Source organism: Ursus americanus, chromosome 12, assembly GCF_024610735.1.
Source record: "Ursus americanus isolate L20-20 chromosome 12, mUrsAme1.1.p, whole genome shotgun sequence".
Classification (NCBI taxonomy): Eukaryota; Metazoa; Chordata; class Mammalia; order Carnivora; family Ursidae; genus Ursus; species Ursus americanus.
This window is the reverse complement of record NC_142138.1, coordinates 10,127,120-10,372,624: the sequence shown is the minus strand read 5'-3', so window position 1 is coordinate 10,372,624 and position 245,505 is coordinate 10,127,120. Positions and strand designations below refer to the sequence as shown.

Below are 245,505 nucleotides of genomic sequence, written 5' to 3'. Positions count from 1 at the left end.
CCTGGTTACCTCTCTGGTTTAAACCATGAGTACTCTCATTATAATCTTTCCTTTGGCCATTGTGTACTGAAATTTTTTCACTTCCAGAAATGTGCTTTTGCACACGCGTTGTTGTCCGCTCTACCTCCCCTACTAATTCCTATTGATCCTTTAGGTCTCACTTAGATGTCACTTCCTCTAGAAAGTCTTCACGGACACACCCCACCCTCTTCCTACCAACTCTGAAGGAAAGGTAGGGAAAGGATAGTGAAGATGCAGACAAACTGAGCAGTTTAAAGAAATTAAACTTCTGAAATGAAATTAGAAAATCCTAGTCAAGATCTCTTTAAATTATGGTCGAATTTCTTTAAGAACTTTATAAAATCTCTTGCTTTGTTGCCCTGAAGCATAGGGAAAAGATCACGAGCTTTGATGTCAAAAAAGCCTGAATTCAAATTCCACTTCACTTCTCCTTTGGGCAGTTACTTAACTTATGAACTCCGGTTTCCTTTTCTGGAAAATGAGATTAATAATAATACCAAACTTGCAGAATTTAAAAAACTGATAGAACATCTACCCTATGCGTTATTTTTGGCTTCTCAAATAGAAAGGATGCTTTCTAAGGGCAAGGGTCATGCGATGCTCTGTAACTTTGAGCAAGTCTTTGTGTCTTTCTGGGCATCAAAGAAACACACAAAAATGAGCTTTGGTTTATTTCTCCCATTGTAGTAATCAGCAATAAAACCTTTATTATGGAAAAAGCATGCCTAGGAAATAAAGGAACGGGAACCACAGAGGAGTACAAAGTGTCAGCAGCCCTGAACAGGAAAGGTTTAAATTGGATTTGAGATTGGCCTTAAGGGTTAAATTAGATTTTCCCTCTTCATAGCACAGTGATTAAGAGCATAGATTTCAGAGCCTGACAGACCTGAGTCTTACCTGTGACTCTGACACCTAATAGCTTGTGACTTCAGCAAAATTATTTAATACCTCACAACTTCTGTATCTATAAAAGGGAAATAATTATCATCTTTACAAGGTTGTCCCAAGGCTTAGCTGAGAAAATAGACATTAAAAGCTTAGCATAATATTTACCTTGATATACTTTCTGGTCATATTGGAATTCCAGGTTAACCATTGGAATCTATCAAATAACTAATAGTATTTGAAATTATAGACCCCCTACAATAGTACTTGCCACATAGTGCTAATTGATTGACCCCCAAATCCTAAACTATGGTTGATTTATTCCCACAGATCTTTAAAGGGGAAAAGTCTTTAAATCCATTGCTAATATCCACAAACAATGTGATTTATTTCATGAACTGTTTCAGAGGGCTTTTGATTATAATTATACCTTTGCCTTCACATTGAAAGACATCAGTACTAATATTTTACAAAGTAGCCAAGGTTCTACCAATAATGGGGACACTAGTGTCAAAATGGTGTCTAGGTTTAATCTACAAGTTCCTCTACGGACTGTCTTATGATTTGAGGCAAGTCATCTGACCTCTTTAGGCTTCCCTTCATCTGTAAGATAGAGGATAATTATCTTCTCTTACATGATGTTTGAGGGTTAAACATAGTACTTGGCTCATTATTCATAATATCTGCAGTTTTGAAGTGTTTTGTTTAAGGCTGAATTGATGAGAGGGAGAATTCGGTAGAAAATGTGTTTGGTAACTCCTTAATTTCCATATTCAAATGTGACAATCACAATTTGTATGTAATTGAAAATGGTTCCTTTTATAATGTGTATTAATGGGAAGTGACAGGAGATCTAAGGTTTTTTTGTTTTAAATGATTTCTATGCCCAATGTAGGGCTCAAACTCTTTTATTATTTTTTTTAAAGATTTTTTTGTTTGTTTGTTTATTTGACAGAGAGAGATAGCCAGCGAGAGAGGGAACACAAGCAGGAGGAGTGGGAGAGGGAGAAGCAGTCTCCTAGCGGAGAAGCCTGATGTGGGGCTCGATCCCAGAATGCTGGAATCACGCCCTGAGCCCAAGGCAGACGCTTAACGACTGCGCCACCCAGGAGCCCCAAGTAGGGCTCAAACTCTTTTTTTTTTTTTTAAGATTTTATTTATTTATTTGACAGAGAGACAGCCAGCGAGAGAGGGAACACAAGCAGGGGGAGTGGGAGAGGAAGAAGCAGGCTCCCAGCGGAGGAGCCTGATGTGGGACTCGATCCCGGAACACCGGGATCACGCCCTGAGCCCAAGGCAGACACTTAACGACTGCGCTACCCAGGCGCCCCAGGGCTCAAACTCTTGATCAAGAGTCGCTTGCTCCGCTGTCTGAGCCAGCCAGGTGCCTGAGCAAAGGTTTTTTTCATTTTTGGCTCTTAGATTCACATCCCTGTCTAGGAGGGATATTCACTAGAGATGGTCTTTGAGTCAATACAAGATGATTTTAAACAGCTGTCCTACTGAATGCATGGGAATAAGCCATTCATTTGCAGCATCTGGCTACTACTGCCATTCCCCCAAACCCGTTCCAAAGGCTTACTTCTGAAAGCTAAGAGCTCACTGTGGGTACTCCTACCCTAGGATTTGCTCTTTCATAGGCTGGAGCCTGTGTAACGGCTGAATTTTGAGACTGCATTAGAATCTAAAGTTATGAGACAAAAATGATTAATGTAAATGCTCACAGTTTCTACCATTCACCCCCTCCTCTCAATTTGAGGAGTTAGGCAGTTAGATCAGTTCACTAGACTCCTAAAATACAGATTAAGAATGGAGAATGGGAGATGGAAGGGTAATGGGGAGGAAAGGAAGAATTTAGTCAAGAAAGATTGGGTCTATCTACATAATAAAAACTGTGACAAAGGGTGAGGGAGGAGGAAGAGTGGAGGACTTTTAAATTTTTCCTTTTTGGAGTGTTGGCTATACATCACAGCTCATCCACTTATTTGGTTAAATATTAGCCAAAAGTATTTCTTTTCCTCAATATGTATGGCCCATAGTGATACCATCTACTAATGAGTGAATTACTGGACAGATAACAAGTTGAAACTAGTAATTATTATAAAAATTATAGTAACACTTAAAAACAAACAAACCCTGTCACCCTGACACAGCTAACCTCATGTTTGTGTATTAGTGAAGCAATACTGTTTGTAGTGACCATTCATTAACAATTCTATAGCATTTAAACACTAATACTGCCTTAGAACACCTCAGGGGCAATCTCCACTTCTCTGACCATTTGGTGCACATTGTTTTCTGTACCATTCCTTTGATGCTTAATCACATAATGCCTAAGATCTAAGAAATCTCATGCTATTATGTAACAATACGGTAGGGAAGAGAGGCCCACAAGATTGGAAGTTGGAAATAAAAACTATAGGGCAGAGTCTGTCACTGACCTCCTGTGCGACAGACAAGATCATTTTATCTAAGACTACATTTCTTCAACTACAAAATGAGTTTCTGAAACTAAAATAACTAAGGATTCTTCCTGGCTATGTGGTTCTTATACTTTGTTGTTTGGTAAACTCCCTCATTAAATGTACTTAATATACATAATATCAGTTAATTATCTCAATAGTTGTGTGAATGGATGTCAACCCAGATATTATGCTCTCTAGGAAGCTCTCTAGGAAGGTTGTGTAATGGGTGCCCACTCTGGATTAAGTGTGATCTCCCTGCCTCTATAACAAGCACTTTGGACTGGTCTGTGATAAAATGTTAAATAATATTTATATGCTTAATATTTCTTCTCCAAAAAAACTATAAGTTCCCTGAGGGACTTATAAATTACATAAGTTCCAACACTTTAACAGTACCCACAATAGGTATTCAATAAAATGAATGAATGGAGTTCCAATCCTAGAAACTCCTGCAGTAAAACCACTGGTAAGCAATTGTTACAAGTGAATAACCAAGGAATCTAAATCTTGCATTAAATTTAAGGCAAATGACTAGAAATAAAGTAGACAAGGCACACTTTACATAAAATTTATAACATTTATTTAGGCAAAAAAAAAAAAATCCCAAAACAAAACTCTGTACACACACAACATTAATACCTAAGTGATGTCCTGATTTAAAATATAGCATGATTCATGTACAGAACACTCCCATTCATCTGGCCACAGTGAGAACAGTGCCTTCATTCCAGATAACTGAGAGCCTTTGAAATGAACACATTACACTTCCCAATGAATTTTTCATATCCTTTGAAAGGAGCTAAACTCTTCCAACAGAATTCAAGCAAAAGATAGCTTTTCTCTTACAAGTCCCCGGGAATCTGACAGTGGGAATTCTACAAAAGTCAAGGATTTAAAAATTTTATTCTTGCAGATTATCTGAGTATAAATCTTGACATTAACATCATCCCATTTTTAAAGAAAAAAATGCTCTCAAGAATTTCTTGCTTTTATGAAAGTGTATCTCAGCTTTCATTAGCTAAGTAGCTTGCTTCTAAACTAATTAAAATAATCTTAAAAGAACCCATCTGAACAGTTTTTCCAAAAGTAAGTTCAAAATTAAGCATATACTATTAATGAACTAGATTTATGATTTCCCAGAATAATTTTGATCAATGTGGATTTTCTAAATATTCTTAATAGCCATTCTATCTGGCTCTAAAGGTTGGTTGTGCCGTCCAAACAAACTTTGCTTCATCCAGAGAAATGAGAAACAGCATTGATTTTCCCATAATTTCCCCCAAAAAATTGGGTGATGGGAGAAACAGGCAGAGAAAGCTCTTTCTCAGACTACCAATCAGTTAACATAGAATGTCTTAGGTTAAGATTTGGAAACTAAAGAATGCGTAATGAGGACTGTACCGTATCATGCAAAGTCTGTGAGATACTAAAAAAGATGAAGCAATTACTCATTTAAAGCACATTCAGCAAATTCCTATCCTACTGCTATTCTCATCACTGGATGAAGGCCGGATTTGCATTATTACTCAAATAGTGCATGAGTTAACACCAAAAATGAAAAACGTGTCAATACAAAGCAAATGGTAAAGATTAAACACACGACATCCACACAATCATTTGAAACTGCTACAATGGATTTGAGAGGGAAGCCAACTGCTCTGTAAACTGTCTTGGTACACTACTCTGAAGCCCTGTCCATATCAAGTTCCCAAACGAGTAACATACGGATAAAACTGCCCACACCAGCTGATATTATGATACTGCCTTTAACGTAGACTTTCAGTTTAATAATACTGTTTACTCCATAATAAAAGTTGCACAATGACCAAATAGTGTAAACATACCAGTAGAGGGCAGGAGAGGGGTGGGTTTCAACATAAACAAAACTAAGTTTGTTCCCCCCCCACCCCGACCTCTTTTCAACCTTGGGTAATGCTGCCGCACGTTGTTCTATGGGTGGTCATGCATTTTAAAACACTAAGCCAAAATCATCATTCATTAATCTAATCTATCATAACTTAGCACATGAAATATGTTTTCATAAAGATGTGCTCCAAAGGGCTAGAAGATGGCCCAATGCTCTCTTGACACATAGCATAATTAAAACATACAGCTAAATAAAAGTGATGAGGGAGAAAAAGGGCCAACTCAAAAGGTCTCAATAGTAAGAACAACTTTCTAGGCTGGATAGACTGATGTTTTTAAACATGAATCTTTGATTCTTTGGAAGTTTGCAAACAAAAGCGATCATGAAATTAAAGCCCCGTAGCACCCTTCCATGGTGACTCACCTCCACTTTGGGTAATTAAGTTGACTATTGCTACCAAATGGCATTTCCGTCCAGGGCTAAAGAGCAGCAATATTTAAGGTCAATACCTGGAACTGTGGGTCTGATAATTTTAAAAAGCCTCAACTAAGATCAGTAGCCACTGAGTCCTTGGCCAGAGGGTAAATTAACCCCTTATTATTACTTGATTTATGTTTCTTTTCAACTGCCAACGGGAAAATGATTTTTTAGAATATAGAGACCACAAGCAAAACTTACTTGATGAAAAGAATGAGATATCTTATTTTTGCTTTAATTTCAGACCATTCTTGTTTTACTCAATGATACCAACATGCATCATTATACTCTAAAAAAGTCTAATTCCATTTCCTTTGGTAGACCTAAACCTTGCTGCTGCTTGTGGACTGTTGGGAGTGACATTTTGCAATATCTGAGTGCACCAATGATTTAAGCAATGAGTGGTTCAACCCTAGTCTAAATTGTGCTTGAAACAGCACCTCTAAGCCACTGAAGAGGTAACCCTTGAAGGCACCAAGTACTGTTACATTCCAGTATACACGTGTAAAAGGGAAGCCTACCAGATTCTAACTGTAGACACAGGCCAGTTATGCCTCATAATTTCAATATATACATCTACTATATTTTAGCCAGATTCAAGACCTTACAGACACTTCTGTGCCTTAGATACACAATTTTAAGAACCATCCCAACCACAAAGGCACTACAATTTTTATATATGGGATGTGATCAATTATTTTGCTTTTAAGACTCAGAAATATCCCACCATTACCAATGCTCAAAGTAGTGAGTTTAGAATTAATTTTAAATATTTTTGAGTCTTCATCTATCAAGTTATTCTGAATAATGAAGGGAGTTATTGTTTTCTGTACATTTTTAGCTATTTCTGAAAACAATTTATAAAGATAAAAACCTAAGATTAGTCTATAAGGAACATGCACTTTTGTCTTGAACAAGACATAAGAGAAACTTGAAGCCAAACTTCTCAAACAGGCTTTCCCTTAACTATGCAAGTTAAGAGACCTGGAGATAGTCAACATAGATAGCAACTTTCAAGCCAGTGTAGGCCATCCTATTTTCTACATTTTGCCTTAGACATTAAAATCTGGGAAAAAGGGGGAAAGTTAAAAGAATTTTCCACTTCCTCTGAAATAGACAATCTGTGAAAATTTTTCTTGAGCCTATAAAAATTCCTTAAACCAATTAAGTCAGAAGTAACCCAGAATATAATATGGTTCTTAATAGTTCTAAATACCTATTTTCTTTTATTTTAAGTTTTCATCCCTGCGAAGGAGTCACAAAATAATTCAAGTATGATTTTTGTGATAGTGGTTTGAAATACATATGTCAAAAATGTTATCAGCATACTAATAAGCCAGCTCCTTTCTAAATAAAAATGCTTCTAAATAAATCACCATAATTTAAACATACCATTTAAATCTCTACTGAAAACATTTTGGCCATCTACAAAAACACAGTGACCTGAAATTGTCATTAACCTTATTCACAAACTAAAATTTAAAATGGAAATTAAGTTTCTTGGTGACTTGCTGCCTCCCAACTTTCATTACTGACATAATGATAACTGATTCTTTACTATGCTGTAACAGTATCATAACGGAAAGGTAATTGTCTACAAAATAAACCATCAAAAATATTTCCTTTTATGCACCACAACTAGAATCACTACATTTAATAATAGCCTAGTGCTTCTCATTCATTTTTGGCAGTGAGATGTGGACATCTTTCTCCAACATGAAAACATTAAGATACATGTATTTTGAAACAAAAGAAAATTTAACTTATTGTGACAAAATTTACTGTTGCTAACTGTATTTTAACTGAGCAGGTAATACCATGTGTAGTCTCTATTTCACTGAACAAGATGACTTTGAAATAGAGGGAAAAGAATGGTCAGTTTTAACAAGAGACAATTTTATAAAAATTCACATTTTCACAACAGTATGACATATAGAGATTCAGAGAGTTAATGTTTAACACAGAATGCTGTAATGTATTTCAATGTGATGCCTGGGGAAATATTTCTAGAGAGTAACCAGCAGTCTGCGTAGGGAGCAGCAGCCCATGCTCCCAGGAATAAATATGAACAACAAGCTACTGCTCACTGCCTCAGGAGAGGTGGGTTCCAGAAGGATAGCTTGTTCCAGTTTAAAAACCATACTATAAGAGTAGACCTTTCTCCAGTTCCTAATCTCTTTTCTCCTTTACTAGTTTGCTAATATGTTTTTTCTGCCAACCACCCAGGTTCCAGTCAGTGAGTAGCTTTCCAAGAGGACTCGGATTTCCGTTCTTTCACACTAAGAAGGACATCTTATAAAAGGTACACAGACAGAGAATAAAGGCATTTTATACAGAAGCAGTATAAAACTTACAACTGAAGCAGTGCCAGAAATCAGGTTAACAGCTTATCTGAAGCTGCAAATTGATTGGGAGGGACTTTAAGATCAGAAAAGTCTGGCCTAAGGGTTCGTGCAAACTTTTCATAAAACTGTAGAATTTCAAGCACAGGTAAGTTCAAACACAGAAATATGTGGAAAATTTCCTAAAAGGCAATGATGAAGGAAGAGACCCTTCTTGCCTCAGAAGTTAAAAATCACAAGACAAATTAGAGACTGTTCACATGGGCAGTACTGTACACCATCAATCCGAAACTGATCTTATGACTCTCATCATAGAAACCCCTAAAACATCACAGAGGATAAGATATTCCAAATGAACCTATCACAAAAAGGATTCCTGTGATTCAATTATCCAATTACCTATGGCTATCAATTCAGTCTAGCCTGCGGCTGCTTTTTACAGGGCGGTGGTCTGCCATGGCGCACAATGTGTTTTTCTAAGCTGTCCAAAATGGCCACCGCGATCTGTTGGACGTGGGGATCAGTCTGTTCATGTTCTTTGATGTTGTATAAATGCTGCAGTCCTCCTTCCTCAATCAGCATGCTGCAATACCTTGAGGCTGAAAAAGAAGAGAGAGAGCTTTTCTTACAACACTGAAAAATTATCCCACACACAAAAAAATTCTTTTTTCACTTAAATCTTAGCTATTTTGTTATTGACCACTAACATATGCTACACCTTGATAAATACCACCTTAATGATGTTATGTTTACACTGCAAGGCCCCACAAATAATAATGATTCTCTCATTCTCATATATATATATATACATATATATATATTCATATATATATGGTTCCCTTATATATGGTGTGTGTGTGTATATATATATATATATATATATGGTTCCCTTATCAAGGCTTCCATAGCTGTGGGGGGGGGGGGGCGTCAGTGTTGGTCCCTCATATCCACCCTCTATTTGGAAAGAAGGGACAGGAGAAAACTGCTTAGAGGGATGTTTTAACCAATCCTCTTCCTCCCTGTCCTCGTACAATAACTGGGATGGAAGAACAATGGAGGTATGTAGAAATTTTAAAAGTTATATGGAAAAGCATAGACAATTACTTTAGACATGGTAAAAGAAACATCTGTATGTTCTTAAACTCAAGGTTTGATAAAAGTACCCTTCCATGGGGCAGGTTGTATGCGCTTTATCAGACATGTGATTTGCAAATATTTTGATCCAGTATGTGTATTGGCTTTTTATTCTCTTTAACAGTGCCTTTCAAAGAACAGAAGTCCTTAAGTTTGATCAAGTGCAATTTAGCATTTTTTTCTTTTGTAGGTCATGCTTTTGTGCATATTTAAGAAATTTGTGGGGCACCTGGCTGGTTCAGTTGGTAGAGCATGCAACTCTTGAAATCAGGGTTGTAATTTGAGCCCCACGTTGGATGTAAAGATTACTTAAAAAATAAAATTTTAGGGAAACCTGGGTGGCTCAGTCGGTTAATTGTCCGCCTTCAGCTCAGGTCATGGTCCTGGGATCGAGTCCCACGTTGGGCTCCCTGCTCAGTGGGGAGCGTGCTTCTCCCTCTCCCTCTGCCCCACCCAGCCATCCCCCTGCTCATGCTCTCTCTCTCAAAACAATAAAATCTTTAAAAAGATTTAAAATTTAAAATCTTTAAAAAGAAATAAACATCTTTAAAAAATTTTGCCTAACGCAAGGTCTCAAAGATTTTCTCCTGTTTTCTTCTAGAATTTCTATTTATTTATTTATTTATTTATTTATTTATTTATTTATTTATATTAGACAGAGACAGACACAGCGAGAGAGGGAACACAAGCAGGGGGAGTGGGAGAGGGAGAAGCAGGCTTCCCGCTGAGCAGGGAGCCCCATGCGGGCTCGATCCCAGAACCCTGGGATCATGACCTAAGCCAAAGCCAGACACTTAACGACTGAGCCACCCAGGCGCCCCATCTTCTAGAATTTTTAAATCGTTTTTTGTTTTATATGTATGACCAATTAAGAGTTAATTTTTGGGGGTGCTTGGCTGGCTCCATTGGAAGAACATGCAACTCTTGATCTCAGAGTCATGAGTTCAAGTCCCATGTTGGATGTAGAGATCACAATCAGCCAATCAATCAATAAGTAAATAAGAGTTAATTTTTGTATGTTGTCCAAGGTCTGAAAAAGGTCACTTTTTTAAAGTAGGTTTTTCTTTTAATTTTTTTAGTAAGCTCTATACTCAATGTGGGACTTGGACTCATGACTCCAAGAACAAGAGTTGGTCTTCCGACTGAGCCAGCCAGGCACCCTGCGCTTTTTAGCATACAGAGATCCAGTTGCTGTGGCACCATTTGTTGAAAAGATTATCATTTCTTTATTGCATTTGCTTTGAACTTATGTCAAAAATTAATCAGCCACATATGTATAGGTCTATTTTTGTATTTTCTACCCTGGTCCATTGAACCATCTTTGTCTATTTCTATGCCTGGACTTGCAATTGATGTCTAAAGTGATGGCAGTCACTTTTTAAGGGACTGGCCCTTAACCTACGGGATCTGACACTCTCCAGGTAAATAATGTCAGAATTGAATTCAATTTGTAGAACACCCAGTCAGCGTCTGCCAAGAACTGGGGTGTGGAAAAAACACACATTAGAACCAGTGTCAGAAGTGGAATTTGTTATAATGGCCCTGGCTCATAAAAACATGTAGTTTGGGAAGAGAAAAGATGAAAGATGGGATGAAAAACCTCTGATTCCTGGGTGGCCAGGTATTCACCACGGTATAGAATAACAGCTGTGTGTTGCAATCAGTTACTAAAGGTGTAAGTTGCCAAGAGAATTTAGAAACGGATCTAAACCTGACCAGCAAGCAACTGCTTGTGGCAGTGGTTAGGCCAAATAATCAAGATAAAGATTCACAAAAGGGCCAGGGTTCTTTGGCATGATTCCTCACTGGGGACTCAAGTCTTGCAGGTAAGGCTGGGTAAATTGGCCAGGGAATGCAGAAGTTACCAAAACCAACTGTCGAAGCCCCGATACGGGCTATAATTAGACTGAGAGAAAATAAAAATGTAAGGGTTGATGGAATTATGAAAGTTGGAATGTTTAAACAGGCTTTACATTAAAAAAGTTGTGTTTCCTTTACCTGAATGTTTTATGGGAATGAGTCTGGCTAGGGAACAATTCACCTACCTAGTAATATAAAATCAAAATATGTGGATGAAGTCCTAATGGAGGCCACAGTTAAGAACAAAAGCATTAAAAAAGGGGGGACGGTTAAGCATTGATGGAATTAAACTACAAGTTTGTAGGAGAACTGGTATGGTTAAACAGGCTTTATGTAAAGTGGTTGCATTTCTTTTACCTGACTGTATTATAAGGCCGGACAGTTTATTTGAACAGGGAATGTTTCTCCTACCTAACACTGTAAAACAGAAAGCATGCAAATCCACCATTTAAGCAATGTTAATCAGACATGCTTAATAGGTACCAGAAGATTGAGAAAAGCCTGTACAGTGTAGAATATAGGCTAAAGTGCTGGGAGGGACAATTTCTCTATGACCTACATGAAGGACAGACTGGGACTTCTGGCAAAATCCTGTAAGTGCCTCCCAGAGATGACTACTGGGACTTTGGACTATAGAACTTCCATCTAAGGGGCATTTACTACCTTGCTATTATTAATTGAAACTACCCTTATGACTGAAGAACAAAAAATGATCTTAAAACCTGAAATATGCCTGGTGTTCTGGGTGATGTCAGAGAAACACTCTAATGGGGACGGCAGTGCTAGGAGAGTGCTATAGTGAAATGGAAATGTTTACATAGGATCATGCTACCTGGGGAATGTAAGGAGGATATTATCACGAGCCAGGAGCCTCTTTCTCCCTAGGACCAACTTTGAAACCGCACAAGGAGCTTCTGGATTCTATCATCATTTGGATAGTGCCCTATAGACATTTTCCACTAGCCAACAAAGAGCTGCTCAGTTTGTGGACAGTAGTTCCAAGGTGAACAGATAACATCTTGCTTGAAAGGCCAGCACTCTGACTGAAAAAGGGAAAAAACAAATCAGCGCTGTGGGCTGAATTGCATGCCGTTTCCCCAGCAGTGATTAAAAAATTGGAAAAGTGATAAAAAGGCTGTCTGGGTTTTTACTGACTCAAGGTCAGTGGCCAGGGGCCTGGACATACAGTTGGACACAAGGGCAACAGAAACGGGACTATTAAAGGGACGCTCATATGGGACATGGCCCTATGAGAATCACTGTGGGAATCTGAGAAGTATATTAAAATAGGACATTTCTATCCCCATCAGAAGAACTCCCTTCCAGGTTCAGAAGACAGTTGGAATAGACAAGCAGATATCCCTGCGAACTTGCTCGGGGTAGCCATGTGGGTCCATGAAATAAATGGATATGGAGATACGACAACAATGCAGATATGGGCTGAATTTAGAAATACTCCCCTTGCAATCTCTGAGGCACACATTGCCAGTAAGAACTATTCTATCTGCCAGCAAAAGAGACAGAGACTGCAGTTGGCTATGTGGTAAATTCCCGGCGGTGGAGTGACAGCCGGGGGGGGGGGGGGGCTGATCATAGCTGGCAAGTCAGACCAATGCTGGTAGCCCTGGGGGGGGGGGGCAGGGAGCTATAAATGGGTCTTGACAGAAATAAATGTTGACTCTGGACTGGGCTTCGCTCAGCCAGTGATAGATGTTAACACTCAGAATGCTATAAAGGAACCAAAACATAAGATACTGCACCAATTTGGACAGCCAACTGTCATCTCTTCAGATCAAGGAACATGCTTTACAGTGTTTACTATTGATGACATTCAGGACACACTGCTCCAAAATATGGGCCCTTGGCATATTGACTATCTTAAGCTAAAACAGTTTGAGAAAACAGCAGAAGCAGGAGGGTCACTCTGACTTCCCTCCATCACCCTTCTTCCCTGAAACAGGTCATAAAACTACCACGTGCCTCCCTGGTGCCTGGGTGGTGTACTCGGCTGAGCGTCTAACTCTTCGTTTCAGCTCACGTTGTGATCTCAGGGTCGTGGGATCGAGCCCTGAGTCGGACTCTGAGCTCAGCGTGGAGTTTGCTTGAGATTCTCTCTCCCTCTCCCTCTGCCCCCCCGCTTGTGCTCTCCCTAAAATAAATAAATAAATCTTAAAAAAAAAAAAAGAAAGAAAGAAAAGAAAAAGAAAAAGTACGCTTCCTGTACTAGAAAGAAGGAAGATATTCTTACCACCAGAGACCTTGAATTCAGGGGCTGAGGAATCTGTACAAACAAACCTTGTTTAACTAACCCTTCTTTAAGTCACTCTTCACCATTCACTACTCCTAGCCCAAACATCTGTCTTGTCATTTTTTCACAAATTCGTCTCTTTATCTAAAGGGTAAAAATCTTCCTGTTCTAGTCACTTCAGGGCTTCATTCTTTTTTGAAGATTCCCACATACATTTAAAGTTTTAATAAAATTGGGGCACCTGGGTGGCTCAGTCGGTTAAGCATCTCCCTTTGGCTGAGGTTGTGATCCCAGGGTCCTGAGATCGAGCCCTGAGTGGGACTCCCTGCTCAGCAGGGAGTCTGCTTCTCCCTCTGCCCTTCCCCCTACTTGTGCTCTCTTTCTCTCTCTCAAATAAATAAATAAAATCCTAAAAAAATAATAAAGTTTTAATAAAATGTGTATGCTAGGGGTGCCTGGGTGGCTCAGTCGGTTGAGCGTCCAACCCTTGATTTCAACTCAGGTCATGCTCTCAGGATCCTGGGATCCAGCCCCACCTGGGCTCCATGCTCAGTGGGGAGTCTGCTTGAGATTCTCTCTCCCTCTGCCCCTCCTCCTGCTCACATACTCTCTAAAATAAATAATCTTAAAAAATTTTTTTTTAATGTGTATGCTTTTCTTTGTAAATTTGTCTTTGTCAGTTTAATTTTCTTTCTTTCTTTTTTTTAAGTGGGCCTTTATTTATTTATTTATTTATTTATTTATTTATTTATTTATTTATTTGACAGAGTGAGAGAGACAGTGAGAGAGGGAACACAAGCAGGGGGAGCTGGAGAGGGAGAAGCAGGCTCCCCATGAGGGGCTCAATCCCAGGATCCTGGGATCATGACCTGAGCCGAAGGCAGATGCTTAATGATTGAGCCACCCAGGTGTTCCTGTCAGTTTAATTTTCAGACCCATGTGCTTCCTTGAGGTAGACACCTGGGTCCATGAAATGAGTGGATCTGGGGTACTGCAGCAATGCAGAGATAGGCTGAATCTAGACATATTCTTCTTGTAACCTCTGAGCCACAAATTGCCAGAGAGTTGAATAAAACTTTTCCCACCTTCCAATGTCCAACAATGGGCAGAGAGAGATCTTCCTCAGGGTAACAGTTTCAAAGGACTGGAATGGGCAATTCATTATTGGTTGTTTTAAAAAGCAAGTGGGGGTAGAGGTGGGATATAGGCCTGAAGAGCTGGATTTCATGCCTTTGTGAGAGTATGCTCATGCTCAGTATGAGTAGGGCTAAAGGAGTGTCCCCACTAGATATTAGATATTTTTCTGTTTTTCTCAGAGATCTAGAGAAGAGGCAGTGGAAAGGATGCCGTAATGACTATGTAATTCTTGTTAAGGGAGGATACTGGTAAAATGACTATATAAAATAAATAAACAAACAAACAAACAAACAAACAAATAAATAAATATTTATATATATTCCCCTTCTTCTTCTTCTTCTTCCCATACCACTTAAACTTTTAAAAAATTCCCAACCTGATGCAGTGGTCATAGGACCAGGGCTGCAACTACAAATGGTGGAAGCAGGAATGATTTCTAAGCAAGAAACTGTAACTATGTTTTAAAATATTTTTGTCAGAATTCCCCAGGGTGTAATGGGGATGGATGAGTTGTGCCTTCACTCCATCTGACAGAACTGGGATTAACAGTGAACGCAATTATACTGTCTGGAGGTAAAACCACCCACGAGTTCTGTACTTACATAACCTTACCTTCTCTGAATGAGAGCTGACTCAGTGGGAGACACGTGCTAGACTAGTATTACTGCCTGCAATCTAGCACAGTAGCCAAAACTTATGTCCCTTCCAAAGGTGGAAAAGTTTGGGTATAAATGAAGAGAAAGAGAAATAGTAGCTAAGGGCTGAAATGAACAAATGGGTCATGTCATGAGAAAAATCCAATATAACACTAACACTTTGAAAGAAGCTCAGAGCCAAGAGATATCTTAGCTCAATTTTAGCAGCTGCCTGATAACAATATATGGCTTCACCTTAAGACCGCTTCTGCCTTTGGAAACTAAAAGATCCAATGGAAGCCTGCAAACCTGACTGGCCTTGCCCTGGCAAAAATTTTCATATGATTTGAGTATTAATGACTGAATGGGACTCTCATAATGTACTAGTATCTGTTAACTGTTATGATCCTTTTGTTATAAAGGATCTGTGGTCAAAGATTGGGGTGGCCTGTGGTAGAATAAGAAATGTATTTGGTCTTTGTCTCAGGTTCGTGGCAGACCCCTCAAACCCTTGGAATTTCCCAATAGGAATATCTTGTCATTACCAGGAGTCCCTTTTGAGTACCTGCTAATAAGTGACAGAGTAGAGTCCCTAGACAGCCTCAGAACAGAACTGGTCACCAGAAAGACCAAATGATTAGAGGGTTGGACCTTTCAGCCCCACCCTTGGACCCTAGTAAGGGTAAGTGGGAAGGGCACAGGTTAAGCTCTATAAAAACTCTTGAACAAGAAGATATGATGAACTCTCATGTTGGTGAATACATCCACATGCCTGGAGGATGGTGCACCCCAGTTCTGCAGAGACAGAAGGTCCTGTGCTCAGGACACTCCTGGACCCCGCCCTATGTACTTTTTTTTTTTTTTAAAGATTTTATTTATGTGACAGAGAGACAGCCAGCGAGAGAGGGAACACAGCAGGGGAGTGGGAGAGGAAGAAGCGGGCTCCCAGCGGAGCAGCCCGATGTGGGACTCCATCCCGGAACGCCAGGATCATGCCCTGAGCCAAAGGCAGACGCTTAATGACTGCGCTACCCAGGCGCCCCTGCCCTATGTACTTCTTAACCTGGCTGTTCATCTATATTCTTTATAATATCCTTTATAATAAACTGGTAAGTATAAGTATAAACTGGTAAGTATAAGTAAATGCTTCTCTGAGTTGTGAAATGTTCTAGCAAATTAATAAAACAGAAGAGGGGGTTGTGGGAACCTCCAATTTTTATAACCAGTCAGTCAGAAGCACAGATAAAAACCTACACTTGGTCTTGGCATCTTAAGTGGGGACAGCAGCCTTGTGGGACTGTGAGATCTGATGCCATCTCCAGGTAAATATTGTCCGAAATAAATTAAATTTGTAAGTCACCTAGTCAGTATTGCTGAGAATTGGAGAACTGCTTGGTAAGGTGCCATCCTGGGGCCATAAAACACTGTCTTGATTACTGTAGATTACAGTATGCCTTGAAGTCAGGCAGTCTGAGTCCTCTAATTTTGTTCATTTTTCTAAGTTTGTTTATTTATTTATTTATTTATTTTTTTGAGAGAGCAAGCAAGTGAGTAGGGGAGGGGCAGAGGGAGAGGGAGAGAAAAAGAGAGAATCCTTTTTTTTTTTTTTTTTTACAGATAAAGGAGGCTAAATTTCATTTCCAGTTTGCATGAAAGAGAAGTTGCATACATAAGTTGCAGTACAAAGGATTTGGTTTCAATTTAATGAAGGTCAGTTTCTTTTTTTTGACATATAGGAATAATACTGGTTTAATGAAGATGAGAAAACACCTCGTTTTCATGAGAGAGACAGAATCTTAAGCAGGCTCCATGCTCACCACAGCACCCGACATGTGGCTCGATCTCACAACACTGAGATCATGACCTGAGCTGAAATCAAGAGTTTGGTGGGGTGCCTGGGTGGCTCAGTCGTTAAGCATCCACCTTCGGCTCAGGTCATGATCCCAGGGTTCTGGGATCGAGCCCCATGTTGGACTCCCTGCTCAGCGGGAAGCCTGCTTCTCCCTCTCCCACTCCCCCTGCTTGTGTTCCCTCTCTCGCTGTGTCTCTCTCTGTCAAATAAATAAAATCTTAAAAAAAAAAGAAAAGAAAAAAGAAAAGAAATCAAGAGTTGGATGCTTAACAAACTGAGCCGCCCAGGCACCCCTAAGTTGTTTCAATAGTCTTTGCACTTCTGTATGAATTTTAGAATCAGTCTGTCAATTTCTCTTCAAAAACCTGCTGAGATTTTGACTTGGGCTGTATAAATCTATAATAAATTCAGGGAGAATTGACATTTTAACAATATTAACTCTTCCAATTCATGAATATGGTAGATCTCTCCTTTAGGTAGGCCTTTTTCAATGTCTCTCAGCAGTGCTTTGTTTTTCTGTGTACAGGTCTACACATTTTTGTCAGATATATTCCTAAATATTTCATAGTTTTTGATATAAATGTCATTTTTCCATTTTTTAAACAAATTTTATTTATTTTAAGTAATCTCTCCATGCAACATTGGGCTCAAATTCACAACCCCAAGATCGAGAACTGCATGTTTCTCAACTGAGCCAGCCAGGCACCCCACATTTTTGCATTTATTTTGGTGGTTGTTGTTGGTAAAAGAAATGCAAATGATTTGTATATATTGTGTATCCTAGAACCTTACTAAACTCAATTAGACCTAGTTGCCCTTTTGAAGATTTTATGGGATTTTTCCAATCTGGATGTCTTTTTGTTTCTTTCCTGATCACACTGGACAGAACCTCCATTACAGTATTCAATACGGTGATACTGGACACTCTTGCTTTGTTCCTGATCTTGGCAGGGAAACATTCACATTTAATACCTCACTATTTTTTTTTTTTAGATTTACCTATTTATCTGAGAGAGAGAGGGAGAAAAAGAGAAAGAGAGAAGTGGGGAGCGGCAGAGAGAAACCTTAGCAGACTCCATGCTGAGTGCAGAGCCTGATGCAGGGCTAGATACCACGACCTTGAGATCACGACCTGAGCTGAAACTAAGAGTTGATGCTTAACTGACTGTGCCACCCAGGCGCCCCAATATTTCACTATTAATCTTGATGTTAGCTATAAGATTTCTTTAGATGTTCTTTATCGGGACTGTGTGTTGGATTTTGTCAAATGCTTTTCCTACATCTATGGAAATGATCAGATTGCTTTTCTTTCCTCTTCTGATAATAGGATGGAACATACTGATTTTCAAATGTTAACCCAACCCTTGCATTCCTGGAATAACCTCCCTGGTCCTTTTAATACACTGTTAGGTTCCATTTGTTAGAAAATTGTTAAGAATTTCCTCATCTCTGTTCATGAGAGATATTCAGTAATTTTCTTTTCTTATAATGTCTTTGCCTGGTATTGATATCAGGGTAATTATGACATTCTTTTCCCCCTAACTTTATTTCTCTCTAAGCTTCAGTTTGGATAGTCTCTATTGTTATGTACTCAATTTCATTGACCTTTTCTTCCATTATCTACTGTTAAGCTCATCCAGACATTTTTCATGTCAAATATTAGAGTTTTAGCTCTAGTATCTCTATTTTATTTTTGTTTCATTTTTTCTTCTGTTATTAACAGAAGAATATATTCATGTTTTCTTTAAAATCTTCTTTTTTTAAAAGATTTTATTTATTTATTTGACACAGAGAGATAGCGAGAGAGGGACCACAAGTACAGGGGAGCTAGAGAGGGAGAAGAAGACTTCCCGCTGAGCCGAGAGCCTGATGCGGGGCTCAATCCCAGGACACCTGGATCATGACCTGAGCCAAAGGCAGATGCCTAATGACTGAGCCACACAGGTGCCCCTAAAAACTAGGATTGTATCTATAAAAAAAAATTTTGAGGTTACTTTTCTTTCTTCCTCCCTCTCTTTCTTCCTTTCTTTCTTTTCTTTTTTTCTTTTCTTTTCTTTTCTTTTCCTTTCTTTTCTTTTCTTTCTTTCTTTCTTTCTTTTCTTTTCTTTTCTTTTCTTTTTTCTTTCTTTCTTTCTTTCTTTCTTTCTTTCTTTCTTTCTTTCTTTCTTTCTTTCTTTCCATACCACTTTATTCCAACCTGAGCACCTCAATACAAAACTAAACGGTAAACTGTTTTCCTTATTAATTCTGAAATACTGTAAATGTGCAAGTTCTACTAGCAGTTCAACACTCAAATAGATTAAATCATCTCTGACACATGACAGATTTCATATAATGAAAATACCTAAAGCAATTAGTGCAATATACTGAAATGATCAAAATAAACTGAACTTTGGAAAACAAGGGTGCAAGATTGTTATTTATACATTGTTTATTCTGGTTGTAGCCATGAAAAATATGGAACACTTCACAAATTTATGTGTCATCCTTGTGCATGGGCCATGCTTATCTCTTTATCTTCCCAATTTTAGTATATGTGCTGCCAAAGTGAGCCCTTCAGTTTCTTTCTAGTAATTCCATTATCACCATCACTTATGGGTCTGATTTTTCTCCTCGTTATGGGTCATATTTTCCTACTTCTTCCCTCATCTAGCAATTTTTTAAAAAAGGTTTTCTTCATTTAGCTGAGAGAGCGAGCATGTGCACATGAGCAGGGGGAAGGGCAGAGGGAGAGGGAGACAGAATCCAAGCAGACTCCCCACTGAGCGTGGAGCCCAATGTGGGACTTGATCTCATGACCTTGAGATCATGACCTGAGCTGAAATCAAGAACCAGACACTCAACCGACTGAGCCACCCAGGTGCCCCCTCATCTAGCAGTTTTTATCAAATACCAAACATGTTGTTGAGTGTCTAAATTTTGTTGTCTTTTTTAAAGAGTGCTTAGTTTTCCTCTGGCAGAAAGTTAGTTCCCCACAACTATATGATCAATTAATCTTTGACAAAGCAGGAAGAATAGCCAATGGGAAAAAGTCTCTTCAACAAATGGTGTTGGGAAAACTGGACTCCTTTTTTACACCATACACAAAAATAAATTCAAAATGGATGAAAGACCTAAATGTGAGACAGGACACTATCAGAATCTTGGAGGGAACCCAGGCAGCAACCCAGGCTGTAGCAACTTCTCATTAGACGTGTCACTGGAGGCAAGGGAAACAAAAGCAAAAATGAACTACATCAAGATAAAAGCTTCCACACAACAAAGGAAACAGTCGACAAAACTAAAAGGCAGCCTACGGAATGGGAGAAGATATTTGCAAATGGTTATATCTGATAAAGGGTTAGTATACAAAATCTGTAAAGAACTTATCAAACTCAACACCCCAAAACCAAATAATCCAGTTAAGCAATGGACAGAAGACATGACTAGAAATCAGGGAAATACAAATCAAACCATGATGAGATAATACCTCACATCTGTCAGAATGGCTAAAATTAACAACACAGGAAGTAAGAGATGTTGGCGAGAATGAAGAGAAAGAGAAGCCCTCTTACGCTATTGGTGAGAATGTAAACTGGTGCAGCCACTCTAGAAAACAGTATCGAGGTTCCTCAAAAGGTTAAAAATAGAACTACCCTACTATGGAGCAATTGCACTGCTAGATATGTACCTGAGGGATACAAAAATACATTTTAAAGGGGTACATACACCCCAATGTTTACAGCAGCATTATTAACAATAGCCGAACTATGAAAAGAGCCCAAGCGTCCATCAACTCATGAATGGATAAAGAAGATGCGATATATACGTACAATGGAATATTACTCAGCCATCGACAGAATGAAATCTTGCCACTTGCAACGACGTGGATGGAGCTACAGTGTATTATACTAGGCAAACTAAGTAAGTCAGAGAAAGACAAATACTATAGGATTTCACTCATATGTGGAATTTAGAAAACAAAACAGATGAATGTATGGGAAGGGAAAAAAAAGAGAGGGAAGCAAACCATAAGAGACTCTTAATGATAGAGAACATATTGAGAGTTGATGGAAGGAGGTAGGTGGGGGTTGGGTTATACGGGTAATGGGTATTAAGGAGCGCACTTGTGATGAGCACGGGGTGTTATATGTAAGTGATGAATCACTAAATTCTACTCCTGAAACCAATAATACACTATATGTTAACTAATTAGAATTTAAATAAAAATTTGGGGAAAAATATGTTAATTTATTTTCAGAGCAACTTAACTATTTCAAGACTTGTTTTTAAGCTTTTTTAAAGATTGCCCCAGAGAAGTTTTTATTTCAAGGTTCATTTAATCTTTTCTAGCACCTGTATTGAATGCCCTGGGTATTAAGTTCTTTCTGCTCTTTAGAACTCTAGTTCCTGCGTGAGATCCAAGTGTTATTGGGTTAGCAGCAACTTGGTATTTGTTCTATCTCAGGCCCCAAGGAGTCCCTAGGCATTTACCACTTACTAATCAGCCAAAGGAATCCTTAGGAAGATTTCTGGAGTACTTTCTAGATGTAGCTGTCATCTCTGCATTACTCTGCCTCATAAATTCCATAAATTTTGTCCCATACCTCAATCTCTCTTTTTTTTAAAGATTTTATTTATTTATTTGACACAGAAAGAGAGAGAGCACAAGCAGGGGGAGCGGCAGGCAGAGGGATAGGGAGAAGCAGGCTCCCCACTGAGCAGCGAGCCTGGCGTGGGGTTCAATCCCAGGACCCTAGGATCATGACCTGAGCAGCCGCTTAACCAACTTAGCCACCCAGGTGCCCCTCCCATACCTCAATCTTACCAAAGTCTTGATTTCTGTCTCCTCGGTTCAATAAAATTGCTGTGCTGTACTTGGTTCTCTTTCAGGTATGGGAATCTTTGCTGCCTTCTGCTTAATGTCTAGAAAGACTTGTTTCAAATCTTCCCCACTCCACATTTTCTGTTATTAACAGCTAGAGGGCTAGTCTTTTATAAGTTATTATGTCATGGCCCCAGATTATAAGTTTCTACTTATATATATATAATTTTCTATCATGTCTTCACTTATAATAACATGCAAATATACCATCAGGGTATTTCAACATTTAACATTTGTTTATTGCTGGACCTCTAGGTTAGAGTTATTTGCTATTTTAAATAACGGTGTGATGAATATCTCTCACTTAAATAAGTGTTTGGATGTAATTTTAAAATTAAAACTTCTTAAATGTTCATCAATAGGGAAGTGGCTATATAAATTACTGCTAAGTTCATTTATTATTAAGTATAGAGGCATATGTTAAGGGTTGAACTATGTCCCCCAAAAAGACAGGTTAAAGCCCTAATCTCCAGTACTTCAGGATGTGACCCTTGCTCCTAATGTAGTTAAGACGAAGTTATTAGGGTGGACCTTCATCCAATATTACTGGTGTTCTTTGATGAAAAGTGGAGATTTAGACATAGAAATAGATACACACAGAAAACAATATGAAAACACCCAAGGAGAAGATGGTCATCTGACAGGAGTGATGCAACTACAAGCCAAGGAATGTCAAGGACTGGCAGCACATACCAGAAACTAGAAGCAAGGAAAAATTCTCCCCTAGAGCTGTCAGAGAAAAGATGGCCCTAATGACACCTTGATTTTAGATTTCTAGCCTCCAGAACTGAGAGACAAACATTCCTATTTTTTTTTACGATTTTATTTATTTTATTTGAGAGAGAGAGAGAGCATGCACAAGCAGGGAGAGTGGGAGAGGGAGAAGCAGACTTCCTGTTGAGCAGGAAGCCCAATGTGGGGCTCAATCCCAAGACCCTGGGGTCATGACCTTACCCAAAGGCAGATGCTTAACCGACTGAGTCACCCAGGCACTCCAAACATTCCTGTTGTTTTAAGTCACCCACACGTGGAACTTTGTTATGAGTACTAGGAAACTAATATGCCATACAATAAAGATTATGTGATGATTAAAAATCATGTTGTTAAACTTTCTAAAATATGGGGAAATGCTCATTATAATGTGTGAAATATTATTCCCATTTAACAAATGTGGAAATTAAGATCCCAGGCTTAATAATTTGCTCAAGCTGGCATACACAGTAACTGTGGAACATGATTTGAATCCAGGTAGATTCCTGTGTGCCCTTAATTACTACACCATACTATCTCTTAATTATTAAAAGCTGTAAGCAACATTAGAACTTTTATTGCAAACTGTGAAGTTAACTCCATTTAAACATAAACAAAATGAGCCTGGGAAGTAAGAATGCAGAAACCTGAACTACTGGAGTTGGAGATAAAATACCTAACATTCCCCAATTACAGTGCATTTTATTTATTGTCTTTTTTTTTTTTTTTTTGAAGTAATCCGTATACCCATTGGGGGGCTCAAACTCACAATCCCCAGATCAAGAGTCTCATGCTTTACTGACTGAGCCAGCTAGGTGCCCCTATAGTGCATTTTATTTTTCATTTCATTTCAGATTTTATTTTTAAGTAATCTCCATACCCATTGTGGGGCTTGAACTTCAAACCCCAAGATCAAAAGTTGCATCCTCTACCAACTAAGACAGCAAGGCACCCTGCCCCCCCACCTACAGTGCATTTTCGAATAAATTTTTCAGGGTGGTCACTCCACAGAGTAAACTTAAAAGAACACCTACACCTAAAAGTAGTCATTAAAAAAAAAACACACTTACATGAAAATACACTATTCTTTGTTACGCTTTCTCTTATAAAACCATGAAAAGCCCATTCCTTGAGTAATGAGGAAAGAAGCCTAGAGATTAGAGGTTGGGTATAACATAGGATAGGCTGTTAAGAAACTATTATTGTAGGGGCGCCTGGGTGGCACAGTGGTTAAGCGTCTGCCTTCGGCTCAGGGCATGATCCTGGCCTTATGGGATCGAGCCCCACATCAGGCTTCTCCGCTAGGAGCCTGCTTCTTCCTCTCCCACTCCCCCTGCTGTGTTCCCTCTCTCGCTGGCTGTCTCTCTCTGTTAAATAAATAAATAAAATCTTTAAAAAAAAAAAAAAGAAACTATTATTGTAGGGACAATAAAAAGAGGAAATTTTTGGATCGGAGGCAGCTTATGGTTATGAATAAACTGGGAATTTAGTAGGAAGGGTCTGAAAAGTTTCCAGGTAGAAATTTAGTTGGGTACAAGTTTTGTCTGTCACATCCCATTCCTTAAACCCTCCTCCCCTGTCTATCTGACATAAAAGAGTTTTTGCCTTTTTGCAGTATGCACTGAGTTTTCATCAAAGAATAAGAAAGTACCTAATAAAATGTTACTGCTATCTCCTATAAGACTATTGTTAAAAACAACACTCACGTTCCCTATATGAGGCCAATTATAATATCACCCCTATCGAGGTCCTATAAAAGAAATTTAATTTGTAGTTAATTGCTCAGAAAAGCTTTCCCAATGAGGATATGGAACAGTTTTTCCTCCTTATACAGAAAAAGAATCATGTAGCTGATTATTTGCAGCCCAGTCACAAAAAGAACATGAATCACCATGTATAGTCTTTTATTTTCCCTATAGTCTTTAATTTCTTTTCAAATCATTTTTCCTTGATCCTGATTTCTAATTTCAAATATTCTCATTTATACTTAAAGTGTTTCTACTATTAAAGTGTTTCTTGTGTAATTTTTCAAATCATTTACAAAATGAGTTTTTATTAATAAATGAACAACAAAGAGTTATATCACAACCCTCAAAAAAGAGTAATACAGAATCTGATCTAAAGTCTTTGCTTCTCCTCCGGGGCGCCTGGGTGGCTCAGTCGTTAGGCGTCTGCCTTCGGCTCAGGGCGTGATCCCGGAGTCCTGGGATCGAGCCCCACATCAGGCTCTCTGCTGGGAGCCTGTTTCTTCCTCTCCCACTCCCCCTGCTGTGTTCCCTCTCTCGCTGGCTGTCTCTCTCTCCATCAAATAAATAAATAAATAAATAAATAAATAAATAAAAATAAAAAAATAAAGTCTTGCTTCTCCAGAGACATGGGTGCTGAGAGCAACTTCTTATTAAACAATGGAATTTTGCGTGGATGAGGATTGGGCACTGGAATGAACCATAAACACTGGATTGCCTTAAAACTTTTGCTTTTTGCATATGGACTCACTGTAGGCTCCTAATCTTCATATTCCATGAGGTCAGAACTGTGCCTCCTTCACCACTATCATTCAGTATCTAGTATTAATATCATTAATACTAGTATTAATGTCATTAATATTTAGTATTACTAAGCTAATTCTGAAAGAATAAATTTGGTTTATAACCTAAGATTCTCTGTCACTCTCTCTCTCTTTTTTTTAACGATTTTATTTATTTGATAGAGATTGGGAGGGGCAGAGGGAGAGGGAGAAGCAGACTCCCCGCTAAGCGGGGAGCCTGATGCGGGCCTCAATCCCAGGACCCTGGGATCATAACCTGAGAGAAAGGCAGATGCTTAATGTACTGAGCCACCCAGGAGTCCCTCTCTCTCTCTTTTTTTAAGTAATCTCTCTGTCCAGCGTGGGGCTTGAACTCATGATCCCGAGATCAAGAGTCATATGCTTTACCAACTGAGCCAGCCAGGCACGCCTAAAGATTCTCTTATACTGTATCTTTTAAAATCTGTGTCCTTAAAAAAATCACTTCAATGTACCATGTAGAAATGGGTTTCCTATCTAAGGAGAATTTCACTGAAAAAAGAAAAACACAGTTCTTTTTGGTACGTACGATTCTTGCTGCAGACATGTTGCATGGCCCAAACTGCCCAGAGCTGGACTCCTGGTGTTGTAAAACAGCCAAGTAATGGGAAAAATGGATTAAAGGACCTAAAATTTCAAAAGAAAAGAGTAAAAGTTATATCCTATACTCAGTGTCACTTTCTAAAGCAATAGTTACTGAGCTTTTCATTCTAGAAATTTCATCTACTATTTTCAAACTAATGTAAGTGAACTATAGAACATCTTTTCTTTGTCTTAGCCATTTGAGAAAGGATTGTATTCAGATAAAAGTTTTGGTACAAAAGATAGAAGGTGACCAGAATAAGGTACTAACAGAGAGAAATATTTTTTTCAAAAGTACTCTTCTGGTGTTGAAGATAAACATTTGAAGAATAGCAGATTTTGGTTTGGAAACCTAGAAAAGGGGGAGTCAGTTGATAACTAACTGGTAGAACACCATGAAGGTCTAAAATTAGCCTTTCTATTTCTATTGGTCTTCTGCCCCAAAATAGGTAGAACATAAATTGGAGGAAATCAAAAATGTTGGCAGTATCAGCATTTATGAAGTAGAGAACAAAAGATGCGATAATATTATTTATGCAGCAATATGGAGTACTTCAGGTAATTAGTAAATTAGCTATCAAGTCACCTAATTGTCATAAACAGTTAGGCATCCAACATGCATTTAAGAAATTATTACAAACTGTTTCCCCGAACTAACCTGGTGCTACTTCTAGTTCTCCCAACGTGTCATCTTGTCTTGGATCTCTTTGCGTTAATACATTACTTCTTCTTCCTAAAATCTTCTGCCCCTACTTAGTTATCTCTCAAAATTCAGCTCATAATCTACTTCCTCTGGAAGCTTTTTACCACTTTCTAGTGCATTTAAGTACTGTCATCTTTAATTTCATAGTGCTCTATTCATATAACTAGCTAAACAGTGAATTATATCTGATTCACATTTTGTTGTCCCTCACTAGGTTGGTTGTAAGGTTTCTTTTTTTTTCTTCTTTTTTTTAAGGATTTATTTATTTTAGAGACAGAGAGAGAGCATGAATGGGAGGGGCAGAGGTAGAGTGAGGGAGAACCTCAAGCAGACTCCATGCTGGCTCCACATGGCTCAGACTCACAATCCCGAGATCACAACCTGAGCCAAAACCAAGAGTTGGACACCCAACTGACTGTGCCCTCCAGGAACCCCAGCTTTAAGGTTCTTGTGTGTAGGCAACATGTCTTACTCATCTTTGAATTTCAAGAGCACAGAACAAGTCCTTGGCATGTGTCTTCAATAAATGTGGAACGAAGGAAGAATTGATAAATGACAGGTAGCAGAAAAAAGTAAAAATAGTTTGATCCTTTTAAAAGCCAGTGAAAAGACAGATGCCTGAGGGAAAATACATTATACATCTAGTAGGAATGATCTCTAAGCAAGCAAAATGACTAGGTTACTAGCTTAATATTAATTATCTTGCTAATTACCTGTATGCTACCATCTCACACTCTGGAGTTGGCCATTTCAAAATAGCTGAATGCTGCAAGACACAAGACACACAAGAAAGAACACAGTATTTATTTAGCACTGCATTATTGTATTACAAGACTCTGATAGTTTAACTACTATAAATGTTGTTTGTATGCTTCTAGAAAATACCAAATGACCCTACCAGATCATCCAGAAGAGAATTCCTCTGGCTACGGCTCAATGTCCAAGCTTGTTCACCTCTAGATATTAAATGGGCAATAATTCCAGCTGCGAAGTAACTGACTTCCACTTCAACACTATGTAGGAGGCTACTGATGTGGTCTATAAAATCCTTCCACATTAATTCAGAATGCAGTTCTTGTACTTCAGCTATATTATTCTGGAAAAAAAAAGATATAAAAATTAAAGTCTTATGAATAGTAAATGGCTAAATGACCCTTTGCATTCTAAGAAGTAACCTACTGTGCATAATAACAACAGGCTTCACCTTTTGTGCATATGCTAATACATGTTTAAATCATTGCAATCTCTGTTCCTTCTTAGAATGGCTTCCCTAGGCAGTACAAAAGAAGACCTCTGTTCACATGGGAAACGACTGAGGGGTTTCCAATTTAGACTGTGGTTGATCTTCCAAAGGATCTAAGATCCAACTTACTACTCCAAAGATTAATCCTCATTCTTAAAACTTCATTTGATCTATTACATAATAGTAATTCTCCCTAACATGTTGATTCAATTTCTTAGGAACCAAGACCCTGAACTTTTGATTGTTAAGAGACTATTCACTCCCTAACTTAAGTCATTCTATAATAAATGAAAGTGAAAGGCATCATGTCTAAACGTATACTTTGTAAGGACTAACAAGTTTTCTTCTTCAATATGAAAAAGAGTGAGGGTAGAAGAGACAAGTTTAACTCTACACTTTAGAATGTGCATAATCTATTTTCCACCGGCATCAATGATTAATCATCACCCCTCTCTAATCTCACACATTTAAATAAGAAAAGGGATTTCAGGGGCACCCGGGTGGCTCAGTCAGTTAAGTGTCTGCCTTCAGGTCAGGTTATGATCCTGGGGTCCTGAGATCAGGCCCTTCATTGGGCTCCCTGCTCGGCAGGGAGTCGGTTTTTCCCTCTCCCGCTGCCCCTCGCCACTGCTCATGCTTTCTCTGTCTCAAATGAATAAATAAAATCTTTAAAAAAGAAAAGAAAAGGCATTTCACATTCATTTTTCATATTCTTCCCTATTTATATTTTTTACATAGCATTTTTATAGTGACAAAAACAAGAAAAGAAAAGAAAGTAAAGAAACAATGACCCTCTGAGAAGGACAGACAGTATGCCAAAACAAAGTCCAAGACTCTTTAAAGAAAAACAATAAGATCCAGCAAAAATCAATATGAATTCCACAATTACCGGTAGCCAGCCAAAAATGATCAGGCATACAAAGAGTCAGGAAAATATGATGCAAAACGAAGAGAAAAATCAATCACTAAAGATGGGCTCAGAAATGACAGGGATAATAGAATTAGCATACAAAGACTTAAAACAGTTACTATAAATGTTAAAAATATGACTCAGGATGAAAGGAAAACATAAACCTGAGGAGAGAAAATGAAGCTATAAAAAGATTTAAACATAACTTCTAGAAATAAAAAGTGTGTCTGTGTGTGTATGTGTGTATCTGAAATGAAAAATACACCAGATGAAATTAGCAGCAGGTGAGATGTTGCAGGAAAAAACCCCTAGCGAACTAAAAAAACACAGCAATAGGAAACATTCAAGTGAAAGCACAGAAAGAAAGAAAAAAACAAAAACAAAAACAACAAACCTTGGGAGAAAAGCCAATAGATTACTCTGTGACCTATAAGATAATAGTAAGCAATCTCACATACTTATAGCTGGAGTCCCAGAAAGAGAGATGAGAGAGGGTACCAAAATATATAATAATAATAATAATAATAATAATAATAATAATAATAATAATAATAATAATACATATATATATTTGAAGATATAATGGCCAAAATTTTTCCAAATTTGATGAAAATTATAAACCCAAAATCCAACAGAAAAAACTATCCATTTAAACTCAACACCCAGCAGAAATGTATCCTTTTTTTTTTTTTTTTTTAGAAATGTATCTTTTGAAAGTAAAAGCAAGATTCTTTTTCATACAAACAAAACCTGAGTGAAAATTCATTGCCAGGATATCTACACTAAAAGATATGTAAAAAGTAGTATGAGAAATACGTGGGTAAATATAAAAGACACATTTCTCATTTTTAATTCTATTTGATGGAAGATTGATGAGGACACCTACTTCTGGCCAAGATGAAGCAAAAAGGGGCCAGAGTTACTCTCCTATCTGAAACAAATGAAACCATCTGAGGGTGGGAAATGATAAAAAATGATTAGAGAAAAGTTCCATAGCATTCACACAGGACCAGGAATAGTGCTTGTTTTCATCACCCAGTCTGGAAAAACTTCATTTTCAAGGCACTGGATAGAGTACTCAGGATGGTCTTCTCTCAGTAGTACAGAATAATTAGCCCTAACCCTAGCATTGCTCTGGACCTTCCTAATAAATCATAAAAGAAAGACCCAAAATAGTCAAATTGTTTAAAAGTAAGTTTATATCCCAGAACACAGCTCAAGAATATTTTATAGGAAAACAAAAAATATCCAGCACACAAGGTAAAAATCATAACGCCTGGCATTCAATCAAAAACTACCAGGCAGGCAAAGTAGCAGGGAAACACAACTCAAAATGAGGAGAATAATCAATCATTTGAAATTGACCCAGAAGTGACACATGTTATAATTAGCAGAGAAGGATAGTAAAAGAGTTATTACAAATATGTTTCATATGTTCAAAAGCTAAGTAGAAACATGGAAGATATAATAAAGACCAAAACTTCTAGAGAAGAAAATGATGATGTCTAAGATAAAAAATGCACTGGATGGGATTAACAGCAGATTAGACACTGCAGAAGAAATGATTACTGAATTCAAAGGCATAGCAATGGAAACTATCCAAATTGGAACATACATAGAAAAATGAACAAAGAAAATTAAAAGAGCACCAATGAGCTGTGGGACAATTTCAGGCAGTTTAATATATGAGAAACTGTAGTCTCCAAAGTCTCCAGTGGGTTGGGGGCAAGAAGAGCAGTACAAAAAAATTTTTTTTGAAGAAATAATGGCCAAAACTTTTTTAAACTTGATGAAAACTTTAAGCCTATAGATCAAGAAGCTCAATGAGTCCCAAATACAGGAACTACGATGTAAATTACATCAAGATACATCATCATCATACCACTCAAAATCATTGCTAATCTCTTAAAAGTAGCCAGAGGAAAAATCATGTACATAGAGAAGAATAAAGATAATGATGACATAACATTTTTCATTGGAAAATGCAAGGAAGAAAAAAGTTAGTCAACATCTTTAAAGTACTGTTAACCTAGAATCCTATATCTGGCAAAAACATCTTTCAAAAACAAAGGTTAAGTAAAGATATTTGCAAACATATAAAAGCTGGAGAATTAATCAACAGTAGATGTGCACTACAAGAAATGTTAAAGGATGTCTCTCAGGCAGAAGGAAAATGATACCAGATAGAAATCTGGACCTACACAAAGGAAAGAAGAGTATCAGAAATAGTAACTATTTGGGTAAACACATAAGTTTAATTATTTAAATATCCTTAAAAGATTGGGGCGCCTGGGTAGCGCAGCGGTTAAGCGTCTGCCTTCGGCTCAGGGCGTGATCCCGGCGTTATGGGATCGAGCCCCACATCAGGCTCCTCTGCTATGAGCCTGCTTCTTCCTCTCCCACTCCCCCTGCTTGTGTTCCCTCTCTCGCTGGCTGTCTCTCTCTGTCAAATAAATCAATAAATTCTTAAAAAAAAATATATATATATATATATATATCCTTAAAAGATAACTGACATTTTAAACAAAAATAACGTGTGTGGTTTATAACATATGTAAAAGTAAAATGCATGATAACAGCATCAAAGAAAGAAGAGTAAAAATGGAAGCCTACTATTATAAGATTCTTATAATATACATGAAATTGTATAAAATCACTTAAAGGAAGACTGTGATTAAGGATGTATACTACAAACCCAATGCAATCATTAAAGTAACAAAGAGTAATCACTAATAAATCAAGAGAAGAGATCAAATGGAATCATAAAAAAATACTTAAACCAAAAGAAGGCAGAAAAAGAAGGGAAAAAAAAGAACGGATGGGACAAACAGAAAACAAATACCAAATTAATGAACTCAAATCTAACCATGTTAATAATCACATTAAATGTAAATGATCCAAATAGCTCAAATAAAAAGCAGATTTTCAGACTGGATAAAAAAGCAAGATGCAAAGTACATAGCTGTCTACAAGAAACACACCTCATTTCTTTTTTTGAGAGAGAAAGAGAGTGTGTGCACAGGTGCATGCCAAGTGGGGGATGAGATGTGGGAAGGGGCAGAGGGAGAGAGAGAAGAGAGAATCTGAAGTAGGGTCCAAGCCCAGCACAGAACCCAACAATATGGGACTCAATCTCACAACCCTGAGATCATGACCTGAGCTGAAATCAAAAGTTGGACGCTTAACTCTGAGCTACCCAGGTGCCCCAAGAAATACACTTTAAAGACATATACATGTTAACAGTAAAAGGATGGAAAAAGATAAACCACGTTAATATTAGTCAAAAGAAAGCTGGGATGACTATATTAAATGAGACAAAGGAGATTTCATAAATGAGACAAAGGAGATTTCAAAGTAAAGAATATTGCAGAGATACAGAAGGTCATTTTATAATGGTAAGGGGTCACTTAATCAGGAGGGCATAACAATTTTAATAGCTTATGAACCTAATAACAGAGCTTCAAAATACATGAAGCAAAAACTGATATAACTGTAAGAAGAAATAGATAAATCAACAATTATAGTTGAAGATTTCAAAACTCCTATCAATAATTGCTAGTACTAGTAGGCAGAAAATCAGTAAGGATACTTGAACAATAACAACCAATTAGACTGACTGACATTTATAGGACATTATACCAAGGACAGCAAAATACACATTCTTCTCAAATGCACATGGAACATTTACCAAGATAGATCATACACAGGTCTCAATAAATTCCAAGAACTCAAATCAAAGTATGTTCTCTGCCCACAAAACAACTGTTAGAATCAATATTTCAAAATAAATTACTGAAAAAAATTCAATCACAAAGTAATGGAGAAAGATATGGAAGTGTTGTATTAATATTAATATTGTGTTGTATTAATATTAATTACTTCATGGAAATCAAAATGATTGAAGGCTGGGGACAAAGTCTTAAGCTTTTTAAATACACTTTTGTATTGTTTGGTTAGTTATAATAAACGTGTTCTTTTTGAAATTAAAAAAAAAGCATTTTTAAAGCTCTACAAAAGCTCTCTAAATATGTAAAATAAATTCCACTTTTCCTCTTATGGTGATGTGAACCAACTTCTATAGATAATAATCCTATGAACCCTGAATAAAACAATCAAATACTATGATCTGTTTAATACTTCCCTATTTCTGGGCATTTGGTCTTAACCAACTGAGCCACCCAGGTGCCCCTGCATTCAGGTCTTTTTACATTTTCCACTTTATATATAACTAAAGCTATAGTGAATAGATAGGTCTTTAAATGCTAGCCTTTAGCCTTCCCCAAAATCCATCTCTCATTGTTTAGTATCTCATACTCTTGCATCTGTAAAACAAACACTAATCTATATCTTTTTTTACTCACTCATCTATGTCTCCTATTACCTAACTTCTCAAGAGCAGAGGTCTGCTCTAAAATAGCTTTCACCACATAGGCACTTTTCCTGTTGTAGTGATTAAACATAATAAATATCTGCTCCTGGGGCGCCTGGGTGGCTCAGTCTTTAAGCATCTGCCTTCGGCTCAGAGCGTGATCCTGGAGTTCTGGGATCGAGCCCCACGTCGGGCTCTTCCGCTGGGAGCCTGCTTCTTCCTCTCCCACTCCCCCTGCTTGTGTTCCCTCTCTCGCTGGCTGTCTCTCTCTCTGTCAAATGAATAAATAAAATCTTTAAAGTAAATAAATAAATAAATAGATAAATATCTGCTCCCTTACAAGCTTTGCTTCAAAATCCTAGAATGCTCACTTTAATCTATATCCAATATATTTATGGAATGTCTAATTTGTTAAGCAGTCTTTTAAGTACTGATTATTAATTACCAAACATAGCATGTAAGAACACTTACAGGCTAGTGACATTTTTTTGAAGATTTATTTACTTAACTTATTTATTTATTTATTTATTTAGAGAACAGGGTAAGGGCCAGAGGGAGAGGGAGAGAGAGAATCCTAAGCAGACTCCTTGCCAACTGTGGAGCCAGACACAGGACTCAATCCCAAGACCCTGAAATCATGACCTGAACCAAAATCAAGAGTCCAATGCCTAACGAACTGAGCCACTCAGGTGCCCCAGTTAGTGCAATTTTTTCATGAGATTTTTTTTCTGATTATAAAAGTAAACTTACAGTAAAGCTTTGTACTATACCAAACAATATATAATAAAGTATGTAATTTATGTTTTTCCTTTTAATGTAGTGAAAATCTTAATACGTATACATTGTTTATAGCCGGCTTTTCTCACTTATTATACTGCATATAAATTTTCTAATGTCACCGGTGTTTACAAATAGAGAAGCAACTTTTTTCCTTTTTTTTTTTTTTTTTTAAGATTTATTTATTTGAGAGAGAGGAAGAGTATGCTTAGGGGGGGGCCCATGAGGGGCAAAGGAAGAGGGAGAGAGAAATCCAAGCAGACTCTGTGCTGAGCATGGAGCCCCAGGTGAGGTTCAATCTCACAACCCTGAAATCACAATCTGAGCTGAAACCATGAAACTAAGAGTCAGTCACTAACCAACTGCGTCACCCAGGCACCCTGAGAAGCAACTTTCAACATATTACCTCAGAAGGAAAATAATTAATTACAGCTTGGAATTTAGCAGGAAATGTTCATATCTTACCAAAAGTCCTAGGACTTTCTGTTGAATGGATGACTCAGTTGGGAAAGACTGTAAAAAGAAACAGAAACCTATAACTACCCGAAGAACCAAATATAATAAATGAATACATAAAAATCAATCAATGTCAAAACTATAGGCTAAATTCCCATTCTAACCTCTAGAACCCGCATGAAGAGTTCTAACCCTTGGTTTTCAATAAAATGTCTGCAAGTGGTTGGAGATTCATCTGTGAGGTTCCAAAGTGCACTCAGAGTAAACTTCAAAGTAGTGTCCACTGAATTTTGATTGGTTTTTTGCTTCACTATTTGAAGAAGTTGCTGAAAGAAGAAAAACAGAATGAATTTCTCATCACAAAATTGTTATAATTAGTGATGATAATCACAAGTCATAAAGATTGGTCTCATGGCTTAAAACATTTCTTGTGAAGGTTTTTATAAGTACAACAAATATCTTCTTGGATCAGATTTTTCCTTCAACAAGAAAAAAAGTATAGGATCTTCAGAAATACTTTATTATTCTGAGGATACTAATACCCTGTAAATAAAATAAAAAGCAAAATGATTAAAGCTTAGGAAAACTACCGTGCCCAATCAGTCACAACATACATTCATTTCAGATCCTGGGTTTAAAAAAGTGGAGGGGGTAGGGGCGCCTGGGTGGCACAGCGGTTAAGCGCCTGCCTTCGGCTCAGGGCGTGATCCCGGCGTTATGGGATCGAGCCCCACATCAGGCTCCTCTGCTGGGAGCCTGCTCTTCCTCTCCCACTCGCCCTGCTTGTGTTCCCTCTCTCGCTGGCTGTCTCTATCTCTGTCAAATAAATAAATAAAATCTTAAAAAAAAAAAAAAAGTGGAGGGGGAAAGGGGACAGGAAGCTAACATTTATTAAGTATCAACAAATTATATCCTATATTATAGTATTGTTATGTCCATTTTTCAGGAGAGGAAATTGAATCTGAGAAATATTAAGTAATTTGATCATAGTCAACTTAGTAAGAGAAAATAAGAATTGGAAGACCTAATTTCAAGTTTTCCTTAAGAAAAAAAAGAATAAATTACATTCAATAGTAAAAGACTTAGAGTCTATATTGGATTTGAATAAGATAATGGCTTTGAAATTCCATTTGTAAATTATTTCTATCATAGCCTTAACCTAAGAAATTTAAGTCTGAAAGATAAATGTTTTGAGACCTAGATAAGGCACCCATAATTCCAGTTTTAGATTATAATTATGGGGGAAATAGGCAGCTCTGCTCAAACAGATACAAGAAAACATTAATGAACGCTATTACGTAAAGTTACACACAATTCAGGAAAAAAAAATTTTAGGAATAAAAACATCTCAGTGCAATTATGTAACTTAATAGCATAGTGGCTAAGAGTGTGGCATTAGAATCTGGATCTGTGTAACCTTGTTTGCCGATTTAATCCTTTGTTTCCTCATCTGTAAATTGTGGGTGATAATCAAGAGATTAAAAAAAAGCTAGTAATCATCATCACTACTACTACTACTACTACTACTGCTACTAATTCCTGCTTAAACTAAGCTTAATTTCCCCCCAAAGCATATAAGTAGATTACTTCCTTAAAATCTTTGAATATATTTCCAACCAAAACTACTGGAACACATATATAACAATGAAAAGTCGTATTTAAAACTAAAATGTCATCCCTGAAAATAGTAAATCAGCATCCTTTTCTACTTATCTAACATATATTGTTTTGTGCTAAGCACTTAGCATATATTACTTCAAATAATTTTTTTTAAGTAAGCTCTATGCCTAATGTGGGGCTTGAACTCACGACCCAGAGATCAAGAGTCGCATGCTCTACCAACTGAGCCAGCCACGTGCCTCCCCTTCAATTAATCTTATTTTCCTTTTCATTTAGTCTTCATAATAACTGTACAAAGTAGTTTATCACCCCTAAGTAAATCTATGTGCCTGCCCAAGCTAGTAACTCATAGAATTGGGAATAAACCCAGATAGGTCAACTCCAGAATTCCTACTCTTTGCATTATACCACCACAGCTTTCTCCTCTCTTTACATTACTCTTTTCATTCATATTGCTATTATTATACGTACTAGACTGTATTACAACCATGTCTACATAGCTATCTTCTCTAGTACTTTTTATGGACAGAAATTATAGACATAATTCAATGTGAATCCCTAACATCAGGTAAGGTGCTAGGTACCTGATAAATACTCTACAGATATTTATCAAAGGAATGACTTTCTCATTACATACATAATATGTAAATCATGGAAAAAGAGAGTCTTTTGGGGTACCTGTCTGGCTCAATCGGTGGAGTGTGCAACTTTCGATCTCGGGGTTGTGGGTTCAAGCCCCGTGTTGGGTGTAGAGATTACTTAAAAATAAAATCTTAAAAAGAAAAAAAGAGGGAGAGTCTTTCATTTGACTTTTCCATCTATCGTTATTGTTTAAACACCACATGTCAGGATTATAACAAGGAACTCCGAAGTGGACTTTTTCCTTTAGTCCTCCCTAGGACATTGTTTGTATTTATAAAAGCTCTTTAAAGCTTTTTAACTTTTCACTGTTCATTGTATCACCTCCTTAACTGAGTGTAAGCAAGCAAAATCATCTGTCAGTTATTTAAATTATCTTTTTCTCCAAAGCATCTAGCACAATTTTATGCCTACAATAGTCTCTACATTTTCTTCACAAATAACAAAATAACAGAATTTTAGGTCTAGATGGGATCTTAAGGCTTATTTAGGCTCCAATCATTCACATAATTTGCCTAAATTCACAAACTGAGTTTACAGTTAGATCCTAGGTCATCTGACTCCATCTGTTAAGGAATAAAGCTGCCTCTATGAAAATTAATGAATACATCCAAGTTAGAAGTAATGAAAATTACATTTTGAAATATAAAATGTCAGAAGATACACAACACTGCCTGAAAACGATGAAAATGAAAACTGTCTAGTGGTCTGCACAGAGGAGATAACAGACTTACCCTGACAATGAAGAGCTCAGCACCAAGCTGCGCAGTTTGCTCTGTAGAAAGCTGCAAGCAAGCAGAAGACAAAGTAAACGTCCAAGAACTCACTAGTGTGAGTTTAATATCATTCACTGCCAACAGACTCCAAACGTCAGACTAAAATCTCTCATCAACATGGAATTCTGCAATATTGAATGTAGCTTGAATAAACAGGCTGGCAAAGAGACTTACTAACTTTTCTGGCACAAAGATTTTGGGGAAAACAGTAACTGTAATGGGAAACAGCCAACTACAGAAAATTGTTCAATAATAGGAGTTCAGATACCTTGGCAGCCAGGATGGAAATGATAGCAACTGCCATCCTTTGCATGTTTTGATCCTCATGGTTGCAGAGCCACTGCATGACAAGCTTGGCTGCTTCAAACCTGAAAACACACAAAGGGTTTCCATGAATGAATCCTGGAGTCAGCAGGCAGTTTCAGAGCTCTAGCTGGGAACTGATGCTACAGTTTAGGTAGGTGAGAAAGAACAGGAAAATTCCTCTTAACTGATAACAGAATAACAATTACACTTGAGTGTTTTGGAGATAGTGTCTTGTTAATTCTGACAACACTTTGTAAAGAAACAAGAGTTTAGGAAATATGATCAAAACTATCTGGCATTTATCTTCTAGAATTATAACATATTTCTATCCTGTAGTAATTTCTATATTGTATTAGAGTATTTTCTGGGTCCTTATAGTACCTAGCACAACAGAAATATTCATTTATTCATTCACAAACATTTATTGAGCCCCTGATTTGTGCCAGATACTGTTCCTGGTGTTGGAGACAGAGTAGTGAACAAAATAGAAAAATCTCTCTACTCTCACAGAGCTTACACTGTAGTGTGGAAGACAGATAACAAATCAAAGAAGTAAGTAAAATATGTGGTATGTGCTATAGAGAAAAAAATTGAGCAGGTAAAGAGAGGATATGAAATGTTGAATTTTAGGTAAGGTTACTAGGAAAGGCCTCACAGAAACTTTTGAGGAAAAAAGAGAGCTTGCTGTGTGGATATCTAGGGGAAAAGCATTCTAGGCAGAGGGTGGGAGACAGAACAACCCTGAATTGGGAGTATGCCAGGAGGTTTTGAGAAATAACATGGAAGCCAGTGAGACCCAGAGCAGAGAGAACAAGAGTAGCACTAAGAAATGAGGTCAGAGGAAACAGGGGAGCCAGATCCTAGGGTCTTTGTTAAAAATTAGCTTTTACTCGGAGATGTAAAGTCATAGAAAAATTCTGAGCAGAGATATAACATGAACTGACTTATATTTTTAATAGGATTATTCTGTTAGCTGTGTTTAAAATAAACTTCAAGAAGGCAAAGAAAGAAACAAAGAGAGCAGTTCGAGGCTGCCATAATAATTCAGGAGAGAAATCACTTTTAGTCTAGTGCAAGTGGTAGAAATGGAAGTGAAGAGAAATGGTTGAATTCATGGTATATTTGGAAGATAGCTGGATTTGTCAAAGGACTGAATGTGGGGTGTGAGAAAAGAAGAGAAATCAGGACGACACCAAGGAATATATCCATAATTTCATCTTTTCAAGACTTGGCTCAAATATCACTTCCTCTGAGCTTTCCTTGACAAGTTCATCACTGCTTTCCCACTGCTCCTTAGCATTTGTTTGTAACTCTGTCAGAGTGATTATCTGTAGCCACACCATTGGCCCTTGAGTTCTTGAGGTAAAGGACCGTATCCTATTCAGCCCTTTATACCAAGAACCCAATACAGAGCTTTACACATGGATAGTGTTTAATACATGTTGGCTGAACTACAGAGATATAAATTACTCTTCTGCAAATTCCCTCAAATTTACTGTTACCTCTATTCCCAAGGCCATCTCAGATTCTTTTACAGTAGATTTCTAATGAGCCATTGTGCCTCCATTGTTTTTCCTTCAATTTGTGTCTACACATTGGTAATACATAAATCTGTCGGAGAATTTAGGTATGATGTCATTCCTGTACTCACAGTATTTTCAGACTCTAACAATGGGCCCGTACTTTCAAATCTTTTTTCCTGCCTACCCTATGCTTACTGCAAAGTGGACTGCTCATTAGTCCCCAAGCATGCCCACAATTATGATTAAGATAGCCTTATAGTTAACAGCACAGATTCTGAAGCTCCTTGTATTTTGGGGTTTAAATTCTAGTTCTACCTAATGCTGCTGATAATAATCATAAAATACATTATTTTATCACATGAAGCAATGCAGGAAAGTCATTAAGAACATCACACATTCTGGAGTCAGCCCGGTTTCAAGTATCACTTCTACCACTTACTAACTTTGGGAACCTGGGGCAATTTCCTTAATCTCTCTGAACTTCAATTTTCTCATCTGTAAAATAATAAGATCTATTCAATAGGATTGTTGTGAGGATTAAATAATATTACACATAAAACTTAAGACTTAGTACAGAACTTAGCACATACCCAGCTTTTAATAAAGGTTATTTTTTTCTAGTATTATTATTAACTTCCTCTGTACCTGTATTTGTGCAGTTCCCACAACATAAAACAATCAATTCAACCAGCTCTCATCTTCAATGGAATACAGCATGGATGTAAAAAGAAGAGGTTCTGGAGTCATTCTGGATTTAAATCTAAATTCTGCTACTTGCTATCTTATCACCTTGAGAAAGTTACTAAACCTTTCTGTGCCTTTGTTTCGAACATCTACAAAATGAAAATTATAAGAATAACAATTCCACAGGACTCTTGTATGGACTGAATAAGCATATGTAAAACACTTAGCACAGTGCTTGGCGATAGGAAGTGCTTTATACAGGTTAGTTGTTATCTTTATTATCTCAAATGCCATCACTAACATGAAATCTTTAATGATCACCAATCAGATGAAATCTTTCCCTCCTCGTTTGGGGGCCCAATGCATTCTGTCATCCTCTTCTATGAAAAATTCTGTCTTCTGTCATACTCATTTTTCATTCATTCATCCATCAAACATCCACTTAAGCACTAGAGACAAAGAGATTAACCAATAACAGTCTCTGACCACAAAGAAGCTCAAATCTAGCAGAGTGTACTGGCTAGATCAGAGGTAAGTAAACTATAGCCTACATACAGTGATTTTATAGCTGTGGGTCCAGCTGCCTGTTTCCTAAAGTTTTACTGGAACGTAGTAAAACCATTTGTTTATATACCATCTTCAACTGCTTTGGAGGTACAATGGCAGAGTTAAGTAGTTGCAACAGAGACCCTGTGGCTAGTAAGCCCCAAATATTATTAGCTAGCCCTTTAAAAGAAGTTTGTCAACCCCTGGGTGTTGACAATTTTCTTTAGGAAAGTGACTATGTCTTTCCTACATATGACTTCATGTAATCAGTACAGATGCTCAGTATTTACAAAATAAAATGAGTAATCTACATGAGATATATGTACTTATATTTTTATCCAAACTGTTTATTTGAAATAGTAAATGGAACATCTCATTCCTCAGCTATGCCAGATAACAGTGTACTGTTACCCAAATAAATCACAGTAAAACTGCTGCTTAAGAAATATACTTTTCATTAAATCGTAAGTATATTTTCTTTTTCAATACCATCATTAAAAAATATATTTAAAATAGTAAGATGACAAAAAATCCTTTTTAGCTCTCAAATCACATCTTAGAAAACAAGGGAAGAACACTTTATAGTTACTTGAATCCAGCTACATAACCTCCCTTAACCTCTATTTAAAAAGTTTCTTCCATAATTCAGTATTAAATAACAATAATAAGAGGTATGATACAGAGAAAAGAACACTGGACCTAGAACTAGAAGACTTGAGACTTTCTAATTTTGCAGTTACTAGACACAAAACCATGAGCAAGACACTGAATCTATATGCCTCAGTTTCTTCGGCCTACAATATCGTATGGATATTCTAAAAACCATAATATAAATTTTTAAAAAGATTTTATTTATTTATTTGACACAGAGAGAGTACAAGCAGGGGGAGCTGCAGAGAGAGGGAGAAGCAGGCTCCCACCAAGCAGACAGCTCGACGTGAGGCTCGATCCCAGAACCCTGGAATCATGACCTGAGCCAAACGCTCAACCCACTGAGCCACCCAGGCATCCCCATAATATAAATTTTTAAGCAAAGGGCTATGAAAACAGGGGCCAATCTGTTAACACGAATGTCAAAGCACTAAATTAAAGAAAGTAGAGTTAGCATTCTATAAGGTAGTGCAGAATCCCATCCGCTAGATTAACTATACTCCAAGGATATGCCAACCGGTAAGAAATGGCCCAAGACAGAATTCTAAAATTCCATTTTGGCCCATTTTAAGTTCTAGGACTAACACTTGCCTGTTGAATGGAACATCTTGAAGTATCCGGTCACTGCAAAGTGAAAGGAGGCAATTCTTCTGTAACTAAAGAACCAAAGGGAGAAAAAAATTCCTGAATAAAATATTGCTTTGTTAAACTAGGTGTAGCCTCTATAAAAAAAGGAAGATCTCTGATGAAACACCAATGATTTCTTACAACTTTTGTTCTACCTCCCTATTGTTGAAAGACTGACTTCCACTGGACCCATGTGAGTTTACTTGTGCATATTCTTTGTCTTTTCTGTTAGATAAGATAGGATAATAAATACAATTAATATCAGCTAATCACCCTCCCTTCTGGGTGGGTTCGGCTTTGTTCTCTATCCACCTGGCTTCCAGAGGCCATAAAAACCAAAGCCTAGGGGCCCGTAGGTGGCTCAGCAGGTTAAGTGGCCAGCTCTTGATTTCAGCTCAGGTCAAGATCTCAGGGTCCTGGGATTGAGCCCCGCAACAGGCTCTACTCTCGGCGGTTGTCTGCTTGAGGATTCTCTCCCTCTCCCCACACTTGTATGCACACATGCTTGCTCTCTCTTTCTAAAACAAATAAATCTTAAAAAAAAAAAAAACACAAAAAAACAAAGGTCAAAGCTCATCCAATTTGGCAGCTACCCTTAATGAGGGAAGCTTGCTTTAATGTTCCAATCACCAATCTGGATTGCCATTTTTTTAAAAGATTTTATTTATTTGAGAGAGAGAGAGAGAGAGAGACAGCAAGCACCAACAGGGGGAGGGGTAGAGGGAGAGTGAGAAGTAGACTCCCCGCCAAGCAGAGAGCCCGACGTGGGGCTCCATCCCTGGACTCCGGGATCATGACCTGAGCCAAAGGCAGATTCTTAACCGACTGAGCCATCCAGGCACCCCTGTATTGCCATTTTTACTTGGTTTTTGGCTTTTGAGTATTTTTTATTAGCTTGCCAACTGGCTGCTAAGTTTTAAGAATTAAAAATATAATTTTTATATTTTCAGTTTTCATCCTGAGGATAGGACAGGTTATGTAGCCTACCATATGGCTAGAAGTAGAAAACCCACGTCTTATTCATTTCTGTACGCCAGTACTTGATAGTGCCTGGCCCAGAACAGATGTGCTATGGCTATTTGCTGAAATCATCACAAAGTCAAGACTGAGGTGGAAAATGAGTTTTTTATGGTTTGCACGATTTCCCTCAACATTTGGATTTAAATACTTTTATGCAGGGAATGTACTCTTTAGTTTTCTACTTCTCTGTTTTCCTACACTCAATCATACCATAAATTTATTACTTTACAGCCTGCAAAGGCATTTGAATTTCCAGCCTTGGTCTACTAAACTGAACTCTATGGAGGTAAGAGATGGATAGGGGACACTAAAAGGGCTATTTGAATAGGAATTCCCGCATGCTTACCTGCTGGTGATTAGGAAAATGTTCCATGGCTTTGAGCAGCAAATGGGTCACATCGGCCAGGAGTCGGACAGGCATTCCTGCAGCAAGATCCTGTTTAGTTAAGTTAAACACACAGGCGCTTGCAGCAAGTTGTACTGGCAAATTCATAGGGTGGTTTCTCATCCCAGTAACCACAAGCTGGAAAAAAATTAATTCTCTTTACTCACATTATTAATACAAGTCCTCTTAACATAGCAACATTACTTTGTTGATCTATAACAACTTCCAAGATGTCTTAGGTTTCTTTTTTATCCTCATGTGCAAAGAGCTTAGGGCATAGCAGTCACTTATCAACACGTAGTTCCTGCCCACCTGGCCCAAGAAGGTATCAAGTTGTTCATGTCCAGGGATTTTTCTATAGGGCTAATGAATCTTTTCTATTCAGATAACTCATCTTTGTATTTCCCAGACCTAGTACAGTGCCTGTTACATGCTAAGCACTAAATAAATTCTTACTGACTTTAGAGTAAACCAGTGGCAAACTTTTCACTTTCAAATACCAACATTCAGTTTCTTGAGAACACTACTAAGGTTATAGTACAATGAAATCCATTTGCTTCCCTCTGGCCTAGATAACTATTTCTCATTTTTTCCTCTCACCTCAAATCCCAACAAATCCTCCCAATCCTCACTATCAGCTAAAGAACCTTGCTTCTAATTACATGAGAAAATTGAAACATTCAGAAAAGAACTTAAGATTCTCACTACCACATGTATCCCCCTTACCAGTACATAAACATGCATATGCTGCTTTCCTATTACCATAAATGATCTTTTTGGGTTCCTCTCGGAAGGTAATCCCTCCACTTACATGCTACATCTTTTGCTTCTTGTCTACTCAAGGACATTGCTTCAGCTGTTCTTCTATATCAACTTTTTATTCTACACTGGATCATTCATATCAGCATACAAAAAAGCTATTTTTTCCTCTCATCTTAAAAAAGAAAAAAAAAACAAAACACCCAGTTCCTCAGCCAACTACCATCTTTTTCCTTTGTTCTCCTTTGCAACTAAATCCCCCAAAAGAATTTTCTATATACTTTCATGTTTCTCTGTACCATTCTCTGAATGAATAAATGAGTAAATATTTCAGATCAGGACTAGAGGTCCTTTGTTGCTCAGGTTCATAGTAACCAAACCCAAAACAAGATAATTCATATACCAAGTGCCAATATCCTCTGGTAAATATGGAGGGGTGACTGGTATTGGGGATAACATCAGAGTGATTGAAATGTTATTGGTTCCTATCAAAGCACCGCATCCTCAAAATTTAAGATAACAGGGTGGTTAAGTCATTTCTGGCTCTGCCACTAACTTATTGCTACTTAACCTCACAGACCTTGAGTTACACAATCTGTAAAATAAAAGATAAAACTTATTTATTGGGATTGCTGTGCCCACTAAATGAGGCATCAAATATAATATAGTCCTACACTCATTGGTTTCAAATGTGTATTAGGATTATCTTGGGGGATTATTAAAATGCAGATTCTTGTACCTCATCCAGCCCTACTGAATCTAAATTTCCTAGAGCGGGGTTCACAAATGTGCTTTAAAAATAAATAATATTCCAGACTTCTGGTGGACAAAGGACCACAATCTGATAAATACGGCCCTAAGCAATCAACAAAAATTAAGAATCTTCCTTTCTTGCCCTTCAAAAGCTGTCTTGGTTAAAAGATTTTAATTGGGAAATACCATAAATTAATTATGAAAGCATAGATGGTTTAAAAGTGGCACAGGAAGGTGCCTTATGGAATTCCAATATTATATTTCTTTAAAAAGTGTATATGGAAGCAATACAATGCAGCGTTGTGACTCCAGTCACATACTTTCATTTTCTACTGTAGATGGTGAAAAAAATATCACTCTGGTCACTGGTTTTAGGTAGTTAAATATGAAGTGGGAGGCATTTATACTGCTTACTGAGACCACTAGAAAACTTCAATAACACTATGCAACTATCTTCTCTCTTTTTCATTTATGGCTAACAACTGAAATCGTACATCATCAATCCCATTACCACCGGCACCAACAACAAAAATCAAAGACTAAATGCAAATTTTTACCAATTTTCTTCACAAAGCCATCATCTGTATCCAGGGAGATAATTTGAAAATTTTCATATCCAGTGTCTTATTCTTACCTTTAAAATTTCTGGCTTTGTTTTTTCCATCACATGAGTCAGGCTAAAAAGGTGAAATAGAGCTTCCCGGACAAAGAATGCCCGTTCACTGTACCGCTTCAATGCTTCTGCAATCTGAGTTTCATTGGCTTCTCCGGACACCTTTGAACATAGCCATAAGATTAGCTTTTAGGATTTCTTCAACCCTCTAGCTTTCTCTAGCCAAAGATCACTTGTAGAGATGGCATCTAGGATATCCATGTCAGTTTTGAAACAAATGCGAATGATTGCTTTCCAACCCCCCCAGAATAGTCATCCTATGAAGGTGTATATATGCTGAAGAGATGTATGTGGGATAGGCTTACCCTACTATAAGCCTATGGGTAACATTTTCTATACTGCACCTAAAGTAAATCTCAAGATATTTAACACTATTTATAAAGTCTTACCACGTGATTAGTCTCTTATCCGTCTTTTAAGGTAACTCCAAATTCCCTTTAATTCATGTTAAAGCTACTTTTTTCCCTGATCTTTCAATAAGCCAAGCTCTTTCCCAGCAAAAGGCCATTATATATAATATCCTCTCTGACTGAAATCTTGCTCTCTTTGACTAATTTTTACTCATCCTTCCCAATTCAAGTTAAATGACACTTCTTTGGAGAGGCCTTCCCTGACCCACTAATCTAAAACAGGTCCCTCTGAAACATCCCCTTCATAACCATTATCATAATCCTCCCACTCAACTGACCCATTCATCACTGTACCCCAATAATTAGCATTATGTGTGGCTCAGAATAAGTGCTCAATATGGGGCGCCGGGGTGGCACAGCGGTTAAGCGTCTGCCTTCAGCTCAGGGCGTGATCCCAGCGTTCTGGGATCAAGTCCCACATCAGGCTCCTCCGTTATGAGCCTGCTTCTTCCTCTCCCACTCCCCCTGCTTGTGTTCCCTCTCTCGCTGGCTGTCTCTCTCTCTGTCAAATAAATAAATAAAATCTTAAAAAAAAAAAAAAAAGAATAAGTGCTCAATAAGTATTCATCAAATAACTGTGTTAATTAATTCTCCCAGATTTATCTAGCTCCCATTCAGCATCAAGAAATTCTGTTCAGGGGCGCCTGGCTGGCTCAGTTGGTTATGAGTTTAAGCCCCACATTGGGTGTAGTGTTTACTTTTTTTTTTTTAATTTTATTTATTTATTTGAGAGAGAGAGCATGCACATGAGGGGGGTGGAGAGGTAGAGGGTGAGGGAGAAGCAGACTCCCTGTTGAGCCCGAAGCCCCATGCGAGGCTTAATCCCAGGACTCTGGGACAAGGCAGACGCTTAACAATTGATCCACTCAGGCGCCCCTGGGTGTAGTATTTACTTAAAAACTAACTAACTAACTAACTAACTAACTAAATAAATAAATAAATAAATAGATTCTACTCAAAATTAGGTCTAAGGAATGTCCCATTTATATAGATTCACACATTTATCTTTAACTGTGGTTCACACAGTATTGAGTAACCAAATGTTTATAATGGGAAGTGACTTTTTATAAAAGTAATCCAACTAAAAAAGTGAAAAATAAATTATTAGAATATTACTACTGATCCCCAGTGAATTAATGAAACTAGTGTCAACAACCACTAACGTCACAGAAAAAAACAACCATATATTATGCACTTCCTTAGTGAAAGAGCACAATACCCAAGAGTCCTGCCAAAGGGATCAAACATGAGTCTGATTAATCCTCCACATCTAGCTACTAATTTGCAGAGAATACAGACACAGAAATATGCACAATGAAATACAATCAGGAATATCCAGGGGCCCCTGGCTGGCTCAGTTGGTAGAGCATGTGACTCTTGATCTTGGGGTTGTAAGTTCAAGCTCCACAATGGGTGTAGAGATTTCTTAAAAAAATAAAGAAGAATAATAAAAAAGAATATCCAGACTGAGACAAAGTCTACAAGTCAAAGAGGCTGGATCCTTTACTGGACAAATTTTAAGGAAAAGAAAGGAACGAAGAGGGAATCTGTAAAAAGACATATAATTTTTTTTTTGTTTTTTAAATTTTTTTTTTTAAGATTTTATTTGTCAGGGTGGGAGAGAGAGAGGGAGGAAGGGAGAGAGAGAGAAAGAGCGAGCACAAGCAGGGGGAGTGGCAGGCAGAGGGAGAAGCAGGCTCCCTGCTGAGCAAGGAGCCTAATGTGGGACTTGATCCCAGGACCCTGGGATCACGACCTGAGCTGAAGGCAGACGCTTAACCGACTAAGCCACCCAGGCATTCCTCAAAAGACATACAATTTTGAAAAATGAGCAAGATTAACTAAATGCCTAGAGATAAAGAGATGGGTCATAAAACTATTTAAAAAATAAGGACATGATTATTATTATTAAAGACAGAACAGAGGTTACTTTTGTGGAGAAGGAGAGAGCAGTGATCTAGATGGGGCACATGGAAGAATTTCGGGGTAGCTGAAAGTTCCGTCTACTAACCTGAGCAATGGCCTCAAGTGTGTTTGCTTTATTTGCATTTCTTTTTTCAAGGGGGGGGGGAACAGAGGGAGAGGAAGAGACAGTCTTAAGCAGGCTCCACACCCGCACAGAGCGTGACAAGGGACTCATCTCACAACCCTGAGATCATAACCTGAGCAGAAATCAAGTCAGGTATTTAACCAACTAGGCCATCCAGGCACTCCCTTATCTCCCTATTTGCACTTCTTCCTTTCTTTCTTTCTTTCTCTTTCTATCTATCTATCTATCTATCTATCATCTATCTATCTATCTATCTATCTATCTACAGGGGAGAGAGAGAGAATGCATGAGCCCAAGCAGGGGCAGCAGCAGAGAGAGAGGGAGAAGCAGGCTCCTTGCTGAGCAGGGAGACTGATGCAGGGCTCGATCCTAGGACCCTGGGACCACGACCCGAGCGAAAGGAAGAAGCCCAACTGACTGAGCCACCCAGGTACCCCTGAATTTCTTAAGCTACACATTTGTTGTTTATGATCTTGGCATCTATCTTATTTATAAGAAGGTTAAAAAAAAAAAAAAGCCAAAAAAAAACCCCAACCTGACATTCAGAGAGATATAGTCTCTTTAAATAGCCTCTTTAAATCGGAAGACTCAGACTCAGTACAGATGTGTGCCAACAGACACAAGAGCACGTATTAAGTAAGCATTTGTAAGACTGTAGAAATAACAATGGAAGTTTCTTTTTTAAAAATAAATATGTATTTTTAAACAACCTGTGACCATTCTTGTGTTTCTCCTCACTCAAACAGCAAACACACGCCACACTTGTAACAGCTCCAGGAGCTGAGTGGGGCAAAGGTAGTGCTGGCTGTACGGCTGTCCAAGGACCAGGTCTGTCCATCTACTATGAAGACAACTCTGTGCTCAGGGAAGCCAACCCTGAAATGCTGTGCCCTCAGGCAGACACCCCACAACCGAGACTAGATGACAGTTACTCTTATGTTCACACATCACATTAAGTGGGTGCTGCCTGTTGTGAGAAAAACAATAGCTGTCACTTGGACTGCAAAGCACCTTTTCTCCCTGAGGGCAGAACAATGGAAGTTTATTTACAAATGCTTTTTAAACTATGTGAAGTAGGGGTGCCTGGGTGGCTCAGTCAGTCAAGCATCTGACTCTTGGTTTCAGCTCAGGTCATGATCTCAGGGTTGTGAGACTGAGTCCCATGGGGGGCTCCTTGCTCAGCAGAGAGTCTTGAGAGTCTTTCCCCTTCCCTCCCCCTCTGCTCCTCCACCTGCTCTCACTCTAATACAAATAAATAAAATCTTTAAAAAAAAACTACATGAAATATACATACATACATATTGGTCTTGATTATGTATTCACATATATAAGTGGTTATTGAATAATAAAAATTTTCCAAGTGTTCAGTTCTTTTTTAATTATCCTGAACTTTTTCTTAGATTTTCTTACATTTGTAAAGACATTGAAATACTATGTGAAGTAAGAAAGATTGTAAGAGGGAAAATGTTTAACAATGATCTGAGTTAAGGGGCGCCTGGGTGGCTCAGTCGTTAAGCATCTGCCTTCGGCTCAGGGCGTGATCCCGGTGCTATGGGATCGAGCCCCACATCAGGCTCCTCCGGTAGGAGCCTGCTTCTTCCTCTCCCACTCCCCCTGCTTGTGTTCCCTCTCTCGCTGGCTGTCTCTATCTCTGTCAAATAAATAAATAAAATCTTAAAAACAAAACAAAACAAAACCCAATGATCTCAGTTAAGACTTCATTTACCCATATTTGGTTGATTCAACTGTTTTATAATATCTATATGAAATATAGCCTCATGTTATCTTTGAATGTAAAATTAAAGAACTTTTGTTACTAGAATGTTAAATATTCTAAACGAATTTCATTGCATGTATGTTTTATTCAGTGATCAATAGCCAGTGATAAATCCTCGAGTCAAGTAGTCTGACTCCTCAAGCTACTGGCATCTTCAATTCAACCAATTTCATACGCTAGATGATAAAGAAAACAAGTACCTGTATGTACCAGTTTCTGCAAACAATTTAAAACAGAGATGGGGCGCCTGGGTGGCCCAGTCAGTTAAGAGTCCAACTCATGGTTTCTGTTTACGTCATGATCTCAGGGTCATGAGATCAAGCCCTGTGTCAGGCTTCATGTTGAGTGCGGAGTCTGCTTAAGACTCTCTCTCCCTCTCCTTCTGTCCCTTCCCCCTATTCTTTCTCTCTTTCTCTCAAATAAATAAAATCTTTAAAAAATTAAAAAAATAAAACAGAGGGGCACCTGGGTAGCTCAGTCAGTTAAGTGTCTACCTTCAGCTCAGGTCATGATCCCAGGGTCCTGGGATGCAGCCCTGCATCGGGCTCCCTGCTTAGTGGGGAGCCTGCTTCTCCCTCTTCCTCTGCCTGCTGCTCTGCCTGCTCGTGCCTGCGCTCTCTCTCTGTCAAATAAATAAATAAAATCTTCTAAAAAATAAATAAAACAGAAAATGTCCATAACCACTAAATTAAGCCTTGTTAATATTTAATACACTGAATAAAACTAAAATTTATATTCTAAGGAAAAATTTTCTTATAGCATTCTGTATATAACTCTATTAAAGCACCTCTCACACTACATTAAATCAATTTTTATTTTTTTATTTTTTTTTTAAGATTTTATTTATTTATTTGACAGAGATAGAGACAGCCAGCGAGAGAGGGAACACAAGCAGGGGGAGTGGGAGAGGAAGAAGCAGGCTCATAGCGGAGGAGCCTGATGTGGGACTCGATCCCGTGATGTCGGGAACACACCCTGAGCCGAAGGCAGACGCTTAACCGCTGTGCCACCCAGGCGCCCCTAAATCGATTTTTAAATTTATCTGTCTCCTCTCTACTAGACCAGAATTCCTTGAGAGCAGGGGCACTAACTCAGATGTCTTTAAAAAGTTCTTAGTAAATGTTTTTTGAAATGGATCAACTCTTCTGCCTAAAATCTTACATGGATCTTCACTGGGTATTGATTACTGCAGTTCAGTATAGGAGTCTTAGTTCAAGGGAGAAGTCTAGCATATAGATCTAAGGACCAAGAAATGGAAACCTCCAATATTTAGAGACCTGGGAAATGAGGAAGAACCAATAAAGGAAATTAAGCATGGCAGTCAGAAAAGTTTGAAAAAAAGACAAGGGTGATAGCTAGGAAGCTAAGTAAAAATGAGAACTAATATTTCTAGCACATTTCTAGTGATTCTAGGAACTGGGAACCACAGCTTAGTAGATAACCCCCCAGTCTGGGAATGAGATAGCCAACGAACCCTAGTTGTGGGAAAATGGAAGGTTCAGAAAATTGATGGATGGGGAAACAATGACAGAAATTCTATGGTAAGAAAACCTTCTGAAATTAAGGGGAAAGTAAAGAACTAAGTAAAGAACTAAGATTCTCAAACAAAGACAATGAGATGTAGTGGAAAGGACACATGCTTTGGAATCAAATAGTCCACGATACAAAGGCAGACTCCAATATCGGCTGGTTGTCACCCTTAAAGTCATTCCCTCTCACTGAGGACAATAATACCTCTCTCATAGAGTCAAGAGATTGAACTAAGTAATACACATGAAAGTGCAAAAAACAAACCGCTTGTCCTTATAACCACCCATTCAGAGTATCATATTATGCCTTATAAGGAATACTGAGTGGGTAGTCACAGTGTCTCTACTTCTTGCATTCCTTTGTGTGGCTTAAAAAAACCAAGGCATGTAAAGCCAAAAAGTCAACCTCAACTAATTTATTGTTTTTAAAGAGTTATTTATTTATTTATTTGGATTTTGGGGTGGGGTGCACAGAGGGAGAGGGAAAGAGAAACCTAAGCAGCCTCTGTACTGACCGCAGAACCCGACATGGAGGTTGGGGGCGGGGGTGATCTCACAACCCTGAGATCACGACCTGAGCCAAAACCAAGAGTCAGATGCTTAACTGTGCCACCCATGTGCCCCCTCAACTAACTCAAAGCATCACAATACGAAGACAATCATTTCAGACAAGTTTTTCAACAACTGTGCTAAACTGGACAATTTTTAAAAAGGAGATGTGGCAATCTCAGCTCTCCTCCCTTAACATGACTTATTATTTTTCAGTTCTCAAATCAGTGGTTAAATAATTTAAAAGGAACATCAATTTTTGTATATAGTTGAACAAAGGGGAAAGTTCCAATGATCTCTTTTTAAGTTTGTGTTTTGAGTAATCTCTATACCTTACATGGGGCTTGACCTCACACCCCAAGATCAAGAGTAGCATGGTCTTCCAACTGAGCCAGTAAGGTACCCCACAATGATCTCTTTTTTTAAAAAAAAATTACTTTAAAACAATGATTCTCAACTTTGGCTGAATATTGCAATCAGTGCTAAGGAGCTTTATAAAATACTTATGTCTGCCTGAGTCCTACCTCCCTGTGGTTCTGATTTAATTGTTCAAGCTCCACAAGTGGTTTCTTTTAATTAAAAAAAATTTTTATGGGGGTGTGTGGCTGGCTCAGTTGGTAGAGCATGTGACTCTTTTTTGGGGGGGAGGGACAGAAGGGGGGAGGGGTAGAGAGAGAATCCCAAGCAGGCTTCATGCCCAGTGGAGAGCCCCACGTAAGGCTCGATCCCACAATCCAGAGATCATGACCTGAGCTGAAATCAAGAGTCGGAGGCTTAACCTACTAAGCCACCCAGGTGCCCCTAGAGCATGTGACTCTTGATCTTGGGGTCATGAGTTTGAGCCCCACGTTGAATATATAGATTACCTAAAAATAAAATATTTTAAAAATAAATAAATAGTTCCCCCAGCTTTATCAAGATATAATTGACATATGTCATTGTGTAAGTTAAAGGTGTACACATGATGATCTGAAACATGTATATATTGGGAAAAGATTACCATGATAAGGTTGGTTAACATATCCATCATTTCACATAACTACACTCCAGGTGATTTTAATTGAAGTTCAGGTTGAGAATCACTACTTTAATGTTTACAGAGGAGGAAACTAGAAAATGATACCAAGTAAAGTAGGTGTTTCATATGGTCAAGATTTCAAAGTAATAACGGCTCCATTTGTGAAATCAAACTTATTTCACAGAGGTACTGTGGAATACAGATGTCCTACTAGCCTCAATTTTATAACTTAGGCTAATTCACTGGAGGGTCTGTTGGTTATAAGAAGAAATCAGCAAAAACTGTACTGCTCTGGGATCATACCTATTATAGTATCTTTGCCTTGAGAATATTATTTGGCTTAATACACCAGGGACACATTCCTTTCATCCTTTGGGATGAAGGTCTAGCTCACCTCTTCTGGGAAATTCTCCCTCAACTCCCAGCACCCAGGGATTTCTTCCCCTTTTAATTTTTAGAACTCTTTACTATCAGACCAATTTGTTAGGCAGTTAAGTAACATTACAATAGTAATTTACATTTTTATATTTCCTTCATCAACAAGCCCTGTGCTAAAAATCTGTCTTGTTCCATAACAAGTTGTTAAGTAAGATCCTCACATTTCTTGTTGCTCTGCACATGGCTTATGTGACCTTTCCAAGTCTGGCCCTGGTGCCTACTTTTCCAGCCTCATCTCATTGCTCTGTGACTTTCTACTGTTGAGCTCTAGCCACAGTGGCCTTTCTTTCAGTTCCTTGGATGTACCACACTCCTTCTTACCACACATATTTTGCATATATTTTTCTCTCTGCCTGCAATGTTCTCTACCAAGCTACTCACCCTTAAGATCTCCACTCATTCATTAATTCTTTAGAGAAGATTTAAATTAAGTCAAGTCTCTCTGTGAGGGGTGCCTGGGTGGCTCAGTCTGCCTTCGGGTCAGGTCATGATGCCAGGGTCCTGGGATCAAGCCCCACACTGGACTCCCTGCTCAGCGGGAAGCCTGCTTCTCCCTCTCCCACTCCCCTTGCTTGTGTTCCCTCTCTTACTGTCTCTGTCAAATAAATAAAATCTTAAAAAAAAAAAAAAGTCTCTCTGTTAAACATTCTCATATATAATATTGCATATCTTCTAGATTTTAGCACAATATAGTTTAAAACATGTATACCAGTATGTCTATATAATATACATAAATATATATGTGATATATATATTTAAATGTATGTGTGTGTGTATATTTAAAGTACACACACACTATTGACATACAGTATTTGATTGCTTGACTCCCTCACTAAATTACAAGCTCCATGAGGGCACAATCATGCCTGTTTGGCCTCACCATCAAATCCCCATGCCCAGCATAGTGCCCAGTGCATACATGCACTTGATAAAATACTGAATGAATAAAAAAGAGTAACTGAAAATCACTTTCTACATTCTATTTTTTAAGGTCTAAATTTACAAATAACCTAAGAATTGAGATGTTTTTAAGATACTTACAACTAACCTTTTCTTCTCCTTTTTCAAGTCTGTCATGATTACTCAAAAAAGATACCTTGCCTTTTGGGTAACAATATCCACTTCCAAGCCATCCCTGACTCTGCTCCAGGTAGGATCAAAGGGTGCTTCTGCTTAAGTAGTGTAGGTAGTAGGGGGAAAAAATGGGGCTCTGGAATTAGATGTAAATCCAAATGCTGGTTCTAACTAACTGTAAATCATATAATTTCTGAGTCTATGTTTCTCATCTTTAAAATGGGGTTAATACTTATCAATATAAGGCATCTAGAGGATACAGTGTATATTAGGAAAATATTGGTTTTCCTTAAACTTGTCACAATTCTATTCTTCAAGGTCTGACTCAGAGACCATCTTTTCTACCAAGCCCCAAATTCTCCAGCTGGGAGAAATTTCTTCTACTCTCCTATAGTGATGACACTGATCTTTGGCTTTATCGTTATTTATGATTGTATCATCACCAAGACTAAGCTCCTTGGAGACAGATCCGATATCTTTTTCATCTTTGAATCCCAAGTACCAAGCAGATTAATTTAAACCATTAGGCATGAAAAACCTTAAGAAAAGCAAAATTACACCATTTCTACAGTAAACATCTCCTTGGAGAACTTGACTTCCCAATGGATATCAATTCAGTTTTTTAAAATGACCAATTAGAAATGGTATGTTACAGTGGTTCAAAATATCTAAATATTACCATCATGAGAACTATCATTTATCCAAGGCCTACTATGTGACTTGCACTTTACATATACAATTATTAACTTTAGAAGAATTCTGTTAGAGAGAATATCTGTTTTATAAATAAAGAAGTGGAAACCCAAAGAGTTACATCATATCTTGGGTCTGAAGCATGCAAGCTAGGATTTTAATTGGGACTCTGACTCTAAAGCAAGGCCTTTCCGTTATACAATGCCGTCTTTCACAGACATGTTCCATATATTGTTAGACATTCATCTTAATGGAGCCTTACACGGCTAAGACAAAATAATACATGATAATTGTCAGCCTGACAAAATAATACATTTTTAAAGTCTAACCTTCAAATGTCCTTCACCGGTGAGGAATTCAGAGTAACCTGCATCAGTGGCCAGCAAACCTACAAACTGCATGCTGGGCCGTTGCTGTATAAAGGCTTCAACAGCTTTATCTGTCACATGCTTTCTCCCAGAAACATCTAGGGAGACAAGGTTGGGTAGAATGTCCTTTTGTTCTAGTAAGCGAAGAGCTATGTCTGATGTAAACTGTTTATCATCTGAAATATCAAGATGATTCAGATATTTTAGTTCCCGAACAACATCCAGTATCTGCGTAGTTGTCATTTTTAAACATTTTAAGTGGTGCATGGTTAGAGACTTGAGTCGGTCTTTGCAGGCCAGCAAAGCTGTGATGTCTGTGATTGAGGTGTTAGAAATATCCAGGCTCTCTAATCTTGGCAATGAAGCAACTTCAGCCAGGTCTTCATTGTAAAAGAGAACATTGGTGATGCTTAATGCTCGAAGGCCGGAAAGCCGGCTGAAGCACCGCTCATAAGGATCTTCAAGGGAGAGAGTTAATGAGTTCAGCACTAAGCACTGGAGATTCTGCTGGATCCATTTGTTACTGCCAAGCCCACTGATGATGTCTGTAATCGTGATGTCTGCATTCACACCTGTAGCATCAAGTTCCACTAACTTGTGATGGCAGAAGGCTTTCCGGAAAGCAACAGCAGAGATCTTGGCTTTGCGAATGCAAGCACGCTTTAAGCGCATCTGGTTGCCCCTGAAGATACCTACAGTTCCATCATTCAGTAGACCTGGAAAAAAACAAGCAGCACTTTAATTTCAAAAAATAATTAAAGAATAGCTAAAATTTCCAGCATACTTTACATTTCCAAAGCACACCCATGTAACAATATTTCATTTAATATACGTAACAATTCCATGAGGTAAGAATATTATTATTACAACTTATAGATGAGTAAACTAGGGCTGAGAAAAGTCGCTTTCCAAGATCACAGAGCTAGCAAGTGACTGTGGTAGATATTACAGATATTCACTAACATCTGGTTCTACTTGCCTTCCTGGACATACAGACAGCTGCATTTCCCAACCCATCCTTGGAGTTAGATGGGGCCATGTGCTTAGTTCTAACCAATGGCCTGTAGACTGAAGCACCTGAGAGCCAGTGTATGATTTCCTATGCTATCTTTTCCTGTTATGACAAATGAGGAGTCTTCCAAGTTCCAGACAGTATGGATTTCCGAGAGTGGAGCCTCTATCAGCTTGGATCCAAGAGTGACCATGGAACAGAAACCTCCATGGACTTGCAGCATTTATGTAGCATGAGTGAGGTATAAACAAACTTTATGTTAAGCTATTGAATCTGGGGAATTAATTTGTTTCCAATACATTACTAGTCTATCCTTTAATTTCACTATATACGTTATTATACACACAAACACATATATACACACATATATTTAGCACATGCTTATCTACAATTCATTAAACCACTGGCTAGATCTGAAATCTTATTAAAAGGATCTAAAGGTTATAGTCCCTTTCTGTCAGATAAATCCAAATAAAGTAGATACAGTAACCTCTTAAAGTCCCTTAGAGATCTACCTGACTAGCAATTAATAGTGCCAGAAGTATATGATGCTTTGGAACCACATCAATCTCAACCATATCACCTATCAATTAAACATTTCCTGTGAAAGTAACAGCCATGCCAATAAAAGATAGCCTAAGAACAGTCTAGGGTGAGTCGACAGTTGGGACCAGGTAAATAAATAACCTGGAGTCAAGGGGAGAACTCTAAGTGGCACTCAGTAGACTCATACTAAAGATACAGCCTGGGCTGCCAGCCGGTCACCCTAATATTACAACTAAAGTTTTTTGTTTGTTTGTTTTTTTAAGGGAACACCGCTTTCTAGTGGATTTTGCAGACTTACTCATGGGTAAAGAGTCAAAATCAAGAAAAACTGTCACAGTGGACAAAAATGACTATATATTAAGAGCTCCATTATTCTGGAGCTATACTGTCCAAGCCAGTAGCCACTAGCCCACACAGCTATTGAACACTCGAAATGCAGATAGTCCAAACTGAGGTATGCTGTAAGTATAAAATATACATCAGATTTTGAAGATTTAGTACAAAAAAAATGTAAAATATCTCATTAATAACTTTCATATTGACTACACGTTAAAATGGTATTTTGGATATATTGGGTTGAATAAAATTATGAATTAGTTTCACCTGTTTCTACTTTTATTTATTTTTAATTTTTTTATTTTTTTTAAAGATTTTACTTATTTATTTGACAGACAGAGAGATAGCCAACGAGAGAGGGAACACAAGCAGGGGGAGTGGGAGAGGAAGAAGCAGGCTCCTAGAGGAGGAGCCCTACTTGGGGCTCGATCCCAGAACGCTGGGATCACGCCCTGAGCTGAAGGCAGACGCTTAACGACTGAGCCACCCAGGCGCCCCTCACCTGTTCCTACTTTTAAACTGTGGCCACTAGTAAGTTAAAAATTATATATGTGGGGGTGCCTGGGTGGCTCAGTCAGTTAAGCATCTGCCTTCAGCTCAGGTCATGATCCCAGGGTTCTGGGATCGAGCCCTACACCCAGCTCCCTGCTCAGTGTGGGGCCTGCTTCTCCCTCTCCTGCTCCCCCTGCTTGTGCTGTCTCTCTCCCTCTGTCAAATAAATAAATAAAATCTTTAAAAAATATAAAATAAAATTACATATGTGCCTCACATTTGTGGCTTATGTTATATTTCTATTGGGCAGTGCGGTTCTAGAGATAGTCCTTTAAACTACCTGAATTCTATTTCAGGGGAGTAAGTTTTGTGGTATGTTTCCAGCCACTGAACAGTTACTAAACAATTACTATATGTCAAACACTACCAAATGTGTATACAAAGAAAATTAAGATATGCTCCCATACTCAAAGAATTCAAACTTCCATGGAGTAAAAGTCTCAACAATGTACCAAAATGAGAACTATGGTATAGCAGAGTTAAGTACAAAGTACCATGGAAACAAAGAAAAAGAAGCAACCCATCATTCCTGAAGGTCTAGAAAGACTCAACAAAAGAGGTGATCTTTAAGTAAGTCCTTCAAAGATGAAGGAAAAATTCAAGGATGGAGAAAGGTGAGGGGTATTAAAGCAAGAATAAATAGCATAAACAAAGCCTTAGCATACATACATCAAATCATGTACACCCTGAAACTAATATGTTATATGTCAATTTTATCTCAATTTAAAAATATCCCCCCTCCAAAAGGCCTCAGAGATATAAAAGCACAACACACGGTTAGAAAATGGCAAGTAGTTCTACATTGCTTGAACATAAGAACTCGTAGAGCTATAAGATGTTTCCCTGATAAAGAGGGGAAGAACATTATTAGTAAAGACCCAGATATGACTGAGAACATGGTGCTATCCCAGAGATTTAAGCATGCAAGTGGGGAGAGGCAAGAAATGAGGCGGGAAGTTAAGTTGGGGTTAGATAAAGCTGAAAGATAAAGAGAAGAAAAGCAGATCAGGTAGGGACCCAAAAAATGATGTGATGAGGTTCCTGAGTTTTTTTTCTTGCTCCATATATCCCAGACTTAAAGTTAGAGAAGTTGGTAACCCAGAAATGCTGACAAGCAGAGACTAAAAAAAAAAAAGAAAAAAAAAGCTCCCCCAAAATATGCTCATTCTAGCTAAAGAACCAGGAAGAAAGCAGTTTAGCAAGACAGAAAACTTTGAGACAAGAACTACTTCACTTCAGCCGAACACCACAGAAAAGACTGTGGTCCCACCCTCCCCCGCACCAGTAAATCCCAAGAAGGGAGCCTGGACTTTTACCCCTGCTAGCAAAGTAGTTGCTCCAATCTCCCACAGGGAGGTATTAGAGAAGGCTGAGTAGGGAGTCAGGACTTTCATCCCCATTGGGTGGTAAGAACCACTGTTTCCCCTGTGATGGCAATGGATACCATGTGGGGAGCCTGGACTTCACATTCATCTGGCAGTAATGAGGTGCTCCTCCTCCTCACTATGGTGGTCTCGAACAAAGCCCGATGAAGAGTCAAGACTTTCACTACTGCCCAAGAGTAATGAGGCCACCTCACCCCAACATGATGTCAGTAGAGACCAACTGGGGAAAAAAATGAGATACTCACACCCTTCTCAGCTAGGGAAATATCAGTAGAATCCTAGTGGGGAACCAGAATGCCATCCCCTGCATAACAGTAATGAGAAACCCCATGTCTTGGGTGTCATCAAAAGTCAAGTGGAAACCAGAACATTTACCCCAATCTGGCAATAACAAGGCAGTGCCTCTACCTTCCCCCTGCTGGAGTGGTGTCAGAGACACAAACTAAAACAGGAAAGTTTCGTAATACCCTAAATGTCCAGATTTCAATCAAAAATTATTTGTCGTGGGGCGCCTGGGTAGCGCAGTCGTTAGGCGGTTGCCTTCGGCTCAGGGCGTGATCCTGGCGTTCCCAGATCGAGTCCCACATCGGGCTCCTCCGCTGGGAGCCTGCTTCTTCCTCTCCCACTCCCCCTGCTTGTGTTCCCTCTCTCACTGGCTGACTCTCTCTGTCAAAATAAATAAATAAAATCTTTAAAAAAAAAAAATTATTTGTCGTACCAAGGACCAGTAAGATCTCAAAATGAAAAAAAGACAATCTATAGATGTCAACACTGAGATAACAGAAATGTTAAAATGATCTGACAGATTTTAAAGAAGCCATCATAAAAAATGCATGTGAGCAATTACAAACATGCTCAAAAGAAATGAAAAATAGAAAGCCTCGGCAAAGAAATAGAAAATATAAAGAACCGAATGGGGCTTCTGGGTGGCTCAGTCGGTTAAGTGTATGCTTTCAGCTCAGGTCATGGTCTTGGGGTCCTGGGATTGAGCCCTGCATCGGGCTCCCTGCTCAGCAGTAAGTCTGCCTGTCCCCTTCCCTCTGCCCCTTCCCCACCCCCACTCATGCTCTCTCTCTCTCTCAAGTAAATAAATAAAATTAAAAAAAAAAAAAAAAAAAGAACCAAATGGAAATCTTAGAACTGAAAAACAAAATAATGGTTGGGCTCAACAACAGAATGGAAGGAACAACAGAATCAGTGAACTAAAAGATAAAACAAAAGAAATTACCCAAATCTACATAACAGGAAAGAAAAATAGACCCAAAAAACCCAAAAAACAAAACAAAACCCCCCCCCACAAAACCTGAACAGAGCTATTTGTGTCACTGAAGTCCCAGAAGAAGAGAAAGAGGGCAAGACTGAAAAAATACTTGAAGAAATAATAGCTACCTATCAGAATGACTCAAAAAACAGTAATAACAGCAAATGCTGGCAAGTTTGTGGAGAAACTGGATCAGTCATATACTGCTGATAGAGATATAAAATGGGACTGTGACTGTGGAAAACAGTTTGGCAATTTCTTAAAACCTAAACATGCAACTACCATACAACCCTGCAATAGCATTCCTGGGAATTTATCCCAGAGAAACGAAGACATATGTTCACACAAAACCTGCAAATGTGTGATTACAGCAGTATAATATTCATAATATATTACATTCATAATAGCTAAAAACTGGAAATGCAGATGTCCTTCAGTGGATGAATGTTTATATAAACTGATGTACTCTGAAACATGGACTACGCAGCAATAAAAAAGACTGGACTGATAAACACAACAATCTGGATGAATCTCCTCAGAATTATATGGAGTCAAAAAGGCCAATCCCAAAAGGTTACATACTGAATGATTCCATTTATGTAATATTCTTCAAATGGCAAAATTACAAAAATATTTACCAGGGATTATGGAGGGGGAAGGGGCAGGAGAGAAGTGAATGTGGCTATAAAAAGACAACACAAAGGATCTTTGTGGAGATGGAAATCTTGACCATATCAATGTCAACATCCTGGCTGTACTGTGGTTTTTGTTTTTTTTTTAAGATTTTATTTATTTATTTGACGGAGAGAGAGACAGCCAGTGAGATAGGGAACACAAGCAGGGGGAGTGGGAGAGGAAGAAGCAGGCCTCCCAGAGGAGCCAGGAGCCTGATGCGGGGCTCGATCCCATAACGCCGGGCATGCCCTGAGCCAAAGGCAGACACTTAACAACTGAGCCACCCAGGCGCCCCTGTACTGTGGTTTTATAAGACACTATCACTGGAGAAAGAGGACCTCACCTAAATTATTTATTACAACTCCATGTGAATCAACAATTATCTAAAAATACAAAGTTTAGTAGGACACCTGCCTGACTCAGTTGGTAGGCATGTGACTTCTGATCATGAGGTCATGAGTTTGAGCCCCATGTTGGGCACAGAGATTACTTGAAACAAACAAAAAACCTTTGGAGGCACCTGGCGACTCTTCATCTCGGGGTTTTAAGTTCCAGTCCCACGCTGGGTATGGAGATTACTTAAAATTAAAATCTTGGGGTGCATGGCTGGTTCAGAGAGTGGAGCATGCAGCTCTTGATCTCTGGTTCATGAGTTCAGGCCCCAGGTTGGGTTTGGAGATTGCTTAAAAAAAAGATCTTGGGGCGCCTGGGTGGCTCAGTTGGTTAAGGGTCTGCCTTCAGCTCAGGTCATGATCCCAGGGTCCTGGGATGCAGCCCTGTGTCAGGCTCCCTGCTCATTGGGAAGCCTGCTTCTCCCTCTTCTCCCCACTCTTGCTCTCTCTATCTCTCTCTCTCTCTCTCACACATGGATGGATAAAATCTTAACCAGTGGCTCACTGGTTAAGAGTCCAACTCTGATCTCAGCTCGGGTCTTGATCTCAGGGTCGTGAGTTCAAGCCCCGCACGGGGCTTCATGCTGGGCATGGAGCCTACTTTAAAAAAAAAAAAAAAAAACCTTTAAAAACAAACGAACAGATACATAAAACCAAGTTTAATTTAAAAAAAAAAAAAGATCACTCTGAGGAAAACTGAAGGCGTGCTGACATGGAGTTAAGGGAATTCCATCTGATGACTTCAATTTTCTTGCTTAGAGTAAATGGTAGAAAGTATGAGAAGAGCAAAGAACATCTGAAACAATTGTTGAGCACTGAGTAGCTGATCAGGAAAATACCCAACTTCTGGGCAGTGCTGAGAGGCCCCATTTTTCATACTGACTTGCCTCTTCACAATGCAGATCTCAGCCTAGTTACTGCCTCCCCAGAGAAGCTGTCTCTGACCATGCGATCTAAACTAGATGCCTTCTCTTTCTATTCTCCATGAGAGAACTGTGTTCTTTTTCCCTCAGAGAACTGATCACGTTATAATTCCATATATGTTTGTTTGCTCCTTAACTACAATTAAGAAAGTCCCACTGAATTATATGATCCATGAGAGCAAGATTTCTGTGTTCAATATTGTACACTCAGTACCTAACATAGTGCCTGACACACAACAGGTGTTTAATAATTTTCTTCTCTGGATCTTCCTTCCCACACATTTTACTTCTATTGAGCCTCTTCTGAACCCAGTAGTAACGCCTTTCACACATACATTAAGGATCTTCTGCTAAGGACCCTTATACAAACCAAAAATGGAAACAGATCCTGAGTTAGGATCAATGTTTTCCTGTTTACACCACAAAATATATTTACGAATTTTTTAAAAAGATTTTATTTATTTATTTGACAAAGAGAGAGAGAGAGAGCGCACAAGCAGGGGGAGCAGCAGGGAGAGGGAGAAGCAGACTCACTGCTGAACAGGGAGCCTGACGTGGGACTGGATCCCAGGACCCTGGGATCATGACCTGAGCCAAAGGCAGACACCCCGGCACCCTTATTTACACATATTTTTTAATGTTAGTTTTGTCTTTTACAGATGAAACTTCAGACTCTTCAGTTAATTAAGACTGATTTTAACCTTATAGTGACTATCATAGTGCATTACAAAATTTGCTTTCAAATTTTGATATCATACAAATACATGTAGTAAAATAGGTCACTCCTGGCCTCTCTGGGTCAATCTACATTAAGTAAAATTTTCTAGTAACTAAGTTTAAGTTTCTACATTTAAGAGTAATAGAATTAAAAGGGCAAAGAATTTTAAAAGGAGCATGAGATCTAGAAATCAGTCCTATGTTTAAATCCTGGTTCCAACATTTTTTTGCTATTTGACACTATACAAATTATTACACAAGTCTAAGATTCCTTATCTGTAAAAGGAAGGCTCCTTATCTGTAAAAGATAAGATTCTTTATCTGTTGTGTGACAGGCACTATGTTAGGTAGTGAATAATTACATTTCCCTCACAGGGACTTCTGTAAAGATTAAATAAGGCAATATATATAAAAATCATTTTGCAAACTAAAAGCACTACACAAATGTCATTACTATATCTGAAGGAAATCTTTCTAGATTATCTTCCCCTTCTTTCAAAAATAAACATACTGAGGAATCACCTATCTTTTTTCCATGACCAGTAATTGTCCTTGCTACAATGTATTTAAGCTAAATCTTCCTTTACTGTCATACTATCCACTTGGGTTGTTAGTCAGCAGCCTGTCCCCTTCAGATTATTAATTCTTAATTTGTTATGGTTAAAGAACCAAGGTAATTAGAAGCATGTACATTTAAGAATATGCTGTAGGTTATCTACACTGATGTGGGTGTTATCTAGATGTATCTGTGGCACAAGGTGAGCTTAGGATCCTCCTACCCTGTCTCAGTACTCCCATTTAAGAATATGCTCTAAATGAGGGTTCCTCAAGGGCTGCTGCAGCTTCTTTTTTTTAATTAACTTGAGAGAGAGAGAGCAAGACAGAGATAAAGCATGAGCAGGGAGCATAGGGAGAGGGAGAAGCAGACTCCCTGCTGAGCAGGGAGCCAGATGTGGGGATTGATCCCAGGACCCCGAGATCATGACCTGAGCCGAAGGCAGACCCTTAACCGACTGAGTCACCCCGGCACCCCAAAGGGCTTCTTTCAAGGACTGAAGTATAGAAGTCTAAATGCAAGGATTTTGTCCCAAAGCATTTTTTGTTTCTTTCTGGTTTAGGCTACAGACAGCTGAGATTACCAGCAATGTGACCTCCAGAGAAGCGGGGTACTACTCAGAGAATATAAGCTCTCAGTCACCTAGAAAGTCTAGCTGACTGTTCAAGGATGCAATCCACAATGTTTCAAAAGGTATTACTTTTTTTTTTCCCCAAAAGGCATTACTCTTTTCAATTTAATCCCAAAACAGAAGGCTGAACATGTCAAGGTATATCAATTTAGATGAGGTACACAATATAACACAGAGGCATTATCATTAGATGGCAAAAATCTTATTCTGATTCCTAGCTCTTTTTTTTTTCTTTTTAAGATTTTATTTATTTATTTGACAGAAAGACAGCCAGCGAGAGAGGGAACACAAGCAGGAGGAGTGGGAGAGGAAGAAGCAGGCTCCAAGCAGAGGAGCCTGATGTGGGGCTCGATCCCACAACACCGGGATCATGCCCGCCAAAGGCAGACGCCTAATGACTGAGCCACCCAGGCACCCCCACAGATTGCTTTTTTAATTTTCATTTTTACTACTGAAGTATAGCTGACATACAATGTTATATTAGTTTCAGGTAAGTACTATCTATTCTTGTCTCTTTTGCAAAGAGATTAATTCAGAACACTTTTTGGTGAATGAGGCAGGAAGAGTGGGGTAATACAAATGGGGACAGCAAGTTACTTCTCTGACTCTCAGTTTCTTCATCTGAAGGCAGCTTGAAAAGAAGAGGTAGAAAACACATTCTGATGACACTACTCTGGAGGATAATTATTTAGTTACACTTACTTAAAAACTACTTCCATTATTTTACCCATATAAACCATTTGCCACAATGCTTGTATATAATAACAAGTATTCAATAAATGTCAGCTGCTGTTATTAGCTATCAGTAGTTACATTTCAAAAAGAATCTGGCAAAGTTAAGACTTTAGTTAACATTTATTCTTTTGGTTTACAAGATTAGTTATAGGTATATATATTTAAATTGAATATGTTAAGCATAATCATTAGATTGAGACCAGAAAGAAATGAAAGCACTAGCATAATCTCTTAAATTGTTGTGCAGCTTTGGAAGGGACCTTTAACTTTATCATATATAGTACCTATTGATATAACCCAGTTCTTTTGGCAGGCTGAATTCAAAGAGGCTACAGACTTGAGCAACTTAGTGAAAACCAAGGTGTACGAATGTCTTCTTTCCAAAATTATTCTAAAATCCCTCAATTATATCCTTATATCTTCCACCCTTCCTTGGAATGCATTATCTGGATTCATACTTTATATATATATATGTATAAAGGCACAGCAAAAGTGTACAGCATGATCCGGCATCTAGGAACAGGGATATCTCTAATGTGGATGCGGGAAGATTGTGTGGCAGTGAAAACAGCACAGATTTGAAATCAGACATTCATTTGAATTAGGAGTCTACCATTTACTAGCATTATGACCTTGTGACAAGTTACTTCTCTGAATCAGTTTCCTTATCTGTATATATACAGATGGGATAATAATGGTTATTTTATAGGGTTTTTGAGAAAATTCAAGGAAAACATAAAATGCCTGGCACATAACAGACAATCAGTAAATGACAGTTACTATTATTGCCACATTTTCATTCTATTTTATAGTTGTGGACAAATTATATTTCCTACTTCAAAGAGTTTATAAACCAGAAATAAAAAAGGCATTATCTATTTCAACTTAAAACTTAAGCAGAAAAATCAAAAATCCTCTACATAAACAGAATTTGTTTTTGAAAACAGAAGTACTAAATTAGCTATGCTTTCCCAATTCAAAGGTCAAAAACAAAAACTTGCTTTTCCATAATAGTATTTATTTATTTTTCCCACTGCCAAATGACGATGTAAGGTATATTATTCCAGCAAACTTCTAAATGGGTATTTTGAAAGATAAGTTATTTTTGCCATGAGAAAAGAAAAAAAAAAAGAAGAAGAAGAAGAAAAAGAAAGAAAAAAAGCAATTTTCCTAAATTAGAAAAGAAAAATGCTTATTCCAAATTACATAGTAAGTAGCAGGATAGGCAAAAATTAATGAATTCCTTTTCCTGGAATCAGACTCATCTGGCCTTTTCTAAGAAAATAATTAAATGGCCACAGCAGCATTTCAAAATCCAATGCCAATTAACAGCACATAATTCTTATTTCCTCTGCTTATTTTTTTTTACCATGAAAAGCCATGGTCTGAAGCAGTCGATCAGCCACCTCCTGTGGGAATACTCCAGGTTCCTGCAGACACAATGTTCCATCTTGTCTTGCTGAACAGAACTTCTCAAGGTGAGTAGTCAGGAAATTCAAGCAGATATCAAGTAAGGAATAGGGAGATGCTTCCTCCTTGGAGCCCAGGAAAAAACATAAAAGGAACACAAAAGCCAACAAGTTAGTTTCCAGAAAAGCAGAAAACAAAGTATTCAACAAGTATTTTTACTCAGTGTCTACCATATGTTAGATACTGTGTTAGGCAATGGGAATACAATAGGTGACCCATGTTCTCAAGAAGAGAAATGTTCAAACAAGTATTTACATAAAGTACATTACATACTATATTAGAGGACATACTGGGTAGTACGTAAGTATAACAGGGTGCCCTAATCAGTCAGGGAAGACCTCAGAGGTATAGCAGATTAATTTTCCTAAATTACTACCCATGACCCTCCCCTGCTCAAACCTTCCATGGACTTTCATGGACCTGAAGACAAAAAATAAAATTCTTAGATTGTTAGACTGATCCCTGACTCCTCCCAAAATCTAAACCAAATTTACTCTCAAATTTGATCTTCCACAAAATCCCCATCCCAATCTGATAATTTCAATATGATGAATTTATCTGGGTAAAAGATTTTGCTATAAGCATTAACATCCTCAAAATAGAAAAAGGTTAACCCAGTTATTCCAGTCTGAGGAATAAAGAACTAATCAAATAAGCACAAAGATTTAAGTGTAAGGGTTTTAACTATAGAAATTAACACTGTAGGGGCGCCTGGGTGGCACAGCGGTTAAGCATCTGCCTTCGGCTCAGGGCGTGATCCCGGCGTTCTGGGATCGAGCCCCACATCAGGCTCCTCTGCTGTGAGCCTGCTTCTTCCTCTCCCACTCCCCCTGCTTGTGTTTCCTCTCTCGCTAGCTGTCTCTCTCTGTCAAATAAATAAATAAAATCTTTAAAAAAAAAAAAAAAAAAGAAATTAACACTGTAAATGTCCCCAGTAATAATAATATAATTAAAATATAATTATAGTAGCTATCAACCATTAGGTGCTTTCTTTATGACTGTGCTGAGTATCTTACATGAATTATCCATTATTTTATTTATTCCTTCGCCCCTATTTTTAAAAAGTGGTCAAGCATTATCTTCATGTTTAAATGTTTGTGTTTTTTTTTTTTAAGATTTTACTTATTTATTTGACAGAGAAAGAGCACAAGCAGGGGAACTGGGAGAGGGAGAAGCAGGCTTGCCACCAAGAAGGGAGCCCAATGCGGGGCTTGATCCCAGGACTCTGGGACCATGACCTGAGCTGAAGGCAGACAGCCAACCAATTGTGCCACCCAGGCACTCTCATTTTTAAAGTTTTAATTGAAAACTGGCTCAGAAAAGTAACATCTTTCTCAACATTCTGCACATAGTCAGTGATAAAGTGCAGCTTCAAATTAAAAACTGACTCAGGAGCACAACTCTTAACCACATTATATTATACATGTGACATTTTTAATGGCAGCCATTAAAAATTATATTTCAAAGATATAGGAGTGCCTGGGTGGCTCAGTCGGTTTAGCATGTGACTTCAGCTCAGGTCCTGCGATGGAGCCCCAGATCGCATTCCCTGCTCAGTGGGGAGCCTGCTTCTCCCTCTCCCTCTGCCCCACCACTCCTGCAATCTCTCTCACTCACACTCCTTCACTCTCTCTCAAAAAAAATCTTAAAAAAAAAAAAGAAAGAAAGAAAATGCCAAGGAATTGACAAAAAAAACCCTATCAGAACTAAAAAAAAAAAAAAAAGTTCAGCAAGGTTGTAGGATATAAGATCTACTTTATTTACAATATACAATATCAATTATATCTATACACTTATACTGAACAATCTGAAAGTGAAATTAAGAAAACAATTCCATTTACAATAGCATCAAAGAGAATAAAAAATTTAGAAATAAATTTAACAAAAGAAGAGTAAAATTAAAAAATTAAAGAAAACTTTTATAGAAAGACATCCATTTTCATAGATCAGAAGACTTAATATTGTTAATTGATCTACAGTTTCTTTCTTTTTTTTTTTTAAAGATTTTATTTATTTATTTGACAGAGATAGAGACAGCCAGCGAGAGAGGGAACACAAGCAGGGGGAGTGGGAGAGGAAGAAGCAGGCTCATAGCGCAAGAGCCTGATGTGGGGCTCGATCCCACAACGCCGGGATCACGCCCTGAGCCGAAGGCAGACGCTTAACCGCTGTGCCACCCAGGCGCCCCCTGTGCCACCCAGGCGCCCCTGATCTACAGTTTCAATACAGGGAGTCGGCTTCTCCCTCTGCCCCTCCCCCAGCTGAAGCGTTGCAGGCGCGCTCTCTCTCTCTAATAAAATCTTTAAAAAAGGGAAACTTTTGTACTTCAAAGATCATCATCAAGACAATGAAAAGAAAGTCCACAGAATGGGAGAAACTATTTGCAAATCATGTATCTACTAAGAGATTTGAATCTAGAATATATAAATAACTCTGGGTGGGGAATGGGCTAATTGGGTGATGTGAAGAGCACTGGATGTTATACGCAACTGATAATTTATTGAACATTACAACTGAAACTAACAATGTACTATATGTTGGCTAATTGAATTTAAATTAAAAAAGAAAACTTGTATTTAAAAAAAACAAAAAATAGAATATATAAATAACTCTTATGACTCAATAAAAAGCCAACTGAATTAAAAACAGGCAAAGGTCTGAACGGACATTTCTCCAAAGAAGTATAAATGACCAATAATCAAATGAAAAAGAAAAAAAAAAGGAAAAAAATCAAATAAAAAATGCTCAAAATCATTAATGATCAGGGAAATGCAAATCAAAATCACAACAAAATAACACCTCATACCCATTAGGGTGGTTAAAATCAGGGAGTCAGATAATAAGTGTTGGTAAAGATGTAGAGAAACTGGAACTCTCATACATTGCTGGTAGGAATATAAAATGATGCAGACACTTCGGAAAACAGTCTACCAATTACCATATGACCTAGTAATTCTACCCCTGGGTATCTACCTAAGAGAAATGAAAAACTTGTACATGAATGTTTATAGAAGCATTATTCATAATAGCTAAAAAGTAGAAACACCACAAATATCCATCAACTGATGAATGGATAAACAAAATATAGCTTATCTACAAAATGGAATACTAGTTAGCAAAAAAAGGAATCCTGATATACCACACAACATGGATGGACCTTGAAAATAGTATGCTAAGTGGGGCACCTGGCTGGCTCAGTTGGAGGAGCATGCTACTCTTAATCAAGGGTCGTGAGTTCAAGCCCCATGTTGGGTACAGAGATTACTTAAAATAAATAAATAAATAACTTTTAATAAAAAGATTTTATTTATTTATTTTGAGAGAGAGAGAGAAAGCGAGAGCAAGTGAGCAGGAGCGAGGGGGAGGAGCAGAGGCAGAAGGAGAAGCAGGCGGGAGGCCGATAAGGAGCTCCATCCCAGGACCCTGGGATTATGACCCCAGCCAAAGGCTCAACCAACTGAGCCACTCAGGTACCCCAATAAATAAATAACTTAAAAAAAATAGTATGCTAAGTGAAAAAAGCCAGTCACAAAAGATCACATATCGTATGATTCTATTTATATAAAATGTCCAAAATAGGCAAATCTATAGAGACAGAAAGTAGATTACTGGATGCTAGGACTGGGTGGAGGAGGAGTTGAAAGAAAATGGGAATAGAATGCTAATGGCTACAGGGCTTCTTCTTGGGATGATGAAAATGTTCTAAAATTCATTGTGGTTATAGCTGTACAACTCTATGAACATATTAAAACCCACTAAATTGGGATACACTTTAAATGGGTGAACTGCATGGTATGTGAATTACATCTCAAAAAAGTTACCGAAAAAAATATTTATAGGGGCGCCTGACCAGCTCAGTCAGTAGAGCATGTAACTCTTGATCTCAGGGTTGTGAGTCCAAGTCACATGTTGGGCATGGAGCTTACTTTTAAAAAAAGCAATTTATAAAACTGTAAGTAAATATAAGACTAGAAATAAATACATCAAAATGTTAACCAGCAGTTAACCAGTAGTTAACTTTTGGTGATATGCTATCAGTTCCTTCTCCGAAAAAAAAAAAAATCAAACTTTCTATATAGAATAGATTTCTATAATCAAAAAACATTAAAATATTTATATACTATTTTACAGTTTACAGAGTGCTTTCACATTCACACATTTGATACTGTAATAACTGAGTAAAGTGGGTAACAAAGACATTATTTTACAAATGAAGAAACAGACTTCATAAAAGCTAAATGGTTGGCCCAGTGTGATATAGACTATGGCTGCCCAACCCTATTATCTGTTCTCTTTTTCTCTTTTTTTTTAAGATTTTATTTATTTATTTAACAGAGAGAGAGACAGCCAGCGAGAGAGGGAACACAAGCAGGGGGAGTGGGAGAGGAAGAAGCAGGCTCCCAGCGGAGGAGCCTGATGTGGGGCTCAATCCCAGAACACTGGGATCACGCCCTGAGCCGAACGCAGATGCTTAAGGACTGAGCTACCCAGGCGCCCCTGTTCTTTTTCTACATTAATAAAATATTTTATTTTTATCTGAACACACAACCATCTGTAATAAAGACTACATATCTCAGGTTCCTCTGCAGCTACATGTGTAAGGAGACATTAGAAAAATTTCAAAGGAAATAATTAATCAAATTCAACTTCTGCCACACATAACTTCGCTTATTCTATCTTATTTCCCGAGTTGTAACAATGAATTCTTCCTGCTTTTTCTATTCTTTATTGTACCATCTTCCTAAATGCTTAAAATTCATCAGCCAGATGAAACAAGCTACACTTTCACCTCATTTGGTAAATTTCAACATAATCTATTTATTTTGCAGAAGAGAAAAGAAATGAAAGTTGTGTAATTGTCAGAGGGAAGATATAGAAACCTTTTGAGAATATACTTTTTGCAAGACACTTAGCAGAACAAACCCAGGAAGAATATATGAACACTTAAGATACTTAAGTACTCATTCTTTTTTTTTAGATTTTTATTTATTTATTTCACACACACACACACACACACACACACACACACACACACAGAGCACACAAACAGGGGGAGCAGCAGACAGAGGGAGAGAGAGAAGCTCTGCAGGGAGCCCGATGTGGGACTCGATCCCAGGACCCTGGGATCATGACCTGAGCCAAAGGCAGATGCTCAACCAACTGAGCCACCCAGGGGTCCCTAAGTAATCATTCTTTACCAATTAGTAAAATATGTTCAACAAGGAGGTTTTGGACCCCACACATTTTCCGTTTTCAAGGAAACTCCATTTTATCTTAATTCCTATTGATAAGTCAAAGAATTTTCTATCTGCTCTTCTGTTGGGAAGTGCATCTGCCTAACAGTAAACAGTTAATAAGCCGGGCTTTGGAGCTAGAGTGCACATTCCAACTTTTCACTTGCTAACTGTGGCATTATACACAATACCTAACCTTTTGTTCCTCAAATTTCTTTTTTTTTTTTTTAAGATTTTATTTATTTATTTGACAGAGATAGAGACAGCCAGCGAGAGAGGGAACACAAGCAGGGGGAGTGGGAGAGGAAGAAGCAGGCTCCCAGCAGAGGAGCCTGATGTGGGGCTCGATCCCATAACGCCGGGATCACGCCCTGAGCCGAAGGCAGAAGCTTAACGACTGAGCCACCCAGGCGCCCATTCCTCAAATTTCTCACTTATAACAGGGATAAGCATAATATCTATATCGCATGAAGTTGTTGTGAGGATCAGATGAGATAAAGCAGGAACCAGAGAACTTAGAATAATGGCAGTGTGTCTGGAAACACACAGCGTGTAAGGAGCAGAGCCAGAATTGAAACCCAGGAAATGTGGCTCCAGAGACTTTGCCCTTATCTACCACAATATTCTACCTTTTCAACTTTACATACCAGTTTTGAATATAGTATCTCACCTGATACTCAAAGCAGGCCTGTGATGTGAACAAGGATAATCACCCCCATTTAAAAAGGAAGAACAGAAAGGTTATGTATCAAGCCAGTGACATAATTAGAACTGTAGTTAGGTTATCTAAGATCTACTCCAAAACCTAAACTGCCATGATTCCCCAAATCCTAGTAATTTAAGCTAACACAAAAGTATTGAGAGATCAGTGCTCCTACTTTATTTTTAAACAAATAGCAGCAGCACAGGAAGACTAAAAAAAGAAACGATTAAGCAGAAGCTGGAACTCAGTGTCTAAACAATTCATCTCTTGGAAATTCCTGCTCAGAGAGATTTTCCCCTTTACCAATTAGGCACACTGTAGTCAGAGTATGAACACAGCTCCCACTAAAATAGCAGGAGAGAGAGGAAGGAGGTCAAGTCTGACTTCATTTGGATCATAAAGTAATCTACACAGTTCAAAGATTAAACAATTTCTAGGAAGAACAAACAGGGAAGTTCTTTTTAATTAACTGAAATGGATTCTACTCAATCTGGCCTAACCAAGGTCTTCAATACACAGCTCTTACTGGTACACTAAACTGTGTTACTTAATGCAACCTACTACTTAACACGGTTCCTTAAACAATGTAACAGGCACTTTGACACCTCTGAGCCTTTTTTTAGATTAGTACTTCTATGTGGCAAAATCTCACACGTCCTTCAAAATTCAGTCAAACATCACTAGTTCTGTGATGCCTTTGTTAATTTCCAAGGCAGAATTTTACTCTTAGCGCCTGACAAATTAAATTGCACATAACAACAGCTATTAGGTATTGAATGACAGCTATGTGGTACTAGGCACTAATCTAGCTTCTTTATATATGCTTGCAATCTTCAAAAGTTTGTTTGAACAAGGGCGCCTGGGTGGCTCAGTCAGTTAAGCGACTGCCTTCAGCTCGGGTCATCATCCCAGGGTCCTGGGATGGAGCCCCACATTGGGATTCCTGCTCATCGGGGAGCCTGCTTCTGCTTCTCCCTCTCCCTCCGCCACTCACACTGCTTGTGCTCGTTCGCTCTGTCAAATAAATAAATAAAATCTGGTGTACCTGGGTGGCTCAGTTGGTTGAGCATCTGCTTTCGGCTCAGGTCATGATCTGGGGTCCTGGGATCAAGCCCCACATGGGGCTCCCTGCTTGGGGGGGGGGGGTGCATCTCCCTCTCCCTCTGCCAGCTGTGCTCTCTCCCTCTCCCAGCTGTGCTCTCTCTTTCTTTCAAATAAATAAATAAAATCTTTTAAAAAATAAATAAACAAAATCTTAAAAACAAAACAAAACTGAGGCTCAGAAAAATTAATTTACATGTCAAAGATAAAACAGCCAGCAGATGGCAGAGCAAGAATAAAAATTAAAACAGCTACTTTTCATGAAACTAATCCTCAGGTCCTGGTTCAGAGTTCTTTAGATATAGGAGTTCTTTCCATTTCTACCTCTTATGAATCAAGCACCATTACAATACGCATTTTTAAAATGAGGAAACTGAGGTTAACGTTAAATATCTTCCTTATATTTACATGGCCAACATGTTGCTAAACTGGGACTCCCAAAACAAGAATGAGGCCACAGCCTGTATTTTTAAGCTTTAAACCACTACGCTATCATAATATTATAACCATAATTGATGAGCTCATACTACTTGTTAATATATGCTATATGCTATAAACTATGTTAAACACTTTACATACATAATTTCATTTACTTCTCATAAAAATTCTATAAATTAAACTCTTTCAGTATCCCCATTCTACAAAGATGAGGATACTGAGGTTTTGGGGGGTTAAGTAATTTACCTATGATGATACAGCTAAGAAGTGGCAGAGCCAAAATTAGACCCCAGGCAATCTGACTGTAGAGTTCAGTTTGTGCTTTAATAAATCACTACTACATAAGCTGCCACTGATATCTGCCTCCAAATCTATGTTTCTTTTACAATCCCATGTTAACCACAGTTTACGACTGTATGTCTCCCCAACTAGACCATGATGTTCTTCAAGTTCAAGGAACCAATTAACATTTCCTTTATATCCTAGTACCCAGCACAGTCCCTGACATTTGCCAGTTAAAAAAAAAAAAAGGAGTTCAAATTAGAAGACAGTAGGACTTGCCCTATGTGTCACAATATTTCTAAGAAGTGGGGCCAAGGGGCGCCTGGGTGGCTCAGTCAGTTAAGCGTCTGCCTTCAGCTCATGGCGTGATCTTGAGGTACTAGGATCGAGCCACGCGTCAGGCTTCCTGCTCACCAGGGAGTCTGCTTCTCCCTCCCCCCCATCCCTGCTCGTGTTCTCTCTCTAATAAATAAAATCTTTAAAATTTTTTTTTAGGATTTTACTTATTTATTTGACAGAGAGAGAGCACAAGCAGGGGGAGCAGCATGCAGAGGGAGAAGCAGGCTCCCCACTGAACAGGGACCCTGATGTAGGACTCCATCCCAGGGCCCTAAGATCATGACCTGAGCCAAAGGCAGATGCTTAACCGACTGAACAACCCAGGTGTTCCAATAAATAAAATCTTAAAAGAAAAAAAAAAAGTGGGGCCGAGACACAACCCAGATCTGTTGATAATGAAGTCCATACCTTTTCCACTATACCATACCATCTCTCACAACAATTATCAGTTAGATACTGATATAAATTCCAAAAAACAATTTGGGGACCAGTTGGTTGTTACAATGGCTCAGACATGAGGTGATGATGCTATGGATTAGAGTAGAGGCAAGGAAAATGGAAAAAAAAAATCAAAAGTAAAAAATAATTTGAGGGAAGAATTAACAACATGAAGTAAGCATTTCTGAATCCCCAGTACCTAGCACAATGCCTGGCACTCTACTAAACAGGCAAATGTTATTTGAAGGGTTAACCAACATTCATACAGCATGCTTTTGACATATATTATCTCACTTAGCCCTCACAACAGTCTTGTGGAGCTGGTACGGTAGACACCATTTTGTATAGGAGAATACCGGAGCTCAGAAAGAATAACAGACCCAAATTCATCCAGTTAGAATGCGGCAGAATTGAGCCAAGGTATCAAGGTACTTAATTCCAAACATCACACCCTTTTCCTCATTCCATATAGTACCCTCTGGTGAGAGAGAAAGGGAGATGGAGGAAGGCAAGCTGAGATTAAAAAATAAATAAATAAATAACTTCAAGATTTAAAGTAGGAGTTAACCAGGGTAACCAGGGAGGAAAAAAAAAGTGTGTGTGTGTAGCAAGAGAGGAGCATGATAAAGCACATGGGATAAAATGCTAAACGTTTAGGCAATTTTGGTGACCGCTATGTGAGAATTCTTTGTACTATTTTTGCAACTTTTTATAAGTCTGAAATTGTCAAAATAAAAAGTTAGAAAATAAAAATAAAAAACAAAATAGTGGATATGGAATACTTCCATAATCTCACTGACAAAACTGATAAGAAAACTAGGCAGGGCACCTGGGTGGCTCAGTCAGTTAAGCGTCTGCCTTTGGCTCAGGTCATGATTTTGGTGTCCTAGGATTGAGCCCCACATCCTGCTCCCTGCTCAGTGGGGAGTCTGCTCCTCCCTCTCCCTCTGCTGCTTGTGCTTTCTCACTCTCTCTCTGTCAAATAAATGCATTTAAAAAAAGAAGAAGACTAGGCAAAGGATTATTTCTTCAGAGAAATTCGTTGTAGTCATGGACTCGGTCTGCTCAGGCAAGGACAGAAAAGGAACTAAGGCTCTGGTAAAGAACTGAGCTGAATATGCAGATTTAAATAGCATCCCCTAGTGGTGAGAGCTGAATGGTAAGAATAGATAAATTCTCAGAGGAAGTAATCAGGAGAGATAACTAAGCCCTGTAATTAACTATCACGAGTACAGCGGGTAGAATGACGTGGTCCCTGAACAATGGCTGAAAAAAATACCCTGCGGCAAATAGGAAAAACAACAACTCCAGTAGAAAGAACAGTGCAGCTCTTTTTAAACTGTTTTTAGTTAATGTGGTATTTTCTGGAACAGGATATAATCCTGACATAGTGAATTATTCAAATAAAGTTTGCCCAGATTGGTCCTCTCAAAATACTAATGGTCAGAGTGTAAAGTGGCACAATTTTTCTGGATATGAAAGATTTAATAATAATAAAAACACCCACACTCTTGACCCAGTACCTCTTCATTTGGTAGAATTTACCTAAAAAATGGTAAATAATCAGAGATACTAACGAAGGTATTAACATAAAGGGACTGATCACAGTTTTTCTGACAAAAAAACATCCACACATACAAATGTCTAAAATAGGAGGGAATGGTAAGCAAATCACGGTATATCAATTCTATATAATATTACACAACAATATTCATGTTTCTGAATAACTTTTAATGGCAAAATGCTAAGTAAAAGATTATTAAGCTAAATAAAAACTGTATGTACCAGGATTTCAATTGAACATCCATACAGCCATAGGAAATTATTTCAGAAGATTAGAAAGCTACCTCTAAACTAAATATGTTGTGGTGTATCTATAGAGAAGAACAAGGGAAAGAGATGAAATAAAAAAGGATAGAGGGTGATATATACTATCAAGGGTAGGGGGATGTGCCATAGAGGAACACACAGGGGAAAAAAATGGCAGTGGTCATGTTCTATTTCTTAAGTTGGGATGTCAGGTTTTCAGGTATTTGTTTATTGTTTCATGACTTACATAAATGTTTCATATGGCTTTCTGAATATATCAAATTATTAAAAATGGAAAAAAGACAAAAATGCAAATTAGTGGAAATGAAAAAAAGCTGTTTCTGCCTTTTTTTTTTAAAGATTTTATTTATGTATTTATTTGATATGAGGGGGAGGAGCAAGCACAAGCAGAGGGAGCAGCAGGCAGAGGGAGAAGCAGGCCACCCGCTGAGCAAGGAGTCTGATGTGGGGCTTGATCTCAGGACCCTGGGATCATGACCAGAGCCAAAGGCAGCCAGCCGCTTAACCGACTGAGCCACCCATGTGCCCATTTCTGCTTTTCAAATATTATAAGATAACCAAGAAACTGTCATTTTATCAAAGATGATATTTTTCAATATGTATATTCAAACTAAAATAGACATTTTTATTAGACTGAGTAACATTTTAATTTTGAATGAAAACATTTACATATATACACACACATACATATGCACACTTATTATTCCTAAATTGGCCATAATGTAACTTTTCACCACTGCTCTCACCCTTCCCCTACATAGTCTTACATTCCCCAGAGGTTTTAGCATCTGATAATGATGGACTGGGTTGCAAAGGAGTCTTGGGAGGATTTTCAGAGGAAAGGCAGAGGAGCAGCTATGATGTATAAGGGAAGCAGACAAGAAATAAAAAGATACTTTTGAGAAGCATATCTGTGAACTCTGTTCTACTTTACAATGTTCCAAAATTTGCAAATAGAGACTTAAAAGAGTTATTTCGAAATGACTTTTTGGCTGCGGAGGATTATGTTCCATGGATTATGACACTGCTGAGACTAGATATATAGGTCACAACTTAAACAGTTATATATATATATAAGCAATTAAAGAATTTCTCCTACTAGTAAAGGTAGGTGTATACACATCTCTTCTCTTCTGCTCCTGCCTTTAGATATCACAGAGCAAGGCCTTGAAGGAACAAAACAGAGGAAAAGGATGACTAAAATGAAAGGAGGTCAGAAGAGGTCTTGATATGACATTACCTAGGGGAGACACAGAAGGCTCCCAGATGTTGAAAAAAAGAAAGAGAGAGAGAAAATAGTAGGAATTTTCATCAATATACATCTGTCTGGCACTTCAGTTTATAAAGCCTTTTCAAAACAATCATGACGACTCTGTGAGTTATGGAGAATAGAAATTATTTCTGTTAGGAACCTGAGGTTTAGAGAAATGTTTACCAGTGGTACCCATGCTCCCTTTCTTTATATATGCCGTTCCCTCTTCCTAGGATGCCCTTCTGCATTTGTCCATGTATCAAATTCCTATTCATACTACAAGAGCCAGTATCTATGTCCACTCCTCTATGATGTCCCTCATATACCAAAACACAGGCAGATATAATCACACTACACTTTGTATAGAGTTCTATTACAGTTAATCTACTTTTGCTTACATGGCTGACTCCCCCTCTAGACTATGAGTCAAGAAAAGTAGTTCTCAAAATTTTTTTTTTCCTGTGGCCCACTTAGGTGAGGCAAAAAACTTCATAGCCTACCCATCCCTCTGGTTCCCAAGTTCCAGCTGGAAAGAGTGTTAACAATGAAGTATCATTACAAAGAAATTTTATAAATATCTGGTTTAACAACAAGAAAATGAATATTTCCTATTTCATTAACAACACTGTCAAAGTCTATATTTGGAAAGATTTTTGTCAAAAATATTACTAATGCAAATATACATCATCACCATACACTAGATTAACAAAATAAAACAAATGATATCAATAATAAAGCTAAATTAATGACAATTCATAATTAAGATACAAAACTAGCAACCATAAAAAAAAACTACCAACTCAAGACAACACTGCTGATGCACTGATTACAAAGCTCTCTTCCAAGAAATTACAGGAATTCCAAAAAGCTACATTTGTACACATGTAGTAGGAGCTTTGTAATACTTTCAAATGTCAGACTTCTTCATAAAAGACTAGAGCCTTCAATAAACTCGTAATCTGCTAACTTTAGCTTTCTGATTACTAAATTGTAGTAATTCTTAGTAACTAAGTAGTTCTCTAGTATGGAGCCTTTAGTTTACAAAAATTAACGCCTGGGGAACTACATCATTTACCAGCCCCTAGGAGTTAGGAAAGGAGTTTTAGAACAGTTCATCATCTATCAGAAGGAATTCAATGTCTCAAATACTGAAAATGACTGGGGTTGAGACCCACGCCCTATCCATTTTTGTGTCCCCTACTCTGGTACAGAGCAAATGAGTGGTGTCTACTGAGTATGTGACTAAATGAACTACCTATAAGCAGATTCCCTGCTTTTACACTCGGAACTGAAGCCCCATAAAATGTACCCAATAAATTATTTCTTGAATGAGTTAGTAAATTACTAGATTGTAACTTGTCTCAAAATTCATTTTATTTCTCCTATTGACACTACTTCAGGAAATAGCTGATATAAAAAGTATTAAAATTGCTTTAATTCCTCAAGATAGACCTTGTGGGTTTCAGGATCACTGAATATTGAGGTCTCTCTTTTGGTTAATTATAAGGAAAAATATACTTCATGGATGATGCTGGTAACAATGTCTTACAGTAAACAAAGCAAGCTCATATCCTTTATTTCATTTGATACAATAATCTTATGAAATGAAAGGAGAAATATTACAAATTTCATTTTACAGATAAGGAAGCTGAGCCACAAAAATAAAGTGCTTTTCCCAGAGGCACTGTGGTTAATAGGAAGAATACTGGACCTAGATTTGAATTCTAGGTGTTACTACACTACAAAGTATCTAGCTTTTCTGACCTTTAGTTCTGTCCTCAGTAGAATAGGGATAATACTGCTACTTACTTCATGATGCTATTGTCAGGATGAAGTGAGAAAGTATGTTTAAAACCTGATCAGCACAATGCCTGATAGGGTAATTACTCAGTAAATATTCCCTTCCTACTAGCAATGACCTCACACAAGTAATATAAACTTAAGTTTCAGACACATAAGACAGCAGGTTCATGGTTGTAAATTCTCAAGGGAGACTATTCCCATCCAGAGTCCATATCAGGACAATTAAGCTTGTCTCCCTACACCTCCAGGGTGTAGGCATTTTAGGATCCTGGCTTTTTGTAATTGGCTCAGTTCTAACTCATGTGAATCAGGCTCAAAATCTCATTTCCTACCTGAAATATTCCTAAACCTGACAAACCCTCCCAAAGAAGACAAATGGCTCTGATAGTGCCCCCCCCCCTTTTTTTGGTATACCCGGATGATTTTTTTTCTTAAGACTGGGCCAGAAACCAGTGACTACAAAGATTACAAACTTGATAATTTTATGATTAAAAATAGTTTATTGACATCTCTCTGGAGGATTGTGTAATACTGTTCTGAAAAGTGGTGGTTTGGGAGGCACCTGGGTGGCTCAGTCGTTAAGCGTCTGCCTTCAGCTCAGGTCATGATCCCAGCGTCCTGGGATCAAGCCTGTGGGGAAACTGCTTCTCCCTCTCACACTCCCCCTGCTTGTGTTCCCTCTCTTGCTGTCTCTCTCTGTCCAATAAATAAATAAAATGTTAAAAAAAAAAAAGAAGAAGAAGAAAAGTGGTGGTTTGGGAGTCAGCCTGCCTAAAGTGCCAGCTCTACGACTTACAAAATGATATAATCTTAGGCAGAGTACCTAATCTCCCTGCACCTCAGTTTTATGATCTATAAAATGCAGACAATAACAGTATTTACATCATAAGATTATTGTCAGAATTAAATAAATTCTAAGTGTAAACCACTTAGAACAGTGACTGATGTAACAGCCCAGTAGATACTACCTCTTATTATAGAATATAAACTCTACAGAACAAAACTGTGTTTTGTTCACTGATATATTCCCAGAGCCTAAAATAATACGTACTACATAGTGGGCACTAAATGTTTATTGAACGAACAGAAGAACATTCAAGCACAAATTTATTGTTAGGTGTATTTAAAATACTTTTGCGCCTAGATAAAAAGACTATCTATCCATAAAGAAATATCAAGTCCTAAGGCTAGCCCTGAAATTAAAGCGTGGAAATGAAAGGCAGACAAGTATCATGAGTTCATGAGTATAAGAAACTTCAGATATTGGACAATCTTTGACTCCTCATTTTAGTAGTACTCCATGGGAAACCTCTTCTAAGTTCATTAGTTTTGGGTTTTTTGGTTTTTGTATTTTCTACTACTGATTCAACCAAGTCAGATTTCTAGCAATAAACATCTAAGATAACCTTAGATATGATCTAAACCCTTTATCTTCTCCTTCCCCAAACATTATCATTTTACAAATGAAGAAGAAGGTCAAGAAGGTAATACCAAGGGCACAGATATATTGTGTTCGAGGGTACAGATATATCAAACTATTTGGAATGGACTAGGGGGACTTACTTTTCTTTTTTAAAAACCATCAACTACTCCTTAAAGATCCCTAGATGCCAGATAAAAACGCAGATAAGGCAAGCTTCTTGCATGTATCACTGCAAGGCCTGGCCAGTGTGGCAAACAGCTATACGCTAAAGGGCAAGGAGCCAGAGTTCTATCTAAAAAAGATCAAGGTAAATAAATCCCCTTCTTTCCACCTTAACTCATGTAATAAAACAACCTAAGAAACAAAACAAAAACTCAGGTCAGTAATCACTGTACATATGATCATAGGAATCGTGAACTCAAAGAGATACTTCAGCATTATTTTTCTCTTAACTGCTAGCATGAGTTTTGAAATATAATATGGTAAACAGAGAAGCCAGGTTAATAATGGAAAGAACACTGGGCTTGCAGTCAGTGCTGGCTCTACTACTTACTAGCTGTGTGATCTTAGGAAAATAAATTAACTTCTCAGTTTTCTTATCTGTAAAATTGTTGCTAAACTTCTATGTTGACTACTTTACAAAATGGTGATGAAGAATAAATGAGATGTGTATATGAAAATGCCTTTAAAATACTAAAGTACTATGCAAGTATTACCATAACCAAAATTTTTTGGTGTGAAAAGCTGGGTAATATATTCACGGACGTAAGAGTTCATGTGCCCTGATCCCACAGTACCATAGCTAATAGAATATATCTACTATAATAATTTACCTTTAACTTCCTAGAATCTTAAGAGGTGGAAGGGATCACAGAGAAGATTCAATACAACATTTTCATTTTAGGGATTTTTAAACGGAGGCATAGAGAGGTAAAACGATTTGCCAAAGGTTACAAGTTCTACAAAAAGAAAAAAACTGATATTATATAACCAAGAACATTCAAACTTTAAAAATGTCCTTAGAAAAGGAGAATATGACATTGCACAGGCATTAAGATGCTGGAGAGCTAAGAAAAATGTTTGTACAAGGGAGAACTAGAGATAGGAAAAAAGAAAAAACAGAAGATCTTTATACAGAGCTAACAAAATGTTTAAATAATTAACCACTCCTCTAGATTTACAAGTAACTCATTCTTTACTATCTGTGTTTAAATATTCTATTCTCTGGAAGGACATCTCCACAAATTATAGACAAATAATTTGAAAGTGTTTATACAAAAAGACATTGCTTAGCAATCCATCGTGAAATCATTTGGCTTCCTCCCCAATTCTTCCTGCTGAAATGTTCTAGACAAAAACATACATATATTCCAGGTCAAAAGTATCACTTGGGCTAGTAAGAGAAAAACTATCTGATCCAACACTTCTTGCCCACCAAACCTCTTTTTCCCCTCAGGGCACCTACACAGAGTATTCATCTTTTTTCCCATCTTTCATAACTCACATCTCAGTTAACACTACCTTATCATGTTCTCCACAAAGTGCACAGACTCTTTTACTGAACAAATATTTATCTACTTACTATGTCTCACGCATTATGCTAAGTGCTCAAAACATGAAGTTGAAAAAACACAGTACTGTCCTTGTCCTCAGAGAGCTCGCAATATGGAGAGACAGCCACCTTCCTTAACCAACAATGTCAAGTACAGGAGAGAGAGAAAAGAGTAAGTAAGCCAAGGCTGCCTGGAGGTAAGTGAAGGCTTCACAAAGGAAATAGGCCTTAAGGGGATGCTGAAGGCTTAAAAGTCAAGAAGGGAGACAGCATTCTAGACAAAAGGATCAGTGTAAGCAAAACTTAGAGCCACAAAAAACTCATAATGTGTGCTCAGTATTACTGAGCATAAAATGCAAAGACTTTTCTCATAAAATAATCAGATCATTGGATTAAAAAGGTCCTAGTATACTATGCAAAACACATTCATTTAGCAACTATTTGCTGAGCCCCTACTATGTGCTAGACACTGCCAACTACATACGATATAGATCTTTGTAGACCCATTGTTGTCCACATATATGGTTACCACCTCAGTTGTGCAGTACAACCTGTGTGGCCCTAGCAACCCTATAAGACCGCTATAAACTAGTGGGACCCTAACTGCAGATTCCTTAAGTACGGTAGAGTCCACAAATTCACACAAGTATGCTCTGTATACAATAAAATTTTGAAATAGACACTATTTTCAATGCTGTTAAAATTAAAAGTGCAGTATCATTTTAAAAGTTAAAAATAGAACTACCCTGTGATCCGGCTATCACACTACTGAGTATTTACCCAAAGAACACAAAAACACTAATTCAAAGGGATACATGCACCCCACACTTATAGCAGCATTATTTACAATAGCCAAGACAGGGAAGCAGCCCAAGTGTCCATCAATTGATGAATGGATAAGGTAAGATGTGATATGTATACATGCACGCATGCGTGCGCACACACACGCGCATACACACACCAGAATACTACTCATCCATAAAAAAGGAACAAAATCTCACCATTTACAACGACATGGAGAGAGCTAGAGAGTATAATGCTAAGTGAAATAAGTGAGACAGAGAAAGATGAGTATCAAATGATTTCACTCATGTGAAATTTAAGAAGCAAAACAAAAAAGCAAAGGAAAAAAACAAGAGAAAGAGAGAGTCAAAGCAAGAAACAGACTTTTAATTACAGAGAACAATCTGATGATTACCAGAGGGGAGGGGATGGGGGTATGGGTTAAATAGGTGATGGAAATTAAGGAGTGTACTTGGTGTGATGAGCATCAGGTGATACACGGGAATTGTTGAATTACTATATTGTACACCTAAAATTAACCTAACACTGTCTATTAACTAACTGGAATTAAAATGAAAACCTAAAAACAAAACAAAAAAACTACAAAGAAATGCAGTGATAGTTATATCCAATTTGACTTTTCATTTATTGGAAATGAACTATTTATACTTCCAGTATTTTATTTGTGGAGACAGGCTTACAAGTAGCAGCATGCAACCATTCCTTTTGTCATTTAAAAATAAAACAGAACAATTAAAAAACTTTTTGATTTTTCAGGTACAAAAATGCAAGAGTTCCAAATTTAAGGTTAAAAAGTCAGTTCTTACCTATTTTGATGCCGTAAACATGATTTCGATCTACGCTGTAATATATACTCATTTGAAAATATGACAAATAATGCTTTATCTTATGTTAATGTGTCATTTGTTAAACAGGAAAAGGCTGAAATTTGTTTTAATATATTTTGTTCAATATATTATTAAGTAATCTAAAAATAAAGTACATTTTACTTAAAATTATTCCCTAGGGGCGCCTGGGTGGCACAGCGGTTAAGTGTCTGCCTTCGGCTCAGGGCGTGATCCCAGTGTTCTGGGATCGAGCCCCACATCAGGCTCCTCCGCTATGAGCCTGCTTCTTCCTCTCCCACTCCCCCTGCTTGTGTTCCCTCTCTCGCTGGCTGTCTCTATCTCTGTCAAATAAATAAATAAAATCTTAAAAAAAATAATAATAATAAAATAAAATAAAATTATTCCCTATACCACACAAAATTATTTTAAAAAAATGAGATTGGGAAGTGCTGATTCTTTTTACGTGACCTAATATATGGCCTTTGGGAGACCTACTATTTGTAAATAAAGGACTTTGGTACGTAAATTTACTTTCATATTCTCATAAATCCCTAACAGCAACATATATGAAAACTGAGTCCCAGTGAGCAAAATTGCAAAGCTATTAGTGATTCTGTGCTTCTTTTACAACTCCATAGTAATGCCTCTATAGAAAATTCACTTAGCCAAAAAGTGGTGTACTCTGGCACCACTCTAACTTCGTATTTTATTTCCTTATATTCTCCTTCCTCCAGTTTAAATCACCACCACCATAACAAGCTTAGGGTGAAAATTCACACACTTATTTTCACCTAGACTAGTGCAATAGCTCTTTCCACACCAAAACATGTTTCATACTGATTTAGAGTGATAATCTTCAAAATCTCTTAATTATGATATTCCTTCACACAAGAAAACCTTTCAAGGTACTCTGGGTCTTTACAGTGAGGCCAAAACTCCTAAGTGTATAACTCAAGGTCCTCCACAATCTAACCCTAGGCTCACCTAGTCTCATCCTCTCCTGCATCCTCAATACTAGAGCCACCCATTTCCCAGAATACATCATGCCTGCTTAGGTCCCAGTTTTTATGCTCAAGCTGGTCCCTTTGCCAAGAATGGCCTTCCTTCCCAAACTCTTATCCAATAAAACCCCACTTGTTAAAACCCCCAATTCAAATGTCCCTTTTTCAACAATGCCTCCCTGAATTTCTGAGCATCCCCAAAGTCATTTATTCATTTAACAAATATTTATTGAGCACTTACAATGCACCAGGAGGCTGTATGTAGTGTTAAAGATACAACGGTGAGCCAAACAAACGTGGTTTCTACCTTCACAGAGCTAGTATATTTCTCATTGCGTTGCTATGAAGATTAAATGAGATAAAATATATAAAGCACTTAAAACGGCACTTAAAATTCACAGTCATGTTCAATAAATATTAGCCTAACATACTATTTAAAATAGTTGCCACACAGTCATATACCTTTGACTCTTAAACAACACAGGTCTGAATTGTGTGGGTCTAATTATACACAGATTTTTACAGTATGGTACTGTAAATGTATTTTCTCTTCCTTATGATTTTCTTAGCAACATTTCTTCTCTATCTTATTATATGAATACAGTTCATAACGCATACAACATACAAAGTATGCATTAATTATTTATGTTTTTGGTAAGGCTTCAGGTCAACCGTAGGCTATTAGTAGTTAAGTTTTTGGGGAGATAAGTTATACTGGGATTTTTTTTTTTTTTTTTAGATTTTTTTTTATTTATTTGACGGAGAGAGAGACAGGCAGCGAGAGAGGGAACACAGGCAGGGGGAGCGGGAGAGGAAGAAGCAGGCTCCCAGCGGAGAAGCGCGATGTGGGGCTCGATCCTAGGACTCCGCGATCACACCCCGAGACGAAGGCAGACGCTCAACGACTGAGCCACCCTGGCGCCCCTATACTGGGATTTTTGACTGCACAGAGGTTGATGCCCTTAACCCTGGCAATGTTCAAGGGTTAATTATACAATGTCACTTTATACTTTACTTGATTTCTTTCTTTTTAGCATTTATAACTGCTTCTCATTATAATTACAATTGATATGTATTCTATGAAAGAGGGTTACATAATAGAGGGGGTGTGACTTAGGGGTTTTTTTAAGGTGTAAGCAAGGCAGATGAGGTTTCCCTGAGTTCCTTTAGCTGAGACCTTCAGGATATGCAGTGTTAAGCAGGCAAGAGAGAAGTACCACCATGGGTCATTCACTGTGCCAGTCTTCCTATCTGGTTTTCCACAATACAATTCCTATAATTTAATCTTTCAGTTTCCTTCCTAAAAGTAAAATTCTGAGAAGCCAGCCCTGACTATCCCATACCATGATCCCACAACTTTTCCTTTCTTAGCACGCTTTGCATTTAAAATTACTCTTTTTGCTGGATGTCTAGACTGTCCACACACACAATATACAAAAAGTCAGGGACCATTATCTGTATTATTTGTAATATCCCCAGTGCCAACACAGTCAGTGGCACTCAAAAAAAATTAAGAATAAAAAGTAAGAACTAGGGGCGCCTGGGTGGCTCAGTCGGTTGAGCATCAGACTCGCTTTAGGCTCAGGTCATGATGTCGTGGTCGTGGGATTGAGCTCCGCGTAGGGCTCTGAGCTCAGCGTGGAGCCTGCTACAGTTTCTCCCTCTCTCTCTCTCCTTCCCGTTCACTCTCTCTCTCTCTCAAATAAATAAATAAAATTTTTAAAAAAGTAAAAATTACATCTTAAACCTGTGGTTCTCAAAGTACTGGTCATAGAACAGGAAGATCAGAATGACATGAGTACTTGTTAGAAATGCAAACTATGAGGCCCTACTCCAACGTAATAAACTCAGGAAGTGGTGGCACAAATCCTCCGGCTGATTCTGATTTATGGTAAAGTCTGAGAACCCTTGTTTTAGACATCTTAACTATTCACAACACAACAATGAAAATTTTGAAAAATATAAAATACAAAGCTTTATAATAATGTTTAACTCTATTTGCTGAGTGCCTACTACATATGTTGTACGAGGAAACAGACTAGCCTCTACCGGTTAATTCTTAGCTCATAATAAGTAATATATTGCATTCTCTTCACTTCTCGCAGACATACACTCTTACTCTGCATGTATGTGTTTTACCAAGTAAAGAAAATCAAGTTAGCTGCAGACAAAGTCAAAATTATACTCATGCCTAATATATCTTTCTAGTCACATTTCTTACTATACATTCTCATTTCCTCATCTCTCCATGCTAAATAAAGGTAATCTACCTACAATACATCCTAATTACTTTCTACTCACATTCACAACAAAGCATTCTTTGCCTTCCCAAAATGATCTATATAAATCATATTCATCTTTCAGTACCAGCTCAAATGACACCTTTAGGTCCTAAATACTCAGAAAGAGCTTAAATCTTCTCCCTTTGTACTCATAATTTCATTCTCAGTGAGAGGGCCAATGCTTCCAAAAACCTAGAAATCTTGTGTCTTAGGCAGGACAGCTTACTTTATTCTAAAGAGATCATTGCATCTTACTAAATTTATTTTTTGCACCAAAAAAAAAAAATTCTCCTGAACTCACTCTTTCTATGTAGTCCTCTAGTTGTCTCAAATCTCAGTTTAAGATCATACTTGTCTGATAGGAAAATGAGACCAAAAGTGAATCATTCAAGCACACATATGGCCTGGGCACTGGGAATAATAGGAATAAGTAGGCACAGCTTCTGCTGCCTAGAACACATTTCAGGGGGAGAAACAGGTTACCACACAAAGGTGGTGTGATGGTTTGGGTATGTGAAGAGTTGTTGTCGAGGTAGACACAGAAGAACCACCGAAAGATGCAGTGAGTTAGGGAAAGTTCACAAATTAAATGATTTTATAATAAGCCACTTTCCTAAAAAATGAATGGGGTAAAAACAAAAACTGACTAACCTCCTAGAGCATGATTACCAGGACTTAGTATTGACTAGAGTATCTTATTCCCCCCAGAGACCAAAATTTAGATTGCTGATATGATCAGCAATGTGTTTATTAAATGTACTGCAAACCATGTGTAACCCAACTCAATGAAAAACCAACTGAAGCCTCAACTTATTTTGAAACAGGAAGGAGAAAATTTGCAAATATTAAGGGTCTCTCAACTAAAGGCAGAGAGGACAAAACAAACGATGGTATTAGAAGGTACTAAAGAGACTGGCATAATCTGATGGCCAACCCTATTTTCAGTCTTCAGATGCCCTGGTCTCTGCCTCCAAACAAAAACAAATCGTTTGTTCTGAGTAATAGTTAAGCCTGCAAACAAATATTTTTAAATTTCCCAAGCTATATGTACCTCCACATTAAAAGACACTCAAAATAAAAATACGTTTCAAAACATGTGTAATTATTTGTAAAAGGCTAGGTATCTCAAAAGGTCATAGGACGGATGCGGGCTGTTACCCCATGCTTCACTCCAAAACACACTATCACCCAGGTTTTGCAATAACACTAGGCAATAAGGCGTCCAGGCTCTCGCCAATACTCCCCATCTCCCCCTTCCCCTCTACAAAATAGAAAAAGAAGAAAGCCTACAAATCCCTATCTGCCCGCCCCACTGTTCCTGGGAAGCAATCGCCCTCAAATTGTTCCTGCATAGACCCCTGAAGCCTTAGAAGGAAATGGGGACAGCTGTGAGAGCGGGGGAGAAAGGACATCCGATTAAGGGGGAGAGGAAATGTGACTGGTAGAGGACGAAGGGGAGAAAGGATACGGAGAGGAAGGGGCAGTGGAGATAAAATGATGAAAGGGTGTAAGAAGCGAGAGCAAAGAGCAGGAGCGAAAAATAGGGAGGAAGAAGCGAGGAACAAAAATCCCCAAAGAGAAAAAAGCAAAATGGTAGAAGAGAAAAGGAAGGTCGGGTTAAAGGACGAGGAGGGGGCGGCAAAGGGGAACGCGAAAGAAGCTGTCACTGGGGGTGATAAAAAAGGGTGTCACCGGGAAGGAGAGCTGGGGGGGAGGGATGTCACACCAGCAGGTGGACGGGGAACGGGGAAAAGGAGAAGCCAGGCGTCGAGAGGGAGTAACAAGGGGGTGAGATAAAGGCAGGGGGCAGAGGGGGCACCGAGCTAGGGAGGGGCAGGCCGCGGGGGCTAGGGTGGCGTGTGGCTGCGGCTGAGGCAGGCCTCGTTCCCTCACCATGGCTGCGCCGGCCTGGTCCTCGGGCATGCAGCCTCTGTCCTGGGTTCGGCGGCGGGCCGGGCCTGAGCCCGCCCCCAGGCTGAGCCGGCGCGGGGGCTCCAGGAGGCTCCGGGAAGCGGCGGCTCCGGGCTTGGCCCAGGCCTCGGCCTCCTTCCCTCAGAAGCTGGAAGTGCAGCAGCCGCAGCCGCAGCCGCAGCCCGATCCGGAGCGCAGACTCCGCCCCCGCGAGGCCCCGCCCCTCACTGGCGAGCGGCGTTTGGACCCGCCTCCGCCCTCACTGCGCAGACTCAGTCGAGGTGTTGCGACCGCGCGCTTGACCTCTGGGTTCTGCCCCTTGCCAGGCCCTTAAAGGAGCCACACCCCCTCAAATCCTAGTTTCCCTCTAAAAATAAAAGCTTTAGATATTACATCATAACAAGAGATTGGAGCACTCACTCCTTTCAGTAATTTATAGGCCCTTGCGTTTCCGGTTCATTGTCATTCCGTTACCATTGTCATAATTCTTGGTGATTTCCATTCTCTTAATTTCTTTCAATGCCCTCAAATCTCAGGTTCCTCTCCACTAGGGATCACCCTTGCCTCAGCCTCTCATTTCCATGCTCTTATCTTAGATCTCATTACCAGTAATTGTAACCCCTGTATAATCTCAATTTTAATCATCCAACTCTCCCATCACAACCCCTTTCATTTCTAGCTGTCTTTCTCTAATACCCTAATTCAAAACTTCTTCAACTCCTCCAAGACTCAAAATCCACTGATCCTACTAACTTTTCACTGTTTCTTACATGGCCTTTATATCCTCACCTCCGAACGTGACTGTCCTTGAGTTTAGATTCTGTTGTCCATCATGAAAACCATTCCTAGGTATTAGCTTTCATTTCTCCAATCCTGCTCTCCTTTCCTTGTGCTCACTTGATGAAACTAATCCTAAACCTGCAGCAAAACCGAGGAGAGTGGAGAAAAATCCAGAATCATACTGATGGGCTCTCTTTAAATCTGATAATCTATTATCCTCAAATAGGCCCCTAATGCTTACCTACATTCCTCCAGTTCCACACCACTGTACCACCGTACTAAATGACTATTTCATATTTTTCCTTTTTTTTATATATCTTTTCAAACTTTCCTCCCTTGTCCTCACTTTACTGATGATTTTGCCACTAATGCACTGAGAAAATGAAGCCAAAAAAAAAAAAAAGAGAGAGAGAGAGAAAGAGAGAACATTCACAAGTTCCTCACCAGCCACGATGACTTCCAGCCTGCCTCTAACTGCTCTGCCTGTAATTCTGCTCCTATACTCTGCCTTCCTTTTCTTAGTAGACATGAACCATTTGGTTTTTTTCTTTTTTTAAGGATTTTATTTATTTGAGAGAGAGAGACAGGGAGAGGGAGGGGGGGAAGCAGGCTCCTCGCTTAGCAGCAAGCCCGATGTGGGGCTTGATCCCAGGACCCTGGGATCGTGACCTGAGCTGAAGGCAGATGCTTGACCAACTGAGCCATCCAGGCGCCCTGAACCATTTGACTTTTAACTGAGGTCAAACTCTCCTTAGTTCTTCTCAAACTACCTGTGCTAAAAGACTTCTTTTTTTCTCTGATCTCAAACCTAATTTTTGTAAAATGCAATAAAAATTAATTACTAAAACAAATTAAATTTTAAAACAAACAAACTAAATGCAAGCCCAGGTCATTTTTTACCATCTTCACCATTTTTAAGTATGCAGTTCAATTACATTAAGTACGTTCACATTGTTGTGCTACCACCAACCACCATTCAGCTCCTGAACTATTTCCTCGCAAAACTGGAACTCTGTACCCATTAAACAATCACCCCTTATTCTCTCCTCCTCCAGCCCCTCACACCACCATTCTACTTTCTGTATCTATGAATTTGACAACTCTAGGTCAGACTTTTTGTTATTAAATTTCACAGACAAAATTTTTCTGTTAAATTGCTATAAAAACTTCTAGGGGGGCACCTGGGTGGCACAGTGGTTAAGCGTCTGCCTTCGGCTCAGGGCGTGATCCCAGCGTTCTGGGATCAAGCCCCACATCAGGCTCCTCTGCTATGAGCCTGCTTCTTCCTCTCCCACTCCCCCTGCTTGTGTTCCTTCTCTCGCTGGCTGTCTCTATCTCTGTCAAATAAATAAATAAAATCTTTAAAAAAAAAAAGAAAGAATGGAGCCATAGTTGATCTGTAATCATTGACACAGAATAGAAAGTCTGAAAATATATCCAAATATTCATGGGAATTTAGTGTGATAAAGGTAAAATTTTAGGCCAGTAAAAAATAAATAAAAAATTTAGGCCAGTAAAAAATAAATAAATAAATTATATATATATATATATATATATATATATATATATATATATATATATATATATATATATATTAGTATTTTTCGTGTTAGAATAACTGCATAGCCATCTAGGAAAAATTGACTTGGATCTACACCTCACACTACTTACCAAGATAAATTTCAAATACATCAAAGATTTAAATGTAAAAAAATGAAACTAAAAAATACTTGATGGGGCACCTGGGTGGCTCAGTCAGTTAAGCGTCTGCCTTAGCTCAGGTGATGATCCCAAGGTCCTGGGATCAAGTGCCACATCAGGCTCCCTACTCAGGGGAGAGTCTGCTTCTCCCTCTCCTTCTGCCTCTGCCTTCCCCTCCCCCCCCCACCACCCGTGTTCTTTCTCTCTCTCTCTCAAAATAAATAAATAAAATATTTTTAAAAAAATACATGCTGGAACCATTGGAAAAATTTTTATAATCTTGAAATAAGGAAGGTCTTTTAAAATAAAATACAAATTAGGGGCGCCTGGGTAGCGCAGCGGTTAAGCGTCTGCCTTCGGCTCAGGGTGTGATCCCAGCGTTCTGGGTTCGAGCCCCACATCAGGCTTCTCCACTGGGGGCCTGCTTCTTCCTCTCCCACTCCCCCTGCTTGTGTTCCCTCTTTCGCTGGCTGTCTCTCTCTGTCAAATAAATAAATAAAATCTTTAAAAAATAAATAAATAAAATAAAAAAATAAAATAAAATACAAATTAAGGGATGCCTGGGTGGCTCAGCTTGTTAAGTGGCTGCCTTGGGTTCCCGTCATGATCCCAGTGTTGTGGGATCAAGTCCCACCTTGGGCTCCTGGCTTATTGGGGAGTCTGCTTTTCCCTCTGTCTGCAGCTCCCCCTGCTTGTGCTCTCTCTCTCTGACAAATAAATAAATAAATAAAATATTTTCAAAATATATAAAAATTAAATAGAGGGGCACCTGGGTAGCGCAGTGGTTAAGCATCGGCCTTCGGCTCAGGGCGTGATCCCAACGTTCTGGGTTCGAGCCCCACGTCAGGCTCCTCCGCTAAGCGCCTGCTTCTTCCTCTCCCACTCCCCCTCCTTGTGTTCCCCCTCTCTCGCTGGCTGTCTCTCTCTGTCAAATAAATAAATAAAATCTTTAAAAAAAAAAATTAAATAGAATATTTTTTAAAAATGTGGTTGTTATAAAAGATCAACAAATTTAACTATGCAGAAATAAAAAAATGTTTGTAGGGCAAAAGCCACCTTAAGAAGAGTAAGATGACAAATGACTATAAGCATGTTTGCATTTCATATCATAGGAAATCAATAATTTTCATATTTATATACAGAGTGGAAATCATGAGGTGGAAATCAGAGTAAAAATACAAGGGAAGGCAGGTGGAGGATGGGCCAAATGGGTGATAGGTATCACTTGTTGTGATGAGCACTGGGTGTTGTATGTAAGTGATGAACCACTGAATTCTACTCCAGAAACCAATATTGCACTAAATGTTAACTAACAAAATAAAAAAAAAAAAAAATCCAAGGGGAAAAATATGCAAAAGACATAAACTGATAGTTCATAGAAAAAGAAATAGAAATGGCTCTTAGATGCTTACGTTATTTGTAATAAGAGAAATGTAAATTAGAATTTGTTTGAAATGCTAGTTTTCATCTATCAGATTGACCAATATCTACAAGACTGACAAGATGCAGGGGTGGCGGGGGCAGTTTGACATGTACTCTTCTCTTTTGTTTGTGGGAGTTTAAATTGGAATGACTATGGAAGACACTTTGAGGGTGGTATTTATCAAATTTTTATTTTATTTTTTTAAGATTTATTTGAGAGAGAAAGAGCAAGAGAGTGTGTGCTGGAGTGGGGGGAGGGGCAGAGAGAAACTTCAAGCTGATTCCCTACTGAGCCCTACAAAAGGCTCCAACCCAAGACCCTGAGATAGTGATCCCAGCTGAAACCAAGAGTCAGGTGCTCAACCAACTGAGCCACCTAGGCGCCCCTGTCAAATTTTTATTTTATTTTATTATTATTTTTAAAGATTTTTTAAATTTATTTGTCAGAGAGAGAGAGAAAGAGAGAGCACAAGCAGGGGGAGCAACTGGCAGAGCAGCAGAAAAAGAAGCAGGTTCCCCGCTGAGCATGGGGGGGATGGGACTTGTTTCCAGGATCCTAGGATCCTGACCTGAGCTGAAGGCAGATGCTTAACTGACTGAGCCACCCAGGCGTCCTCCCATCAAATTTGACTCAGAAATTCCACTTCTAACAAGTTTTGTTTATATTAACAAAAAATTGGGAAAAACCTTAATTGTTTATTAATAAACTGGTTAAATAACAGTGTATTCCTACAATACATACTCTGCCATCACAAAGCAAGCTCTTTATGTAGTGATATAGAGCGATTTTCAAGATCTATTAAGTGAAAAAGTAAGGTCTTAATGTATATTGCACACTGTCATTCCTGTAAGAAGTGATAGTAGTAATATTTTTACATCATTGCTTATACATGCAGAAAATATCCTTGGAAGAATTTAAAAGAAACTGATAGTATCAACTGTCCTATAGCGGCTGGAAAGGACAACTGGATGGCAGGAGACAGGTAGGAAGGAGACTTTTCATAATATAACCTATTGTATGTTTTGATTTTTTTTTAGGCTTTTTTTTTGAAGATTTTATTTATTTATTTGACAGAGAGAGACAGCCAGCGAGAGAGGGAACACAAGCAGGGGGAGTGGGAGAGGAAGAAGCAGGCTACCAGCAGAGCAGGGAGCCTGATGCGGGCGATCCCAGGATGCTGGGATCATGCCTTGAGCTGAAGGCAGACACTTAATGACTGAACCACCCAGGTGCCCCTCAGCTTTTTTTTTTTTTAAGTTTATTTATTTGTTTGTTTGTTTGTTTGTTTATTTATGTAGTCTGTACACCCAACATGGGACTCGAACTCACAACCCTGAGACCAAGAGTAGCACACTCTGCCAACTGAGCCAGCCAGGTACCCCCTGTATCTTTTGATGTTTTTAATCATGAGGCTGTATTATTTATTCTAAAAGTAAATAAGATTTGAAAGATAATCATTTGGAGACACTTATTTATTTTGTAAGTAAAAATAATTTTTTTACAGTAAGGAATGACTTTATTGATGTTCCCAATTTTAAGAGCCCGACTGTCTTTTATTCTTGTTAAGTTAATGAGAACTAGATCAGTAGTTACTCATCATAAGTTTGGTGAATATCATAAGTTTGGTGAATCAACCTCCTTTGGCAAACAGCGTATAACTTTAAATGAACAAATACCATTTTCTACAACAAACATTCTAACAAACGTAGTTTCCTATAGCAATTCATAATCTCAAGGTCACAAATTGAGATTCTTTGAAACTATTAAAGTAAACCTTTTGATATTATTGGGAAGCTCTGTTCCTTTTGATAAACAAGGAAACTCAACTTTATGAGGAAAGATTAAATATAGCTTTAACTTAAATTCAAAGACAAATGGTACATAATTGTACACTATTCTTTCGTCTTATCTGTGTAAACAGAAATTAATGGTTAATTCACTGTTTTACCCCTCAAAAACACTTGTACCCTTTCAAAATTCCTGCTTTGAGCTCGTGGCCTTTGGTCTTAATCTAAGTATAATCAAGGCCTTGTGGTTATTTCTTTATCCAGAAAGTAATTGTTTACAGAATAGGGACGATTCCTTCATATTCTTGAATGATAGCTACTCTTATTGTTACAAAGAGAATATCAATTTGTTCCATTTTGCTTTAGAAGGTAGAGCTAGAGGCAAAGGGGATGGGAAGCTATAGGAAGGTAGATTTCAGTTCAACAATGGGAAGAACATTCTAAGATCGAGAACTGTCCCTCATGGAATGGGCTACTTGTGAGGTAATAAACTCCTAGTCACCAGAGATGTGAAAAAGAGGGCCGACTGACAGAATGTTAGGGATGGATAGACAGGAGTTCCATGGTTAGTTTAAAAATGAACTTGATGATTGTTCAGATTCCTTCTAATTCTAAAAGTGATTCAAAAAGTTAAATGGGAAAAGGCAAAAGCAAAGGATTCGTAATTTCAATACAACTCACTGATTTCAGAGGCAAGATTTCTTGTCACTTTTAATAGTCAGTGCCCTCAATCTTTAAGGGAGGGGACCATTCTAAAGGTCTTCTGTCTTTTGTGTTACCCTGTTGGATAATGAAAAAGACTCCCTGTTAAAAATAAACAAGTTTCTCCTTAATAAGGGAGAAAATAAACACTGAATATGATGAAATTTCAATGGGCTACTTCTGAGTATGAGGTGCTGAACTGCATTCCAACCACTCAGAACCCAAGTTTCAGGGCAGAAGTTCCCAATAAGCATCATCTGTTAGGAAAAGTCCACCCTGGTTGGTGGATGGCTACTCTCTGTGTAGAATTAGGCAGTATCAAAGAGATGTTTTCAGGGCTGAATGTCGCAATCCAGATACTGATTCTAGCAATCCCTCACAAAGTCATAGCGGACAGTTTTTAGAAAGCAGTTTATCAGCCAGCCTCACATTTAATCCTCATAACAATCCCCTGCAGCTGATAGAAAAGGTTCATAACCTCATTTAATAGATGGGAAAACACAGGCTCAGAGATAGGAAACCCCACGAGTCAGCCATGAAAGAGCTAAATCTGAGCCCAGAACTCATTCCACCACCTCACAGCCCTTGGAGAGGATTGGAATTTCACTCTAGGATAGAAAGGACCATGGGAACAAGAGGTCTTTCTAGTGAGGAATTAATTTGTTGCTATAAGGTTTCTTAAACTTTAGTGTCTATTATAATCATCTACAGCACTTGTTAAAGCAGTTTGCTAGGTCCCTCCCCCAGAGTTTTTGATCCATAATGTCTGGGTTGGGGCTCAAGATTTTGCATTACTAGCACATTCCCAGGGGATGCCGATGACGCTGGTCCAGGGAGACACTGAGAGAACCACTCTTACTCTATCCTTCCTTTCTACTGTCTTCTGTCAAATGCCAGAAGGCAAATGAGGAAGATTTGAGCAGAAAAACAGAAGGGTTTTATACCTCTCCTGGCTGCCGCTAAGAGACAAGTGTGCTATCTCAGGATGAGACTGAGGAGCTGCCAGGAGTCAGAAGAGTTGAATGCTAGGCCCTGGCTAGGCCCTGACATTGGGGAGGTGGGATTTAATACCTTTAAGACCACTTGGATGGGGCACCTTGGTGGCTCAGTTGGTTAAGTGTCCGACTCTTGGTTTAGGCTTAGGTCTTGTTCTCACGGTTGTGGGATCAGGCCCTGCATTGGGCCCTGTACTCAGTGTGGAGTCTGCTTCAGATTCTCTCTCCCTCTCCCTCACTCTCTCCCTCTCTCACAAATATATAAGTAAAATTTTAAAAAATTTAAACAAAGACCGCTTGGAACCCTGGGATGCTGAGGCCTTGGGCAAATCTTTCTTCTCTCTTGGGAGTCAGTTGATCTTCTGTAATATGCCCTATGGGGATGAGTGGTCAGGAGGGGTAACCTCCAAGGTCTCTGCCAGTTCGAAAATTCTGGTCTAGCTAGAATCTTGATTTCTCTAGGTGCCTATGCCTCCAGGGTGGACAGAGAGTAGCTAATATTTAACATAGGCCACAGGAACTCTGAGAAATCCGAGTGTGCATGGGAAATCCTCTTCATATGATGGCTCTGAGACCTCACGGGGGAGCTGGTGAGAACTCTGGACTACGAAATCAGAAATTCTGTCTCCAGAGAAGAGGACTGTGGGTTAAAAATCAATTAATTAAATATCTTCTTGTCCTGTCTTAATTAAAAAGGAACAATGAACAGAGGGTTTTGTACAGAAAGGAAACAAACTCCTCAGACCTATAAGTATAGTGATGTAAAACGAGCCTTCCCATATAACTAATCAGGCTAAGGCAGAGGTCTCCAGTAAGATTACATTTTACCATGCTCTCACTTTTAATGTAAGTTACAAGTCTTTCCTGTATTTTCCTGACCTTTTTTTTTTTCTAAAGATTTATTTATTTATTTGAGATAGAGAGCGGGGGGGGGGGGGGGGTGGCGGGCAGAAGGCGAGGGAGAGAAATTCTTAAGCAGATTCCACACCGAGCACAGAGCCCCATCTGGGGCACAATGTCAGGACCCTGAGAGCAGGACCTGAGCAGAAGCCAAGAGTCTGACACTTAACCAACTGCACCGCCCAGGCGCCCCTGTATTTTCCTGACTTTTAATGTAAATAGGTAAGGTTAACTCCTAAAGCTTGTAAAATATAAAGGCATCAAACATGTTTATTGTGAGAAAGAGCATTAGTTTGAGAAATATGCTTACTATTCACTTAATCTATAAATGACCTCTCTAGTGGTTTCTTTTTCCTTTCCTTTTGTTCATTCCCCAACACATAGTGAAACCTCTAGGAACAGAAAGCAGTTTGGCAGTTCAGTCTTCTTTTCCCCCCACCAAAGTTGCTGGTTTTAGAATAAAGATTATCTTTAGCTATTTCTAATTCAAACATCAGGGTGAATTGTATTCCATAGAACAAGCAATCAAAGCCCTAGAATGCAGAGCTTAAGGAGGGGAGATGAAAGCTGCAAAAATTTCTGCTACAGAGGGTAGGGAGAAGTATGTGCCCAAGGTAGACAAAGAAGTGACCATCAGATGAAGTGTCCAAGTGCCAGGGCCACACTCCAAATCAACTGTTCAGAGTTGGTATCTCTCCTCCATTGTTCTCATCAGCTAAACACATTCACAGAAGAGCTTCGCATCTGATGCAGTCTTCACGCTATTGTAGTAATCGTCAAAGTGTAGTCACCAAACCACTAGTATCAGCATCACCCGGGGAACTTGATAGAAATGCAAATTCTCAGGCCACCAAGACCAACAAAATCAGAAACTCTGGGTGTGGGGCCCAGAAATATGAATTTTAACAATGGATTCTGATCCACATTAAAGTTTGAGAGCCCTGAGGCTATGCCAATCCTATAATAACGTGGGTGACTTCGATATTCAGCTCAATGACCATCCAGCTATCTGGCCTCTTGCTCCTTGACGTCCTCAATTCTAATGACTCTCCCTTCCACTTCAGCCACCCACTCCCATGGCTGCAACCTGGACCCTGTCAGACTCAAAATTCCTTCATGTCTGAAGTCTGAAAACATCCTACACACACATCACAATCCCTTTATCTTTGTACATTTCCTTGAATGGTAAAAAATTCCCTGATGGCTTCATGTAGACAGGAAGAGATCAGCCCTATATTCTTCTTCTCCTGGATCTTTCTCCCAAGCTTCAGACCTCCACACCCAATGCCCAATGCAGACTTCACCTGGATGTCCCACTGGTGTCTCATAGCAACAGGTCCAAAAATTAACTCTTCTCTCCCCTAAACTTGTCCCCCCTCTTATGCTCCCTATCTCAGGAGCAGATGCCCACAGATGAGTTTTGAAGGGTGACCCAGGAGTCATCCTTGACATCTTCCTCTCCTTCACCCCTTACAGCCAAAAAGTCACCCAAATCCCACCAATTTTACCTCTTGGGGGTCACAAGTTATTCATCTGTTCTTCAACAAATACTGAGGCTTGCAAAGCCCTTTCCAGACCAGAAATCCTATGGGTGATTTCCTCAAATCTGTTCTTCCCTTCTCCTCCATATCCCTAGCACTAGTGCCTATGCTTTAGCCACAATATTCCTTCTCTGGCCAGTGGTTCTCAATCCTGACTTCACATTAGAATAACCTGATAAGCTTTCAAAACTATAAGGCCTTGGCCCAGTATCCAAATAATCTAATTTAATGGGACTGGGCTGGGCTCCAGAAACAGAATTTGTTTGTTTGTTTGCTTGCTTGCCTTAAGGGAAGTTTTAGATTTATAGCAAAATTGAGTGGGAAGTACAGAGATTTCTAGAATACTCCTTACCTCCACACATGCACAGCTTCCCCCGTTATCAAAATTGCACACCAGATGTACCAGAGTGGTACATCTGTCACAGCTGATGAACCTACATTGACACATTATAATCACCTAAAGTCCATAGTTTATGTTAGAGTTCTCTCTTGGTGTTATTCATTGTATGGGTTTGGACAAATTTATAATGACATGTATGCACCATTATATTATCATACAGAGTAGTTTCACTGCCCTAAAAATCCTCTGTGCTTCATCTATTCATCACTCCCTCCCCTGAAGCCCCTGACAAACACTGATCTTTTTACTGTCCCCATAGTTTTGCCTTTTCCAGAATGTTGTACAGTTGGAATTCTATAGTATGTAGCATTTTCAGGTTGGCTTCTTTCACTTGGTAGAAGTTTATATGCATTTAAGATTTCTCCATGTCTGGGGCACCTGGGTGGCTCGGTCGTTAAGCGTCTGCCTTCGGCTCGGGTCATGATTCCAGGGTCCTGGGATCGAGCCCCATGTTGGGCTTCCTGCTCAGTGGGGAGTCTGCTTCTCCCACTCCATCTGCCCCTGCTGTGTTCCCTCTCTCGCTGTGTCTCTCTCTGTCAAATAAATTAAATCTTAAAAAAAAAAAAGATTTCTCCATGTCTTTTCATGGTTTGACAGATCATTTCTTTTTAGTGCTGAATAATATTCCATTGTCTGGATTTATCACAAAACCTGGAGGGTTTTTTTTTTTTAAGATTTTATTTATTTATTTTAGACAGAGAGACAGAGAGAAAGTATGGGAAGGAGGGGCAGAGGGAGAAGAAAATCTCAAGTAGACTCCGCGCTGAGCACAGAGCCCAATGCAGGGCTTAATCCCAGGACCCTGAGATTACGACCTGAGCCAAAACCGAGAGTCCTACGCTTGACTGACTGAGGCACCGAGGCGCCCCCTTCTAGAAGATCTTTGAGAAACTATGGTTCTCTTTACACATTTTAAATTTGACATCTATATTTTTATTATCAGTTTAACAATTCCCTGCTGAACACTCTCGATTTGCTCTCCTGGGACTCTCCCTCAGAAGCCCTGAATATTCAAATCAATGAGTTTTTAAGGGTGACCTAGGAGTCATCCTTGACACCTTCCTCTTCTTCACCCCTTACAGCCAAGAAATCATCCAAATCACACCAATTTTACCTCTTAGGGGATCATAAGTTAGCCCTCTAGACATTTTTATCCCCAGGGCAATACTCTTATAGTAATATTCAGGATAGGTGAGAGGTGTATCTTCCCTTTAAAGTGAGAGAAACATTGTGAAAGAGAAGAAATAAAAGGCACATTATCAGGCAGATTAATTTTAGGGAAGAGTGCACACATAAAAGTTGGGGGATGTAGAAATTGCTCATGCTTTGTATCCCCTTGGAAAGTCTTCAAGACAGGAGTGTGGGTTCCCCCATTTGAAGGTTGCTGCTTAAAACATTTCAGTAGCCTTGGTGGTCACTCTTTCACCTGTCTTTTCTCTTTTCTTTTTTTTTTTCTTTCTATTTTTGAATATATAATTCGCACACCACAAAACTCACCCTTTAACATGTACAATTCAGGGGCACCTGGCTGGCTTAGTCAGAAAAGCATGCAACTCTTGATCTCGGGGTCATGGCTTTGAGCCCTGTGTTGGGTGTAGAGATCACTAAAAACAATAAATAAATTTAAATAAATCAACAAAGTGTACAATTCAGTGGTTTTTTAATAAATTCACAAAATTGTGCAACCATCACCACTAATTCCAGAGACCTGTACTCATGGCAGTCATTCCCCATATCTTCTTTCCCCCAGGCCTCCAAAACCACTCATCTCTGTTCTATCTCTATGGATTTGGCTGTTCTGGGCATTTCATATAAATGGTGTCATACTATATGGCCTTCTGTATCTGGCTTCTTCCACTTAACATTATATCTCAAGGCTCATGTATGTTGTAGCATGTATCAAGAGCTCATTCCTTTTCATGGCTGAATAATATTCCATGCTATGGATGAAGCATAATTTGCTTTTCCATTCATGAGCTGATGGAAGCTTGAGTTATTTTCATTTTTTTTTTTTTTGGCTATAATGACTAATGATGCTATGAACATGCATGTAAATGATTTTATGTGAATGCATGTCCTCGTTTCCCTTGGGTATATACCTAGGAGTAGAGTTGCTGGCTCATATGGTACCTCTATGTATAACTTTGATGAACGGCCAAATTGTTTTCCAAAGCAGCTGCACCATTTTACATGCCCACCAGGAACATTTGAGAGTTCCAATTTCTCCACATTCTCACCAACACTTGTTAGTGTTCAGCTTTTTTATTATAGGCACCCTCGTAGGGGTGAAATAATATCTCATTGTGATATGAATTTGCATTTCCCTAATGATTAATGAGGTTGAACATCTTTTCATCCGCTTAAGGGCTGTCTTCAGTCTTAAATCTCTAATTCGACCCCCTTTTGCTACCAAATTATTTCTAAACCATATTGCTCCTGTTTGGAGCTTTTTAATGGGTCTGCATCTCCTACAGGGTGAGAGCGAAACCTCTTAACTTGACAACTGAGGCACTTTCCTACCTGGCCTCTGTCCATGCCTTAGGCAACAACACTTCCATTCTGCATCTCCTAGCTCTGTTCTAGTCATATTGAACTGCTCATGATTCTTGGAATATATATAGTGCTATTTTTTCAAGCCCCTGTGCATTTACTCATAGCATTTGCTCTGCCAAGAAACCCTTCCCTGGGGCACCTGGGTGGCGCAGTCGTTAAGCGTCTGCCTTCGGCTCAGGGCATGATCCCGGCGTTCTGGGTTCGAGCCCCACATCAGGCTCCTCCGGTAGGAGCCTGCTTCTTCCTCTCCCACTCCCCCTGCTTGTGTTCCCTCTCTCGCTGGCTGTCTCTCTATGTCGAATTAATAAATTTTAAAAAATCTTTAAAAAAAAAAAAGAAACCCTTCCCTGGTTTCTTCAAATATGTCTCCCACTTGTTCTTTGATACTAGACTTACGTGTCTCTTCCTTTGGAAGGCCTTTCCTGATCAATCCCTCCATAATTAAGTTAGCTGTTCCTTATGGGTTTCCCTCTATAGCAGTACTATATCAGAGTTGTCTCCTTTGCTTGTATGCTCCACTGGGCTGTGAGCTCCTTGGGAGTGTTGACTGGATTCAATTTACCTCTGTTTTCAGGACCCAGAACATGGCATGATTGGAGGAATTAATCTCATGGGCTCCGCATGTCCCTCAAATGCCCTCTGGCTGGAGTGCTAAGAACTTGTTCCAGCTCCTCAGGGGAAGGCGAAGCCAGCTTACCTTTAGGGCAACTTAAAATAGCCCTGACGACTCAGACACAAAACCTTCTTCCAGTTGCAGGAGTATGTACTAGTTGAAAGATGAATAATATTTTTTTAAAGATTTTATTTATTTATTTGACAGAGAAAGAGAGAAGAGCAGGCAGAGTGGCAGGCAGAGGGAGAGGGAGAAGCAGACTCCATGCTGAACAAGGAGGCAAACGTGGGGCTTGATCACAGGACCCTGGGATCATCACCTGAGGTGAAGGCAGACGCTTAACTGACTGAGCCACCCATGTACCACTAAAATGAGTAATATTAATAATGGATTAATATTCATCTATTTGGGGCCATCTCATCAACTACAGATATTAGATTCTTTTTTGTATTGTCCATATTTGTCATACACTGCTAGGAGCCAGACACCTTCACGCTCACACAATTATCTTATTAAAGAGACAACATAGAACATAGAACTTGTTAAGAGCAGAGACTCTGGAGCAAGCCAGTCTGCCTGGGTTTCACTCTTAGCTCCATAATTGCTAGCTGTATGATCCTGGAAAAGTTGTGTGACATTTCTGTGTCTTTGTTTCTTTAACTATAAATTTGTACTTACCCGATAGAATTCTAGTGAGGATTAATTGAGTTACTCTCTCTCTCTAGTCCTGTCTTAGAACAGGATTTGGCAGGATATAAGTGTCATGTATGTAGTAACTATTGTTATAAAATCCTCCTGACAATCCTAAGAGCTAGATATTATTATCCCTATTTTACAGATGAGGAAATTGAAGTTTAGAGAGAGGTTATAGAATTAACTTGATTCCCAGGCCTGGTAACTGACCAAGATCTCATATTCTGTGTGCACATTTTCTTGTCTTTAACCCTTCTGCCACTCTCTCTCAGGGTGGTGGAGAAAGGAAGAAGTGGCAGCTAGTTTGGAACAATCACCCCAATCAGACTATTGGGGCCTTGTCTCCAGGGTACCTTTCTGTAAAGGGTCATTTGCCTATTTCCTCCAAATCATGCATACGCCATGGACTGGGCAGGGGGTGGTGTGTGTGTGTGTGTGTGTGTGTGTGTGTGTGTGAAATTCCACTTCCCTAGGCGTCCTTGCTTGTCATCTACTATTCAGTGCCCTAGCTCTTTTCTAGGAGGTCATATGCATGTAAATAATTTATTCTTCAATAAATATTAAATGAAGCTTTGCAAAGCCCTTCTTAAACCTGGAATTCTATGGATGGCAAATTCCCTGACTAATGATAATTCTTTTACTATACATTCTTTCCACTGGCTCATGTGCCCAATAAATAACCCCTCCTTTGTGTCATACCCTATGCTGGACACTGAGGACACAAAAATGAATAAGACTCAGTCCCTGCCGTCAAGGTGCTCAAGTCTTGTGGGGGAAAAGATAGACAACAGCAAAATATGATCAGCATTCAGAAAAGCAGGGTGCCTCCCAGAGCATAGAGGAGGCATCCAGCCCAGTTGACCTGGGCTTTGAAAGGCAAATATGAATTACCTAAATTAAGAGGGGAAGAAAGGGAACCACGTGTGTGAAGGCGCTGGAGGATGAAACCACAATGACGTGTTTAGGCTCTACAAATAGTTTTGGATGAGGCACAAAGAGTGTATATATGGCAAGGGAAGAGACAAAGCTGGAGAGGCAGGCTGGGGCAGATTAGTGCAGGACTTGTATGCAAAGGTAAGGAGCTTGTAATTCAACTTGAACGTTATGTGACATTTAGTTACGGCCCTCTTCCTGCACAACTGCTTTTTTTTCTGGCGGTCAGCATTCAGTTAATTTAGAAGCCCAGATTAATTTACCCATTTATTCATTTATTTGATCATCAACATGTACTGAGGGCCTGTCAATTTTTATATAGGGACAGAAAGCCTCAGGAATAGACTTTTGGGATCACAGCTTGAAATCTTGTGAGCTTTTATAGAAGACACTAAATCTCAGCTCAGGCTTGAGATGATTTACCCTGAAACCCTATCCCTTCCCTGCTCTTGGTGTTGGGTCGTTTGGACTTTTCTGAGCATGCTGCGGTGAACCAGGTCCGGGACACATTATGGGAACGGCTACAGTCACAACAGCTGAACCAGTCAGTCTGGGGGGTGAATCGGTGCCTGCTGTACTCAGGCATAGGGCACCTCATAAGTGAGACGGAGAAAGAAGAGAATATCAAGTCCTTGCTCTCTGGGAATTCATAGTATCAATATGAAAAAAGTTAGACCCAGAAGACACATTACAAATCATTAGTCACAGGGGATAAACAGGCTCTTACAAAGTGCCTGACGCTGTGTGGGGACCCGAGACCCAGTTCCTATCCTTAAGGACCTCACAGTCTGGTAAAACAGGTAATGTAAAAACAGGTTATGACCATAGTGCTTCAGGAGGTGGAGGAGATAACTGGCTAACCACAGCCCGTTGTCAACCAGTAAAGCTTAGGAAGGTGTCCTAAACAAAGATGGGGGTGGGTATATTTAGTCTGAGCTGTGGCTGGAAAGAAGTGGGAAGAGCGGCCCACAGAGAGAAAACAGCCTGAGGACAGAGAAGAGTAGTAGGTGAGAGTGATTGGCTTGTCTAGAATAGGTGGGGAAGTATCAAGTAGAGGGTGAGAAGGGGCCAGATGACAGGGCCTTGAATGCTGAGCTAGGCACATGGTGAGTCATTGGTTTCCAACATGGAGGTGACATGGTTAGATCTGCCTTTTAGAAAGACAAGTCCCTTTCATTGCTGGGCTCCAGGGTACTCATCTGTAAAATGAGGGAGTCAAAGAGATCTTCAAAATCTTTTCAGGGTATGTGCCTATGAGGCTGATTTAAAGCAGTGCTTCTCAAATTTTATTGTGTATACAAATGACCCAGGGATCTTGTTAAAATGCAGATTCTGGTTTAGCAGATCTAAGTGGGGTCCTGGACCCCAAGAGTCTGCATTTCTACCAAGATCTCAAATGCTGCCAATGCTTCAAATTACACATTCAGTAGGAAGGATTTGGAATCCAACCTATAAATTCTGTAAATTGTAAATTATATGATTAGACATCGTATCTTATTTAAATTTTACATTGTTTTAAGGTTTGCAAAGAGATGCACTTACATTATCTCCTTTTACTGCTTTCGGCAATTCTTCCTGAAAGGTAAGAGGATAAGGAGACAACACATTTGTGGTTGAAACTTCAGTAGTGCACCATCAAAAAAAAGAAAAAGAAAGAAAGAAATCTTGCCATTTGCAACTATGTGGATGGAACTAGAGGGTATTATGCTAAGTGAAATAAGTCAGAGAAAGACAATTATATGATATCACTCATATGTGGAATTTAAGAAACAAAACAGAGGATCTTAGGGAAAGGGAGGGAAAGATGAAACAAGATGAAATCAGAGAGGGAGACAAACTATAAGAGACTCTTAATCATAGGAAACAAACTGAGGGCTGCTGGAGGGGAGGGGGCTAAGGGGATGGGGTAACTGGGTGATGGGCATTAAGGAGGGCACTTGATATAATGAGCATTGGGTGTTATATACAACTGATGAATCACTGAACTAAAACTAATATACTATATGTTAGTTAATTAAATTTAAATTTAAAAAACCAGTGAGGTTTGGGGAAAAAAAACAACTTCAGAATTACAGTTGGTCTGTCTCCTCCCAGTGTCACGCTGGAGTCAGGATTGTGAGTCTCATTTTACGGATGAGGAGATGGAGGATCTGAAAAGAAAGCGGACTGAACCAAGGCCCAATGCTGTAGAAGTGGTAGTACAGGAATTAGAATGGAAGCCTCTAGATCCCTATTTCAGTGCATCCATTCCTTCACTCAGCACAAATTTATTACACACCGACTATATTTCAGACCCATCACAACATGTGAATGTGACTAGAAAGAGTGAAATATATAAATCTAGGGGGAGAAGGCTTAGTGGAGTGTGTGGCTTGTTGCTGAGCTGTCAGCTCTAAAGGTGGATTACATAGGAAAGCCATTCATTCAGGGAAGAGAGATATCAACATTACTCTCTGACTTTTGTATGTACATTCATCACATATTGACTAAGCCCTAATCTGCACCAGGCCTTACGTTCGATTCTGATGACAGAGACATGACTCAGACAAGTTTCAGAGAACTCACAGCCTCATCTAATATTGCATTTCACTGTTTACAAGCCCTTTCCCCATCATTACTAATAGTTGCCATTTGCTGAGTGCTTAATGTGTGCAGTGTTGTATGAAGCTTTAAACGCTGTTAGCATAGATAGCTTAATCCTCAAAAGTCTTGTTAGAATGTATACCCCATGAGGGCAGGGACTTTTGTCTATTTTGTCTCCTGATGTATCCTAGAACCTAGAAGAGTCATTGTCACATAATGCCACTCAAAAAAAATTGTGTTAAGTAAATGAATAAACAATCCTGTTATGTAAATATAACTATTAGTCCCACTTCACAGATGAGTAAACTAAGGAGCAGGTGGGGAAAATGCTTTGCTTAAGGCCTCCCAAATACTAAAAGGCAGAACTAAGACACTTTTAGAAGAACTCAGAATTGTCTGACCCAAAGTGGTTTTACCCACTGAATGAATACCAGTAGTTGTCAAACCGTGGCATGCATCAGATCACCTGTAGACTTTGTTAAAACACAGATCACCGGGCCTCCAAGTTTCTCACTCAGGAGATCTGGGGCGAGGTCAGAGAATATTCATTTCTCTTTTTTTTCTTTTAAGATTTTATTTATTTATTTGAAGGAGGGATAGTGAGAGAGAAGAGCATAAGCAGGGGGAGAGGGAGAAGCAGGCTCCCAGCTAAGCAGGGAGCTCGACGTGAGGCTTGATCACAGGACCCTGGGATCACTTGAGCTGAAGGCAGATGGTCTACTGACTGAGCCACCCAGGCCACCCCAGAGAGTATTCATTTTTAACAAATTCTCAGGTGATGCTGATGCTGCTGGTCCAGGGACCATATCTGGAAAACCACTGCTCTGTACTAAACCGCCTACCAATTCCTTATTTATTCTTATCAGTTAAATAGAGTAGAGGTTCATATCCAACAACAGATGAGGAAAACAAGGCCAGAAAAGTAACACAACTTGTCCAAGTTCCCACAGCAAGTGTGGGATTCCAAGGTAGTGTGATTCCAAAGTCCTTACCATTCTTGATAAACCTTGCTACCCAGATGATGAAACATAAGCAAGAAACAGAGAGGAACCCTGAGGCAGGGAGGAGAGAGGGTATTTCGTCAGGAGGAGAAGATAAAGTTGGAAAGGTTACCATCCAATTTGCTTCCCTGAAGAAAGAGTCCATGGCTCTGTTATTAACTTGCTCTGTGCCCCGGGCCAAGCCCCTTCCACTCTCTGGTCCCCAGTCCTCTTCTGTATAAAGCAGGAGCCTTTCCAGTTTGAGCCCCAGCTACTGCGCTTTAAAGACAAATGGGCGCCTGGGTGGCTCCGTCGTTAAGTATCTGCCTTCCCGCTCAGAGTGTGATCCCAGGGTCCTGGGATTGAGCCCCTCATCAGGCTCCCTGCTCTGCTGGGAGCCTGCTTCTCCCTCTCCCACTCCCCCTGCCTGTGTTCCCTCTCTCACTGGCCGTCTCTCTCTCCCTGTCAAATAAATAAATAAAATCTTAAAAAAAAAAAAAAAAGACAGGCAGGGAAGTAGAGGTTGCATTGAATCCTATTTCTTTTCTTTTCTCTTCTTTTTAAAGATTTATTTATTTGAGAGAGACAGAGTGTGTGTGTTTGTGCACAAGGAGAGGGAGCAGCAGGCAGAGGGAGAGGGAGAAGCAGGCTCCCCGCTCAGCAGGGAGTCCGATGCAGGGCTCCTAGACCCCTGGGATCATGACCTGAGCTGAAGGCAGACACTTAACTGACTGAGCCACCCAGGTGCCCCTTGAATTCTATTTCTGATTGCATTGTGCTGGCTCGAGGCCATGCAGGTCAGGCGAGGACTAGGTGATATGCAATCACCACTGCTGAAACGGGAGTCTGAGCAGGGCTGGCACCTCTCACGGCTTCTTCCTGATTTTGGTGGGAGGGATGCAGGGAGGGAGTGCTGTGGGCTATGCGGGGCCAATCTTGGGGGATTGACTGGCCACAGCAGGAAGGGCAAGACCCCTGCACAGCTAACCCATCCAATGCTAAGGGTCCTCAGGGAACCTGTAGAGGACAGAGAACTGCGCCCCAGAGTAACCCGGGGAAAGCCTAATCGTCCCTAGTCCCTAGCCTCCTGCCACCCGCAGCCGCACCTGCCCATGAAGAACAACTGGCTCAGCATGAACTAATGAGGACCTATCCCAGGCCTTGAAAGTGACCTCACAGCAAATGTGATTGGCCCGGTCTTTCTGCCCTGGGGGGATCCTGCCAGCTCACAGATGCCTCATCTTTGGGGAAGTCTTGATGGGTTGTGTGACCTTGAAGAAATTGCTCTACTTCTCTGAACCTCGTTTATAACATGGATATATAGTACTTATCCCGAAATGACCCATAAGACTGTGAACATGTCTAGGGAACACATCAAGTCTTTCAAAAATGTTTTTATTATTTTGTTTGCTTGCAAAAGTAATATATCATTATTATAAAAATAAAGATGGGTTACAAACACTGGAAGTTCCCTGTAGGCTATTTCCTTCGTCCTTTCCAGCTCATAGTTAACTATTAAAGTTCAGGGTATTTTCCCTCAGGGTTTTTTTCCCCTATGGACGTACAAAAGGTTATTTTTTAAACAAATTGTTATACTATAGAATTTTTTGTTTTTTGCTTAACAATGCATTTGAACATCTTTCAATGTTCAAATGAATGAATAGACCTATTCATTCTTTTTAATGTCTACATTGAATTCAAATCCCCTATTCTTGGATATTTGTTATTTCCATTGTAACAACAGCAACAGCAACAATAAAATCTGCAGCAAATATTTATCTGTTTGTGTAAGAATTTCTGTAGGATACAACCTTGGAAGTTGAATTTCTAGGTCAAAAATGTAAGCACAGGCAACAAAAACAAAAATAAGCGTCGGATTATATCAAACTAAAAATTGTCTGCATTGGGGTGCTTGGCTGGCTCTGTCCATAGAGCATGTGATTCTTGATCTCAGAGTTGTGAGTTCAAGCCCCACACTGGTCATAGAAATTACTTAAAATAAATCTAAAAAATAAAAAGTATCTGCACTGCAAAGAAAACAATCAACAGAATGAAAAAGTAACCTATGGAATGGGAGGGAATGTTTGCAAACCAGATATTTGATAAGAGATTAATCACTGGGATATATGGGAAACTCCTACAACTCAATAGCAAGAAACTAATAGCCCTGTTAAAAACTGAGCTAGGGATTCAAGTGGACATTTCTCCAAAGATGTACAAATGGCTGACAGGTATACGAAAAGATGCTCAAAGTACTAAACATCAGGAAAATGCAAATCAGAACCACAATGTGGTATTGCCTTGCACCTGTCAGGATGACTGTTATCAAAAACGCAAGACAAGAAGTGTTGTTGAGGATATGGAGAAATTGGGACTCATAAAAAATGAGAGAGAGAGAGGCAAACCAAGGAACAGACTCTTAGCTATAGAGAACAATGGTTCTAGGTGGTTGCTAGGGGGGAGGTGGGAGAGGAGATGGGTTAAATAGGGGATGGAGATTAAGGAGTTCACTTGTGATGAGCACCCTTCTGTAAGGGTGATGTAAGGAAGTGCTGAATCACTAAATTGTATACCTGAAACTAATATTATGATGTGTGTTAACAAACTGGGATTTATTTATTTATTTATTTATTTATTTTTTTTTTAAAGATTTTATTTATTTATGTGCCAGAGAGACAGCCAGCGAGAGAGGGAACACAGCAGGGGGAGTGGGAGAGGAAGAAGCAGGCTCATAGCGGAAGAGCCTGATGTGGGACTCGATCCCAGATCGCCAGGATCACGCCCTGAGCGGAAGGCAGACGCTTTAACGACTGCGCTACCCAGGTGCCCCACAAACTGGGATTTAAATAAAAACTTAAAAAAAAAGAAATTGGAACCCTTGTACCCTGTTGATAGGAATGCAAAATGGTGCAGCCACTATGGAAAACAGTTTGGAGGTTCCTCAAAAAATTAAAAATAGAATTGCCATATGATCCAGCAATCCCACTTCTTGCTATTTATCCGAAAGAATTGAAATCAGCATCTTGAAGAGATATTAGCATCCTCATGCTCATTGCAGCACTATTCACAGAAACCAAGATGTGGAAACAACCTAAATGTCTTTGACAGGTGAACAGATAAACAAAATGTAGAAGATATGCGCACTGGGATACTATCCAGACTTTAACAAGAAGGAAATTCTGCAAAATGCTATAACATGGATAAAACTTGAGGACAGGGGCTCCTGGGTAGCTCAGTTGGTTAAGCGTCCCTCTTGATCTCAGCTCAGGTCTTGATCTCAGGGTCGTGAATTCAAGCCCCGTGTTCGGCTCCATGCTGGGCGTGGAGCCTACTTAAAAAAAAACAAACAACTTGAGGACATTATCCTAAGTGAAATGAGACAGTCACAGAAAGACAAGTACTGCATAATAAACAAGTACGTCTATGAGTTATCTAAAACAGTCAAATTCTTAGACTCAAATTGTGGAATGATGGTTGCCAGGGCTAGGGAGAAGGGGAAATGGGGAATCACTAATCAGGGACATACAGTTTCAGTTGTATTACTATACATTGTACCTACAGTTGACAGTAATATATTGTACACTTAAAAATTTGTTAAGAGGGTAATCTCATGTTAAGTGTGCTTACAACAATAAAATAAAATGCAAGCAAGCAAACAAATAAAAATATGAAGTGGCTACAGCGTTTTGCATTCCAACCAGATATGTATAGAAGGGTTCCAGTTTTTTATTATTCTCATCAACACATGGTATTGTGTGTCTTGTTGATTATAGCCATTCTAGTAGTTGTGTAGTGATATCACAGTGTGGATTTTTATTTGCATTTCCGCATGCTGGGTGTCTTTTTGTGTGCTTGTCGCCCATCCATATGTCTTTGGTGAAACACCTACTCAAATATTTTGCCCATTTTTTAAAACATTGTCTTCTTATTGCTGAGTTGTAGGAATTCTCTATATGTTCAGGATACAAGTCCATTGTGGGATAGTTTTGCAAATTTTTCTCCCACCCCCCAAAATACATCAAAACACATTTAAACGTTAATAAATATTACCAAATTGGTCTCCAAAGAGGAGGCATCAATTTACCTTCCCACCATTAATATATTGGAAAGCCAATTTCTCAGCATTCTTTTTTTTTTTTAAAGATTTTATTTATTTATTTATTTGACAGAGATAGAGACAGCTAGTGAGAGAGGGAACACAAGCAGGGGGAGTGGGAGAGGAAGAAGCAGGCTCATAGCAGAGGAGCCTGATGTGGGGCTCGATCCCATAACGCCGGGATCACGCCCTGAGCCGAAGGCAGATGCTTAACCGCTGTGCCACCCAGGCGCCCCTCTCAGCATTCTTTCAAACACGGGATGCCAATCTTTGTTGATCTAAGAGATGAAAAATTATATTATACTGGTTCTAGTTTGCCTTCCTTTGATCATTAGGAGGAGCACCTCATCATATGTTTACTGACCAGTGCTTTTCCTCTTCCAAGAGTTGCATGTTCTTATTGAAATCTTGCATTTTTCAGTTTGGCATCCCTTAAGCTCTAGCCATTTTTAAGCATCCAGGGTATGTTTGTGGAATGAATGAAGAATAAATGAGATAATGAACCTAAAGTACTAAACTCATAATTAGTGATCAGTTAGTAATAGTTGAATCTAAGTCCGGAGCCAGGAGTTGAGTGCCACAATGCTCTTCAATTCTTCCCTCCAGGACCCAGTATGGTTATTGTGAACTCTAGGATTCCAAGAGGGCTGGTTTCTCCTCCTAGTCCTCTAACTATGTGTTTTAGAGTAAATCATTTAACTTCTCTGACCTTTGATTTCTCTGCAACAGTCTAAACAGTGTCTACAAGCCATATCATGCTTAACGAAAAGGAATATTAGGTGAAAAACATGAGATTAATTCACAATAAGCATGTATTCATGTATTACTTGAATAATTAAATAAGTTTAAAAAGTAAATGTGAAAATTTATAAGAATAAGGTGGAATAAATCTACAGAGATAAGGACAGGACTAAAAAAAGAAGCTGGCTGCCTTTTTGATGACATTAAATTTCCTTCTAAGTGTGTGACTTCATACTTGGCCCAGCCTGTCTTCCATCTTTTCCTTAACTCTCTATCACCCCCTACTGCTCAGGTGGGCTCATTTTAGTGTAGTTCAACTCAGTAAATATGATTATGGGGAAAGTATCATTCGCGGCCTGTCCCTGACCTTAGCTGTGTACATCACCCTCACCAAGCTTTGCTCTATTCGTGACCCTGTGACTGGCAAAAGGGACATAGAGTTCACAGTATCACGGAGGACACAGACTTTCATGCCATTATGGGCATGACAATAAACATTTCTGGAATAGGAATGATTCTGAGCCAGACTCTGCTAAGCACACTGCATACACAAACTTTTAGGCCTACCGACAGCCACAACGGATTTTCATTTACAGAAGAGGTATCAAGCTCATAAATGTAATTGGTTCAAGGTCACAATTTAGTAAACATGGGACATGGATTCTGATTAAGATCTGTCTGTCCACCAAAGCCAGTCCTTTCCTACTATATTATACTAGAATAAACCAAGTAGCGTGGAACACTGAAATGGAAGTGTTTAAAGATTTATCTATTTGAGAGAGGGAGGGGGAGGGGCAGAGGAAGAGAGAGAATCTCAAGCACACTCCCCGCTGAGTGTGGAACACGACTCCCTGCTGCTCGATCTCACCACCCTGAGATCATGACCCGAGCCAAAATCAAGAGTCGGATGCTTAACTGACTGAGCCACCCAGGGAACCCTGAAGTGGGAACATTTAAATCCACTTTGGAGGGGTGTGGTTATTGCACCTGGGAAGACTCTACAGAGGAGAGAATCTCTGATTTGGTCAGAGAAGGGGGGTTCAGGCTTTAAGAGCAGCAGTAAATAGGGACATAAACCTGCGACCTATTCGGAGATCAGAAGATTGAGAGGGGTATGGGGGAAGAGAAGCATGATATGAGGCTAGAATCAGATTATACAGGGCCTTGAAGGCCAGGCTAAGGCAGGTGGGCTCAAAATCAAAAGTCAGGGCTTCCCTTCCAGGGGTATGTGCCCTGAGGGGTCTCCCAAATGATCAGGGGTATGAGAAACCACATGAAAATGTGGCATATCACTTGAAATGTCATTTTACCAAAAGGCTTGGGGAGAAGGCAATCTTGTGTTTTCCTATGAAAGATATATTACTAGGGAATTGAATATGAAATCACATGAATTTTAAAAATAAAATTGGGACTTCAAAGACATTTTCCAGTTGCAGTACACTGCTCCCCAATAGGGAAGGTTTGGAAGTGGTGCACTCTCTGATGCCTTTAGTGGAGTCATTGGGGAAGCATTGCTGTAGGTGATGGAAAACCATGGACTGAATACCACTGAGGACTCTAGAATAGGGCTGGCTAGGACTCATCTTTGAGATGAGACAGGATCTGACTATCTTTGGAGAGCTTTCAGTCTAGGCTTTATGGAACTGATGATTCTGTGCAAGAGAACAAAGCAAAAACCGGGCAAACCTTCTCTCTTCCATCTCCTTCACGTGTTCCTCTTGTACTACATGCATTCTTTTATTAAAAAAAAAATACTTATTGCATAACTACTCTCTCACTTCCTGTGTGACCTTGGACAAGTTACTTAACTTCTCTGTAGCCCAGTTTCCTCATCTGAAGAATGGGGATAATAAGAATGCCTATCCTAGGGGCGCCTGGGTGGCACAGCGGTTAAGCGTCTGCCTTCGGCTCAGGGCGTGATCCCGACGTTATGGGATCGAGCCCCACATCAGGCTACTCTGCTGGGAGCCTGCCTCTTCCTCTCCCACTCCCCCTACTTGTGTTCCCTCTCTCGCTGGCTGTCTCTATCTGTCAAAAAAAAAAAAAAAAAAAAAAAAAGAATGCCTATCCTATAGTGTCACAATGAGGGTCATAGAATTAAATGAGACTTTGTATAAATCTCTTAGAATAGAATCTGGAACAAAGTTCAAACCTGTTTGAGCATTCGCTATTATAACAGAATTATTACTACAACTTCTGTAGCTCCTGTGTTCCAGTCATCATCTCCCACAGCCATTCATTTCTTAGGTCATTCAGGTTGGGGGCAGGGGGATGGGGGAATAAGTCCGGGAGGAACGTACAGATGAACTAGACTTCTCATCGCACTAGGACAGACTTATAAATATTGGTTTGTGCAGCTATACCTGACACATAGTAGATGCTCAGAATGCTTGCTGAATGAATAAACGAATGTCTTCCTACTAAACCGCAAGCTCTTTAAAGGCAGGTACCATATTTCCTGTTGTATTACTGGAACCAAGCACTTGGTGAGGCACGCTGTAGGCACTTCGAGATCACCGAACAAACGAATGAATGAAGAAATAAATAACTGCAGGCAGAAAATGATGAAGGGCACAAAGCTGGCACAGAAAAGTGCTGCAGAAAAACTGTCACCGGTTTAGGAAAGGAGTGAGCAAAGCAAAAGATGTGGCGGCCAAGGTTTTTCACAGCTTGAAGCTTCGACACCCCGACTATTTAGGTTCTCGGCGCTCCCCCTTCTAGAACACCGGGTGAGCGCGCAGCCCTCGGCAGCACGCCCCTCCCAGGCCCCGCCCCTCCTGTGACTCACGTGACCGCCGGGCGGGTGTCCTGAGCGGCGGGCTAACCTCGGCTGGGCGAGCAGGAGCCATGGCGGGCGTGGTGGATTTCCAGGACGAGGAGCAGGTGAAGTCCTTTCTGGAGAACATGGAGGTGGAGTGCAACTACCAGTGCTACCGCGAGAAGAACCCGGACGGTGAGCGCCGGCAGCGCAGCCAGGGGACACGTGGAGACGCATGGGGGAGGGGAAGGGGCCGCACGGGTCACGAGCGGCCGCTGAAGGGAGGTCTGGAAGGGGTCTCTGGCCGGGGACTCGTGGGGACGCGGTAGGACACTGACGACCTTGTGTGTGTTGGGGAGGGACGGGTTGGGTTCCCCGAGGACTTGCGGGCGTCGCAGCCGGGGTATCCTCGGCGGGACCGAGCCTGGAGGCCGGGGCAGGTACGAAGAGATGCGCTTGGGTGTTGGGGTAGAGGGGTGGGGATACGTCAGTGAACAGATAAAATTCCCTGTTCTGGAGTTTACATTCTAGTGGGGGGAGTTGGACAATAAACGTAAGGAAATAAATGACATCGTGTGTTAGAAAGTCAGTGCAATGGGAAAAAGGACTGACAGGTGTGGGGAGCTGAGGAGGGCAGTTTTAAATCAAGTGGTCAGAGGGAGTCATTGAGAAAGTGGCATTTGAGCAAAGCCTTGAAGAAGGTCAGGGAGATCTATGCTAGGCAGAGGTAAAAGCTAATGAAAAGGCCCTGAGGCATGAATGTGCCCCTTGTGTTCTGGGAACGTTGAGTTGACTTGAGTGTGTCAGTGGATAGTGGTGTTCAAAAGAGGCCATCCAGAGCAGCCAGTACCTTTGGGTGGTTTTCTTCTTCCTGCTTTGCTTTATTTGTATAAAAGAAAAAAAAAAAAAAAGACACTCGCCCAGCCTTCTAATAGCTTGCAGTCTGGTTTCCAGAACATGATATAGCTATTTCTTGAAGCTAACCAAGTAACCAGAGTTGCTCTGCTGTATAATGGCTTAACAAGAACCCAGGATCGTTCTTTGAGGGCTCGCCCATGTCCTAAGAAGAGTTGGAGTCACTGAGGAGCAGGATAGTTGGGGAAGACTTCTGGGGGAGGTCAGGAGGAGCGGGCAAGTGTTGATTAAATGGAGGACAGTGTGGGAGAAGAGAATGCTGTCTTTTGGGAGATTGAGGCTGTAGTTAGAAATAAGATTGAAGAGGGTAGTCTGGGCCACAGTGTGTAAGGCCTTGAATGCCAGGGTAGGGCATTTAGACTTTATTCTGTAGGCAGTGGAGAGCCATACATGTTTTGGAGGAGAGAGTTAATGGTAATGTACGCTGGAGAGTATACCAGCAGTGGAGTGGGGGAGGGTGGGCGTAAAAGGATTGGCTGCAGCACTTCAGAAGGAGAGCCTGAGAGGAGGCTATGGTTACTATAGCTACTGTCCTTTGAAATCATCATGATCTCTCACCAGGATTACTGAAAAAGCCGCCTAACCTGACTCTGTTTGCATGCTCACTCCCTTAAACTGATAATTAAATTTTCATTTTGTTCTATTAAATGCTATCTTATTAGATTTTTAAATAACAAAACAACACGTTTGTTGTTATCAGTGCTGGAGTGTACCCCCTCATGCATTTTGATCTTCCATATTCATCCGGGCATATACAAACATATACACTGAAGAAACCTTTTAAAAATGCAAATTGGGGGCGCCAGGGTGGCTCAGTTGGTTAAGTGTCTGTCTTCCCCTGAGATCATGATCCCAGGGTCCCCGTATTGAGCCCTGCATCCACTTCCCTGCTCAGCAGGGAGCCTGCTTCTCCCTCTCCCTCTCCCTCTGCCACTCCCCCGTGCTTGTGCTCTCTTGCTCTGTCAAATAAATAAATAAGATCTTAAAAATAAATAAATAAATAAATAAATAAATGCAAATTGAGTCATCTCACCGCCCTTCTTAAAACCCTCCAGTGGTTTGCCGTTGACCTGGAATAAAATCCTAAATCCTTCCTGTGTTCCACAGTACCCTGCGATCTGGTCACTGCCTTTCTCTCCTCATTTCCTACCCCTTTCCTCCTCGATCCAGCTACATTATACCTTATTTGTTTCAAGCTTATTCCTTCTTTTGGGTGTTTTAATCTATTGTTTCTTGTACCTGGGACTTTCTGCCCCCTTCCATTTCACTGTCTTTAAATAGCTAGTTCATTCTTGTTATTCACATTTCAGCTTAGACCTCACAGTCCTTACTAGGCCCTCCCTGATTGCCCAGTTCATGATAACTAGTCCCCCAGCATGCAGAACAAAGTATCCTATCCTGTTTTATTTCAATCATATAACATTTATTATTGTTTAAATGCATCTTAAAAAAATAAGTACATCTTGCTCACCTATTTGCTTATTTTTTTTTCCCCTCCTCCAGAACATAATTTTTAGGAGGGCAAGTGATTGTATTCCCAGCATCTAGAACAGTGTTTGGTACATGGTTGCACATAGATGCTCAAATATTTGTTGAATGAAGATGAATGAGATGAGTGTCATTTGGGATGGAGAAGAAGGGACAGAGACAGAGGGGAGAGATGTTAAGAAGAGGCTCACTGGGACCAGAGAGTGCCAAAGAGAGAGTCTATTTCCAACGCCTTTAGTAGCTACTATTTCTACTCTGTCTTTGGGCTTCTCATTCCCAGCCTGGCTGAGGTGTACAGTCATGGAAGCACCCCTTTCTTGCTACTACAAAGACTAGCCCATGGACCCTTTTGGTTTCCAGTGTTTTATTGCTAAACTTCCTGGGAAGTTCCAAAGGTAGCAAAGTTTCAATCATGGAAGTCAGTAAGTCTTTGGCCCTGGGTGACAGGGAGCAGAAAGGCTCCATCAAAATGGCTGGGGAGTGGTGGAGCCAGTACAGCCGCCGTGGTCTCTCCAGCCTGTATATTGCTCAGTCCCTGGCTGTGGGCACCCGATGCCATTTGTAGGAATGGCTGAACACCACCTGTATTCTTTGTGGTGAGGTCACCTTGCCACACCTCAGGAGGACAGAAGCTGGTCCTAAATAAAAGACACGTTGTGGCCTGCCACACCTCAGCCCTCCCCACTGCTGTGCAGCAGCCCCAAACATGAACAGCTCTTGCCTTTTCCTCACAGGGTGCTATCGGCTGGTGGACTATTTGGAAGGGATCCAGAAGAATTTTGAGGAGGCCGCGAAGGTGTTGAAGTTCAACTGTGAAGAGAACAAACACAGCGATAGCTGCTATAAACTGGGGGCTTATTATGTGACTGGGAAAGGTAAGGAGATGCCTGCTGTCTTTGGTCATTGTTATTGATAGTAATGCTGGCCTCACATCCTGAGCCTCATGCTGTGCCCTCTTCCCAGAAGGGGCCTCACAGGCCTTGGGGAAAGCACATTGTAGGAAGATTCAGAGGGATGGGGGAAGAACACAGCCTTTCAAGCTAGGCAGACCTTGGGGAATGCTATTGGCAAGTAGTGGGACCTTGAGCCAGTCACTTTAACTCTGCCTCAGTTATATCACCTGTAAAATGGAGAAAAATAGTACTTGCTTCATAGGGTTGGTGTGAGGATTAAATATGATAATGCAGGTAAAGGCATCAGCATGTGCCTGGCACAGAGCAAGGGACCAATAATTAGTTCTCTACCATCTTACCTTTTCGCCTCATGCCCTAATTGCAGTTTTCACTGGAGTAGTGAGTAGTGTTTATCTGTCGCTAAGTAAGAAATTATTCTAACAAACTTATCATATCACATAGTTGCTATAGGTCAGGAATTTGGGATTGGCTTAGCTGTATGCCTCAGGGTCTCTAATGAGGTTGCAGTTAAGACATTAACCAGGGAGCTAGGGTTATGGTCATTTGAAGGCTTGACTGGTGCTGGAGTTTTCCAATTCTAAGATTGTTGGCTTGTTGGGAAAGGCCTCCAGCCATTATCAGGAGACCTCAGTTCCTTGTGACAGGGATCTCTCCATGGGCTGCTTGTATGTCCTTATGGCATGGCATCTGGTTTCCTCCATAATGAGTTATCCAAAAAAGAGAGCATGAGGGAATCCACAGTGTCCTTTATGACCTACCCTTGGAAGTCACCTGTTTTTCATTTCCATCATATTCTGTTCATTAGAAGTGAGTCAGTAAGTCCAGCCCACACTAATAGAGAACTAACATCCTACTTCTTGAAGGAAGGAATATCAAAGAATTTTTGGGCATATTTTATTTTATTTTATTTTATTTTATTTTATTTTATTTTATTTTATTATTATTTTTTTAATGGGCATATTTTAAAAACACCACAAAGGGGCGTCTGGGTTGCTCAGTCAGTTAAGCCTCTGCCTTCAGCTCAAGTCACGATCCTAGGGTCCTGGCATCGCCCTCTGTTGGGCTCCCTGCTCAGCAGGGAGTCTGCTCCTCCTCTGCCTCTGCCCCCCACCCTCATGCACGCTCTCTCTCTCTCAAATAAATAAATAAAATCTTTAAAAAAAAAACAACCTTAATGTGAAAAGATACCCGGGTATTATTTATCTAGCAAAATTTTATTTTCATTAACTTACAATTTACAAGTAATACATAACTGCATTATATTAATGATTAAAAAAACCCCAAAACCTGTGCACCAACAGTAGCAGCTTAGTTAAATAATGTTACCTCCATTGTATGGAATGTTATTTAGCCCATGGAAAAATAATGTTTCTAGAGAATTTTGTTGATGTGGTGAAAAGCTTATGAAATATGATATATATATTTCTTCAGTGAAGAAAGCCAAATACAAATTTGTATATGGTGTGAACTCACCTATATGATACAGCATGCAAAACCAAAAATGTTCCTAGCTATTTAGTCTCTGGATTTGTGTCTTGGTAAAGTTTTAGGTTCTTTTTGTTTTTATACCTTTTTTAAAGTAATCTTCACATCCAGTTTGGGGCTCAAACTCACGACCCTGAGATTAAGTCGCATGCTCTACTAACTGAGCCAGCCAGGCCCCCCCCCCCTTTTAAAGTAATGTTTATATCATATTTTACTATAGTTTTCACAAGAACTTTGAGTTCCTTATTGAAGTAGGGAAAACAAAAGTGGCTCTGAAATTATTTTCTCTTATTAGATAAATCTATGTGATTAATGATTGTACATTGAGACTTTTTTTTCCCTCTTAAATGTTCCTTTATTGAGCACACTTTTACAGTCTTCAGTGAAACAATGAATTAGATATGGACCAGTAGGGGGAAAGAAGGACACTAATACCTGTTACACCTGAGAGAGCTTGGTAAGCATCTTCAGAGAGACATATAAAATACTGTGGGGGTTCAGTGCTGGGAGTGTGTGTTCAATGCTGATGCAGAGGGTGCTGTCACAGAGGAGGCAGCATTGAAACTGGGACTTGAAGGACAGAGTGGAGTTTGTTTGGTAAAGGTGGAATAGAGTTGTCTCAGGCAGAGAGAAGGTACATGAGGGTGAAAGAACACAGAGTGTTTAGAGATCAATACTTAATCCTGTTAAACTGACATTCTTAAATAAATTTCTCTGGGTGTTCAAACCAAAGTAGTTAGAGAAGATTCTGTTAGCTGATCATTGCTTCTTAAGCCCTTTTGGATTCCTGTTTAGCAGACCTTGGGCCCTGCCATGTCTAAAAGCCAAAATTGGGGCACCTGGGTGGCTTAGTCGTTAAGCGTCTGCCTTCGGCCCAGGGCGTGATCCCAGGGTCCTGGGATCGAGCCCCGCATCGGGCTCCCTGCTCCACTGGGAAGCCTGCTTCTTCCTCTCCCACTCCCCCTGCTTGTGTTCCCTCTCTCACTGGCTGTCTCTCTCTGTCAAATAAATAAATAAAATCTTTAAAAATAAAATAAAATAAAAGCCAAAATTGTGGGGGCACCTGGCTGGCTCAGTTGGTTAAGCCTCTGACTCCTGATTTTGGCTCAGGTCATGAGATAGAGCCCCATATCAGGCACCATGCTCAGTGGGGAGTCTGCTTGAGATTCTCTGTCCTTGTCCCTCTGCCCCTGGCCCCCACTCGCCTGTGTGTTTCTCTCAAATAAATAAAAACATCTTTAAAAAAATAAGGGGCACCTAGGTGGTATAGCTGGTTAAGCTCTTAGTTTCCTCTTGGGTCGTGATCTCCTGGGTCATAGGATCAAGCCCCATGTCGGGCTCCATGCTCAGCGTGGAGTCTGCTTAGGTTTCTCTTTCCCACCTGGTGGCTCAGTCGGTTAGGTGTCCAACTCTTGGTTTTGGCTTAGATCATGATCTCAGGGTTTTAGGATTTATAAATCTTTTATAAATAAGTAAGTAAATAAATAAATGCCAAAACTATTGACTTCCCTTGTCTAGTTCTAAGCCAAAGAATTTTCCAGTCTTTTGCTTTTGCCCTCTTTTCCTAAAAAAAACCACCCAGTGTCCTTTAACTCTCCTTTTACCAAGGATCGCTTGGGGCAGGGGAAAGGGCAGGAGGCCAAAGAACCCACTTTTAGACAGTGCAGCATCAAGCAAGACATTTTACTTCCCTGAGCCACAAATTCTTTGTTGACAAAATTAGAGTAATAATATGGTCCGCTCATACTTTCTTCATACGATTTTTCTGAACATCAAATGAGAACAGATATGACTGCTTTCTTAAATTGTAAAACGTTCTGGGGCACCTGGGTGACTCAGCTGGTTAAACATCTCGGAGTTGGGCTCTGTGCTCAAAAAAGTGTTTGCTTCTTCCTCTCCCTCCTCCTCTGCTCCTCCATGCTTGTGTTCTCTCCCTCCCTCTCTCTCAAAAAAATAAATAAATAAAATCTTTTAAAAAATTGTAAAACATTCTATCAGTATGAACAGGTTTGACTGTATTGGTTGCTGCAGAACCTACATTGAATTATATACTTAGAGTGTGCAAACCCAAGGAATGCTTTGGCCAAATGTTTTCATATATGAATTCAGCTTTGAACTATTTTTGTGAAGCAATCTAAATGTCCTATGAAAAGAAGTAGAAGTTAACTCTGACACCCATCTCTTGGAGGAAATATTATGTAGCCAGTAAAACAGATATTAAGCAGGGTTTCTGATGGGGGAGTGAAGAAGGCTCATGACTACAACATGTGAAAACAAGACCAAATTGGGGTGCCTGGCTGGCTCAGTCAGTAGAACATGGGATGCTTGATCTTGGGGTCGTGAGTTTGAGCCCCCTGTTGGGTGTAGAGATTACTTGAAATGAAAAAGAAAGACCAAACTACATAGTGCAAAGAGGAAATACACCAAAAATGAAGTAGTGATGGTCTCTAGGTGGTGGTAACAATGGATGATTTTTGTTTCCCTTCTGTTTAAGAGTCCTCAATTTGGGGGCATCTGGTGGCTCAGTTGGTTGGGTATCTGAATTTTGGTTTCAGCTCAGGTCATGATCTTGGGGTTGTGGGATCAAGCCCCATGTCAGGCTCCATGCTGGGCAGGGAGCCTGCTTGGGATTCTCTCTCTCTCCCTCTGCGCACATGCTCTTTCTTGCTCTCAAAGGAGAAAAAAAAAGGAGTCCTCAATTTGCTCTTCTAAAAAGTGGAATTACTTTAGAGGAAGAGTTGAAGGCTCAGATAAGTTGATGATAATGCAAACAAATCTTTAATCTAGACCATTCTTGTATGCTTCAGACCACATGTAGCTCATGGTTTATTAGACATTCCTACTTGGAGTTCTCATAGGCATCTCAAACTTAACAAATCAGATATGGAATTCTTAATTGTTTTCTTCTCCCCCCCAATTTATTATGCCTCTGTTATCTTCCAAGGTATACCCTTAGCAAGTGTTATCCCTCTCTACCTAGTAGCTCATGGCCAGTTTATTTCCAAAATATGTCTCAAATCTGTCCTGTCTCTCTCCCTCTCCTCCTACCATTCTTTTCCAAGCCACCCTCCTCTCCTGCTTGGATTACAGTTTGGAGATTAATGCAAGTCCCTAAACCTCTTTCCATAAGGCAACTAAAATGAACTTTTAAGAATGTAAACCATGGACACTGTCTTGGGGCTGAGCTGTGGTGGATGTATTTGAGGGCAGCTGACACACGGCCCATACTTTCTGTGGAAGCCTGAGTTGGCCTTTCTCTCTTTGTGTCATAAGCAAGTCTGCCAACAGCAGTGCAGTTCCCCCACTGCCAACCTTAACAGATTCAAGAACAAGGGAAAGACAGTATAAAAATGAGGTGGTGCCGAGTTGAAGTTAATGTGGACCTGAGGAAAGCTAAGAAGGAAGACTAGATGCTGAAAAGGAGAAATGTAAGCTCATTTCTTGATAATGCTACTTCTCCCCTGCGGGAAAACCACAACAACCAGGGGAGTGTACGTTGGTCTGTTGATAACATTGTCAAAGGCATAAGTAGCAATAATTTGGGAAGCCAGCTCCAGGCTACTCAAGCTGCTAAGAAACTGCTTTCTGTGGAAAAGCAGCCTATGTAGACAACATAATCTGGGCTGGTTTGATTCCAGCATTTGTGTCCTTTTTGGACAGAAATGTTTGTAGTCCCATTCAATTGAATCTGTTTGAGCACTCACTAACATTGCTTCCAGGATATCAGAACAGACCGAGGCTGTGGTAGATAGAGATGCTATCCCAGCATTCATTTCTCCATTGACATCTTCCCATGCTCACATCAGTGAACAAGTTGTATGAGCTCTAGGAAACATTACACAAAATAGTTCAGTATTCTGAGACTTGGTTATCAAATATAGTGCATTTGACCCACTGTTGGTCCTTCTTGCAGTTCCTGATATGTCATCTTTAGCATGTGGTTACTTAGATAATCTTACCTGGACACTTTCAAATTTTTGTTCCAACAAGGATCATACACTTACGTAGGTGCTATTGAGCAAATTCTTCCCACTTTAGTTCATCTGCATTGCAGTGATCCAGAAGTATTAGGAGATACCTGCTGGATCATTTCTTACCATACTGTTGCTCCAAATGAACAGATTGAAATGCTTGTGAAAAGAGGAGTTGTGCCCCAATTTGTGAAGCTTTGGAGAGCTCCTGAATTGCTAATTGTGACTTCTGTGCTAAGAGCCATAGGAAGTATTGTCACTGGGACAGACAAACAGACTCAAGTTGTAATAGATGTGGGAGCACTTGCCATCTTTCCCAGCCTGTAATGACCCCCAAAACTAATACTCAGAAGGAAGCAACGTGGAAATGTAAAACATGACATCTGCCTGCCAGGACCAGACAGTAAGTCGTGAATCAAGAATTAGTCCCATTTCTCATTGGCATTCTAAGGAAGACTTTAAGACACAAAAGGAAGGGGCACCCAGGTGGCTCAGTCAGTTGAGCATCTGACTCTTGGTTTCAGCTCAGGTCATGAGATCAGGGTCATGAGACCAAGCCCCGTGTGGGGCTCCACGCTAAGGCTGGAGTCTGCTTGGGATTCTCTCCCTCTCCCCACCCCCACTCACTGGCGTGCGCTCTCTCTCTCTCTCTCTCTCTAAAATAAAATAAATAAATAAAATCTTAAAAAAAAAAATGACACAAAAGGAAGCTGTATGGGCTATGACCAACTATACAACTGGTGGACCAGTTGAATAGATTGTAAACCTTGTTCACTGTGGCATAATATAACCATTGATAAACCTCTTAACTGTGGAAGATACTGTGGTTATTCTGAACACCATTTCAGATATCTTTCAGGCTTCTAAGAAACTAGGTGAAACTGAGAAACTTAGGGGGGCCTGGGTGGCTCAGTCGGTTAAGCGTCTGCCTTCAGCTCAGGTCATGATTCCAGGGTCCTGGGATTGAGCCCCTGAGCAGGGAGCCTATTTCTCCCTCTCCATCTGCCTTACCCCCACCCAGCTTATGCTCACTCCCTGTCTCTCTCTCTCTCTCAAATAAATAAAATCTTAAGAAAGGAAGGAAGGAAGGAAGGAAGGAAGGAAGGAAGGAAGGAAGGAAGGAAGAAAGAAAGAAAGAAAGAAAGAAAGAAAGAAAGAAAGAAAGAAAGAAGGAAAGAAAAAAGCTACACAGAGAAGGTGCTCTAGAAATCCATATATATAGGGGTGCTCTTAGGTTTTTGGCCTAATCTTAAGCTGCACATGCATAGAGGGAGACTGAGAGACCTTGTAGTGGAAAGCTACTGGGGAGCTGTGAACTGAGAAGAGATTCCATATGTTTCACAGTGATGGGAGTGGTTTGAATTCGAACCAGCCAGAGTGGAGAGACATCGAACATCACAGACATTCAACTAAGACTCCAAAAAGGCCCATGCCTTAGTAGTAAGATTATTCTAGATCTGCTCTAACAAAACTTAAAAACAAGTCTCAAAGACATTTTGGCTTGGTTCACCAGTAAGTTAGCTACCTACCAGAACAAAACTCAACAATCTTCAAAGGAAAACAACAAAATCCAGACTGAACAAAGTATCATCTACAGTGTTTTACATAAAATAAGAAATTGCTAAACAGAAAAAAAAAGCAGTCCATAGACCTAGATATGACAGAGATGTTGGGATTAACAGTTCAGTATTTTAAAACGGGTATAATAAAGGGCACCTGGGTGGCTCAGTCGGTTGAGCCAACTCTTGGTTTTGGCTCAGGTCGTGATCTTGGGGTCATGGGATTGAGCCCTGAGTCGGGCTCCACACTCAGTGTGGAGTCTGTTTGTCTCTCTCTTTCTGCTCCTCACCCTGTGTGCATGTACACACATGCACCTGCTCTCCCTCTCTCTCTCTCAAATAAATAAATCTAAAAAAAAACCTGTTAAAACAGGTATAATAAATATTTTTCAGGGTTTAAATAAAAGATGGGCATAATAAGTGAACAGATGAGAAATCACATTAGAGAAATTGATGCTTAAAAAGAACCAGATGAAATCCTGTAATTGAGGGGCACCCGGGTGGCTCAGTCAGTTAAGCCTCTGCCTTTGGCTCAGGTCATGATCCCAGGGTGCTGGGATCGAGCCCCATGTCAGGCTTCCAGCTCCGTGGGGAGTCTGCTGCTTCTCCCTCTGCCACTCCCCCTGCTTGTGCGTGCACGCACATGCTCTCTCTCTCTCTCTCTCTGGCAAATAAATCTTTTTTAAAAAATCCTGTAATTGAAAAACATAATATTTGAAATTGAAAATTACTGGGCAGGCTTAACAGCAAAATAGACACTTCAGAAAGTAAATTTGGGGGCACCTGGGTGGCTCAGTCCTTGAGTGTCTGCCTTCGGCCCAGGGCGTGATCCCAGAGTCCTGGGATCGAGTCCCACATCAGGCTCCTTCGCTGGGAGCCTGCTTCTTCCTCTCCCACTCCCCCTGCTTGTATTCCTTCTCTCGCTGGCTGCCTCTCTCTCTGTCAAATAAATAAATAAAATCTTTAAAAAAAAAAAAAGTAAATTTGAAAGATTGGTGAACTTGGAGATAGGATTATAGATATTCTCTAAAATAAAGTGCTGAGGAAAAAAAGAACAGAGCCTCAACCTGTGGGGTTCATTATTCATCATTCTAACATATGTGTATTGGAGAGATTGGGGGAAAGAGAAGAGATTGGGGGAAAATATTTGAAGAAATAACAGCAGAAAAATTTCTAAATTTGATGAAGGAAGGGAAAAATGAAGGGGGGGGGAACGGAAGGGGGGAGGAACCATGAGAGACTATGGACTCTGGGAAACAGTTGACTGAGGGTTTTAGAGGGGAGAGGATGGGGGGATGGGTTAGCCTGGTGAAGGGTATTAAGGAGGGCACCTATTGCATGGAGCGCTGGGTGTTAATATGCAAACAAGGAATCATGGAACACTACATCAAAAGATAATTATGTACTGTATGGTGACTAGTATGTCATAATAAAAAAATAAATTTTTTTTAAAATTTTTTTTTTAATGATTTTTTATTATGTTAGTCACCATACAGTATATCCCCGGTTTCCGATGTAAGGCTCAATGATTCATAAGTTGTGTATAACACCCAGTACACCATGCAATACGTGCCCTCCTTACTACCCATCACCAGCCTATCCCATTCCCCCACCCCCCTCCCCTCTGAAGCCCTCAGTTTGTTTCTCATAGTCCATAGTCTCTCATGTTTCATTCCCCCTTCTGATTACCCCCCCTTTCTTTATCCCTTTCTTCCCCTACCGATCATCCTAGTTCTTATGTTCCATAGATGAGAGAAATCATATGATAGTTGTCTTTCTCTGCTTGACTTATTTCACTTAGCATTATCTCCTCCAGTGCCGTCCATGTTGTAGCAAATGTTGAGAACTCGTTCTTTCTGATAGCTGAGTAATATTCCATTGTATATATGGACCACAACTTCTTAATCCAGTCATCTGTTGAAGGGCATCTCGGCTCCTTCCACAATTTAGCTATTGTGGACATTGCTGCTATGAACATTGGGGTGCATATGGCCCTTCTCTTCACTACGTCTGTATCTTTGGGGTAAACACCCAGTAGTGCAATGGCTGAATCATAGGGTAGCTCAATTTTTAACTTTTTAAGGGACCTCCACACTGTTTTCCAGAGTGGCTGTACCAACTTGCATTCCCACCAACGATGTAGGAGGGATCCCCTTTCTCCACATCCTCTCCAACAATTGTTGTCTCTTGCTTTGTCTATTTTTGCCATTCTAACTGGCGTAAGGTGGTATCTCAGTGTGGTTTTGATTTGAATTTCCTTGATGGCTAATGATTTTGAACATTTTTTCATGTGTCTGTTAGCCATTTGTATACCTTCATTGGAAAAGTGTCTGTTCATATCTTCTGCGCATTTTTTGATTTGTTTATTTGTTTCTCGTGTATTGAGTTTGAGAAGTTCTTTGTAGATCTTGGATACCAGTCCTTTATCTGTAGTGTCATTTGCAAATATATTCTCCCATTCCGTGGGCTGCCTCTTAGTTTTTCTGACTGTTTCCTTGGCTGTGCAGAAACTTTTAATCTTGATGAAGTCCCATAAATTCATTTTATCTTTTGTTTCTCTTGCCTTTGGGGATGTGTCATGAAAAAGGTTGCTTTGGCTGATGTCGTAGAGGTTGCTGCCTATGTTCTCCTCTAGAATTTTGATGGATTCCTGTCTCACATCGAGGTCTTTCATCCATTTGGAGTTTATTTTTGTGTATGGTGTGAGATAGTGGTCAAGTTTCGTTCTTTTGCATGTAGCTGTCCAATTTTCCCAGCACCATTTATTGAAGAGATTGTCTTTTCCCCACCGGATGTTTTTTCCTGCTTTGTCAAATATTAGTTGCCCAAAGAGCTGAGGGTCCATTTCTGGGCTCTCTATTCTGTTCCATTGGTCTATGTGTCTGTTTTTGTGCCAGTACCATGCTGTCTTTGTGATCACAGCTTTGTAGTACAGCTCGAAATCCGGCATTGTGATGCCCCCAGCTTTGTTTTTCCTTTTCAACAGTTCCTTGGAGATTCGGGGCCTTTTCTGTTTCCATACAAATTTAAGGACTATTTGTTCCAGTTCTTTGAAAAATGTCCTCGGTATTTTGATCGGGATAGCATTGAAAGTGTAGATTGCTCTGGGTAGCATGGACATTTTAACTATGTTAATTCTTCCGATCCATGAGCATGGAATATCTTTCCATCTTTTTATGTCTTCCTCAATGTCTTTCAAGAGTGATTTATAGTTTCTTGAATATAGGTCCTTTACGTCTCTGGTTAAGTTAATTCCAAGGTAACGTATGGTTTTTGGTGCTATTATAAATGGGATGGATTCCCTAATTTCTCTTTCTTCGGTCTCGTTATTCGTGTATAGAAATGCAACTGATTTCTGAGCATTGATTTTGTATCCCGCCACATTACTGAATTGCTCTATAACTTCTAATAGTTTGGGAGTGGCTTCTTTTGGGTTTTCCATATAGAGTATCATGTCATCTGCAAAGAGAGACATTTTGACTTCTTCTTTGTCGATTTGAATACCTTTGATCCCTTTTTGTCGTCTGATTGCTGTTGCAAGGACTTCTAGTACTATGTTGAATAATAGTGGCGAGAGTGGGCATCCTTGTCAAGTTCCTGATCTTAAGGGAAAGGCTTCCAGCTTTTCCCCATTGAGAATAATATTTGCAGTGGGCTTTTCATAGATGGCTTTTATGAGATTGAGAAATGTACCTTCTATTCCTACACTCTGAAGGGTTTTAATCAGGAAAGGATGCTGTATTTTGTCAAATGCTTTTTCGGCATCGATTGAGAGGATCATATGGTTCCTGAGTCTTTTCTTGTTGATATGATGTATCACGCTGATTGATTTGCGAATATTGAACCGCGCTTGCATCCCAGGTATGAATCCCACTTGATCGTGATGGATAATCCTTTTAATGTACTGTTGGATTCTATTAGCAAGTATCTTGTTGAGGATTTTGGCGTCCTTATTCATTAGGGAGATCGGTCTATAATTCTCCTTTTTGAGGGGGTCTTTGCCTGGTTTGGGGATCAAGGTAATATTGGCCTCATAGAATGAGTTTGGTAGCTTTCCTTCTGTTTCTATTTTTTGAAATAGCTTTAGGAGAATAGGTATTATTTCTTCTTTGAATGTTTGGTAGAATTCCCCAGGAAAACCGTCCGGGCCTGGAGTTTTGTTATTTGGAAGGTTGTTTATCACTGACTTAATTTCTTCATAATTAATTGGCCTGTTTAAGAAATCAATTTCTTCCTGTTTCAATCTTGGTAGTTTATAGGTCTCCAGGAAGGATTCCATCTCTTCCAGATTGCTTAGTTTATTGGCATATAGCTGTTGATAAAAATTTCTAATAATCCTTCCAATTTCAATGGTGTTCGTCGTGACCTCTCCTTTTTCATTCATAATTTTAATAATCTGGGTCCTTTCTCTTTTCTTTCGGATAAGTGTTGCCAGTGGTCTGTCAATTTTATTGATTCTCTTAAAGAACCAGCTTCTAGTCCTGTTGATCTGCCCTACTGTACTTCTGGTTTCTGCTTGATTGATTTCAGCTCTAATTTTGGTCAACTGCTTCCTCGTGCGTGGATGAGGCCTGTCCCTCTGTTGCTGTTCCAGCTTCTTGAGGTGAGAATATAAAAACTGCATTTTAGATTTTTCTGTTCTTTTGAGTGAGGCTTGGATGGCTATGTATTTCCCCCTTAGGACTGCCTTTGCAGTATCCCATAGGTTTTGGACTGTTGTATTTTCATTCTCATTGGTCTCCATAAATTGTTTAATTTGATTTTTGATTTCCTGGTTTATCGAGTCATTCCTGAGCAGGATGGTTCTTAGTCTCCAAGTGTTTGAGTTTCTTCCAAATTTTTCCTTGTGGTTGAGTTCCAATTTCAGAGCGTTGTGGTCTGAGAATATGCAGGGGATAATTTCAATCTTTTGGTATCGGTTGAGACCTGTTTTGTGTCCCAGAACATGGTCTATTCTTGAGAATGTTCCATGGGCATTAGAATAGAATGAGTATTCTTTGGTTCTGGGGTGTAGTGTTCTATATATATCTATGAGGTCCAACTCGTCGAGTATGGCATTCAAAGCCTTTGATTCTTTGCTTAGTTTTTGCCAGGGTGTTCTGTCTATTTCTGATAGTGGAGTGTTGAGGTCCCCTACTATTAACGTATTTTTATTTATATGTCTCTTTATTCTGGTTAAGAGTTGGCTTGTGTATCTTGCTGCTCCCCTGTTAGGGGCATATATATTTATAATTGTCATATCCACTTGTTGAATACTTCCTTTAAGAATAATATAGTGCCCTTCTGCATCTCTAACTATAGTCTGTAGTTTAAAATCCAATTTATCTGATATGAGAATTGCTACCCCAGCTTTCTTTTGAGGTCCATTTGCGTGAAAGATGGTACTCCATCCCCTTACTCTCAGTCTGAATGCATCTTTGGGTTCGAAATGAGTCTCTTGTAGACAGCAAATGGATGGGTCATTTCTTTTTATCCAATCTGCAACCCTGTGGCGTTTTATGGGAGCATTTAAGCCATTAACATTAAGACTGAGTACTGAGAGATACGATTTTAATGATGCCATGTTGCCAGTAAAGTCTTTGTTTGTATTGGCTGTGACTTTCTGTTCTGTATCACTCTTGGGGCCTTTTTACTTTTATAGAACCCCCGTAATATCTCCTGTAGGGCTGGTTTCGTGGTTACGAAATTGGTTAGTGACTGGCGATTCTGAAATGTCTTTATTTCTCCATCAATTCTGAATGACAGCCTTGCTAGATAAAGGATCCTTGGCTGCATGTTTTTCTCTGAAAGAGCTTTAAATATGCTCCCCCAACCCTTTCTCTCATTCCAGGTCTGTGTAGACAGGTCTGACGTAATTCTGATGCCTTTGCCTTGGTACGTGAGAAATATCTTTGCCCTGGCCGCTTTCAATACTGTATCCTTGGATCTAATATTTGCGAATTGCACTATGACGTGACGTGGCGTAGGTTTGTCGTGGTTGAGCTTGGGAGGGGTCCTCTCTGCCTCTTGGACACGAATGTTTGTTTCCCTCGCTAGATTAGGGAAGTTTTCAGCTACAATTTGTTCAAATATCTCTTCTAGACCTCTGTTTTTCTCCACCCCCTCGGGGATGCCGATGATTCTAACATTGGATCGTTTCATTGAGTCAGTAACCTCCCGTAACCTACATTCGTGGGTGTGGATTTTTTTAAGAGCAGCTTCTATTTTGGTTTTTTCCTCTATTAACCCATCCTCCAATTCACTAACCCTTTCCTCTGCTTCGGTGACCCTGGCCGTCAGAGCCTCTAGTTTTGCCTGCATTTGGCTCATAGAATTTTTAATTTCTGTCAGATTCGCTCTCATTTCTGTCCTTAGGGATTCTATATTCTCAGTAACCTTTTCGTTAATAGTTTTTTCAATTCTACTCATCATTTTGACCATCGTTACTCTGAATTCCATTTCTGATACTTTGGTTACATCCATATCCATTATTTCTGTGGCAGAGGCCACAGACTCACTGTCTTTTCTTTGCTGGGTGGGGGGGGCTTCTCCTTCTTGTCATTCTGATGAGGAGAGGTTGCGGGGTTGTCCAGAGCCCAAATTATTGACTGGGTCCCAGGCTGTGCCCCTTGTTTTATAGGGATCTTAGGGATGTGGGCTTCTTCTTTAAAGATTTTATTTATTTATTTATTTATGTGGCAGCCAACCAGCGAGAGAGGGAACAGAAGCAGGGGAGTGGGAGAGGAAGAAGCAGGCTCCCAGCGGAGGAGCCCAATGAGGGACTCCTTTCCCGAATGCCGGGATCACGCCCTAAGCCGAAGACAGGCGCTCAATGACTGCGCCACCCAGGCGCCTGGGTTGTGGGCTTCTTGATTTTTCAGCCTGCCTTCTGTGTTCTGGGGGGAGGGGCCTGCTGCACCGATACTCAGGCAACCCTGTTTGGGTAGAGTCTCCGTGTCCCCTGCGAGGGGGGATGGGGATGGGCACTCTCTGAGCCGGTATTTCCAGGCTTTTGTTCTCTGGCAGCTTTCCCTGGTGGTTTGCTGAGGGTCAGAGCAGCAGCGGCCGAATTTCAGCCTCTGTCACAGAACAGAGGGATTGCGGCCCGTTCTCTACTAATGTTCTGGCCACTTTAACTCTGTTACTGTTGGTGCTGCTCAACCCTGCAGCGTCCCGGGATGTGCGCCCCACACCCGGAGTCCCAGCCCTCACTTCCAGGACCGGCGTGTCTCTGTCCTTTGTGTTTCTAACGCCGCCAGCCGCCAGCCGCCCCGCGCGAGCTCCCGGATCTCCCGGTCTCAGTCTGGATCCAGTGAGCGCACCGGGATTCCGGTGTTCCGCGAGATGCCTGGTGGCGCGCGCACCCGGCTCACGGTCTCAGTCTGCTGTTTTGCGGGTGCCGTCCTCGAGCCCCGCCCGCTCTCCCATGCAAGTGGCTACCGCTTCCCGGCGCCCGAACGCGGCGGCTCCCTCCCCCTTCCGTTTATCTTCCGATATCTGTGCGCGGTTTCCCGGCTCCCCGCTTCGTACCTCAATACTCAGCGCTGGAGATGTTCATTTGTAGAGATCCAGATGCATCTTCCTGCGTCTCAGGCTGGTTCCGTGGTTGTTTAGGCTGGTCTGGTACCTATCCAGCTCGACTCGGAGGACCGGCTGAAAAAGGTGTCTCCTACTCCTCCGCCATCTTAACTCCTCCAAGCATAAAAAAATAAATCTAAAAAAAAAACTATCAGTCTACAGATCCATGAAGCTTAGTGAATTCAAGCAGGATAATCCATGAAAATTACACCTAGTCACATCATTACCAATTTGGTGAAAACCAAACATAAAGAGAAAATCATAAAAGCAATCTGAGAAAGACACTGAAGGGAACAGTTGTGAGAACAACCCATGACTTCTCATCAGAAGCAACATAAGCCAGGGGCGCCTGGGTGGCTCAGTCATTAAGTGTCTGCCTTTGGCCCAGGGCGTGATCCCGGTGCTCTGGGATCGAGCCCCACATCAGGCTCCTCCGTTGGGAGCCTGCTTCTTCCTCTCCCACTCCCCCTGCTTGTGTTCCCTCTTTCGCTGGCTGCCTCTCTCTCTGTCAAATGAATAAATAAAATCTTTAAAAAAAAAAGGAAGCAACATAAGCAGAAGACAAAAGAACAACATCTTTTAAGGGCTGAAAGAAAAAACTGTCAAGCTTGAATTCTATTTTAGCAAAAATATCTTTAAAAGTGAAGATGAAATAAATTCATTTTCAGGTAGACAAAAGCTTTGGGAGTGAGTCATTAGCAGAGCTACACTACAAGAAATGTTAAAGTTGTTTGGGTCCAAGGAAAATGGTAACAGATGGAAACTGGGATCCATACAAAAGAATAAAGCACACTAGAATGTGTGTGTAACTTTAAGACTTTTTCCTCATTTCTTATTGTCTCTAAAAGACTGTCAAAAGCAAAAATAATAGCAGTGTTCGTGAGACTTATATATAGAAGTAAAATTAAGAAGTAGTATATGTGGGGGGCGCCTGGGTGGCACAGCGGTTGGGCGTCTGCCTTCGGCTCAGGGCGTGATCCCGGCGTTATGGGATCGAGCCCCACATCAGGCTCCTCCGCTGGGAGCCTGCTTCTTCCTCTTCCACTCCCCCTGTTTGTGTTCCCTCTCTCGCTGGCTGTCTCTATCCTGTCGAATAAATAAATAAAATCTTAAAAAAAAAAAAAGAAGTAGTATATGTGGTAATAAAACATGACGGCAATTAATACGAAGCATGGAAACGTGGTAAGTGAATGAAAGTATATTGTAAGGTACTTACATTATATGTGAAGTGGTATAATATTAATTCATGGTAGATTGTGGTAAGTTAACTTTATATATTCACTAGATAAGTCACTGAAAAAGGAAGTATAACTAAAACGCCAATGATGAGAATGACATGGACTATTAGAAATACACAGTTCGGGGTGCCTGACTGGCTCAGTTGGTGGAGTGTGCAACTCTTGATCTCAGGATTGTGGGTTTGAGCCCCACATTAGGTGTAGAGATTACTTAAATAAAGTAAGATCTTTAAAAAAAAATACACAATTCCAAAGAATGCAAGAAAGGAGAAAAAGCAAAAAGCATTTGGGACAAATGGGAAAGAAATAAGACTGTAGACTTAAATCCAGCTATATCAATAATTGCATTAAATGTAAGTGAACACTCCAGTAAAAGGCATAGATTGTCAGGCTGGTTATAAAAGCAAGACCTAAGTATATCCTATTTAAATATAAAGGTGGCACGAATATACTCTCAAAACTCGAAGAACTCGGGATATAGAATCTCTGAGCTTTCCTGGAGAAATCTTTTTGATAACCAGTAAAGAGGTTAATCAAAGGAGGTAATTTGGGGGGCGCCTGGTGGCTCAGCCGGTTAAGCGTCTGCCTTTGGCTCAGGGCGTGATCCCGGAGTGCTGGGACCCAGCCCTGCCTTGGGCTCCCTGTTCAGCAGGGAGCCTGCTTCTCCCTCCTGCTCCCCCTGCTCCCCCTGCTTTTGGGCGCGCGCATGCTCTCTCTCTCTGTCAAATAAATAAATAAAATCTTAAATTAAAAAAAACAACAACAACTCAGGAACAAGAAGTTCTAATGAAAAGACTCGTGATGACCAGAATCCACTTAGAATGACTGTTGGGCTAATTAATTAGGGTTACTGAATAGAATGTAAATAACGTAAACTTTTAGGGCATAAAAACACCATAATGTTCCTGAGCACTTATTATGTGTCGGATTCTTTGTAAAAACACATTTAAGCTTCTAACATATGAAATGTAGATACTTTTATCCTTATTTTACAGATGAGGAAAACAGGCTCGTAGAAGTTAAGTAACTGGCCTAAGGTCACAAAGCCAACACACAGAGTGGAGCCAGGGCTGGAGCCCAGGTGTTCTGGCTACAGGGCCCAGGCTTCTGTTAATGACTGTGCTGTCTTTCTAGTTGTAGTAATAGAAATGACAAAAAGTAGAAGGTGGGGGAGGAAAGATGGGAGGAAGTATGAGACACCGGTATCCTCACCTTTTATAGTTGTGAGTTAGTACTTCTAAAATTTAGTTCAAAAACAAAAACAATGACTGTAACCTTTATAGTATTTTTTAAAAATCCCTTTGTAACTCCAGGGGCCCGTTAGGAAATTTCTCTGGTGAAAAACATTCATTTGAAGCCAAGTAGTTTCTTCAGTGCCACTCAGTTTGGTTTTCTTCTGATAAATTCAAGTAAAACCAAAGTTAAATTTTTTATTTATAAATTACATATGCAGTCCAGTTTTGCAAAGTACTTCTATCAGCTGTCCATTCAGCCAGCAGCATGTAATCCGAACACATACTACAAAAATAACTGGAATGGTGTTCTCTTAATGATAATGATAGTTATTTCTAGGTGGTGGATTTGGAGTGATATCTTTTAAAAAATGTTAAAAGATAGGATGTTTGTATTTTTTTGAGAATGGGTGATAGTGATATGGAAAACAAAGGAAAAGGAAAAAAATGAAACTTCATGATAACTTACAGCCTATTCACAAGTACTTGAGACAGGCAGAGAGACCTTCCTCCAGGAACTCAACTGCCTCAATGTTAATACTTTGCTAAGGGCAAAAGGCAGCCTTAGCTTAGACATTAGCCCGACCTCCAGGATTCTGTAAAAATCCCTTTGGAAACTTCCTTTATCTCTACCCCACCCACCAAAATATATGTTAGCAGTCATCCTCCAAGCATATGGCCCACTGATACACATCTGAAGGGTCTCATGACTAAGGTTTTACTAGACAGTAAGTGACTTTTTATTAACAGCTGGCCCCTCAAGTTCTTGGAGACCTTGCTTCCAAATTCCTTAGAAACTTAATGCTATCCTTAACCTCTTCCCAACTTGAAAGTGTATAATCAGTCACTCCTCACAACCCCAGTGCAGCTCTTTCTGCCCACCAATCCTGTCCCATGCTTTAATAAAACCACCCTTTTTGCTCTGAAGATGCTTCAAGAATTCTTTCTTTTTTTTTTTAATGTTTTTTTATTATATTATGTTAGTCACCATACAGTACATCCCTGGGTTTTTATGTAAAGTTCAATGACTCATTAGTTGCGTATAACACCCAGTGCACCATGCAATACGTGCCCTCCTTACTACCCATCATCAGCCTATCCCATACCCCCACCCCCCTCCCCTAAGAATTCTTTCTTGACCATTTGCTCCTGAGCCCCAACATTTCACATCAGTAGTACATGGGGATTTGAAATTTTCCATGAAAAAACTATAAAGAGAAAATTAAGCCCTGTCACCACCTGTGTTTAAAATCACCTGTTAGCCGCTTCCCATTGCTCCTAGGATTAGTACAGAATCCTGCATGATCTGACCCCTGCCTGTCTCTACAGCCTGTTTTCCCTAGTGATTTCTGGATTCTAGCCATATGAGCTCCTTTTCTCTTTGTATCCTATTCCTGCTGCCTGGAACAACCCTCACCATGTATTTTTTTCCTTCTTTTTTTCCATTATATTACAGCTCAAATGTTAACTTCTCTGGGGAGGCTTTTCTTGGCCTTACCCCCAGGTCTAGGTCAGAGTCCTGATACATTCTCATAACATCCTGTACTTTTCTTCCATATGGTTGTCACACTTAAAATCATACATTAGGTTGCATGGTTGTTAAATATCTGCTTCATTAGACTGTAAGATCCACAAGGCTAGGGATAGTGTCTGTTTATTGTCCAGAACCTAGCACAGTAGTTGGCAAATAATATGTATTCATTATACATTTAAGTTAATGAACATTGAACAAGGAGCTTACAAGAGCACATGTTCTTGCTGTAACCGCATGAGGTATCTATTATTATAATCCCCACTTCTCAGCTCCTTTAGGGGTGGCCTGTCTCATAAGATATCATTTGAACAAAAGATTCCAAGGCTAAAAAAGCTGGAAGGTTTGTGCATCATACCAGGCCACCTTCCTTTCATGCTGCCTTAGCTCAAAATATATGAACTTTATTCAGGAATTATTCTCTAACTTTGGCCTGAGACATTCAGGTTCTGCCCTGGCTTTGGTTTATTTTTTTCTTCCCTTTCCCTCCTCCCAGGTGGACTGACCCAGGACCTAAAAGCTGCCTCCAGCTGCTTTCTGATGGCATGTGAGAGGCCCGGAAAGAAGTCTGTGGAGGCATGTCACAACGTTGGTCTCCTGGCACATGATGGACAGGTCAATGAGGACGGCCAGCCTGACCTGGAGAAGGCTAGAGACTACTACACAAGGGCCTGCGAAGGCAGCTATGCCTCCAGCTGCTTCAATCTCAGTGCCATGTTCCTGCAGGGTGCCCCTGGTTTTCCCAAGGACATGGGCCTGGCATGTAAATATTCAATGAAAGCCTGTGACTTGGGCCACATCTGGGCCTGTGCCAATGCCAGCCGCATGTACAGGCTGGGAGATGGTGTAGATAAAGATGAGGAGAAAGCTGAGGTACTAAAAAATCGGGCCCGGCAGCTGCACAAAGAACAGCAGAAAAATGTCCAGCCTTTGACATTTGGGTAGTGTGGTCCATATTCCTAAGCAACAAACAGCTTGAGGCTGGCACCTCCTATGTCTTACATAGCCCTTGAAGGTCAACCTGCTGGAGCAGGAAGACTTGGGACTTGATGTCAGTAGCTGTGGTTACATAGACCCATTTCCCCAGAGTGTCACCTGCTGGGTTGTAGCCTAAAATGTTTATTTCAGTGTTCTTTTTATCTGTTGTGTTCTATGAAGGCACGCGCATATGGGATTTTGTTCTAAGTCTTCTAGCTCAGTGAAAAACAGCAAACCAGAGAGCCATAGAGATTGTGGGGGTTGCGGAGGGGAGACAGCAGGAAGTTGGAAAAATCAGCAGCCATAGTGCCTGAAGGAATCAGATGTTATTATTATCATTATTATTATTTTAGTTGGGAAGGCTTGAAAATCAGAAAGTATCTTGATTTACATAATAGAGGGCTTAAGGAGCTAAGAACAAGTCAAATAGTCATGACTGCCACCCTCTGACTTATGTAATCATTGGTGTGTGTTTCCATTTTGCCTTTAGAGTCAAATCATCAGTAAATTCATAGAGATTGGGAGGGACGTGCAACAAAATTAAAGGTCGTTATGTGTCAGGGTTGCCAAAGATGATGAAATATAAGCCCTCCTTTAGTGGAGGCATTCACAGATGACAGCTAGCATCCCAAGTCCGTTCCGCTGGCACTGCTGTCCTTGCTTAAGGAGCAGATTACTCCCAAGGCAACTTCAGCTAGGGGTTCATAAGCAATGATTTTGTGACACATTTTGTCCCTTGGAACTGAACCTTTTTAACTGTCCCTGTGAATAAACTATTTTGATCGATTCATAGTTTGTGTTATTAGTTTCCCTCCAGATTCTGGGTAGGGTAGAGATTATGTTCTGCATGGTGGTTGTGCTTTTTAAAGTAAACATTTGCTTTTTTTATTATCTTCCTAACTTGTCACTAGGGGGCGAGCTTGTCGTTTTCCTGCAGTAACAGGTCTGATCTGTCACCACCTAACTGTTCCTGAACTTCCAGTTTTGCAGCTGTCCCAGAAGGAAGGCTTGCGGTGTGGATGAAGGTTTGTAAGCACAGCCTACCAGCTTCTCAAGTTGATAGAGGAGAGGGGCTTTCCCAGGAGCAGACAAGAAGTTTTAAAAAGTGAGTTTATTTTGTTTGAAGTAGCTTTTGTTTTGTTTAAAAATAAACGCTGTAGGCCAACAAGCGTATGAAAAGATGCTTAGCATCACAAATAATTAGGGAAGTGCAGATCAAAAGCGTGAGATAATTACCCCACACCTGTCAGGCTGGCTGTTATATGTGTATATATATGTATAGACATCTAGCATTGGCAAGGATGTGGAGAAATTAGAACCTTCATACATTGTTGGTGGGAATGTAAAATGGTGTAGACACTATGGAAAACAATACAACAGTCCCTCAAAAAATTAAACCTAGAATGACCGTAGGATCCAGCAGTTCCATCTCTGGGTATACCTATGTTCATAGCAGCATTCCCAATTGCCAAAAGGCAGAAGCAACCCAATGTCTATCAGTGGGTGAATGGATAAACAAAATGTGTACACATACAATGGAATATCACTCAGCCTTAAAAGGAGGGAAAACCTGACACATGCTGTGACATGGATGAACCTAAAAGACATGCTCAGTGAAGTAGACATCACAAAAAGACATACTGTGTGATTTCAGTTACGTGAGGTGTCTAAACACAGAGCAGAATGGTGGTTGCCACAGGCTAGGGGAAGGGAAAAATGGAGAGTTGTTTAATGGGTATAGAGTTTGAATATTGCAAGATGAAAAAGTTCTGGAAATTACTTGAACAAAAATGTGAAAGTTCTTACACTACTATACATTTAAAAATGATTAAGATGGGGGGCGCTTGGGTGGCTCAATTGGTTAAGCGTCTGCCTTCGGCTCGGGTCATGACCTTGGGGTCCTGGGATCAAGCCCTGCATCAGGCTCTCTGCAGGGAGTCTGCTTCTCCCTCTTCCTCTCAAATAAATAAATAAAATCTTTAAAAAAACAGTTAAGATGGTAAATTTTATATGTGTTTTACTACGGTTTTTAAAAAATATAAACAGTGAATTTTTTTTTTAATGCAAGGTTTGAAGCTTTTGTTTATAAAAGCAGCGTGCACATGAAATGCAGTTTGGAACATGGCAGAAGAAACAATTACCCCTCACTGTCCTTTACAACCTACTAGCATTCTTTGGCTCAGTAGTGTTTTTGCTTAATTACTTTTTAAAGAATCACATCTTTCCAATTAAATCATTGGTTTTGTAATTTTGAGGAGTTTATTTGATTTTTGGTGGCAAATGTGCTGGGTTATTTTTTTATGGACCAGTTCCTGCCTGGGACCCAAGGCGCCGCCTTCTTTGGATCATATATTGAGATGAGGCTGGGAACAATGGAGTAAGCATTAACAGTTTCAAAATGTAACATTTCACAAAAGTTATTAAAATGTCAAGAGTAATAATTTACTGTCTGGAAAGGTCCAAGGCCGTTTCATACCCAGGTTGCTCTGGGAAGGAATGGGTTGATGAGAGCCAGCATGCTTGAGTTTCTCACTTTTGTGCAACCTTTGAGGCAAGGCTTAAAAGCAGGTTTTCAGATTCTGGTCACAGCAAGCTGCTCATTAGCAACTATTTCTGATGTTTTTCCTCTGTGCCAGGCTTGGGCTGGATAGTCTAATGAAGAAGTTTCATAATTGACTAGTGGTTTGTGTTCTCAGTGTTCTCACTAAAATTTCACAGTGCAGTGCTCAGTGTTGTGAGAAAGGGAAGCAAGAGTCTCAGAGAGGGAGGGGAAGGCCGCAGGGCCTAGTGATTGGGATTTTATCTTGTGGGTCATGCAGAGTCACTGAAGGGTTTGGAGCAGGAAATTAGATCACCCTTGTGTAGAAAATGGTTGGGAGAGCAATGTGGGGGTGGGAGGATGGTGGAGTCAGCTTGGGGTTAAAAAAGAACCCAAATTTCCAGCCTGGGCACTTGGGTGGACAGGGGGTGACATTCATATTCATTTGGAGCCTGTGAATGGGGTTGGGGACAAAAAACTTTTTTGAACTGTTTGGTAAATTTTTTTAAAATTTAGAAATAAATTGCATTTTAATTTGTTGAAGTTTTATGAAATTGCTTGAAAACATTTTGAGAGATAGGAGCGCCTGGGTAGCTCAGTTGGTTAAGTGTCGGACTCGATTTCGGCTTAGGTCATGATCTCAGGGTCATGAGATAAAGCCCTGCTTTGGGCTCTGTGCGCAGTGGGGAGTGTTCCTGAGATTCTCTCTCTCCCTCTGCCTCTCCCTGTGCTCACTCTCTTTCTAAAATAAATCTTTAAAAAAATTTTTTTAAAGATTTTATGTATTTATTTGAAAGAGAGCACGGGAGCATAAGGTGCGGGGAGCAGAGGGAGAGCGAGAAGCAGACTCCCTGCTGAGCAGGGAGCCCAAGGAGGACATGGAGCTCAATCCCAGGACTCCAGAATCATGACCTGAGCCAAAGACAGATGCTTAACTGACTGAGCCACCCAGGCACCCCTAAAATAAATAAATAAATCTTAAAAAAAAAATTCTCTCTCTCCCTCTGTGCTTCCCCACCTTTCTCTCTTCCTCTCTTAAAAAAAAAAAAAATAATAATAATAATAATAATAATTGAGAGGCAACATGGCAGAGGGAAAATGCCTAGATTTCAGATCCTACAGATGTGGGCAACTCTAGATTAGTCAAAGGCATACTAAGCATGAGTGATTAGGGCACCTAACAAAGAATGAGAAAATATAAAATAATAAAATTATTTTGTATTTTTAAAAAGCATCAAGTAATCACTTTGAGAGGAAAAGTGAAAACATTTTTGCCTTCCTGACATGGATTTTACAGTTTAGATTTCTCGCTTTAAATTCTATATTAGGGTTGGTGGGATGGGGGGTACGAGGCTTTTTCTAGTTCTTAGGTCTAAAGGTCTTAATCTGAATTCTCACCTGGGTTTTGGCTTTTATTGGCTGTGTGACCTTGCACTTTTTATCTGACCTCTGGGTCTTGGTTTTGTCACCTATCACAGGGGATAACAATGTCTTCTAGGGTTGTTAGGAGAATTAAATAGGAGCTCTTATCAGAGAATGATTAATGTTTCTTTTAAAAGATTTTTATGGGACCATATTTTATAATTAGATAATTGTTTTCTTTCCACGTGTCGGTGTTAACTTGTGAGGGAGTCTAGCTTTTAAGACAGTCTGCCTTTGTCGCCATTCTTTTACTATCCAGGGAGCTGATGGTGAAGCTCTCTGGAGGTATTCAGGGCATAAAACAGCTGCTGGAAACAGGCCTAGAGAAGGGGTGGGGGTGGGGCCCGCCTCCTGCCTCCTCGTCTGCTGCCCCAGTGGAGAGAGAGTCACTGAGAAGACTTGCACCTGCTTGGGCCTGGAGTGGAAACTATTCCCAGCTGGTGCCCCTCCCCAGGCTTAAGGAATGGTGATTGTATTACAGTGTATAAATCAGGCCTCCCCACTGTCTAAAGGGGAAAGGCCAAAATTCTTTGCCTAACATATAAGTCTCTCCACCCCCCATGATACGTTCCCAGCCTCCATATTTAGCTCCTTCTTCCTAACTTGGGAGCTGCATGTAGTCTCTGCACCACTGCCAAAAAAGAAAAAAAAAAAAAAAAGAAAAAGAGAAAAGAAAGAAAAAAGGAAAATGACAACAAAACACCCAGGCTGTTTCTTAACTGCCGTGTATTTATGATGCTGGTTGCTCTCTCTGGAACGCCCTTTTACCTTTTATTTATTTATTTTTTATTTGTTTTATCACCCCCTTCCAAGTTCCAATCCCCACCCCTGACTGTCTCCTCTGACTGGGGCCAGAGAGCGAGGGCCCCTGCCCCTTCTACCTTTTAAGTAGAATACTCTTCATCTTTTAACACTCTGGAAGCATTCCCTTCATCACCTAGGCTGGTTAGAGACTTTCTCTGCCCTGAGTTTTATCCATTGCAGCACTGATCACACTGTCATCATCTGTGTGTTGATGGCCTCCACTCTCCACAAGACTGTGAGTTCCTAGAGAATAGGGACTTGTTGGCCTCATCTCTATCCACGGTGCCCAGAATGAGGCTGGCTGTTTGCTGAGACGAACAGCGCCTTGTGGCACCTCAGCAGCCTCCAACCACCCCAAGACAAATCAGGCTCAGGCTCATCTTCAGATCTAGGAACCAGTGTAAGCCACAGGGGTGTACTGTTTTTGAAGCTGCTCATCGAGAAAAGTTCCTGTCTAAGCTGGAGCTGACCCATGATGGGTCAGTATTTTTTCAGGCTGTGTTCAGGACAGTCTTTTTTTTAATTTAGTTTTATTTTATTTTATTATTTTTTTAAGGATTTAGTTATTAACTTATTAGAGAGCAAGCACACGGAGGGAAAGGGAGAAAGGGAGAAGCCGACTCCCCACTGAGCAGGGAACCTGATGCAGGGCTTGATCCCAGGACCCCAGGATCATGACCTGAGCCGAAGGCAGATGCTTAACCGACTGAACCACCCAGGCACCCCTTTATTTTATTTTTTTAAGATTTATTTATTTACTTTAGAGAGAGCACCAGCGGGAGAGGCAGAGGGAGGGAGACAGACTCCCAAGCAGCCGCCTGCTGAGTGTGGAGCCCAAAACGGCTCCATCCCACGACCCCGAGATCACGACCTGAGCCAAAATCAAGAGGCAGGTGCCTAACCGCATGAGCGACCCAGGCATCCCAAAAATCTGGATTTTAAATAAGCTAACCCCGGGAGATTTTTACACATACTAAAGCAGATGATCCACTCACGTGGTTCGTAATTGTAGCTCCGTTTGGCACCACGACCCTCTGCAGTCTGGGCTCCACAGCTTCAGCTTTTTATACAGCAGTTCCACCAAAACATCTGCTTTCTTGCCCTCCTGGACGCAAGCGAGCCAATTCCTAATAGTCCTTCAACGCTCAGCCCAAAGGTCACTTTCTCCAGGAAACCCTCCTTGATCCCCAGGGTCTGTGGTGCTCTGACAATGCTTGTACTTCTTGGTTTTTTTCAGTGGGTTTGGGACAGGCTGTAAGTGCCTCAAGGGTACGGGTTATGTCTGATCTCTGTTCCCAGTGCCTAGTCAAGATCTGGTACTGATAAGGTGCGTCAAAAATCTTTACTAAAGGAAAGGGAAGGGATTCTGGGATACAAATTCTATCTTCCAGGGGATCCATTGAACACTGAAAAGGAAACATTTTGGAGAAGGATCTGGGTTTAAATCATTTCTCTGCCACGAACAAATGTGTTATGCTACCTCTCTGAGCCTCATTTTCCTAATCACCGAATTAGAGATAATGTTTACTTTTCAGGACTAATGTGAAGGTTGAAGGATTAAGTGAGATAAAGTAAGAGAGATGCCTAGTTTAATGCCTGGCACATTGTAATTGTGTAATAAATCACTGGAGGACTATCTTCTGGAAGCAGAGCCAGGCTTGTTCTGTACAGCTCCAGAGAGCAAAGCTAGACCCGATGGATGGAAGCTGCAAGGAGACAGACCTCAGAACTAGACCCGATGGATGGAAGGAAGCCTTAGGAAGAGGTGAGCTTCCTATCACAAGGATATGCAAGCCAATAGGAGATGCCCACCTGTCAGGGCTGATGCAGAGGAAACTGATTCTACATGAGGATTGGGGTCAGGGGTGAGTGTGGTGAAAGATGGGAGCCCAATAAGGCACTTCCACTCAGTGTCCTCCATAATTTGTGACCCATTCAACCAACACTGAGGAGGAGTTGAATGTGACAGGTTCTCTGTCACTTAGGAGCTCACGTCTACTATGTGCCAGATGCTGTAATCCTCTCAGCACCACTCTGAGGAGCCGTCAGGCAAAGAAACTGAGACGCAGATAGACAAAGTAACATGTAAAAAGACAGACCTAGAGAGGAGTGCAGCTCGGATTAAACTGGAGTCCTGCTTGTCTCCTGACCCCTTTTGCCACTTCCCAAGGCTGCCTGTCATCCAGAGGTTGAAAACTCTCTGCGATCTCTGGGAGATCCCGAAACAGCATCCAGGGCTCTTCTGGGTGCCAAATAGATGCTGATGAACAAGAGTTAGAAGGCTGAGGTCAGCTTCAGGAGGACATGGTCTCCGTGCAGCATGCTCTGTGCCCCAAGGTTCTCTCCAGTCTGGGCCATGTAGAGAGCCCAGGAGAACATGCTGAGGTCAGATCTCACTGCTCACATAACCAGCCGAGCTGCCTGGGCCAGGGCTTTCTGAGGGAACTTGAAACCGGCTGAATTCCATCAGCTCCAAGAATAGCAGCTGACCCTACTTTCCCTGAACCAGTGGCCTCCAATCAGGTTCTAGGAGGCCCCAGCAGACGGCGGTTATCAGTGGCTGCAAGTTTGACTGTGGAGCTGCTCTGGGCTGGAGTAATTACAGCGACATTCATTAAGGGCCCGCTGTGTGCAGGGCACCTCCTGGAGGAGGGGACGTCTAGGGATGTCTAGGAAGTATGGAACCCATTTTACAGATGAGGAAATTGGGGGCTCAGAGATACTGAGAAATTGCCCGACATCACAACAGTATGTAGCAGAGCAGGATTTGGACCTGAGCTGCCTATGCCAGCGACCCTGCTTTTGTGAAGAGAGAATATTCTTAGGCCTGAGAAGAATCTTGGGCAGAGGTGACAAATTGCATTAGCTTTCAAAGTGATATTACTGCAGCGGGGGGGGGGGGGGGTGCCCAGGCGCTTAGAACCACAAGATCAGAGAGGCAGTAGAGATGATGGAGAGGAGCTCCATTTGTGTGAGCCTCTTTCCTCATGTATAAAACGAGACTCACCCATATGGCAGGTGGAAAAGCATAAGCATAGACTTTGGAGCCAGGCAGATGTGGATTAGAATCCTGACTGTGGTATTTTCTAACTATGAGACCCTGGACAAATCACATCACTGCCTCTCTGGACTGTTGCCTCATTCATTTGTTCCACAAATGGCTTTTGAACGCCTGCTATGTGCCAGGCATCATTCTAGCAGTTGGGGATACATCATGAGGGGAAAGAAGAAAAAAAAAAAAAAAATCACTACCCCTGTCAAGTTTAAATTCTAGAGTTCTGAAAAATATCTCTTTAGATTGTCATGAGGATCAAACCAAGGAATGTACTATGGTATGATGGTGTCTTGAGAATAATAAGTGCTCAGTTTAATGATAGGATCATCACGATGTGAACATGCCCGGTCAGTGCTCAGTGAAAGAATAATTTGATACTGAATTCAACCATTTCGCTTTAATAGACAGGAAAACTGAGACCGGAGAGGACGTGAAATTCCTCCAGTTGCACAGCAACACAATGATAGGTCCCCAGATCCTAATCTGGTATTTGTACTCCATCCACTAAACCCATAGGGCTGCCTCCAACAAAGGGAGCCGGGGGGGGGGGCAGACTGACTCTTATAGCCAGGGAGCTTCGAGGTAGACTTAGAGCTAATTGATGGACTCCAGAGTCCAAGTGGACTTTAACTCTTCTGGAGCCAAATGCTTCCTCTGTTTCTCAGGTATGCCCGGAGCTTTCCAGGCTCAGCCTCTCAGATCTTCTGAGGGGCTGGAGGGACTGAAGGTGGTGTGGGTGGTGAAGAGCCAGAGAGGGTGCTGCTCAGGCTGGCTTCCTGCATGCGTCACCTGCACATTTTCATAGAGCCCCACGCCTGGTTTAATGCTCCGCTGTTACAGCCTTAAAATTCTTAATAGTTTCTTAACAAGGAACCTGCATTTTCATTTTCATTTCACTGGGCCCTACCGGTTATGTGGTTCCTTGATGTAGGTTCTGTGCTCTGAGGTGGGAGGCAGCATCCCCTGACCTACAGTGGTCCTGGGACTTGTCAGAGGCTTGTCGATTCCTGTGGACCAATGGCTGAGTCACCAACAGGAAAAAGGCCAGATCAAGCCTCTGTAGGTCTGGCCTGTGGCTGAAAATCTCTAAAAGACTGGAATGGGGCAAGGGAGAACACAGGCTTTCAGGAGATTCTGGGGATAAACTGGAACCCACAGAAGAGGGGGATGATCTGGTGCGGATTTCAGCTCAGTGTGAGAAAGTGTTTCCTTATAGTCAAAACATAATCATAATGTGTAAAATATACCTCAATAAAGCTGTTAAAAATATACTCATAATAATTGTAGTTAACATCACCTGGGTGCTTACTGTGTGCAAGGAGTTATGCTAAGCATGTCATTGAAAATATGAAGGATAGGGGCCCTTGGCTGCCTCAGTCAGTAGAGCATGTGACTCTTGATCTTGGAGTTATGAGTTCAAGCCCCACACTGGGCATAGAGCTTATTTAAAAAAAAGAAACGAAGGCTAGTAGAGTGGTCAGGAAGCATACTGCTTGGGTTCAGTCCTGGCTCCACCACTGATTAGCTGTATGATCTGGGGCAAATTACTTGACCTCTCTGTGCTTCCTTTTCATCAACTGGAAAACAGGGATAAGAATGGTACCTACCTCCTGGGGTTATTTTTATTAAACAAGTTTACATATGAAAAACACTAAAACAGTGTCAGACATATGCTAAGCACCGTTATGTGTTTGTTACTGTTTTATTTCATCATCAGGACAATCCTACGGTGTAGGTATTATTTAGCATTATTTTCATTTAACAGGTAACATAAACTGAGGCTTAGAAGAGGTAAGTGACTTGCTCATCTCAGAGTCAGTAAGTGGTGGAGCTGGGATGTGGCTAACAGTCAAGGAAGTTTCAAGGAGATCCCACCTTAGGAATTAGGTCAGACATCATGACCATTATGCCCAATACATAGACCAGAGTAGGCATCTGATGAGTATTTGGTAAACTAATCAAGTAATTCTTATTACTTTCCTTTCTGAGATTCTCAGGGAAATGTGCGCTTTGCCTGGAGAAGGATTCAGGAACCCAGCTGCTTGGGATTTCTTACCGATTGCTGGCCTTGGCATAATTAAGTATCAGGTGTGTCTCACTCCAGGCCTTCTGAAATAATTGCCTGTTTGCTCTCTCCTTTCATCCTGTGGTCACTGCCCAAACTCCAGTCTCAGCATCTCTCTGGACTCTGAACTCAGCACCACCGTATACTAATCCTGGTCTCTCACACCTGCACAGCACTTCACAGTGTAGTGTTTTCACGTTTGGTGGTTCATGGGTCTGTGTGGCAGACAGCTCAGTACTCATGCCAGGCCTCTGAACAGACCCCCAGCTAGCCTGGGCTACCCGCCAAGAGCAGCACAGACTGCATGGGAGGGGTGTGTAGTCTGGACACCGAGGGAGCTTGGTGAGCTATTATTCTCTAGCTGGTGTTTGGGGATCTTCCAAGTCAAGGAGTGGACTAAGAGGGGCAAAACCCTCACCAGGGTGTCTTCACAGCCACTCACACCTAAGGCCTCGGACTCAGATCCAGCTTGGGGAGAACTGTCTAAAGGCAGGCAGTCCCTCAGCAACTCTAGAAGTTTAGGAAGTATCCCTTCATGAAGTTGGAACTGCAGAGGGCTGGGGTCCTAAACCTCATCCCTGCCACAGAATATCTTTCCCAGATTGCCATCAACTTATACCCAGGATTGCTGTAGGACAGGCAGTGGAGTGCTAGCATATCCATATTTAACAACAATGAGAGCAAATACTCTGTACCAGGTGTTCTTTCAAGCGCTTTATAAATATTAACTCTTAATTCTCACAACAACCCTATGAGATAGGTACTATATATTTTTTTAACAGAAATTCAATTTTACTTGCTGTGAATAAAAAGAGACAGATGGGAAGAGAAAGATCAATAATATATTAAATATTATTTCACTCACTCAGCATATTCCCCAGAATATGTGTGTTATGGGAGAAGTAAATCTGCTGTTCCTTCCATTGGTATCAGTTCCTACTTGCCTCATAAAACCCTCAGTGTGTGCGCATTTTGCCACACTGAGTATGATTCTAGGGTTTAAGGCAAGCCACTCTCTTCAGATATACCACCAAAGAAACAGCAGTCTGTTCTATTACTAGAGGAAAAATTGGCTGTGCTATTGAGAGATGGTTCTGTACTTTACTTGTTGAATGATTGAAAGGATTTCCAAGGATATTTTCATTATACATGATACCTTAGAATCTTACCCGAGGTAAGATTTGACTGAACTATAACTCACAAACAGGGTGGTCAACCATCTCAATTTGGGACCAAAGGGACTCATGGGACACAAGTATTAAAACTGAGAAAGTGTTGGGGAGCCTGGGTGGCTCAGTTGGTTGAACATCCGACTTTTGATTTTGGCTCAGGTCATGATCACAGGGTTCTGGGATCAAGCCGCATTTCGGGCTCTGCGTTCAGCAGGGAGTCTGCTTGAGATTCTCTCTCCCTCTCCCCCCGCCCCCCCGTCTCTGTCTCACTTTCTAAAGTAAATAAATCTTGAGGCACCTGGGTGGCTCAGTTGGTTAAACATCTGCCTTCGGCTCAGGTCATGATCCCAGGGTCCTGGGATCGAGCCCCACATCGGGCTCACTGCTCAGTGAGGAGCCTGCTTCTCCCTCTCCCTCTGCCTGCCCCCCACGTCAAATAAAGAAATAAAATATTTTTTAAAATAAAATAAATCAGTTTTGAGTTTTAAAAAATTTTTTATAAGATTTATTTATTTGAGAGAGAGAGTACAAGAGAGCACAAGCAGGGAGAGGGACAGAGGGAGAGGGAGAAGCAGACTCCCCACTGATCAGGGAACACGACTGTGGGGCTGAGCCATCCAGGTGCCCTAAAATAAAAAAAACCTTAAAAAAAATGAGAAAATTGTCAGGCCAACTGACACAAATTGGTCATTATACTACAGAACACATCTCTGGGTCTATTGTGAGGGAGCCCTGTTGAGGCCATGGTCCATTGCATCATTCTTTATGAGGATCTCAGGAGAAATTCTTGTCTGGTCTTCATACCAAGAATAGTTGTATGTCCCCTAAAGAGTTAGTGGTTTGTTTTTATCTCATGAACACTGTGAACTGTGTGAGTGAACAGGTTTCTCTTCTTGCCTTGGCTGCTGGAAGTCTTGGAGCTAAATATGTGGGATACAAATTTAGCTGTGTAGGTCACTATGTTCTGCACTTTTTGCATCATTCCAGGCTTCACTTTGTCCCTACCATGTTTTTTTTTTCAATCTTATCCCATCTTAAACTTAGATCTTGTTTTATTTTAAATGTCTTTCTGGATTAAGGCAGGGTAAAATTAAAGTTCTTACCTTAGAGTTCATGGACCCTGCTGAGGGTCACTGAAAATCTGAAATGACATGCAAAATTTATGTATATATATATATATATTTTTTTTTTTTCCTGGGCAAGAAGGAGCCAGGGATTTTAATAATTTCTTAAAAGAGTTTGTGTTCTCCCAAATATTAAGAGTCATTGGTATAAGTGAACCAAGAAACAAATAAATGCTTTTAGTAGAAGAAAGTTGGAAGGTTGGAAGTTCCCATTGTAGTGCTGGTATTTGAGAATGTTGGAGTGGTGGTAAGGAGGACTGTTGGTGGGGCAGAACACTGGAATGGCAGAGAGGGGAATGTTGCAGGGGTGGAACGTCACCCATAATGAAATGGCAAGGTGACAGAATGTGGTGTGCTGGAAAATGAGTGTGTTAGAATATTAGTATGTTCTGGAATGTTGATGGAACCGGTCCCTAAAACACCTCCTTCTACATGTCCTGGCATCCTCCTTGCTTAGTTTTACCTCAGTGTTGGGCCTCTGATTCAGACTCTGACTCCCATATCCCCTAGTTTAGTGCCCTGTAAAGGCCCAGTAAAGACCCAGATGGCTGCTAGAGCTTCTCATTTATGGACACCTGGCTGGCTCATGGGTTTCTGTCACCTTCACACTGTGATGCCTTTTCCTTTCTGCATTTGTCCACTTTCTTTTGAGATATGTCTCAAATACCTTGCACATTCAAGACCCCAGTAGACTACCTTGTTCACTTCTATACCCTCAGTGCCCGTGTCTGGGCCTTCTCAGAGGGCACGCCAGCCTGTGGCTCCCGTATGTCCTTTCTTCGGTCCTGTCTTCTTAGGTAGCCTGGCTAAGCTGCTGGCCAGAAAGCTACCTGCAGGTGGGGCTCTCAGGACTGGATATCACTTCCTGAGGCCATTAGACTGAAGGCAACTCAGGATCCTTGTCATTGCTCAGGAGCAGGGGAAGCCAGGTCAGAGTTAGTTGGGAGAGAGTTGAGGCTTCATTATCAAAGAAACTGGATCCGGAGGCTAAATCCAGGAATTAGGATGGGACAGAGACTGATGTCCCTCAGCCTGGAGTTTACAGTGGGAATAGAGGAGGAAATGGGGTAAGGACTGAGTTCCTGGGTGTTCTCTCCTCCTCTTTTTCATCCCCTCACTCAGTGAGCTAACCTTTGCTGAGGCCTCTCTGCAGCAGACTTTTCCATACGCTGGAGTTAACAGTCTATAATGGAGGAGACAGGTGCATAGGCAATGACAACCCAGTGTGGTCACTGATATGACATACATAGGAAAGGTGTAGGGGCTATGGGAGACTAGGGTAGGTCCCAACCCAGCATAAAAATCAAAAAATTATCCTAGAGGAATGCTATCTGAGCTGACTTTGGAAGGAGTCAGGAGGGTAGAAGGGGGTATCTGTGTGGTAGGAAGGCTGCCTCAAGGGCCAAAGCACATGGAAATTCCCCAGTGTCTGGGTGTGGGCCTCAGGTGAAGGTACTAAGGATCACAGACTGTCCAGTTCTTTGGGCCACACGAGTTTGATCTGTCCGGGTCTAATCTAATTGCCTACAGATCCCTCCTCCCAACCATTCTAATAACCCACAAATTTAAGTCTGTATCAATCCGTTCCAACCAGGATGAGATAATTGGCTCTTAACGTTTGGAGACATTTCCCGATTATGAGAGAACAGGATTTTCTGGAGGTTCAAAGCCTCCTACTTCTCAGCCATCCTGCTACTGTGTCCTTCCTTCTGGGCCCACACCTAAGCCAGGCCCTCATCCCAACAGCTAAGTGGGCCATTTACATCCCTCTGTCCATCTTAGTTACATCAAGTTTAAAACGAGCTCCATAGCCATGTGGGCAATTCTCACTAAACTGGGAGGCAAGAGAGCTGTATTCAAAACCTGGCTCTTGTACAGAGGCTTCATAGACAGTGCTGTGTGAAGGTGGGCAGGGCACCCCCTCTCTCTAGGCCTCAGCTTTCCCTTCTGTAAAAGGGAGAAAGAATGCAAAAACTCGGAGGCCTCTTCCAGCCATGGCATTCTGTGCCTATGTTGAATCCTGAATGTCCTGCTTTCAGTCTGCTCCTTTGAGATAGAGGCCATGTGAAGACCAGACCCTGGAAACAGGAGACCTGGATATAATTTGGGCTCTGACTTGCTTTGTGAGCTTGAAACAGTCACTTACCCTCTCTGAGGCCCTGTGTTCTCATTTGGTAAACTGTAGTAATATCTAACTCACAGGTTTTGCGAGACTCCAATGAACCAAAGGCAATGTGATGATGATGGTGACAATGATCTGTCTGCATAGGAGTCAGTCCCTCGGTATAAACTACAGTTGTGGGTATTGCCAGGAAGTTAGGGGCCAGCTCCAGAGTCACAGAGAATGTGAACAAGTCTTTGAAAGCCTTCCCCATGGCTGAGCAAACATTCCCAGCAAGAGCTATTACTCAGGGGGCGAAGGGAATTAATATTTACTGACTACCTACATCCATTTGTTCCTTCCATTCCTGTGAGGTCAATGTTAGTGTACCCACTTACCCACCGGCTGACCAGTAAGTAAACCCTTCAGAGACACAGTCTCTCCATCTGTAAAAGGTAACATTCCCTGACTCAAGATTGCTGAAGGCTTTGGTGGACATTGACCATGGATGGCTGCCTAGCATCCAGACACTTTGCCTATTTGGAGGAATTCCAGGCTATGTGGAAGCTGAGGGGGCAGCAACTCTTCCCCTGACCCATGTGGGGCTGGGCTGGGCTGGGTCCATGCCCCCACCTGGGCCTTGAGTCCAGTGGGAGTTAGGCAGAGAGGTGAGGACAGAGATTACTTCAGGAGGCTGCAGTGGGGACAAGAGCCCAGCAGGGCAGTGGTGAGCAGCACGTGGCCGTGTAGCATGAAGTGGAGTCTGTCCTAAGCAGACAGTTCCTGCGGAGGACTTTGGCTATGCCCAGCTACCCCTGATTTCTGTCTGGCACTCTAGTCTCTTCATCATTTCAGTGAGCCATCCAGCAGCCTTCCAGTAAAGCTCCTTTTTGCTTAGTTTTGCCAGAGATGGTTTCAATTGTTTGCAACTGAGAATCCTGACTGGTATAGAGTAAACCATGTAGCATGCCAGAGACAGTGCCCAGCATAAACTAAGCACTCAAAAAACCACACACACACGCGTGCACACACGCAGAAACAGTTTCAGAAAAGTAAAATGACCAGGGCCTGAGGTCGCACAGCTAGGCGGTGGTGCTGGTATGGGGCTGACCATGAGTGTCCTACGGTATATTGTATTCAGATATCACCTTACATCACAACACGTCGGTTCCGAACAATTTACTGTTGATACATTGGTTCAGAAGCTTCAGAACACCCTGTGAGGCCCACAGGGCCAGAATACAGAGAGGAAGGTGTTAGCTCAATGTAACTCTATTAACTGTAGGGGCCCGGGAGCCAGGTCTCAAGCCTGCCCCCCAGGGCTGGTGTCCTGGTGGTGTCCACACATACAAGCTTACATGTGCCCATGCTGCTGCAGCTAATGAAGCAGCGCCATCTGAATACATGGATACCTGCTGCATTTGTGACCTGGGGTGAGTCAGCAGCTGCCTGTGAGGCCATCGGGGAGGAACACCATGTACCAGAACCTGCAGAAAGGAATGCTCCTGTAAACTACTATGCTAATGGGTGTGGGGGAATAGGAGGATGGTGCTTGGAGTATGGGGTAAGAGGGGGTGACAGGTGGAGTCATCCTAAATGGGGGCCTCCTCTGTTGGGCCTAATAATTGAGGGAGGTTTTGATTCCTGCAGTGTTGGCAAAGTGATTTAATTGGACCTAATGGGAGACTATGTGTGATGAATATGGATAATACAGGTGATGAGGCCCTAAGGAAAGCTGGTTGGAGGAAGGGTAGGAGCTGAAGACAGGTCTGATGGGAATTCGGCTATGGTTCCATGGGTGAGCCCAGACAGATAGCAGGGACAGCTGCTCCTCCCTGGGGGCCTAGAATGCTGACCTGGGTCTTCACCCTGTCTGGCCTTCAGACCTTGCCTTCACACTTGCATGGAATCAGAGAATGTCAGACTCACAGGGTTCTGGGATTAGAATCAGGTTTAGGATTCTAGAATCTGGACCTTTAGCATTAAACGTTAATCATAGAAAACTTCAGAATCTAACAATCTGACAATGGAAGGCCCTTGGGGAAAAAATTAGGAGATCCTTCTCCAGCCTTCATTTAATAACAATAAATAACATCTGTTGAGCTTATAACTTCCAAAGTACTTTCACATCTGCACAGCCATCACACAGAAGGGGTTGGTATTCCACTTTCAGGTTGCGTAATGTGCGGAAGAGCCAAAGGAGCAGGTTGGGACTGGAATCCAGCTTTGCAGGATAAATTCTATTTTCCATACCCTTGTCTTTTATAGATATAGGAACACTTCTAACTACTTGGCATACATAATGTATCCAAATTCTCAGAGATTTGTTGTGTAAATTCTGCATGGCCCTATACTGTTTTTCTTAATGCATTCTGGAAAATTGCAATGCTTTAAGATGTGATTATCTTTGTTGCATCAGCATAATCAGGGCGGGTACGTTCTGCAATAGGTTTTTGGCAGGTTTTATCATGCAGCACTATTTCAGTTCACAAAGGGCTTAAACAACTTAATCCAAGAATCGATTTGAAGTCACTAATGTAAAGACAGAACTTCAAGTCCCTCCGGGTTTAGTCAGAACCTGTTCTGAATTTCTTAGAACAAAAGTTAAACTACCAAAAATGCGGAAAGAAGAAAAAAAGGAACAATAAGCTTCCCGGGGAGCAGCGCGCCGCCACACAAGGGTGGTTGTGGTGAGGGCGAGGGGCGCCTCGCGCAGGAAATCTGCGTTTGGGATTCTGCCACTAACCGGCTGCGGGCAGCCGGGGCAGGTCCCTCCCCTTCTCTGGGTCTCCGTTTTCCCCGATTTCAAACGGGGATAATAATTCCCGTCCTGGGGAAGTTCGGGAGCTTATCGGCCCTGGGGGAGATCTGCAGCCGCGGGAGAAAGAGCTGGCAGAGAAGGAAGAGGGGGAGGGGTTCCGAACAGCAGGGAGCTGCGAGGGGCTTACGGTCTCCATGGTAACACACGGCAGCCGGGAGAGAAGGCGGGGTTTGGGGACCCTGGGCTGGAGGTTTTGAAAATGAAGGTTTCACAAAGGAAGCTCCCTCCTCGCAGGAGAAAGGCCTCGTCCGAGATCCCTCTCTCCGCACTAGAACTGCCCTCCCGCGGGCCGTGCGGTGACTCCCGCTCCCTGTTGCAGGATTCCTGCCCCCTGTTGCAGACGGGGAGGACACGGCCCAGCCAGACGGCAGCAAGTCACGGGCAGGGCCAGCGTCTGAGCCCCGAGGCCCTCACTCCTAATCACTGCCCTTCTCTGTACCAGAATGTGGTTTCTCTGCACCTTGGTTTCCCCAGTTGTAGAATGAGACAGTTGAAAGGAATAGGTCTCTGAGAGCCCTTTGAGTTCTGACAGTATTCAATGAAACTATTAGCAAACACACTGGAGATGGCGAATGCTAAGATGAGGATCATGTGAGGGGTGGGCATTGTCTGATTTGTCTCTGGATCCCCCACCCCAACAAACGGGGAGGCACAGGGTGGCCATTGGTGTTTGTGGAACGACTATTTATGCGGACGGACACATTCATTCTTTGGTTCCAAAAGGTTTAAAGAGCACCTACTATGTGGCAGACATTGAGTTAGCTCAGAGAAGGGCTTAGTCACTGAGGACTGGAGTGTTCTGGAAGCTTTGTTGGAGAAGGAAGCCTGGGGCAAGGGAAAGGGGTGCTCAACAGGGCATAGATGAGAGAGAAGACTCCAGTGCCTTGAGCTGCCCAACTAAATGTACTGCTTGCATGTGCTGGGGCTTCCCAGACAAATATGACTTTTCCTCATCCTGTCTCCAGGAGGATGATTTCATTCTCAAGTTTCCTGCAGGGCAATGAGGTAGGCAGCCAGGCTAAGACCTTTTCTTGGGAAAATTCAAAAAGTTCTGTTGAAGGAGAGGGTGGGGCAGGTGGCCCCTGCTGGCTTCTCCTAGGAGGTGACACTTTATTTTTCTTTCCCCATTGGTTTATTGGAGAGGCGTGTCGAGGCCATGCCTCTTCCTCACCCCTCACCTGGTGTGGCAAAAAAGAATGCTGAACCAAGAGTCAGAAACCTGCATTCAAATTCTGACTACTTCCAGCTCAGTGTGTGGCCTTCCACAGGTTGTTTTCCTTTCCTGGTCCTAGTTTGCTAAAATAGATAGATAGATGGATAGATAGATAGATAGATAGATGGATACGGATCTTCATAATGATGTAACGAGAATGAAACGAGAAAATGGCTGTGAAATCCTTCCTACCTTCTCACCAAAGTCATATTTATCATTTACTGTGAACCAAACATTTTACAAACATTATCTATAATCTGAGCAACAGTCCTGTAGTGTTGGTATTTGTTATCCAACTTTAACACATAGGGAAACCGAAACTCTTCTGGAGAAGTGAAGAAATTTGCCTAAGGCCATATAGCTAGAAAACTACAGGGTCAGGATCCAGACCCCAGTCTTTCTGATCAAAGTGTAACTTTAACAGCAAATTTCTTGGAATCTTTATTCCTCTACCAAATGGCTTTTATTGAGCATATACTGTGAGCTAGGTGGCAGCTGAGGATAGAATAAGGAATAAGAAGCTATCATTCAGGATGTCAGAAGGAAATAGGTGGCATTCTCAAACTGGGTAATTTGAGAAGAGTTTAATAAAGGGACTATTTAATATAGGGACAAGGAATAGGGAAATACTCTAGGGCAAGTCATGTTAGAGCACTGGTTACTACCCTTAGGCCTAAAGGAGCAGGGGAGGGAGCAATTACTAGAATCTGGACAAAGAGAGCTGTTGTGAGGGCTATCTGACAGGAATCCTATCCCATGGTCCAGAGATGCACCCCGTGGTGAGCCTTCAGGAGGGAAGCTAGGAGAATATGTACTCTCCTGGGACTCCAGTTGGCCAGACCCTAGCGGATTCCAGAGCGCAAGGTAGCCTCTTTGTGTAACCCTCTCAAGGTACAGAGCAAGGTGGAGAAGGGCAGAAAGTGGATCTGGGGTGGCAAACAGAAGATATTTAGCACAGTTTCTTTCCTCTATAGAGGAGTTCTCAGGCAAATGGAGAAGACATGTACACACGGTCACAACTGTAACAAAATACGCGAAAAGAACTGCATCAGTAATCTCTTGCTATGTAACAAACTACCCCAAACATATGGCTTAAGACAATAGCCATTTATTTGCTCATGATTCTGTGGAGTGGCACTTTGGGCTTAGCTGGTGGTTCTTCTGTGATCTCACTTGGGGTCACTCATGTAGTTTCACTCAACTGGGAGCTGTTTGGTCTCGAGGGCCTCAGTGGAGAGTTCATGTAGCTTCTGCACGGTCTCATCTTCCAGTGGGCTCGCCCAGGCTCCTTGCATAGTGACACTGCATTCCAAGAAGTTGAGAGAGGAAGCTGCAAAGTCTCTTAAAGCCTAGACTCAAAAGTGGCACAGTGTCACTTCTGCCACTTGCTGTTTTTCAAAGCAAATCACAAAGTTAGCATAGAAACAAAGGATGGGAAAATACATTCCATCCCTTGACTGAGGGGTGGCAAAGTTACACTGCACTATTGCAACACCGTATATAAGGTTGGCATAACCATCTTTCAATCTGTGAATGAACAAAGCACTTTCGGCACTATATTGAAACTGTCTCTTTAAGTTATCAGTCTTCCGCAACAGCCTGAGAGCTCCCCAAGGACAGGAACTTTGACTGACTCATTACTTTGTTCCTCGTGCTCAGAGCAAGGTCTGGCACACTAAAGATATTAAGTGTATGTTTGTGGAATGACTATGGCTGGGTAGGGCTGGTGAAATGAATGATCTACTTGTCCAAAGCCCTTGGAGCCGCAAGTAGTATTGTCTTTAAATATAAGTTGCCATTATGGAACACTTTCTCTACCTCATTGAGACCCTTCAAATATTGCCATGATCCATCAAGGTCAAATTCAACCCCCATTTCCTCCATAAAGGCTTCCAAGGCTATTTCTTTTTTATAAGCTCTCTGCAACTCTAATGGCTCTTAACCCACAGCTTGGCATTTGCTTTTGAATTCTCTGACTGCTCCCTAGGGGTTTTGTGGGTCAAACCTACTTTTCATCCCTCGTGGTGAGTCCCCAAGACGGACAGAGCTGCATCTTCTCTCCTAAAGGGCTTGTCACAGTACTGGGCCCACAGAATGTCCTCAGTCAACACTCCCTGAGTAGACCATCCACTCCGGGTGGTCTTGATCCTGTGAGGTATGGAGAAGGTATGCAAGGAGCAATTCATACCCTTGTCAGTGCTGTACACATGAGAGCCTCCTGGGTCTCTGGGACAGAGTGAAGGACAGCACTCTTCTGGGCTCTGGTCTATGGCCTGGGCCTTTGTTGTACCAGGCTCTGGCCCCTGAGCTAACAGGGCATAGACCAGTCATTAATGACAATGGAATGGCCTCCTCCCCTTAATAAGAGTCCAGGGCCTGAGCCATTTCTTGTGGACATGTGAGCCATCACCGCCCTTCAGACTTCTGAGGTTTTAAGAACCAAAGGAGCAGGTGTTCTGTAGGCCCCCAAAGCAGAGCTCCTGGGGAACACATTTTATTTCAGTGTCATGAAGAACATGAAAGCAAGCTATCACATAAGGTTCTGAGTTCCTTCCCATTCTAAACCCTTTCTAGTCACTTCCGTTGCCCTCAGGATAAAGCCTGAGACCCTCAATATGACAAAGGCTTCCACATACCCCTCCAGCTTTCTCTCTCACCATCCCACCTTGACTCCAGTGTCCACCCAAACTGAACTACTTGTTGTCCGTTGAATCACCATCTGCTCTCTGCTAGCTTGGCCCTTTGTGTATGCTATTCCCCGTGCCTTAAATGCTGTTCCCCATCTTGCATCACAAACCGCTTTTCACCTGTCAGTGGGTTCTTCAAGACTTAATTCAGACATCACTTCCTCCAAGAAGCTTCCCTAAAGCCCTTAGCTGTATTAGGGATCTCCTGTAGATGCCATAGCCATTAGCTCCTTCAGGACAGGGACTAGGACTTCATTTAGCCCAGATCCTGGCAAAGAATCATTGGCAGTCAATGTTGAAGGAATAAACAAATAAGAATGTTTGAGAGAACTGGCAGGAGTGTTATAAGGGCGAGTGCAGGGTTCTAATATTTCTGAGGTCTAAGATTCAACAGTTCCCTAATTCTTGGCTGAAGATTCAGACTTGGGCTTCCCTCCATCTGGGGCCCACTCCCCAGCTAGCCACCTCCACCCTGTGCCTTCTGAGTCGTTTGTTCTCAGGCAGGCAGGCACACACACATGTTCTGAACATAACCGGGAAAGCAATTTACAAGAGATAATTGCCGGTCGATGTGTGCTTGGGAGCAGCGGTGAGCGCAGACTATTTCTGTCTTTGTGTCAGCCCACCCAGCTTCCTTCCTGCTCTACTGGCGAATGGGGCTCCCACTTCACAGGGTGGGCAGTTGGCTTCTGACCCCAGACTCAGACAAGCCAACCCCAATGAGAGCCAGCTCTGAGGATTGATTGAATTCAAATGGGAGAACCTGAAACATGGGGGATGGGAAGAGCTTTCTGGGGCCTGGGATGTATAGGTCAGCAAAGGCAACACACAGTCTGTTTTCCACCTATTCCCACCCCATCTACCAGGCTCCTGCTGGGAAGTTCTACTAGACTTTCAGGGAACCTGCTCAGTGTGAGGTTTCCTCTTAATCTCTCCAGCTGAGTCCTCTTTGTTCTTCCTGCCCAGTCATGCTCAAAAAGCTGGCCCTGACCAGCAGCGTCAGCATCACCTGGAACTAGTTAAAATTGTGGGGACTTACTCCAGACCTACAGATGCAGACACTCCAAGGTGGGAAAGAGGTGGGCCCAGCAATCCGTGTTTTAACAAGTCCTCCATCTGATTCTGATGCAGTCTGACGCTTGAGAACCACTGCTTTAGGCCACTGATGACCAACTGAGTTTTTAGAATTTACAGATTATGTCTCCCCATGAGACCATGAGCAGCCTAAAGGCACGGGCAGTATTGGCTTCTTCCTTGAAACCTCCTGGAAGGCTCAGCACAGGAAGTTCAGAGAAAAATTGAAATTTACTGATGGGAATACTAAGAAGAGAGACAGGATCTGTCCCGTGAAAGGTCATGCAGAACATCAGTGACTAAACCTCCCGTCCGCCACCCACTTGTGCCACACACACACACACACACACACACACACACACACACACACACAGAAGTACTCTAAGCTCTCTCTCCAACAGAAACAGATAACTTGCAGTTCCTGAGCTGTGCTAGGCTCTGTTTTGGAACAGGTTGTACTCTGAACATAATGTCTTCTGACATTCTCACCTGGGAACTTTGACTCATCTTTGATGATTCAGCTCAGACATCACTTATTCCTCGCTCAGACTACATGAGGGGCCACCACTGGGCCCACTTCCCTTTCGTGTGCTCTCCTTGCCCTCCATGGGATCCCCTTGAGGGCAGCAGCTCTGGCTGATTCCCTGTTGTTTCTGGTAACCCATGCGAGTCCTGGCACAGAATAGACACTGCTGGATGTACGACAAGTGGACAAAGGTGCTGGGTTCAGAGCGCTGAAAATAAAACACACATATATGCACACATGCAAATATGCGTGTGCATACACGTGTGCATGCGTACACACACACACACGCACACACTTATACACACACACAGAAGACAACAAATGAAGACCAGAACCAAAAGCTCTCGACTCCCAGCTCAGGCCACTTCTGCAGGTGACTCACCCTGCCTCGCCAGCCCACCATGTGCCCTTGGCTGGCTCAGGCCCCATGCACAAATATCTAAGAGTGGCCATTTCACTGTTGCCAAATCCAGCAGTAGGTCAGATCGCTGTCAGAAATGTTGAGAGCTGCTTTTAGTGGCCACTGAGTCTCCTCAGTCCTTGCCTTGCACTTCCAAGGCAAAGCCTAAAGCAACTGCCAAAGTTAAGATGAAGAGAACAGCCAGGAGAGGGGTGGCAGTCAGCCATCCTGCCCTAAGATTCCTTAACAATAAAATAATAATGATGATGATGGTGGTGATGATAGCTGACACAGAGTGCTTTCCATGTGCCAACACTGTTCTAAGTACTTTGCATGGACTAAGTAATTTAACCCCCCTCCCCAAACTCTACACTCCTCATTCTGTTCCTTATGGCAGAGCTACAGGAGAAGTAGGAGTCAACTGTAGGCCAGGCAGACCAGTATAACTGGGTCCAAAGCAGAGCCTGGGTGGGTTTGCTGGGGAAAGCCCTCATTTATCCACCAAAGTCCCTTTGATCATCCCCACCCCCACCTTTCATGGGAAAGAGGCTCCAGAAAAGGATGGTGCAGAGACATTTATTGGATGTTTATGGGGCTGGTCCACATGGGTCTAGATTTGGGACAGGGACCTCCTGAGGGCTGCCTGGGATGTCACTGGCAGTCACTGTGGCCATGAAGCAATGCTGGAGCAGGCGTTTGGGGTCCACAGACTGCTCCTCGTTGCAGTCTAGCGGTGGGTTCAGGAAGGGGTGATTCTGCCCGAGAATGCTCACTCCTGGCACCTCCATCGAATTGCCTGCATTTCCACCTTGGCAGTCAGGGGGCGCCTGCTCCTTCAGGTCTGGAAAACAGCAAGCGGAAGGCATTCCTCTTACAAACCTTCCTCCCCAACAGTCTCACACAGGCCCTGGCTAACTTTCCTGACGCTTACCTTGGGCAGGACTGAGCTCAGCCTTAAATGCATCATCTGCTTAATAAATATTTACTAACAACATACTACATCATTCACTAGGAGCTAATGAACTTAGAGTCTAGTGGGGGAGACAGACAATAACCAATTGTTAGGAAAAAATGACGACTTGACCTTGACCATAAACCCATGAGGTAGGTACTATAAAAACTCATTTTATAGGTGAGGGTACAGGCTGATTACACAGCTAGCATGCAGAGAAGTGCTGGAAAAATTTAAAACATACATTATTCTCTTCTTTAAGAATAGATTCCACTCTTCACCTACTGATTTATCCCCTCCTCCTCTTGTATATGAGCTTGAAAGGAGGCTAACTTGGCCTTAGTGTTCCCTACTTCCTGTTCAGGACTTATTCTGCCGAAATTTACTTGGTTTCTGCTCCCAGCATACCTCAAAATGTTTTGTCACTAAATCCCACAGTCACTTACAAATCCTTATGTACCTTGATTTATCAGGAGCATTTGATAAAATTGAACATTCCTGCCTTTTTGGATAAAATGTGTATCAAGCGTTCAGGGCTACCTGGCTGGCTCAGTTGGTGGAGTGTGCGACTCTTCCTCTCAGAGTTGTGGGTTCAAGCCCCATGTTAGATGTAGAGATTACTTTAAAATAAAATCTTTAAAAAACAAAAAAAAAGCACATCAAGTGTTCAAGCCGGAAATGTGAGTCACCAAGTCCTGCTCATTCCACCAATTACCATCTTCCATATTCACCCATTTCTCTACATCTTCAAGGTCACCACCCTCGGTCAGGCTTTCATCTTCTTCCTCCCAGACCACTGGAACAGCCTCTAGTTGGGGCTCCTTCAGTCTACCCTCCAGCTGTAGCCAGAGAGAGCTTTCTAAAGTCAAGTGAGTCCATGTACTGTTCTTTCTCAAAAGCCTTCAGTGTCTTCCATTACCTGTCACCCTTGGGGTGGTATTCAAGGCTCTTCACATACTGGCCCTATTCCTTCTCTTTGGCTTCATTCTATCACTCTTCCCTTAAGAACTCTATGTTTGTGACACCAAGGTTTTCATTGTGCCATAAATAGCTCCATTCCTTTTCATCTCTGATTTTTTGCTTGTGCTGTTTCTTCTGACTGGAATGACATATTATACCTTCTCTGTCTAGAAAACTCCTTTGCTTTAAGACCCATTGATGGGGGATACCCAGGAAGAATGATGCCTCTGAAACCAGGGGAAGAGTGAATTTTAAGAAGGAAGTTATATTGGACATTGGAGTTGGCTACCTAACATTCATTCCACCTCTTCCCATCTGGTAATAGCAATTATATTTGGGTGGTATTGGCCCATCCCAGCTCTAGGAGTGGGGCCTGGCTAATCTCAGCCAATCAGATAATCCCGTTCCATGCCCAGGGACTGCTGGTAGCCAACTTTCTACCATAAGAAAAGTCAGCCTGAGGAGTAAGCCAACTCAAAATAGAGGGTAGAGTTGAAAGAATCTTAAAGAATGGAGCCACAAGCCTGACCACATAGTGAACTTCTATTCAAACCATGCAGAAAGCCCACCTTACTTTTAGACTTCTCACCTACAAAGCCAATAAATTTCCTTTTTTCTTGTTTGTTTTGTTTTGAACTTTCTATTTTTAAATAATTGAAGACTCATAAGAAGTTACAAAAATAGTACTTACCCTTCACCTAGCTTTCCCCAATGATAACATCTTAAATAACCATAGAATAACTTCAAAACTAGGAGAGTGACAGATTAACTAAACTACAAATCCTATTCAATTTCTACCAGTTTTTATATGTACTCTTTTTTTGGTGTATGGTACTATCAAAGTTTATCACATATACAGATTTACATAATCACTGCCACAGTCAGGATAAAGAGCTCTTCCATCACCACAAAGAAACTTCCTTATACTTCCTCTTTATACTCGGACCTTCATCCTAAACCTAACTCCTGGTAACCACTAACCCGTTCTCCATTACTATCATTTTGTCATACCAGAAGTGTGATATAAATGGAACTATATAGTATGCAACCTTTTTTTCTTTTTAAGATTTTATTTATTTATTCGACAGAGATAGAGACAGCCAGCGAGAAAGGGAACACAAGCAGGGGGAGTGGGAGAGGAAGAAGCAGGCTCATAGTGGAAGAGCCTGATGTGGGGCTCGATCCCATAACGCCGGGATCACGCCCTGAGCCAAAGGCAGACGCTTAACCGCTGTGCCACCCAGGCGCCCCATAGTATGCAACCTTTTAAGATTGGCTTTTTTTCACTCTATATAACACGCCTGAAATCCATTTAAGTTGTGTGTATCAATAGTGCGTTCCTTTTTATGGCTGCATATATTCCATTGAACACAATCTGTTCATTGAAGGACTTTTGGGTTGTTTCCAGTTTTTGTCGATTACAAATAAAGCTGCTATGAACATTCATGTATAGGTTTTGTGCAGACATACATTTTCATTTCTCTAGGATAAATACGTAGGAGTGTAATTGCTGATTTGTATGGTATAGTGGGCCGAATGGTAGCCCCCAGATATTAGGTCCTAATCTCTGGAACCTGTGAATGTTACCCTATATGGTAAAATTTTGCAGATGTGATTAAATTAAGGGTTTTTTTTTTTCCCTAAAGATTTTATTTACCTATCTGACAGAGGGTGGGGGGAGAGCTGAAGCAGGGGAAGCTGCAGAGAGGGGGGAGGAGAAGCAGGCTCCCCACTGAGCAGGGAGCCTGATGTGGGGCTCAATCCCAGGATCCTGGGATCATGACCTGAGCCAAAGGCAGATGCTTAACCGCAAGAGCCACCCAGGTGCCCCAAATTAAGGATTTTGAGATAAGGAGCTTATCCTGAATTATCTGGGTGGGTCCTAAATGCCATCACAACTGCCTTTACAAGAGAAAGGCAGAGGGAGATGGACACACACAGAGTGATGTAAAGACACATATAGAGATTGCTAGGAGCAAAGGGACGCTGGCAGTCACCAGAAACTGGACAAGGCAAGGAAGAGATTCTCCCCTGGAGCCTTTGATTTCAACCCAGTGAGAATGATTTTGGATTTGTGGCCCCTGGAAATGTGAGATAATGCATTTCTGTTATGTTAAGCCACCAAGTTTGTGGAAATTTGTTACAGCAGCCGTAGGGAGCTAATACATATAGTAAGTGTGTGTTTAACTTCATGAAACGCCAAGCTGATGGATGGTGAGAATGGGTGATTAGGGATCTCCCACCAACACCTTTTAGAGGGAGAACTGAACTCTTGTTTATCATTTTCCCCCTGTTTTTTTGTCTCTTATTAAATGTGTCTAGGTTGTAATATCACCTCTACCCTTACTTCATTCACCTCATCTGCAAAATAGTGTTGATAATAGCCACCTGGCAGAGTTGTGGAGCAGGTTAAATGGCATAAGGTGTTTAAAGCACAATGGTAGGAACTCAGTCACCCTTCTGATCAAGCTAGTTCCTCACAAAGTACCAGAGTACCAGAGTAAGAAAGTTATGGTCTTTTTTGCATCCTGAGTGTGGGGGATGGGGTTGGGGTGGGAGTGGTGGGATAGTACAGAATGCCTGGGCAGCAGGAGGCACCTATTTTCAGAAATTCTGGTCCACTTCCACTCTGCTCTTAATAAGTACTCCTCACACTGCCCTTGTCCCCATAGTCAGATATCATGGCCCCAAGATACAGCGCAATGATTGTAGGGTTTAGAATCTGGGAGATCGGGGTTAATTCCTCAGCAACACAAGTTCACTAGCTGTGGGGACTTGGCTAATTCACTTCCCTTGGCTAACCCTTGGTTTCCTCTGCCGTACAATGGGGCTAATGATCTCTGCACGTGTTCTACTCAAGGGGGACAGAAATGAAACATTTTTGTGAAGGTAAAGCTCTGATGAATGTAAGATAGTGGGCCTGTAAACTGTCTCAGATGCAGGAGGGACAGGAGGCTCCTGGTAGAAGCTGTGAGTTCGGAGGAAGGAGAGCACAGCACTTAATGAAGGGCAGGAACTAAGAGCTGAGTTTGGGCAAAAGGCAGAGAGAGCTGAAAGCTATCACTTAGTAAAAGATCAGGAAATGCATTTTCCATCTTAAAAATAAGAAGCAAAAAGCAAGAACACAAGCTGTCTTAAACCCTAGAGACCGAATAATCCAGCTGGTGGATGAGCAGTGAAAGTGGAGGGTGGCTTTCATTCACAAGGCCAAGGCATGAACTTTATTCCTTTGAGTCAGAAAGGCTAAGGGGGATAACATGGGGACAGGGGAAGGGAGCAGGACACAAGAGGAGCACCCCACAGACCTGGCCTGGTGACACAGAAAGAATAGGACTTTGGAGACATAAAAAGACAAATGTATTTGAATTCTAGTTCCATGATTTACAAGCTGTAAACCCTTGGGCAAGTCATCTAACCTCCCTGACACCTGGATTTTACATCTGTAAAATGGGGGGCGATAATATCTACCGCACCGGGAGAGTTGGGAGAATGAGATGAGATATTGCGTGTAAAGTTTCAGTGTCTGGCCCACGGTGAGGATTTCCCTTTCACAGCACAGGGATACGGAAACGAAGGAGGGGGAAGGCTGACTTGGCTCTGTCACTCCCTCACTAGGTGACTTCGGGTCCCTGTCTGTAAAGTCCTCACCTGTAAAATGCACAGTAATAAGATCTATACTCTGCCCAGTTATTGTGAAGAGCAAATGAGATGGTCTATTTAAAATTAGTTCATTCTTTTTAACTGTGATATCGTATTTCATAAATCCTCTACTGGTGGACATTGAGTTTGTTTCGACTATGACAAGCTATCATGGATCGTTCTTTACAAGTTCTCCCCTAGTGCAACTCTTTCCCTAAGGCAGATAATTAGAAGTGGAATTATGGAGTACAGGGTATAGATATTTTTAGTTTAAATAGATATTGCCAAATTGGTCCACAAGTAGTTGTACCAATTTATACTCTTACTGGTAGCATATGACAGTATCGATTCCTCACACCCAAATTTCTCACTATTAATATGATCCATTTTTGGACTTTTGCCAATGTAATTGATTTTTTTTTTAAGTTTAATAATTTTTTTTAGTAATCTCTACCCCCAATGTGGGGCTTGAACTCAGGACCCCAAGATCAAGAGTTGCATGCTCCTCTGACTGAGCCAGCCAGGCACCCCATCAATGTGATTGTTTAAAAAAAGTTGTTTAAAAAAAATGTTTAGGGGCGCCTGGGTGGCTCAGTCGGTAAGCGTCTGCCTTCGGCTCAGGGCGTGATCCCGGCATTCCGGGATCGAGCCCCACATCAGGCTCCTCCGCTGGGAGCCTGCTTCTTCCTCTCCCACTCCCCCTGCTTGTGTTCCTTCTCTCGCTGGCTGTCTCTGTCAAATAAATAAACAAAATCTTTAAAAAAACAATTGTTTAAAAAGTTATATAATTTGGGCGCCGGGGTGGCTCAGTCAGTTAAGCATCCAACTCTTTCTGCTCAGGTCATGGTCTCAGGGTTGTGAGATGGAGCCCACTGAGTGATCCTCAGCTCTCGGCAGGGAGTCTGCTAGAGGATTCTCTCCCTCTCCCACTGTCCCTCCCTACTTGTGCACATTTTCTCTCTCTCAATCTCTCCCAAATAAATAAATAAATCATCCTCTCTCTCTCAAATAAATCTTTAAAAATTAAAAAGTCACATCATTCTTTTTTTTTTTTAAGACTTTATTTATCTGACAGAGAGAGACAACCAGCGAGAGAGGGAACACAAGCAGGGGGAGTGGGAGAGGAAGAAGCAGGCTCCAGTGGAGCGGGGAGCCTGATGCGGGGCTCGATCCCAGGACTCTGCGATCACACCCTGAGCCAAAGGCAGACGCTTAACGACTGAGCCACCCAGGCACCCCAAAAAGTTACATCATTCTTAAATTGCATTCTTTCTTTATTGGGGGGGGGGCAGAGGGAGAAGGAGAGAGAGAATCTTAAGCAGGCTCCACACCTGGTGCAGAGCCCAACACAGGGCTCAATCTCACAACGCTGAGATCATGACCAGAGCAGAAGTCAAGAGGCACCCAGGTGCCTCACGTTCTTCTCATTATTAGTAGGGCCGAGCAGCTTCTTCTCATGTGTACTGAGCATCTGTATTTCTTTTTTTTGTAAATGACGTTTTCCTCATTTGTTTAAAGATGTGCCTATATATTCTGGATATCAGCCTCATCTCTATTTTATATATAGTTGATTCTTATTATTCACAGTAATTATATTCTATAAAGTCACCCCAAACATTGAATTAACGAATGCTGAATCATTGCCCCTAGGGAAAATACAAAATTAGGTTCCTGTGATCCTCTGGTCACAACGAAACTCTGTTTCATCAACTGACCAATACATAAATTTATTTTTTGTGTGTTTCGTTTGAAGACACATTATTTAATATATATTATTGACTCATTAACATTGAACTCGTGACCAACAGCACTATAACTCATACCTGAACAAAGTTTATCTAACACATGTATTCTCTCCACAGGGCACATCACAGCGTTCTTATGCTTAGGGACAGTAAAGAATACTTCAGCACTACATTTGGGGGCCACTTTAGACAGTGAAGTTCACAAGAATCACAAAAATGCAAAAAACATGGCACTAAATAGACTCTTGTTTACAGTATGAGAGTTGAAAACAAGAAGGCAGAGTGTAGACTTGTTTAACCTCAGCTGGGAATGTGTGTGATAGGGTAACTCGAATTTTTTGCTGCTCTGCACATGTCCACATCCACAAATGACCTCAAAAGCACTGCAAGTATTGATTTTGAGGTTACAGATAAATTTCAGCAAGTAGACAAATCTGCAAATATCAGCTCTGTGAATAATGAGCGTTGTCTGTATGTGCATTTAACTTTATGTTTATAATATCTTTGCAGTCCACCACTTGTTTTGTAACGTTAGGTATGATGTCTTTTGTCTTCTTCTTCTTTTTTTTTTTTTTTTGAGAGAGAGAGAGCAGGAGAGAGAGGGAGTGGGGCAGGGAGGGGCAGAGGGAGAGAGAATCTTAATCTCAGGCTCCCCTCTGAGTGCTGAGGCCCACTCAGGCTCATCCCATGACCCTGAGATCATGAACTGAGCTGAAATCAAGAGTTGGACGCTTAAATGACTGAGCTACCCAGGCGCCCCTGTCTTATTTTTATTTCATGACTATTTGGATTTGATGAAGGCAAATTTGCCAATTTTTCCCCTTATTTAAAAAAAATTGAATATTTTATTCAAATTCCTATATTTTAATTAATCTGTTTCTAGACTCTCTTTTTATTCTAGGGTTTTTCAACATTAGGACTATTTACATTTTGGTTTGGATAATTCTTTGTTGTGAAGCGTTGTCCTCTGTATTATAAGATGTTTAACAGCATCCCTGGCCTCTACCAAGAGATACCTTCCCCAGCTTTGACAACCAAAAGTGTCTCCAGATATTGCCAAATGTCCCTGGGGCAGAGGGACAAATGTGCACCCCGTTGAGGACCACTGCATTGCCCAATTCTGTCAATTGCTGTACCAATATCAAGCGGATAACTCTTTTTTTTTTTTTTTGGAGGATAATTCTTAAATCTTTTTAAAATGTCTGTTATCTGATAGGGCAAGTCCCTCCTCTTCTTTCTTTTCCAAAATTGTTTTGCACTTTTACTCTTCTAGATTAATTTTAGAACTAATTTGACAAATTCCATGAAATGTTTTCTTGGGAATTTTATTTACAGATTAATTTGGGAAGAACTGATATGTCTATGATATCGAGCCTTCCATCTACATAGATGCCGTTATCTCATGAGATAGGTTCTTTTATGCCTTTCATTAACATCTGTGATTTTTCTCTATAAAAGTTGAAGCCTGGGCTGTCTGCATCTATGCTCAGGCTTTCTTCCCATTCCCCTGCCAGGTTCCTGACTGTAAGGGGAGCCAGAAGAATCCTTTGATCCTCCAAAGCCATCCCTCCTCCTTTTCAACGTTCAGCAGCCCAGCGTTATTTATTGTCACCAGGATCTGAGAAGGGTTCTTTGTGCTGTTGTTTGTTGCACGAGTTGATTTCAAGTTGGAAAATGAATCTTTTACAACTAAAAAAGCTCTCTCTGTCATTCTCTGAAATTTAGCTACTACCCACATTTCTACTGCCCTGATAATTGCCATCCCTGCTTCTTCTGCTTAGCTTAAATTCCTGCCTGGCCTTATTTCCTATGATGCCCCAGGGTGAATGACCCAGTCACTGCATAGGTCTTACTCAGAACTGCCTGCATACTTTTACCCATTATTTACCCTATCCTGGGATGCCTTTTCTCCTTTTACCCAACCCACTCCTTTGCTAACTCAGCACTAATTCAAATCTACTCTCCTTTTTGGAATTATCTTTACATTTGTTATTAGACAATTCTGTACTTAATTATAGATCTGCACAGACCCAGGGTGGTAGGCAGAAGAAAGAGCAGGATTCAAGGTAGAAAAACATGGGCTGAATTTTAGCCTTACCATTTATTAGCTGTACTGTTTTGAGTAAGTCATCTAATCTGTCTTAGCCTTGATTTTCTCATCTGTAAAATGGAGATAATAATACTCATTTTGAGTGTGGTCTACCAAACTACACAGAAAGATCACTTGCCAGTAGGCGCTTGTGTCTTTCACAGTACCTTGGAGAGGTTGTGAAACTGTGTGCAATAAAGACTTATGAAAAAGCAACATTTTTGGCAGGGGTCCCTTTGAGGCTCTAGAGGGCCTATGTTAATAATGAGGGAAGGCGTAGTCCAGCAATTCGTATTATCGAAAAATAATTGTATTTAATTTCTGAACAAACTGAGTTTGGAGAGCAGCAAATTTTGCTTATTAATTGTAATTTGTTTGGGATAATATTAAAATCAGTTTTCATTCCCTAAGACTAGAATTTTAAAATGTTGTCTGAGAAAATCCACAAGATGGATCAGTCTTTGTGTGACAAATAGAATGCTGACTAAATCAAGTTATTTTGATAAACACTGAGCACATGAAGAGTTTGGGATGAAAATGTTCAGACCGTGAACCTCCTAAAAAAATGTGCTGCTGCTTCAGAATATTCTAGAAACTCTCATGAGTTTCCAACATTCCAAACATCATCTAAATATCTCCCCTCTGTAAAGGTGCTAGCCTGTTTAATACAAGGAAATCATGAGGTCTGTTTCTTACCTGGAGGCTGGAGGCTTAAGCCCGGGTCCAACTTCGTGTGGGGCTTCGAGCTAATGAACAGGTAACAAAGTACGCAGGCAGTGACGATGAAGGCCAGGAGAACCACTGCTGCTATGGACAGGCCCACAAGGGCTCCAATGCTGGGGAGAGAAGACCAGAGGGAGCTGAGGTCGGCAGGGGACATAGGAGGCAACCCGTTAGATGGGAAGTGTTGTCGGTGTCATAGCATCAGCTGGCTTCAACTTTCGTTCTGTCTCTACTTGTCTTAGGCTGTTTGTGCCTAAGCATGAGACAGAGCATCAGTTATATGCCAAGGACCCACCACATGTATAACATGACTTGCGTCAGTGCCGCCACGTAGTTGGGGCTCGGTATGTGTTCCTTTTCTGCTCTTCTCCTTCCCTCCCTACTTTCTTCAGCCTGCTTCCCTCCCTTCCCCCAGGGAGCTGGAGATGGTCTCAGAGAGCCCTCCCCACGATGCTGTTTCTTAAAAATCATGACACATAGTAGGCCTTAGCTAAAAACTAGCTGTCCTTCCAGCCTCAAGGTAGTTTCTGACTCACCCTCCAGTGGTCATCACGCCAGTGTGGACTCCGTGTTTAGAAGACCTCCTCACTGCTGTCCCCTCACCCTCCAATCTTGCCACCTGTGCCCCAAGTCAGGCCCTGGTCACCTGGTCTCCGGACGACTACCTCCTGGCTCATTTGGGAGTCACAGTCTTTCCTGCTTCACATGATTGCTCCCCATCATCTCCCCACACTAGAGATTTACCTGTCCTTGAAGGCCCATCTCAAACGTCTCCTCCTCAATAATGCTTTCCTTGGCCATCTTTCTCTTTCCTTTTCCCCCTATGCCAGGCTAATAAACCCAGGACTCTTCACTCAGGGCCTTTAGCTCTTCCCACTGGGTTAGGCAGCCCAATTTTTGGTAGGAAAGAGCAAAGGGCTTTGGAACCAAACCTACCTGGGTTAGAACCCAGGTGTGTAACGACTCACTCTGAGATCTTGATGAAGTTATTATAACTTTTGAGCCTCAGCTTCTTTGTCTAAAAAGTGAAAATGATCAAAACACAGCATTTCACAGAGGCACCTGGGTGGTTCAGTTGGTTAAGCATCTGCCTTCGGCTCAGGTCATGATCCCACAATCCTGGGACCGAGTCCCGCATCAGGCTCCTTGCTCAGCGGGAAGCCTTCTTCTCCCTCTCCCTCTGCCTGCTACTCCCCTGCTTGTGCTCTCTTTCTCTCTGTCAAAAAAATAAATAAAATCTTAAAAAAAAAAACACAGTACTTCACAGGTGGTAGTGAGGATGACTAATATGTAATATTCTTGGCACATAGTAGGTGTTCAGTACACTCCTCATGTGTTCCTTGAAGGCAGACTCAGACCATATATAATCAGCTTCGTCCTCCCCTTGCAGAAGCCCTGGCACATAGCAAGCATTTAGTAAGTATTACTGAGTACCTACTATGTGTCAGGCACTATGAGATGTTCTCCCAACAGTAGTGGATAGGTAGGCAGCAGGCTTTGTTTGTGTGCCCTTCCTGTCTATGACTTCTTCACCAGCTTTTCTGCCCACCCCTCTCCCTGACCCCAGCCCCAGACTCCTGCCCTTGCCACTTCTGCCAGATTTTGCTCCCCGCTAGCTGGTGACTTATTTCCCAGCTAGCTGATGGCTAAGTTCCACTAAACAGAACCACCTTAGAGCTTTGGAGAATCTATCTTCCCATGGCTAAATAAATTATTGAACACCCTTGCAATGGAATAATATAGAGCCATTAAAAACATATTTTCAAATAATTTTTAAGATCAAGGATAAGTTCAGGGGCGCCTGGGTGGCGCAGTCATTAAGCGTCTGCCTTCGGCTCAGGGCGTGATCCCAGCGTTCTGGGATCGAGCCCCACATCAGGCTCCTCCGCTGGGAGCCTGCTTCTTCCTCTCCCACTTCCCCTGCTTGTGTTCCCTCTCTCGCTGGCTGTCTCTCTGTGTCAAATTAATAAATAAAATCTTTAAAAAAAAAAAAAAAGATCAAGGATAAGTTCTGATGAGATAATGTTAAGTGAAAAGAGTAGGACATAGTACTAAATATATAGCATAATCCCAACTTAAATAAATGTAAACATATACATAATATACGTATGTAAGGTTGGATAGAAATACACCAAAATGCTAACAGGCCATCTCTGGTTGTAGTGCAGGCTGTGGATGTCCTGTCCATGTCCCATTGGGTCTTGTAATTGTAGAATACTCTGGCCAGAGTTTCAAATGCCAGCATCTGTATCCCTTGGCCTGAGGGCTTTCTTGGGCCCAGAACAGTCTCCGTCTGTACACTGAGCAGGTCAGAAAGTGCAGGAAAATTAATGCCTCCCTTCTCCCATCGAGATACAACCAATGATTGACACAAATTGCATGTGAATACCCAGTCTCCTGGCCCTCAGGTGGGATTACTCTGAGGTGTAATTTCTACACTGGCTGGCAGAGTTCAGCCAGCTTAAGCTCCAGTGACCCTCAGTGGGGACACACTGTTGTTTGCTCTTACCCTTCCCTGCCTCACTTTGCTACCCTCTACCAATATTTTCTAGGATGGCTTTCCATAAAATATATTTGCCCTCAAATCCTTGTTTCTAAGTCTTTTGGGGAATCCAAGCTAAGACACTAGATCTCCTATGATTCCCCTGTCCTTTCCACATTTTCCATATTGAGCATGCAGTACCTTTTAGTTCTTATAAGTACTTTAATCAAACATTATTTCCCCTTTCAAGATATGCTCACTATTTTCAAGGCTATTATCTGGAAGACTTGTGCTCCGGTTGGGACTCCACACTTTACATGGGACATCTGTGGCCAGCGGGATGGAAAGGGCCCTCTCTAAAAGCAAGGTCCTTTGAGGAATGGGTGAGAGAGCTGGCAGGAGATGTCCCCGATTAGCAGTCAGTCAGGGAGTGGGCTCTGTCTAGGATGGTCTGTCTGGGGACAGAGGAACCAGGCCCCAACGACAGAGCTGGAACAACAGAGGAGGCTCTAAGGGGAAACATCTGTGCTTGGCAGAAGTGAACTTAAACAATTAGAGTTGTCCCCAGGTGAATGGACTGCCTGGAGAGGTGGTAAGTTCTCTGTTACCGCACGGGTTTGTAAAGAACACCTGGACAGTACACTTCTCTCTGAAGTTAGAGCTTCCTGCCCTGGGTGGGAAACTGAAGAGCTGCTAGCCTTCTAGGAGTTCACAGATCCATAACTCTCAGAGACAGATAACACACTGTGACCCCTAGGAGAGAACAGGAGAGGCGGCCTAACATTTCTCTGTTAGGGCTTTTGAGTCAGGCAGTTCTAAGTTCAAATCTGGGTTCTGTCCTATATAAACTGAAAAATCCTTCATCTCTTGATCTTCATTTTCTTCATTTGTAAAGGTTCCTATCCCACCAGGTGTCCCTAAAGATTAAACGAAGTGCTGTAGATACAGCATCTGACAACCGCTTCTGCCCTGCAGCAAGGCTGCTGCCTTTTGGCTCACACCCTGGTAAAAACGGAGCTACTAATAGAGGGTGTTTGGAAAGTGGACCAGACATGTGATAGCACCAGCTGCTTCTCCACAGGGAGTCTTCACTTCCTGAGACACACTTTGAAAGACACCAACTCTCCTTGAGCACCATCCAAGGAAACGGTCATTTACCTGGAGATTTGTATGTTTTTAAGGACCAACTTTCATGAAAAAGGCCAAATGGAGTTGAGAGCAAAACAAGGTCTCCACCCTGAAATGGTGGCGCTCTGAGGAGCACTCCAGAAGCGTTGTTTTAGGGTTTAGAGTACACCGATTACCTAGATGTCCTGGGGACCCTCCGTTCCTCTCCTCCACTTGGCAGCTGTGATGTTTATGAACCAAGCCTGGGAAGAGTCAGCCCTGAAGGCTAAACCTTTCAACTGCCCTTGAGGTCACAGAACGGGAGCACACTGACATGTAATGTGACCTCAGAGGCCACCCCATCCAACCCTCCACCTCATTGTCTGAGCCACTAAAGCATTCTACATATCACGAGGGTGCAAGGCAACAGGAGGGACCACAGGAGAGTTAGAGGGAAGGAGGTGTTAGAAGAGGAGGGGATCTTGGCTAGGTGCTGAGGGGGTGCGTGTCTCCAAGGGCCAGCACAGTGCCCAGGAGACAGAAGAAGGCCAATGAGTGTCTTTTCAAATGATCTGAGTAGAGAGGGTTATGAGAGAGCCAGGCCAGATTTAAACAGTTGTGCCACAGGACAAGCCCACACTTGGGCCAGAGAGGCCTGAGTTTTCATCCCAGCTCTGCCACTTGCTCTCAGCAGGGCCTTAGCAGAGAGTAACTTAACTTCAGGTCTTCTCATCTGTAATATGGACAGAAGACATGTCAGTGTTGTGAATGTGTGAATACATCTAACTCTTGGTTTCTCCTAGGTGATACTCTTTAAATCTGTCTACCAAGACACTGCTAGAAGATCTTGGACAAGTCGCTTTCACACTCCCAGCTTCACTTTCCCACCTGTGAAAGAGGGAAAAATTCCCTTCTACTGAGCACCTACAGTGTGCACTAGTCACTTTCACATGCATTATTTCACTTAATCCTCACAACAATTCCACGAGACAGGTAGTACGATTGCCATTTTGAAGGTGAACAAAGATCCTTGGAGATAATTTGGCTGAATTCACATAGCTATTAAGTGACAGAGCCATGGTTTGGACTGACTGGGTTCTAATCAGCCCCAAAGTTCTACACTCTCTCTCTCTCTCTTTTTTTTTTTTTTAAGATTTTATTTATTTATTTGACAGAGAGACAGCCAGCGAGAGAGGCAACACAAGCAGGGGGAGTGGGAGAGGAAGAAGCAGGCTCCAGCGGAGCAAGGAGCCCAATGTGGGGCTCAGTCCCAGCACCCTGTGATCATGCCCTGAGCCGAAGGCAGCCGCTTAACGACTGAACCACCCAGGCGTCCCTCTATGCTGTCTCTATACCTCAAAGGGAGGTCAGTGCTACCACATTTCACACCCAGCTCAGTGCTAAGTACACAGTGGGTCTTCAGGAAATACTCCATTATTATACTCTAGGTGCATGTCATAGCTCTCTGAATGGATGATGAGCTCCTCAGGGACAGGGAATAATTACTTTTCGTGTCCCTATTGCCTTGCATAGCACCAGGCACAAAGCAAAGGCTATAAGGACTGAATGAATATATGGCTGAATAGAGAATAAACTAATATAATTCCTCAGATTACAGATAGCAGCCGAACGTGCTAGATTGGGAAACCTGGCCATCTGAAAATAGTTTTAGAATTACAGGTGGAGCAGCTTAGAAAAAGTGATTATCTGTAGTTGTCAGTGGCATATGTCAAGATGATTTCACCTCTTTATCTCTTTGGTCCTAGTCAGAAATCAGGTCAATCATTTATCATACTCTTCATTTGATAGTTGTCAAGACAGAGGCTCAGAGAGGTTTCTGTGGCAGACTGTCCTTCCCCACCCAGAAGGTATGCAGCCTCTGGTCACATACCTCCAGAAACAGGAAAATCACTGTCTACTGAGATGGCCCACTCCATTTTTGCTGATACCTACTTCCCAGAGCAGGCTCAGGCTCGGGTCTTTTTTCCTGGATGAGGCCTTTGGAGACGGATAGAGACTGAGAACCACTGCCCTCTCAGCACCATACTTAGGTTCCAGGAATGTCAGCAATGGCCTGTCCACCCCCTGCCCTGAACAGGTAGGGAAACTGAGGTTCTAACCCAAATTACACTTCTATTTATCTATAGTGAGCTGGCTTCTGCTGTGGCATTATGACGTTGCATGCAGCTCTGATCCCTTGGGACTCTGCTTTAGCTCGGGAGTAGAGTACATCCCCAGTACCCACCCCCGGCCTGGCGCAGCTAAGTGCTCAGTTGGGGTAGCTAAAGAATGACTAAATATGAGGGGGGAGAAAGGGCTGAGCCTCAGCTAGGCCGGGATTGACTTGGGGTGTAGCATGAGGTGAGGAGTAAGACTTGGGGCTGAGGTCTGGGTGTAAGGCTAGACCATGTTTGGAGTCAGGGTGGGGAGGACAGCTGAGGTAGGTTGCCTGGAGGACTCAGGGGGAGGTTGGGGCTGGTGATCAGTATTGACTGGGGAATGAGTAAAGTCAGGGATGAGGTCAGGCTAATATTAGGATGGGGACCCTGGTGAGCTCTTGGATTAGGGTAGAGTTTGGGTTTCCTGTGAATGTGGGAGATGGGAGTGTTGTGTCAGGGAGAGGGTTGGTGTGTAATCTGGGACTGGGTTCCAGGTGGCAGAGGATGACACTGGGAGTCGGGATGGACTGAAGTTTCTCCAGGGTGGAGTTGGGGGTGAGGTTCAAGTTTGGATCTGAATAACGGTTCGGCTCAGGATGGGGGAAGGAGGGAGCTGGCTCGGTGACACGGTGAGAGCAAAGGTCAGCGTTGGGCCTGAAGGGCTAAAGGGCGGGTGCGGTCGATGCTGATGTTGGGGTGGGCACGTGGGTGAGGGCTGAGGGTTTAGCACGCTCTGGACTGAGGGTGCGGCGAGGGGCTCAGGCTGGAGTGGGGTTCTAGCTGGGGTTAGGGCCGAGGCCGGTACCTGAGCCACCACATGTAGCTGTGCTCGTAGGGGAAGAAGCTGTGCGGGTCGTCGCAGCAGTACTTGTGGTCGCGGAAGCCGCAGCAGAAGACGGCGGCCGCCTCGCCCCCCGGCCGCGGGCAGCTGAAGCCGCGCACCACCTCCTGCTCTGCGCTCACGTAGCTGGTGCAAGCGCCGCTCATCGCGCCCCGCGCCGGGCCCGCCGCCACCGCGGGCCACCAGACGGCCGGGCGAGCGAGGAACGGACGGAGACAGAGCCGGAGAAAGAGACTGAGGGAGAGAGAAGCAGAGAGAAGCCTCGGGACAGAGAGAAACGCGGAGACGCCGCGGTTAGAGACCTGGAATCCCTGAGGACCGAGAGAGGCAACCAGGTACGCGGACCGGGCGCGGCGGGAGGGGATGTGCGGGAGGAAGAGGAGAGAGGAGGGCGGAGGGCGGAGGAGCGGTGGGAGAGGAGAGCGGCGGGAAGGCGGCGGAGAGCTGGCGCCTGAGCGCGAGCGCGGGGCGGGGGGACCGGATGCGAGGGCGACCCGCGGAGCCGAGAAGAGGGAGCGGTCGGGGGGAGCCTCCTGGGCGCGGGTCTGTGCCTGCACTTCCCCCACCCGCCCCACCGCGTTCCCAGTTTATGCCGAGGGTGCTGGGTGCTCAGAGAGCCTACACGACAAGTCCAAGGTGGCAGGACGGGAATCCAGGCCACCGCCGCGGATTCCACAGCTGCACTTGAGCACCCTCCTGGTGCTGGGCGCTGTGCTCGACCTCAGGGCAGGTCCGGGCTAGTGCGCGACACAGTAGGGTCAGTATGGGATGATTGGTACACTACTTCACTTAACCCCACACCAACCCAGAGGACCAGGGATTTTCAAACCCATTTTATAAATGAGAGCTAAGCGCCAGAGAGGTCATTTCCCCCAGTCCTCAAGTCCGTGGAATTTTAACCTGGGTCTGTCTAGTCCCCAGGCTCTTGTTCTTTCTGGGGTTCTCACTGTGCCTCTTTCTCAGTGGACTTCTTTTTTTTTTTTTAAGACTTTATTATTTTTTTTTTAAGATTTTATTTGAGAGAGAATGAAAGAGCGCGCGGGCGCACGAGCCGGGGGTGGGGGGGGGAGAGAAGGGGAGGGGCAGAGGGAAAGGAGACTCTCAGCTGGGGCGTGGGGGAGGGAGAGGGGCCGGCGGGAGGAGGGGCTGGACCCCAGGACACGGGGATCGTGACCTAAGAGGAAGGCAGACGCTTAACCGACTGAGCCACCCAGGCGTCCCAAGATTTTATTTTTAAGTAATCTCCAATCCACAACCCCTGAGATTAAGAGTCGTTCCCTCTACCGAGCCAGCCAAGCATCCCTCCAGTGGAGTTTTAAATGTCTTCATCCCCTGGCTTCCTTGCCTGTCTCTTCCTTCCCTGAGCAGCTAACTCATGTACTGACATATTCACACTCCTCTGTTCAGACTCTCTGCAACGCTGGCCTAGGACAAGGGCGCTACATGATGTCCCAAATGGAACCCCACCCCCCAGGAAGCAAAGCCTGCACACCTCTCCACTCTCAGAAATTATTTCCAGATCACAGGAGCAGTGTTCTCACTAGGATCAAGGGATCACAGTCTGAAGGGGCCATATGTGGTCCTTAGAAATTGCCTGTCTGTCCTCTCGGAGTACACTGGGAAAACTGAGGCTTTGAGAGGTACACAGCTTGCCCCAATTGCATTGATCTAGGACTAGAGACTCCTGAGCTTTAGTTATTCCATTTTTAAAAATTTTTAAAAAGATTTTATTGATTCATTTGAGAGAGAGAGAGAGAGTGAGCAGGGGGGAGAGGCAAAGGGAGAAGCAGACTCCCCGCTAATCCAGGAGCCCAAGGTGGGGCTCCATCCCAGGAGATCACGACCTGAGCTGAAGGCAGATGCTTAACCATCTGAGCCACCCAGGTGCCCCTAGTTGTCCCATTTTACATCCCATTCAGCTAGTCATAGGCTATTGGGACTGAAAAAGACCTGTGGGACATGTAATCAGTTAATGAGTCACAGCTAGCTTTAATAAATAATAATTAGGAACGCCAGGGTGTCTCAGTCCATTAAGTTTTGGACTCTTGATCTCAGCTCAGGTCTTGATTTCAGAGTCTTGAGTTCAAGCCCTGGGTTGGGCTCCATGATGGGTGTGGAGCCCACTTAAAAAATAAATAAAATAAAAATAAAAAATAATAATTAAGTGGAATGGAAAAAGTGCACTGTGGATAGTAAAGCTAAGTATTCTTTCATAAAATGCTTATTTCAGTTACATATGTATGTATGAATTATGGACCAGATCAGAATGTAAAATGCATTTCTTACTTTGAGTCAGGTCAAAAAGGTTTGAAAGCCACTGAATCTCTCATTGGACAGTTGGGTAGGGGCTAGCTCAAGATGATAAGATCTTTAGCTCTTCTAATTTTTCACAGGAGTAGGTAGAGTAGGAAATAGTTATTGTGATGACTTGGGACTCCCAGGTTTCTCCATCCTGTGCTTTGGGTGTGGTGGGATAAACATGGGCATCAGGCAATCTGGGCTCAAGCCCTAGCTCTCCCCCTTTTCCAGTTTTTCTTTCTGTGTTTCAGGTTACCTTTCTTCATTTAGCCAGCTTCTAAGATACTAATGTGTGCCATGCTTTTGAGCAGAGCACTGGAGCCCCTGAGAGGACTCAGATCCGGGTCTGCCCTTGAGAAACACACAGTATGGTGGGGGAGTCACACAGATGATCATAGGACGGGACAGAAAGGGGAAGTGTAGGGACCATGGCTGCAAAACAGTCACTGTCTGAAGGAGAGAGGAAGAATTTCAAGGGGGTAGTGTCCTTGAGGGTCACAATAAGGTCAAATATGAAAATTGGAGGGAATTGTTATTGTCCCCCAGAAAACCTTTCTACCGAGCTGTGCCTCTCTGCAAACTGGAGGCTGGATGGCATACCCTAATGGAGGTGCACTTTGGCCTCTTTATTTATCAGATGCAGAGTAAAGGGCAGAGTGGAAATCCTGTGGAAAGGAGAGAGGTCTCCTGGAGACAGGGTTTAGCTGGGAGGTAGAAAGCACTCTGCTCTGACTTTTGGGAAAATTGTGAAGCTGCCAACAGTTTCCAGAGACTTTTCCCAGCCAAGAATTAATTTATTCTCCCAACAACCCTGTGGGGTGAGCCAGACAGGGGTGATTATGCCCCTGAGAAATAACAAACCCAATGTCACATAGCAGTCGATGGCCCAGGCAGGACTGGCATCCAGGTTTGTTTGGCCAAGGGTTCCTTTGGTGTTTTGACGAAGACTTACAGACCCTTATTCAGAAGAGTACTTTTAACCACAAAAAGTAAATTACTTAAGATAATAAGAATACCAGTTATATAGAATCATTATCAAAATATTTTTTAAAGATTTTATTTATTTATTTGGGAGAGAGAGCACAAGCAGGGGGAGGGGCAGAGGGAGAGGGAGAGCCACAAGCAGACTCCTCACTGAGCATGCAGACTGACGTGGTGCTTGATCCCAGGACCCCAAGATCATGACCTGAGCTGAAGTCAGACATTTAACCGACTGATCCACCCAGGCACCCCATAAAATAAATATTTTTTAAAAAATATTTTGAGGGGTGCCTGGGTGGGTCAGTCGGTTAAATGTCTGACTTCAGCTCAGGTCATGATCCCGGGGTCCTCGGATCGAGCCCCACATCGGACTCCCTGCTCAGCGGAGAGCCTGCTTCTCCCCCTCCCTCTGCTGCTCCCCCTGCTTGTGTGCTCTCGCTGTCTCTCTCTTTCTCTCTCAGTCTATCAAATAAATAAAATCTTTAAAAAAATGTATTTATTTTATGAATGTCTTTCTTAAACATTTAATAACAAGATCTAGAGATTGGTCTATTAGGTATTGTAATTTTGAGGTGGTGAATAAACAGCATTTTTAAGATATTGTTATTGTAATGTAATACGAAACTATGATTTCTATTGGTGACAGAGTCACAGGTCCTGCTAAATAGTACTGTGATTTGTTGCTTACCTGCATGACAAAAAGAAATGCTAAATTCCAATTAGAGGTTAGTGAAAACAGGATGTAATTTTTTCCCATTATAAGTTTATGCACCACCCCCCTGAACTCTAACCTTGGAGTCCTTGAGCTCTGTGGAGCCTATGCTAAAATCCTGTAGCTCTTTGGGCCTAAATGCTATCCTAATGCTTGTTCTTCCTGCAGGCACTTATTGTAGACCTACTAAATACCTGGAAGTTCCCCATCTTGTATGCCATATAGTCCTTGAAAACTTCCTTTGAGATAGGTGTTATTCTTCCCATCTTGCAAAGTAACTGAGACTCAGGGAGATTAAGTGATTTACCCAAAGCTACACAGCCAGTAACTGATCAGAGTCCTGTTCCACCAACTCCCTCCCCAACTGAAGTCGGAGGACCAGAGTCTCTAATACCACAAGGGAAAGAAAGTATAGGAAGGAGGGGTGAGCAGGGAGAACTCACATTTATGGAGAACACACTGTAATCTCAAGATTGTGTTCTGTGATTTTCATCCACTCTTTTAAAACCTGCAACAATTCTGTGCAGTATTACTCTCCCTGTTTTTATTATTTTTTTCAGATCTATTTATTTATGTGAAAGAGAGAGAGAGAGAGGGCACAAGCAGGGGGGAGGGGCAGAGGGAGAGGGAGAGGGAGAGGGAGAGAATCCTCAAGCAGACCCCTGGCTGAGAGCAGAGCCTGAGGAAGGCTGAACCCAGGACCCTGAGATCATGACCTGAGCCAAAACCAAGTCTGAAGCTCAACCAACTGAGCCACCCAAGTGTCCCTACATGTGATAAAACTTTAAATAGAAATCATTATACGGCATGTATTCTTCTGGAACCTTTTTTTTTTTTTTCACACAATCTTATGTTTGTGAGCTTTGTCTGTACTGATGTATATGGTTCATCCATTTTTGCTGCTATGTAGCTTTCCATTTAGTGAATATATGATGATTTATCCATTTTCTTCAACGTTTAGTTTCCTTTCAATTTCTTTTATTGCTATATAGTGATGCTTCTCTTGAGGTTTTTTCCTTCTTTTAAAATCAATTTTATTGAGGTATATTTTACAAACAATAAAACATGCCCATTTTAATTGTATAGCTTAGTGAGTTTGACAAATGTATGCATTCATGTAACCACCACCACAGTCAACATACAACACATTTCCACCCCCAGCTTTGCCTTAAACACCACTGCTCTACTCTCTGTCCCTACAGATAAGTTCTGCCTGTTCTTGAACTTTGTTAATGGAATTGGATGGTAAGTCTTTTGTGTCTGACTTCTTTTCCTCACCACAGTGCCTTTGAGATACTCAGAGATTGTTGCATGTACAGATAGTTCTTCCTTTTTATTGCCGAATACATGGATATATACTCATTATATGGAAATACTACAATTTGTGTATCCACTCAACCATTAATAGGCATTTGGATTGTTGCCAGTTTGGGACTATTATGAATAAAGTTGCTATGCACATTTTTACATGTATGCTTTTGTGTGTGTGTGCGCACCCATGTGCACACATATATTTTCATTTCTCTTTGGTAAATACTTAGGAGTAGAATTTCTGGGTAATAGGGTAGATGTATGTTTAACTTTATAGAAGTTACGAAACTGCTTTTTAGAGTGGCTGTACCATTTTGCACCCCACCAACAATGTATAAGAGGCAAGGCTCCAGGGGAACCTGGGTGGCTATGTTGATTAAGCATCCAGCTCTTGGTTTCAGCTCAGGTCATGATCCTGGGATTGAGCCCCACATTGGGCTCCATGCTCAGCGTAGAGTCTGCTCATCTCTCTCCCTCCCACTCTGTTCCTGCCCCCACTCCCCCAGGCTCTCATTTTCTCTCTCAAGTAAATAAATAAAATCTTAAAAAAAAAAAAAAAAAAAAGAGGCAGTGCTCTACATCCACCCCAGCACTTGGTTTTATCAGTATTTTTTTATTTTGACCATTCTTCTTTTTTTTTTTTTTAGGTTTTATTTATTCATTTGACAGAGAAAGAGAGAGAGAGAGAGCAAGCATGACCAGGGGAGCAGCAGGCAGAGGGAGAACCAGACTCCCTGCTGAGCAGGGAGCCCAATCGATCCCAGGACCCTGGGATCATGACCTGGGCCGAAGGCCGACGCTTAACGACTGAGCCTATTATGCCTATTTTTAAATTGCATTGAATTATAACAGCTCTTATATATTCTACACACAAAACCTTTTATCAAATATATTACTATGTATTTTTTCCCAGTCTGTGATTTGCCTTCTCATTTTATTTTACTTAATATTTAAAGACTTTACTTATTTATTTTTTAAGTAATCTCTACACTCCGTGTGGGGCTCAAACTCACAACCTGGAAACCAAGAGTCATATGCTGTATGGCACCAGCCAGGTGCCCCTGCCTTCTCATTTTCTTAAAGGTGATTTCCAAAAAGCCGAAATTAGGGGTGCCTGGGTGGCGCGGCCGGTTAAGCTTCCATCTCTTGTTTTGAGCTTCGGTCTGATCTCAGGGTGAGGTTGAGCCCCGTAGGACTCCACGCTCAGCAGAGAGTCTGCTTCAGATACTCTCTCTCCCTCTGCTCCTCCTGCTCATGCACTCTCGCTCTCAAATAAATAAATAAATAAATAAATATATTTTTTTAAAAAGCAGAAATTAAAAATTTTGATACTCCAATTTATCACTTTTTTCTGTTAAGATTGTGCTGCTGGGAGGCGCCTGGGTGGCGTCTGCCTTCAGCTCAGGTCATGATCCTGGGGTCCTGGGACCAAGCCCCACATTGGGCTCCCTTTTGGTGGGGAGTCTGCTTCTCCCTCTCCCTCTCCCTCTGTGTGCGTACATGTGCTCTTTCTCTCTCTCTCCTTCTCTCTCTTCCTCTCTCTCAAATAAATAAATAAATCTTGAGGAAAAAAAGATTGTGCTTGCGAGGTTCTATCTAAAAAAGTCTTTATCTACCTCAAGATGGCAAAGATTTTCTCCTATGTTTTCTTTTGGGGGGGGGCGTTCCTTTTTTTTTTAACTTAAATTCAATTAATTAACATATAGTGTATTACTAGTTTCAGAGGTAGAGTTCAGTGATTTATCAGTTGTATATAACACCCAGTGCTCATTCCATCATGTGCCCTCCTTAATGCCCATCACCCAGTTACACTGTCCTCCCACCCCCTCCCCTTCAGCAACCCTCAGTTTGTTTCCTGCGATTAAGAGTCTCTTATGGTTTGTCTTCCTCTCTGATTTCATCTTGTTTTATTTTTCCCGAGTTTGCTTCTTTTACTAACCAGAATCATGCTGTATATATTGTTCTTTGATGTGCTTGTTGGAGATGTTCTCAGCCTAGCACACTCTTTTTATCTATTATATAGTCCACAGAATTAGAGTCATTATTTGGGTTGCTTCCCTCTGCTGTTATAATTATGCTCACTTTTGTCCACAAACTTGAGCACAGGGGCTGGAATTTGAGGGGAAGAGTGTCAGTTTGAGTCCTTGTCAAGCTGAGGTGAAGGGGTGTTGACTGGCATTGAGCAGGTGGCAAGACATGCATGCTGACTCAGGCAGGAGGGTGGCTGGACTGTGAATTTGGGACCCACAGGCTGAGGGCATCGTGTGTAATGGGGACATGGCTGGTTTTGCTTTTTTTTTTTTTTTTAAAGATTTTATTTATTTATGTGACAGACAGCCAGAGAGAGAGGGAATACAGCAGGGGAATGGGAGAGGAAGAAGCAGGCTCCCAGTGGAGGAGCCCGATGTGGGACTCGATCCCAGAACGCCAGGATCACGTCCTGAGCCAAAGGCAGACGCCTAACGACTGCGCTACCCAGGCGCCCCCTGGTTTTGCTTTTTAACTTTTGTTTTTCTGGGAGACTCTACCTCTCCTTCTATTCTGAATGAAAACCTTGCTGGATAGAGTATTCTTGGCTGTAGATTTTCTGTTTTAGCACTTAGAATATATCATGCTGCTTTCTCAGAGTAACTTCAGAGAAACTCTCAGAGTTTCTGCTGAAAAACCCACTGATAGCCTTATGGGGTTTCCCTTGTATGTAACTGCTTTCCTTTCTCTTGCTGCTTTTATAATTCTCTCTTTATCACTACTTTTGCCCATCTTATTTATTTTGTGTCTTGGTGCAGACCTCTTTGGGTTGGTTTTGTTGGGGGCCCTCTGGGCCTCCTGGATCTGGATTTCTCTTTCCTTCCCCAGATTCAGGAAGTTTTCAGCTATTATTTCTTCAGACAAATCTTCTGCCCCCTTTTCTTGTTCTTCTCCTTTTGCGATCCCTAACATGCGACTGGTATGCTTGATAGTGTCACTGAGTTCCCTGGGTCTATTCTCATTTTGGATATTTTTCCACCTCTCATCTGCTCAGCTTGATTACTTTCCATTACTCAGTCCTCCAGGTTGTTGATCCGTTCTTCTACTTCCTCTTGTTTGCTATTTATTCCAGGTGGTCTATTTTTATTTCCATTTAGTGAGTCCAATAGCTCTAAGTGGTTCTTTTTTTTTTTTTTTAAGATTTTATTTATTTATTCGACAGAGACAGAGACAGCGACAGCCAGCGAGAGAGGGAACACAAGCAGGGGGAGTGGGAGAGGAAGAAGCAGGCTCATAGCAGAGGAGCCTGATGTGGGGCTCGATCCCAGAAGGCCGGGATCACGCCCTGAGCCGAAGGTAGACGCTTAACCGCTGTGCCACCCAGGCGCCCTTCTAAGTGGTTCTTTTTCACATCTCCTATCTCTTGGTGGGGGTCTCATGGAGGTCCTGCACTCCTTTCTCAATTCTAGTGAGTATCTTTATGAGCATTACTTTAAATTCACAATCAGACATATTACTAATCTCCATTTTGTTTAGGTCTCTTGCTCTGATTTTGCTCTTTCATTTGGGACATATTCCTCTGTCTCCTCATTTTGTCTATTGTTGTGTCTGTTTCTATGTGTTAGGAAAGTCAGCTATGTCTCTCACACTTGAAAGTAGTGGTTTTCTGAAGAAGAGGTCCTGCAGTGCAATGTCTCCTTTTCACCAGAAAATGGTGCTTTGGGGGTATCTCCTGTGTCCGTTGCTACAAGGGTGTCCTTCCATTGTGGTAGAGCTGTGTTTGCCTTCAGTCCAGTCTGTAATGGCTCTCTGCCTGTTGTGGGCAGAGTCTGATGCCTGTGGTGTTAGTGGGCTGGTCCAGGGCTGCCTTGGGCTTGAGTTGAGTAAGACCAGGTGTTTGCCAGAGATGAAGTAGCACCAACCTGCAGGCACTTCCCTGTGTTGTCTCCTGAGAAGCTTTTGTTGGTGTGTGGCGCCTGCAGTCAGACCAGCTGCCTGTCCCCAGCCCACTGCTAGGGTCACAGTCAGACCAGTGTGTGGTTATCTTCCCCTCTCCCTGGAGCAGGACTCACATTGGAGTGGTGTTGGCCCTTGTCTGGGCTGCTTGCACACTGCCAGGCTTGTGGTGCTGCTTTGATGGGATCTTGCCAAGAGCAATCAGAGGGGGTGGATCTGCTTTGCTGTAGCCTCTTTTCTACGTTGGGCTTTGGAGAGTCTGTTCTGCCAGTCTTTGGTGGCTTTCTGGGTTATTTATGCCAATGTGGGTTTTCTCTAGGTGCCCATGTGGCAAGAGGTGAGCCCAGAATCCTCCTACTCCATCTTCCCAGCAGCCTTCCTGTGTTTTTTTTCTAGAAGTTTTTTTTTTTTTTAAGATTTTATTTATTTATTCGACAGAGATAGAGACAGCCAGCGAGAGAGGGAACACAAGCAGGGGGAGTGGGAGAGGAAGAAGCAGGCTCATAGCAGAGGAGCCTGATGTGGGGCTCGATCCCATAACGCCGGGATCACGCCCTGAGCCAAAGGCAGACGCTTTAACCGCTGTGCCACCCAGGCGCCCCTTTTTTCTAGAAGTTTTATGTTTATCTTTCTGAGTTAGTTTTTGTGTCTATTGTGACGCAGTGGTTGAAGTGCACTTTTACATATGGATCTTCAAGGGCACCTGGCTGGCTCAGTCAAAAGAGTTAGTGACTCTTGATCTCAGGGTTGTGAGTTCAAGCCCCATGTTGGGTATAGAGGTTACTTGAATAAATAAAACTTACCAAAAAAATACATATGGATATCCAATTGTTCCAAAATCATCCTTTGAAAGGAATTGTCCTTTCTCCCATTGAATTAACTTGACACCTTTGTCAAAACTCAATTATAAATGTGTGGATTTATTTCCAGATTCTCTATTGTATTTCATTGATCTGAATCTATCCTTAATCCAGTACCATTCTGTGGCTTTATAAATAAGTCTTGAAATCAGGTAGTGTAAAAATCCTCTTTGTCCTTATTTTTCAAAATTGTTTTAGTAATTCTAGGTCCTTGCATTTCCATGTAAGTTTTTTTTAAATTTTATTTATTTAAGCAATCTACACCCAACATGGGGTTCAAACTCACAACCCGAAGATCAAGAGCTGAATACTCTTCCAACTGAGACAGCCAGGCGTCCCCATATAAGTTTTAGAATCAGTTTGTCAATTTCCGCCCCCCAAAACCCTGCTGGGATTTTGCTCAGGATTGCATTTAATTAATAGATCAACTTGGAGAGAATTAACATCTTAATATTTAGTTTCCCAATCCATAAACATGGTATATCTTTTCATTTATTTAGTTCTTCTGTAGTTTCTCTCAGGAGTGCTTTGTACTCTTATGTATAGGTCTTGTACATATTTTGTAAAATTTATCCCTTTTCTATTTTTGATGCTATTGTAAATGACATTTTTAATGTGATTGTACAATTGTTTGTTGCTAGTATGTAGAAATACAATTTATTTTTGTGTATTCACCTTGTATTCTGAGAGCTTGCTAAATTCACTTATTAGTTCTAGTAGCTTTTTTTGTAGACCACTTTAAGATTTTTTATGTTAACATAAAAATGTAATTTATTCACAGGCAACATAATAATAATGTTTTACTTTTTCTTTCCAGCTTATGCCTTTCAGTTTTTTCCCTTGTTTTGTTACATTGTCTAGGATCTCTAGTATAATGTCAAAAAAAATTCTTTTGAGTTTTGAGGCAGATTATGCAATTCTTTCTTTTTCCCCCCCGTGTACTTGATTATTTTCCACCACATATTCATAAACAGAGATTTTGTAAAGATGTGTCCTGAGCTGTTGGAATAGCCCCAGTGATTCCAGTTTTACCTCTAAAATCTGAACTCTCGGGACACGTGGATGGCTCAGTCAGTTAAGCATCTGCCTTCGGCTCAGGTCATGATCCCAGGGTCCTGGAATCAAGTCCTGCATTGGCCTCTTGCTCAGTGGGGAGCCTTCTTGTCCCTCTGCCTGCTGCTCCCCCTGCTTGTGCTCTCTCTTTCTGACAAATAAATGAATAAAATCTTTAAAAAAAATAAAATAAAGGGGTGACTGGGTGGCTCAGTCGTTAAGCATCTGCCTTCAGCTCAGGTCATGATCCCAGGGTCCTAGGATCAAGCCCCATATTGGGCTCCCTGCTCAGCAGGAAGCCTGCTTCTTCCTCTCCCACTCCCCCTGCTTGTGTTCCCTCTCTCACGGTGTCTCTCTCTGTCAAATAAATAAAATCTTTAAAAAATAAAATAAAATAAAAAATAAAAAATAAAATCTGAACTCTCGCTATCTCTCCAGCTATACCTGCCTTTTCTTTCCTAAAGGAAGCTTCCGATTTAACCAGTCTGACCTGAGAAAAGACCCTTCTCTCCCGAGTTTTTGCTCATATAGTCCCCCTTGTGCTTATCTAAATCCTCTCCACCCTTCAAGGTCCAGCTCGAAGAAACCCCTTCTGCAGGAAGCCTTTCTTTGAGCAGCTCTCCGGGTATCATTCTTTTTTGCAGTATGTGTTCTCCTGACTGTATGTACCATTCATTGAGCACCTTCTATGTGCTATCATCTCTTTTAGCAATCACAGCTTCAGACTACTCTTCAGGCTCCTCTTTGATGGAAGTTGTACCTGCCTCAGCCCCAGTTCCACTGCATTCAGCTTAGGGTCTTCTTCTTGAAGGCAGGGCTGCTGCTTTGTACTGCCTTTGTTCCTTTGTGCATATCAGAAAAAAAAGTGACCCTTCCTGTGGCCTGATGTAGCTCTATGCCAAAGGTAAGGATGGGTAATTAGAGTTCAGGCCAGATTTCAATTTCCACTTGTCTCTTCTGCTGCACATCTTCAAAACCTGCATGGCCGTAAAGGTCAATTATGTCTCAGGGAGCAATTAATAACTGAACAAATCATTCTGAAATATGAGTATTTTATATATAAATATGTAGGTATTATATATATCGAGCCTTAGAGAGGTTAAACTACTCATCTGGGGACCCAGTCGGTTTTGTCCTGGTTCCGTCAGTCCCCAAAGCTCAAGGAAACACTCCTTTGACTACCTCCTTCTCTGGTCTCAACATGAATCCAGCACTTTACATGTTAGTAAGCATTTTTCACATTCACAGTTCTTTTCAGCCCACAATCCGCCACTTCTGAATTTACTCCAAGATTTCTGCAGTCTGGAGTGAATGTCTTGGCGTCTTCCCGGATTATGTCTCTAACCTTAACCCCCCTGTCCTAGCTGGAGTGTTACCAGAGTCCAGGAAGCAGAGAATAGGGAAAGGCAAGGACTTTGGTACCAGATCAGCCTGTCTCTGTTTGGCAGTTGACTTCCTGGGAGAATTTGGACTCCTTACTTAGCCTCATCTGTAAAATGGAAATCAAAATACCTACTTTATAGAAATGAGATAGAGGTATGTGAGCACTCGGGAAAGGTTAGTCCTCCTCTTCCTTCCACTTTGCTGAGAGCAAGGATTATGTCTCACATTAGGTCCACACACAAGAAAACTACAGCATTTGTCTACAGAAGATTCTTAGTGACATTTGTCAATCCTAGGGCTGGAACTGTCTTTTCTCTTGATCTTGGACAAGTCTGTTCCCCTCTCTGAGCCTCAATTTCCTGTCTTTTAAATGGAGACAGTAATCCCTAAATAACCAAAAGAAGAACTATCATTTACTGGATATTTACTATGTGTCAGACATGGCAGTGGTTTGTGGGTGTATTAGCATTTAATCAACTCAATAGGCTTATGAATTAAGTGCTATTAATATCCCCCACATCCCAGAGGAAGACACTGAGGCCCAGAGAGGTAAAGTAGTTTGCTTATGAGTCACCCAGCTGCTAAGCAGCAGAGCTGGGATGTGATCCTGCTTTGCAATACTGTAGGCTTAGGATTTCTCAACGTAGTGACATTTTGAGATAATTCTTTGTTGTGGTGGACAGTCCTGTGCATTATGGAATGTTTAGCAGCTTCTGTGGCTTTTACCCACTAGATGCCAGTAGTACCCATCCCCCAGTTGTGACAACAAAAAATGTCCCCAGATATTGCCAAATGTTCCCTGGTGAGCAAAATCACCCTTAATTAAAAACCACTTGTCTTTATTTTACGTCCTAGGCAGTGTCTTTCCTCTGCAATGTGACCAAGATAGGGAAGCTTCTTTCCCCACAAGAGTCAGTAAAGGAAATCAACTGCAGACAAGTACTACACTGATGATAATACTGTTTCATATTTGTTACAGCCCATTTCCACTTACAGAGTGCCTTTTCATACATTAGTTTTTCTGAATATTCCAGGTGAGAGAACACATAGAAGTGTCTAGCACAGTGCCCAGTGTTTATTAGGTAACATTTTGATTTTCTTTTATTGGCTAGACGGAGTGATGGTGGTTTCATGAGGTTCAGTGACAGTTCCAGGGTTACACAGCTTCTAAGTGGGTATTGTCATTGGTCATGTCAATTAACCTGTTAACTATTGTTCTCCGATCTTCTACTTTTTTTTTAAGATTTTATTTACTTATTTGACTGAGAGCGAGAGAGGGAACACAAGCAAGGGGAGTAGGAGAGGGAGAAGCAGGCTTCCCGCCAAGCAGGGAGCCTGATGTGGGGCTTGATCCCAGGACCCTGGGATCATGACCTGAGCCGAAGGCAGACGTTTAACGGCTGAGCCACCCAGGTGCCTCTCAGCTCTTCTACTTTAATTCTGAAAAGAGTTTTTGCTTTCATTGGGAGGAACAAGGTAAATCAGAAGAGTTAGGATCTTTGTTTCCTAGAGTTGAACGCCCTGGAATCCTAGAGGCTATTAGCTCAACTCCCTACTACATGGTGTTCAATCCAGGGAAGGATTGCCAGATAAAATATAGAGTGGCTAGTTAAAATTGAATTTCAGGTAAACAGCAAATAATTTTTTAAAGATTTAATTTATTTATTTGAGAGAGAGTGCAAAAGTGGGAGGGAGGGGCAGAGGGAGAGGGAGAAGAGGCTCCCCACTGAGCAGGGAGTCTGACTCAGGGTTCCATCCCAGGACCCCAGGATCGTGACCTGAGCCCAAGGGAGATGCTTTACCGACTGAGCCACCCAGGCGCCCCAACAACAAATAATTTTTTAGTGCCCCATATAATCATCACTAGTACCAAAGACGATGGTGGCCCTGGCACTCCCGCTGGAGAACAATGAGCAGGGCTCAATTAGCCATGCGATCAGAGTGGAGCACTTATATTCTAAGGGATTAGAGGAAGGGGTCTTCTGACTGGGCTTTCCCATCTCACTGAGATGGGTCACGCCTTCTGTGGGAGGAGTCTACCCGATGCAGGGGTCAGACAGTCCTTGGGACATTCAGAAACACAGATGATGACAATGAGGTCAGTCCGTTGACAAATGCCTTTAAACACCTACTCTGAGCCAAGCATTTCTTATACTCAAAGAATACAAGAGGGATAAGGCAATATCAATATAGCAAATTAAGGAAAGTGAGACAATTTTTTACCTGTGCAATGGGAGCAAGGAGTAAGGAGAATATGGCAAGAAATAGAGGAAGATGAAGCACAAGGACTTTGAATGGCAGATTAAGGAACTGAGCCTTTACTCCAAGAACAGGAATGGAGGACTCAGTGAAGCAGTGAGATGATAGGCTCAGATGTGCTTTCTGGAGCATCATTTAGCTTGTGATGTGAAGGACGGATTGGAGGAGGGAGCTGGAACCAAGCTGATGAGCTAGAAGGATGGGAAGTCTTGAGTTAGGATAATGGTAGCAAGAAGGAGAGGGGAGAGAATTGAAAGATGTTAAGACGTGGGGCTTTTTGTTCCTGCCCCCTAACTGTTGGGGCTATTTGTTCTCCCCTTCTTCTATGTTAATGAAACTCCCAATTTTCATCTGGGCACATGGCCATACAAATAAAAACTTTATTTCTCAGTGATCCTTGTCTGAGGGGCTATTTGGTTAAGTTCTTCTGACCTGTAGGATATACTGTTGTGCCCTCACTTAAAAGTATAGGGTTGAGGGGCGCCTGGGTGGCTCAGTCAGTTGAGCATCTGACTCTTGGTTTCAGCTCAGGTCACGATCTCAGGGTGGTGGGATTGAGCCCCGTGTCGGGCTCTGTGCTCAGCACAGAGTCCGCTTGGGATTCTCTCTCTCCCTCTCTCTCTGCCCCATCCCTGGTCACACACTCTCAATAAATAAAATAAAATATAAATAAATAAAGTCTTTAAAAAAAAAAAAGGTATAGATAGTGTTGAGGTGGCCAGCTGTCTTGGATCGTGCAAATGATGGCAATATCCTAAGGCTGGCAGAGCCATTAACCTGGCTAAAGGTCCAGCTTTTACATAGGATAGAAATAAACTTTTATTTTATTTGAGGATGTGTTTACTTTGGGTTCCTGTCATAGTTGCCAAATCTCCATCCTAACACAAAGTGGTAAAAGCCACAGGTGAGAGCTAAGATGTAGGGACTAAAGGAGATGTGGGGAAGAGGGGGAGCTGCACAGGTTTTTATTATACCCAAGCCAGTGTTCTGTTTTTTGGTTTTTTTTTTTTGAAATGTACCCCTTTGACCACCTGCCGTGCAGTCTCTCAGGGTGGAGTCCACTTGGTGATTTGTAGGTACCCAGGCCTTGGCAGTCCCCTCCCTCAACTGCCAGGCTGGCCCTGCTGGAACTGGGATCTGCCAGTTCTGCCTGCCTACCCCAGGTGTCTCCATAGTGATCTGTCTTCCAGGCAGCCAGCAGAGCAGCCTCTTCTCCTATCAGTAGTTCAGAGTCTGCCTCTGCCCCAGAGTTTATTTCTGGCCTTCAGATTTAGGACTGAAGACAGGCTCTGTTACGCTAAGTCAGGTCACTATCATTTTTCACCTGGATTCCACAAGGCCCTGACTGATCTGGCCCCTGACTACCTCTCTCGCCCTTCCCCTTATCACATGGCTCCAGGCAGCACTGTCACCATCCTATTGAGTATCTTCCTTCTTTAGGGCCTCTATCTACTTAGGAACTTCCCACTTCTTTCCCCTAACTTTTTTTTTTTTAAGATTTTATTTATTTATTTGTCAGAGAGAGAGAGAACACAGCAGGGGGAGCAGCAGGCAGAGGGAGAAGCAGACTCCCCGCTGAGCAAGGAGCCCAGTGCGGGGCTCGATCCCAGGACCCTGGGATCATGACCTGAGCCAAAGGCAGACGCTTAACCAACTGAGCCACCCAGGTGCCCCTCTTTCCCCTAACTCTTATTAAAATGTCAGCTCTTGGGTGCCTGGGTGGCTAGTAGGTTAAGCATCTGCTTTTGGCTCAGCAGAGAGCCTGCTTCTCCCACTCCCTCTGCCCCTCCCTACCTTGTGCACCCTCTCTCTCAAATAAATAAATAAATAAATAAAATCTTAAAAATAATTAAATAAATAAAATAAAATTTCAGCTCTTGGCTTAAATGCCATTCCTCAGGGAGACCTCTGAACTCCAGAGTAGCTCCAATGCCAGCCTCCCTGTACTTCTTCCTGGTGCTTATCATAATTACATAATAATTGGTATAATTATTTGTTTAATGCTTGTCTTTCCCACTATTCTCTAAGTGCCACGGCAGCTGAGAACATGCCTGTTTTGTTCACTGATGTATCCCTAGAACCTAGTGCAGAACTTGACACATAAACAGTGCTCAAGAAATATTTGTTGAATGAATGTCCCTTCCAAGCATAACTTTCCAGGAAGCACCCTCATAGTCATACTCTCCTCTCACCACACTCTAGCCCAGCTCAGAGAGGTAAAAAAGTAATGAGGATGGACCTCCCTTTCTTGAAGGACCTGGGACCAGTTGATGAAGGAGCGGTCAGCCAAACACAAAGGACTTTGTCATATCCACAGCCAGAAATGACCCCTCTCTAAATTCCTAACTGGTGGTCTCTGGTTTGCTAATTTACTCTAAACTAATAGCAGATAGCTAAGCAATCAGTATAAGATTTAAGCAGATAACTAAAATATTGATTAATAATTAAGGCTTGGCAATAGCTGAACTACTAAGAGCTAAGATAAAACCCAGTAAATAAAGTGTATTGCTTATAAATAAAGTGTTAGAAGATAACTAAAGTGCCAGTAGAAAATAAAATATTAACTACTCAAGTGTTAGCTGATTACCAAGGGATTAATTTAAAACTGAGTTGTTAGCAGATACCTGTTAGCCAATGACTACCTTAACAGTTGATAAGGATTTAAAGTGAGCTTTTTTTTCCGTAGGGAGCTCTTGCACATTAGAGGGGACATGGGAGCAGCAGAACACTGACAAAGCATAGGAATAAAGGCCGACTTGTGACTGCAAAATCCTCAGCTGGACTCTAAATTTCTGGGGGAAACTGCTTATCTTTGGTTTCTAGATCGGTTCTGGTCAGGGACAGCATGGAGCTGGTGCTCAAAATGCTTACTTTATAATTAAATTATATATGCTAAAGGCCAGGTGCTGTGCTAAGGAAAGAAAGGAGAACAGTCACTTAAATAATAGTAGTGTAGAGAGTGAGTGGTGTGTGAAAGGAAAGGCTTTGGGGTTCTGCGAAGGCTGAGTGGAAGGGAGAGAGGTGTGTCAGGGAGAGATGATGAGTTTAGCTCTGGGCATGTTGAACTGAAATGTCTGTAGACATGCCCACTAGGCAAATGAGTATGAGTCCAGGGTAGATACAAGGTAGAGGTTTGGGTGTCAGTAGGGTGTAGATGGTGGGGTGCCTGGGTGGCTCAGTTGGTTAAGCGCCTGACTCCTGATTTTGGCTTAGGTCATGACCTCAGGGTTAAGGGATCCGGCCCCATGACAGGCTCCACGCTCAGCTTGGAGTCTGCTTGAGATTCTCTCTCCATCTTCCTTTGCCCCTCCCCCAGCTAGCTATAAGTAAGTAAATAAGTAAATAAATAAAATCTTTTAAAAAAAATAGGGCATTGATGGTGGTCAAAACTATGAGAAAAAAATGAGATGGCTGCAAAAGAGCACATGGAGTGATAAGAAGGACCAGCCTGTCACCCGAAGGAAGACCAACAAGGTAGGAGTGGGCAGGAGGAAGAGACATCAACAGATACTGAGAAGGAAGGAGCACTCAAAGAGAAAGGAGAAAGGGGTAAAACCTAGAAAGAGGGGCATGGAGAATGTAGTTCTGAGGTGTCCATCACGAACATTTCTGTGATTGCTGCATTTCATTGTGTGTGTGTGTGTGTGCACAGCATATGCAGAGCTGGAACTTGGAGCAGAGTGTGTAAGGGCAGGCTGGAGGCCACCATAGTGGGGCTTGTGGTCTGCTCACAGAGAGCCTTCATTTACTCTGGGTAGCTTTTGAGAGGTACCATTAAGGGACACTGGAAGAACTATAAGCACAGTTCAACCCTTTCATTGTCCATGCCTCCAAAGAGGCAACAGTTTGCTCAGTCTGTGAGTCAGGGGCAGGACTTAAATCTGAGTCTGTCTTCTAGAAGAGTGACCTTGGGAGGAGTGGACATGAAATTCTTACTGGCTAATAAATTATTGATCAGTGACTTTGCCCATCATCTCAGTTTTTAGCTGCCTCTTTTTATATTTCTATAAAAGTGAAATACATATTTTACATACAAAATTCAAACATTACAGAAATACATAACAAAGACAGGGAAGGTCTCCTGTTATCCCCTCTTTCCCCTGACTCCCTCATTGACAACCACCATTAATAGTTTGGTCTAGGGGCACCTGGGTGGCTCAATTGGTTAAGCATCTAACTTTGGCTCAGGTCATGATCCCAGGGTCCTGAGATTGAGCCCCGCATCAGCCTGGAGTCGGGCTCGGCACTCAGGGGGTGGGAGTCTGCCTGTCCCTCTGCTCCTCCTCCCATGCTCCCTCTCTCTCAAATAAATAAATAAAAATCTTAAAAAAAAAATAGTTTGGTCTATATTCCTCTCTCTTCCTCTCACTTAATCTCAAAAAATTTTGATAAAAATATTATACTTCTTTATACTGGATTTTTTTAAAAAAGATTTTATTTTTAAGTAATTTCTATACCCAACATGGGGTTTGGACTTACAACCCCAAGATCAAGAGTCCATGCTCTACAGACTGAGCAGCCAGGTACCCCTATACTAGATTTGTGTGGTGCGTATGTATTCATTCTGTTTTACAAGCTGCCCTTTCTTCACTTTTGGACAACTTTTTCTATGGTAGCATATAGAAATCTAGTTCAGGGGCACCTGGGTGGCACAGCAGTTAAGCGTCTGCCTTCGGCTCAGGGCATGATCCCGGCATTATGGGATCGAGCCCCACATCAGGCTCCTCCGCTATGAGCCTGCTTCTTCCTCTCCCACTCCCCCTGCTTGTGTTCCCTCTCTCACTGGCTGTCTGTATCTCTGTCAAATAAATAAATAAAATCTTAAAAAAAAAAAAAAGAAATCTAGTTCATTCATTTTGGGACACCTGGCTGGCACAGTCAGTAGAGCGTGTGACTCCTGGTCTCAAGGTTGTGAGTTCAAGCCCCATGTTGGGTGTAGAGATTACTTAACTTTTTTTTTTTTTTTAATCTAAAAAAAAATTAAAATAAAATGAATGAATTAGATTTTTAAAAATATTATATTTTTAAGTAATCTCTACACCCAATGTGGGGCTTGAACTCAATCCTGAGACCAAGAGTCACATGGTCTACTGACTAAGCCAGTCAGGTGCCCCTAATTCATTCATTTTAATAACTGTATTAGTGTACCATTTGGATTTGTACCATAATTCATTATCAGACCATATTGATGGATACAGGGTTGCATCCAATTTTCACTATTATGAATGACGTACATACATATTTGCACAGTTTGGGAGACTTCTAGGACGAGAAATGATGGATCAAAGGACATGAACATTTAGTTTTAAAAGATACTGCCAAATCACCCCCTAAAAACTTGTGCCAGTTCATTGTCCCACCAACAGTTACTATGAATGCCCATTTCCCCACATCCTTACCAACTATGGGTCTTATCATTTAAAAAAATCTTACCAACTTTAATGAAGCTAAAAATCTTCTCATATCCTTATTATCCATCTACATTATTCTGTGAATTATCTATTCATATCCTTTGCCTATTTGTTATTATAGTATACTTTTGGTCAGTGAATTCTTATTGGGCAATAATTATTGGCTTGATAAAAAAAATTAGGAAGTCTTTGTACCAAATTGCTAACAGTATTTATTTACCTCCAGGGAGTGAGATATAGAAAACAAGGGGGATATCTTCATTTTTATTTTATATCATCCTGTATTATTTTACAATCTATTTCTATTACTTTTGTAATTTAAAAAAAATGATACAGAGGAAAACAATTGTAACAACAAATAAATCTTTGGCTTGGATTCTCAATGGCTGGAAATTCATGTTGGGCACAACTTTTTATTGATTACAAGTTATTTTTTGGTTTATAAGCCAAAAAACCCATTTATTGAATGCCTCCCAGTGAGCTGGCACTGCCCTAGGCACTTTCATAGATCTTTCATCCTCATCCTCACGACAGCCCTGTGAGGTAGGAATTGGTCCCATTTTACAGAGTTTTTAATAGGCAGGAGATTATTGCTTGATATACTTCTATTTGCCACATGTTTTCATGGGCTAGAGGTTCTTATTGGCTGGTGATTCATTGGCCAAGAGCTCTCATTGGCCAAGAGTTCCTATAGGTTGTTCTAAGACTCAAATAATCCAAATACTAGAATTTCCCACATAGGAGTGATGGGGTAGATGGGATAAAAATGGAGGAAGGAGAGTCCATAGGTCCTCCCTCTAAGCACCATTGAGCACCACTGAGTTTGCTTTGGTCTCCCATTCAAGGTGGAGGATGGGGGGGGATGGGAAAGTAGGAGAGGAGAGAAAGTGGTTATAAGTCTTCTCGCTTCTTCAGGATGAGCTTCCTCACGAGTGCTGTGATCTGGGGCTTGATCTCCTCCACAGACACAGTTGGGTCCCAAGCCCCTACTACCTTTCCATCTGGGGCCACTAGGTACTTCCAAAAGTTCCAGGTGGGCTCCTTCCCAGAAGTCTCTAGAGAAAAAGGAAGAAGGAGAGCAAAGTGTGCTTCCCTATATCCCCTCTCCTGGAATTCCACTACCAGTGTCCATCCTTCCCTTGAAGCAGTGGTTCTGTTAGTTAGAATTAACTAAAGAACTTTTAAAAGTCCTGATGCTCACAGGGCACCTGGGTGGCTCAGTCAGTTAAGCATCTGCCTTCGGCTCAGGTCATGATCTTGGGGTCCTGGGATCAAGCCCTACATTGGGCTCCCTGCTCAGCAGGGAGTCTGCTTCTCTCTCTCTCTCTCTCTCTGCCCCCTCCCCCTGCTTGTGCATGTGCTCGCTCTCTCTCTCTCTTTCAAAAAAATAAAATAAAATAAAATAAAATAAAGTAAAATAAAATAAAATAAAACAAAATGCTGATGCCCAGTCCACACCAGATTACTTAAATCGGAATCTCTGGTGTTAAGATTCAGGCATCAGTATTATTTAAAAGCTCTTCAGGAAATACCAATATGGCCCCAAGGTTGAGAACTACTGCTTTAGGATTCTGTGAAATGCTTGATAAAGCAGTATCAGATCCTCCTTTCTTAATGATCTCAAACTACTGAATTGAATAGTCTACACCCTATTCTCAAATGAAATCTTAACGGTTTCCAAATGTTAGTCTGTGGACTGGTTGCATATGAATCATGGTGGTGGTGGTGGTGGTATGATGGGGGTGGTTAAAATAAACAGATTCTTGGGTCCTGATTCAGTAAGTCTAGTCTAAACCACTTTTAAGAGCTCCCCGGTTGCTTCTAAAGCAGTGTGAGGTTTGATCTATAACTATGGGAACTGGAAAGGTACTAATAAAAACACACAGGGGGAAAAAAAGCAAATATTAGGATTGACCCATAGAGCAAAATTCAAATCTGCCTCAGTAAGGGATCTTTTGTTTGCTGCACTGTTGTTTTTCATTTACTCCTCCAGGCGAATGGGGGGTGGTAGTGAGGGATATGAAGGCAGTCAGCAGCATGGACTAGAAGGCAGAAATGGAGCCCCCAAAGGAAGAGAATGGCCCAAGGGAGGAAACAGGGCCATAATGACAAGCTTGGCCCATGACCCCATCTTGTGGTTCTGAGGCTCCTGGGGATGCAGAAGGGATCTATTTCTGAAATATTAAGATCTGGTATTTTTGGTTCCAAAGGTTTGCCTCCCATGGGCTACAAACTTTGCTCCTAACTCAGGACAGGAGATACCTGTCAGTGGTCTTGGTCAGCCTTCTCCAGGCATGTGGCATCCCCTGTCTGTGCCTTGGTTTCTCTATCCTAAGTCCATAAGCTTAACTAATTCACATTGACTGAATCTGAGGGCCTGGTCTCCTTTTAAGAACCCCTGCATATGAAAACAGGATCCCGGAAAAGTCTGTAAGAGTAACTCTGAGGGAGAACCTCAAGGCAGCGGGGCAGGGTGGGGGTTAGAAATATTTTCAGGCAGGAATATCTCTCAGCGCATCCTCAAAGATTAGTGCTGGAACAGACCATGAACCTACATGCAGGGGTCTAGAAGGGGCCCCAGGTCACCCAGCCAGCCAGTGGCTCCTGCTGCCCCAGGAGCCATGACCTCAGCCAGCTACCAGAAGATGAGGGAAAGGATCAGGACTCACGGATCAGGTACTTGAAGGCAGGGTGGGCACCAGCGCCGGTGACTGCGACCTTGCTAAACATGGGGAAAGAAACACTGTAGGTGCGGCGGGCGAAGCTCTCAATCTCCTTGTTGGTATCAGGCTCCTGCTGGCCGAACTGGTTGCAGGGGAAGGCAAGCACATTGAAGTGGTGGGGCCCCAGGTCCCGCTGCAGCTGCTGCAAGGCTCGGTAGTGCTGGTCCGTGAAGCCACACTCGCTAGCCACGTTCACCACCAGGGACACCTGGGTGGCAAAAACAAAACCCAGACACATACACAACTTAGTGATAAGTCATGCACTTGTACATGACCTGACAGACCCACACGGTGACCCCCCCCAACCAATTAATAAGGCACAACGTATACATACATACACGTGCAATCCTCTCACAGATACATGAACATATGCACACAGGCACAAATGAAATCAAACATGCAGGGGCTTACAGGTATGTGTGCATACTCATACATGACCATTCATGAGAATAAGAATACAATATCCATAAATGGGGATGCATATGCCCCAAGATACAAAAATATATCAGCACGCATCACACATGCCCACAAACACACACAACACATTTACAGAGAGAGGAGCACACGCTGGTGAGCTCACAATCAGGAGGTAATGCAGGGGAGTGGAAAGGCAGATCTGGGTTCAATTTCTGGCTCAGTCAACTGGCACTCATCACTTTATATGGTCTCCCTTGTACTAAGCCTACTGTGAACCCAATGAAGGCAGGAGCTATGCCTGCTTCCCTCCTGGGCTTAACATATGGAAAAGAAAGCAGAAAGTGTGTGCTGAGTGAGTAAGTTAATGTGCACACATACACAGTCACCTGCGTGGGTATATAGACAGACATGGGTTTTCTTCGTAAAAGGACCCCAGAGCAATCCATCCCAGCACACAAATATCACTTTCTTGAGTCACTAGACTAATACTTAACTTTATTATCACCTTATAATAAATGCATTTATTTATAGCCTTTAGGTGATAAATACAAAGCTGGCTGATGGAACTCAATTATAATACCGCAATTAGAATTTTGGCACCAGTGCTGTTTTTAGCCTCTAGTTATACATTGTTAAAGAATTCTTAAATCTTACCTTGTGTCTGGGCAGCCCAGCCCTATCTCTTTGGCCACTTTTTTAGAAGAGCGGGGATTATACTTGCTGGCTCTGTAAAGAGGGCCACCTCCCAGAGGCAGCCTGGCACTGGACATGTGCAGGCACAAACTGCTCAGGCTAGACAGGGTTTCTCAACCTCCGCACTATGGATATTTGGGGCCAGATAATTCGTTATTATGCAGGGGCTATCCTATTCATTGTAGGAAATTTAGCAGCACCCCTGGCCTCTACCCACTAGATGTCTAGTTTTGACAGTCAAAAATGTCTCCAAACGTTGTATGTCTCCTGGAGTAGTTGAGAACTACTTGGCAGGATGATGAGAACCCTTGAGTTACAACTCCCCTACCCTGCCTCCACCAGATAAGGAAGGACCCATCCTATGGGGCCATAGGCCATTAGGACAATCTCCCTCATTTGTGTCAGCATGTCATTTTCTGCCCGTGGTGGTGAGAAACTAGGACCCTAACTCCCTTCCCTAGTTAGCGGCCTTCCTCTTTCTTCTCTGCTGGATCCCTGGACAATGAAAGCATTAAAGTTTGCTTATTTTTAACCTACATCTTGTGCGTCTGCCCACTCTTTTGGAAGGAGGGAAGTTCTGCTTCGAGTTCCATACCTGAAAACAAAAAGTTTATCCTTAAAGTGACCAAAACATGGATGGACAGACACACCCAAATACACAGTTAATTTACATATATGTATATCCAAACATAGATACAGACTCAGGTGTACACATAGAAGTAAACAAACCATTTGCACACACGCCTCACTCAGGCCTACATGTACGTAAGCTCACACTCTAGACAAGCACATTCCCAGGTGGCCATCTATTCATCCATACTCAACACTGGTCCAGATGACAGCCTTCCCAGTTAGCCTGAGGGCACAAACCATATACTCTTGCTCATGGCTTTGTCTCCAGGGTTGGACCCACTGCCACACAGGTACTGGGAGCCAGTAAACCTTTTTCAATTTTTTAAAAAGACTGTGGTAAAATACACATACTGAGCCAGTAATTATTTACAGGTGAATGAATGACCCTATTGTCCCAGTGGTGGACCCAGCTTGGGTTAACTCACAGAATCCTTTACAGTTTCCTTGGACTGACTATTCCTGATTTCCCTTTAAACCTGGCAGTTAAGGGCTTAGGCTTTGGAGCTGGACTGCCTGGGTTCAAATTCTCCCTATATCTCTTAGTAGGTATGCGACTTTGTTCTTTTTTTTGTTTGTTTGTTTTCAATTTCTTTCTGATAGATTTCTTGGCTTCTCACTCCCATGCTTTTTAGGATTTACCAATGACCTAGAGTTTTAAAACACCCAGAATTCTGGGATCACTGCTCTGAGTCATTTTTCTCCAAGATTTCTGTTCCTCACATTCCTAGTGCCTTGTTACTTCTGAAAATAAATAGACTTTGTTCTATTTATGTCTTAGCACTTAGTACCACTGTACTAGGAATTACCTTGTTCATTTCTCTGTTCCTGTTTATTGTCTCTCTCTTTTCCATTTCATATAAGCTCTATTAAAGTGGAAACTTGTCTGTATACCACTGTATCCCAAGGACCAGCCTAGTACTTAGTAGGGAGTAGGTGCTCAATAATAATGAATGAATGAATAGCAGAGCTGGTCAAGTGCTAAACCTGGGGCTCTCTGTCAAGCTGCCCTAGAAGGAAGGAGAGGCCTGACTGGGAATGGGCCCTACTCTTATTGGCTCTTTGTCCTCAGTGCTAGATGAGTTTCCTGCTGGGGCCCACCAAACATAGGAACAGAGCACTCTACCAAGTGCTTCTGATGTAGGAAAATGTTGAGGTTTGGAGCTGACGGCCAAGAAAGAATTCTTGAGACGTCTTTGGTGTAAAAAGGTGCTTTTATTCAAGCACGAGGACAGGACCTGTGGGCAGAAAGAGCTGCTCTGGGATCATGAGGAGTGGTTCATTACGTACTTTCAAGTTGGGAGGGGGGTAGGGATAGCGCAAGCCTCCAAGGTATTTTGGAAAAAAGGTTTCCAGGATCCTGAGGGGGCTAGCCATTGTTGGGAAAAGGTCATTTATTACTATTTAGTAAAAACTCAGACATGAGACCCTTCAGGTGTGTATCAGTTGGTCATTTGCTTGGAGGATGATTGCTAACATCTTGGAGGGTAGAGATAAAGGAAGTTTCCAAAGGAATTTTTATATGTTAAAATAGACTCACAGGATCCTGGGGGGTCAGGCTAAGATTGTCTTTTGCCCTTAGCGAAGTGTCAACATTGAGGCAGCTGAGCTCCAAGAAGATCACTCTACCTGTTCAAGGACTTGTCCATGGGCTGTAGGCCATAAGGAAATTTAATTTTTTCTTTTGCCTTTGTTTCCCGTATCACTTCCACACTGTCATGTCATTTGAAATACACCTTGGGGGACAAGGAATATTGCCCCCAGGACTCCCAGTGTAACTGGGCATTTTAAGATTTAGAAAGTACTTTCTTCACTAAAGACTTCCTCCCAGGAGAAGAGTGCTGATAGCCATTTTTGTGCGGTCCATCCAAATCTGAACTCTGTACCTATGTGTCCATCACCAACTTCCCACCTTTCCCACATAAAGGCCCTACCTAGATTCATCTTTTCTTTTCTTCTTTTTTTGTCTCAGGTCCATCTTGAGAAATGGACTTGGAGCCCTCTTCATTACACACAGTGCCACATATAGGCCTTTGAATATAGTGTTCAAGACTCCTCTCGGGCCCTCCCTACTCTCTTCAGCCTCATCTGACACTGCTCAGCCTCATGCTTTACACTCCTGCAAGCAGAACTGCTTGAAGCCCACCCACCTCTCCTCCATCCTTCTTGCTGTTTGCTTCTGAGCCTTGGTATGAACAGTTCTTTGCCTGGAATGCTCTTCTTGGTCTTGCCAAAACTCTCTCTCGTTTTAAAGACTCATCCAGGCACATTTTCTGTCTGAGTACTCTCTGAGCTGAGATTCCCTCTTGATAAGGAGATAGCAGTGAGCCTGGGTGACTCTTGTAGCTCAGCCCCAGCTTCCATCGTAGAGTTTGCCCAGAGAAGTCCACAGATGGAAGGGTGATTCTCCTCCACGCTCTGTGCTTTCTAGAGATGTGTGGCCCTGTGCAAATACCCTTCCTCTCCGGGTCCTTAGTGTCCCCTCCCTCTAAAGGAAGATCTGTGTAAGGTCCCCGTGCATCTGATTAACTTTCCCTACACTGCACATTCATTTTCACAGTGCTCTCATTCAACTCAATATCAGCAACAACCCCAGCTCCAGACGCGGGACTGGGGGTGGGAGAGACAAAGGCGCCAGGATGCCAGGGTGCTTTCCGACCCGTGCAGGACAAAGGCTGGGCCGAGGCGAGCAGCCTCTGGGAGAGGTCTGGACTCCAATACCCAAAATCGCTGGGAGGGAAATCGGCGTCGGCTGGGAGAGTTTCGGGTTTCAGTGCGCGCCAGGGCCGTGCCACGTCGTCGCGGGACAGACTCAGCGCAGGATCTGGGGGCTCCGCACCCCGTGGGGAATGCCTGGGGTGGCGGGAGCCAGGGCAGGGCTGCGGAGGCCCCTCGGAGCCACACCTGCAGGGTCCCGGGCCGCGGGGCTCGAGCACCAGGCCCTGCCGGGGCGGCGCCGAGGCCCCGCGGGCGGACACTCACCGAGCCGCGGTACTTCTCCAGCGACACCAACTTGCCCCGGATGTTGACCGCCTTGAAGTCGTAGAAGTCCTGCTCCCGCTGCGCGCAGGCCGCGGCCGACAGGAGCAGCCACGCCGCCACCAGTGCAGCCACCATGACTGGCTCCCGAGCTGCCGGCGCTGCGAGGGCAAAATCCAGGCGGGGGGACCCAGCGTGGGGGGCGGGCGGAGGCGGCTCCGGCGCCGGCTGCTGGGGAGGATGGACGCGCCCCCTCGCCTTCTGCCCCGCTGGCGCTGGATCACCGGGCTCTGGACCTCAGTCTCCTCACCTGCACCGTTCCCTGACCCCAGAGCCATGGTTTGGGGATTCTGACCACAGACCATTGGGATCAGTAGCAGTGAGGCTCCGTCTCATTCCAGGATGCAGCAACTTGGTAGGGAAAGGGAGGTGAAAAACTGGATCTGAGAGCTCAACTCTTAATGAGCTCAGTGGCCTTAAGCTGGTTATGCCACTTCTCTGGGCTTCGGCTTCTCCAGCTGTTCAGTGGGGCTAGCTAGCCTCCCTTCCTGACGCAGCCAGACAATATAGAATGGGAGTAATAGAAAAACAAAGGCCAGACTTTGCTGCTGCTGGCAGTCTCCAGGCAGAATTCCTGAGGCTTACAGATTGGAAAACTCCTACAGCTCTCTCAAGGACTTACTGCTTTACCATTATAGCTTTGCTCTTACTAGTGTCACTTCCCCCATTGCTGAAAACACTACCCAAGATATATTTGCAATTACCTCCTGAGCATACGGCCCACTGATAGACATCTGAAGGGTCTCATGACTGATGTTTTACTAGGCAGTAGTAAATAACCGTATCTTAGCAGCAGCTAGCCCCCCTCAAGGTCCTGAAAGCTTTACTTCCAAATTCTTTAGAGACTTATGCCATCCCTAACCCCCACTAACTAAAAAGGGTATCATCAGTCACTCCCCACAACCCCAGAGCAGCTCTTTCTGTCCACAAGTCCTGACCCCGTGCTTTAATAAAAGCACCTTTTTGCACCAAAAACGTCTCAAGAATTCTTTCTTGACCATTTGCTCCTGGTCCACATCACTTCAAAATGCTTTGTCAGCTGAATGGTGCCTACAAACTTTAGGTGAATGAATGTATGTTCCCTGAGAGAGATGGCACAGAGAAAGGGAAGACAAGACAGAGGGCCTGTTGGAGGTTGGGTTTTGGGAAGCAGATTCTGAGATGGAGGTTACGGTGCAGGAATTTATTAGGGAACACCCTTGGGATCAGCACCTGTGGAAGGGAGGGAGGGAACAGGAGCGGGCACAAGTCCAGAGCTGCTTGCAGGCCCAAGACAGTCTTGGCTGACCCCATGGAGACTCTGGAGCTAGAATGGCCCATCAGAGTAGTCCGCAGATAAATTAAAATGGCCAGGCCACGGCTTCATATCCCTGCTTTACCAGTCGTTGGATGTGGGGCCATCTGGGTAGGGGCGTGACAGGAGCCAAGGTGATCCTGTCCCTGGAGGGGCTGACAGTTAAAGGCTTTCCACTGACAGCACTCCCAGCAGTTGGTGTCTCAGATCTTTACTGATGGGGAATCCGGGCGGCACATCACAGTGTCTCCCACACTCGGAAAACCCTTACTGAGCCCCACAAAGTGCCAAGCGTGGTGTTGGGTGCTGATGCTGTCCTAGTTCTTTGGGCGCTCACAGGCTGCAGTGAGAGTGTAGCCCAGGCTCGGGGGTGAAAGAGCCCCTGGCTCCAGGGGTCCCAAACAGACCAAGTTCAGCCACTTGTTACTGACAAAATCCAAAGGCAGGGAGATGAGTGGTGTTGAGATGAGAAAGGAGTTTATTTTAGTGAGGCCAACACCGGGAAGACAGTGGACTCACCTCTCAAAGACTATCTCCAAAGTGCCAAAAGTACTTCCAGGTTTATATAAGGAAAATGTGGGACAAAAGTGGGTGGGTACATGCAGGTGGGCAGTGGCATTCAAATAATCATTGTCTTGGAGTCAGTCATGGTCAGGATCTTGCTGGCTCAGGGCAGTCCTGATTACTTGGGAGGGTAGTTTGTGTTCCCATCAGGGGATGCTTTGCCTGCAAGGTCTTCCATCTGAGCCAAGAGGCAAAATGGAAAAAAGAACCCAACTAGAAAACCTGAGGTCAAAATGGAGGCAGCCAACGGTCTCTTTCATGAGAAACCAGGTAAACTGGAAATTTGATGTAATGTGGCAAGGGCTAAGCACTCCTACAGTCATTGAACAAACACTTGCTGAGCACCTGGTCTGTGCCAGGTTCTGCTGTAGGTGCCTCTTATGCAATGATGAGCAAGACAGCATCGTCCCCACCCAGGGGGAGACAGGTATTAACTAATTCATAAATAAGTCTATAATTACTACTGTGTTAAGTACCACCTAAACTAGCCTGGTAGGGGAAGGGGAGCCAGGTAAGGAGGGCTTCCCAGAGGAAGGAAAGTTTGAGCTGCCCTCTGAAGAATAAATAGAAAGTAGCCAGGTTGAAGCAAGGAAGCAAGTGCAGAGGTCCTGAGGGAGAGAGAAACATGGTGCATTGAGAAGCAAAGAAGGCTAGTCTGGCTGGGGCAGAGAGAGCAAAGGGTGAGAGGGGAAGGTGATGAGCCAGGTAAGGGTGAGGTCACAAAGTATCTGGTAGGCCACAGTAAAGATTATGGTCTTTCAGCCAAGAAATGAGGGTGGTTAGTTGCTGTTGTTATTTGTTTGTTTGTTTATATTTTAGATGGGGAGAGGAGAGGGGCGGAGGGAGAGGGAGAGAAAGAATCTTAAGCAGGCTCCACACCCACCACCTGGTCTTGATTTCATAACCCTGAGATTAGGACCTGAGCTGAAATCAAGAGTCAACGCTTAACTGATCGAGCCACCCAAGTGTCCACTGTTGTTGTTTTTTAAAGCAGGGGAGTGGCAGAGAGTCTTATGATGTTCCAAAGACAGTGCATAGAAACGGGAAAGAGCACATGTGTTCTAGACACTGAGGTAAAGGAAACTCTGGGTTTTTAAGGCCTAGAGGCAGTTGCTAACCTAGCAGTTAGGAAAGTCTTCCTGGAGGTGGTAACAACAGAATCATGTCTTCAAAGAGGAATGGGAATTCTCCAGTTTGGGGAAGAGGAAGGCAAAATGTCAGCTTGAGAGAGCGGTGTCTGAAGACACAGAGTCTTAACAAGACTCTACTTGGCTGTTGGGATGAGAAGGGTAGAGGGTAGATGAAATTGGAATAGTCATCAGGGGCCAGATGGAGAAGGGTCTTAAGTGCTAAGCCAAGGAGCTTGGACTTCACTCTATGCTGTGATAAGCGAAGTTTTGGAAGGTGGGCACAAGATCACATAGTTAATGAAACTCAAATCCAGGCCTTCATATTCAGAACACGAGACCTTTCTGATCTGCCAAGTGGCCTCTCTCTTCTGGAGCAGACAACATTATCAAGGAGAGGAGGAAAAGGAGAAAAGGTGCTCCCGGCAAGCGCCAAGACAGAAATACCACTCCCTCCCCCACCCCCACCCCCACCGTGGGAGCCGTCACTTGTGATGCTTCTGTGGTATTAAATGGCTCCCGCTTTGCTATGCCCCATGAAGATGTTGATCTCCCTTCCTGCCATCTGTCCCTTTCACTCAGCCTCTCCCTGGATGTCCCAATAACCATGAGTTCTCAAATTCTGCTCCATACAACTTAGAGTTTTGCAAGCTTGGCTAAGTTATTTCCTGTTAAAATCCAGATGGGTAGGCATTTCTACTAAGCAGGAAAAAAAAATAGTGATGAAATGTTTCTTACTAAAATTTCTCTTCTGGGGCCTATCCTCCTCCCCTATTCATGCATGGGAACCCAGATCAGATATCACCTTCCTCTGGTACTACACTTAATCACTCTCTCTTCTCTGATGCCTTTGTAGCTAGTATATTTTCCTCTTGGTGGGCTGGTGATAATATTGTGTAGTTGTCTGTTTCCATGGCCATCTTCCCCATCAGCCATTGGAGCAGGCTGGACCATATCAGAATCATCATTGTTCCCCTGGCATACACTAGCTGCTCAGCAAATATTCATTTTTCTTGAAACTTCTGGTGACTTTTATTTCTTGTCTATGCTAGAATCTGATATGAGATGCTATTGATTTTAGCTATCAGTGTATATTTTGTCATTTTGTTTTCAGTCCGCTATGAATTTTTTGAGTTTCCAAGAGTACAGCTATTTCCAAGCGGTTTATCTATACAAGGGGGAGACCCACAGGCACACACAAATGCACACAGAGTTAGCTGAGTGCCTGAAAGGATAGGGGACTCACTCCTGAATAGCCTGTACTCCTTTTCCCCATAATAACTTCAAAGAAGCTTTTTATGGGTATTTAGAATACTCGTTAGTGTTTTGTTCATTCCTCAAATTATTGATCACCTACTATCTACAAAACGCATCTTTAAAAAAGATTTTATTTATTTATGTGACAGAGGGAGAGCAGAAGCAGGCGGAGCAGCAGAGGGAGAGGGAGAAGCAGGCTCCCTTCTGAGCAGGGAGACGGATGCAGGTCTCGATCCCAGACCCTGGGATCATGACCTGAGCTGAAGGCAGACACTTAACCAACTGAGCCACCCAGGCACCCCAACAAAACACATTTTGAGGGCTAGGAATACAGTAGTTAATAGGACAAAAAAAATAAAATAAAAAAGAAAGAAAAAGACAATAGTTCTTGAACTTACATTCTTGTAGGGGGAAAAAGAATAATAACTGAAATGTATAATATGAAACACATAGTACATTAGATGGTGATGACTGGGGAGAGGGACAGAGAATGTGGTGGTGAATGGTGGGGGGATGGGAAGGATTTTGCAACTTTAATTCAAATGATCAGGAGGCCTCACTGAGAAAGTGGCATTTGAGCAAAAACCTGAAGAAAGAGAGCAAACGATGGGGAAAACTAGTAGAAGAGCAACATTCCAGATAGAGGAAACAGCAAGTCCACAGGCCCTGCGGCGGGAGCAGGCAGGTGTATCTGGAGAACTGCAAAGAGGCTAGTGTGGCTGGAGTGGAGTGGATGAGGGGAGGAGTAGCAGCGGATGACGCTAGAGAGGTAATGGGGTGGGAGCAGCTGGTACTGTAGGGCCTTACAAGCCATTGTAAAGACATTGGCTTGGAATCTGAGATGTTAGCCATTAAAGAGTTTTAAGCAGGGGGGGTGCATGGATGGTTCAGTCGTTTGAGTGTCTGACTCTTGATTTCGGCTCTGGTCATGATTTCAGGTTCGTGATGATGTAGTTTTTGAATGTTGGTGAGGTCTGGAGCCAACAGCCAAGAAAGAATTCTTGAGATGTCTTTGGTGCAAAAAGGTGGTTTTATTAAAGCAAGGGGACAGGACCCGTGGACAGAAAGAGCTACTGCCCCGGGGTTCTGAGGGGTGACTGATTATATACTTGGGAGTTGGGGGACATAAGGAAAAAGGGAGCTTTTCAAAAGAACTTTTGTATGCTAAAGAGGACCTACAAGATACTAGAGGCCTTGTCATTGTCAAGTTAAGGTGGTTTTCCCCTCTAGTAAAGCCTTAACGTTAAGATAGTTGGGAGTTTCCTTCTGGAAATTAGGTTATTGGTAACAATGCTTTTTTTTCTTGTAAATCACTAAGACGTTTGTAACTGAGGGAGACTCCTGGTTTACTGGACTGTGATCTCTGTAAGTGAACCATTTGTTTTTCCTTGCCTTAGCTTTAGGGCAGCCAGGAGTGCCTGAGGAATGTCACGCATTGCACACCTGGGAGTTGGGGGGATTGCCGGGTGTCAGCTTGTGTTTTGCCCTCAGCTTGCCTTCTGCTCCCTCATCAGTGGGATAAGCCCAGAGTGGAGCTCTGTGCTCAGCTTGGAGTCTGCTTCTCCCTCTCCCTCTGCTCCTCCCCCGCTCGTGCTTTCTCGCTCACTGGCTTTCCAGCTGTCTCTCTCTCAAATAAATAAATAAAGTCTTTTTTTTTTTTTTAAAGATTTTATTTATTTATTTGACAGAGATAGAGACAGCCAGCGAGAGAGGGAACACAAGCAGGGGGAGTGGGAGAGGAAGAAGCAGGCTCCTAGAGGAAGAGCCTGATGTGGGGCTCGATCCCGGATCGCTGGGATCACGCCCTGAGCCGAAGGCAGACGCCCAACGACTGCGCCACCCAGGCGCCCCAAATAAAGTCTTTTTTAAAAATGAAAAAAAGAAAAAAAGTTTTAAGCAGGGGAATGGCATTTCTAATTCATATTTTAGCAGAATCACTCTGAAGTAAGGAGACCCGTCAGGAGGCTAATACAATAATCGATGTGAAGGAAAACATAGGCTTAGACAAAGCGATGGCAGTGGAGGTGGTGCAAAGTAGTCAGATTCTAAATATATTTTGAAAGTAGAGGCAAAAGGATTTCCTGATAGTTGGATGTAGGGTATGAGAGAAAGAGTCGTGGATGACTTTTTAAGGTTTTGGCCAGAGCAAGTGGAAAGATGAAGTTTTACCAGTAATTGAAATGAAGACACCCACAGTGGCCAACTGGCTTGGGATGGAAAATCAAGAGCTCAGCTCTGGAGTTGCTTATTAGTAGTGGTATGCTGGTAAATGTTTGACAACTGGTTCTCCAAGGGAAAAATGTGTGTGTGCGCGCCCGCCCATTGAAATGTATTATAAATGGACACATAGCACCCAATTCACAAATAATAAAATTTAGTAGTTCTCCTCCATCTGTGGGAGGAGATAGGTTCCAAGACCCACAGTAGATGCCTGAAACCAGGGGTAGAACTGAACCCTATAGGAAACTATGTTTTGGTATTCCTGGGTGGCTCCGTTGGTTAAGCGTCTGAATCTTGATTTCGGCTCAGGTCATGATGTCAGGGTCATGGGATTGAGCCGGTTTAGACTCCGGGGAGTCAGCTTCTCTCCCTTTCCCTTGCCCCCCCCAAAAAAACAAACTATGTTTTTTCCTATACATACATACCTCAGTGAATTTAATTTATAAATAGGCACAGAAAGAGATTAACAACAAGTGCAAATAATAAAACAGAACAGTTATAACAATGTACTATAAAAGTTACGTGAATGTGGTCCTTCTCTCAAAACATCTTGTACTGTGTTTGTAGTCGGGGCGCAGGGGTGCAAGAGCACCTGGCTCCAGGGGTCCCAAACACACCGAGTTTGGCCACTTGTTGCTGACAAAATCCAAAGGCAGTGAGACGAGTGGTGGTCAAACTAGAAAGGAATTTATTTCAATGAGGCCAACACCGAGACAGAGGACTAGTGCGTCTCAAAGCCTGTCTCCAAAGTGTCGAAAATACTTCTAGGTTTCTATAAGGAAAATGTGGGACTGTGTGGGTGGGTACATGCAGGTGCACGGTAAAGGTCAGGTTGATCATTATCTTGAGGTCAATCAGGGGCAGGGTTTTTCTGGCTCAGGGCAGTCCTCATTGCTTGAGAGGATAGTTTGGGCTCCCATCAGGGGATGCTTTGGCCTCAGGGCCTTTTGCCTGAGTTAAGAGATGAGCAGGAAAGAAGAACTTCGTCAATGTGAAAGTAGACTGAGGTCACAATGCAGGTAGTTGACATCCTCTTTTGTATTCACCCTTCTTGTGATGACGTGAGAGAATAAAATGCCTATGTGATGAGAGGAAGTGGGGCGAATGACTAGACATTTGTGATGTAGTGTTAGGCGACCGTTGACCTCCTGATTGGTACATCAGAAGGAGGACTTTTTCCAGACTGCAGTTGGCCTGGATAAGTGAAACTGCTGAAGGCAAAGCCTGGGGCAAGGGAGGACTACTTTATATAATACTCCTTATCATAAATTCCATATGGCCAATTAATTCTCACAGAATGCCTTCATTGATTTTTGCCAAACTTGTTTGTTTGCTTGTTTGTTTTTAAATGAATTTTTAAAGTTATTTATTTGAGGAATCTCTACACCCAATATGGGGCTCGGATTCACAACCCCAAGAGCAAGAGTCGCGTGCTCTACAGACTGAGCCAGCCAGGCACCTCGAGTTTTGCCAAATTTATATCTGTAGCCAACTAATGTTTGCAGTTGCTGAACAAGTATTGTTCCAAGGTTCAGCCATAAAAAAGAATGAAATCTTGCTCTTTGCAACAACATGTAATGAAAACGACCCCTACAGCAGTATGCTAAGCAAAATAAGTCAATCAGAGAAAGACAAATATCATATGATTTCACGCGTATGTACAATTTAAGAAACAAAACAAAGAAAAAAAAAGGGACAACCCAAAAAGCAGACTCTTAACTATAGAGAACAAACAGGTGGTCACCAGAGGGGAGGTGGGTGAGCAAAAGGGTGAAACAGGGAAGGGAATTAAGAGTATACTTAAAATGGGGCGCCTGGGTAGCGCAGTCATTAAGCGCCTGCCTTGGCTCAGGGCGTGATCCCGGCGTTCCGGGATCGAGTCCCACATCGGGCTCCTCCGCTGGGAGCCTGCTTCTTCCTCTCCCACTCCCCCTGCTGTGTTCCCTCTCTCGCTGGCTGTCTCTCTGTCACATAAATAAATAAAATCTTAAAAAAAAAAAAAAAGTATACTTACAGTGATGAGCACTGAGTAACATATAGAATTGGTGAATCACTATATTATACACCTGAAACTGATATAACATTGTATGTTAACTATAGTGGAGTTAAAATTAAGAAAGTATAGTTCCAAGGTGAATATTGGTTGATATTTGTTTGCATTAATAGTTAAAATGAGGGATGCCTGGGTGGCTCAGTCGGTTAAGCATCTGCCTTCAGCTCGGGTCATGATCCCCGGGTCCTGGGATTGAGTCCCGCATCGGGCTCCCTACTCAGTGGGGAGCCTGCTTCTCTCTCTGCCTGCCACTACCCCTGCTTGAGCTCTCTCTCTCTCTGTCTGACAAATAAATAAGAAATCTTTAAAAAAATAGTAAGACGAAAGTAAGGGCACCTGGCTGGCTCCGTTGGATGAGTGTCCAACTCGGCGTTGGTTCAGGTCATGGTCTCGGGGCCGTGGAATGAAGCCCTGTGTCAGGCTGCTCGATGGTGCTGAGTCTTCTTGAGATTCTCTCCCTCTGTCTCTGCCCCTTGCCCTGCTTGCTCTCTTTCTCTTTCTCTCAAATAAATAGAAAAAAATAAAATCTTAAAATAGTAAGATGAAAGTGAAACAATAAAGACTTATGTCGGAACTTCACTAGTCAATGACACAAATGACTGCTTTGTTGACTCAGATAGTTGTTTTCTAACCCTGGAAGAATAGTTCCTCAAATATTTTATGTTATTTACAGTGTAATAGCTACAGACACAATGCAATCTAAATTTAGTCTGCATTATTAATATTTTTTACATCACTTTCTTAGGTATAGGCAATCAACAAAGTAACAAGTCAAACTCTGATTGGTAGCATTTGCCAATTTCTGCAGTGTAATACTCTCACCATGGCTGGTTTCAGAGCTACCAACATGATGTCTCTGAATGTGGAGTTAGGAAGAAATGAAAGAATAGCACACCATTAAATAGTATTTCCAGAATACAGAGAGAATAGATGTAAATAACACCAAGAGCATAGGAAACAATAAAATATAGGAAAGTGATGAGTGTTGGGGTCCCTGGGTGGCTCAGTTGATTGAGTGTCTGACTTTAGCTCCAGTCATGATGTCGGGGTCCTGGGATGAGGCCCCACATAGTGCTCCCCGCTGGGTGGGGAGTCTGTTTCTCCCTCTCCCTCTGCGCTTCCCCCTGCTTGTGCTCTCTCAAATAAATAAATAAAATCTTAAAAAAAAAAAAAAGTGATGGTTTTGAATATTACCTTTGTTTTTATTTTTTTTTTGAATATTACCTTTGTTTTTAATAGAATTTATTTAATTTTAAGTTTATATAATTTAATTTTTAGTAATGGCTGTGTTTAACAAGAGGCTGGAAAAATTCCTGAAAATGTAACAGTTGGCTCTAGGAGCCGGGTCCAGACACCACTCCCTTCTCTGTTTAGGTTGGGTATCTGAGTCTGGACTTGGAGGAGAACTCCAGGTCTGATACGTAAATTTGGGAGTGGACAGCATATAGAGTATTTGAAGCCATGATACTGGATGATGATGGAGAGTTGGTGTAGATAGACAGGAGAACCAAGAACAGTTGTTGGGACTCCAACATTCAGCATCAGGGAGATGAAGAAATCAGGGAAATGAGAGACTTAAAAGAGGAGCTAGAGGAAGAACAAGAACCAATAGAGTGCGATATCATGGAGGCCAAGTGACAGATTTGTCTCAAGAAGGAGGTTTTTTTTTTTTTTGTATTTTTTTTTTTAATTTTTAAAATTCTTCATTTTTTTGTTTGCTTGTTTTACCAAGAAGGAGTTATTAAGAAGTCAAATGCTGCTGGTGGTAAGACTAGGACAGAACTGAACAGTGGATTTATCAATTTGTCCTTAGCCAATAAAGAGACTCAAACAAACAAAAATACTATATTTTCATGCTTTTTGCCATTACTCATTCTGCTCCCTCTGCCATCCCCCCCCCCTTCCTTATCCTTACAGCAAGCTCCCATCCTGCTTCCAGGCTTTATCAGTCAGTCTCAATAGGAAACAGATGACACACTCAGATTAGGACAATTAGACAACTGTTTATTTACAAAGGGACTAATTTCAAACATGTGGGTGGGGTATAGAGGAAGACCAGGGAGAGTTCAGGAACCTCATGTGAGCTGTTAACGCCCCTTGACCCGAAAGGGTGGGGGGAGGGAGGAGAGATTACAGAAAGTGGAAGAGTCCTGTGCATCCAGCCAATGTGAAAGGGACAGTTACCTTCAAATAAGGTTCACAGCCAGCTAAAGGGAGACTTGCAGGAAGTAGCCCGGGAATTAATTACCCAGCCCTCACATTCCTCCCTCTCGCGATCCCCTGCAGGGGCATTGGCACATACCTAAGTGGAAGCCAGGGAGCGAAGGAACCAAATGACTTGTCTGCACAGGTTCACGGTACTGGGCAGATAGTGGACAGTGGATCTAAAGAGCCAAACAATCAAGAAAGAGCTAAGCAGAAGGAATCCAGCACACAAACCCAACTCTGAAAACCACTTCTGAGGCTCTTCTCAACATCCTTTACTTTTGAGTAATCTTTACACCCAACACGGGGCTCGAACACACAACCCTGAAGATCAAGAGTCCCACGCTGCACCGATGGAGCCAGCCAGGCGCTGCTCTCAGCAACTTTAGGCAGCTAGGTGTGCCTGTTCTAAACTTCCCTCTAGCAGTACTTACGCTGTATTGCCGTGATCCTCAGTCCTGGGCGCGCCTTAGAATCACCTGGGGAGCTCTTAAAAAATACTGACGTCCAGTCCCACTCCAGCCCAGTTAAATCAGAAAGCCTGGGAAGACGTCCTCAACATTAGTGCTTTTAAAAAACCCTCAGGTAGTTCTAAGTTGCTGCCAGGACTGAGGACCGCGGCTGTGTTGTCACTGCCTACCTACCTATGTTTCCTTGAGGAGTGTCTGAGTGCTTTGAGGGTAAGATCATGTCTTTAACACGCGGCATGGAACTCGATACAGGGCAGGTGCTCAGGACGTGAAAGTTCACATTACAGAGTATGGTGACTTCACATTTTGTGTAATTTTGTTAGGATTGTGGTATATTTGTCACCTCGGGCATTGTTTTCAAACTGCAAGTTGCAACCCATTAGTAGGTCATAGAATCAATATAGTGGCTCAGACCAGTATGAGGGGGGAAAAAGACTTGAATAGAAAATATCGGAGTAGGTCCCATAGAGTAAGTGTTGGTGTAGTATTGTGAAACAGGTATGAGTGATTCAGATTACGACATAGACTATGTTTCTACTGTGGCTTGCATTCACAATGCTTGAAATCCACTGACCTTGGACAAATAATCTAACTCACTGTGCTTCTGTTTCCCTATCATTTAAGAAGGGGGTAATAATAGTACCTCCTACTTCATGGGATTGTAAAGAAGATTAAATGAAGTAATACATGTAAAGTGCTTGCTGTCTAGCACAGAGTAAATAATCGACAGTAGCTGTTTTCTTGTTCAATAACTAAAACACTTTTTAAAAGCAGAATATAAAATTTTACTTATCCTGCAATTACTGCTGCATAATATTAGGCGTACGATAGATAATGGTTTTCTTCTTAGATCAGTTATCACTGGTAAATGCTATGGCAATAAATAACCTTTTACAAACAAGAAGCTATGAACCCAACCTCTTTCCTTTTCTTGAGGTCAGGAATGTTGTGGGGCCTGACTGGGGTGGTGGAGGTGCTGCCCCAGATTCTTTCTGAGGCTATGTCCTATTAATATCTCTACTACTTCTGACCGGTGCCGAAGGCTATCTCTGCACCTGCTCTTGGAAAATTAACACAGCTCTGTTTAGAGGTCCTGGGAGGAGGGACTCAGCAGGGCTTACTTATTTAAGTGTCCAAAGTACTTAGCACCATGCCCGGTACGCAATAAATGTGGGCTAAACTATTGGTAACTGGTGTGTGACCTTGATCAAGTCATATACTCCAGACCGGAGTTTCTTGTGTATAAAACAAGGGAAATTGCATGGAAGTTAGAGGTAAAAGGAGCCTCTGATTTTGCAAGTGGGGAAGCCAAGATTCGATTAGGAGAAGGCCCTTGCCCAGGTTCACAAAACAAGTTAGTAGAGAAGTAGAGATTATAGTTGAAGTCTCTCCACTCCGTGGTAGAGCACTTTCAATGGCATTGTGTTGTCAATCCGATTCTAAAATCCTGGCAAGCAGTTAGAGACAACAGACTAAAGATACACATAGCAGCAGGGATAGATCTTGAAAAATACAGTGTGTTGTACAAAAGTAAGAGACAGAATGAGATACATAATCCAGTGCTATTTACATAAATGTGAAACATGTGCACACGTTATGAAAATGCACATTTTGCAAGAATAAAAACAGTTGCACATGGGATGCCTGGGTGACTCAGTCGGGTAAGCATCTGCCTTCGGCTCAGGTCATGCTTGTGCTCTCTCTCTCTCTAGCAAATAAATAAATAAAATCTTTTAAAAAAGCCACACAGTCAATGCATTAAAGAGTTACCTACAAGGGTGGGGAGAGGAAAGAAAGTAAAAGAAAATAAGTAGGGGCACCTGGCTAGCTCAGTCCATAGAGCATGCCACTCAATCTTGGGATCATGGGTTCGAACCTCCTGTTGGGTGTAGAGATTATTTAAAAAAAGAGAGAGAGAGAAAATGAATGAATGAATGAATGAATGAATGGAACAGGACTTCCAGGCCAAAGAAACAACTAAGTAATATGTTTAACTCAACTCTCTGCACTTAAGTTTAAAAATAAAATAAAATACTATAATCTCTGCCTTCTTGGGAGTTTTATTTCTAACAGTATGTGTAAAATTCAAAGCAGGTAGGATGTCACTGATTTTTAAAGATCCTCCCATCCTCTCCTTAGCCTCTATCCTCAGTTAGGCCTCAGTTTCTCTCACTTGGACTCCTGGGGCAGCTTTCTCCTTGGTCTCCCTGCCTCCACTCTTGCCCCATCCAATCCAATGCAGTTTCCCACAGAGAAACCAGAATAATCTTTCTCACACAAAAATCTGATCATGGTTTGCTCTCTTTTGTTTAAATACCCTTCAGTGACTTAGTCTGTGAGCAAACAATATAGCTTTTTCTATCTGGCTTCTTTCACTCATCATAGGTCATTTGGTGATCCATTCTGCTACATTATGAGTTTTTTGAGGAAAGAGACAGTGTTTTATTAATCTCTAAATCCCCAATACCTCGCCGAGGGCTGGGCACTTGGTGGGAGCCCAGTGAGTATTTGAGGAATGAACGGATGCATGATTCCCCTGAGACTTTGTAATTAAACTGGTCATTTCCCCATCGTCAGTGGGGCCCCAGCTTCAGATCCCTGGGTGATGCAGGTGAGTTGCTAGGCAACAGCATGAGGTTGGCTCCGGGGTCACAGTGGAGAGTGTGCTATGGAGGCCTGAGGCTGAGGTAATTGGAAACACTTCTATTCAGCAGCCTCTGAACTGCCTCTAGTTTCGCCCCTCCGGCCCATCCCCCACACAGCTGCAGGAGGGATCTTTCTAAAACAGGCACAGACCATAGCACTCCCCTGTTCCAAAACCTTTGGGCTCTCAGTTGAGGAAACAAAGGTTCAGAGATTTGAAATAACTTGCCCAAGGTTCATATAACAAGTAAAGTATAGAGCTAAACTCAGGTTTTTCTGATTCCAAAACCCAAGCCCTTTCCAGTATTTTGATTTCGGACAAGCTGAATTTGGGGTGCCCACAGATCATTGACTGGAGAGATCCAGGAGTCCATGGATGGCACTGCTGCCCTTCCCGTCAAAGACTTCCATGGAGTAGGTGCTTCAGCAACAAACAAAAGATATAAGGCCAGCAGACCAGTTTCCCGTGAGAGAAAGGATGATCTCGAAGGTTCCGTACAACTTGGTATCTAGAGTTCCAATTAGTGGACTCGGATCCAGATAGCAGGAACATCTGGCCCCTAGAGCCTGTCTGCCTGACCTCACTGATCCCAGAAAGGCACAAAGGAGTGGTAGACTGGAAGAATAGAGGAGAGCTGTCAGGAAAGGAATCTAGGACAAAAAGACATTTTGAACAATGAGAAGAAGGGGAGAGAACAGGGAGAGAGAAGGGGAATGTGATAGAGACAGTTCTAATGTCTGGATGTGTGAATTTAGGAGAGATTTAATAATCTGGTTGATGCCTACTTTCCTGGGTGAAATTGTAGTTCTTTAAAGCATTCATTCAATCACTCATTCCACAAATATTTCTTGGTTGAACCATGTACTCTATACTGCAACCACACTGAACTTCTCACAATAAACAAAAGCTCTATCCCTCTCCACCATTTGCATACACACACAGTTCTATGGGAAAACATGGCAGTAAGTCTTAGTCTAGATGTAGGAAGGAAAGGAGGCATGTGAAAGAAAAAAAGGAAGTGTCATCCAAATAGACACCACAAAGATGTCAGGTGTTAGGCCAGGAAGGGGGAGCAGGGAACTGGTTTAGAGAGAGCAACAACATGTGTAAAGGTTCAGAGGCAAGACAGCATGGAGCATTTGGACAATTGGAAGAAGCTTCTCATGGCGCATTCCTATGCATTCTTTTCTGCTCAAACATGTCCCCTGTCCTTGTGGAGCTGTTCCCAATTATCCCAGGGAGAATTGGATCCTTTCCTATTTCCTGAAGCCTTATGATGTCTTTTCTTAAAGGATTCATTACATGATATTGTCACTTATCTGGATTGTAATAATTTGTCTGTTCTCCTAAAGACCGTAAGTTCCTTGAAGGCCGGAAACTATGTCTGATTCTGCTTGATGACAGCAACTAGTAAACAGTGGCAATTAGTAAGTGTTGTTGAGTGACGGAATGAATGAACAAACTCTTCATTTGTCTTTCTTCTCCACTAAACTATGAGTTGCTTAAGGGCAGGGATCCTATCTAATTCATCTCTAGGAACTTTCTGGCTTTTGAGTATAGTGGAGAGGGTACAGGCTTTCAGGGACAAACAAAGGGCAAATGTCAGCTGAATCAGGTATTAACTACGTGACCTTAACCTTCCTTGCCTTCAGTTTCCCAATGGTCAGGTGAAGCAAAAATTCCATTTTCACAGGGCTTCTGGAAAGGTTGAATGAAAAAATGTGTATGATGTGCCTAGCACAATGCTCAGCACATAGTAAATGCTGGTTGAATGAATGGGCAGATGGTGGTATGGCAGTGGTTGAAGAGAAGACATAGGAAAAGAGACACAAGGAAAAGATGATTCCCTTTCAACCCCAGAGGGAAGAGGATTATTTTTCCCTCATCACTGAGACACGATTGAAGCACTGTGCCTCCTGCTCAGGGACCCCAAATTCTGGTTCATAACCCTCTAACTCATTGTTGCACGCTCAGTCCCCCTTAGACCTTCCCACTTTCCCCATTGTCTTTTCATTCTTTTGTATTATCTGTGAGTGCCAGTTCATCTCCCCAAACTGGAAGTCCTTGGAGAACAAGGATCAGGATGGATTAATGCCTGGCACATGGGGAATGGTTCTCGTTAATCACACGTGAAGTAGAAATATAAAGGATACTAAGTCTGATGAAAAGGCAGCCTACTGGGGCACCTGGGTGGCTCAGTCAGTTAAGTGGCTGGTTCTTCATTTCAGCTCAGGTCATGATCTCAGGATTTGGAGATCTAGCCCCTAGTGGACTCTGCACTTAGTGGGGAGTCTGCTTCTCCCTCTCCTCTGCCCCTCCCCCTGCTCGTGGTCTCTCACACTCACTCTCTCTCTCTTAAATAAATAAATAACATTTTAAAAATAAAAATAAAAAAAGAGGGGCACCTCGGTGGCTCAGTTGTTAAGTGTCTGCCTTCAGCTTAGGTCATGATCCCAGGGTCCTGGGATCGAGCCCCGCATCAGGCTCCCCGCTCAGCGGGAAGCCTGCTTCTCCCTCTCACACTCCCCCTGCTTGTGTTCCCTCTCTCTGTCTCTCTCTCTGTGTCAAATAAATAAATAAAATCTTTAAAAAAAAAAAGAATTATAAAAAATTTTAAAAAGAATGGGATCTTGCCATTTGTGACAACATGGATGGATCTAGAAAGTATTATGCCAACTGAAATAAGTCAAAGACAAATACCGTATGGTTTTGCTTACATGTAGAATCTAAAAAACAAAACGAATGAACAAACAAATAAAAAAGCAGAAACAGACTGCTAAATACAAAGACAAACTGGCGGGTGCCAGAGGGAGGAAAATGAAGGGTGAGCAAAATGGGTAAAGAGGAGTGGGAGGAACAGGCTTCTAGTTATGGAATGAATAAGTCACAAAGGTGAAAGATCTAGCATAGGGAATACAGTTAATGGGATTGTCATGGTGTCGGATGGTGACAAATTGTAGCTACACTTGGAGCATAGCATAACATGAAGAGTTGTCAAATCACTATGTGGTATATCTGAAACTAATGTAACATTGTGTGTCAACTATACTTCAATTTAAAAAAATAATAAAAGGAGCAAAAATTAAAAAAAAGGAGTCTGAATAAAGGAGTCAGGGTGATTATGGGCTCTAATTTAACTCAAAGACATCTTGTTAAAAAAAAAATTCTTCCCTGGTAGCAATTTTCTATTTGAGACCAGTGACTTGGTTTATTGAAAGACCTTAAAGTGTTGTCAATTTGAGCCAAAGAAGGTTCAGAAAGCGTTTTCTTGGCAGGGACTCAATCCTTTCTATTATGTCCATTTCTTTAAACAAAAAAGGATTATAAAAAATCTTTTAAAATTGATTCTCTTGTAAACACTCAAAGAAAGAATGTCTGTCCTGTGGCTGGGGTAATTGACTCTAAGAATAAAGTGGAGGTCTGTGGAGGGGGCTGGGAGAAGGGGGAAAAAAGGTCTTTTAATTGTAAAGACATAAAATGTCTGAATCTTCCCTCCTAACGTATTTAGTGTAATTGGCAATAATTTCCCCCTCCCCCACTCCCTGATTGAGAGACAGCTCACTTCCTATTAGAAGAAAACCAGATCACTAACCTGGGAACCTGAGTCTTGGAAAGAGTTTATTTTACTAGAACAGGCTTCCAGAGGGAACGGAAAGCAGGAAGCCTGTATTTTCTCTCTGCTTCAGTCCACCTGGTACCTGGACTTACCACCATGCTTGTGATTGGCCTCAGCTTTCCCCCCTTTCTCCTGGGACACTTTGCAGCCTCGGAAATATTTGGGCAGATGCTTCCTGTGGAAAATATTTCACAGGACTGCCCTCTGTTATACGGGTTCCTGGTAGAATTATCAAAGGTTCAAAGCTGGGGCCCATATTGAGATATTAGAAGGTATATTGTGCTTTTAAGGGATCTGTTATAATATTAGAAAATTCCCTAGAAATTGCTTTGCATTGCCAACAATTAAAACCTCTTCTTCTTCTTTTTTTTTTTTTTAAGATTTTATTTGTATATTTGAGAGAGAGAGAGAGAAAGAGAGAGCATGAGTGGGAAGAGGGGCAGAGGGAGAGAGAGAAACAGACTCCCTGCTGAGAGGGCAGCCCAACATGGGGCTCAGTCCGAGGACCCCAAGATCATGACCTGAGCCAAGGGCAGACACTTAACCAACTGAGCTACCCAGGGAACCCTAAAACCTCTTCTTTTCTTCAGCAAGCAAACTTTGAAATGTGTTGAATTCCTGGCCCTACCACTTATTAACTATATAGTTTTGGACAGGTTGCCTACGGTCTCTGAAACTAAATTTCTTATTCTGAAAAAAAATTTTTTTTAGAAATAACAATTCCCATCTCCATTGGTTGTTACTAGGTAGAGAGAAAAGGTAAGTGAAAATCTTGGCAAGAGTGATCACTAATAAATTATAACTATTATTAGTGTTATACCCTGGAACCAAAGGGTCAGTTCTGCCCAGTTTTTGAGCCAGTCCTGCCTGACAAATGTACGGGTAGACTGCCTTACCTCTGGTAGCAGGTGGGACCAAGAATTAGACCTGGTTTTGGACAGGCAAGGCTGATTCAGTTGGTATGGCTGGTCTTCAGCTGCAGTTCTCCCACTGAAGGAGAACTGTTGCATGGTTGTCAACCTGCATAATTCCTACTAATCCTAATCTGGGTAGGGAGTGGGAATGGGTCCTTCTCCTTATTTTAGCCACGAGCCGGCATATAGCTGTGAATAGAATGATAACCCAGAACCACAGTTTTCCTCCCATTAGACTCTTTTCAATGTCATTCGCTGCCTAGACTGGCTGCTATTTTCACCTGGTAAACCGGAGTTTCTTGCCGTGCTTACCACCTATCCAGACCATGTCTGAGCTCATCACACTCTGAACATTGTGCATTGGTCTGAGAAGATGCTCAGCCTTTTCCTGACTAGGTCTTTACTTCTCTCTTCCTCTAGCCCAAGAGAAAATGGAAAAGAAATGGGTTAACATTTATGTTACGGATGTTTATGTCGCATAGGACAGTGCCTGGAGAGACCGTTCTGTGACTTTCCTTTTTTAAGGTTCCATGGTTGACCATCCTCCCTTTCTATTCACACAGATGTTCTCCAGACAGGATGTAACACAACTGCAGTGGTTTCCAGTTACTACATCGCAGTCAGTTTCCAGGCCTGCAGCTTTGAGAATACTCCCAGGTCATCTTGATGGAAATTCTGAGTGTCCCCAAACTTCTAGGTTTTACACATGGGTTCTTAGTTTCCTATAGATGGCTAATTTCATTTGTGGAGAGTGGATTTTATTTCAGGGGGAATCTTATTTCCAGGCTTTTTGTGGGTGTCCTACTCTTTGTCATCAAACATCCAGAGAATAATGCAAGGTTGTGGAAATTCAAAGAGAAAGCTTAATTATAATGAGTTCATTCTAACTGTATGGACACACCAGTGGTTCAATGGAAAGAATCAGAGAAGTCTGAGCACATATCTTGATTTTGACCTTTTCAGGATATGTGACTCTGGGCAAAAGGCTTTATCACCCTGAGCTTTTTCTGTAAATTAGGGATTATCATGCCTAGCTTTTATCATTGTGATGAGTAATAAAGATACTGTATGCAAACTCTTTGGCATAGTATAGGCACTCAATAATATAACCATGACTATTGGTATTATTGAGAGAATCTGCCTCTAAAAAGTTAGGGATTATTTCCTCAGAACCAAACTCGCTCTCTTTTTACTTTTTTAGAGTAGAAATTTATCATGCTTCAAAAACAATGCTATAAAAAATAAGAATACATGCTCATAAAAAATTCAAGTAGTACAGAAAAAACACAAGGAAGAAAATAACAGACCACCCTCAATTCTAACACTCAAAATAACATCTTTAATATGTGGTAAAAATCATTCTGGACATCTCTATATGTATTTACAAAGCATAATCAACACATGGAATCCATCCAAAGGGTTCATACTGGACAAAATACTTCATATAAAAGATTTAATAAAAATGTCTTATTGAAATTAATTTAGGAAATAAAAAAACCAAAAGCTGATAAGTGATAGTTATGAGATTATGAAAATAATTGGAGTTGTCTTTTTTTTTTTTAAGATTTTATTTATTTATTCGACAGAGATAGAGACAGCCAGCGAGAGAGGGAACACAAGCAGGGGGAGTGGGAGAGGAAGAAGCAGGCTCATAGCGGAGGAGCCTGACGTGGGGCTCGATCCCGTAACGCCGGGATCACGCCCTGAGCCGAAGGCAGACGCTCAACCGCTGTGCCACCCAGGCGCCCCATGGAGTTGTCATTTTTTTAAACTATGCATTTATTTACTTTTAAAGATTTTATTTATTTATTTATTTATTTATTTATTTATTTATTTATTTGAGAGAGAGAATGCAAGAGTACAGGGAGGACAGAGACAGAGGGAGAGAAAATCTCAAACAAACCCCACACTCACCGTGGAGCCTGATGTGGAGCTCGATCTCAAGACCCTGAGATCCCAACCTGAGCTGAAATCAAAAAGCAGATGCTTAACCCACTGAGCCACTCAGGTGCCTGGAAACTATGCATTTTAGTGTTAGACAATATTGATTGATTATTGTCTGTCATGGTGGGGTGATTAATACTATTATACTTCTCCCCATCTTCTCTCTGGTACTGCCTAGTTTTTGTTGCTCATTATTTTTACTTTGCCAAGATCCATAATGTTTACATTTTCTTTTGTAACTATAACTCCTCTAGCTGTTCAGGCTTAGTTCTAGATTTAAATGGATTCCATTTTCACCATCAGTCCTTTATGATAGTTTCTTTCCTTTATTTACATTCATGTCTTGATTAGCTGGATTTCAGCACTAAGAAGTCTTTTTAAGAAGGATGCTGGATTCCTTGAATTCTTTCAGTTTTAATGATGTCTGCCTGTTGCTTTTTGATTTAAAATGACAACATATCTGAGAAAGATAGTCGGAAAAACTGCTCGCTATTTTTGCAACTCTTCTATAAATTTAAAATTATTTTGAATTAAAGAGTTAAAAAATGGGGCTCCTGGCTGGCTCAGTCAGTGGAGTGTGTGACTCTTGACTTTGGTGTTGTGAGTTCAAACCCCACACTGGGTGTAGAGATTACTTAAAAATAAAATCTTTTAAAAAATCTTAAAAAAATAAAGAGTTTAGGGGCACCCAGGTGGCTCAGTCAGTTGAGCGTCTGCCTTCAGCTCAGGTCATCATCCCAGGGTCATGAGATTGAGCCCTGAGTCTGGCTCTGTGCTCAGCATGGAGTCTGCTTAGGACTCTCCCTCTTCCTCTGCCCCTCCACTGTGCGCATATGATCTCTCTCTCTCTCAAATAAATATAAATAAAATCTTTAAAAAATAAAAAAAAAGTATTTGGCATTTAAATATATACGGTATGCTATGTTATTTTGCTTTTTGTATTTATCCTGTCTCCTCAGTAGACTGGGGGCTTGTTGAGGGCAAGAACCGTCTTTTCTTTGGCTCCTCCACACCACCCATTCCCATTCCTTGTGCCTGAGCTTACAAGAAATTGGTAGAAGCTGCAGATGTGCTGAGTAAGGTGGTCTGGAGCTAGGAGCAATCATATTTTGATGCTCTGGGAAAGGCTGCTGAGGAAAGGTAAATCCTGGGGCTGGCAGGCTAGGGCAAGCCTTTGAAGAACCAGGAAGAAGGACCTGGAGCAAGAGAAGAGTTGAAAGCTAGTATAGGAAAAGCAAGCTCAGGGGGCGCCTGGGTGGCTCAGTTGTTAAGTGTCTGCCTTCGGCTCAGGGCGTGATCCCAGCATTCTGGGATCGAGCTCCCCATCGAGCTCCTCTGCTGGGAGCCTGCTTCTTCCTCTCCCACTCCCCCTGCTTGTGTTCCCTCTCTCGCTGGCTGTCTCTGTCTCTGTCAAATAAATACATAAAAATCTTTAAAAAAAAAAAAAAAAAAGGAAAAGGAAGCTCAGAAGGAGAGTTTTTTCTTTTCTTCTTCTTCTTTTTTTTTTTAAGTAAGCTTTACACCCAATGTGGGGCTCAAACTCATGACCCTGATATGAAGAGCCTCATGTTCTATGGACTGAGCCAGACAGGCACCCCAACAGTCCTGATTCTTAATGGTGAAGAGGAAGTGCTTCTAATAGTAACTGGTGATCACTGGTTTGATTTAGTTGGTTCCAAACTATCATAATACCATACAGAGCTTCCTGAATGCTGGGCCACTAAAATCATACTATATAATAGCGTTTTATTCATTTATTCAGTAACTTATTCAAAATAATTTTTTAAAAGATTTATTTATTTATTTGTCAGAGAAAGGGAGAGAGAGTACACAAGCAGGGGGACTGGCAGGCAGAGGGAGAAGTAGACTCCACGCTGAGCAAGGAGCCCAACGCGGTTCCTGATCCCAGGACCCTGGGCTCACGACCTGAGCCGAAGGCAGACTCCCAACTGACTGAGCCACCCAGGCATCCCAATTCAAAATAATTTTTATTGAGCACCTGTTCTCTTACACACTGTGTTCCAAGTGCTGAGTTATGAAACTTATGACCTCCTGGAGAGACAATGATCAAGTATTTACAAGTATGATAAATGATACAAGTGAGAAATATTGAGTATTATAAAACCGTATAATAGGAACATCTAAACTTGTCTTTGGGTTGGGGAAGGCTTCCTTCAAAGTAATATTTAAGTTGAAATTTGAAGGATGAGCAGGAGCTAGGTAGATGAAGAGCTAGGGAAATGAGTGGGAAGAGACTGGGAGTGGCATTGGCATGTGGGAAGGCCCAGAGGCTTTAAGGAGCCCAATTTTGTTCAGGAAACTGAAAGGTTCAGTTCCTAATAACTGGAGCACTGAGTATGGGACATGATACAAAGCTGAAAGACTGCTGGGGGTCAGCTGATTTAAGACTTTATGGTCATGTTAGAGTATTCACAGATCCTCTCCCTGGGACTGGGTTTGTTCTGGGTACTAGAGATATACAGAACTGAATCAGACTTTAAAGTACCTTAATCCTGGGGTGCCTGGGTGGCTCAGTTGATTAAGCGTCTGCCTTTGGCTCGGGTCATGATCTGGGGTTCCTGGGATGGAGCCTCCACACCCCCCACCATCTGGTTTCCTGCTTAGCGAGAAGTCTGCTTCTCTCTCTCTCTCTCCCCCTCTGCCCCTCCCACTGCTCATTCTCTCTCTCTCTCAAATAAATAAATAAATAAAATCTTTAAATAAATAAATAAATATATATATACATATAGTACCTAATCCCAGGCCTTAAATAGCTCATCCAGTGGAGTAGAGACACTTTGACAATGACAATGCAGCATGATAAATATGATAATAGAGGTAAGAAGAGATTTTCATGGGAATTCACAGGAGAGGTACTTAAGGAGTAAAAATAATCAAAAAAAATTTTTTAAAGTATTTTATTTGTTTATTAATTTGACAGAGAGAGAGCACAAGTAAGGGGAGCAGCAGGCAGAGGGAGACGGAGAAGTAGACTTCCCGCTGAGTAGGGAACCCGATGTGGGGCTCCATCACAGGACTCTGGGATCATGACCTGAGCCGAAGGTTGATGCTTAACCGACTAAGCCACCCAGGTGCCCCAGGAGTACAAATAATTTCATTATATTTCCTTTTAAGTTATTTCCTATTGCTTCTAAACTCAGATCAGTCAATTGTAGAACTAAGTTAATGTTATTTTGGGGCATACAATAAAATAGTTTAGCCACTTAGGCAACCAAGCAATTGCTAGTACAGTTCTTGCTTATGACCTCTAGTCAACATTTTCCTTTCCTTTTCACAAATTCTCACTCATTCTTTAAGACTCTGCTGAACTCCCCTCTCTCATTTTACCCCAGGTAGAATTAGAAATCTGGTTTTTTCCCCCCCCATATCCCCTCTAGACTTTTTCCCCCACTAGATTTCTTAAGCATAGAGATTTTGTCTTGTTCATGCTTCAGTCAGTCATTCAACAAATATTTATGCAACATCTACTATGTGCTGGTCATCAGGATAGGTGGATAACCTGGATAAGACTCAGTCCTTGCTCTCACAGAGCTATAGCCCAGTACAGAAGGCAGACAAGTAAACGGGCAAGAACAGTAAGTATGACAAATGCTATGATAAGGAAAAGTTAAAGTGCCATGGGGAACCCAGAACAGGGGTACCTACCTTATTAGGGTATAATGGAAGGCTTTCAGAAGGAAATCATTTAAGCTGAGAACTGAGGTAAGCATGAATTAGACAGGTAAAGTGGCAGTCATGGATCTAGAGCTGAGAGAGAACACAACACATTTAAGAAACTGAAAAAAAATAAAAAAATTTTTAAAGAAAGAAAGAAAATTAAAGAAGTTTATAGAACAGCAGAGCTAGTAGAGACAGGGGAGGGGTGGGGACGGGGGTCAGGTAGAGAGAAAAAAAAAGGAACAATTAGAGATAGGTGTTTAACATGATGGTGTACACATAGAAAACACTATGTAAATATTTGTTGGATGAATGAATGAGCCATTTCAAAACGTGAGAAAGTGAGACCTTGGGGAAAGCCGAGTTTGTGTGTGAATTTGTTCCCTTGTTTTCTGGGAGGCGTTGTAGTGTGTTGGTTAAAGCCTGGTCTCTGGCACCAGCTGATTAGATTTGACTCCTGGCTTTCATAGTTAATAGCTGAGGGCACCCTAGACAAATTACATAACTCTTTTGTGTCATTTACCTTATCTGTTAAGTTAGAGAAGATAATAATACTTCTTAGGATTGTTGTCAAGATTATACAAGTTAATATTCATAAAGCATTGGAACAGAGCCTAGAACTAAGCCCTGTGTAAGTGTGTGCTATTATTCATCCATTCATCAAAACATTTATTGCGGGCCAAGTACTGTGCTAGATGCTGTGAAAATAACATGTGGCTCCAGCCATGGAGGAGGACCATAAAATCTGGTGAGGAAGAAAATTCACAAAGAAGTAATTACAACACAATGCCATCCAGTGAGGTGATGGGGTAAATGCCACAGAATTGAAGAAGAGGGAGTGACTCATTCTCTCCAAAGAAGCCAAGGGAGTCTTCAGAGGGTAGAATGCATTTAAGTTGGGTGACACAAAATGAACAGATTGCCAGCAAAGAAAGGCAATAAGATTTATCAGGCCAAGGAAGCCCCATGTTGCAAAGGTTTAATAGGATGCAAGCCTAAAACATGCTTAGCAAATGGCAAGGAGCACTTGAACATCCATTTTGGTCTGTGCTAGGCACTTTTTATAAGTTATTTCCTTTACTTTTCATAACTGTTCCTTGTGTGCCTACCCTATTTAATGCTCATATAGTCCTTACTGTTGGAATGACTTTATATATATTAACTATATATATTTATGACAACCCTGTGAAATAGGTACCATTATTATTCCCATTTTACAGATGAGGAAATTAAGGCAAAAAAGGTCAAGTTTATTATTCAAAGTCATACAGCATTGAAGCAGCAGTTTGCCAAAATGCAAACTCACAGTTTGACTCCAGAATTTGTGCTCTTAACCACTATTCTTATTCTACCCCTCCCCACTCCCATCCACTATTGTTGTTTTTTGATATGCTAAGGACCTAGAAATTAGATACCCAAACTTGGCACTGCATGTAAAGTAAGAGTTGAAAGTCACTTTTGGGAGCAAAGTGCACACATAAACTCTACCGCATATGTAGTCCGACAAGACTGAGCACAAAACGCTCAAAAATAACTCCTTCCCCTCTCTGACTCTCCAGCTTGCTGTAGGCAGCACAGGTGGGGGTGGGGGAGAGGTAGATGTTTATTGAATTACACAGGATGTCTCAGGCCACACATGTGTCTCTGGGGTCCATTTTAAATGCAGATCCTCCAATCAGCAAGCTGCTCTTCTCTGGAAACAAACAAAAAAAAGCTTTAAAATACTCCCTTTACTGCAGGGGAGGACAAAAATGGGCGGAAAATTGCAACACAGATAAGACATGTGACAAAAAGAGTTAGGATTATCTAGAGCTAGGCAGAGCCAAATTAATTCACAAAGAGATGCATCAGTTTCAGGGGACAAGGAGGAATAAGAAGGGAGAGGTTTGCAGACTTACTGGAGGAAGCAAACTTCCTCAGAAATATGATTGATTAAGACTGTACTTAAAGTGAACCCTTAGCAAATGCAACCATGGAGATTTAGATTAAAGGTCCCAGACGAGAGAATCAAAAGCATTTAGGCAGTGTAAGAAAGTCCAAATCAGACCTGAGGAATTCACATTAGTTAAGAGCTTTCCCTAATTTTTGTTTTTATGGAGGAGGAACTGAAAGTCTAAACCAGAACCTATTAAGCCACCTTTGAAGATCTTCATACAGATTTATGTGTAAGTCAATGGGCAGTGAACTGTATACTCTCATTTCAGAGCGTGGGTTCGATCTTTCTCAGTGAACCCTTATATGACCTTCATAAAGTCTCCAGGTTAAAAAAAAATCCCTTTATGTATGACCTATCGATAGCAATCTGCATGGCTAGACCCTACCTGATATGCAGTCGAAATTCTGGTTCCCGGGGCCGGGGTGGGGTGGGGGGCGCAAAAAGAGGAGAAGACCTCTTTTTAATCTGAGTGTAACATAACGGACACAAACTTCCCGACAACTCTGACAATGTTTAGAGTTCTTGCTTGTGAAACTGTTTGAAAGCTAGATTCTGGATAGGTGAATTTATAGCAACATGATGTCCCAGATTTTTGAAGACAGCCCAGATTTGAAATGTCCTGTCTTGTAACTGTAAGTATGCTTATAAACTCGTGCTCTCACGTATCCTAATTTGGATAGAGAGGAAAATATGGGCATAATATAAGTGATACTTTCTTGGACTTAATGATAAGGATAAATACCAGAAGGACGTTATGCTTGGGTTTAGAGGGATAACAGTGCTAGGAGTATTCCTAAGAATACTTGGTATATACTTGGTAACAGGGTATAAAAAAGCTGTTTTGGATGTGAAAGAGGCTCAAAAAAAGTCCTGCAAAATTGAGGATGTTATATGTGCCAATTGGAGATAATAGAAAAGTCCAAGCGAGAGAAATGTGGGGACAAAATAGAGACAGTTTGCTCCTAGCGAAGGTCAGTTGTGTCCCCATCGAAGAGGAAAGGGCTGAAAGTTTGTGAAAGCCAGAAGGACAGAGAGAGAGTGAAAGAAAGTTATACAAAGGCTCAGAGGGAGAGAGAGAGAAAGAGAAGAGAGAGAAAGAAAATAGCATTAAAAGGCTTAGAGAAAATCTTAAAAGAGACTCAGGAAGGTAGGAGAGAAGAGGCGGCTGGGGAGGAAAAAAGGCGTTAGAGTGAGGATGGGGTGGGGGTGGGGGCAGCTAGAGCAAGCAAGCAGGAAAAGGCGAGAGAGACAAAGGGGAAGCGTGGAGTTTCTCTCAAGATTGTGAAAGTCTGGGGGAGAGTTGGGACAGATCTAAGGCTCGGAAAGGATTCTGGAACTGGACCAAGGGCTGTCCAAGCAAGAAAAACTCAGAGCTGCATTTACTGTCTGTTAGAACTGGTGACCCTTCCAGGGATCCCCTAGAGTCTCACCCTCCCCAAAGTTGTAAGCGATCTTGGGTCCTATCCTCCCAGGAATTTTGGAGACCCAGCCAGATATTTTGTTGATGTTGTCTACCCTTAAGGATCTCTCTCTCTCTAAAACATTGTGAACTTGCAAGGTGGGGGTACTTAGTGGTTTAAAAGGTGTGTTTCTTAGGTTCTTGGGAAACATCAAAGTAAGTAAAGTGTGCAAGTCTCCACTTCTCCCCAAATCTGGGACTCCTGTGCTACTAGTCGGCATTTACTTTTTGAAGGAAACTGCGTTTGTAGTTACTGTAGCCTTTGCTCAGAGATCCTGAGAAGCCTGCCCTTTTTAAAGCTTGGAAATGTGTAGTTGGTTTTCTCTCCCACATAACAGTGCAAGTGGAATTTAGTAGGACCAAACCCTTTAAAAATCAATTTGGCAGTACATATTAATTTAAAAATTTTTTAACTTAAAAACTTTAAAATTTTCACACTAGTCAATAGGGAAATCCCACATTTGAGAATTTTCTCATAGGAAATAACCTCATAGTGCTTTATACATTTATGCAAAAGGCATCATTTATAATAGCAAAACATTAGAAGTCACTTAAATGCCTAACAAGAAAGGACTGGCTAAGAAAATTCAGGTATCTTCTCTTATGTAATATTTTGGAGCTGCTGAAACTATATTTACAAAATTCTTAGTGATGTGGAGAAAAAAGAGAAAACATCAGGTAAAAAAGTACATACTAAGTGTGATCAAAACTACGTTAAAATGCATTTTTGAAAAAGGACTAGAAGGAAACATGCCAAAAAGTTGCTTAGATTAGGGATCATAAGATAGTGGGGTTATGATCTATTATTGTTATTTTCTCCTCCTCCTCCTCCTCCTCCTCCTCCTCCTCCTCCTCCTCCTCCTCCTCCTTCTCCCCCCTCCCCCTCCTCCCCCTCCCCCTCCCCCTCCCCCTCCTCCCCTCCCCCTCCTCCTCCTCCTCCTCCTCCTTCTTCTTCTTTTAGGATTTTATTTATTTCTTTGTCAGAGAGAGAGAGAAAGCACACAAGTAGGGGCAAAGGGAGAGGGAGAAGCAGGCTCTCATGACCCGGGGATCATGACCTGAGCCGAAGGCAGACGCTTAACCGACTGAGCCACCCAGGCGTCCCTTGTTATTTTCATCTTAATGTTTTCTTACATCTTCCAGATTCTGCAAAGGGCATGAAATACTATTATGATTGGAAAAAAATTAAAGTTTAGCTTTAGAAGTTTAAGAAAACAGGGAACTAAATGTTTGCAAACATAAAAATCATTCAGTCGAAAGTAATTTTACAAAAGTAATTTTACAAAAACAACTGTTAAAGGGAATGACATAAAACTTTTATTTTTATTTTATTATTTTATTTTATTTTATTTTATTTTATTTTATTTTATTTTTAAAGTCATTTTTTAAAATTGTATTAGTACTGGGGCTCCTGGGTGTGTGTGTGTAATGGGAGGTAATATGAACCAACAATTATTCAAAATTACTTTCTACTCCTTCTACCTCTCACCAAGACAAAGATCAGAAAGGAAACAGCAATGTCACAGAGTTCCCTCTCTGAAGCAAGAGTGGACCATGACCTTACCTTTAACCTGTTTCCTAGACATTATTTGGAAGTAGGTCAGAGTCTCACTTAGCCCTCCTTTCTCTCTGCATCCCTTTAGAAGGAGATGTCTATAAAGTCAAGGGCAGATAACCCCAAATTATTTTAGCTCTAATCAAGGTTTAACTTCCTAAAAAGTTATCATAATTCTTGTATTGAAGACCAACCTATAACTACACCTCAACCCTGATCAGACAGTTCTAGGGGGAGAATGCAATAAGACAGGCTTGAGGCCCAATACTATGGTTCCCTTACAAATCAGTCCATACAGTCCAAACAGTTTCTTCTGGGATAAGGAAGGATACATACACAGCAAGGGTTAGAGAAAATAAATCAGGACCCACTCCATTCCAGCATGTGTCAGTCAGCCTTTACTAGTCTTCTGCTTAGGTCCCAAGAGGCAGTATCCAGGTGGAGGTGGGAAGAGGTAACTCCTTACAAAATCAGACACAGCAGGAAGGCATCTAGCAAGGCATTCCTATAGGAAAATGCTTAGGCATGACACTGCCTTTCATACACAGAAAATTCTCTTCTTTCCCCCATCTTAGTCCAACAGAGGAACCCACCAGAAAGATTCTTCTCTGGATCTCCTAAAAGAACAAGGAAGAAAAAAAAAAAAAACAGGAAAAAGAAAAACTTGGGGCACCTGGGTGGCTTAGTCGGTTAAGCGTCTTTCAGCTCAGGTCATGATCCCCGGGTCCTGGAATTGAGCCCCACATCGGACTCCCTGCTCGGTGTGGAGCTTGCTTCTCCCTCTCCCTCTGCCTGCTGCTCCCCCTGCTTGTGCTCTCTCTCTCTCTCTCTCAAATAAATAAATAAATAAATAAATAAATAAATAAATAAATAAAAATCTTTAAAAATAAACAAACAAATGGACAGCTCTTATTGTTAAGAATATCCAAAAGGGACTGAATGGAAGGGGCTGCCCCCTCATGAGGGGCCAGAGGTGGTGACAGTCTAGATGTTTACCGTCACAGAGCTTTGACTGCCCAACCCAAGGAACAGGTGCATTCGATAGGATACTGTAGTCAGATGATAGATGGCCCAGTCTTGCTCCTTGGCTCCTAGTATTAATCCATTAACATTGAGGGCAGCTGGAAGAGGTCCCCTCTGGGCTCAGCTTTCAAATCACAGTCTCCTGCATAGCCATTATGCCTTTCCATAATTCAGGCCCACCCCCGGCATGGGAGGCAGGTAGTGACCTGGCATAATGACCAAGTCACACACATGGACTGGCAAGGTAACTAGTAACTCAGAGTAGGAAAATGACTTCCCCACCAAACTGCTGTTCCAGCATAATATATCCAGATATGAATCTTGCAGCTTAAGTGATTCGTGCATAGTTGCAGAGGCCCCTGCTACTTCTCAAGGAATCATAAATAAATAAATTCTCAGTCTGCCTGGATAACCAAGTTGTCCATTTACCAAGCCTATGCCACCAGGTGGGGTGCAAGACAAAGGGTTCTATTTAGCAAAAGGTTAGCCTTTGTCCCCCAGTCCATGCACTGTAAATGCTGGACCTTTGGGAAACTGGTAGCTTTGACCTCTTCTTCTTGTTGGAGCCAAGATCACAGAGCTTCCCCCACCTGATTCAGTTGTAATTCCTTTTCTTGGTTTTCCCAAATTGTAACTGTTAATATCCAGATCTCATACCTGACTTCCATTTTTCTTGGAGAAGTCCCATTCAGAGGCTCAGAGATCAGAGGAGCAGATCAACTGAGAACCAGTGATTAAGGCCTGACCATCAGCTATGTCCAAACTGTCAGTTATCCAGAAAGCCCTTGATATCAGGCAGACAGAAAGGCTGAAGAACCAAAGGATTCCTGGGCACACAGCTGCTCGCCTGTGCACTGGTGATAGTGAGGGGGGTGTGGGAAGGGTGGATCTTGAGTACTTCCTGGTATAGACATCAGCCTGCATGGTACAGTGCACAGAATGCATGGTTCCTCCTGCCCAAGGTTTCAAAGCTGATTCCAGGTCATATAAAAGGATCCTAATTCCTAAATTATCCACTTGAGGTTTTTAAAAGCTAGGATCGTGGCTCCTGGGTAGCACAGCCAGTTACGCATCTGCCTTTGGCTTGGGTCATGATCCCGGAGTCCTGGGGACTGAAGCCCGTGTCAGGCTCCCTATTCAGCAGGGAGTCTGCTTCTCCTCTCTCTGCCCCTCTCCCCCTGCTCGTGCTCTCTCTCTCGCATTCTCTCTCTCAAATAAATAAATAAAATCTAAAAAAAAAAAAAAAAAAAGGTCTAGGATCTTCAATGGGAATTGGGACTTTTGTCTGATTTTTTTTTTTTATTATTCTTTTTCTACCTAGATACCTAACTTCTCCAAACCACAGGGCCAGTCTATATTATTGTCCTGGTCACCCTCTGACCCTCTCATGTTGCAGCCACTGGAATTCTGGGGCTGAGCCTTGTAGCCGCTGATCAGGCTCATTCGCAGATGCTCCGGGAAGGGAGCAAAGTGGGAGGCGCCCGCTCCTTCATCTTCCACTGGCTGAATGCCCAAATCCTTCACTCTACCAGCTTCTGAGAACTCCAGGTAGAAGCAGCCCCGTGCACCTCAAAGCAGCACAAGAATCCTCTGTTAGGTCTCCGTGTATCTTCTGAGCAGTGGCCTCTCGCTCGTTAGTAGCCGGGTTAGCCTACGAGATTTCCTCCATTTTCATTGGTAAAGCACTGTGGAGAGGGCGCCCTACTGCTCACAGCCGCCGGGCATCAACACGACGGGCTCCGCGGGCCACGCCTGCGCCTAGAGGCCTGTCAGGGCCGTATCCTCGGGCGGCGCGGGGCGGGGGGTCCGCGGTGCAGAGCGGCGACAGCAGCAGTGTCTGCCCGGGAGCCCCAAGTCTTTCAGTTTTTTCTGGCGTCTCCCGGGCTCTGGGACTTTGGCCCGGGACCCACCACCTAATGGTCTCTGCGCCTAGGCCAGCAGCCCCCCTAAAACTTTTATTTTTTTTAATAGTATTTTTAATTTTTATTTCATTAAAAATAAAACTTAGCCTTTGTTTTCTTTTTTTCAGATTTTATTTATTTATTTATTTATTTATTTATTTATTTATTTATTTATTTATTTGACAGAGATAGAGACAGCCAGCGAGAGAGGGAACACAAGCAGGGGGAGTGGGAGAGGAAGAAGCAGGCTCCCAGCGGAAGAGCTTGATGTGGGGCTCGATCCCAGAACGCTGGGATCACGCCCTGAGCCGAAGGCAGAGGCTTAACGACTGAGCCACCCAGGGGCCCCTAAAACTTAACCTTTGAAAGCACAGGTGGTCATGAAGAAATACGATTTAAGGTTAAGTGCAAGGGGGCCAAAGTAATTAAGATTACAACTATTTAGACCAACATTGTACCAACTAGACTCAGCTCATGATACATGGCAGGCACCTGGTAAAAGGACATCCCTGTGCATACTGCTCTCTTGCAGTGGCTCGCTCTTGAACCTCTCATCCTTTGCACTCTTGCCCTTTACTTCATCGTTTTATTTTTTTTTAAGTAGGCTTCACACCAAACGGGGAGGTAGAACTCACGACCCCAAGATCAGGAATTGAGTGTGTCACAGACTGAGCCAGCCAGGTGTCCTTACCATATGTATTCTTTAAAACACAGTACTTTTTTATATTTTTCTATTTCTTCTACTTGAGAATAGGAATGCTAGGTATCTGTCATGTGCTAGTGCTCTCCTATTCTGCATCCATGGCAGATATTAATAAGTCATCATTCTTATTGTATCTAGATTGAGGTTTAGGCTCTTTTCCTAAACTGTTCACCAGTAGCCACTACTGATTGTTGAGAGTTGGCACTAGTGAAACTTCCCTGGACAAGAATGACCTCTTTCACATGAAAGCCTTCATTTCTATCATGCACAACACATTTGATAAGTCGTTTAAGTCTTGTTGACTTAAATGCACAGGAAAGTCCCTTTTTTCCATTCCTACTGCTCCTGCTTATTTCAAGCTGTCATGATTTCTCACTTGATTTTCTACAACAACCCCTCACTGTTTTCCCTACCTTCAGTTTTGGCTCCTCTATTCTTTTCTACACACTGGTGATTAACCTTTTTAAAATATCCAAATATGATATAACACGCCATTCACCTGGTTAAAACCTTTAAGGCGCTACCTTTCAGGTTAAGCCCAAGTGGTTAGCATGGTATTGCAGGCCTCGTGATCAGGCTCTGCCCACGCCTCCAGTATGTCAGCTGCGTGCAGCTTTCTGAAACATGCGCTGCCCTCTTTCTCTTCTGATCTTGAATGCTGTTCTTCTCTCAATGGCTAAGTCTCCTTCACAAGGATATTTATTATACAAACTTTTATTGGTCAACTTTCCCTAACAAATGATTATTCTCTCCTGGGCAAAACTAATTATCCCTTATTTGTGTCCTCATAATACTTTATATATATCCTTATTATGCCAATTATCATGTTGTATTATTATCTGTTCACATTTCTGAGTTCCTTGAGGGAAGAGAGCTTTGCAGCTCCAGAACTCATCACAGTGCATGACATCTTTTTTTAGAAGTTAAAAAAAAATGTGGTAAAATAAATGTATAATTTACCATCTTTATCATTTTCGAGTGTACAGTTCAGTAGTAGTAAGTACATGCATATGGCCCTGCAGCTATCACCATCATCTATCTCCAGAACTCTTTTCATCTTGTAAAATTGAAATTCCATACTTATTAACTTCGTTCTCCCCTCCCCTTAGCCTCTGGCAACCACTATTCTACTTTCTGTCTCTGATTTTGACTAGTCTAAGTATACCTCATAGAAGTGGAATCACACAGTATTTGTTTTTTTGTGACTGGCTTATTTCATTTGGCACAATGTCTTCAATGTCTTCAAGGTTTATCCATTGTTGTAGCCTGTGTCAGAATTTCCTTCCTTTTTAAGGCCAAATAATATTCCACCGTATGTATATACCACATTCTGCTTACACGTTCATCTGCCAATGGACAATTGGATTGCTTTCACTGTTTAGTTATTGTGAATAATGCTGCTATGAATATGGGTGTACAAATCTCTCTTTGAGACCCTGCTATCGATTCTTTCGACTATTTGCCCAGAAATGGAATTGGTGGATCATATGGTAATTCTTTTTTTTTTAATTTTTAATTAATTTATTTTTTAAAGATTTATTTGTTTGTTTGTCAGAGAGAGAGAGCACGCACAAGCAGAGGGGGCGGCAGGCAGGAGAAGCAGGCTCCCCACTGAGTAGGGAGCCCGATGTGGGGACTCGATCCCAGCACCCTGGGATCATGACCTGAGTGGAAGGCAGACACTTAACTAAGCCACCCAGGCATGCCTAGATCATATAGTAATTCTGTGTTTAATTTTTTGAGGAGCCACTATACTGTTTTCTGCTGTGGCTGCGCCATTTTACCTCTCCATTAACGATGCACAGGGTTTCCAATTTCTCCACATTCTCGTTAACACTTACTGTTTTCTGTTTTGTCTTTCTCTTTGACAGTAGCCGTCCTAATAGATGTGAGGTGACATCTCACTGTAGTTTTGATTTGCATTTCCCTAATGATTGGTGATGTTGAGTATCTTTTCATGTGTTATTGGCCATTTATAGATCTTCTTTGGAAAAATGTGTATTCAAGTCCTTTGCCCATTTTTTGAATCAGGTTTTTTTTGTTGTTGAGTTTTAGTTCTCTACATATTCTGGATATTAATCCCTTACCAGAGATAGGATTTGCAAACATTTTCTCTGATTGCTTGGGTTGCCTTTTTACTTCGTTGATACAGTCTTTTGATGCACAAGAATTTATTTATCGCTAAGATTTTATTTACTTGAGAGAGAGAGAGAGAGAGCACAGAGGGAAAGAGAAGCAGACTTCCCGCTGAGCTGAGAGCCTGACATGCAGCTCAATCCCAGGACCCTGGGAACATGACCTGAGCTGAAGGCAGATGCTTAACTGACTGAGCCACCCAGGCACACTGGTCACAGATTAATTTTTAGTTAATTTTTGTATATGGTATTAGGTAAAAGTCCATTTTCATTCTTCTGTATGTGGATATCCAGTTTTCCCAGCACAATTTGTTGAAAACACTGCCTCTTCCCCATTGAATGGTCTTAGAAGCTTTGTCAAATATCATTTGACCATATAGGTGAGGGCTTATTTCTGGACAGAACGCATGGCATTTCATAGGATACAAAGATGAATCAGATTATCCTAACACACGAGAATTGGTCATAGGGAGATTGTTAGAATGGAATTGGATCTCATTTTTGTTTTAGAGAAAGAAGGGAGAGGTGATTTTAGAGGGAGGTAAACAGCTGACTTAAAAAGAGTTCATGTCAGAATTATAGACCTTAAACCCCTTTTCTGCCCTAGTTCATCTAGTTCACATTCTCGTTTTTATATATGAAGAAAAAAAGGCCTGATATTACTCTTGAGATCAGAATTATATAAAAAAAGTCATCATAGAAGATTTCAACTTAGTGAAGGAAGAACTAACATCTAGAATACATAGATTTGAGAAAGAATGAGCTCTCTATAACTACAAATATCCAAACAGAAGTTGGATGATCACCTATAAGTTTTGCTGTGGAAGGCAGGTCTGATCATTTCTTTGCCTTGCTTGTCAATACTCCACGACTGCCCATTAACTTCAGGATAAGGACCTGCTTTTCAAATTGGCATGCATAGGGACACCTGGGTGGCTCAGTTGGTTAAGCATCTGCCTTCGGCTCAGGTCATGATCACGGGGTCCTGGGATTGACCCACACACTGGGCTCGCTGTTGAGCGGGGAGCCTGCTTCTCCCTCTCCCTCTGCTGCTCCCCCTGCTTGTGCTTGAGGGCGTGTGCGCTCACTCTCTCTCTCTGACAAATAAATGAAATATAAAAATAAATAAAATGGTATACATAGCCATTAAGATGTGGTCCTAGGTTACCTTTATAGCATCGCCATGTATCTATCTTCTTGATATATCCAACTGTATTGTGAGGTCTGTCCTTTCTAATTCTCAGACCTTACTCAAATTAAAAAACAAAACAAAGAACACCGAAAAACAACCATCTTAAAAACAAACCAGACTGTTTCTAACGCTTCAAGGAAGTAAGCTATAGGGTGTGGCTGTAGCTTAAAATTCCACACATAGAATCCTCAGAACAAATTAAATGGAATCAATGGGTAGCAAGTATACACATGTGCTAGTGAGTGTTAAGTGCACATGAAATCCAAATTGGGGCAAATGAGAACAAACTTGATTTTAAGAAGAAAGGGAATTAATTTTTGGTGAATGTTACCATATAATAGACATTTATTATTATTTTTTTAAAGTAAGCTGTATGCCCAGCACGGGGTTTGAATTTACAACCCCAAGAATCGCATGTTTTACCAACTGAGCCATTCAGGCACCCCATAAAAGACATTTAAACATATTTTAGCTTATTTAATTTTAAGAATTCAAAAAGACGAAAAGAAATAGATCCTTTACACTATTTTCGAAGTGAAAACTTACGTTAGGATCTTTGGTATTACATGCTATTAATAGAATCACAAAAGTTTTAAACTTTGAACATATCTTCTACTTTACAGACAACTTAGCATGTCAGTAAGTAATTTCTAGGTTCTTTCTGTGGGTCAGGATATGGTTGTTTTGGTTGGAGCTCATCATCAGACAAGGTCTATAAAAGGTTACCAACAACTGAAGTCTCTCTCCTTGAAGAAATCAAGTATCTAGGAAAAAAGGGGGGGGAGGGGAGCTCAAGAGAAAACCTTTAGCAGATCAGATCATATATCTTTCTTGCTTACAAAAGTTCAGTGACTCCCCATTAACTACAGGAGAAAGCCTCCTTTTTTTTTTTTTTTTTTAAATGGCATACATAGGCCTTTATGATTTGTTCCCTTTATCATCTACCCACAGATCGACTTGGTTTGAGCAGACTTACCTCTAAGGCACCTTTCTTGTGATTTGATTTACTCACCAGACCACCTTTTCATCCAATGTGATTATTTTTGGACTAAGTTTTTCTATCACCTAGGAAGAGAATAGAATATGAATATTGATCCACTGGGCAATTATATTTCTCGTTATATGTGATGAAATAAGACTTATGTTGCAAGTAATTTTCACCTGAGTTTAGATGAAATTGGGCTCCCAAAACTTCTGGACTGGAGGGGTAAATTTAGAGACTTAACCACAATTATGATGTCTTCCTTGCAAGTATCAGATAAAAATCCTCAGTGTATTTTTTCAGAGCAGTCATTTACTATCTTATTTCTCAGTAATCTGTGATTCAATGGAAAGAACACAGGGCTAGTGTTCTAACCTGCCTGTGACTTACTGTATGATCCTGGTGACTAATTCAACCTTTTATGTCCTAAGTTTCCTCATTCTTCAAGTAGAAATAATATTTGTTCTACACGTACTTTGTGATGATACACAAGATTGTAGTTTAATTTTAACTCAATGAGTATGTATTATAAGGAATACAAGTATAAATATTTATACTCAAGCTTATATTCATCTGGGGTCAGACTTATAAAACTAACATGTAGGGATCCAGAGAAAGGATGGATTAAGTTCAGTGGAGGGGGGTGTGTGTGGAATATTTAATATCAGGAATATTTAATAAAGGAGATAGGAGTTGAGCTGGGTCTTAAGGAATAGGAAAGGTGGCAGAGTCATCTGGAAGGATAAGAACAGAGAGGCACAGGGATTAGTCTGGCCCCAGCTTTTTTTTTTTTTTTTTAAGATTTACTTATTTGAGAGAGAGAGAGAGAGCGCGCAGCGGGCACACAAAAGCATGGCAGGGTTGGGGAGGGATAGGGCAGAGAATCTGAAGCAGACTCCCTGCTGAGTGCAGAGGCAGGGCTTGATCTCACCATTTGGAGATCATGAACCTGAGATCATGACCTGAGCCAAAATCAAGAGTCAGATGCTTAACAGACTAAGCTTCCCAGGCACCCCTGGCCCCAGCTTTTATTTTCAGACTCATTATCTTCTGCACACTTCAGACTAAATGATGCTTTCTGAATCAGGCATGTGTCTGGCACATAGCAGGCAAACCTCCAATGTCCAGCTTCTACCTCTTCCATTAAAGCCTCACCCAAGTGGAATTTATCATGGTTTCCTCTGCATGAGCCTAGGCCTTTGTTCATATGATCTCTTGCTTTTATTGTAACTTAATAGAACCACCTTCCTTGCTTAATGGTGAACTTTTTGGAGACAGGAATCTGGTACTGAACAGAAGGCTTTGTTCTTATTAAGTAATCAGGAAATTTTATTCAATTGAACTTGTTCCAAGGGCACTGATATCACTCACTAACGTGAAGGACATGTTGGTATCATCTTAATGTCTCTATAGGCTTTAACTTTTGTGTCCCACTGTTTTCCTTACATAATCCCTGTGAAGTAGATTTTTTTTGCCTTAAAAAACTTACATGGGGCGCCTGGGTGGCGCAGTCGTTAAGCATCTGCCTTCGGCTCAGGGCGTGATCCCGGCGTTATGGAATCGAGCCCCACATCAGGCTCCTCTGCTATGAGCCTGCTTCTTCCTCTCCCACTCCCCCTGCTTGTGTCCCCTCTCTCGCTGGCTGTCTCTATCTCTGTCGAATAAATAAATAAAATCTTTAATAAAAAAAAAAAACTTACAGATGAGGAAACTCAGAAGGTTCATTTGTCCAGTCATCCAGCTAAGTTCTGAAGCCGAGCAGGGCTCTTTTGACTTGAAATCCACTACTGTCTGCACTATACCTGGGCCCTGTGGCATCCAACAAGTAGGGGTAAAATACACTTATTCTGAAAGCTCTAGTTCTCTCTTTGTAAATGGGAACAATAGTACTGACCACATGGGATTGTTATGAAGGTTAAATGGGGCGAAATATGTGAAGTTCCCAGCTCAAGGCCTAGCACTTAGTGGGCAATGCTTGGTCACTTCTTACAAGTTTCAAATTCAAATGGACATAAACAGATAAATAAGTATTCAGTTCTGAGGTGTAGTGGGAAGTAGATGGGACTACACAGAGAGGAATATCCTTCTCTTTGTAACCTCTCATAGGTTCCATCCTTTGAGACTTTTATAAGAAATTTCCTAAGACAGTATTTCATAAGTACTTAAGATTTAGCATCCTCCTTCACTATAAGGTCCACCCTTGTTCTACCCTTTTCCTGCCTAGTGTGTCAAGTGCAAGGATTGTAGCTGTGTGATTTGTCCAGCTTTGAAGTCAAGAGGTTGGTTAATAATGTCCAAGGCTGGGGTCTTAAAAAAAACAAAAACCGAACCATAGGTCCTGACTTTAACTATGCAGAGGAACCTATTAAAAGCAAAGGAAGAAGGCGCCCATGGATGGTAGTTAATTGCAAACCCGAGTGAAACTAAAGAAACTATTTTTGAAATCTTCCCGGGATGGGGGGATGTTCTTAAGATTTTTCTACTGAGCTCCTTAACTCCTAACTAGGCAATGTTTTAAAAAGAAAAGAATTCCAGCTTTGGTGGGCTGGTGGCAAAGGTGAATAGGCGGGTGTCAATCCCGGCTTCCTCCGTCCAGCTACCCCCGCCCCGCTTAATGTTCAGAAGCCTGCGCTAGGCGCCGAGGGTCCGCGGAGGCTCGGGCTAGGCCCGGTCCGTGTGCCAGGCCACAAGGTGCACGTCCAACGCCGGGGTTTCGTCGGTGGGGACAGCTTTTGGATCAAGGCACAGAGGCGGCTTTCTGGTCCTTCTT

At 41.7% G+C, this 245,505-nt stretch overlaps 4 protein-coding genes, 1 non-coding gene and 2 pseudogenes across 8 annotated transcripts in view; 2 read left to right on the top strand and 5 right to left on the bottom strand.

The window, feature by feature from the left end:
* Positions 1-3,934: 3,934 nt before the first annotated feature.
* Positions 3,935-89,631, bottom strand: ZYG11B (zyg-11 family member B, cell cycle regulator). 2 transcript variants are annotated; one of them, XM_087865884.1, is made up of 15 exons: positions 89,405-89,631; positions 83,599-83,636; positions 66,102-66,267; positions 54,973-55,727; positions 45,067-45,207; positions 42,882-43,058; positions 41,480-41,544; positions 37,447-37,546; positions 37,137-37,187; positions 34,308-34,469; positions 34,153-34,200; positions 27,287-27,484; positions 27,102-27,154; positions 25,633-25,730; positions 3,935-8,656 (listed from the first exon to the last, which is right to left on the bottom strand). In XM_087865884.1, exons 2-15 carry the CDS (start codon positions 83,599-83,601, stop codon positions 8,466-8,468), a joined length of 2,208 nt encoding a protein of 735 aa, XP_087722010.1. In that variant the 5' UTR covers positions 83,602-83,636; positions 89,405-89,631; the 3' UTR covers positions 3,935-8,465. The 2 variants fall into 2 exon arrangements, with proteins under 2 accessions (XP_087722010.1, XP_045655474.1); XM_045799518.2 differs by lacking the exon at positions 83,599-83,636.
* On the bottom strand, positions 19,375-19,478 carry LOC123793837 (U6 spliceosomal RNA). The gene has a single exon (XR_006780079.1). It is a non-coding gene; the product is annotated as a U6 spliceosomal RNA (small nuclear RNA).
* A 25,987-nt stretch (positions 89,632-115,618) lies between the features above and the next one.
* COA7 (cytochrome c oxidase assembly factor 7) lies at positions 115,619-139,257 on the top strand. Its single transcript, XM_045799520.2, has 3 exons — positions 115,619-115,796; positions 118,739-118,879; positions 137,988-139,257. Exons 1-3 carry the CDS (start codon positions 115,691-115,693, stop codon positions 138,434-138,436), a joined length of 696 nt encoding a protein of 231 aa, XP_045655476.1. The 5' UTR covers positions 115,619-115,690; the 3' UTR covers positions 138,437-139,257.
* LOC123793659 (importin subunit alpha-1 pseudogene) lies at positions 119,186-125,449 on the top strand (annotated as a pseudogene).
* Positions 139,258-162,014: 22,757 nt separating the features above from the next.
* Positions 162,015-178,710, bottom strand: SHISAL2A (shisa like 2A). The gene is made up of 3 exons (XM_045799525.2): positions 178,134-178,710; positions 171,554-171,693; positions 162,015-162,313 (listed from the first exon to the last, which is right to left on the bottom strand). Exons 1-3 carry the CDS (start codon positions 178,313-178,315, stop codon positions 162,060-162,062), a joined length of 576 nt encoding a protein of 191 aa, XP_045655481.1. The 5' UTR covers positions 178,316-178,710; the 3' UTR covers positions 162,015-162,059.
* Positions 178,711-198,074: 19,364 nt separating this feature from the next.
* GPX7 (glutathione peroxidase 7) lies at positions 198,075-217,157 on the bottom strand. Of its 2 annotated transcripts, XM_045799523.2 has the most exons (6): positions 217,018-217,157; positions 216,681-216,762; positions 214,715-214,877; positions 205,807-206,214; positions 201,031-201,292; positions 198,438-199,416 (listed from the first exon to the last, which is right to left on the bottom strand). In XM_045799523.2, the coding sequence occupies exons 4-6, from the start codon at positions 205,939-205,941 to the stop codon at positions 199,253-199,255; spliced, it is 561 nt and encodes a 186-aa protein (XP_045655479.1). In that variant the 5' UTR covers positions 205,942-206,214; positions 214,715-214,877; positions 216,681-216,762; positions 217,018-217,157; the 3' UTR covers positions 198,438-199,252. The 2 variants fall into 2 exon arrangements, with proteins under 2 accessions (XP_045655478.1, XP_045655479.1); XM_045799522.2 differs by lacking the exons at positions 205,807-206,214; positions 214,715-214,877; positions 216,681-216,762; positions 217,018-217,157 and adding an exon at positions 202,732-204,118 and having other exon boundaries at positions 198,075-199,416.
* Positions 217,158-235,624: 18,467 nt separating this feature from the next.
* The window catches only part of LOC148109142 (ataxin-7-like protein 3B), an 11,298-nt pseudogene continuing 1,417 nt past the window's right edge, over positions 235,625-245,505 (bottom strand). Inside the window, exon 2 of the transcript XR_015726241.1 lies at positions 235,625-242,818. The product of XR_015726241.1 is annotated as an ataxin-7-like protein 3B (transcript). The remainder of the gene's footprint in view (positions 242,819-245,505) is intronic.

Excerpts from the sequence above, each read along its gene's own strand:
- ZYG11B (XM_045799518.2), bottom strand. The coding sequence starts at position 89,434 with ATGCCCGAGGACCAGGCCGGCGCAGCCATG. Across the intron at positions 43,059-45,066 it reads CAAAGCCAGAAATTTTAAAG|CTTGTGGTTACTGGGATGAG; the intron begins GTAAGAATAAGA and ends ATTTTTTTCCAG. Across the intron at positions 37,188-37,446 it reads TTTCCATCCTGGCTGCCAAG|CTTTCTACAGAGCAAACTGC; the intron begins GTATCTGAACTC and ends GCTTGCTTGCAG.
- COA7 (XM_045799520.2), top strand. The coding sequence starts at position 115,691 with ATGGCGGGCGTGGTGGATTTCCAGGACGAGGAGCAGGTGAAGTCCTTT. Across the intron at positions 115,797-118,738 it reads CCGCGAGAAGAACCCGGACG|GGTGCTATCGGCTGGTGGAC; the intron begins GTGAGCGCCGGC and ends TTTTCCTCACAG. Across the intron at positions 118,880-137,987 it reads TTATTATGTGACTGGGAAAG|GTGGACTGACCCAGGACCTA; the intron begins GTAAGGAGATGC and ends CCCTCCTCCCAG.
- SHISAL2A (XM_045799525.2), bottom strand. The coding sequence starts at position 178,315 with ATGAGCGGCGCTTGCACCAGCTACGTGAGCGCAGAGCAGGAGGTGGTG. Across the intron at positions 171,694-178,133 it reads AGCTACATGTGGTGGCTCAG|CATTGGAGCCCTTGTGGGCC; the intron begins GTACCGGCCTCG and ends TTCTCTCCCCAG. Across the intron at positions 162,314-171,553 it reads CTTAAGCCTCCAGCCTCCAG|ACCTGAAGGAGCAGGCGCCC; the intron begins GTAAGAAACAGA and ends GCTGTTTTCCAG.
- GPX7 (XM_045799522.2), bottom strand. The coding sequence starts at position 202,926 with ATGGTTTGTTTACTTCTATGTGTACACCTGAGTCTGTATCTATGTTTG. Across the intron at positions 201,293-202,731 it reads AGTGGGCAGACGCACAAGAT|GTGTCCCTGGTGGTGAACGT; the intron begins GTAGGTTAAAAA and ends TTTGCCACCCAG. Across the intron at positions 199,417-201,030 it reads TGCCTTCAAGTACCTGATCC|AGACTTCTGGGAAGGAGCCC; the intron begins GTGAGTCCTGAT and ends CTTTTTCTCTAG.